Below are 288,358 nucleotides of genomic sequence, written 5' to 3'. Positions count from 1 at the left end.
CACAGCTTTTGTGCCGAAAGTGGAGCATGTAGGAGTAACATTCAGAGAATAGTGACAGCAATCAAGTGATCTATTCTAGTGGTGTCTATCATCTTGTAGAAAAATGAAGCATCTGCAAAGATTATGAAGTTGACCCGTGAGAAATATAAAGGGCAGGAAATAATGTAGTGGGAATCAGTGAAAGCTAAAAGAGGCCACGAAAATTTAAACGGAAAGGCTGGACAAACTTAGGTAGACAAAAATGCTGGAGAAACTCAGCGGGTGAGGCAGCGGGTGAAACTTACCCGCTGAGTTTCTCCCGCATTTTTGTCTACCTTCCATTGTTCCAGCATCTGCAGTTCCTTCTTAAACGACTGGACAAACTTGGAGTGTTTTCTCTGGAGTGTCAGACGGTGCAGGGAGACCTGATACAAGCATATATAATGTCGAAGGCACAGACAGTCTGTCTGTGGAATTCTCTGCCTCAGAGGGCGGTGGAGGCAGGTTCTCTGGATGCTTTCAAGAGAGAGCTAGCTAGGGCTCTTAAAAATAGCAGTCAGGGGATATGGGGAGGGCAGGAACGGGGTACTGATTGGGGATGATCAGCCATGATCACATTGAATGGCGGTGCTGGCTCGAAGGGCCAAATGGCCTACTCCTGCACCTATTGTCTATTGTCTATTGACTGGGTGTAGTGGCCATTTGGCTTATTTTGTGTGTCATTAATGATGGCATTGTAGCGGCACCTACTGGTGCTCGTCAGCATCGAACCCTGCGGTCCGAAGCCGCGCGCACGTGACTCTGGGAGGGGTCGGGTTTTTAGCGCGGTTTCTGGGCTTTGCCCGCCAGTCGTTCCAGGACCACCGTCGTGGTCGGTTGTGTTTTATGATCATTGTAATCAGAGAGTTGGGAATAAATGATTTTCAAACAAACTGATCGTCATAATTCATCCGCTAAAGCATGTGTCTTTAAATCTTAGACTGCCCGGTATTATGTGGGTGGGATTTAGGACGTATTCTAGGTAATGTTTGGAGCTAGACAAAATTGCTGGAGAAACTCAGCGGGTGCGGCAGCATCTATGGAGCCAAGGAAATAGGCAACGTTTTGGGCCGAAACCCGGGTTTCGGCCTGAAACGCGGCCTATTTCCTTCGCTCCATAGATGCTGCTGCACCTGCTGAGTTTCTCCAGCAATTTTGTCTATCTTCGATTTTCCAGCATCTGCAGTTCCTTCTTGAACGTGTTTGGAGCTGAGTTTTTTGCGCAGAAGCTTAGTTTTTAGTTTAGTTTTGGACCAGCATGAGGAAGGCATACCCTTTGACCATGCGGAGTGTAACGGAGACACGAGGAGTTTTCTAACCTTCAAAGCGATATGATGGAGTTCGATGAAGATTATAGTGTACGAGTCGGAAGAAGGTTGGATGTACCTTATTGTTTTTCATCAACAATAAAGAATCTATTATTCTAAAGATTGTGTTATGAAGATTTATCTGTGAAGAAGCTCTGAAGGTCTCTGACGGAAAGCTCACATGAGTACAACGAGATTCTCCTTAATCATGTAGCCCACCTAGTGGCTAGAGCGAGTAGTCTCTTGAACGATATAAAAGCCCGCTACTCAGTGTAGGCAGCATTGTATTTTTCCGTTGGTGAAAATGTCAAATACTACAGGCTGCAGCTTGAAAAGGTCCAAGGATAATTTTAGAGGCTTTTACACGGAAAGTTGGTTGCCTTCAACCAGCGAAAGTGGTGGAAGCAGTTCCGATAGCAACATTTACCAGGCATTTAGGCAGACATGTAACCAGGAAGGCAATGGACAGTTGTGGACCCTGTGCAGGCAGGTGTGCAGTTTAAATTGGCACAGGCATCGTGGGCTGAAGGGCTTGTTCCTGTCTTGCACTTTTCAATGTACGGTTGCAATCTTCCAAGCAAGTGCTGAGTATTCCAGTGTAGTCAGCAAGCAGCCGCAATCTCTGCTTTGTGATGGAAGGGTGGTCTTTGATGAAGCAATTGAGGGGAGGTTTAACTGTAAGTATTCCCCAATTGAACTCCATCGGTTATTCCCTGTTTTTTTGTTTTTTTTTTAATCAAAAAATTTATTCAATTATTAAAAATAATATTTACATTACAATAAAACAAGCCAGAACCCACCACCATAATACAATACAAACATGTATCAATAATAAACTACTATACAACTATGATACAATCCTTATTGAGGATACATTCAACACCCTGCGGAGCCCAGCAGTCCCGGAACTCCCTCAGGGTGCCCGCAGACAGGGCGTATTCCCTTTCTAATCCCACCCGGGCACAGACGTAACCCCGGAAAAGGGGCAGGCAGCCGGCTCGGGTAGAGCCCTCCACCGTCTGGCGCCGTGACTCATGGATGGCCAGCTTGGCCAGGCCCAGGAGCAACCCAACCAGGACATCTTCAGCCCTACCCTCTCCCCTACGCACAGGATGTCCAAAGATGAGGATGGTGGGTGAAAAATGCAGCCAGAAGGCAAGGAGCAGCCCCTTTAGATATTCAAACAGTGGCTGCAGCCTCACGCACTCCATGTACACGTGGTACACAGACTCTTCCAGCCCGCAAAAGTGGCAGGCGGCTGGCGAGTCTATGAACCGCGAGAGAAACAGGTTGCAGGGAACACCTCGGTGCAATACCCTCCACCCCAGGTCCCCAACGGTTATTCCCTGTTGTAAGGCTCCACGATGTGCTTCTTCTCACTGCTTCTTTAAAGGTCACGCTTGTTGCTCTGAGGACTCTTTTATGTTACTGCTTTCATTTGCAGGTAAGCAGAGGCAGAGCTCTCAACAGGACAGCGTTCATTGAAGCAGCAAGTCTCCAAGTACTAGCATCTTGCACAATACGACAGTGCTTCACACCACATGATGCACTCAGTTCGCACACTTGCATTTACACACATCACCAAGGTCCCACTTTTAAGGAAAGAAATAGTCTGATGCAAACTATCGACTATTTATGTTGATAGAATGAAACCGGCAGTTGTCTGATGAAATAGCGCTGGGTTCATTTGAATGTTTGGTCTCTTTAATCACTAATCTCTTCACTGCAAGTTGTACTTGACATTCAGGTAGCATCCCCTCTAGTGGTGAGAAGCTCAAATGCATTTCCCCCTCCTGACGGCGCATGTGTATCTGGCCTCACATCCTGTTCTGTGGTTCAAGAAGGAACTGCAGATGCTGGAAAAATCGAAGGTAGACAAAAATGCTGGAGAAACTCAGCAGGTGAGGCAGCATCTATGGAGCGAAGGAATAGGTGATGTTTCGGGTCGAGACCCAAAGCTGAGATTCCCACCAACACAGAAGGCTGCGCCCAGTCAATTCAATGCACTCCATGTGGGCTCAGAAAACAATTGGGACAAAGGCAATGGGACTAGGCAACAGCCCAGCCATAGTACTGGATACCTGCACTCCACAACCAGATGCATCTCCAGTTAAACGGTTCCAGTTCAGTCATCACACTGGCAACCACCCAACACTGGAAAATCGCCAACCTACTGTACGTTCAGTTTCCAAAAAGCAGGAGAAATCCAATGCAGAAAATTATTGCCTAGTCATTCATTAGAGTGTTGTCAACCGTGCTGCAAAGTGGCACTTACTCAATAATAGCCTACTCAGCATTGGATTTTGTCAGGAGCACACCAGTCCTCGGCTCCTCACTGCCTTGGTTCCAACATGGACTAAAGAGCTTGGTTTCTGTGGTGAGGTGAGAGAGAAAGTGTGGTATCGAGGAGCGACAGTAAGACTCTTGTCAATAGGCAATGAAGGAACAACCTTCCAATAAATGGAATCAGACCTCAAACAAAGTATGGTCAATGGAGGATATCCCAGCCCTAGGACATTGCTGCAAATGTTCCTCAGGATAATGTCCTTGGCCCCTGCCATCTTCAGCTACTTCATTGTTGACAGTACTTCCTTTATAATGAGGACGTTTGCTGATGCACAACATTCAACTTCATTACAAATCCTCAGCAATGAACCGGAACATGTCAGCCTACAGCCACATCTAGACAGCATCGAGGCAAGGACCAATGAGCAGCAATGAACAATTGTTCTAGAAAATGCAAGGCCATGCCAATGTCCAGCCACTTGCCCTTGACATTCAATGCAAGAATGACACAAGGCACTGGTCAAGAATGTGATAGAAACATAGAAATTAGGTGCAGGAGTAGGCCATTCAGCCCTTCGAGCCTGCACCGCCATTCAATATGATCATGGCTGATCATCCAACTCAGTATCCCGTACCTGCCTTCTCTCCATACCCTCTGATCCCCTTAGCCACAAGGGCCACATCTAACTCCCTCTTAAATATAGCCAATGAACTGGCCTCAACTACCCTCTGTGGCAGAGAGTTCCAGAGATTCACCACTCTGTGTAAAAAAAGTTTTTCTCATCTCGGTTTTAAAGGATTTCCCCCTTATCCTTAAGCTGTGACCCCTTGTCCTGGACTTCCCCAACATCGGGAACAATCTTCCTGCATCTAGCCTGTCCAACCCCTTAAGAATTTTGTAAGTTTCTATAAGATCCCCTCTCAATCTCCTAAACTCTAGAGAATATAAACCAAGTCTATCCAGTCTTTCTTCATAAGACAGTCCTGACATCCCAGGAATCAGTCTGGTGAACCTTCTCTGCACTCCCTCTATGGCAATAATGTCCTTCCTCAGATTTGGAGACCAAAACTGTACGCAATACTCCAGGTGTGGTCTCACCAAGACCCTGTACAACTGCAGTAGAACCTCCCTGCTCCTATACTCAAATCCTTTTGCTATGAAAGCTAACATACCATTCGCTTTCTTCACTGCCTGCTGCACCTGCATGCCTACTTTCAATGACTGGTGTACCATGACACCCAGGTCTCGCTGCATCTCCCCTTTTCCTAATCGGCCACCATTTAGATAAAAGTCTTGCTTTCCTGTTTTTGCCACCAAAATGGATAACCTCACATTTATCCACACTATACTGCATTTGCCAAACATTTGCCCACTCACCCAGCCTATCCAAGTCACCTTGCAGTCTCCTAGCATCCTCTTCACAGCTAACACTGCCCCCCAGCTTAGTGTCATCCGCAAACTTGGAGATATTGCCTTCAATTCCCTCATCCAGATCATTAATATATATTGTAAATAGCTGGGGTCCCAGCACTGAGCCTTGCGGTACCCCACTAGTCACTGCCCGCCATTGTGAAAAGGACCCGTTTACTCCTACTCTTTGCTTCCTGTTTGCCAGCCAGTTCTCTATCCACATCAATACTGAACCCCCAATGCCGTGTGCTTTAAGTTTGTATACTAATCTCTTATGTGGGACCTTGTCGAAAGCCTTCTGGAAGTCTAGATACACCACATCCACTGGTTCTCCCCTATCCACGCTACTAGTTACATCCTCAAAAAATTCTATAAGATTCGTCAGACATGATTTACCTTTCGTAAACCCATGCTGACTTTGTCCAATGATTTCACCACTTTCCAAATGTGCTGCTATCCCATCTTTAATAACTGACTAGCAGTTTCCCCACTACCGATGTTAGACTAACTGGTCTGTAACTCCCCGTTTTCTCTCTCCCTCCCTTCTTAAAAAGTGGGGTTACGTTTGCTACCCGCCAATCCTCAGGAACTACTCCAGAATCTAAAGAGTTTTGAAAGATTATTACTAATGCATCCACTATTTCTGGAGCTACTTCCTTAAGTACTCTGGGATGCAGCCTATCTGGCTCTGGGGATTTATCGGCCTTTAATCCATTCAATTTACCCAACACCACTTCCCGACTAACCTGGATTTCACTCAATTCCTCCAACTCCTTTGACCCGCGGTCCCCTGCTATTTCCGGCAGATTATTTATGTCTTCCTTAGTGAAGACAGAACCAAAGTAGTTATTCAATTGGTCCGCCATATCCTTGTTCCCCATGATCAACTCACCTGTTTCTGACTGCAAGGGACCTACATTTGTTTTAACTAATCTCTTTCTTTTCACATATCTATAAAAACTTTTGCAGTCAGTTTTTATGTTCCCTGCCAGTTTTCTTTCATAATCTATTTTTCCTTTCCTAATTAAGCCCTTTGTCCTCCTCTGCTGGTCTCTGAATTTCTCCCAGTCCTCTGGTATGCTGCTTTTTCTGGCTAATTTGTACGCATCATCCTTCGCTTTGATACTATCCCTGATTTCCCTTGTTATCCACGGGTGCACTATCTTCCCTGATTTATTCTTTTGCCAAACTGGGATGAACAATTTTTGTAGTTCATCCATGCAGTCTTTAAATATCTTCCATTGCATATCCACCGTCAACCCTTTTAGAATTAATTGCCAGTCAATCTTGGCCAATTCACGTCTCATACCCTCAAAGTTACCTTTCTTTAAGTTCAGAACCATTGTTTCTGAATTAACAATGTCACTCTCCATCCTAATGAAGAACTCAACCATATTATGCTCACTCTTGCCCAAGGGGGCACGTACAACAAGACTGCTAACTAACCCTTCCTCATTACTCAATACCCAGTCTAAAATAGCCTGCTCTCTCGTTGGTTCCTCTACATGTTGATTTAGATAACTATCCCGCATACATTCCAAGAAATCCACTTCCTCAGCACCCCTGCCAATTTGATTCACCCAATCTATATGTAGATTGAAGTCACCCATTATAACTGTTTTGCCTTTGTCGCACGCATTTCTAATTTCCTGTTTGATACCATCTCCAACTTCACTACTACTGTTAGGTGGCCTGTACACAACACCCACCAGCGGTTTCTGCCCCTTAGTGTTTCGCAGCTCTACCCATACCGATTCCACATCCTCCAAACTAATGTCCTTCCTTTCCATTGCGTTAATCTCCTCTCTAACCAGCAACGCTACCCCACCTCCTTTTCCTTTCTCTCTATCCCTCCTGAATATTGAATATCCCTGGATGTTCAGCTCCCAGCCTTGGTCACCCTGGAGCCATGTCTCCGTTGGCCCAACTATATCATAATCATTAATGGCTATCTGCACGTTCAACTCATCCTCCTTATTACGAATACTCCTTGCATTGAGACACAAAGCCTTCAGGCTTGTTTTTACAATGCTCTTACCCCTTATACAATTATGTTGAAAAGTGGCCCTTTTTGATTTTTGCCCTGGTTTTGTCTGCCTGCCACTTTTACTTTTCACCTTGCTACCTACTGCTTCTACCCTCATTTTACACCCCCCCTGCCTCTCTGCTCTTGTACCCATCCCCCTGCCACATTAGTTTAAATCCTCCCCGACATGGGATGCTCTCTACCCACCTGGATGAGTGCAGCTGCAAATCTTTCCACACCATTCAGGATAAAGCAGCTCGCTACAATGGCATCCTGAATATTCATTCCCTCCGCAAGTGAACCATGGCTGCATCCAACACCTGCAGGCTTCCCTTCATGTTGCTCATCTTGCCAGTCCCACATCAATCCATGAGTCTAAATCCTGCACTGCCCTGCCCCAAAGCACCAGCCTGAAACGTTGCCTATTTCCTTCGCTCCATAGATGCTGCTGCACCCGCTGAGTTTCTCCAGCATTTTTGTCTACCTTCGATTTTCCCGCATCTGCCGTTCCTTCTTAAACACCGTGATGTATCTTCTTGCAGAAGAACTGCAACAGCTCAAAAATATGGCTCACCGCCATCTTATTGAAGGCAATTAAGAATGCGAAATAAATATTAGCCTTGCCAACTGTGCTCAAATCCCACAGATTGAATTTTTGTTTTAAACCTATTAAAGGTACTGTCTTTCTGCATCATTCCTGTCCTGGATGTGGTTGATGTCACAAGAAGTGATGACTACAATTCCTAATCAATTCAACATTGCTTGGTAACAATTTATTCTGATATTGGTCCAGGCTGTGAAAAGATATTTGCTTCACGGTTAGAACAATTATATCTCATTCTGCTAAGTACCAAAACAGTAAATAAATCACTGTCAGCTGCGAAGACTAAGGCAGGAGGCAGAGCATATTCTGAAGGCATTTACATTCAATCTCTGCAGCCAGTGTTGTTCTTGATGCCAGACGTCGGGGGGTAGTTCACTCCCAGGTCTTCGCATGGATGAATATAAATGCACTTTTATAATGAAATCATCGTGCTTTGTATTTCTTTCATATTTACAAATGATAATCTAAATACTTTTAGGAAATGGTTTATGTTTAATTTATGGAATTATTATTTTATTGAACAGCGTGACACAAAACACGATAAATTAAACATTTGGTAATTTTCAAAACACATTGGTACTGTCACTTGCAGTGATATTCTGAATGAAACCATTACGATTCTGAAATTATTAACATAAATATGCGTTAATATGAAGATTGATGTCACCATCAAATGAAAGTCTCACTAAACCAAAGTAATATTGCATATTCTCTCGCACTTCGCATTAAAATCCGGATCCTTTCTTTTGAATGTTTAATCAACAAGATTTCAGACAATCAGAAGGCAGAAATAGATACTACTGGACCACGGGGGACCCATTGGGGTCAACGAGCGGTTGCGGGGGGGAGGCGGCCTTTGGCGTCACACACACACACGCTAACCACCCCCCATACACACTAACCCCCCCCCCCCCCCCGCCCGATATATTAATATTATTCAGTCGCTCATTTTACCACATCCCCCTCGCCCTATCCACTCACGCATACCCCCCAACTGCGCAGGCGCAGTTAGAGAGAGGGGGGTGGAGAGGGAGGGGGAGGGGGGTAGAGAGGGAGAGGGAGGGGGGTAGAGATTGAGGGGTGGGGGCGCGCGGCATCACAGGGGAGGGCTGGTTCCTGAACGCAATACTCCACCACTCACCCATTGGTCCCAATAATCACCACTCCCTGGAGAGTGAGGGGGGGGGCAGAGAGGGAGGGGGGGCGGAGAGGGAGGGGGGGGCAGAGAGGGAGGGGGGGCAGAGAGGGAGGGGGGGCAGAGAGGGAGGGAGGGGCAGAGAGGAAGGGGGGGCAGAGAGGGAGGGGGGGCAGAGAGGGAGGGAGGGGCAGAGAGGGAGGACCCCTCTCCACTCTCCACTCCCCCTCCTCTGCCCTCTCCTTCCCCCTCTCCTCCCCCCTCTCCACCACACCTCTCCCCCCCCCCCCTCCCTCCACCCCCGCTCTCTCCCCCCCATCCTCTCCCTTTCTTTGCCGCGGGGAGGGGGTAGAGAGGCCGATCGTGGCTTCCGCGAGGGTAAGCACACCAAGGGGGGGGGAGGGAGGGCGAGCTGGGCCACGTAGACACACACACACACACACACACACACGCACACGCACACGCACACACACACACACACACACACACACATCCAAGATCAGAGTTTTAATAGTTACTAGACTAAGTGGGACCCGTTGGGTCCCATGGTCACATGGGAGGGCTGGTCCCCCAATGCAATATTCCACCTCTCCACCAATTCCAATATTGGTGGGGGGGCTTTCTGGAGCGCTAGTACGGGTGTTGTGGGCTGAGGGGACTGGTTTCCAGAGGGCTAGTATGGACATTGTGGGCCAAATGGATTCTTGGGGTGGCAGCTCAGCCACTCAAGCCTGATGCGCTGGCAGTTGACTCACGGCTATTCCTTGAAATTTCATTTCAAGCAGGGTGCAAGACCACCAAATTCAAGTGCAGTTTCCTACCATTTCAAGCAGGGTGCAAGGCCACAAAATTCAGGTGCAGTTTCCTACCATTTCAAGCAGGGTGCAGGCCACCGAATTCAAGTGCAGTTTCCTACCATTTCAAGCAGGGTGGAAGGCCACAAAATTCAGGTGCAGTTTCCTACCATTTCAAGCAGGATGCAAGGCCACCAAATTCAAGCGCAGTTTCCTATCACTTCAAGCAGGGTGCAAGGCCACCGAATCCATGATCAAGCTTTCCTAAGAATCTCTAAATTCTCCAGCCTTACTTCCTTCTGTGCTACGTCCACTTCCTCAGTCTTGTTCGTTTTAGCATTCCTGATTTTAATAACTCCACCACTGGGAACCATCCATTTAGCTGCCAATACTGCACGCTGCAGATTTCCAACCTTTGTACTCTCTTTCCTCTTTAAGGTGCTACATTAAAGGCGACCTCTTTGCTTAATCTTCCATTGTCTTGCCAAATAGCTACTTATGTGGCCCAATCAATCTTTGTTTGATGATGCTTTTGTGACACACTCGTGCATAAATTACAGCAAGCTGATGTTCCTCAACAAAGAGAATGTACTAAATACAATCCTTTTGGCAATCTGCAGGTTTGGAATTTTCCCAGAACTATGCAAAGCCCTGTCATGCAGAGCGCACTGAGGAATGTGCATGGAGCCACCAGACCAGTGATAACATAGAACATAGAAAATAGGTGCAGGAGTAGGCCATTCGGCCCTTCGAGCCTAAGTTTCAGAAAGAACTGCAGATGCTGGAAAAATCGAAGGTAGACAAAAATGCTGGAGGAACACAGCGGGTGAGGCAGCGTCATATGGAGTGAAGGAATAGGCGACGTTTTGGGTCGAGACCCTTCTTCGGACTGACAAGATGATTCTCATGTGGGAAGGCCCATGGGATGTACTCTGTTGCTTAGTTTCAGTGCATTGTTAAGGAGGTTCCAAAGGTTGTTGGAATTAGAGACCTGTCCAGAGGGGGTGTCAAAGCAACTTGACTGCCTTACCCAGCCTCCCCAGAAGCACACAGTACATTCCCTAGCTCCTTGGGCCCAGCGCACCTTCTCAACAGAGTCATGAGTGTTTCATTGTCATATGTACTGACAACAGATCAGTAAATTCTAAGTTGCAGTGGCAGAACAGGGCTGTAAATGATATAATAATAACAAAAAAATAACCTTAATACTGGTGCAAAAACCAAAGTCCCTAGTGCAACTATAGACACAGATCATAGCAGTTCATAGTAGCTGAGGTTAGTGTTGCGTCGTGTTCAAGAGCTTGATGGTCGCTGGGAAGAAGCAAGAATATTCCTTCAGGGCTTTAATGCAATTGATCAGACTACTGAAAGCTTCTTCCATTCTTGAACCCAGGAGTCACGTTTTTAGGCTCTTGTACCTTCTTCCCGATGGTGGGAGCGTGGCCAGGGTAATCTTTGTTCCTGGGCCTTCCAGTTGCTGAACCCAAGCTCCTGCCACAAAGGTAGACAAAAATGCTGGAGAAACTCAGCGGGTGCAGCAGCATCTATGGAGCGAAGGAAATAGACAACGTTTCAGGCCGAAACCCAGAAGGGTTTCGGCCCGAAACGTTGCCTATTTCCTTCAGGGTTTCGGCCCGAAACGTTGCCTATTTCCTTCAGGGTTTCGGCCCGAAACGTTGCCTATTTCCTTCAGGGTTTAGGCCCGAAACGTTGCCTATTTCCTTCAGGGTTTAGGCCCGAAACGTTGCCTATTTCCTTCAGGGTTTCGGCCCGAAACGTTGCCTATTTCCTTCAGGGTTTCGGCCCGAAACGTTGCCTATTTCCTTCAGGGTTTCGGCCCGAAACGTTGCCTATTTCCTTCTGGGTTTCGGCCCGAAACGTTGCCTATTTCCTTCAGGGTTTCGGCCCGAAACGTTGCCTATTTCCTTCAGGGTTTCGGCCCGAAACGTTGCCTATTTCCTTCGCTCCATAGATGCTGCTGCACCCGCTGAGTTTCTCCAGCATTTTTGTCTACCTTCGATTTTCCAGCATCTGCAGTTCCTTCTTAAACACTCCTGCTACAAAGCTGTGAATTGCGTGTGACCTTTGAACAAAAAAATATAACCCACAGATTTCTCCTGCTTCAGCTGTTTACAAATTGCCTGACAAAATAAATGGGAAATATTCCAAGCACCAGACACCTTAAGCAATATGGATATTCCTCAGGGGTCTGAATAATGCAATTGATCAAACTACTGAAAGCTTCCTCGGTTTAAGCATGTCGCTGGATGTAAATATGAGGTATTACCTCCCTCTAGTGACTGAAGCAGGATACTACAGAGATATGTAGTAGTTCAAGTCAAGTCACTTTTATTTCTATAGCACATTTAAAAAACAACTCTCGTTGGCCAAAGGGCTTTACATTGGTGGAGGTACTAACATTATACAACATTGGTTCATAGATTAAGTACATACATAAATACATACATACATATAGCCCTCACTCAGAGGACGCCAAGAAAGGCTTGAGTGTAAAGATGAGTTTTAAGTCTCGACTTAAAGGAGTCAATGGAGGGGGCAGTTCTGATGGGAAGAGGGATGCTGTTCCACAGTCTAGGAGCTGCAACCGCAAAGGCGTGGTCGCCCCTGAGCTTATGCCTAGTTGAACAATGAATTAATGGAAGAAAGCTTGGAATGTAGAAACAAGGAACTGCAGATGCTGGTTTAGAAAGGCAAGACACAAAATGCTGGAGTAACTCAACAGGTCATCCTGTTAAACTGAGTTCTTTTGTCAATCTAAAGTCAAGAAAACTTGACTCAAACGCTTGTAGCTGTTGGAATTGATTCTTTATTCAGTACTGAGACAATTCTTTGAGCCTTCCAACACAGCTAGAAGCTCCAGGGCAGCTCCAAAGTAGTTGTGTTTTTGATACAAACTCATTGCTTTATATAGGTATTTAGACATTTCAAATACAGAGGGTGTGACAACTGGTAACCAATCATCTGAGTCCTTTTGGTGATTTACAACATCAGTCACATGATCTCCCCTTCCCTGACGTCTTTTTACAATCTTTGTTTGTCTATGGCATAACTCTATAACTTTTAGAATTATTTTATTTCAACACAGCAAAACCCCAGTAGGCTCTTATGAAAGACCACTCCTCAAATTACAAGATACGTATATAACACAATGATCACACAAGTCATACACACTTTCTATACCAAGAGAAAATATATTTCTATAAATCTAAACAATTTCTATAAGTCTAAAGTGTACCTTTCTACTAAGACAATACATTTCATAATTGGTGTTACTATAATTTTACACATTTTGAAATACCATTACCTATGTCTTTAAAACATTAATTATATAAGTTTGCTGAATTACAGTTTCTAAGTTCAAAACGCACATTTCCATCTCCCATCCAAAGATACATGGGTCGTAAATCTGTCAATTTAGTTAATATAAGTTTGGTGCCTTTCCTGTTATAGGGAAGTAGGATTTCCAATCTCATGTACCAGACAGAACACAAGAGACTACATCTCAGACCATTATGTCAGAATTCCATCTGCTTCAACCTTCTATAAACAACTCCCTCAATCTAATTATTTCTCAAAGCAACTATTCCTTCACTTACATCTTATTCCTTATCACATTCATTATTATTTTACACAGCCAAAGCTAACTGCAGTCTATCATCTCTCAGCCTTGAATTCTGTCTCAAACCTAGCATAACAAGCCATAACTCTTCACCTTTATGTCACATTCAGAGCTCAAAAATGTGCCATAGAGACAGAGCAGATGGCCTAAGAAGAGGCCCCTTATTCAGCTTCCCATTCTTCAACACAAAGCCATATCAAATACAATTTCCTCCAGTGCTATAATTGCCCCAAACAATAACCTAAGCTAAGCAGGTTCTGGTTCAGGCCTCCATGTTTTGATTCATCTTTGCCTGTGTGTATGTGTCTGTTTGCACTTTATTTTGGTTCAGGAAAACTTTAAGCTTTTCTTTTGCAAAATACCGAGCTTATATAAAAGTCACTATCCAAGCGGTTCTATTTGTATAATATTTCCTCAATCCTTGAGGAAGAAGAGTCCCGACCCGATACGTCACCTGTCCATGTTCTCCAGGGATGCTGCTTGACACGCTGAGTTACTCCAGCACTCTGTGTCTTTCCATGAAATAAAGTTGTTCCATGGTGCGGTGTGGGTGGAGAGAGAACGGGCCTGTACGGTTCAAAGAGGCTACTACTCACCTCTCAAGACATTTAGGAGTGTGTATTAACTGTTGGCCTTGCCAGCAACGTGTCCATCGTGTAAATGGAGAAATTCCCTCCCCAGACGCTGCCTGATCTGCCAGGTTCCTCCAGTATTTTGTTTTTTACTCAAGATTTCTGCATCTGCAGTCTCTTGTCTACGATCAGAAAGTCCTTGTGTCACCAATATGAAGGGTCTTGTCCCGAAGCCTGTCCATCCCCAGATAGAGCCTCATCTGCTGGCTTCCTCCAGCACTTTGGTTTTTGCTTGAGAGTTGATAACAATTATATCCCTTGTACTGACCCATGAGTTCAACCCTGCACCATTTAGGATGGACATTTTTCTTCATTCTCTTGTCCCAAGGAGCTATGGGATCTAATTATCCGGAGTCATTCTCTTGATCTGGACTAACAGCATTAAGGGCCTGTCCCACTTACGCCATTTATTCGGTGACTTGCCGGCACCCGTCATAGTCGTGGCAGGTCGCCAAAAACTTTCAACCGACCTCGAGGTGAGGCCTGTATGGTCGTAAGTAGTCGCCCAAAGAGTCGTACCTTTATCTGGTGAGTTGTCGCCCAAAGAGTCGTACCTTTTTCTGGTTGCCACTGGATTTTTAACACGATTACAATTTTTGGCGACCTGCTTGCGACTATGACGGGTGCCGGCAAGTCGACGAAAATATTGCGTAAATGGGACAGGACCTTTAGTTTGCACATCTCAATATAAGCACCAAGAATGACATCCTGAAGAGGTTTTGATGATGTTCTGGTAATGAGATAAGGTCCCCACTGCACAGTAACAAAATGCCACTCATCATAATTACCGTATTCAGCACGGTGGCGCAGCCTTACAGAGTTGCTGCCTTACAGCGCTTGCAGCGCCAGAGATGCGGGTTCGATCCTGACTACGGGTGCTGTCTGTAAGGAGTTTGTACGTTCTCCCCGTGACCTGCATGGGTTTTCTTCGAGACCTTCGGTTTCCTCCAACACTCCAAAGACATACCTGGTTTGATAAATGTAAAACAAATTGTCTCTCGTTTGTGTGGGATAGTGTTAATACAAGGGGATCACTGGTCGGTGCCGACTCGGTGGGCTGAAGTGCCTGTTTCCATGTTGTATCTCTAAACTAAACTAAGGTAATCATATCACCATATGCAGTTATGTTGAACTGCTGACTGTGTTGCATCTTTTGGGGCTAACCACTGAAGGATAAGAATTGAACCAGCCAATGAAAATAGAAAATCATTTTAAAACCATAAATTCCAGCAAAACTTATCAGATCAACCAGGATCTGAGAAGAGAAAAGATTTTTGAGACTTGTGCCGTTTGAATTGCAGCTGGAACTTCAGAGAGTCCAAAGTAGTTACACTGCCACCTGGTGGAATCATTCAGATCAGCCACACTAATAACTCTCAAACCCACAACTTCCTACACTCCGAGGATGTTTCTTGGAAAGTAGTGTGATGGCACAGATGACCAAAATAGGGCACAAAGTGCTGGAGTAATTCAGTAGGTCAGGCAGTACCTCTGGAGAACATGGTGCAATGATGCATGTCTGCCTTCTTGGACAAGGCTTGAGTATAAGAGTTAGGATCTCATGTTGCAGTTGTACCTGGTATATCGTGTACAGTTCTGCTCGCCACGCAACAGGAAGGATGTGGTAGCACTAGAACGAGTATAGCAGAGATTCACCGGGAGGTTGCCTGGAATGAAGGGCTTTCATTATATAGGGACATTCAAAAGACTGTTTAGTCTGACTGGAATGCAGGAGGCTGAGGGGTGACCTTAGCTATAACATATAACCATATAACAATTACAGCACGGAAACAGGCCATCTCGGCCCTTCTAGTCTGTGCCGAACCCTTACTCTCACCTAGTCCCATCTACCTGCACTCAGACCATAACCCTCCATTCCTTTCCCGTCCATATACCTATCCAATTCATTTTTAAGTGATAAAATCGAACCTGCCTCCACCACATCCACTGGAAGCTCATTCCACACAGCTACCACTCTCTGAGTAAAGAGGTTCCCCCTCATGTTACCCCTAAACTTTTGTCCCTTAATTCTCAAATCATGTCCTCTTGTTTGAATCTTCCCTACTCTCAATGGAAAAAGCTTATCCACGTCAACTCTGTCTATCCCTCTCATGATGTTTATAAAATTAAGATTAAAAGGGTGGCTGGGGAAAGAATAGGTCTCTTTTAAGATCAGCTTAGCCATTTTTACGTAGAGCCGCAAAGTATTAAATGAATACCTCTCATCCGTTTTTAACTGAGGAGAAAATCATGGAAGATGTGGAGTTGAGTCAATGTCTTGGATCATAGATAAATTACCAAAGATGAGGTATTGTCGGTTTTAAAGCTAATTAAAATGGATAAATCACCAGGACCTGACAAATGTGTATCCTCGGACCTTGTGGGAAGCTAGGGAGGAAATCCAGGAGGTCCTTGCAGAGACACGTATGTGCATCATCTTTAGCCACAGTTGAGGTTGTGGAAGGATGGAGGTTGGTGAATCTTCTGTTGTTTAAGATGAGCAGCAACTTGGACAAACCAGGGAGTTACAGGTCAGTGATCCTGATGTCAGTGGTGGGAAATGTTTTGGAGGGCATTCTTTGGGAAAGGATCTACCAGCATCTGAAGAAGGGTCTCTACCTTAAACGTCACCCAATCCACCTCTCCAGAGATGCTACCTGTCCCGCTGAGCAACTCCAGCATTTGGTTGGGGATAGACTGATTGGGGATCGTCTGCATAGATATCGTGTGTGGGAGGTTGTGTCTCACAAATTTGAAGAGGCCACCAAGATGATTGATGGTGACAGTGCATTAGATGTTGTCTATAAGAACTTTAGCAGGAACCTCGTCAAGGTGGTGATTTACATTGCAGTATCTAGCAGGCTGCGATATATTGCTTCTGATGGAAGAGTCTTTGCCTTCCAACCTCCAGATGGACAGAACAAGCTCCTCTCCCCCTCCTCTCCTCTCTTCTCCTCTTCCCTCACTTAGGGACAATCAAGTTAAGAAATAATGTAAAGCAACGGACTACAGATGCTAATTTACACCATAGATCAAAGTGCTGGAGAAACTCAGTGGGTGAGGCAGCATCTATGGAGTGAAGGAATAGGTGACGTTTTGGGTTGAGACTCTTTTTCAGACAGACAGACAGTTCAATACATGCGGTTCATGTTTTTATTGCACACTTATTCCATCTTTTGCTCCTTCCGCTTCCCATGAAGGCAGCGGCACTTTAAACAAGAAGGCCTAAGGAAGATAATTCTTAACAGATGAGACAAATTACGTGTCCATTTAAACAACAGCATATTCTTCTCATTGATGAATTAAGTGATTAACTTTCAATGACATGGTGGGAGTACTGTATTTTAGAAATAAGGATAGCTTGAGTGAATGATGAACCCCCAGATCAGATTTTGATTTAAAAGCAGTCACGGTTTGCAACCCGTTGCTCATTGTTTCCTTCCAGCCCTCCAACAATTACTCTTCCTACCTCGACCACATCATTTTTAACATCATCTGACACATCACTTATGTCTTGCCAAATCAAATGCTTTTTGATAGTTCTTATAATCCCACTCATCATATTTCTTTTTTTATGTCAAATAAACTTTGTAACTGCAGAACATCAAAAGTTCTTCAGCAAGACTGTATAGGATTTGCAGCTTTATAGGAATTTGGTTAGCTGGCATTTAGAGTATCGTGTGAAGTTCTGGTCTCCCCATTACAGGTTGTGGAGGCTTTAGATAAGGTACAGGGGAGGCTCACCAGAATTATGCCTGGATTAGGGGGGTGTTAGCTACACGGTTGGTCTGACAGAGATTATTCTCTCTGGATTAAGAGAGGCTCAGATAGGTTAGACAATCAGAACATTTATCCCAATTTGGAAATATCAAATGCTAGAGACCATAGCTTTAAGATGAGAGGGACAAAGTTTAAAGGAGACTAAAGGAATAACCCAGGAGGTTAACATATGATGAGCATTTGACGGCACTGGGCCTGTACTCGCTGGAGTTTAGAAGAATGAGGGGGGACCTCATTGAAACGTACACAATAGTGAAAGGCTTGGATAGAGTGGATGTGGAGAGGATGTTTCCACTAGTGGGAGAGTCTAGGACCAGAGGTCATAGCCTCAGAATTAAAGGACATTCTTTTAGGAAGACGATGAGGAGGAATTTCTTTAGTCAGTGGCAAAGAATCCCTGTGAAACTCTTTGCCACAGAAGGCTGTGGAGGCAAAGTCAGTGGATATATTTAAGGCAGAGATAGATACATTCTTGATCAGTACAGGTGTCAGATGTTATGGGGAGAAGGCAGGAGAATGGGGTTAGGAGGGAGAGATAGATCAGCCATGATTGAATGGTTGAGTAGACCGGATGGGCCGAATGGCCTAATTCTACTTCTATCATTATGATCTTATGATGTACAGAGCAGGTTTTCTTGCACAGAGGATGGTGGGTGCCTGGAACGCGCTGCCAGGGGTGGTGGTGGTGGAGTCAGATATCATAGTGGCATTTAAGTGACTTTTGGATAGGCACATGGATATGCAGGGAATGGAGGGATATGGATTATGAACATGCAGATATAAATTGGCGGTGGCAGCATCTTGTTCGGCACAGACATTGTGGGCCAAAGAGCCTGCTCTTCTGAAATATGAGGAAAAATAGGTTATGGGGTAAATTAGGAGGAGTGAGTGTTCTGTCAGCTGGCACAGGTTCAATGGCCTCATTCTAAAGAGTCAAGAGTGTTTTATTGTCATATGTCCCGGATGGGACAATGAAATTCTTACTTGCTGCAGCACAACAGAATATGTGAATATGTAAACATAGTACATAACGATTAGCAAATATGGCAAAATAATCTTGCCGTGATAGATAATCCCTGCACCTTCCTAGGAATCAATCTCATACTCCTAAAAGCGAAACATACAGGAAATACTGAGCATGTCAGGCAGCATCTGTGATGAGAGACACACAAGGTAAATTATTCAGGTTGATGATTTTCCACCAGAACTGGGATCGTGAGAAAATAAATGTATGTTTTAAGTTGCACAGAAGGAGAAATAGTGTGTGTGTGTGTGTCTGTCTTTCTTAAGTTTCGTGTAATTTAGAGATACAGCGTGGAAACAGGCCCTTCAGCCCATCGGGTACGCATCGACCAGCGATCACCGCACATTAACACTATCCTACACACACTAGTATAGAAGCTGGGATGTAATGTTAAAATTGTACAAGGCATTGGTGAGACCAATTCTGGAGTATGGTGTACAATTTTGGTCGCCCAATTATAGGAAGGATGTCAACAAAATAGAGAGAGTACAGAGGAGATTTACTAGAATGTTGCCTGGGTTTCAACAACTAAGTTACAGAGATAGGTTGAATAAGTTAGGTCTTTATTCTCTGGAGCGCAGAAGGTTAAGGGGGGACTTGATAGAGGTCTTTAAAATGATGAGAGGGATAGACAGAGTTGATGTGATCAAGCTTTTCCCTTTGAGAATAGGGAAGATTCAAACAAGAGGACATGACTTCAGAATTAAGGGACAGAAGTTTAGGGGTAACATGAGGGGGAACTTCTTTACTCAGAGAGTGGTAGCGGTGTGGAATGAGCTTCCAGTGGAAGTGGTGGCGGCAGGTTCGTTGGTATCATTTAAAAATAAATTGGATAGGCATATGGATGAGAAGGGAATGGAGGGTTATGGTATGAGTGCAGGCAGGTGGGACTAAGGGAAAAAAGTTGTTCGGCACTGACTTGTAGGGCCGAGATGGCCTGTTTCCGTGCTGTAATTGTTATATGGTTATATGGTTACTAGTGGGACATCTGTGCCGAACAAGATGCCAAGGCCATTTTTTACATTTACCAAAGCCAATTAACCTACAAACCTGCACGTCTTTGGAGTGTGGGAGGAAACCGAAGATCTCAGAGAAAACCCACGCAGGTCACGGGGAGAACGTACCACCTCCGTACAGACAGCACCCGTAGTCGGGATCGAACCCGGGTCTCCGACGCTGAATTCGATGTAACTCTACCGCTGCGCCACCATGACCGCTCTTGAGCAGGGCGGTGGCAAGAGAACAAAGGAAACTTTTGAGACAGTGTGGGGATGAAGAGAAACACAAGGAACTGCAGGTGCTGGAATCTTGACCAAAACACAAAGTGCCGGAGGGACTCAGTGGCTCAGGCAGCACCTGTGGGGAGAATGCATCGGTGACGTTTTGAGTCGGCACCCTTCTTCAGACTAAGAATTCAATGGCAAAACTGCTGTGTTGATATAAACTAACAAGCTACTTTATTGCAGGACGCCACCCTAGCGCATGCGTCCCCTCGCACAAGACATAACATATGCTAATTATATTACATACATCACAGTGAGGGAAAAGGAAAATGAGTCAGAAGCATTGGTGAGGAAACTTGAAGAGTGTAACGCTTAGAGAAAGCAGAGTACAGGAGGTGTGGTTGAGTAAGGTTGTGTGTGTGCTTGTAACGAATATTGATCGCTAACCAATCTCCTGAGATAAAATGGAGAAGTCAAGAGTAGGCGTGGAGGTCTGGAACGTGAGTGCAGGGTGGAAATTGGCAGCGACTGTATTGATTTTTGAACGTTTGGTTTGAGTGCAGTACACAGCAATAACCCTGCTGACAGTGGGGCTGAGTTGATCACACAGAGAAAGGCATGGATACATGCAGCTCGATCTGGAGAAAGCCAGCAGAGTTGAAGGGGAAAATCTTCAAAGTAAGCATGGGTTCAGCTAGGTGGGAGTGGGGGGAGTGAGTGGCTGAGGTGTAAATGGGAGCAACTCAATAATAATAATGTTTTGTTTATAGGGACAGTGCATATTAATGAACATTTGCATGTAAATATGCGAGATTGTAGCCAATCGGTAGCTAATTTCCGTCTCTAGTCCCAAGCAAAGGTAGGTGAAGTGTCTTGCCCAAGGACACAACGACAGTACACACTCCAAGCAGGATTCGAACCGGCCACCTGCAGGTTGCCAGCTGAACACTTAGCCCATTGTGCCATCTGTCGTCCAGTGCAATGAGATTTGGGTATGCAGCTTCCATCCGACATCATAACTTAAGTAACTACTAAAACAACTAAAACATCTTCATGTTTAAGAAGGAACTACAGATGCTGGAAAATCAAAGGTAGACAAAAATGCTGGAGAAACTCAGCGGGTGCAGCAGCATCTATGGAGCGAAGGAAATAGGCGACGTTTCGGGCCGAAACCCTGAAGGAAATAGGCAACGTTTCGGGACGAAACCCGGAAGGGTTTCGTCCCGAAACGTTGCCTATTTCCTTCGCTCCTTAGATGCTGCTGTACCCGCTGAGTTTCTCCAGCATTTTTGTGGAGTCTGAAGAAGGGTTTCGGCCCGAAACGTCGCCTATTTCCTTCGCTCCATAGATGCCGCTGCACCCGCTGAGTTTCTCCAGCATTTCTGTCTAAAGGATCATCATCCCATGCTCTAGTGCTGTGATATTGCCTTTACATAATACTGTCATTATTCTTTCTCCTCCATTCTGAATATTTACCAGCCTTCCACCAAGGCAACATTTCATCGTCTTCTTATCAGCATTGCCTGCTCTGCAATCTCTGTGCTATTCAAGGTGTTTTTATGACATAGATTCAAGGGTATATTCTTTTTGCCAGTATAATGTGGAGACATTTACTATCCATTCACAGGGCAAACTCACTGTCCCCCTCCTCCCGTGCCCTGTGAATCCGGACCGTTATCATGTGCATCAGTGCTGTTTCTTCACAGCTCCTGACAAGCTTCTTGCCCATATAGTTGGTTTAGCAGGAGCCGCGCAGCTGAACACTCAGCCACCCATAGAAACATGAAAAATAGGTGCAGGAGGAGGCCATTCAGCCCTTCGAGCCAGCACCGCATTTCAAGGCAAGGCAAGTTTATTTGTATAGCACCTTTCAACAACAAGGTCATTCAAAGTGCTTTACATAAAACATTAAAAGCATTGGAAAGAAACACATATAAAATGACATTTAGATGTAAAACGATTATTAGATTATTCTATTTCATTGTGATCATGGCTGATCGTCCCCTATCAATAACCCGTGCCTGCCTTCTCCCCATATCCCTTGACTCCACTAGCCCCTAGAGCTCTATCTAACTCTCTCTTAAATCCACCCAATGACTTGGCCTCCACTGCCCTCTGTGGCAGGGAATTCCATAAATTCACAACTCTCTGGGTGAAAACGTTTTTTTCTCACCTCAGTCTTAAATGACCTCCCCTTTATTCTAAGAACGTGGCCCCTGGTTCTGGACTTGCCCTGTACTCTCCTCTAAACTGGGAGACACAACACCTGGCACCTGGCACTTACGTTCAAGGGTCAATAACAATACCAATGCTAGTCTAAAGAAGGGTCTCGACCCGAAACATCACCCATTCCTTCTCTCTAGAGATGCTGCCTGTCCCACTGAGTTACTCCAGCATTTTATGTCTATCACCAATGCTACCACTCCTGTTACAATCATCTATTACCCTATTACCCACCCTATTACTCCTCTATTACGTCTATTACTCCTATTACCCCCCCCTTCCGCTCCCTCCAAAGGTGGTCTGAGTCTGAAGAAAGGTCTCGACCCGAAACGTCACCCATTCCTTCTCTCCAGAGATGCTGCCTATCTCGCTGAGTTACTCCAGCACTTTGTGCCCACCTCCATAGGAGTCGCAGGTACACAAAATTGCTGGAGAAACTCAGCGGGTGCAGCAGCATCTATGGAGCGAAGGAAATAGGCGACGTTTCGAGCCGAAACCCTTCCAGCATCTGCAGTTCCTTCTTGAACTCCATAGGAGTTGCGCCCACTCTACGAACAGGTTGACCTCGAGTTGTTTAGCATTGAAGCAAGTATTCCCTGTTGAAACAAAGGATCCCTGCACATCATTCCACATCCCCCCCAACCCACCCACTTCCCACCGCACTTCCTAGTTCTTACTGGAACCCTGATGCTGAAGGACATCTCCCTTCTGCTGTTCCGTCAGCTCAGCTTTGATCTCGCTGAATGCAGCTGGAGACACTTCCTGCTCGTGTGCGTATGGTGGATGTTCAAACCTTGCTGAGCTCCCACATCCCACAATATGGACTGCAGCCATGCATAATTCGTCCCACTCACATAACATGAGTACAATTACAACACACAACTAAATAAAACCCTCAATGCTGGCATGCGTTCAGGTCCTAACTGACAGAGAACTTAAACTTATTCGCACAATAAATCCAAACAAAGCTCAACTGCAATCCCACATTACACAGTAAATCCCAGCATGTGGATGAAACCAGCTATTTTAAAAGATAGAAGGGTCTCAACCCAAAACGTTACCCATTCTTTCTCCCCAGAGATGCTGCCTGTCCCGTTGAGTTACTCCAGCTTTTTGTGTCTATCTTTGGTTTAAATCAGCATCTGCAGTTCCTTCTTACACATTTTTTAAAATATGTCCAGTGAACTGCAGTTCTTTCTCCTGAAGAGAACCCTTACATTTAACATGCTGTTGGGGAAAAGAAAGAGAAGCTACAATAGACTACAGGAAGATTTTCCGAAGCCAGGCTTCAAAGATACTCAGAGACGCAGGAAACTGCAGATGCTGGAATATGAACAAAACACAAAGTGTTGAAGGAACTCAGCAGGCCAGGCAGGATCTGGGCAGAACATGGAGAAGCAAGCAATGTTTTGGGTCAGGATCCTTTTTCGGACTCCAGGTAACCAAGGAACAGATGATGTAATCATGCAGTGGAGTATTACTGAAGAAGGGTCTAGACCCGAAATGTCACCTTTTCCTTCGCTCCATTGATGCTGCCTCACCCGCTGAGTTTCTCCAGCATTTTTATCTACCATGTAATTATGCAGGGTTAGTCCATTTCTGGATAACTATTAGTTAAAAGACAACACCACAATCGGTGTATGCGTACTTCCAGATAGATTCAGTCACTGAAGATAAATGGTTGCATTGTTGAGCCTATTTGAATGATAGAATCAAACAACTGCAGATGCTGCCTTATACCAAAGATAGACACAAAGTGCTGGATTAACTCAGCGGGTCAGGCAGCATCTCTGGAGGAAAAGGATAGGTGATGGTTCGGAATTGGGACTCTTCTTCAGACTCTGAAGAAGAGTCCAGACCCAAAAGGTCACCTATCCTTTTCCCCCAGAGGTGCTGCCAGACCCGCTGAGTTACTCCAGCACTTTGTGTCAAGCTATTTGAATGATGCGTGGTAAACCCAAATTTATCACCGCTCTATTGTCTAAGCTGCCTTCAAGAGCAGCAGCAAAACAAGGGGACAAATGCATATCCATCACCATTTACATAATGCTTCAGCACTACCAGGCATCTATACAGGCAAAGGGGGAAAGCAGGAGTTTAACACTGCTTTCTAACTCAGAGCATGAATCGGGTGGACAGAGTTGAGCTTCTAACCCAAAAGCCAAGTCTTGGTGGCGTAATTCCTGGATGATTTAGCCCACCAGGGCTCATCCAGCTACAGGACACATATCCTGTGTTCAACATTAAAAGCCTGGCTTCTATAAACCCACCCAAGAAGTAGATAGCCTGGTAAAGATGGTGTATGGTAAAGTTGTCTTCATTTGCCTGGGCACTGAGTATATGAGTCAGGAAGTCATGTTGCTGGGACTTCAGTTAGGCCACATTTGGAGTATTGTGTGCAGTTCTGGCCCCCTCAGTGCAGGGACGATGTGGAGGCTTTGGCTGTGCAGAAGAGGTTAATCAAGGAGTTGGCTGGATTAGAGAGTGCACATTAGAGGTTGCACAAACTTGGATTGCTTTCCCCGGATTGTCATCGGTTGAGCGGAGATCTGATAGAGGAACGTAAAATGATGAAAGACATAATTTTAAGGTAGACAGTTAGAATCTTTTTTTTCCCCAGGGTGGAAATGTCAAAGACTAGAGACCATTGCATTAAGGTGAGAGGGGCAAAGCTGAAAGGAGATGTGCTGGACATTTCTTTTCACACAAGAGAGGGGTGGGTGCCTGGAACACACTGCCAGTGGTGGTGGTGAAGGCAGACACAATAATGGTGTTCAAGAGACCTTTTGACAGCACATTGGAGGGATATGTATTAGGGAGATACTGTGTGAGCAAATGTGGGCCCCGTATCTGAGGAAGGATGTGCTGCCTCTGGAGAGGGTCCAGAGGAGGTTTACAAGAATGATTCCAGGAATGGGTGGGTTAACATTTGATGAGCGTTTGATGGCACTGGGCCGTTACTCACTGGAGTTTAGAAGGTTGAGGGGGGCATCTCATTGAAACTTACAGAATAATGAAAAGCATAGATAGAGTGGATGTGGAGAGGATGTTTCCACTGATGGGAGAGTCTAGGACCAGAGGTCACAGCTTCAGAATTAAAGGGCGCTCTTTTAGAAAGGAGGTGAGGAGGAACTCCTTTAGTCAGAGGGTAGTTAATCTGTGGAACTCATTGCCACAGAGGGCTGTCGAGGTCAAGTCAGTGGATATTTTTATGGCAGAGATAGACAGATTCTTGATTAGAACGGGTGTCAAGGGTTATAGGGAGAAGGAAGGAAAATGGGATTAGGAGGCAGAGTTCAGCCATGATTGAATGGCAGCGTAGACTCGATGGGCCGAATGGCCTAATGCTACTCCTATTACGTGAACTTGTGACCATTGGGTTGTAAGCTAATCAAATGGAATACAAGAATGTTGTTTGTCTAATTTGTGTTTGGCCTCTACATAGCAACAGAGAAAACTGTCACCCATAAAAACAGTGTCGACATTGCTTCTTCTCAGAGGGCAGCTATGGTGAGTGTGGCAGATTTATATTGCTGCCACTGCAGGATATTCCACAGACACGAAGTATCTTAGAACAGACAAATAGATGCAGCTCAGGTGGCAAATCTTTGAAGTGGCAGCACGTTGAGAAAGCCGGCCCTGAAGCATGATACAGCTGCTTAATAGAAAGATCCAAGGGATTATGATTTACCTTTATAAAACAGGATGAGAGGTTTCATCTAAATCTAGTCACAGTTTAAGAAGAACATGAAACTGCTGGAAGGGATTCAGGAAAAATCTCCTGGAATTGTCCCAGGAAGAAGGGTTTCAAATGACAAGAAGAGACTATAGAGTCCAGGAGTGGAGACACAAGAGACTGCAGATGCTGGAACCTTGAGCAAAGCACAAAGAGCTGGAGGAACTCAGTGCATCAGGCAGCATCTGTGGAAGGAAAGGACAGGCAACATTTCAAGTAAGGACCCTTCCTCAGTCTGAAGAAGGCCCCCGACCCAAAATGTTGCTTGTCATTCTCTCCTCAGGGATTGGTAGTAAGGAAGGCAAATTCCATGCTAGCATTTATATCAAGAGGACTGGAGTACAAAAACAACGATGTAATGCTGAGGCTCTATGAGGTGCAGGTCAGGCCACATTTGCAGTACTGTGAGCAAATTTGGGCCCCATATCTGAGGAAGGATGTGCCGGCTCTGGAGAGGGTATAGAGGAGGTTTACAAGAATGATCCCAGGAATGAGTGGGGTAGCATATGATGAGCGTTTGACACACTGGGCCTGTACTCGCTGGAGTTTAGAAGGTTTAGGGTGGACCTCATTGAAACTTACAGAATAATGAAAGGCCTGGATAGAGTGGATGTGGAGAGGATGTTTCCACTGGTGGGAGAGTCTAGGACCAGAGGACACAGCCTCAGAATTAAGGGGTGCTCTTTTAGAAAGGAGGTGAGGAGGAACTTCTTTAGTCAGAGGGCAGTTAATCTGTGGAACTCTTTACCACAGAGGGCTGTGGAGGCCAAGTCAGTGGATATTTTTAAGGCTCTTGATTACAACGGGTGTCAAGGGTTATGGGGAGAAGGCAGGAAAATGGGATTAGGAGGCAGAGATCAGCCATTATTGAATGGTGGAGTAGACTCAATGGGCCGAATGGCCTTATTCTACTCCTATAACTTGTGAACTTCTGCAGTATCTCCTCTTCTAGGCCAGTTCCCTTTTCCGTGATCTTTCAAACATTTATCTAGCTCCACTTCAAAAACCCTTATATGATGATGTAGTCTTCATAAAGCTCAGGGGCAGACATTTCCAGAGATTCACCACATTGCTGCCGGAGAAGGTTGAGGCTGGTGTGTCTCTGGAGTTATGAAGAGAGAGCACCTCAGTCTAAAATAACTCCCCCAATTCTCGTGACTAGGTATCCTCATTAGAAATTCTCCCACTGTATGAAACACTCCATCTACTTCCCCCTTCCCTCCCAAGGATCTTGTATGTTTCAAGAAGATCACCGTTCATTCTCCTCAATTTCAAACAACATGGATCTAATTTCTCGAGGCTTGGATGTCTTTTTTTGGGCTGCCTCCATTATAGAAACAGAAACATAGAAAATAGGTGCAGGAGTAAGCAATTCGGCCCTTCGAGCCTGCACCGCCATTCAATATGATCATGGCTGATCATCCAACTCAGTATCCTGTACCTGCCTTCTCTCCATACCCCCTGATCCCTTTAGCCACAAGGGCCACATCTAACTCCCTCTTAAATATAGCCAATGAACTGGCCTCAACTACATTCTGTGGCAGAGAATTCCACAGATTCACCACTCTCTGTGTGAAAAAGGTTTTTCTCATCTCGGTCCCAAAAGACTTCCCCCTTATCCTTAAACTGTGACCCCTTGTTCTGGACTTCCCCAACATCGGGAACATTCTTCCTGCATCTAGACTGTCCAACCCCTTAAGAATTTTGTACGTTTCTATAAGATCCCCCCTCAATCTTCTAAATTCTAGCGACTACAAGCCGAGTCTATCCAGTCTTTCTTCATATGAAAGTCCTGACATCCCAGGAATCAGTCTGGTGAACATTCTCTGCACTCCCTCTATGGCAAGAATGTCCTTCCTCAGATTAGGAGACCAGAACTGTACGCAATACTCCAGGTGTGGTCTCACCAAGATCCTGTACAACTGCAGTAGAACCTCCCTGCTCCTATACTTAAATCCTCTTGCTATGACACCCAGGTCTCGTTGCATCTCCCTTTTTCCTAATCTGCCACCATTCAGATAATAAGTATATCAGTATATCCGCTCTTAAATGAGGGGACCAAAGTTGTGCACAGTCCTTCAGGTGTGTCCTCACCAACTTCTGGCCCATTTCTAACAATATATCCCTCACCTCTAGACTCGACCCCTCCAGCACTGAATGCCAACATGCCACATGCCTTCCTAACCACTTGATCCACTGGCCTGCTAATCTTGCACACAACAACACCAACTACATCACCCGGCATGTTTAATGTTTTATGTGTCATTCCTAATTATCAATGTATGTCATGTCGTCACTTGCGGGCAGAGCACCAAAGCAAATTCCTTGTATGTGAATACTGGGCCAATAAACTTATTCATTCATTTTAAACATCGTTTGTCGGCACTGGGCCTGTACTCGGTGGAGTTTAGAAGAATGAGGGGGGACCTCATTGAAACGTACAGAATAGTGAAAGGCTTGGATAGAGTGGATGTGGACAGGATGTTTCCAATGGTGGGAGAGTCTAGGACTAGGGGTCATAGCCTCAAAATTAAAGGACGTTCTTTTAGGAAGGAGATGAGGAATTTCTTTAGTCAGAAAGTGGTGAATCTGTGAAATTCTTTGCCACAAAAGGCTGTGGAGTCCAAGTGGATATTTGAAGGCAGAGATAGATAGATTCTTGATTAGTACGTGTGTCAGAGGTTATGGGGAGAAGGCAGGAGAATGGGGTTAGAATGGAGAGAGAGATCAGCCATGATTGAATGGCGGGGTAAACTTGATGGGCCGAATGGCCTAATTCTGCTTCAATCACTTATGATCTTATAACCTGCAACCTTTTTCTATTTAGATAATCATCTGCCTAGCATAGCATAAAAGCAGCTCTCATTCAGCACAATTTGTTCATTTCCTTTAAGTTTTCAAACACAATCCACAAATGTTAATTGCAAACAAAATAGAGTTCTAACCACGCACCCTGATGCATTCCATTCAATACTTCCAAGATAACTCATTTCACTTACACTACCGCCCCATATCCTTTGGTTAATCGTTCTATGTTTTGGCTTAAGTGCTCAACATTTTAAGTTTAATTAGCAGACAACTCTATGATCAGCTTAATTAACCATGAAAGGCAACTCACAAACACCAAATTGTATCATCACTCAATGTCTACACAGGCACACCTTTCAGAAGGACTCCAAACTGCAGAGGTTGATTTGTGCCCTGCTCGTGCAAGGGCTTTGAAGTCAATACTTCCTGAGACCTGTCAGGTCATGACTAATAACCACATTGTTTACTGTTCTGGTAACAAGCCAAGAGAAATATGGCAGATGTAATATGTAGCTTGTTGCAATAAATCATGTATATATCATTGAAAGTGACATTCTGCCACATCTTTCATTGGTAGACAAAAATGCTGGAGAAACTCAGCGGGTGCAGCAGCATCTATGGAGCGAGGAAATAGGCAACGTTTCGGGAAGAAACCCTGAAGGAAATAGGCAACGTTTCGGGCCGAAACCCGGAAGGGTTTCGGCCCGAAACGTTTCCTATTTCCTTCGCTCCATAGATGCTGCTGCACCCGCTGAGTTTCTCCAGCATTTTTGTCTACCTTCGATTTTCCAGCACCATCTTAAACATCTTTCATTGGTGTTGTTTGCCCAACACATATGACCGGGAGTTCAATCCCGTGGATATCCTTGCAAACTGAGCACGAGATGTGAGTTCTGACTGCAATGATCAGAACCAACATGAAGCAACAGTTCTATACAATAACTTTGATATTTATTTCTTCAGATGCGCTGGAAAGGGGAAGATGGCTGTGTATTTAAAAGAACGATAACAAAGTTCCCAGTTTTGCATAAATTTCTAGAATTTTAATCTTAAACTACAAATTACATTTTGAGAGTGATTAATCCAGCCAGAATTCTCAAGTTCTCTCAAGTTCAGCGTCAATCATCATTGCCAGCTCATCTAGACAAGTCCTGCAAACAGCCATGTGCCCCTTTTAAGGGCTGCTAATTGTTGCCGTGCCTTACTTCAGTCAGCAAAGCATGGCATGTTATGGTTGGAAGTTTTGGTCAGTAATTCTTCAGCCACAACGGTAACATTGTTCATATTGCCAAAGCTCAACTTGAGAGTTAGATCTTTTCCATTTTGAATGAATGAATAAGTTTATTGGCCATGTTCACATACAAGGAATTTGCCTTGGTGCTCCGCTCGCAAGTGACAACATGACATACAGTGACAATTAAGAATGACACATTAAACATTAAGCATCTGATCAATGTTGCCATCATCAATAACTTGTCGGGTTTATAACATGGGAATAGGGTAGAGCCGCTGCCTCACAGCGCCACACACCCGGGTTCAATCCTAGCCTCGGGTGCAGTCTGTGTGGAGTTTGCACGTTCTCCCCGTGAACGTGTGAGTTTCCACCAGGTGCCCTGGTTTCCTTTCACGCCTCAAAGATGTACAGGTTGGTAGGTTGAAACATATAAGATTGTTAAGGGATCGGACACGCTAGAGGCAGGAAACAAGTTCCCGATGTTGAGGGAGTCGAGAACCAGGGGCCACAGTTTAAGAATAAGGAGTAAGCCATTTAGAACGGAGACGAGGAAACACTTTTTCTCACAGAGAGTGGTGAGTCTGTGGAATTCTCTGCCTCAGAGGGCGGTGGAGGCAGGTTCTCTGGATGATTTCAAGAGAGAGCTAGATAGGGCTCTTAAAGATAGCGGAGTCAGGGGAGAAGGCAGGAACGGGGTACTGATTGGGGATGATCAGCCATGATCACATTGAATGGCGGTGCTGGCTCGAAGGGCAGAATGGCCTACTCCTGCACCTATTGTCTATTGTCTATTGTCAATTGCCCCTAATGTGTAGGTGAGAATAACATTGGATTAGAGTAGAATTCATGTAACTGGGTGGTTGATGGTCAAGGTGATCTTGGTGGCCCGATGGGTCTGTTTCCATTATGTATCTCTCTATGATCTCGGATCATGGTCTAGTTCACCTTATTCCGACCTACAGGCAGAAACTAAAAGCTGCTAAGCCTGTGGTCAGAACAAAGAAAAGGTGGACAAGCGAGGGCATTGAGAACCTACAATCCTGCTTTGACTGCACAGATTGGAATGTGTTCAGGGAAGTAACCACAAGCCTCGATGCGTATACAGACACTGTATCATCATATGTCAGCTTTTGTGAGGACAGTTGCATCCCCACTAGGACCCGGACCTAGTTCAACAACGGCAAGCCCTGGTTCACTGCAGAACTCAGATAGCTCCAACAGTCTAAAGAGGAAGCCTACAGGAGTGGGGATGCAGACCTCTACAGGCAGACCAAGACAAGCTGAGAAGAGGAATCAGAGCTGCCAAGGAAAGGTACTCTGAGAAGTTGAGGAGCAACATCTTCAGTTTGGAAGGGCTTGCAAGAAATCACCAGCTACAAGAGGAAAGCCCCCCGCTCTTTGGACAATCGTCAGATGACCAACAACCTGAATGAGTTTTACTGCAGGTTTGACAAGCAGAAACGTAACCCTGGTACCCCTCCCCCCCCTCCCCAACAAACACAGCCAGATCCCAGTCTGCAATGAATGGATCCTTCTGCACCCACTCCTCCCCATGCACCACTTCACACCTACTTAATGCAAGACTCCAGTCTGAAAAGAATGGACCCTTTCCCACCCCAACCAACACTTCACACCCACTTACAGCCTGACCTCAGTCTGCAAAGACTGGGCCCTTCGACGCCCACTCCTCCCCATTCACCACTTCACACATACTTAAAGCAAGACTCCAGTCTGAAAAGACTGGACCCTTTCCCACCCACCCCTCTCCAGTCACCACTTCACACCCAATTACCCACAACTTCTGTGCTGCACAACATCACTTCTCCATCATCAACAATAATAATAGAAGAGGTGGAGAGGCTTTTCAGAAGACAGAAAAGCCGTAAAACTCCAGAGCCGAACAATGTTTCCCCCTCTACTCTCAAGCTCTGTGCCGAACAACTCGCACCGGTCTACACAGGCAATTTCAACCAGTCCCTGCAAACCTGTACCATCCCTGCCTGCTTCAAAGTCTCCACTATTGTCCCTGTACCCAAAAAGGCAAGGATTACTTGTCCTAATGACTACAGGCCTGTCACACTGACCTCTGTAGTCATGAAGACACTTGAAAGGCTTGTGCTGGCCAAGCTGAAAAATATCACAAACCCCCTGCTGGACTCTCTGCAGTTTGCATATCAGGCCAATAGATCTGTGGACGATGCAGTCAACCTGGGCCTGCACTTCATCCTCCAGCACCTAGACCACCAGGGGACCTATGCCAGGATTTTGTCTGTTGATTTTAGCTCTGCATTCTTCTTCTTGGTTCTTGGTTCTTGGGTCCTCCAAAATATTCCAACTGGAATTTAAACTGGAGGTGGTGAAGGGAGGGATTAAGCCAGAAAGGGTATAAAGAACACACACTATAGAATTTAACATAAAACATCCCCACACAGCAGAATCAACGTTCCCCACTGTGTGGGGAGGCACCAAAGTCATTCAACACCATTGTGCCAGAGCTACTACACTCCAAACTTTCCGAGTTGACGATAAGGCCGATAAATCCCCAGGGCCAGATAGGCTGCATCCCAGAGTACTTAAGGAAGTAGCCCCAGAAATAGTGGATGCATTAGTGATAATTGTTGAAAACTCTTTAGATTCTGGAGTAGTTCCTGAGGATTGGAGGGTAGCTAATGTAACCCCACTTTTTAAAAAGGGAGGGAGAGAGAAAACGGGGAATTACACACCAGTTAGTCTAACGTCGGTAGTGGGGAAACTGCTAGAGTCAGTTATTAAAGATGGGATAGCAGCACATTTGGAAAGTGGTGAAATCATTGGACAAAGTCAGCATGGATTTATGAAAGGTAAATCATGTCTGACGAATCTTATAGAATTTTTCGTGGATGTAACTAGTAGAGTCGATAAGGGAAAACCAGTGGATGTGGTGTATCTAGACTTCCAGAAGGCTTTCGAAAAGGTCCCACATAAGAGATTAGTATACAAACTTAAAGCACATGGTATTGGGGGTTCAGTATTGATGTGGATAGAGAACTGGCTGGCAAACAGGAAGCAAAGAGTAGGAGTAAACGGGTCCTTTTCACAATGGCAGGCAGTGACTAGTGGGGTACCGCAAGGCTCAGTGCTGGGACCCCAGCTATTTACAATATATATTAATGATCTGGATGAGGGAATTGAAGGCAATATCTCCAAGTTTGCGGATGACACTAAGCTGGGGGGCAGTGTTAGCTGTGTGGAGGTTGCTAGGAGGCTGCAAGGTGACTTGGATAGGCTGGGTGAGTGGGCAAATGCATGGCAGATGCAGTATAATGTGGATAAATGTGAGGTTATCCACTTTGGTGGCAAAAACAGGAAAGTAGACTTTTATCTGAATGGTGGCCGATTAGGAAAGAGGGAGATGAAACAAGACCTAGGTGTCATGGTACACCAGTCATTAAAAGTAGGCATGCAGGTGCAGCAGGCAGTGAAGAAGGCCAAGTCAAGTCAAGTCAAGTTTATTTGTCACATACACATACGAGATGTGCAGTGAAATGAAAGTGGCAATGCTCGTGGACTTTTGTGCAAAAGACAAACAACCAAACAACCTATAAACACAATCATAACACACATATTCTTTTACATAATAAATAATGGAAGGAAAAACGTTCAGTAGAGTTAGTCCCTGGTGAGATAGGCGTTTACAGTCCGAATGGCCTCTGGGAAGAAACTCCTTCTCAACCTCTCCGTTCTCACCGCATGGCAACGGAGGCGTTTGCCTGACCGTAGCAGCTGGAACAGTCCGTGTCATATCCTCGGAGATGTGGACTCCCAGATATATAAAACAGTTCACCCTATCCACAGGATCCCCATTTATCCTCAATGGAGTGTACGTCCTCGGATGATGTGCCCTCCTAAAGTCCATGATCAGCTCCTTCGTTTTTTTGATGTTCAAGAGGAGGCTGTTATCCTGGCACCAGAGTGCTAGACCAGCCACCTCCTCCCGGTAGGCCTTCTCGTCGTTGTCTGAGATCAGGCCCACCACCACAGTGTCATCAGCAAACTTAATTATTGAGTTGGAGCTGAACCTAGCCACACAGTCATGTGTGTACAGGGAGTACAATAGGGGGCTGAGGACGCAACCCTGGGGCGATCCTGTGCTCAGGGTGAGGGACTTCGATGTATTCCCTCCCATCTTGACTACCTGGGGCCTGGCGGTGAGAAAGTCCAGGACCCAGGCACACAGGGAGGTGTTGAGCCCCAATTCTATTAGCTTCCCGGCCAGTCTGGTGGGGACTATCGTGTTGAAGGCTGAACTGTAGTCTATGAACAGCATCCTCACGTAGCCCCCCTTCTGGCTGTCCAGATGGGAGAGAGCGGTGTGCAAGACCTGGAAGACCGCATCGTCCGTGGATCTGTTCGGACGGTATGCGAACTGCAACGGGTCCATGTTCCGAGGGAGGAAGGCGCAGATGTGTTTCTTCACCAGCCTCTCAAAGCATTTCATGACTACCGAGGTAAGGGCCACCGGACGGTAGTCATTCAGACAGGCTGGGGAGGCATTTTTTGGTACCGGTACAATGATGGATTTTTTGAAGCAGGCAGGGACCACGGACTTGTCCAGGGAGAGGTTGAATAATGTAGTGAGCACCGGAGCTAGCTGCGTAGCACAGGACTTGAGTACTCGCCCCGAGATGCCATCGGGGCCTGCAGCTTTTCTCGTGTTCACCCGTGTCAGAGCCCTCCTCACGTCGTGCTCGGACAGCGAGAATGTTGCACATTCCTCCCTTCAGCTTCGGTAGCCAGCCCGCTGGCGGTATTGTCGATAGTCGGCAGACCTGGAGTGGTGTTGCCCCTCTCGAAACGAGCGTACAAGGAGTTCAGGCGAATGGTATGTTAGCATTCATAGCAAAAGGATTTGAGTATAGGAGCAGGGAGGTTCTACTGCAGTTGTACAGGGTCTTGGTGAGACCACACCTGGAGTATTGCGTACAGTTTTGGTCTCCTAATCTGAGGAAAGACATTCTTGCCATAGAGGGAGTACAGAGAAGGTTCATCAGACTGATTCCTGGGATGTCAGGACTTTCATATGAAGAAAGACTGGATAGACTCGGCTTGTACTCGCTAGAATTTAGAAGATTGAGGGGGGATCTTATAGAAACGTACAAAATTCTTAAGGGGTTGGACAGGCTAGATGCAGGAAGATTGTTCCCGATTGTTCCCAGTTTAAATTCCAGTTGGATGATCAGCCATGATCATATTGAATGGCGGTGCAGGCTCGAAGGGCCGAATGGCCTCCTCCTGCACCCATTTTCTATGTTTCTATGACTGTGCCTGAACCCCCTTGTCGGTGGATCACCAGCTTCCTGACAGACAGGAAGCAGCATGTGAGGCTGGGAAAGCACATCTGGGACCCGCAAACCCTTAGCATGGGAGCACCGCAAGGCTGCGTACTCTCTCCTCTACTCTCTCTACACCAATGACTGCACCTCCACTGCCTCCTCTGTCAAGCTTCTCAAGTTTGCGGACGACACAACCCTGATTGGACTGATCCAGGATGGGGAGGAATCTGCCTACAAACAGGAAGTGTCACAGCTGGCGTCCTGGTGCCATCGCAACAACCTGGAGCTCAATGCCCTTAAGACAGTGGAATTGATTGTAGACTAGGAGAGCTCCCCTTCCCCTCACCCCACTCACCATCAACAACACCACAGTCACATCTGTGGAGTCTATTAAGTTCCTGGGAACCATCATCTCCAAGGACCTTAAGTGGGGGGCCACCATCGACTCCACAGTCAAAAAGGCACAACAGAGGATGTACTTCCTGCGGCAGCTGAGGAAACACAATCTGCCACAGGCAATGATGATCCAATTCTACACGGCCACCGTAGAGTCTATCCTCACCTTCTCCATCATGGTCTGGTTTGGCTCAGCCACCAAGCACGACACCTGGAGGCTGCAGTGAATCGTCCGATCAGCAGAGAAGGTTATTGGCTGCAACCTTCCCTCCATTGATGAACTGTACACTGCAAGGGCCAGGAAGCGAGCGGGCAAGATCATCTCTGACCCCTCTCACCCTGGCCACAAACTCTTTGAATCACTTCCCTCTGGAAGGCGACTCCGGACTGTCAAAGCTGCCACAGCCAGACATAAAAACAGCTTTTTTTCCACGAGTAGTAGCTCTACTCAATAACCAAAAATCTGTAGCCTCTTTTTGCCCTGGTATTTTATTTAATTCACACGTTTAATCAACAATGTTTTATTATTAATGTTTAATGTGTCATTCTTAACTGTCACTGTATGTCATGTTGTCACTTGCGGGCAGAGCACCAAGGCAAATTCCTTGTATGTGAATACTAGGCCAATAAACTTATTCAAGCTTATTCATTCTATCTGTTCATCTGGTAAACCTGACCTTGGTGGTGAGCAAAGAACATGATGGCAGTGTTCCACAAGTGCTTGGACTCCATGGAGCAAGGGGTCGGGCCGGGGAATTTCAGCTTTGACCATGACTTTTGAGGAATGGCAATAACATGGAGCTGTTAAAAATCACGGGTAGAAATCTCCACGTGCCTGTATTGACAAAGTGGACAGACTGCGCTCTTAGCATCGCTCTTCCTCTTTGAAGCTCTACTCAGAAGGGGGGAGGAGTTTCCGGTGGTTACCCCAACGAGGGGAGTAAGAGTAAATTAAACACTTGGCATAAATAGTCAAAGTAAATCTCTGTGAAGAAATATAAACAGAAATACTGGGAACACTCAGCTGATCAGGCAGCATTGGTAAAAGAGAATCAGAGTCACTATTTCCTTTTGACCAAACTGGGAGAGGATTAGCTCTAGGTTGCAAAGAAGTATTCATTCCAGTTGACAAATACTGTCCTTGGCCTCAATTGCAATCTGCAATTCTTCCTTTCTAGACCTCAGTACAGCCCTGATTCCCGGCTGTGTTTCACTTACTGTCCACTGGGTAGCAGAATGTGGCCATGATATGTAACTCAGTACACATTTTATATGGGGTAGCCATCACTGTAGACGACAAATCCAGTATTAAATCCAGCTCTATGATCTTCACTGACTTCAATCAGGCAGCATGATGAAGACGTACTACATTTTTGACAAAGGCCTTGGGTTTTGAGAGAATAAATGTTAGCACATTACTGTGCCATGTAACAGTGTGTGCAGCTTTCACCACATGAAAATGTCATGATGTTGAATTAGTACATCACTACATTAAAATAAACATTTAACAATAAGCATCAGAGACAGGCTTTGTTACAAACACGAACTGACTCGAACACCTTGTGTCCTTTTTTGTAAACCAGCATTTGTACTTTCCTTGTTCCTCCACAGATGCCTCTTGACCCGCTAAGTCCTACACAAGATTCCAGCAACTGTAGATCTGTGTGCCTCAAATGTTCAAAATACTTGTGCCTTGGCGATAAAAAAAAAATATTTTGAGATACTTTAACGGACAAAAACAGGCACTAAAATTTAAAAATAAATGTAATTAATTCTACTGATGAATTTCAGATCTCTTGGATTATTTATATGTTTTACTTCAATGACAAAGATCTTTACTCCACAACGCAAGTTTGCTGGAAATAAAAACAGAAAATGCTGAAAATATTCACCACTATCACCAAGGTGGTACAGGAGTAGAGTTGCTGCCTTACAGCTCAGAGAACCAACATCTTCGGTCTCCTCCCACATTCCAAAGATGTACAGGTTTGTAGGTTAATTGGTTTGGTATAAATGTAAATTGTCCCTGGTGTGTATAGGAGAGTGTTAGTGCACGGTACACACTCGGTGGGCCAAAGGACCTGTTTCCGCGCTGTATCTCTAAACTAAAACTAAACTAAACTATAGTGCTTTCAATATGGAAACAAAACAGGAAGTGCATCAGGCTTCCCCGAAATGTTCCAAGAGATGTTTGTCATAGGACAGGAGAGATAGAACTAAAGATCAAAGTGCTGGAGGAACTCGGCACATCAGGCAGCATTTGTGGAGGGAATGAACAGACAACTTTTCGGGTCAGGAGTTCGAAGAAAGGTCCTGACCTGAAATGTTGTCTGACCATAGCCACCGAAATTTCCCTCCACAGATGCTGCCTGACCCGCTGAGTTCTTCCAGCGCATTATTTTTTCTCAAGGTTCCAGCAACTGCAGTCTCTTAAGGGCCTGTCCCACTGTACGATGTAATTCAAGAGTTCTCCCGAGTTTCCGCCTGTTATCAGCGGCCTTAACGACTACCGACCGGTCGCTCTCACACCAGTCATCATGAAGTGTTTCGAGAGGCTGGTCCAGCAGCACATCAAAGCCAGCCTCCCGCCCACCTTCCATCCACACCAGTTTGCCTACAGAGCAAATAGGTCCACTGAGGATGCCATCGCCACTGCTCTTCACACTGCACTGACCCACCTCGAACACCAGGGGAGCTATGTGAGGATGCTTTTCATTGACTTTAGCTCTGCCTTCAATACCATCATCCCCAGCAGACTGGTCACCAAACTCATGGATTTAGGACTCTCCCAACCCATCTGCCTCTGGATCAAGGACTTTCTGTCTAACCGCCCCCAGACCGTCAGACTGGGCCATCACCTCCCCACCCCCATCACACTCAGCACCGGCTCCCCACAGGGCTGTGTGTTGAGCCCCCTCCTCTACGCCCTCTACACCCACGATTGTGCCCCCGCCCACTCCACCAACACCATCGTCAACGACACGACTGTGGTTGGACGTATCTCAGGAGGAGATGAGACAGACTACAGGGAGGAAGTCCAAAGACTGGCAGCGTGGTGTTCAGACAACAACCTCATCCTAAACACCACAAAAACAAAGGAAATGATCATAGACTTCCGTAAGAACAGTGCAGCCCCCAAACTCCTATTCATCAATGGGGACTGTGTGGAAAGGGTCTCAGACTTCAGATTCCTGGGCACACAAATTATGGAGGATCTCTCCTGGACTACAAACACCACCACAGCAGTCAAGAAGGCCCAGCAGCGACTCTACTTTCTGAGGATCCTCAGGAAAAACAACCTGGAAGAGAAGCTGCTGGTGTCCTTCTACCGCTGCTCCATCGAGAGTGTGCTGGCGTACTGTATAACCACATGGTATGCCAGCTGCTCTGCAGCGGACAGGAGAGCCCTTCAAAGGGTCATCAACACCGCACAAAAAATCACTGGCTGCCCACTGCCCTCCCTGAAGGACATCTTCAGCTCTCGCTGCCTTGGCAGGGCAGCCAACATCCTGAAGGACCCTTCCCACCCTGGACACAACCTGTTCCACCTGCTGCCCTCTGGCAGACGGTACAGGTCTTTCAAAACTCGCACAAACAGACTCAGAGACAGCTTCTACCCCATAGCCATACGTGAACTTAACAATGCAAAATAAGAAATAACACTCACATTCAACTGAATGGTTCTACCTCAGCTGCTATTGTTATTTATCTGTAATTTTTTTTAATATGTATATATTTTTACCTTTTCTTATATATTTAAAATTGCTCTTGTGAATCGCACCGTGGGATTGACTTTTAATTTTCGTTGTACCATGTGCAATGACAATAAAGAGATTCATTCATTCATTCTAACTCGGAGAATTACGGTAATAGCCGCTCGTAGGTACTCGGGACTCTCGTGGACATTTTTCAACATGTTGAAAAAACTTCACGAGCTTACTGCGTTTCCCGAGTACCTGCCGTTAGCGTTACGAGCCGCTAAGAGACGTCCCGAGCTCCGACGTACCCGCTACGTACTTTCTACGTACTTACTACAAGTTAGATTTTATTTTTTACTCGGGAGAGCTCTTGGGTAAACTCGTATAGTGGGACAGGCCCTTCATGTCTCTGCGAGAGAAAGAGTTGTATGATTGACCATTAACTAATTGTATTTAGTTGGAAATTCGACTTACAATATGTGCATTTGGAGAGTTTCATGTCTTCCTCCATCACAGTAAAGCGTTGTGGATATTGTCAACCATGCCTGGAGCCTAAGGGAAAAAAGTAATCACATGGAATGAAAATCTATCTCACTACTGCCTTGCTGTAAATCCAAGGTCAGTGAATTCTCCACACCTGCATCAGTCAGCCGGCTAATGTACCATGGCTGCACCTCAGCTGAAATTATAGAGATTCCCCATGGCTGGCTCAAGTGACCTGCTGTTAGAAAGCTTGTGTTGAGTCAGCATTCCGATAACGGGGCCGGCAGATATGCACGGTTGCTGGTTATTGTACAGTGACTGGCAGTACTGTGTTCAACGCACCTTCGGTAAAGTGCAGACCGAACACTGACCTGTGCCTACCACGATTCATGAGAAATATTATATCTGCTGAGATCCATCTTTGATACCCGCTGGCTAACTCACCCTTGCTCCACTAACCGGGATGTTCTCACAGGCGTGGGCTTTGCTGGCTGCAGTCATCGTCTCAAAAACCGAAGATAGACACAAAAGGCTGGAGTATCTCAGTGGGTCACACCGCATTTTTGGAGCAAAGTAATAGGTGGCATTTCGGGTCAAGACCCTTCTTCAGACCCTGAAATGTCACCTGTTCCTGTGCTCCAGAGATGCTGTCTGACCCGCCGGGTTACTCCAGCTTTTCGTGTCTACCTTCGGTTTAAACCGGCAGCTGCTACACATCTGTAAAACTGCTGGCTGTTGCAGCTGATCTGGGAAAAACTGCTGCAGTTCATCCCATCTGCATAAGTGGTTTGATAAATGAAACTGGGAGCTGCCCTGACTGTAAACTACTTGGAGTACTGTGTGCAGTTCTGGTCGCAGTAAGGATGTGGAGGCTTGGGAGAGGATGTAGAAGAGTTTTACTAGAATCCTGTCTGAATTAGAGGGTATAAGGAGAGGTTGCAGAAACTTGTGTTTTGTTTTTTCTTTGAATCAGGCTGAGGGGGACCTGATAGACGTATATTACACTATGTGAGGCATAGTTAGGGGAGATGATGAGAACTTTTTTCCCAACATGGAAATGTCAAACACCAGAAAGTGTAGCTTTAAGGTGAAAGAGGCAAACTTTAAAATGTGCGCGGCAGTTGTTTTACACATTGGATGGTGGGTGCCTGGAATCCACTGCTAGGGGTGGTGGTGGAGGCAGATACGATAGTGGTGTTTAAGAGGCTTTTAAATAGGCACATGGAATTGCTGGCAATGGAGGAATGTGGATCAGGGGTAACATAGAAAATAGGTGCAGGAGTAGGCCATTTGGCCCTTCGAGCCAGCACCGCCATTCAATGTGATCATGGCTGATCATCCAAAATCAGTAACCCGTGCCTGCCTTCTCCCCATATCCCCTGATTCCGCTAGCCCCTGGAGCTCTATCTAACTCTCTTTTAAATTCACCCAGTGAATTGGCCTCCACTGCCTGTAGACAATAGGTCCAGGAGTAGGCCATTGGGCCCTTCGAGCCAGCCCCGCCATTCAATGTGATCATGGCTGATCATCCCCAATCAGTACCCCGTTCCTGCCTTCTCCCCATATCCCCTGACTCCGCTATTTTTAAGAGCCCTATCTAGCTCTCTCTTGAAAGCATCCAGAGAACCGGCCTCCACCCCCCTCTGAGGCAGAGAATTCCATGGACTCTCTGTGAGAAAAACTGTAGGCAGAGGAGGTTGTTTTATCCTGGCATTACGTTCAGCACAGACATTGTGGGCTGAAGGGCCTGACCTAGTGCTGTACTGTTCTATGTTCTATGTAAATCAAGGCACCATTACCTCAGCGAGCAGATGTGAGAGGGTCGGGTGGTACGAAGGCATTTCGCAGCCTAGTATCTGAAGTAAAACGCTTCAGCCAAAACCAAGCAATGCATTTTTAATTATTATTATTATTATCGTTGAAAACATTAGCGACGCAGTGGTGCTGGTTTCCACCGGGCACGGTGACGGACGCACCACACATCTCTGTCCTCCATGCAGCTGGCAAGCTCCTCTTTTGTCTCTACACATGCGTCTTCCATCAACGCCATCAGCATCGTCCTGGGTCACGTCTTGCATTGGTGGCTTCTCACAGCATTTGACTCATTGAAATAATGAAATTACACTAAAAATTATAACGTCCAGCAAAATTACTGCAAATAAAATTATCGACACGTTTTAAAAATATTTAAATATTACATTGACTAAGGTACATTTTTAGCAGGTGACATCTACAATGTAAGTGAGACAAGATGCTGTCTTCCATCACCCTGCCAGTTCACCTTTGAGTAAACACAGAGAAAAAGGCAGTACTATAATTTCAAGGACATCTTAAAGTGGCATTCACGTTTCTCTGGTCGATGGCTGCTGCCTCTATAATAATCACAATTGTTGTCCCAGTCACGGCATTATCAACATTATCAAATTTAAACAACATCTCCATCTCCCGGTTGCTAAACACTTTAACTCCCCCTCCCATTCCCACACTGACCTTTCAGTCCTGGGCCTCCTCCACTCTTAGAGTGAGGCCCAGCGCACATTGGAGGAACAGCACCTCATGAGTGAGGTCATAAGTTCATAAGTGATAAGAGTAGAATGAGGCCATTTGGCCCATCAAGTCTATTCTGCCATTCAAAATGGCAGATCTATCTCTCCCTCCTAACCCCATTCTCCTGCCTTCTCCCCATAACCTCTGACACACAAGCTAATCAAGAATTTATCTATCTCTGCCTTAACTATATCCACTAACTTGGCCTCCACAGCAGCTTACACCCCAGCAGTATGAACATGGACTTCTCTAACTTCAAGTAGCCCTTGCTTTCCCTCTCTCTCCATCCCTCCCCCTTCCTAGTTCTCCAACCAGTCTGACTGTCCCCTTGATTAGATGTTATCTCTGTTTGCTTTGTTAACACCTTCATCTAGCTATCAATGATCTATTCTGCATTTTTCTTGAATTACATCCCCTTTAATGCCTCATTTTCACACCTTACACTTACTTATCTCTGTGTCTACCTCTCCCCTGACTGTCTGAAGAAGGGTCTCATAGAAACATAGAGAATAGGTGCAGGAGTAGGCCATTCGGCCCTTCGAGCCTGCACCGCCATTCAATATGATCATGGCTGATCATCCAACTCAGTATCCCATCCCTGCCTTCTCTCCATACCCCCTGATCCCTTTAGCCACAAGGGCTACATCTAACTCCCTCTTAAATATAGCCAATGAACTGGCCTCAACTACCTTCTGTGGCAGAGAATTCCACAGATTCACCACTCTCTGTGTAAAAAAAGATTTTCTCATCTCGGTCCTAAAAGACATCCCTCTTATCCTTAAACTGTGACCCCTAGTTCTGGACTTCCCCAACATCGGGAATAATCTTCCTGCATCTAGCCTGTCCAACCCTTTAAGAATTTTGTAAGTTTCTATAAGATCCCCCCTCAATCTTCTAAATTCTAGCGCGTACAAGCCGAGTCTATCCAGTCTTTCTTCATATGAAAGTCCTGCCGTCCCAGGAATCAGTCTGGTGAACCTTCTCTGTACTCCCGCTATGGCAAGAATGTCTTTCCTCAGATTAGGAGACCAAAACTGTACGCAATACTCCAGGTGTGGTCTCACCAAGACCCTGTACAACTGCAGTAGAACCTCCCTGCACTTAGACTCAAATCCTTTTGCTATGAAGTCAAATCCTTTTGCTATGAACTCAAATCCTTTTACTATGAACTCAAATCCTTTTGCTATGAATTTGACCCAAATCGTCACCCATTCCTTCGATCCAGAGATACTGCCTGTCCCGCCGAGTTACTTCAGCATATTGTGTTTATCTTTGGTGTAAACCAGCATCTGCAGTTCCTTCCTAAAAATTCTTCCAGTAGTTTGTTGGTCTTCTGATCATGGAAGCCTTGCTTATCTCCAGTCTGTGTTTGAATTGTTACTGCTGTGTTCTTTGCTCCCCCAGCACCCCTCCCTCCCCTCCTCATGGTGCCTGGCCATTAGGAAGTGTCTCATACAACTTGTTATGTCTCATTGTTGAATCAGAGGGTGATTGTCGTTTACTGATTGCTGATTGTTGCTGCTGATTGTCGTGGACACGTTGCAACCAAGGCCAATACCGTTACCTCCCGACATTCGCACAATCCAGCAGCTGCCTACATTACAATAGTCTGAAGAAGGGTTTCGACCCTTCCTTCTCTCCAGAGATGCTGCCTATCCCGCTGAGTTATTCCAGCATTTTGTGTCTATCTTCGGTTTAAACCAGCATCTACAGTTCCTTCCTACACATGATTACAATCGAACCATTTACAGTGTACAGATACATGATTAGGGAATAACATTTAGTGCAAACTAAAGCCAGTAAAGTCTTATCAAAGATAGTCAATAGTAGTTCAGGGCTGCTCTCTGGTTGTGGTAGGATGATGGTTCAGTTGCCTAATAGCAACTGGGAAGAAACTGTCCCTGAATCTAGAAGGTTACCTGCAGTTCCTTCCTACACAGTAACCACACCTCACTGGGAGGCCCAAGAACTATGAGAGTCCCCGTATGAATGTAGGATCATTCCCCCTGCCTCCTGCTAGCAGTAGTTGAATCAGAGGGTGATTCAGTAATTCTGCGTGGTTTTTCCCTCCCTGGAATGTTGATCTCAACTATTGAGCTTTAGCAGCTGCCCCTTCTGCTCCTGTTACCTTGCAATTAACCCAGGGTCAGAGCTTGGGTTCTCCAGGTCTCTGTGGCTCAGCATCGCACTACATGGGGAATTTATTCATGAAGCCAATAAAGAAACCCTCTGTTTATTTATTTTTTTAATTCCATATCAGTAGCATAAACAGAACAAAAAATGCCACATCTATAGACAACAATTGAAGTATTTCAATAACGTGTGGCCATACCCCATACCCAGTCTGCATAATTTGGCATTCTGTTTAGTACACCAGCTGCAATACAATACGTACCAGTATTGTTTGTACCGGTGCTATGAAATGGCCACGGAGCACGGCGTCTCTGCACAGATCCCCAACAGGGACTCCCAGGTGAACGAGAAACTCTGTTCATTAAAGACAAGGCTAAAAATGTCAGAAATGATTCATTGCCCATTTCAACATACTGGCAAAATGGAAAAGATTACACTATCAGGACAATTCAAATTGTTATCTTAATTAAGATGTCAATTGATCAGATTGGTATCTTTGTTCAAGTGATTGTATTTACACAGGACTGTGCCACAAGTCAACCTTCACATCTTGACAACCCAACAGCAATGAGGGGGAAATCTATCCATGGCCTCGTTTCCATTGTTTCCTCCAATACGAAAAGTGTTTAGTTTAGTTTAGTTTAGTTTAGTTCATTGTCGAAGTACAATGAAAAGTTTTTGTTGTGTGCTAACCAGTCAACAGAAAGACAATACATGATTGCAATTGATCCATTTACAGTGTATAGATACATGATATGGGAATAATGTTTAGTGTCAGGCAAAGCCAGTAAAGTCCGATCAAGGATAGTCCAAGGGTCACCAATGAGGTAGATAGTAGTTCAGCACTGCTCTCTGGTTGAGGTAGGATGATAACAGCTGGGAAGAAACTGTCCCTGAATCTGGAGGTGTGCGTTTTCACATTTCTATACCTTTTACCTGATGGGAGAGGGGAGAAAAGGTAGTGGCCAGGGTGCGACTCATCCTTAATTATGCTGCTGGCCTTGCCGAGGCAACATGAGGTATAAATGGAGCCAGTAGAAGAGAGGTTAGTTTGTGTGATGGTCTGGGCTGGGTCCACAATTTGCTGCAATTTTGTGTGGTCTTGGATGAAGCTGTTCCCAAACCGTGCTGCGATGCATCCTGATAAAGTGCTTTGTATGGCGCATCTGTAGAAGTTGGTGAGAGTTGTAGGGGACATGCCAAACTTGGTCGTTGCTTCAATATGGGTGGTCCATGAGAAGTTGTTGGTGATATAAACATCCCAGGAAATATCTCTACTTCGGCACCGTCAATGACCGCTTCACTTCCTGAAGTCCATCACTATCGCCTTTGTCTTGTTGATGGTGAGAGGTTCTCATTCTCCTTCCTGTACTCAGTCACATAATTAATTGATATCTGGCCCACAATGGTGGTGTCGCATGCGAATTTGAAACTTGAATTAGATTTATACATTGCTGCAGAGTCGTGGGTGTACAAGGAGTAAAGAAGGATCTCTGCACTTCTCTAATTCTGGCCTCCAGAAGGTCCCCAGACTTTGCCAGTTTACTAGATGTGGCCAAAACTTCAGCTGCCAAAGCTCTGGAGTTCCCTTCCCAAACCTCTCTACCTATCTCTCCTATTTTAACAGACTTCTTCAAACAGGGTTACAGGGGTTACAGGGTTTCCTTTATTGTCATTCAGACCGAAGTCTGAACGAAATTTTGTGCCTGCAGTCATACATACATACAATACAATAAAAAAAACAACAATAAACACATATCAACATCCACCACAGTGAGTCCACATAGCACCTTCTCACTGTGATGGAGGCAAAAGTCTTAGGGCTGCAGTCTCTTCCCTCCTCTTCTCTCTCTGCGCTGAGGCGATACCCCACCGGGCGATGTAGCAAACAGTCCCGCGGCTCAAACACCGCGGCCCCGGGGTGGTCGAAGCTGCCGTCCACCAGTCCTGCTGACACAGCCGCTGGCCCGCGGCCGAACCCCGGACTCAGGTCACCGCCGCCAGAACACCATCCCAGCCACCGGAGCACCGTTCCAGCACCGAGCCGGATCGCCCTCACGTGAGTGCTGTTACCGTCTCAGCCTCGCGCCAGGCCGCCCCGACATGGGCGCCGCTCCTCCCTCGGGCTGGGCAGCCCCGACATGGGCGCCGCTCCTCCCTCGGGCCGGGCAGCCCCGACATGGGCACCGCTCCTCCCTCGGGCCGGGCAGCCCCGACATGGGCGCCGCTCCTCCCTTGGGCTGGGCCGTCCAAACATGGGCGCCGCTCCTCCCTCGGGCTGGGAGCGCCGTACCTCCCCGAGCTCGGCCACTCCGACGGGAGCACCGTTCCTTCCTCGGACCAGGCCGCTCCCCGGGAGCGTCACAGCCCCTCACGGAAGCCCTGTTCCAGCCCCGAGCCGGGCCGTCCTCACGAGAGCGAGCCCAGGGTGAGTCCTGACTGGCTCTGCCTCCTGAGCCTCGAGGTCACCAGCTGCGCCATTAGGCCTCAGCGCAGACGGAGGCAGAGAAGGGGAATACGACAAAAAAGTCGCATTCCCCCGCAGGGAGAGACAGCAAGCCCCGTTTAAACCCCCCCCCCCCCCCCCCCAAAACACAAACTAAAAAAACAAAAACTGGACTAGCCAAAACGAAATAAACAACACAAAAAAGCAAAAACAAACGGACTGCAGGTGAGCCGCTGCTGCCAGGGCAGCGCCGCCACTTCCGCTACTGCCAGGGCAGCACCTATTCCATCGCCAAATTATTTGTCCTCATGTCTCCTCAGATTCAAACTTTACTTGATGATGTTGCAGTGGAACGCCTTGGCATGTTAATAGGACACTATTGCAATATTTTGGTGGTGGTATTTTAAATCTACGTAACATTTAAACTCTATTCCAATGTTGGTTTGCTCTTAACGGCAGGGAATAGCTGAGCCAGTTATATCTGGATACCACATGTTTGATGTCTGGAATTTCTCGAGTTAGCGGAAGTCTTCTGAAGTCTTCCTGAGCTGAGGACCATTGCTTACGACTAGCATATGTTGCCTTCTGCTGGAAAAAGTCCAATTTAGATAAAGGCAGAAATGTTAACTGAGGAAAAGAGCTCTGCCCCGGGGCAAAGAAAAAAGATCAAAGGTGGAAAGATATTCCTAATAGGGCCTTCAAATAATATTTAGTATTTAATATTTAGACAATAGACAATAATTGCAGGAAGAGGGCATTCAGCCCCTCGAGCCAGCACTGCCATTCAATGTGTTCATGGCTGATCATCCACAATCAGTATCCTGTTCCTGCCTTCTCCCCATATCCCTTGACTCCGCTATCTCTAAGAGCTCTGTCTAGCTCTCTCTTGAAAGCTCTTGACACCCTTGGGTCTCGTCCCGAAACGTCTCCCATTCCTTCTCTCCAGAGATGCTGCCTCACCCGCTGAGTTACTCCAGCATTTTGTGTCTACCTTCAATGATATTTTGCTATTACGAACGGTAAATGATTGAAATTCGAGATCCTGGTGTTCCGAGTTGTTTGTGGGAGGGCCAGAGTTCGAATCGCTCCTACTCCCGGGTGCTGTATGGAGCATGAAAGTCTAGCTTCCAAAATGGCAAATGTTGCCCAATGTCCTCAGCAATCTATCTGATCGATATTCTGACAGGAGATTTTTTTTCTCCCTGTTGATACTTTTTCAGACATTAACATTGTTTGAAGGATGGTAAATAATGACAGCAATTTATTGCAAACTGATTCTTGACCTGTGATAATTGCATCATTACTGCTGATGACCTGCCGTTACTATATAAAATATACTGGGGTATATTTTACACCCCAGCGGTATGAACATTGACTTTTCCAATTTCAGGAAGTCCTTGCTTTCTCCCTCCTTCCCCTCCCCTTCCCAGCTCTCCCACAGCCCACTGTTTCCGCCTCTTCCTTTCTTCTTCCCGCCCCCTCCCCCCCCCCCCCCCCGACATCAGTCTGAAGAAGGGTCTCGTCCCGAAACGTCACCTATTCCTTCGCTCCATAGATGCTGCCTCACCCGCTGAGTTTCTCCAGCATTTTTGTCTACCTGCCAGTACTATATACATTTCTATGAAGCTATGAATTATTTTTAAAAAGCATCTATACACAAAGTCCATTGAAAACCCTTCTGTCTGCGTAGTCTGATGCAAAAGCCTGTTATAAATATCTGCAATTTGTTTTATACAAAGATACATAGACGATAGGTGCAGGAGTAGGCCATTCGGCCCTTCGGGCCAGCACCGCCATTCAAAGTGATCATGGCTGATCATCCACGATCAGTACCCCGTTCCTACCTTCTCCCCATACCCCTTGATTCCACTAGCCCTAAGAGCTCTATCTAACTCTGTTTTGAATGCATCCAGTGAATCGGCCTCCACTGCCTTCTGAGGCAGAGAATTCCACAAATTCACAACTCTCTGGGTAAATGTAGGAGGCACTATAAAAAGGCGTTCAAAATGAACTATGTCACTGCTTTTGTGTCACAGAACAACTGACATCCTCCCTTATAGTTACTGAATTGGAACTTTAACTTTTTGGAAATTGATGTCTTTCCTGAGCTATTTCCTTTCTGCAATCAAAGCCCTATATTTGATTCAGATTTTGTAAATTAATAGGTAAGCTTTGCAGTTATTGAACGTTAAATTTGTATGAGTTTTTAGTTCATTTATCATCATTTGACCTCTTCATTGTTTTTCATGCTCAGGCCCGCAAGGTAATTACAGATGAGGGCTATATATTACAAGGTTAAATATGTAATATAAATGGAGGCTGCCGTTGCTATTGGAGGGTGTACATTTTAATTTAAACCATTCAAGAGAGATTGCGATGTTCCTTCAACGTTGCTTGCGATTCTTTTGACTGGTTGTAGAATACGATACGATACGATCGAACTTTATTGCCTCCTGTGTGTAATCTGGGCCACATCGTGAGTACACTGTGTAAAGAACCCTCTCCTAGTGTTCTCCAGACAACCCTCTCGGCTGCAATTGTGATTTTGTACAAAGAGCAAAGAGGGCAATAGCCTGTGCAGTGACTGATGGGAGGAATCAGGATGTCGAACAGGCTACCGATTTGCTATTATCAATTTTCAAGCGTCACAGAAACTTAAACTCGCTCCGTGCATGTCTATAAAACTGAACTCAACGCTTCCCTCCCGGTCTCTCCCCACCCTGATATCTTTGTCAGATGCTCAGCTGGTTCCCAAGCTGTTCATCTCCATTGGCAAGGTTTCATATCGATCCCCCAGAGACAGCAAGCGACAAGCAGGAGCACACGGCTGATACACAGAGGCTGTTTGCTGCTGCTGCTGCCGCTGCTGCTAACTAGGAAGGTAGAAACAAGTTACAAGTCAAAGGCGTTTAAAAAAATTATGGATAGGGTGTGGAGACAAACAGTCGAAAGGGGCGCAAAGGGAGATTTGGGAGAATGAATGGGGTGAGAGGCGGAGAAATGTGCGACACAGACAGGGAGCCGTTGAAGGACAGGTGCAAGTGGGAAGATTTACAGAGACTGTAATGCGGGGACAGAATGCAGTTTATGGAGGCAAAGAGATCATTAGAACAGCGTGTAAGGTCATGTAGGAGCATGAAGACCAATGACACAATGGAAAGAGGCACTGAAAGGGGGAGGAAAAGACCGTGGCACAAAAAATAAATGAGTTGCGTTTAGAGATACAGCATGGTAACAGGCCCTTCAGCCCACTGTGTCCATGCCAACCTGCCATCACCCGTTCACACTAGTTGTAAGTTATCCCACTTTCTCATCCACTCTCTACGCACTAAGGGTAATTTACAGAAGGCCAAACCTACACGTCTTTGGGACGTGGTGGGAAATGGGAGCACCCGAAAGAAACCCACACGGTCACTGGGAGAACATGCAAACTCCACACCGACAGCACCCACATAATATTTAGATAAAAAGAGACAATTGGTCTAAAATTAAGAGGAGGAAAGTGTAATAAACACATTTAATTAGTCCGCTTAGTGGAATAATGAAGCTGTTAGGAAGCAGACAGTTGTCCACATGGGATAGAGGGCATGCCCATCGACCGCCGACATCAGCCTCAGCAGCAGAGCCTGCAGCCGCAAGGCTCATTCACACATCAGTACAATGCAGCACCACAATCTTCAGTTTCACATTTAGCAACTTCTGACAATATTTGAAAGTATTGTCAGAGGAAAGCTTGTGGTTTAATGTGTACAAGAGTTTGATGTATTAATAGTTGCTCAGCAGTTTATGACTTGCAAATGACTGGGTTTGAAAGTGCTCCTTGTAGCTGCTATAAGATAAATTGCGTAGGGTGTCAATGCGATGCTTTTTCTACATAAAGAAGCTGACAGGATTGGAAACACTATCAGACTCGTCAACCAATCACCTCGTATATTAGAGGATAGACACAAAATGCTGGAGTAACTCAGCGGGACAGGCAGCATCTCTGGAGAGAAAGAATGGGTGACGTTTCTGGTCGAGAAGAAGGGTCTCGTTACTCCAGCATTTTGTGTCAATAGACAATAGGTGCAGGAGTAGGCCATTCAGCCCTTCGAGCCAGCACCACCATTCAATGCGATCACGGCTGATCATCCACAATCAGTACCCCATTCCTGCCTTCTCCCCATATCCCCTGACTCTCTTTAAGAGCCCTATCTTGCTCTTTCTTGAAAGTATCCAGAGAACCGGCCTCCACCGCCCTCTGAGGCAGATAATTCCACAGACTCACAACTCTCTGTGAGAAAGTATTTCCTCATCTCCATTCTGAATGACTTACTCCTTATTCTTAAACTGTGGCCCCTGGTTCTGGACTCCCCCAACATTGGGAACATGCTTCCTGCCTCTAACGTGTCCAAACCCTTAATAATCTTATATATTTCAATAAGATGTCCTCTCATCCTTCTGAATTCCAGAGTATACAAGCCCAGCCGCTCCATTCTCTCAGCATATGACAGTCACAACTTTGGCTATCTACTCTTGCATATAACTCAACCTCACTTTGTTAGTCAGCATTTTGGTAATTTAGATTTTATTTTTGCCCTAAATCAGATTGCACCTCCATCATTTCACCATTCTGCTTGTTTTAATTTGTTGTTGCATCTATTTTGGTACATATACTACGTACCCCACGAGCTTCAGGCAAACAAGGAATATAATCACACCATGGAGTATATAACACGAAACTAATCTGAAATTGAATCTACTCAATACTTCAGATGGCATGGGTTGAAAGAGAAACAGGGTTAATAATGTATTCATTGAGTACATTCATGTATTCATCTTTTTCACACAGAGAGTTGTGAGCAAAGATACTAGCTCCTCTAGTATCTTTGGTTGTGAGTCTGTGGAATTCTCTGCCTCAGAGGGCGGTGGAGGCCGGTTCTCTGGATACTTTCAAGAGAGAGCTACATAGGGCTCTTAAAGAAAGCGGAGTCAAGGGAAATGGGGAGAAGGCAGGAACGGGGTACTGATTGGGGATGATCAGCCATGATCACATTAACATAGAAACATAGAAACATAGAAATTAGGTGCAGGAGTAGGCCATTCGGCCCTTCGAGCCTGCACCGCCATTCAATATGATCATGGCTGATCATCCAACTCAGTATCCCGTACCTGCCTTCTCTCCATACCCTCTGATCCCCTTAGCCACAAGGGCCACATCTAACTCCCTCTTAAATATAGCCAATGAACTGGCCTCGACTACCCTCTGTGGCAGAGAGTTCCAGAGATTCACCACTCTCTGTGTGAAAAAAGTTCTTCTCATCTCGGTTTTAAATGGTGGTGCTGGCTCGAAGGGCCGAATGACCTACTCCTGCACCTGTTGTCTATTGTCTATTGACCTTTGATCAGAACTTTTGTGAGTTTTGCACAAGATTCACAACAATAATATGAGTGAAATATGAGAAAATAACCATGAGTGAGAAGCGCCAACAGCGGAGCCAATGTTTATGGAATACCAAGCCATTAAAAGACATTTGGACAGGTACCTGTACATGGATAGGAAAGGTTTCGAGGGCTCAGAGATCTGACCTACAGCGCCCGAGCCCTGGGCCAGTGGCAGGTCGCATGACTCGGGAACAGTAATTCTTCAGGTGGAACATAGAGCCCAGGGTCTGCGCAGAATAATGAGCTGAGTCAGCTTGTTGCTGATCTGCAACGCACATTGGAACTCACCTGAGAGTGACCCTCCCAGTAGGGAATTCCTACTGCTGTCCTGGTGAAGCCATCGCCAGCGCTCCCCTCAACCTATCTCATATCTCCCCAAATGTAGTATTGGTCATCATCGTGCAGCATGATGCAAAGCCCAGCACAGTCAGTTTGAATATTCCAGCTTTCATTTTCCAGTACAAAACTTATTTCTAAGCAGCAGCTTAAGTCAGGTCTTTCTGTAAGGTTTATTAACTGGGATGTATCTTAATGGATTTCTGAGGCATTACAATAGGCCAACACTTTCAAAGAAAGGCCACAAAGTGCTAGAGTAACTCAGCAGGTCAGGCAACTTTCTGGAGAACATGGACAGGTGATATCAGACTCCATGTTCTCCAGAGATGCTGCCTGACCCGCTGAGTTACTCCAGCCTCACAACAGAGAGAGTTGTGGAATTATCTGCCTCAGAGGGCGGTGGAGGCCGGTTCTCTGGATACTTTCAAGAAAGAGCAAGATAGGGCTCTTAAATAAGAAATATCACCTGTCTGTGAAACGTCACCTATCCACGTTCTCCAGAGATGCTGCGTGACCCGATGAGTTACTCCAGCACTCTGTGAAACGTCACCTATCCACGTTCTCCAGAGATGCTGCCTGACCTGCTGAGTTACTCCAGCACTCTGTGAAACGTCACCTATCCACATTCTCCAGAGATGCTGCCTGACCTGCTGAGTTACTCCAGCACTTTGTGTCTATTTTTGTAAACCGGTATCAGTAGTTCCTTGTGTCAATACTTTCAATTATATGTAATTGATACTAAACCACATTGGATACCATAAAGCTATGAAAGGTGATATATAAAAATAATTATTTTGTTCTTGATGTCACAAATTATTTCCTTTGATTTGTTCTTGAAACTTGTAGACTTACCAGTGAATGCCTTTCAGCTACAACCATGTATGCCTGGAGAAGCCGAGATAGAACATGTCAGAACATAACTTAGTGTAGGTAGGTAGAAAATGCTGGAGTAACTCAGCAGGACAGACAGCATTTCTGAAGAAAAAGGAATGGGTGACGTTTCAGGGCTCGTCCCAAAACGTCACCCATTCCTTGTCTCGAGAGATGCTGCCTGCCCCGCTGAGTTACTCCAGCATTTTGTGTCTATCTTCGGTGTAAATCAGCATCCGCAGATACTTTCTGAAGATACACATAACTTCATGTAGACAGCCCTTTACACTTGTTAACGGAGGTCTGAAGAACTGTGCCTGATGCCACACTCAGCTGAACCCACAGATACTGAGACGAATGGCCATTCCAGACCACTGCCCTTTGTAACTTTCTGTCACTGTGTTTGAAACTATCTCTTCATCTGTGCAGAGCTGTAACACTACACTTAGTGACAAGTGCATCCCATTGTCTCAGGTGATGAGTTGAACAGAAACCATCTCCAGTAAATCCATCAACACGACATCATTGTTCGGATAGAACGGCAAACTCTTCCAGAAATGCCTGAAAACTGACATTCTGAGACGATTGTTTCCTATTTTATATAAGACATCGTTGATGACGGCTTTGAAGAAGATGTCTTCATCAGGAGGACATTGGAGACCATTGTAAGGGACATTGTCAAAGTGTCAGTTGCAGCCATCTCTGAAAGAGTTGCAACCTTTCCTTCCGCTCATCGCAGTGATATTGACAACCCCATGAAATTGTTTAATGAAAAAACGAAGCCAGATCTTGTTAAAACAGTATGCTGCTGTTAATTGATCTTTGATCATTTTGGAGTGCAGCTTAACCAAGCTAGAACAGGAGGCTCCGCCCGCTTTAACAAAGTGTTTTAAAGTCTGCGAGGTGCATTGACAGTGTGTCATTCATTAATTTTTTTTCCTTGTGGTGGACGTTGGTGTGTTTGTACTGGGACTGCGTACGTTCTTTATTAACCTCCACCCCAGCACGATTCCACAGGAACAGCTCTGTCACTGCTGTCGTCATCACGTGACCCATTTTAACGGGTGACAGATTTGTGTTAATGGAAGATGCCCTGGGCCTCTCTCTCTCTCTCTCCCCCTTTTAACAAGAGGACATTGAAACCTAGCAATATGCAAATATTCAGCTTCAGAGAACACAACAAGAGTCGCTACGCATTTGCAATGCAAATACTGATGTGAGATGTCTGTTTCTATCATTGCTCACAGTTCTTGCACTGCATTTATCCAATTGCATAAAAGAGTAAAACACAATGCCAGCTCATCTGGAAAGCAGGGACTCTTAATACCGTGTAATCACTAGCAGCCTGGAGTAGTCCCAAAGAGCAACTCAAGATGCCGATCTTAATGAAAAACTAATAGTGCAGACCGAGGGTGGTTAAACAAGCAGGCTACTCAATAATTAAGTTGTATTTTAGATATAAAGACCATGTTTCTTTATTGAACAAAACAGTGTTTTTTAGCATCATTATATGGCCTGGACCTCCGCATCCAATTGACTGGCACAAAAGACAATATTTCAGTTCGAGGGAATAAAGATGTTGCCATGTGGGGATAGACTGTAAAAATGTTGCGGGCAGGGCAGGACAAGCAAGAAGGGGATTCTGTTGTCACTTTAGATTTACCATCGCTGAAGTCTGAGCTGTACGAGACACAAACAGAACAATAACATGGCTCCATTTTAGTGAGCGTGGCCTCACCACTATGGACCTCAGGGCTAGAAACAGATGCTTTCTATCCATAATTGCACTCCTTCTTGAAGGTTTTTAGTTCCAGTAAGTTGATTTGAGGGTTGCAGCATGTATAATTAATGTCTACTTTGCAGTAGGGAATGACCTTATTTTTCTTTAAAAGCTGATCTCTCTCTCTCTCTCTCTCTCTCTCAGCTCCCCGTTTCTGGGTCATGTCTCCCCCTCTCTGCATCTGTAAACTGTTGGCCCAGCTGGTGGAGCAGGGCTTGATACCCCTAAAGGCACCCCCACTTGCAGGGCAGAGGGTGGTGCCTCTTTCCCAGGAGTCCACCCATCATTCTGCGCTGGGACTCCTTGCGTACAAAATGGCAAGGCCACAAACGGAAATGGTTTTGGTGATAACTCCTCAAAGCCGTCAGCCTGCTTCACCTGTGCTGCAGTCCCATCGCTTACTGCGTTTACACACAGCAATCATTGAATCAATGGATTTAATCATGGTTTGATTGCGCACAATCGTTTGAGAGATATGGCTGTCACATTTGTCGGCTGCAGACAAGCAGGGGGCAGTAGTAAAGAATGACAGGGGGGGGCACACACTGGCTGCATGGCACCACTGGCTGCAGAGCAGTGCACAAACACTCACTCCCTCACTAAAGAACAAAAACATCACCTGATTTTTAAAGGTAGACAAAAATGCTGGAGAAACTCAGCGGGTGCAGCAGCATCTATGGAGCGAAGGAAATAGGCAAAGTTTCGGGCCGAAACCTTGAAGGAAATAGGCAACGTTTCGGGCTGAAACCTTGAAGGAAATAGGCAACATTTCGGGCCGAAACCTTGAAGGAAATAGGCAACGTATCGTGCCGAAACCCGGAAGGAAATAGGCAACGTTTCGTGCCGAAACCCGGAAGGAAATAGGCAACGTTTCGTGCCAAAACCCGGAAGGAAATAGGCAACGTTTCGTGCCGAAACCCGGAAGGAAATAGGCAACGTTTCGGGCCGAAACCCGGAAGGGTTTCGGCCCGAAACGTTGCCTATTTCCTTCGCTCCATAGATGCTGCTGCACCCGCTGAGTTTCTCCAGCATTTTTGTCTACCTTCGATTTTCCAGCATCTGCAGTTCCTTCTCAAACACCTGATTTTTAAAACCAGTTTCACCTGAATATCACTGCAGCTACAGATCGGTATTTAATGAACTACTGATGGGGCGGCACATGCTACAAATGCGCAGCGATAGCAATCAGGTGCAGGAACCCTGACCTACTTGTTTCTCCGTGTGCTCAGGCAGTCTGAGAGCACCACCCCACCGTGAATGACCACCTCAATTGGCAGCCAGCGTCATCAAGGAGCCTCACTATCATTCACTCTCATTCACTCACACTGTCGGGAAGAGGGCTCAGGATTCTGAAAACCATGACCACCAGGTTCAAGTGCAGCTTCGTCCCAACAACCATCAACACAACAACACAATATATCTTTTGTCTAGGAAGGAACTGCTGACGCTGGTTTAAACCCAAGGCAGACACAAAATCCTGGAGTAATTCAGCGGGACAGGCAGCATCTCTGGAGAGAAGGAATGGGTGATGTTTTGGGTCGAAACATCACCCATTCCTTCTCTCCAGAGATGCCGCCTGTCCTGCTGAGTTACTCCAGCTTTTTGGGTCAGGTAGTATCTCTGGAGGACATGGATAGGTGACGTTTTGTGTTGGGATCCTTCTTCAGACTGATCTCCCCAAACTATAGCACTCAAGCTACTCTTGAATGGGAATGCCTGGACTGAATGCTAACATTGGAAAGACAAAAATGCTGGAGAAACTCAGCGGGTGAGGCAGTATCTATGGAGCGAAGGAATAGGTCACCTATTTCCTTCGCTCCATAGATGCTGCCTCACCCGCTGAGTTTCTCCAGCATTTTTGTCTACCTTTGATTTCTCCAGCATCTGCAGTTCTTTCTTAAATGCTAACATTGGAAATGTTGGTAACATTATCATAAGGATGAAATAGATCATCCCGCATTAACGTTGTTAAAGATGGACTATTCGCAGTGGAAAGAGTGGACTGAATCTTATGACATATTTGTCTGCACTTGTTTCAACATTGTGAAACAAAACAAAACTTTACTGAACGTTTTTCCTTCCAATATTTAATATGTAAAAGAATATGTGTGTGTTTATGATTGTGTTTATAGTTTGTTTGGTTGTTTGTTTGTTTGTCTTTTTGCACAAAGTCCGCGAGCTTTGCCACTTTCATCTCACTGCACATCTCGTATGTGTATGTGACGAATAAACTTGACTTGACTTGACTTGAACTTTTAGCAAAGCTCAGCACTGGAGGAAATCAGTGGGTCAGGCATCATCTGGACTAATAGACTGATGATGTTTTAGGTCAGGGCCCTTCTGATCATCATTTCTTTGGGAAGTCATTACTTTTCTTTCCTCTTTCGCCTTCTGTCAGGACAGCTCACCAAATGGTGGCTGCAGCCCTCAGGTCAATATAGCAAAGCAGTGTCTGGGGCAGGAGGCAAAGCAATCGAGAAATACAAGAAGGAAACAGGCCCTTCGGCCCACCAAATCCGTGCCAGCCATCGACCACGTATTTACACTAATCCAGCAACAATCCCATTGTTTATTCGCCACACATTCTCATCGCCCCCTCCAAGATTCCACCACTCCCCAGCACACAAGGGGTAATTCAGTGGCCATTCAGCCCACCAATCTGCAATGGGATAGGAACATAGATCATTATTTCGGTGGCCAAGGGTGGAGATTAGGAAGGGGTTGGGATGAGCGAGGTTTGCTTGCCAGAGAGATGGACTCACCACACCAGAATCCCCTTGCGTTTCTGTCCTACACATCCACAGAGCCCTCAGCACAAAACCAGTTCATCAAAGCACAATTAAATGTTTTTCCGTTGTAAGTGAACGTGCCATATGTTGATCCGTACTGCAGTTGGACGCAATGTTCAAGTGCCAGACTGGCATCATCATTTCACCATGTGCTCACGTTAATAAGCAAGTAATAACATTTCACCTTGTCAACAGTCCTATTACCATATCGATGAATACTAAAAAAAAAATCTGTCCGTTTGAGCAATGTTTCATTACTTTTATTACAGAGCTCCTTTTTCAACAGTCATTTAATCAGGCTCCTTACATTCAGCTGAATGAATAACTCCCTGTCCTGCTGGGATGAATAGATACCCATGCAGATGGCAGGGATTCTGCCTGAATACAAATGATGAGCAAGCTGAACTTACGCTGTCATCTACATGCCCTTCTGCAAATATTTATGGAGTGAATGAAAGGATATAGACTTTTTGACAACTATATTACATTTAACATGTCATAGCCAGTTAATGTTTAGCCCATATTTAATATCCGATATCTTCATAGTGCACAATAAAAGCCTAATTAAAATGAATGATAAACTTAGCATTTGTTCACCAATATGTCTTTGCTAAAGCATAAACTGATAATCAATCTGCAAAAAGATTTTTGTGAACACCATTGAATGAAGTGCCTGCACAAGTTGGAGTGCTGGCAAATATGGATACCTTTTCACAGCATTAAATGCAATTATTTTTATTCTACAATAGTGGTAAAGTAGGTGTAGGGTACGCTTGCAATCAGCAGTAAAGGCATTGTGTATAAGAGTCAGAAAGTCTTGTTGAAGCGTTATAGCTTGATTACAATCATGTATACTATTGATTATAATCACCAGGGGCAGCCCCGCCAACAGTCTGTCTGTTTTTTCATATTGTTTTGCTATTTTTAGTGTTTAAAAAGTTTGTGTAAATGTTCTCCGGTTTGTTTTATGTGGGAGGGGGGAGAGGGGGGAGAGGGGGGAGAGGGGGGAGAGGGGGTCGGGAGAAACTTTATTTTCAATCTCTTACCCTACCGGAGATGCGATTGTTTTCCACGTCGTATCTCCGGTCACTCTGCGGCCTAACATCAAGGAGCTGGAGGCCTTGCTCGGACCGACTTTGAGCCCCACCGCGGGGCGTGGACTTAACATCGGAGCTGATCCCTTGCCTGGGATCGCTCCAACCGCGGCCTGCGGACTTTACCATCGAGAAGCTCGCAGTCGAGAGAGAGAGAGACCATAGATGTCGGGAGCTCCAACGACGCAGAAGGTTTGACCCGGGGTCCGATCGCTCGGCGCGCAGAGCTGACATTCCCCCGTTGTGGGCGCTTGATCGCCCTGACGCGGAGGGCCCAAACGCCGCCGGCTACGGGAGTCAAGATCATCCCGTCAACGCAAGGCTTGAGGCCCCCGACCGCGGGAGAACAAAGATTTAACTTTTCCTCGTATATTACAAAACATACTTGGCTAATAAAGTATTATTGTATTGTATTTATAGTCCTGATCGTAATCATGTAATCTTCCCGTTGACTGGTAGCACACAACAAAAAGTACCTCAGTATGTGTGACAATAATAAACTATAGGGCTTTGGTTAGACATGTGTTCAGTTATTGTATCTCACTTGTGTGTGGTTAGGCCGCAATTGGAGTTTTGTGTTCAATCCTTCCTGAATTCGCCCCATACAGGGAGGATGTGAAGGCTTTGACGAGGGTAGAGAGGAAGTTTACCAGGATTACTGTAGATCTGTGGGTGTGAAGAGAGGTTGGACAAATTTAGATTGTTTTCTCTGGAGCTTCAGAGGCTGAGGGGAGACCCGATGCAAGTATTTAAAATGCTAAGTGGCATAGATAGGGTAGACTGTCTGAATAGTTTTCCCCAGGGTGGGAATGTCAAAGACGAGAGGGCCTGGCCCATCACCGATACTGACCTCCCCACCACTGAAGGTAGACAAAACTGCTGGGGAAACTCAGCGGGTAAGGCAGCATCTATGGAGCGAAGGAACAGGTGACGTTTCGGGTCAAAACCCTTCTTCAGACTGATGTGGGACTGTCTACACCTCTTCCTTTCTTCTTCCCGCCCATAGATGCTGCCTCACCCGCTGAGTTTCTCCAGCATTTTTGTCTACCCTCGATTTTTCCAACATCTGCAGTTCTTTCTTAAACATTCGCCACCATTGAAGGCAGGCCGCCTCAAGAAGGTAGTTAATATTTATCAAAGATGCAGACGCACTCTTCTCACTGCTGCCGTTGAGAGGGTGGAACCCTGAAAACCATTATCTCCAGGTTCAAGAACAGCTTCTTCCCATCAGCCATTAGGTTCTTGAACCAACCAACTAGTATAACACTAACCATACCCCTACCTCAGCACCAAACTATTGCAGCCCTCACACTGGTACCAGCTTTGGTTGTTGGTTAGAATACCACAGTGGCACAAGGATAGAGTTGCTGCCTTACAGCGCCAGAGATCCAGGTTTGATCTGCTGTCTGTGTGGAGTTTGTACGTTCTCCTTGTGAATGCGTGGGTTTTCTCCGGGTGCTGCGGTTTCCTCCCACACTCCAAAAACATGCAGGTGGGTAGATTAATTGGCTTCTAATGTCCCTAGTTAATTGTCTCCAGTGTGTAGGACAGAACTAGTGTATGGTTGATCACTGGACAGTGTGGACTTGCTGGGCAGAAGGGCCTGTTTCTATGCTGTATCTCTAAACCAGGGATCGGCCACCTTGTTCTACATAAGGGCCGGGACGCATGTCTGTGAGCGGATGTTGGGCCACATCTACCATGTGTACACATGGATCCCAACCCCATCCCGCCCCGGATGCAGCATCAAATCACGTGTTCACATGGACCCCGCCACCCGGAACACTGGCCCCCTAGTTACGGGTGTTCACCAACATGGCGTCCCTAGTTACGGGCGCTCACCAACATGACTTCCATAGTTACGGGCGCTCACCAACATGACGTCCCTAGTTACGGGCGCTCACCAAAATGGCGTCCCTAGTTACGGGCACTCACCAACATGGCGTCCATAGTTACGGGCACTCACCAACATGGCGCCCCTAGTTACGGGCGCTCACCAACATGGCGCCCCTAGTTACGGGCGCTCACCAACATGGCGCACCTACGGACCATTGCCTTGGCTCTGCCCTGAAGGCGGTGGATCAAATACTCGCACTCACTTGTCCCTGGCCTATTGACAACCCCGATCCCAACAGTGAAGCCCAGACACAGAAGGTGCGCGGCCGTGCCGGCGGCTTTGCGCAGGATGCGGTTGTGTTGCGACCCTTCTTCAGACTGATCTCCTCAGACTATAGCACTCAAGCTCTTGAATAGGAATGCCTGACTGAATGCTAACATTGCGGCCGCCAGCCTCCTTGCATCACCGCGCCTGGGCGCCACGGCCTCAGGAGGCACCGGAGATGACGGATGTCTGCGGGCCGGATGATTACGGAGATAATAAATACACCTGCGGGCCAGATGATTTCAGGTTACGGGCCATAGGTTGCCGACCCCTGGTCTAAACTAAACTATTTGTTGTATATTTGTCTGTCGGTGCACCTAATGCACCTGTAAAGCTGGCAGCAAATAAGACCGTCGTTATTCACATATCCTGAGGATATGATTATTCACATAACGGGTGCATTTGACAAACAAACACTAGTGAATCTTATGGACACAGCAAGAGGTTTTCCTGATATCAATGTACACACCAAAGCAACCCTTGCCCTGCACCTTCTGCACATCCCTTGGCACCTCTGCCCAACTCCTGGCACAACTTGGAATCAAATGTTTCAGTTGTTTCTGTTCTTGTTTAAAATATTAACTTGTCAGTGTATTGCCAAGTGGGACAGTCAGTAATTCTTGTTCCGATCATTTCAGAGCTTGTATTTTAAACATGTCCATATGCTGGGATACACACAAAATGCTGGTGAAACTCAGCAGGACCGGCAGCATCTCTGGACAGAAGGACTGGGTGGCGTTTGGGGTTGAGACCCTTCTTCAGACTTAAAGGTAGACAAAAATGCTGGAGAAACTCTGCGGGTGAAGCAGCATCTATGGAGCAAAGGAATAGGTGACATTTCTGGTTGAGACCCTTCTTCAGACTTAAGATCAGTCTGAAGAAGAGTCTTGACCCAAAACATCATCCATTCCTTCTCTCTAGAGATGCTGCCTGTCCCGCTGAGTTACTCCAGCAATTTGTGATCTATCTTCGGTTTCAACCAGGATCTGCAGTTCCTTCCTACACAGTGCTTTGTGGAATGGAAGATTAGAGTGTGTAAAGTACAAGAGGAAGAGGAAATAACTGAAAAGTGATAAAGTGATAAATGTGATGTAGTGAGCAGCACGTGGAAATATTTGTGTCCCCCAGAAAGCACCGTTGTACCAGAAAGACTTTCTAAAGAAGTTCCTAAAAGCAATAACTTAATGACTACAAGCTAGTGTCGTAAATGTCACAGGAAGCCACAATGGTGTACAAGAGGGCAAAGAGATTGCTGGAATCGCCCCTTTTAATATTAATTAAAAACAGTCACAATCTTCCTGAGATCAGAATATTTCACAAAAAAACACAGAGGTCAAGGGGCCAGTAACTTGATCTTCTCACAGCTCGTCCCACATGGACATGTTGAGAACTTTGTCCAAAAACTCATCCCACTTTCTCAGCCAGAGCTTGATGCTCTCCTCCTTCATCTCCACAGACATAGCACTGTACCTAGGAAAAAGCAAGCAGTCAGTTAGTGGTCTGTACTTCAACAAAGTCAATGGTAGTCAAAACTAAACAAAGTCTTTCTGTAACATCTTAGAAGGGGAAGTTGAACTGGTGGGACAACGTCATCTATTAGTCTTGTTGCCCAACTAGTGCAGCCTCGAGTCCTGGAAAAATCCTCGTAAATATTGTCTGCACTCTTTCCAGCTAAATTACATCTTCCCTATAGCAGGGTGACCAAAACTGAACACAATACTCCAAATGCGTGCTCACCAAAGTCTTGGACAACTGCAACACAACATCCCAACTTCTATACTCGTGACTCTGAAGAAGGTTTCCGACCAGAAAATATCGCCTATCCATGTCCTCTAGAGATGCTGCCTGACCCGCTGAGTCACTCCAGCATTTTGTGTTCTATGCAGCATTCCAACATTTGCTTTTCCTCGTGTCTCCTTCCTATAGTCAATATCTTCACCGCTGACGGCAATGTACCAAAGGCTTTGTTTACCACCCAATCCACCAAGTGACATGAATTATACTTTATTAACACAGAAGCTGTCACGGTGGCGCAGCGCTAGAGTTGCCGCCTTACAGCAAATGCAGCGCCGGAGACCCGGGTTTGATCCTGACTACGGGCGCTGTCTGTACTGAGTTTGTACGTTGTCCCCGTGACCTGCGTGGGTTTCCTCCGAGATCTTCGGTTTCCTCCCACACTCCAAAGACGCACAGGTTTGATGGTTAATTGGCTTGGTATAAATGTAAAAATTGTCCCTAGTGGGTGTAGGATAGTGTTAATGTGCGGTGATCGCTGGTCGGCACGGACCCGGTGGGCCGAATGGCCTGTCTCCGCGCTGTATCTCTAAACTAAACTAAATTAAAGCTGTAAGCTACATTCACTCTATGAAGTCACAGCCTACGGATAGTTTGAGGCACTGGGATGTGTGAGTGATGTGCACACATTGGCAACAACAGACTGGGGTCAAGACGTCATGGTGTTTAGCTTGGGCCAAGGATGAGCATTAGAAAGGAGTCTATAGCACACAAACTATTTCTGATAACTGACCAAAGCGAGTTCCTTTAAAAAGAAAGTAAAGCTTATTCACTTGATGGAGCTCAGAGCCAACTGCTTCAGTGTAGTCAGTTCCGCCTTCAAGCCTCCTATTCCCATAAAAGCCTCGTAGAAGTCGTACGATAAACCACGAGCGCCAAACATCGCTGGATCATCGGCACTGATGACCATGGGGTGACCGTCTGCCATCAGGCCTGCTGCTGGGTGGTTGCGGAGGTCAGTCACCAGCATCAGCACCTACAATGAAGGAACCAGGAGAAAGGCACATCAGCGCTGCACTGAATGAAACACTCGTCTAGGCATGGGCTGTGGGCAATCAGATTTACTGTTAATAGTCCACAAGCATTTTATCTTGGGAGGATCACCATCTACTTTAGCTAATACCACAGTTCAGATTATACACAATCAGTAATTACTGATTGTGTATAAAGATCTATAATGTAAATGTACTGTAAAGAATCTGAGGCCAGGCACAAATTCATTTTAGCAGTAATAGTCACACAGCACAGAAACAAGGCCCTTCGGCCCAACCAGTCCATGTTATCCAAGATGCCGTATTTAAGCTCTCATGTCCGCATTTGGCCCATATCTCTCGAAACCTTTCCTGTCCACGTGTCTTTCCCATCCAAGTGTCTTTTAAACGTTGTTTTCTGCAGTAGACGACTCTAGCCAGCTTCCCCAGAACCAGGAGCCAGTTCTGTGTACACAAATGGCTGAAGTGCCATCAATACACATAAAGACTGCTTCACCTTTCTTTGTTTTGCTGCATCTTAGCCCTGCCTAAGCTGCGATGATCTAATCATCATTGGTGGGGAAGTGAAACTCTATTCCCCGCTGGTTCCACCCCAGTGACACATCAGGCAGAACCATTACCCACTGTATGTACCATTGTGGGTGCTGCCTTTTATAATGGAATAGAACTTGATGTAACTCAGTTTCATTTACACACTGCACACACAGATCAACTAAATGTAATTAATGGATAGCATTTTTACAGCTGGTTAGAAACGACCGTACTCTTCCCCCATTTTGAAGCATATTCATATCAAAACATTTAACCCGTCACATGCTCTATCTGCTCATGACCTGCTGGGTATTTTGTTCTGCAATGAGATTTGCCCCTGATCATTGCACCAACTTTGCAGAGCGAATGACCATTCATCAGTCTGAAGAAGGGTCTTGACCCGAAACGTCGCCCATTCCTTCTCTCCAGAGATGCTGCCGAGTTACTCCAGTATTTTGTGCCCACCATGACCATGGCAAAAGCAGGTTAAAAGTTTTAAACAAAGGTAGTAAATGTCGGGCCAAAGTCATGAACTTTGTTGATGCATTTAATGTTATATCTCTTCCCTTAGTCTAGAATCTTTCTATTAAGGCTAATTCTTTAATGTTAAAACAAGACATAAAGTGGTTGGACTAGCTCAGCGGGTCAGGCAGCAAGAAGTGACCCAACCCGAAACGTCACCTACGCATGTTCTCCAGAGATGCTGCCTGACCGGCTGAATTACTCCAGCACTCTGTGCCTTGTGATTGTTGATATCGGATATTGGAGGCTGCAGCGAATCGTCCGATCAGCTGAGAAGGTTATTGTCTGCAACCTTCCCTCCATTGATGAACTGTACACTGCAAGGGCCAGGAAGCGAGCGGGCAAGATCATCTCTGACCCCTCTCACCCCGGACACAAACTCGTTGAATCACTTCCCTCTGGAAGGCGACTCCGGACTGTCAAAGCTGCCACAGCCAGACATAAAAACAGTTTTTATCCACGAGTAGTTGCTCTACTCAACAGCCAAAAATCTGTAGCCTCCCTTTCATCTGGTATTTTGTTGGTTCACATGCTTGATCAATGGTGTTTTATCATGAATGTTTTATTATTATTAATGTTTAGTGTTTTCTGAGTCATTCGTAACTGTCACTGTATGTCATGTTGTTACTTGTGGGCGGAGCACCAAGGCAAATTCTTTGTATGTGAATACTTGGCCAATAAACCTACTTACTTACTTATGTAAACCAGCACCTGCAGTTACTTGTGTTTCCATTTCATGTTCAACTCCCTTTGCTACTGAATGCAAATTATGTGTGTTTCCATTTCTCTTTGCTTCCTCTATTTCCCTGCACGCCATTATTCTCCTATGGTTAAAAAGCTCCATATTCGCTAACTCTCGGCTAACTATGTGTCACTCTTTGTTGGTTCAGTTTCAGGATCCACTTTTAATTCTTTCTTCCTCATTCAGTTTCCAACATGCTTTTAAAAACCGTTAAAAAACCTTCAAACCACATCAGCACCATTTTGTACTGCTAAACACCACCCCAAAATCACATAAACATGTCCATGTCAAAAAAACGCTCACTGGATGAACTACAAGTTCTACCGTTTATTTGGGTGAAAATCGTACCATGCAGATCATTTGTGTCGAGAAAAATGGTTGCTGTTGCAAAACGGATTCAATTGTCAGATACGATTTTTTCACTTTAGGCGCCAAAATTATTAGACCTGTCATTGCTGGGGATTCTTCTTATAATGCAGTCCCTCAAGAGCAAGGAAAATATGTAGGAAGGAACTACAGGTGCTGGTCTAAACCGAACATAGACACAAAAAGCTAGAGTAACTCAGCTTCTTGTAAGTAGTTCTAGTATCTTATCCAGAGATGTTAAGTTCTTGTATTTTATCCAGAGATGCTGCCTGTCCTGCTGAGTTACTCCAGCTTTGTGTGTCTACCCTCAGGAGCAAGATTGACTTGCTTCCACTCCAGTTCTGAGGAGTGGAAGATGCCAGTGCATGCATTCATCTTCAATGCAAAGTGGCCATTGAGGGACTGACCACCTGTTTTAGGAAGGAGGTCACAGTGAAGGTATGCAGAGAAGATTTATGAGGATGTTGTCAGGACTCGAGGGCCCGAGCTATTGGGAGAGGTTGGGTGGGCTAGGAGCTTTGTTCCTTGGAGCTCAGAGGCTGGGGGTTGATCTTGTAGAGGTGTATAAAATCATGAGGGCAATAGAGAGGATGAAGTCACAAATGCATAAAGTCTTTCACCCAGAGTAGGGGAGTGAAGAACAGGAAGATACAAGCTCACAGTAAGAGTGAAAAGATTTAATACCAACCTGAGGGGAAGCTCATGCCTCAACCGAGCTGGAAATAAAACAAGGGAAAGCAAAAAGTGATCTTTAAAAGCAACACCGTAAGAATACTAGGTACCAGTGTGTACTCACCAGAGAAGAATTAAAATTATATATCAATACATTTGCTTTTAAAAATTATTAGACTTAAGGGATCTTAAAAATAACGGAGTCTGGGGATATGGGGAGAAGGCAGGAACGGGGTACTGATTGGGGATGATCAGCCATGATCACATTGGATGGCAGTGCTGGCTCGAAGGGCCGAATGGCCTACTCCTGCACCTATTGTCTATTGTCTTTTCAAAAGATAGCAGGGATGGCGTTGTAGAAAATTGACTTTAGGAGGTAGCTCTGAATGAGTCACTTTAACAGAATCAAATACCAGAATGGTAAATAACTGGCAGCCAATATCATACTGCCTCTTCAACACCAGCAACACAAGACTCATTTCTACCATTGAGAATAGACACAAAGAGCTGGAGTAACTCAGCGGAACAGGCAGCATCTCTGGAGAGAAGGAATGGGTGGCGTTTCGGGTGGAGACCCTTCTCGACCTTGCGTTCACTTTGATCCATGCAACTTGCGTACCTGGTTTGATATTGGGCAGACCTCCAAGGGCACATTGAACTCTCTGGAAATCCGTCTTGCAGTCGGGTGCTTGTTTATGCTGTAGCCGTGGCCTATTCGACTTGTGTTCAGCAGCAAGGCATCCAAGACATTTTCATCTACACTTGTACCTTCAAAGTCTGTCGGGGAAAGAATTCAAGACTTTGCACACAACAAGCTCGGTGCTTCATCATTTACATATACAGAGGTCACAGGATGGCACAATGTACCATCATTCCTCTTTGCTTTAGACTTGGGATACAGCATAGAAACAGGCCCTTCGGCCCAACGGGTCCACGCTGACCACCCATTACCGGTTCACACTAGTTCTACGGTATCCTACTTTCTCACCACTCCCTACTCACTGGGTGGCAATTTACAGAGGGGCAATTAATCTCCAAAGCCACACAGAGGGTTGTAAACCTGTGGAATTCTCTGCCTCAGAAGGCAGTGGCTGGTTCTCTGGATGCTTTCAAGAGAGAGTTAGATAGGGCTCTTAAAGATAGCGGAGTCAGGGGATATGGGGAGAAGGCAGGAACGGGGTACTGATTGTGGATGATCAGCCATGATCATATTGAATGGCGGTGCTGGCTCGAGGGGCCGAATGGCCTACTCCTGCACCTTTTGTCTTTGGGATGTGGGAGGAATCCAGAACACCCGGGCACAGTGAAAATGTGCATATTCCAAACAGACAGCACCCGAGGTCAGCATCGAAGCCGGGTCTCTGGTGCTATGAGGCAATGTCTCTACAAGCTGCACCACTGAAGGCCAAACCTCATTCAAATCTACCGATGAAGTGGATGAAGTTTTTGTTAGTTGCTAGTAAAAACACTTACAGAAGAGCCATGTTTAAGAAAACTGCAGATGCTGGGAAAATCGAAGGTAGACAAAAATGCTGGTGAAACTCAGCGAGTGAGGCAGCATCTATGGAGCAAAGGAATAGGTGACGTTTCGGGTCGAGCTTCTTCGAAGGAATAGGTGACGTCACCTATTCTTTCGCTCCATAGATGCTGCCTACGCGCTGAGTTTCACCAGCATTTATGTCTACAGAAGAGCCATCCTCATCGGCACGCAGTGAACAGCCATTCAGAAAGCAGTCTTCTTGCATTCGGTGGTAGACTGGGCTGTCGGTGGGTGGTTTGAGATGGTGCCGACCTGCCACTACCCTTTGCAGGGCTCGGCTTTGTTCCCAATACATTGTCTGAAGCAAAGAATTTAACAGTGCCTTGCCACATGTGACAATAACATATTCCATTCCATCTTACCAGTCTCCCCAGCGTGAAAGAAGAAAGGCAGGCTGACCCCTGCTTCTGTTGGAATTAACAGCTCGTTCTTGAAATACCACAGTGGGTGGCCAGCGTCTTCTTGGCCAACCTGGAAGAGGTTCAAACAAAGTGTGTAACAAACACGATGTTATATACTTTTCAAAATACCCAACAACATTTCAAGCAGCACCAAGAGTAGTTAATGATCTTCAATGCATCATGGGAGACTAAAATGCTGGAGAAACTCAGCTGGTGAGGCAGCATCTGTGGAGCGAAGGAAATAGGCGACGTTTCGGGTTGAGACACTTCTTCAGATTGATCAGTCTGAAGAAGGGTCTCGACCAGAATCGTCACCTATTTCCTTCGCTCCATAGATGCTGCTGCACCCGCTGAGTTTCTCCAACATTTTTGTCTACCTCCGATTTTCCAGCATCTGCAGTTTCTTCTTAAACATTCAAGGCATCATGAGTGACCAAGGAAGAAAGTGTCCAAAGATGTAATTATTGACAATACTCCTATCCAGAGTGCAAACCTCATTCAAGTGTCATTGCTATCATATGGGAGCAATCCAACCATCGCTGTGGCCCAACTTCAAAATCAATCAAGATATTGGAGGAATGACGACGGTAGACAAAAGTGCTGGAGAAACTCAGCAGGTGCAGCAGCATCTATGGAGCGAAGGAAATAGGCAACGTTTCGGGCCGAAACCCTGAAGGAAATAGGCAACACTTCGGGCCGAAACCCTTGGTGGTCCGCCCTGTAATCAACGCCACAAGAAAGAAAGAAGACTATGTTGAAGACTAACTACGACTAGCTTCGGGACAATTGGATACCGAATAGTGGAAAGTGAAGACGACCTCCATACAACTATGATGAAGACTATCTCTGACTACCTTCGACTACCCTTGATTACCTACTACTAACATGCCGACCTACTACGACTAAACCTATGAGTAAAATAATATAGATTTTTTCCATGGCGACTTTTTTACTCGCTGGCATTTTCCGGCACGTTGAAAAATACGCCGCGACCTAGCTGAGGCCTCGAGTAAGCGGGGACTACTCTCGAGCACGAAGGAGAGTTCCAAAGACCTCATGGGACCTCGTGTCGACCATGCTGCGAGTATGTCGAGAGCAAACTCTTCTAATCTCGCCAATTAGGTCGCCGCTGTGGGACAGCCCCTTTAAACTATTCAACTAACCTCCTTCACATGGAATGAAAGGTCTTCAATCTGAAACCTTAATTCTGTGCCTCTTCCTATAGAAACTTGCTGCCTGACCTGTTGAGTGTGTCCAGCGTTTTGTTTATATTTTACCTGCAGTTTTTTGACATCTTCATTCACATGGAACAAGCTGCGTGACAGCACATGAAGAATTAAGCTGCCAAAATTAATAAAATGGGATTTTACAAGTGCTGCCAACTTTGAGAGAAGGGGGAAATTGACAATCCAAGTTGGATCCAATCAAATTCAAAACTGAGAATTAATAAGCTGTGTTAATTGCTGGTCGTACCTCATGACATATCTGATTTAAAATGCATAAAGTTAAGGATTCATTATAATGTATGTGAGAGGATTATGATGCAGGAGGATGCAAGGGATTGTATTATGCTTCATTAAGTTTGATTTGCAACATTGATTTGCATTTCCCGACATCTGGAAGAGATAACAAGTGTCGGCAATATATAAGTGGGGCAGTTGCCGAGGGCGGGAGGCAGCTTCATCCTGATTAATGAACAGAGCAGAAAGGTCCATCAATTAGCATTAAAAGTTATCAAGGCACAATTTAGATAAACAAATCAAACCTACCTGCCAGTCTCAATTGTTTAAGAAGGAACTGCAGATGCTGGAAAATAAAAATCGAAGGTAGATAAAAATGCTGGAGAAACTCAGCGGGTGAGGCAGCATCTATGGAGCGAAGGAATAGGTGATGTTTCAGATGCTGCCTCACCCGCTGAGTTTCTCCAGCTATTTTATCTACCTGCCAGTCTCAATTTATTGATTGCTGCCTTAATTGCCACCAAACTTCAAAACAACAGAGTGAACAGATCTTTTACAGTTTTTCTCTTACTTTACATTTCGTTTTGCTTTCTCTGTGTTCAAAGTGGGTGAAGGGCCTTTCACTGCAGATATATATATATATACAAACTCACCAGTATTGGTCGCAATCTATTTCACTTTGACATGACTTCACGCTGCCCTGCAACAATATTGAATTGTATCTACTTGCTTCTCATGAGCGAGCGAGCTATCTGACTGGTTATACAGCAAACACCCTGGTTACAGTTCCTTCTGGCTCCTTGTTTAGATGGGAATAACGAACATAATAAGAACATACCATGTCAAACCCCACTACGGTCTCTGGGAATTTTGTGTGCAATTTCATGGCCTCGTACACTGCAGTTTTCATTTCAGAATTGTTTATTTTCCTAAAAAGAAACACAGAAGAGATGTCACTGACAAAAGGCAGAGGACAAAAGTAGCCTGTCGTGGGAAAAATGAACAATCAGAATTGGGGCCAGCATCAGAACTATCTTCTGGAGTCATCACCCTTTGATATAGTTCTAACGGCACATACTATTTGCCGCACGATATGCCAATTAATCCGATCATTTCCAATCCCTCCCTTCCCAAGATTTGGGTCAGGGCTCAGTGGAGAAGCAATGGAGTAGATCAGAATTGCCACTTGAACCAGTGCGATATTGTACTATATTGTGCCATCAAATCCTACCTCGGTACTGAAAATATGACTTTGGCTCCCATAAAGTCAGGATTATCACGTCGGAATTGTGTGGTAACCTCCTGGTAGGCCAGAATGGACCATTCCTTGTCATGCAGAGTCCCATTGAGTTCATACACCTACAACATATAACAAGTGCCAGTTAATGATTTGTTACATTCACAATCCAATTACCTTGTAATGTAGACACAAAATGCTGGAGTAACTCAGCGGGTGAGCCAGCATCTCTGGAGAGAAGGAGTGGGCGACGTTTCGGGTTGAGACCCTTCTTCAGACTGATGTCAGGGGAGGGGGCGGGACAAGATAGAATGTAGTCGGAGACAGTAAGACTAGTGGGAGAACTGGGAAGGGGATGGAGAGAGAAAGCAAGGGCTATCTGAAGGGCAACTCAGCGGGTCAGGCAGCATCTGTGGAGAACATGGATAGGTGACGTTTCACAGAGTGCTGGAGTAACTCAGTGGGTCAGGCAGCATCTGTGGAGAACATGGATAGGTGACGTTTCACAGAGTGCTGGAGTAACTCAGCGGATCAGGCAGCATCTATGGAGCTAAGGAAATAGGCAACGTTTTGGGCTGAAACCCGTAAGGGTTTCGGCCCGAAACGTTGCCTATTTCCAGAAGGATTTCGGCCCGAAACTTTGCCTATTTCCTTAGCTCCATAGATGCTGCTGCACCATAACTCAGCGGGTCAGGCAGCATCTGTGGAGAACATGGATAGGTGACGTTTCACAGAGTGCTGGAGTAACTCAGCGGGTCAGGCAGCATCTGTGGAGATCATGGGTAGGTGACGTTTCGAGTCAGGACCCAGTTCCTTGTGTCTGCAAAGACATATGAAACTATTTTTGCAACAAGAGGTTTGGTTCATTCACCCATCCATGGCATCGAGCAAGCTCTCAGTCAAGGGTTTCCCAAAGTTATAATATTCTGCACTCGTGCATACCAGACATTAAATAACTGGAACATAACACATCAATGAATCTGACACCTGCCATCATTTGTGAAATGTGGATAACTCATCTGATACCTTTTTCATGTCTGAATTACAACATCTTAATTAGCCCTGAAACCCAACGATGTAACACCCAGGAGGAGCTATTAGAACTGAAACTAATTTGTACGGTTTCTTTTGAGTTGCTATCAGTGTGTGACAGATCAATAATCCAGCACAATAGCTAGACAAGGGCTATAGTGATACACTAGGTGCTGGCAAAGTGGCCATTGCCCACAGGCTCGGATGCAAAATGTGTACATTATGATAGTCTTCCCCAACGCCAGCACAAATAAATGCACTTAAACCACTAAGCAAGAATCAGGTCCAAGTTAGATTGGTGTGAAATTAAGAATGCTCTATAAAATCTTACAGCATTGAAACAAGCCCTTCGGCCCAACTTGCCCACACCAGCCAACATGTCCCAGCTACACTAGTCCCACCTACCTGCGTTTGGCCCATCTCCCTCAACCTGTTCCAAATGTCGAAGGAGACCATGTTGAAATGCTTCTTAAACTTTGCGATATTCCCAGCCTCAACTACCTTTTCCAGCAGCTCCTTCCATACACCTCTCACCCACACCCACCACCCTTTGCGTGAAAAAGCTACCCCTCAGATTCTTATTAAATCTTCTCCCTCCTCTCACCTTAAACCTATGTCCTCTGGTTCTCGATTCCCCTACTCTGGGCAAGAGACTTGTGCATCTACTCGATCTATTCCTCTGGTGATTTTATGCACATCTACAAGATCACCCCTCATCATCCTATTAATGATATAGCACAATGAATGAATGAATGAATGAATGAATGAATGAATGAATGAATGAATGAACATTGACCTGCTGCAACAGATTATAAGGGAGGCGATCAAGTGAAATTATAGTTTTTAAAAATGTGGAATCAGAGGAACGATGGAGCAATTCTGAGGTGGATGAATGATGGAATTTGAGGTGGGCTGATCCACAGACAACGAGAGGTCCCGCCATAAAGGTGTGGAATCACTGCAAGGGCAGAGGGGTGGGTCAGGACCAATTGGACCAGTATCTGAAAGGAAGGAATTAAGGTCCACTGTAATAAGGGGCAATACATTGGTGAAGGTAATGGACAATTGTCTAGTAAAGGAACACAAAATGCTGGAGTAACTCAACGGGTCAGGCAACATCTCTGGAGACCATGGACAGGTGAAGTTTTAGGTGGGCACCCTACTTCACAATTGCCCAGTAAGGATCAATTCAATGTAGCATTCGAAAGCTGAACTTTAAACAAGTGGGTGTATATGAGGTGATTGGTAGATGCTGTACTGCAGTATCATGTTTGATAAATGTCCCCCGAGATGGAAGCGAGATTAGACGGTGGTAAAGGTGGGATATAGGGACGTTATTGCAGATATACTAATACATGGTCTTGGTGACACAATGGATTGTGGAGCAAACACGAAACTGCTGGAGGTACTCAGCATCTGTGGTGGGGAAAGGAGCTGTCAATGTTTCAGATCGAGACCCTGCTTCAGGAGAGAATGGAGGAGGACTATAGCCAGCACCATGGGATATGAGGAACTGCAGATGCTAGTTTATAAAAAAAATACACAAAGTGCTAAAGTAACTCAACAGTTCAGGCAGCATCTCTGGAGAACGTGGGTAGGTTCTCCACAGATGCTGCCTGACCCGCTGAATTACTCCAGCACTTTGCATCTTTTCTTTGATGGACATTGTGTTGGGCACAGACATTGCGGACTGAAAGGCCTGTTCCTGTGCTGCACACTTCCATATTCATGGAACAGCATCCCTCTTCCCATCAGAACTGCCCCCTCCATCGACTCCTTTAAGTCGAGACTTAAAACTCAACTTTACTCCCAAGCCTTTCTTGACGTCCTCTGAGGGAGGGCTATATGTATGTATGTATGTATTTATGTATGTACTTAATCCATGAACCACTGTTGTATAACGTTAGTACCTCCACCAATGTAAAGGCCAATGAGAGTTGGTTTTTAAATGTGCTATAGAAATAAAAGTGACTTGACTTGATAGAGGAGCATTAAAGGGCAAGGGTCAGACAGAAGCCGGTAGGCAATTGGTGTGTCTGGAAGGGGTGGAGGGTGATGGGCAGATGGAGTCTGGGGGGTGATTGGGAGGGGTGGGGTTGGGTGACAGAAACTGGTGGGTGATAGGTGGAAACAGACGAGGAACGAGAAAGATGGGGCCAGGTGTGACACTGTCCACCTGCTTATGACCGATGCTGAAAGGCCTCAAACATGCGAGGATGCCCGCTCCCATTCTTAGTGACATGAAATGCCCCAAATATGCTTACTGTGTAGGTAGGAACTGCAGATGCTGGTTTACACCGAAGATAGTCACAAAATACTGGAGTTACTCAGAGGGTTAGGCAGCATCTATGAAGAGAAGGAATGGGTGACATTTTGGGTCGTCACTTAGTCCGAAGAATGGTCTCGACCCGAAACGTCACCCGAAATATTCTCCAGAAATGCTGCCTGTCCCGCTGAGTTACTCCAGAAATAGTTACTGCCCTTTTTCAATTACACGCAAGTTAAGAAAACAGCTTTGAACGTTATTACATCTCTAGCCCCAGTTCTTGGAAATGGCACATTTAAAATTTATGGGATAACACAAAAGAATTATAAATCAGACTATAACATATTATTAATGCAAGTGCATGATCTAGCTATAAAATAACTTTTTGGAGCTTCTGCAATGAACAATCTAGGGACCGACTTTCTGGAGAGTCCATTTGCAGCAGCCAAGATCATTGTGACAAGGCAGAGATTCAAAGGAGTCCATAAAATGTGATCTGCAATACTGCAAAACATGGTAATGAAGCATTTGATACATACCGGGAGCAGCAAGGCACGAAACTCTATGTAGAGTACATTGTCACGAAGGAACTCCCTCAAAGCCTCATAAAAGTAGGTCTTAAACACTGGGGCGTAGGAAATGAGATCGGAAGCAGCTTTAAATGAGTCTTCAAATCTTCCCCAAATCACATTTTGCGACGGGTATGCTTCCTCTGGGTTTTCAGTTACCAGTGTCAGGTTTCTGTACAGACTGCAGGAGAAAATAGTCATATTCATCAAATAAGAATCTTGTTTCCATCTTTACACGTACATTGTTCCTAACTCTTCATGCTGTTGTTTAATTTCCATGGAGTACATAGAACAATACAGTGCGTGAACAGGCCCTTCGGCCCACAATGTCTGTGCCAAACATGATGCCAAGACCAACTCTTACCTTCCGGTGCATAATCCATATCCTTTGGATCACATGCACCCATTTAAAATTAGAATTACTTGTTTAAACTCCTAACACCGAGGAAATCGGTAGTGTTTCAATGAGTCAGGATCTTACAATTGCTCAGGAAAGGACTGCAGATGCTGGTTTAAATCGAAGATAGACACAAAAAAGCTGGAGTAACTCAGCGGGGCAGACAGCATCTCTGGAGAGAAGGAATGGGTGATGTTTCGGATCAAAACCCTTCTTCAGATGCCCCATCTACAGTAGTCCCATTTGCTGCATTTTGCTCATATCCCTCTAAACCGTTCCTATCCAGGCGCCGATCCAAATATCTTTTAAATGTCATTATTGTACCTGCCTCTTTTGCATTATTTTGGTTGCCTAGTCATAGATAATAGAGTGATATAGTATGGAAATAAGCCCTTCAGCCCAACTTGCCTACACCGACCAACACGTCCCAGCTACACTAGTCCCACTTGCCTGCGTTTGGCCCATATCCCTCCAAACCTGTCCTATCCATGTACGCATCTAACTGTTTCTTAAACATTGGGACAGTCCCAGCCTCAACTACCTCCTCTGGCAGCTTGTTCCATACACCCACCACCCTTTGTGTGAAGAAGTTACCCCGCAGATTCCTATTAAATCTTTCCCCCTTCACCGCTTGAACTTATATCGTCTGGACTAGTATTGAATAATTTATATACATTGTGATCGTTATATTTTTATTTCTGCATTTACGGGTCTGTTAAACTGCAGCAAGTAAGAATGTCATTGTTCGCTGCCGGTACATGACAATGAAAGACTGTTGACTCTTGATGCGTCTTTGAGACCAATTACACTGCGCAGATGGGCCAACTCAAGAGTATCTTCAATTGGACTTTACCTTCCACTAAACATTATTCCCTTTATCCTGCATCTGTACACTGTGGATGCTCAATTGTAATCAATTGTAAAAGTCTTTCCGCTGACTGGACGGCACGCAACACAAAAGATTTTCACTGTACCGTGGTACACATGACAATAAACTGAACAGCTAGAGTGTGTAGTGTAAGTTAGAGCTCCATTTGGGACATATACACTCTCTGCTTTTACTGGTTTAAGCCCTCGGGGCGAGCATTTCCAATGATGTAGGTTTATTCTATTTTCTTTGATTCGTCAAACCTTGATATTCTGTTCAAAGTGGCCATAGCAGACGCATACAACAGGGGTTGTCCCTCCATGGGAGACTGGCTCTACCTAACATCATTACAATACTAGCCCACTTCAAAGAGATCATTCCCTGCCTGACGTTAAAATGCAGGTAACGTCTACAGCTGCTCATCTCCCTTTGATTGTTCCCAGGTAGAAAGAACATTAAAGTGAAGCTTTTTTTCCTATTTTGATTTAAATACATACACAAATGCCTTGCCTAGCATAATGTTCTCTTAACTTTGAAAATGTACTCCTTTGATTCCCCCCCAATCATCACCTCAAAGCAGCACATGGTAACATTTGATTAAAATCCAATTGAACTTTGGTCAAATATAGAAGTCCTTTTCCCCATTCTCCGCCAGCTTGCATTTTACTCCTGCTCTCCTGAAGGCAACAACATACAACGAGATAACGTTCTACAGAGGACAGACATTACTTTATACTTTGGCCAATCCCCACTCTATGCTGCTATCCACCAACGACAGGTAAGAGAACTTAGACTTTAGAGATACACTGTGGAAACAGGCCCTTCGGCCCACCGAGTCCGGCCCATACACTAGCACACTAGGGATAATTTACAGTAACCTGTACGTCTTCAGAGTGTGGGAGATAACCAGACCATTCGGTGAAAACCCACGCAGTCACAGGGAGAACATACAAACTCTGTACAGACAGCACCCATAGTCAGGATCAAACCCGGGTCTCTGGCTCTGTAAGGCTGCGCCACCGTGCCACACATTGGGTGGTAACCATTGGGATGCCTGTTGCCTACTTTTCTTCTTTGGGAAGTGTGAGCAATTGCTCTCTTTTGTCCCAGCTGAGAGTAAGCCTCTCAGTGGCACTAGGAACTGTTCCTCTGAGCCGTGAAGATTCATCCCATCATACATTCATCCATTAAAAGCTTCAGATTATAAATTTATAATAGATAGAAACTTCTAAAAATTCCACCTCAAAGTGCTTTTTGCTCTAATGTGAACTATTCTTTTGCATTAGCAGTATGGAAATCAATTCTCTACATTAATATGACATTTTAATCTCAGTGCATTTGCCCCATGAATAATTAAATATTTCACGGTTAATAATCACAACTAAATCAAATTCACTTTTACTATAACTTTGTGGTATTTTGGTTCTTAAATAGAAATCACCTGGAAACAATATGTAACCTTTTTAAACCAGTAAGCATGAGGAGAACTAATAATAATAATAATACATTTTATTTGTATAGCGCTTTTCAAGGACTCAAAGTCGCTTTACATGGTGAGTCAAGAACAAAACAGAATAAAGCAGTAAGACAGAGATGCAAAGGGGAGGGGGACATGGGACTAAGGGTATGCAGAGGTGAAGAGATGGGTCTTGAGGCGGGACTGGAAGATGGTGAGGGATCAATTGTGGGAGGGAGTTCCAGAGCCTGGGAGCTGCCCTGGAGAAGGCTCTATCTCCAAAAGTGCAGAGGTTGGATTTCAGAATGGAGAGGAGACCGGCTGAAATGGATCTGAGGGACCGTGTGGGTTGGTAGGGGGAGAGGAGGTCAGTGAGATAAGGGGGGGCCAAGTGGTTGAGGGCTTTGTAGGTGAGGACCAGGATTTTGTAGATGATCCGGTGGGAAATGGGAAGCCAGTGAAGTTCTTTGAGGACTGGGGTGATGTGGTGCCAGGATTTGGTGTGGGTAATGAGTCGGGCGGCTGCATTCTGGACCAGTTGGAGTCGGTTGATGTTGCTGGAATTGATGCCAAGGAGAAGAGAGTTACAGTAGTCCAGTCGGGAGGAGATGAAGGCAGGATGAGTCTTTCAGCAGCGGGGGGTGTGAGAGAGGGTCTGATTTTGGCAATGTTGCGGAGGTGAAAAAAACGATGTTTTGTCAACATGGCGGATGTGACGCTCAAGGGAGAGGGTTGAGTCAAAGATCACGTCAAGGTTGCGGGCCTGAGGAGATGGGGAGACAGTGGTGCCGTCAATAGTGAGAGTGGGGTTGTTAATTTTGGTAAGTGTTGATTTGGAGCCAATGAGGAGAAATTCGGTTTTGTTACTGTTTAATTTAAGGAAGTTGAGTTGCATTCAAGATTTGATGGCTGACAGGTAGGAGTTGATATGGGAGAGAGGGGGGTGGTGGGGGGACTTGGTGCTGAGATAGATCTGGGTGTCATCAGCATAGCAATGGAAGTCCAGTTTGAAGTGACGGAGTATATGACCAAGGGGGAGGATGTAGATGATGAAGAGGAGGGGACCGAGAACAGAGCCTTGGGGAACGCCTTGAGTGACAGTGGCTGTAGCAGAGGTGTGGTTATGGAGAGAGATGAAGTGGGATCGGTTGGAAAGGTAGGAACGGAGCCAGCTGAGTGCAGAACCTTCAATGCCAAGGTCTTTGAGTCTGGTGAGCAGGATGTTATGGTTCACTGTATCGAAGGCTGCGCTCAGGTCGAGGAGGATGAGGATGTTGAGGGAACCAGTGTCAGCAGAGGTGAGGAGGTCATTGAGGACTTTGAGGAGAGCAGTTTCTGTGCTATGGAGGGGGCGAAATCCAGATTGGAGGGGTTCAAGTAGGTTATACGCAAGGAGGTGGGAATGAAGTTGTGACGCGACGATACGCTCCAGGGTTTTTGAAAGAAAGGGGAGGTTTGAGATTGGGCGGTAGTTAATGAGAGAGGAGGGATCAAGACCAGGTTTCTTTAAGATTGGTGTGACAGCAGCAGTTTTGAAAGCGGAGGGGACAATTCCTTGGGACAATGAGGAGTTGAAGAGATTAGTGAGGTAGGGGCAGAGAACGGGGAGGCAGGACTTCAGCAGGGGAGTGGGGAGAGGGTCAAGGGAGCATGTAGTGGGTTTGGAAGAGCTAATGAGTTTGGAGATTTCAGTAGGGGTGACGGGGTCAAACTGGGAGAGGAAGCAGTGTGGAGGAGGGGTAAGGAGGTCAGTGGAGATGTTGAAAGGAGGGGCCTTGGTAGGTGGTGGAGTAGATGCTGGGGAGTCGGGTACAGGGGATAAAGATTGATAGATGGTGCTGATTTTATCAGCGAAAAAGTGGAGGAATGAGTTGCTGAGATCCGGAGTAGAGGTAGGGAGAGTGTTGGCTCGAGGCTTGAGGAGGTTGCCCACTGTGGAGAAGAGGGTTCTGTGGTTTAGGCAGGGGTCGGTGAATATGGAGGAGAGGTAGGCAGATTTTGCAGCAATGAGAGCATCTTTGTAGGCAGTGAGGTGGAGTTTGTAAGCATCATGGTGGACTGTGAGAGATGATTTATTTGTGAGTCGTTCAAGTCGGCGACCAGTCTGTTTCAGCTTACGAAGTGCAGGTGTGTACCAGGGTGAAGATGTGTTGAAAGTTACGGTTCTTGTTTTGAGGGGGGCCAGAGTGTTGAGGGAGGTAGACAAGGTGGAGTTGAGATGGTTTGTGAGATCATCAGGAGAGATGGGGGTTGAGTCCAGGGGGAGAGTGGTGGAGAACAGGTCAGAGAGATGGTGGGGATCGATGGATTTTAGATTACGGAAGGTGATTTCTCGGAGGAAGCGGGGGCGAGGTGTCGGAGAAGGGATGGTGAACCGTATAAGCTTATGATCAGAGAGGTGGAAGAGGCATGGATGGAGGTCGAGTACCGGTTGATTTGTGGAGCAGACCAGGTCAAGGATGTGACCTTTGTCATGGGTGGGAAAGGTGACGTGCTGAGTGAGAGAGAAGTTGTCCAGTAAAAAGGCGAATTCAGATGCGAGCTTGCAGGTGGGGGAGTCCATATGAATATTTAAGTCACCAAGTAGCAGCAGACGTGGGGAGAGAGATGAGGCAAGTGTGAGGAGTTCAGTGAAGTCAGATAGGAAGGAGGGGTTTGGTTTAGATGGCCGGTAAATGAGGATGACTGTCATGAAGGAAAGGGCTTTGAAGGCGAGGAATTCAAATGAGGCTACTGGGGGGAGGGCGAGTTCAGTGATCGGAAAGTTCTGGTTGAAAATAACAGCGAGGCCATCTCCATGGCGGGAGGGCGGGGTTTGGAGATGTAATTAAATCCAGGTGGGGATGCTTGATTGAGGGAGAAGAAGACATTGGGTTGTTGCCAGGTCTCAGTGAGCAGAAGGAAGTCCAGAGTGTTGTCAAGGATTAGTTCATGGAGGGCAAGGGCTTTGTTGTTGAACGACCGGGTGTTGAGGAGGGGCAAAGTTGGCATTGTGAGAGGGTGGAGGGATGGGGGCAGGCTGGAGAGATCTGAGGTTGTAGAACTGGTGGGACGTCTACAGTCCTGCTTGCAAAAGGATTTGATGAAACATGCAATGAAATTGCAGGTACAGGCTTTAGTTGTTCAACAAGCTGACTGCTGTTGCAGAGTAGCTGTTCCTGAACCTAGTGCTGTGTGGCCTCTGGCTTCTGTACCTTGCACCCGATGGTAGCAGTGAGAAGAGGGGATGGCGGATGTTGGGGATCCTTCATGGTAGATGCCATCTTCTTGAGGCGGCCTCATCATGTGGATGCTTTTTGATGGTGGGGATGACTGTGCCATGATGGACCTGACCGAGTCCACCACTCTCTGCAGCCACTTGTGCGTTGTACCAAGCCGTGACCCAATCAGTACACTTGTAGAAACAGTGCACTTGTAGAAACATCGAAAATTGGTGCAGGAGGAGGCCATTCGGCCCTTCGAGCCAGCACTGCCATTCATTGCGATCATGGCTGATCGTCCCCAATCAATAACGTGTGCCTGCCTTCTCCACATATCCCTTGATTCCACTAGCCCCTGGAGCTCTATCTAACTCTTTCTTAAATCCACCCAGTGATTTGGCCTCCACTGCCCTCTGTGGCAGGGAATTCCACAAGTTCACAACTCTCTGGGTGAAAAAGTTTTTTCTCACCTCGGTCTTAAATGGCCTCCCCTTTATTCTAAGACTGTGGCCCCTGGTTCTGGACTCTCCCAACATTGGGAACATTTTTCCTGCATCTAGCTTGTCCAGTCCTTTTATAATTTTATATGTTTCTACAAGATCCCCCCCTCATCCTTCTAAACTCGAGTGAATACAAGCCTAGTCTTTTCAATCTTTCCTCATATGACAGTTATACGACTTATGTAAAAGTTTGTTAGAGCATTCGGAGACATGCAGAGTCTCTTTTAACTCCCAAGAAGGTAGAGGTGCTAGTGTGTTGTCTACGTGTTTACATCAAGTGGGGGGCTCAGGACAAGTCTTGTGAGATGTTGCCGCCCAGGAATTTGAAGCCACTAACTTTCTGCACTGCTGAAAAGCTGGCAGAAGAACGCAGACACAAGGAACTGCACATGCTGATTTACAAAAAAGACACAAAGTGCCGGAGTAACTCAGCGGTTCAGGCAGCATCTCAGGAGAGCATGGATGGGCGACATTTTGGGTCAGAACCCTTTTTCGGATTCCAGAACTGTGTGCCTTCTTTCTCCAGAGATGCTGCCTGACCCGCTGAGTTACCCCAGCATCTTGGGTCTTCTTTTGTGGAGACCACACCGTCCATTGAATCTTTCAGTCTGTGGAAGGGTCCCACCCCGAAATCTTCTCTGTCCTTTCCCTCTCCAGATGCTGCCTGACCTGCTGAGATCCTCTAGCACTTTGTGTTTTACTCCGCTTCTGGGCATCCGCAGTTCCTTGTGCCAACATTCCTCTGGACCCTGGAGAGAATTGTTAAAATAATTCATCAGCTTCAATTCAGAATTGATCATCATGTACCTGTTATCAAATTCAGTGATGTTTTCAAGTTGCCGTCGATACTTCTCGAGCAAGGCCCATTGCGAGCAATTGGCCGTTTTTTTGTGTGGGCTTCGGAGAGAGAAATGAAATCTGGTCCCTCCAGCAGCCCTGAAGCAAATGTAGCAATTGGGCAGGTATGTTGCATTCTTCACCAGCCACTCCGCATTCAGCAAGGCGTAGTCGTGCAGGTGTAACGCCGCACCTGGAAAATAAACCCAAACACACCTCAAATCATCCGGTTTGTAACTTACCGACGATAGACACAATGTTTAAGAAGGAACTGCAGGCGCTGGAACAATCGAAGATAGACAAAACTGCTGGAGAAACTCAGCAGGTGAGGCAGCATCTATGGAGCGAAGGAATGGGTGACGTTTCGGGTCGAGACCCTTCTTCAGACTGATGAGGGAATGGGGGGGGCGGGAAGAAGAAAGGAAGAGGCGGAGACATTGGGCTGTGGGAGAGCTGGGAAGGGGAGGGGAAGGAGGGAGAAAGCAAGGACTACCTGAAATTGGAGAAGTCAATGTTCATACCGCTGGGGTATAAACTACCCAAGCCAAATATGAGGTGCTGCTCCTCCAATTTATGGTGAGACTCACTCTGGCCACATGGAGGAGGCCCAGGACAGAAAGGTCGGATTGGGAATGGGAGAGGGAGTGCTGAGCCACCAGACACAAAGATAGACACAAAGTGCTGGAGTAACTCAGCATGTCAGGCAGCATCTCCGGAGAAAAGGAACAGGTGACGTTTCATGTCAGAACCGTTCTTCAGACAACAATGCAGAAGAGGGGTTCCAACCCGAAACGTTACCTGTGCTTTTTCTCCAGAGATGCTGCCTGACCTACTGAATACTTTGTATTTATCTTCGGTATAGACCAGCACCTGCAGTTCCTTCCTACATGTTTGTAGGTTAACAGGCCTCCGTCAATGTGCAGGGAATGGATGCAAATGTGGGATAACATAGAACTAGTGTGACCGGGTGATCAATGGCCGGCGTGGACTCGGTGGGCTGAAGGGCCTGTTCTGGGCGTGCACATTTCCGAAGATCTTTCCTGGTCCCAGCACACTGATGCAATTATAAAGAAAGCACATCAGTGCCTCTACTTCCTGAGTAGACTGCGGAGAGTCCGTATGTCAAGGAGGAGTCTCTCGAACATCTACAGGTGCACAGTAGAGAGCATGCTGACCGGTTGCATCATGGCTTGGTTCGGCAACTTGAGCGTCCAGGAGCGGAAAAGGCTGCAAAAAGTAGTAAACACTGCCCAGGCCATCACCGGCTCTGACCTCCCTTCCATCGAGGGGATCTATCACAGTAGCTGCCTCAAAAAGGCTGGCAGTATCGTCAAGGACCCACACCATCCTGGCCACACACTCATCTCCCCACTACCTTCAGTTAGAAGGTACAGGAGCCTGAAATCTGCAACATCCAGGTTCAGGAACAGCTTCTTCCCCACAGCCATCAGACTATTAAACACAACTTCAAACAAACTCTGAACTATAACAGCCTATTGCACTTTATCTGTTTATTTATGTGTATATTGAACTGAACTGTTCTGTATTTTTGCTTACAATATTCTGTTGTGCTGCAGCAAGCAAGAATTTCCTTGTCCTATCTGGGACACATGACAATAAACTCTCAGATTCAGATTCAGATTCAACTTTAATTGTCATTGTCAGTGTACAGTACAGAGACAACGAAATGCAGTTAGCATCTCCCTGGAAGAGCGACATAGAATATGATTTCAATAAATAAATCTCTTGACTTGACTTTCCCTGCTGTCTCTTTCAATCAATCAAAACCAAACTCACGGGCCGACATTCTAATACCTCACATGAAGGGATGATGGAAGTAAATTATCCCATTTCCTTGCCATCACTACACGACTTCCTCAGGTAGTTGGATTATACTTTACAAAATACTCAACATCAGCTTTTTTTTTTTTTAAGTGACTATCTAATTTGGTTTGTGATAGAACTTTCAGACCCTGCATCAAGAACTGTGAAGGATTTCCATTGAAGTATCTTTGTCGGGCTCCTTATTTCTCTTAACTTAGCAATCCGTTTCCTGATTATTTTACATTTGTTAACCTTTCATACCAGTTATTGGATGAGTTTCATCAAAGCCATTGTGAAGAATATCTGCTCACACTTTTAGTTCCTGTTCTTTTGTTATTTTAAGGTGTTTAAACTGGGTTGAAATCAGGCTATTCTAATTCTAGTATTTTAACGTTAAGTATTTTGTAACCACACAGACAGTAACTCTGATAGTCTCATGAAATCAGAACATAGAATTCTCCCAGGTACACAAAATTGCTGGGGAAACTCAGCGGGTGCAGCCCAATTTTGTTAGCCCTTGCTGTCTCCTCCCCTTCCTCAGCCCTCGGGCTCCTCCTCCTCCTTCCTTCTCCCCGCCACCCCCTATCAGTCTGAAGAAGGGTTTCGGCCCGAAACGTTGCCTATTTCCTTCGCTCCATAGATGCTGCTGCACCTGAGTTTCTCCAGCATTTTTGTGTACCTTCGATTTTCCAGCATCTGCAGTTCCTTCTTGAACAATGGGCTGAAATATGCTTGTGCCCCAAATATGATTGTGTGACGTGTTACCACCATATTTTTCAATCTGTAGAAAACTAAGGATTTCGTTTACCCTTTTCTTAAATATTTGACATATTCAACATACTATTCATATTGATAGCTTTAGCTGGCAACTAGTTCCAGATTTTCAAATCAAATGAGACTATCAGAGTTACTGTCTGTGTGGTTACAAAATACTTAACGTTAAAATACTAGAATTATGTTACTTTCAACACACACACCCAGTGTGGTCATGTGACCGATTGTTAACTGCAACATCAGACCAACAATATCCTGCAGGTTTAAGTTTATTATTATCACGTGTATCGAGAGAAGCTGGACAAACTCGGCGGGTGAGGCAGCATCTATGGAGCGAAGGAAATAGGCAACGTTTCGGGACGAAACGTTGCCTATTTCCTTCGCTCCATAGATGCTGCCTCACCCACTGAGTTTCTCCAGCAATTTTTGTCCACCATCTCAGAGGGTCACATGCCTGCGATCTACTTAGACCAATGTTATAAAACAGCTCACTTTGGATAGTAATGTACAAGAGCGCTGTGTTTCATTCTCCTATATTTGCAAAACATAATACTGACAGTTTAGATAAAGAATTCACCCTGCAATAAACTTTCATTCAAAGTCTCTCCATCACGCTCATAACCAGAAAGTGGTCGTACAATCTTGATCTAAGATGTTTAGGTGATTGTAATAACGCCGGCACGTCGCACAGACAAACAGCGTACAAGTTCTCCATTTATAAAGCAGACAGCCACCGTCTTACCTTTCGGCATATTCCTTAAGATGTCAAAAACTCTGCTCTGCTCAATCAGTTGCTTGGCTCTGAAAAAGTGCATGGCTGGTGGGAATTTACCAGTTTCCATTCCCTCGGCAACTTCCTCTCGTTTTATTTTCATGAGTATATCGTTAACTCTGATATCTTTCTCCGTCGACAGCAGATTGCCGCCCGTGAACTCGAACTGTTCCACTCTCATCAGTTTATCTCGGTCGTGCAGAGTCGGGATAGATCGACACACAGCCAGTAAACACAGCCACATGGGAAATACAGCTCTCGTTACCCACGGCCCAGTCATTCTCTCAAACATTGCCGTGAGCGGCAATCAATGTCAGTCGAAACTGCTCAGAAAATCAGCCCGATTAGACTGTGAGAAACACCAGGAAATATCAACAACTTCCGTTCCTGCGAGCAGCTTCCTTTTCTTGCGCCGATGGAATATCCGCTATAAGATCTTTGGATGGAATATTTACCTTTGGGAACTCACCAACTGTGACTAGTAAACTGCTTCTGCCTCCAAATGTCCTTACTTTTCCAGTTTACACCTGCAACTTTTGGAGGTTGTTGTTTTGTAACAAGTTTAAAACAAGGAGGGGAGGGGAGGGGAGGGGAGCAAAAGCCCCCCCTCCCCCGGAGAGTGAGTGTCTGGCGGTGCAGGACTGGCGAGGTTGAGGGGGGGTGATGGTGGTAGTGTCTCTTGCACTGGGACTGACTCCAGAGGCAGCACCGGAGCAGCCGCTGGCAAAAAGTTGCAATCTTGAAGCAAACTGCAACGTGAAGTGAAACACTTTCGGCGCCAGCAGAGGCGGAAAGGAGGGAGGGAGAGGGGGGGAGAGAGGGGGGGAAGAGTAAGCAGAGTCACTGATGTCCAAGGCTGACCTGGCTGGTGGAGCAGCCCGTCACCGAGTCCAGGATCTTTGACTGAGTGGCGGCGCGGCGGGACCAGGCGAGACGAGACGAGCACGACTTGTCGCCGGCCCCCAACAATAACTCCTGGCTCAGCCCATTGGTTTTCACCCCCAGAGATCTCGGCGTCACATCCTGTGGCTGGCAGAGGAACCCTCGCACTGTACGGGAAGGGGAAGGGGGTGGGTGGGGAGGGGGAGAGAGAGCGAGCCGGGCAGCAGCGGGCGGCCGGCCTGCCAGGGTGTAACAGGAGCAACTACAGCAGCAGCAGATACAGAATGGGCGGTGTGGGAGGAGAGGTGGCCCGGCAGAAGAGGGCTGGAGTGCGGGCCGCTCTCCCTCCGGCGTGTTGAGGGATTATTGGAGCTCTCTCTCTCAGCCTCTCTTGTTGTAGCCGCGCCATCTGTTCCTCGGCGAGAATGGGACCAGCGCACACTCGCACTGACTGACTGGCTGGCTGGCGACACCATGGCACGCCGTGCTCACACCCACAGCACCACAGCTCACTAGAAAACACTGGTGGAGACGTGGGGGAGGGAGGGAGAGAGAGAGAGAGCGCACACACACCCCACCCACCAGGAGAAGTTCCAACAAAACTATCTCATGTGGGGAAACGAAGGGATTTAAAATGTCCGAGGGATGTCCATCTTCGACCGTTTCGGTGGGAGAAATCCGTTCCTGGTGGGAAATCCCAGCCATCGCGCACTTTTGCTCACTATTCAGGACCGCTTTTGGGCTCCCGGACTTCGAAATTGAGGTAATCTTATATAAGTGTGTATATATATATATTAATTTTTTTAATTCCCCTTTTCCTCATTTCTTTTTGTTGTTGTGAGGCTCTCTTGTGCTGCGAACGGTTTAAAAAAGGTGCATTTGGACGAGCCTGTAGTGTTGAGGGCAAGGAGGTCGAGTTTGTTCAGTGCCAGCCTCGCTCCCCAGATGCTGACCGGTTGTTTTTCTATTGTGGCTCAGGAACACGGGGGCTTTATACCTCCCCCCCCCCCCCTCCCTGGTCGTTTGTCCTATATTTTTCCCCCTCATTAAAAACACAAAAGCATGCGTCTATGTTTTTGAAACAAAAACATAAAAGTTTACTAAAGTTGGTACGTGGATGGGGCCGAGGGCATGAGTGTGTGTGTGTGTTTAGTGGGAAGCAAAAACGTGCCCTGTGGATATAAGGTGCTCGCTGACCCGCCTGCCTCGCATCCATCACACGCCACCACTGGCATTGTTAGCCGAGCGAGGAACCACATGCTCCTTTCCTGGTAAACTTACCACTTTGCCCTTTTTACACCCAAATTGTGGAGAGAAAAAAAATCTACAAACATCCCCCCCCTCTTCCCCCAACTTTGAAACGGGGCGTCCTAACAAAAAAAAAAACGCACACACACAACCTGAATTCTGAAAATGTGCTTTATCTAAAACAACGCGATGAGCATTGCATTACATTTACATCATAAAATACAAGTGTTACAATTTAAACTTTGTGGGGGGGGGAGGGGGTTATTTGCTACCTGATCTTCACTTTTTTTGGGGGGGGGGGGGTTAAATCAGACAATGAAAATATTCGTGAACATTCAATTGGCCTTGTCGGAAACGAAAAATCACTGTAAGGTTAAAGAAATTAAAGGCATGCATTCTTGTTTGTTCTTCCCAATGTCTCCTCTCACCCCATTGTTTTTGTTCAGTGAAGCTATTGTTTAAACCTGTTTTCACGGGGAAGGAGGGGGTTAATTCAGAGCGATTGTTTAGCTTGTGAATATCTGGAAGCTTTTTTTTTGCATTTTTCTGCTTTGAAATGCAAATAAAATGTGTGTTTTAATTCGGCTGCTTTTGCCAAGCGAGAGAATTGAGAAGTGTGTTGGGGGCTGGCGAGGCAGTGTGTCCCGGCCGAGTGATCGCAGCCGTCGATGCAGGGTTTACTGTAAGGCGTGTTCTCTAGCTTTCCAAAACAAAGCTTGCATTTCTGGCTTGAATGCAACCCCCAGCAAACTGCCGTCTTGTGCTGCTTACAGTCGCCAGCCAGACCCCCACCAGCTGAGCCTCGCCTTGTGCTTATTCACACATTAACTTTTTTTGCTTTCCGTTTATTGAAATGCAACAAGTTGTTCCAGCGGCCCACCAACTTTGTGCAAATCCCAGCGAAAATACTTCTCCCGTTGAATCCCGCAGAAGAAAAATAACGTCTTTGCCACTCTGCCCGTTCTCCTAAAAATGGAGAGACCGGTTTTAATTTTATCTTTAAAGACATCTTTACCTTTTAACCTCGCACCCTTCCCCCTCTCCCCTCCAAAAACCCATTCACTGTTTTGTTTGTTTTCCCATCTCCTGTGCTTTCCCCAAATAAACCCACAGGCATACACCCACCCACCCATGTGTAGATCCGTGTCGCCGTAGAAGCATGTCGTGCATTGCTGAGCTAGTGGGAATAGTATAATTTGTGATTATACGTGCTCCTCGTCATCTCTCGCGGCTCAGTTTTCAAACATGTTGCTGTCCTTGGTAGCAAATGTTTTTATGAATATATTAGTCACAATGTATTGTAGTCAGCTTGCATTTTGGAGCAGCTTTTGTGGTTGTTAATGCGGATGTTTCTTCCCGTGATTCTCTTTTCCACTGAAGTGTTATCAGCTCAATCGATACTTTTTTTTAAACCCTGATGTTATTTGGAAACAAATTGCAGTTTGTTTTTTCTGTCTCACACGTTCAGTGTTTTTCGTTTCAAATGTATAAATAATGGTACAATGAGTTCACCACACAAGTAAGCTTTAATATTTAAACAGTGCCCATATTTTCTTCTTGCTATAAAATTGACTCATTGATGAGACTTGGTGTACATTGTATGTAAACACGAGGAACTTCAGATGCTGGTTTACAAAAAAAAAAAATCAGCATCTAATAATAATAATAATAAATACTTTATTGATCCCCTCAGGGAAATTCAGATGTCCAGAAGCCCCCAACCAACAAACCCACAGATTCAAAACGAACGCAGACAGAAAATACATAGAATACAATGTGCACACTACCTGAGAGCAATAAATACTTAAAAAGACCAATAATTAAGTTAAAAATTAAAAATTGCAAAATGCATCCCCCGAATTATAAAATCTAATGGCTGCAGGGGTGAAGGATCTCCTGAACCGCTCTGTTCTACAGGGCAGGGAGAGGAGCCGGTTGTTGTTCCGAGTGCTCTTTTGACTCTCCAGAATTACATGGAGGGGATGCCCGGGGTTTTTCAGGATGACCTGCACCTTGTGCCTCATACGCCTCTCAAGCACATCCATCCCAGAGTCTACTCTCCCCTCCAGCACTGAGCTAGCTCGTTTAACCAGTTTGTCCAGCTTCTTGTTGTTTTTGCACTAATGCTGTTGCCCCAGCAGACAACAGCGTAGAAAATAACACTTGCAACCACAGTGTTGTAAAATATGTGCAGCATGTCATTACACACATTGAAGGATTTGAGCCTTCTGAGGAAAAAGAGTCTGCGCTGGCCTTTTTTATAGAGGGAGTCAGAGTTGACAGACCAGTCCAGTTTGTTGTCAAGGTGCACTCCAAGGTATTTATATGTCTGCACCACCTCAATGTCAGCCCCTGCAGCGTTGACCGGCTGAAGGGGGAGCTTGGACCTGCCAAAGTTAACCACCATCTCTTTAGTCTTAGTTGTGTTCAGGATGAGACAGTTCTCTTCACTCCAGGCACAAAAGGAACTGGCCAAGTTCCTGTATTCCTCCTCCTGCCCGTTCCTTACACATGCCACAATCGTTGTATCATCTGAATATTTCTGTACGTGGCATGTGTCAGACTTATAGTTAAAGTCTGCTGTATACAGGGTGAAGAGGAACGGGGCCAGAACCGTTCCCTGTGGGGCTCCAACATTGCACACCACTGTACGCATGTATCTTGATTTTTGATGCTGTTGTGAGAAGCAAACATGTTCAGTTAGCTATTGACATGAAGTTTATACAAGTTAAGAGGCTGGTGTGAAGTAGATGACTTGAGCAGTGATTTCATTTGTTGGAGCGATTACTGTGATTTCCATTGTAGGATTGACAAGTGTTTTATCAAATGTAAAGAACTGCACGTTCTTGGTTTGTGCTGAGGTAGTTATTTTCTATTGTTATGACAATTAATGCATTACAATCGTTCTTTATAGTTTTAAGTCGTCTCTGAATGTCAAGTAGAAATAATCTCTGCCTCTTGTGTGGAGAACAAACCTCTTGATGAACATTTTCTAAGTACTAGCGGGTTTTAGTCTGTGCCTTCAGGAAAGTAAGTGGAAAAGCGTATAATATTTTAGCCACAGCTAAAGTACTTTGTTTCATAGTCATACAGCATGGAAACGGGCACTCCGGCCTAACTTGCCCATGCCTACCTACATGCCCCACCTGCACTAGTCCCACCTGCCTGCGCTTGGCCCATATCCCTCTAAACCTGCCCTATCCATGTACCTGTCTAGTTGGTACAGGATACTGAGTTGGATGATCAGCCATGATCATATTGAATGGCGGTGCAGGCTCGAAGGGCCGAATGGCCTACTCCTGCACCTATTTTCTATGTTTCTTAAACACTCCGATAGTCTCTGCCTCAACTACCTGTTCCGGAAGTTTGTCCCATATACCCACCACCCTTTGTGTGGAAAAAGTTACCCCTCAGATTCCTATTAAATATATTTCCCTTCAACGTAAACCTATGTCCCCTGGTTCTCGATTTTCCCCCACTCTGGGCCAGGGACTCTATGCATCCGCCCGATCTATTCCTCTCATGAAGGTCAGAAGGGGCAGACATACCCCCATCCACATAAACGGGACTGAGGTGGAGCGCGTCTCCAGCTACAAATTCCTCGGGGTACACATCTCGGAGGATTGGTCCTGGTCCCTCAACACCTCCAAGCTGATCAAAAAGGCACAGCAGCGCCTTTACTTCCTGAGGAGGCTCAAGAAAGCCCACCTGTCCCCCCAGATCCTGACCAACTTCTACAGGTGTACCATCGAGAGCAGTCTGACCGCCTGCTTCACGGTATGGTACAGCAGCTGCACTGTTGCGGACAGGAAGGCACTACAACGGGTGGTGAAAACCGCGCAGCACATCATCGGCGCCCCGCTCCCTGCCATGGATGCCCTCCACCGAAAACGGTGTCTGAAACGAGCTGGGAAGATCATTAAAGACCCCTCCCACCCCAATCATGGACTGTTTGCCCTCCTCCCATCAGGGAGGCGGTACAGGAGCCTCAGGTCTCGTACCAGTAGGATGAGGAACAGCTTCTACAATCATACCGTCGCATTGCTGAACTCGGAGTCCCGCCGATAGATTCCTCCGGTCCCTCCGTCCCCCATTGTTTAATTATTCTGCATTTTTTATTGTTCTGTATCCTCTTTTTTTTAAATTTCTATATTGCACTACTACGGACTGACGCAAAACTGCATTTCGTTGTACCGATACTCAGTATTTGTGCAATTACATTAAAGTTGAATTGAATTGAATTGAATTGAATATACACCTCTATAAGATCACCCCTCATCCTCCCAATGTCTCAAAATGGTCAATGTCTCAAAAAGTAACAATAATAGTTGTGGAAGAATTATTCTTTGTCTTTTAGCAAACATCACTCCAGCAGAACTATCATAGTTTGTTTTAACCTTTACAAAACCTGAAAGCCTTTGAGAATATTGATATCGCTACAAGTATCATTGACATGAGTGTTGAGACTATTCATTTATGCTGCTGGAGAGTTTATAATAATTCTAACATTGTCAATATCCCTGTTATAAATTATAAAGGACAGTTCTACTTTGAGTCTTATATTTAACAACTGAATGTTGAGAACAGTTTTGTTTTATGCTGGGGGGGGGGGGGGGGGGGGTTCAAACCCTATAATTATAGTGGCTGCAGGTAGATTTTTTCCCTCTAATTTTGTGAATTAAAAATAATCTTTCAAACATACAAGGGAAAAGAAAACACTATTGCCGAAATAAACCATTGCCATTTTGTTCTTTATTAAAAGGACACACAGGATAAATAGTGAAATTGAATTGTAGCTTAATTTTAATCTCAAGATGTAGAGTTAGCACTTGATTGTAAAATATTTTCATTGTTCATTACTCAAGGTCAATTCTGTAATAGATATGTTTTGCCTTTATAAAGTGTTTGACACCGATTATACTGAGATCACCTGTTAAATTAAAACCAGGCAAATTAATTGAAATTAAAACCAGGCAAGCTCCTTCCGACTGTGTTGCCAAATTAGAAAGTTATTTTTGTTACATTTTGTTACAATGATATGTTGACACATTGTGCAAAGATACAAAGTTGGAGTTTTGCATTTTAAATTATTCCAATTGCAATCTTATGGGGACAATTTTTAAATTTGGAAATGGGTATCTTTGTATTATCTGTGCTAAGATATCAAGTTAGAAACATACAGCAATTGTATAATTGGCTGAGATTAATTGGTTTCAGTCATTGCAGGGAAAACGTTCTTCGTTTTTGCAAAGCAATGTGACTTTTAAAATGTTCCTTCTATTCGGTAAGTTCTTCCAGGCTTATTGTGTATGGTAGCTCATTGTTTTATCATGCTTGTGTATTTACACATGGCACAGACAATAGGTGCAGGAGTAGGTCATTCGGCCCCTCGAGCCAACACCGCCATTCATGGCTGATCATCCCCAATCAGTACCCCGTTCCTGCCCTCCCCATATCCCCTGACTCCGTTATCTTTAAGAGCCCCATCGAGCACAGAGCTTGAATTCAAATGTATCATGCACGATGATCTAGTATCTTTCTACACAATTGAACTGACTAAAAAGATCTTCACCATAAGGAGGTTAAAAAGTGGTGGATGTATGGCACAAGCTGCCAGAGGAGGCAGTTGAGGCAGGGACTATCCCGACGTTTAAGAAGCAGTTAGACAGGTACATGGATAGGACAGGTTTGGAGGGATATGGACCAAATGCAGGCAGGTGGGACTAGTGTAGCTGGGACATTGTTGGTCGGTGTGGGCAAGTTGGGCCGAAGGGCCTGTTTCCACACTGTATCACTCTATGACTAGTGTAGCTGGGACATGTTGGTCGGTGTGGGCAAGTTGGGCCGAAGGGCCTGTTTCCTCGCTGTATCACTCTGGTTCTCTAAGTCCGCAGACCCTGCAGCACCTTGTAATGGAGTCTTCGCTTCATGCTGGAGTGAAAGCATCGGACCTGGTTTGGGGATTTGTAAAACTAAATATATCAATGTGTAATTCAACAAAACTCTCGTATGCTTCCATTTTGACCAAGGTTAGGTATATTATTGTCTCATGTACCGAGGTAGAGTGAAAAGCTTTGCTTTGCGTGCTATCCAATCATATCAGGTAATACTCTACATAAATGCAATCAAGTCAAGCTCGAGGACAACGGGTAGAGCAAAGGGGAAGATACAGAGTGCAGAATATAGTTCTCAGCATTGTAGTGCATTGGCTCCACAGACAAAGTCCAATGTCCACAATGGGGTGGTGGTGAAGCTGACTGTATCCGAGCTTATGGAAGGACTGTTCAGAAGCCGGATATGGGCAGCACAATGGTGCAACAGAAGAGCTGCTGCCTTGCTGTGACAATGATCCAGGATGGATCTTGACCACGAGTTCTGTCCGTGTTGAGTTTGTACTTTCTCACCGTGGCCAACTGGGTTTTCTCCGAGTGTTCCGGTTTTCTCCCATATTCCAAAGACCTGCACGTTTGCAGGCTATTTGGCTGCTGCAAATTGTCGCTAGTGTGTAGGGTAGAACTATTGTGAATGGATAATCGTTGGTCGGCACGGTCTCAGTGGGCCGAAGGGCCTGTTTCCACGTTGTGTCTCTAAATTAAACTGAGGGGAAGAAGCTGTCCTAAGTCAAGCTTCTGTAAGATGTAACAGAATAACATATCTATTAAGCTGAATTATCAAGAGCTAACCAGCAGATATGCCTGAAAAGTGAGAGGAGAGGAGTGCTGGTGCTCCAGCCTGGGATAAGGCCGCCAGGACTGGTGAGTGGTACCAAGAACACAGGAGGTGTTGGGGAGCGGAGATCATAAGTGATTGGAGCAGAATTAGGCCATTCGGCCCATCAAGTCTACTCTGCCATCCAATCATGGCTGACCTATCGCTCCCTCCTATCCCCATTCTCTTGCCTTCTCCCCATAACCCCTAACAGCCGTAGTAATCAAGAATATTATCTATCCCAGCCATTAAAATATCCACTGACTTGGCCTCCACAGCCTTCAGTGACAATGAGTTCCACACATTCACCAAACGAGGAACAAGTGGTGAAACGGTGGTTGTTAAACTGGAGGGACTAAGCCACGAAGAGAAGTTAGCGCCATTAAAATGGGGAAAAGCATTAATCTGCCAGCAGACTGCCTGGGACATCTAGCAATCACAAGGAACTGGAGATGCTGTTTTATACTGAAGATAGACACACAGTGCTGGAGTAACTCAGCGGGTCAGACGACATCTCTGGAGATCATGGACTGGTCCCGACCTGTAAAGTTGCCTATCCATGTTCTCCAGAGATGCTGCCTGACCCACTGAGTTACTCCAGCACTCTGTGAAACGTCACCTATCCATGTTCTCCACAGATGCTGCCTGACCCGCTGAGTTACTCCAGCACTCTGTGAAACGTCACCTATCCATGTTCTCCACAGATGCTGCCTGACCCGCTGAGTTACTCCAGCACTTTCTGTTTCTTTTGTAAGAAAAAATTGTCAAAATGGTAGCTGGAGCAACTGTATTTTTGTAAAGCAGTTATGTTTTGAAAGCTGCAAAGTTAATTTAAGAAGTAAAAACGAACATTTGAGAAGTTGTAGATTGATTACAGGTTTAGGGGGGTATGGGCCAAACATGGGCAAAAGGGACTAACTTTGATGGGATATGTTGGTCAGCATGGATGACTTGGGCCATAAGGCCTGTATAACTCTGGCTATGATTACAGTTTAGTTTCTGCAAATATCCATTAAACCTTGTTACTGTAATAGCTTTTTTAGAGCTCCTGGTACATTTCTATAGCTCAGAAAGATAACTTTGTGCATTTCATGATGAGTTCTGATTAGTCTCGGTCAGAATTAAATTTGAGGCAATGTTCCAGTGGAAATACTAAATCTTGTTTCCTTTTTAAACAACATTCGATATGCTTGGAGTTGGGTTATGTTGGGGCGCCACGGCTGATAGAGCTGCTGCCTCATAACGCCAGTGACCCGGGTTCAATCCTGACCTCGGGTGCTGCTTGTATGGAATTTGCTCGTGCTGGCTGTGACCTTGTGGGTTTCCTCTGGGTGCTCCGGTTTCCTCCCATATCCCGCAGACATGAGGGTTAATTGGCCTCTATGGCGTGTAGGGAGTTAAGGTAAAAGTGGGAGAACAGAGAGCTCGTGTGAATGGGTAATTGATGGTCGGTGTGGACTTGGTGAGCAAAAAGGCTGTATCTGTCAATCAATCTTGTCAAATGCAACAGCATTTTTGATCATGCAATGCTTGTATTTTTATAAGTGGGCATGTTATTAGGAAATTGTGCATGTATAACCACAGCCGAACACCTCCGCTCAGTCCGCAATAACCTACCTGACCTCCCGGTGGCTCAGCACTTCAACTCCCCCTCCCATTCCCAATCCGACCTCTCTGTCCTGGGTCTCCTCCATTGCCAGAGTGAGCAACAGCGGAAATTGGAGGAACAGCACCTCATATTCCGTCTGGGGACCTTGCGTCCTTATGGCATTAACATAGAATTCTCCCAATTTGGCTAGCCCTTGCTGTCTCCTCCCCTTCCTTAACCCTCTAGCTGTCTCCTCCCACCCTCCCATCCGCCCGCCCTCGGGCTCCTCCTCCTCCTCCCCTTTTCCTTCTTTCTTTCCCCCACCCCCCATCAGTCTGAAGAAGGGTTTCGGCCCGAAACGTCGCCTATTTCCTTCGCTCCATAGATGCTGCTGCACCCGCTGAGTTTCCCCAGCCATTTTGTGTACCTTTGGCTATGGTATAATACGTACACACAAATGACGTTCAGTTTTGTAGCTAGGACATTGTGAAACATTGGGCGTTCTTGTGCTGTGCTGTTCTTTGGTGAACATGATGCCAAAACCATCTTTTACCTACCTGCCTATTATCCATATCCCTCCTTTCCCTGTATATCTGGGTGCTTATCCAGAAGTCTCTTCATTGACGTTGTGGTATCTGCCCCCAACACGGCCGTGCATTCCAGGCACCGCCACTCTCTGTGTGAAATCTCCCCCCCCCCCCCCCCTCCCCCCCACATCTTCTTTAGATGTGCCCCTCTCACCTTAAAGCTTTGCCCTCTAGTATTTGATTCCCCCCCCCCCCCCAACCTGGAATAAGGTTCTGACTGTCTACCCTATCCTTGCATCTCATCATTTTATTTACTTCTTTCAGGTGTCTCTCCGCAACCTCCAACGTTCCAGAGAAAACAATCCCTAGTTTGTGCAGCCTCCCTGCGGTTAATGCCCCCCCTAATCCAGCCTATTGTAATTGCCACTGTCCAGTTGGCTTTGGATTTCTCATAAGATCGCAAGTGATAGGGTCAGAATTAGGCCATTCGGCCCATCAAGTCCACTCTGCCTTTCAATCATGGCTGATCTATTTCTCCCTACTAACCCCATTCTCCTGCCTTCTCCCCATAACTCCTGATACCTGCACTGATCAAGAATCTATCTATCTCTGCCTTAAATATATCCACTGAGTTGGCCTCCACAGCCTTCTGTGGCAAAGAGTTCTATCCCCTGACTGAAGATTTTTCTGGACTTATGTGGCGTACAGTTGATTCAGTCATGACTGAGCTGTAGTTAGACATGGAGGTGTTGTGTTTTGCTAACACAAACTGTGTGACATGCTGGCCTCTGTTCCTTTTATTGGGTAGAGCACAAATTAAATGGTGTCTCTTGACAGCTTCGAGTAAGCAAAGCTCCACTTCTCTGGCACACAACCAAGAACGTAGACATCCAGCCAACGTGGCTGGCTCACTGCTTGTTTGTTTCAAAATTGCCTCTCATTAGGGAATCGTGGAATATCGATGATTTTTATCAACATTATTTTCCAGAAATGTACTTTGGTGTCTGCTCGGTAAGAGAGGAGAACATTGTAACCAAGTGTCTTCCACCAATCATTCAGTATTGGCAATTCTGGCATCTTTAAAACTGCACATGGATTGATTTCTCTTGGATCAATGCTTCGCTGTTGGTGAATATCTAAACCACGATTTGCATCGCGTAACAAACAATCGCAAAGCAAGATCAGAATTAAAGGATGTTCTTTTAGGAAGGAGTTGAGGAGAAATGTCTTTAGTCAGAGGGTGGTGAATCCGTGGAATTATTTGCCACAGAAGGCTGTAGAGGCCAAGTCAGTGGATATTTGTTTCTGGCAGAGATACATAGATTCTTGATTAGTACAGGTATCGGAGGTTATGGGGAGAAGGCAGGAGAAAGGGGTTAGGAGGGGGAGATAGATCAGCCATGATTGAATGGTGAAGTAGACGATGGGCCAAATGACCTAATTCTACTCCTATTCCTTATGACCTTAAGATGTTTCAACTTGTCAGTGATCAATTAATGGTGTCATCCCCCCCACATCCAAAACCTGGATGTAAAGGGAGAAGGGGGAAGGGACCGTTCAGAAGCCTAGTATGAGAGAAGATCATTGAAGATAGACACAAAAAGCTGGAGTACCTCAGTGGGTCAGGCAGCTTTTCGTGGAGAGAGGGAATGGTTGACGTTTTGGGCAAAGATCCTATAGTGGACATGATGGTCCACTCGACGAAAAAGACGTAGTACGGTCATGGGCAAATTCATCGGTAATTTAAGGCCCCATTTCCGTAACCGGCTTCCATCTCCGCACCAAAGATCCCATAGGATACTAGTGCGGAGACGGAAGCCGGTTACGGAAACATCCTCGTAAAAATAAAAGTTATTTGGTAAAAATCTTCTCCTCATTTTCAGAATTTAAATTTATTAACACAAACTGTTCCCCCGCAACGTTGATTACACTGCGAGTCGGGTCGGGTCCGGTTACAGAAATGGATGATAAAAAGGCCCACGTTCTCCTCCGTTGCGTGCTACACGTCAACCCATTGCATTTAGCAGGAGTGGTCTATAGGATCTTTGGTTTTGGGGTCGAGACCCTTCTTCATAAGATCATTGACGATGGGTAAGCATTTCCAGTGAGTACAGTCACTCATTCAGACATGTGGAGGGTTAAATTACCCAAGACTGCTGCCTGCGCTTTACTGCCCTTGCCTTTGGCCTGGCTGCCGTGCTCACACCTGTATCATAATACAAATGCAATTTGTCTGGACTAATTACTATAGTGAGCTGAAGTGTGGGAAGCAAACTGAGCTAAGCCTCCTCGCGCTTCTGTCCTTTTCAGGAGCATGGATGTAACCCACTTGAATGTTCAAAGGTAGAGCTTAACCCTGCACGTGTTGTAGTGCGCTGGCTGGCATGAGTACTTCAGCAGCTCTTTAATGTAACATCTGTCGCTTCACTGGCTCCTGCACGCAACTGCTCTGCAAAATGAAGCCACTGTAAAAGTCGTCTCTAATTGAGCCTGGAAGTTGCGATCAGCAATTTGTTACCTTGGCCAAAGATTGTAGAATAAATAAGGTCACAATTCTGATCGTCTTGAGGTGGCTGTTTAATTATTCTCTCTGACTGGAGTACTGCAGTGTTTACTTTTTACAAGTGGGGGTTGTGTAACTGAAACATATGGCTGAATATTAACATGCCAGACAGAAAGGGAAGTTTACAGATAAGAAGCCACAAAGTGCTGGAGTAACTCGGCAGCTCAGGCAGCAGCGTCTATGGAGAACATGGATGGGCGAGAAGGAAGTCGGGCTGTTTGCACTAATATTGCGATTTGTAAATCATTGGGTTTTTTTGTGCTCATTATGTTATCTCTGAGTACTGTGTTTACAAGCCTGTTAATCTGTTGTGTGTTAAAATTATTCAGTTGTCGGTACATATTACAATTAAACGATCTTGACTCCTGACGTTTTGTGTCGGGGAGTTTACACTGACAATCTTGCTGGTTAGTTGCTAGATATTTTCTTCAGTTAGAGAGCAGTAGTAACTCTTTACTGGTTATGTCATGCTCACTTCAGTCATCTAGCATGTGGATTCTGTGGTAAAATGCACACATTTGTGCCAGGCGTGTTGGTTAAATCTGCTTGCGTTGCATTTAAGAATAAGGAGTAAGCCATTTAGAACGGAGACGAGGAAACACTTTTTCTCACAGAGAGTGGTGAGTGTGGAATTCTCTACCTCAGAGGGCGGTGGAGGCAGGTTCTCTGGATGCTTTCAAGAGAGAGCTCTTAAAAATTAGCGGAGTCAGGGGATATGGGGAGAAGGCAGGAACGGGTTACTGATTGGGGATGATCAGATGGCCTACTGCACCTATTGTCTATTGTCATTTCATAAATTAATATGGGTTGAGTAAATTCAGTGTTTTCTGTACTGAAATTCTCAAAATTCCATTTCTGTATTTTCAAACAACTATAGGATATTAATCAAAACACAAGTGCAAGAGGAACTCCGTGTCGGGCAACATCTGTGGAAGGAATGGACCATTCCCTCCACAAATGCTGGCCGTCCATTCCCTCCACACATGCTGCCTGACCCGCTGAGTTCCTCCAGCACTCGGTTTATTTTGCTTGTGGGCCCACAGCTGTCGGACTCGGTGAAAATCCTACGTGTTGTAAGCATGATTGGAACATGTGCGCTGGGGTGAATCACATAAATGTGGCAACCATTCCATGAGGTAGCTTCCAACCTATGAACAATCCGCTTTCAGACGTGAATGTAACAAAAGAACCGGGGGGAAAGGCATCACGGGTTTGTCTAGTGTTTAAGAAGTTACTACAGATGCTGAAAAATCGAAGGTAGACAAACAATGCTGGCGAAACTCCGCGGGTGCAGCAGCATCTATGGATGGGTGAAGGGTCGAGACCCGAAAAGTCACCTATTCTGTCGCTCCGTAGATGCTGCCTCACCTGCGGAGTTTCTCCAGTATTGTTGTCTACCTGGGGGTTTGTCTAATATTTAAGAAGGAACTGCAGATGCTGGAAAATTGAAGGTAGACAAAAATGCTGGAGAAATTCAGCGGGTGCAGCAGCATCTATGGAGCGAAGGAAATAGGCAACGTTTCGGGTCGAAACTCTTCCGGGTTTCGGCCCGAAACGCTGCCTATTTCCTTCAGGGTTTCGGCCCGAAATGTTGCCTATTTCCTTCGCTCCATAGATGCTGCTGCACCCACTGAGTTTCTCCAGCATTTTTGTCTACCTTGTCTAGTATATTTCACAGAGCTGTCCATGCAGTCTTTGGCTTTGCAAACATCTTCAGATTCCTAAATAATTGGTAGTACTTGCTCTAAAATCCACAAAATAATTCTAGAAACAAGTGCTAATTTGCATCTCGAACTCTGAGAAGATAGTTTTATTTGGGCAGTTTTATTCCTGAGGGAACGGCATTGGCGCTGGGCATACTGTTCACACAGCTCTCGTGTGAGAAATAGAGTTACTGCTGGACTTGACATGGGCCTTGCAACCCAAGGCCAGCTTTAACAGCTTGTAAAGTCTGCTCGGGTGGGTGAAGAGAAAATGTTGAGGCGTGGTTTCGAATCCCACTTCTGACACCATGTAAAAAAGTAATCTACATGATCTGTAGTTCAAGATCATCTTAATCAGTACCCATATTAAAGTCAAAGTCAAAGTATCCTTTATTGTCATTCAGACCTTTCGGTCTGAACGAAATGTCGTTGCCTTGCAGTCATACATATAATAAAAATGACAAAACCACACAATAAACACAAATTTAACATCCACCACAGTGAGTTCACCAGGCACCTCCTCACTGTGATGGAAGGCAAAAGTCTTAAAGTCTTTGTCTCTTCCCTCCTTGTTCTCCCTCTGCGCTGAGGCGATCCAGGCTTCCGACGTTCCACTGGGCCCGCGGCCGAGCCTCCGAAGTCGGGTCGTTGCCGCCGCCGGAATGCCACCACAGCCCCGAAGACGGGTCTGCCCTAAGCCTAACGGCTCAGCAGGTTGTTAGTTGTTGGTTCATCGTGACCGCTTCCAAGACTGACTAGTGTAGGAAGTCAAGTCAAGTCAAGTTTATTTGTCACATACACATACGAGATGTGCAGTGAAATGAAAGTGGCAATGCTCGCGGACTTTTGTGCAAAAAGACAAACAACCAAACAAACTATAAACACAATGATAACACACATATTCTTTTACATAATAAATAATGGAAGGAGAAACGTTCAGTAGAGTTAGTCCCTGGTGAGATAGGCGTTTACAGTCCGAATGGCCTCTGGGAAGAAACTCCTTCTCAACCTCTCCGTTCTCACCGCATGACAACGGAGGCGTTTGCCTGACCGTAGCAGCTGGAACAGTCCGTTGCAGGGGTGGAAGGGGTCTCTCATGATATTGTTGGCTCTGAAGTTGCACCTCCTGATGTATAGTTCCTGCAGGGGGGCGAGTGTAGTTCCCATAGTGCGTTCGGCCGAACGCACTACTCTCTGCAGAGCCTTCTTGTCCTTGGCAGAGCAATTCCCAAACCAGATGGTAATGTTCCCGGACAAGATGCTTTCGCTGCGTAGAAGCACTCGAGGATCCTCGGAGACACTCTGAATTTCCTCAATTGCCTGAGGTGGTAAAGGCGCTGCTTTGCCTTACTCACGAGTGCTGAGGCGTGTGATGCCCATGTCATATCCTCGGAGATGTGGACTCCCAGATATTTAAAACAGTTCACCCTATGTGGGTGTTAGTATGAATCATACAGTAAGGTGGGGTTAGTGATGCTATTCTACTATGGTTGGTCCACATGCATTAACCAATCTACAGGATACTAGAACTCTAGCTGTTGTGCAGGAAGGAACTGCAGATGCTGGTTTAGACTGAAGATAGACACAAACAGCTGGAGTAACAGCGGGACAGGCAGCGTCTCTGGAGAGAGGGAATGGGTGAATTTTCAGATCGTGACCCTTCTTCAGACTAGAGTGAGAATGGGTGGTGGATGGTCAGCATGGACTAGATGGGCCGATGGGCCTGGTTGCATGGTGTACCTCTTAGCTAAAAACTAAGATTGGCTTGGAGACGTGCAGGGAATGGATGGATATGGATCATATACAGGTAGAGGAGATTGGTTTATTTCGACATCATGTTCAGCACAGACATTGTGGGCCGAAGGGCCTCTTCCATCTTCCTAAGGAGCGTGGCCCGCATGAGGTTTTTTGGAGAGCGAGAGAAGATGCGAGTGGCTGCATGGTATGGATCGGTTCTAACAATGACGAGCCAGTTTTAGTGGGAATCCAGACTTGTACTTGTTCCAATGCTGTTGGCAGGAAACAAGCTGAGCACTTTCGACTTCAGTGCCTCTGTTTTAACATTTCAAACAAAGGATAAAAGCTCAGGATGTAATTCTTGCAACAATAAGTAGAGCCATCTCCCCAGAGTCCCTCCGGTTCAATTATTCAGTCAAAAGGTGTCTGGCCAAGTTAATAGAACTTGAGTTAGCAGCGGCAGCCTAGGTCTCGTTCAATGGGAATGTGAATGAACCTGTCGGTGGAGTGAACACAAAAAGTTAGCTTTTGACACCTGTGTCTGACATTGAAACTGCTTATTTTTCTCCTGCAGCCTTTGAAGCAACAGTTAAAAACAAATAGAATTGTAATCACCACAGGAAGTCATAAAGCTCCCTGGTTTCCCCCCCCCCCCCCCCCTTGATGTTTGGGACTATACTGTGGCCCTAGTTTAGTTAATGTCCCCGCACATTAACACTATCCTACACCCACTAGAGGCATTTTTTTAAAACATTTACCAAGCCAATTAACCTACAAACCTGAGGTAGACAAAAATGCTGGAGAAACTCAGCGGGTGCAGCAGCATCTATGGAGCGAAGGAAATAGGCAACGTTTCGGGCCGAAACCCGGAAGGGTTTCGGCCCGAAACGTTGCCTATTTCCTTCAGGGTTTCGGCCCGAAACGTTGCCTATTTCCTTCGCTCCATAGATGCTGCTGCACCCGCTGAGTTTCTCCAGCACTTTTGTCTACCTTCGATTTTCCAACATCTGCAGTTCCTTCTTGAACCTACAAACCTGTACATCTTTGGAGTGTGGGAGGAAACCGAAGATCGCAGAGAAAAACCCACGCAGGTCACGGGGAGAACGCACAAGCTCTACAGACAGCACCCGTAGTCGGGATGGAACCCAGGTCTCCGGCGCTGCATTCGCTGTAAGGCAGCAACTCTACCGCTGCACCACCGTGAACACCCTGCTATTGAGGAGCACAGATCAATGCTTGGAAGGGGGGGGGCAGTCATATCCCTGCTATGCAGGATGTACTCAACTCAACGTTGAGAAAGATCAAATACTTTCAAATCCTTAAGAAAGATCAAACACTTTCAAATATGATATTGCATGAGCAAGCCCGGAGAAAAATGTAATATTTACCTGTTTATACATGATTCAATCTCGACATGCAGTCAGAATGGCCTTCATCTGAAATAATCAGTTGCCCAGCTGGACTTTTTTGTAGATATTACCAGAACCTCGTAACCTATTCCTGAATCAATTTTTTTTAAATTGTAGAATTGATGCTGCCTGACCCGCTGAGTTACTCCAGCACTCTGTGAAACGTCACCTATCCATGTTCTCCACAGATGCTGCCTGACCAGCTGAGTTACTCCAGCACTCTGTGAAACGTCACCTATCCATGTTCTCCACAGATGCTGCCTGACCCACTGAGTTACTCCAGCACTCTGTGAAACGTCACCTATCCATGTTCTCCACAGATGCTGCCTGACCAGCTGAGTTACTCCAGCACTCTGTGAAACGTCACCTATCCATGTTCTCCACAGATGCTGCCTGACCAGCTGAGTTACTCCAGCACTCTGTGAAACATCACCTATCCATGTTCTCCACAGATGCTGCCTGACCCGCTGAGTTACTCCAGCACTCTGTGAAACGTCACCTATCCATGTTCTCCACAGATGCTGCCTGGCCCCCTGAGTTACTCCAGCTTTTTGTGTCTATTTTCTAGAAATGTGATTAGCTGAGTGGGAAGAAAGCTGTGGCTTTGGAGTCGAGTACTGAATTGTCATGTATGCCGGCCGGCTATGGAACAGTAACAGGCACATTTAATGCAATAACACTCACGTAAATGCACAATAAATTAATAGTTTGAGGGAGAGGGAGAGGGGCACTTTGCCAATTTGAAATTTTATTGGTGGTTCCAAATCTATTTATTTTAATTCCAGAATGTCATGTTCACCAGCAATGGAACAATGAATGTTTTACTTGCAGCAGCTTAACAGGTCGGTAAATGCAATGCATGAAGAGAAATAAATTAATCCAAAACATGTTCAAAGTCAGTAGTGTATACCAAAGACCCAGTCCGTAGAAGTTCAAACATTGCTGAGGTTAGTGTTGTGTGGTGTTCAAGAACCTGATGGTCGCTAGGAAGAAGTTTTTCCTGAACCTGGTGGTCACGGTTTTCAGGCTCCTGTACCTCTTCCCAATGGCAGGAGTGAAATTAGACCGTGGCCAGGGTGGTGAGGGTCCTTGATGATGCCGGCTACCTTTTTGAGGTAGCGCCTCCTGTAGACTACTTTGATGTTTGGGGAGGTCAGTACCTGTGATAGACCGGGCAGTGTCTACTGCTTAAAGGGCCTGTCCCACTTGTGCGACTACAGGCGACTAGGCTGTCCGCCACATGGTCGCGGGGTGACGCCTGTATGGTCGTGAGTCGTCTCCTCTAGTTGCCTAAAGAAACGTAACTTTTTTCTTGTCGCCGCTGGATTTTGAAATGTTCAAAACGTTTCGGCGACTGTGGGCTTGACGTAGCTTGTCTTCTCCTGTCATAGGTTGTCGCCAGGATGATGTAGGTTGTCGCCAGGTGTCGTAGGTTGTCACCGCATGATGACTTCGGTTAATTCCATTGGCGACTACCTATGTCAACCGGCGACAGGTACCGTTGCTTGTCGCTGGTGGATGTAGGTTGACTCCGGTTGTCGTAGGTGTGGTCGTCCTAATGGGTCGGTAGCTTGACGTTGACCAGGTGGTAGGTTGTCGTAAACATTGTCGTCTTCAGACCTGCTACGACTGACTGTCGCCGAAAAAATCGCGGAAGTGGGACAGGCCCTTAATGTGTTCTCCTTTCTCATGGGGCTTGTTTCTGTCTAGCCTGTGATTTGTAGACAACAGACAATAGGTGCAGGAGTAGGCCTTTTGGCCATTCAATGTGATCATGGCTGATCATCCCCAATCAGTACCCCGTTCCTGCCTTCTCCCCATATCCCCTGACCGCTATTTTTAAGAGCCCTGTCTAGCTCTCTCTTGAAAGCATCCAGAGAACCGGCCTCTGAGGCAGAGAATTCCACAGACTCACCACTCTCTGTGAGAAAAAGTGGGGCTCAGGGGATATGGGGAGAATGGCCTACTCCTGCGCCTATTGTCTAATTGCAGGAGCAGGACTTATGCCGTCAATTATTACGACCGGATTGACACTTGCTACGGTTTAAGATTATGGGACAAATAACAGAATATATAAATGAATGTATCTATGATGAGGAAGATGAATGGAAACCGAGTGTTAGTGGATATATCTGAGGAGGAATATTTCTTCCTACCTGGTCAAAAGACAAATCATTTAAGAATGGGAAGGTGACAGAGGGATTAATATTACAGTGAAGGAGAGGCCATCAGTGCAGAGCTAAAGTACTTGTACAACACCGACATCCCAACAAACCATTACATGTGGGATGTTGCTTCATACATCAAAGAGGAAAATGAAACCGAGCTGGTCAACAATAGTCATGGATTGTAAATGCTGTCCTTCATCATACCTGGGAAGAAGCTAATTTGGCAAGACAACACTGAATCAAGACCAGAGGTTAAAAGTATTTGTTGAGGGCCTATTCCAATGGCGATTTTATTCGGCGACTGCCGGCGTCATTGACTGACATATCAGGGTCGCCGAAAGATTTTGAACATTTCAAAATCCAGCGGCAACAAAAAAAATGTTGTGACGCTTGAGGAGACACGTCGATACGTCATCACGCCGCGACTTTGTCGGTGACCTGATACATCAGTTAATGATGCCGGCAGTCGCTGAAAAAAATCACCAAGTAGGACAGGCCCTTTACTCATTCACATCGATGATCTGAAGACCAGTTTCCTGCCAATCTCTGCCAGGGAACAGTGAACCTCAACAACATTTTTCCACATTTGCCTAAATGTGAATAAAGTAAATAAAAAGAAAATTTATAACACTCGGCAAGATCAAGATTTAAAAATTCTGAACAGTGAGTCCTTATTTTACAGGGACTCTGACAGTTAGGACTGAGCAGCAAATAAGAAAACGACAACGCATGTTTAGCGTTGAATTTGGGGGAAATGTGTGGAGAAGGAGCGGGTTACAGGGCTGGAGAGGTGTGGGGGGGGGAGGAGGGGGTTACAGGGCTGGAGAGGTGTGGGGAGGAGGGGGTTACAGGGCCGGAAATTACCTTGTGTGCAGTTGGATGAAGCAAACAAATGCAGGGAGAACGTGCAAACTCAGCACAGACAGCACCCGGAGTCGGGATCGAACCTGGGTCTCTGTGAGGCAACAGCTCTGCCAGTTGTGCCACCGTGCTGTCCATTCAAGGGAATTTAATACAAAGGAATTTATGACAGAGAGCAAAGTCTCTGGAATGGGCAAAACAATTTTTGCATGCTCTCCCAGAGAGGGATCTACCATCATCTGATACATCGCTCCACCCGATTAAATCTTTTTTTCTACCTGTAACTATAGAACATTCTCTGCACTCTGCATCATCGCCTTTGCTCTACCTATTGTACTGAGTTTGGCTTGATTATATTATTGTGTTGTGTTAGCTGGTTGGATAGCAGGCAAAACAAAGTTTATCACCATACCTCTGCACACGTGACGATAATAGACCTAAAGGTGGACAAAAATGCTGGAGAAACTCAACGGGTGAGGCAGCATCTATGGGGTGAAGGAATAGGTGACGTTTCGGGTCGAGACCCGGAAGGGTCTCGACCCGAAACGTCATCTATTCCTTCGCTCCATAGATGGTACCTCACCCGCTGAGTTTCCAGAAGGGTCTCGACCCAAAACGTCATCTATTCCTTCGCTCCATAGATGCTGCCTCACCCGCTGAGTTTCCAGAAGGGTCTCGACCCAAAACGTCATCTATTCCTTCGCTCCATAGATGCTGCCTCACCCGCTGAGTTTCTCCAGCATTTTTGTCCACCTTCGATTTTTCCAGCATCTGCAGTTCCTTCTTAAACATAGACCTAAACTTGAGTCAACAGCTGCTGAATTGACATGCCAGCAGTTTGATTTCTCTAACTTCAAATAACCCTTGCATCCCCTCTCTCTCTCTCTCTCTCTCTCTCTCTTCATCCCTTCCCCACCCACCCTGGTCCTCACACTAGTTTCACTCTCATCCTGCTGAGTTTCATTGTCTGTATAAACTCGTTAACACCTCTCCCACAGCCAACAATGCACCATATCCTTGATCATCGCTGCCTTTTTGCATATCTTTCATTCATTTGTTCCATATGAACCGTCTAAATCTCACATTTCCCTTTCATAGAAACATACCTTCAGGTAGAAGGTACAGGGGCCTGATGACTGCAACGACCAGGTTCAGGAATAGCTACTTCCCCACAGCCATCAGGCTATTAAACTTGGCTCGGACAAAACTCTTAACATTAATAGCCTATTATCTGTTATTAGCACTTCATCAGTTTATTTATTCATGTGTGTATTTACGTATATAATGGTATATGGACACACTGATCTGTTCTGTAGTCAATGCCTACTATGTTCTGTTGTGCTGAAGCAAAGCAAGAATTTCATTGCCCTATCAGGGACACACGACACAATAAACTCTCTTGACTTGAAAATAGGTGCAGGAGTAGGCCATTCGGCCCTTCGCGCCAGCACCACCATTCAATATGATCATGGCTGATAATCCAAAATCAGTACCCTGTTCCGACTTTTTCCCCATATCCCTTGATTACCGTAGCCTTGAGAGCTAAATCTAACTATCTTGACAACCTTCCCCCGACTCTCAGTCTGAAGAAGGGTCTCGGCCCAAAACGTCACCTATTCCTTTTCTCCAGAGATGCTGCCCGACCCGCTGAGTTACTCCAGCTTTTTGCGTCTATCTTCAGTGCAGGTGTTGAATTGATGGATGTGGAAATTATGGTACCTGACTAACTCAATGTCACGTCCAGTCAACTTTGTGCTGGCTGCACTTCTAAACAATTGCTATATGTTTCTGCAGTTGTACAGGGCCCTAGTGAGACCCCACCTGGAGTATTGTGTACTGTTGTACAGGGCCCTAGTGAGACCACACCTGGAGTATTGTGTGCAGTTTTGGTCTCCTAATTTGAGGAAGGACATTCTTGCTATTGAGGGAGTGCAGAGTAGGTTTACAAGGTTAATTCCCGGGATGGCGGGACTGTCATATGTTGATAGAATGGAGCAGGCTGGGCTTGTACACTCTGGAGTTTAGAAGGATGAGAGGGTATCTCATTGAAACATATAAGATTATTAAGGGTTTGGACGAGCTAGAGGCAGGAAACATGCTCCCAATGTTGGGGGAGTCCAGAACCAGAGGCCACAGTTTAAGAATAAGTGGTAGGCGATTTAGAATGTAGATGAGGAAACACTTTTTCACCCAGAGAGTTGTGAATCTGGGAATCAGAGGGCAGTGGAGACCAATTATCTGCGCTTTCAAGGGAGAGTTGGATAGAGCTCTTAAAGATAGCGGAGTCAAGGGATATGGGGGAGAAGGCAGGAACGGGGTACTGATTGTGGATGGTAGACAAAAACAGTCCGGTCAAGTCTGCTCCCTGCACGGCACCGAAGCCGGAACTGTTCCAGACTTTGCTCTCTGTCGCAACAGAATGCGATGCAGCAAGCTAACTGCTCATGCTCATCCATCAATCCTTCGTGTCTGCAGCTGCTCGCTGTATCTCGGTCCTCGCATTATTAGGTGACTATAATAATAATAATAAAAGGTAGACAAAAGTGCTGGAGAAACTCAGCGGGTGCAGCAGCATCTATGGAGTGAAGGAAATAGGCAACGTAAAACTCAGGTTTTGTGAAGATTCATTCAAAGTAAGTCGGATGCAAAAGACAAGTTTGTCATCCGAGCCCAAAGAAGGTGCATGAGTACATGTGATTTCCACGAGCAAATACACCCATAGTTTCTATGTTTAAGAAAAAACTGCAGATGCTGGAAAAATCGAAGATAGACAAAAAGCTGGAGAAACTCAGCAGGTGATCTCAGCATCTCAGTCTGAAGAAGTGTCTCGACCTGAAACGTCACCCGTTCCTTTGCTCCATAGATGCTGCCTCACCCGCCGGTCAGAGTGACACATGCTGTTCACTGCATATCTTTGTGCCGATGAGGATGGCTCTTCTGTAGACAAAAATGCTGGAGAAACTCAGCGGGTGAGGCAGTATCTATGGAGCATTTATGTCTACCTTCGATTTTTCCAGCATCTGCAGTTCCTCCTTAAACTATATTCTAGGCTCTCCTTTCGGCTAATACCCTGTAATCCAGGCAGCATTCTGGAAAACCTCTCCAAAGCCTCCACAGACGATCATTCTTCCCAGAACTGCAATTGGGATGTTTTAGTTTAGTTTTGAGGTACAGCATTGCAACGGGCGCTTCGGCCCCACTGAGTCTGTCGATGACCTGCTCACACTATCTCTGTTATCCCACTTTCGCATACATGAGCCATGCACTTTGCCGCGCCTAGTGTGTTACACTGCCCTGCTGAATATTAATACTCGGTTAGCAGGTGTCAGCCTTGCTGCTGCTGTTCTGGTTTTCATTTTGCAAAGTAAACATGGTGCGGCAGTGGTGCTGTTACGCAACTATTCCCAGTGCAAGGAGCGAGTGCCACAGAGTATAAACGGGAAGGGGGGGGGTTAAGATCATCTTTGTTTTAATTAAAACAAAGGGCAGCACAGTGACGCGGGGGTAGTGTTGCTGCCTTACAGCACCAGGGACCCGGGTTCCATCCTGACTACGGGTGCTGTCTGTGTGGAGTTTGTGCGTTCTCCCCGTGACCTGTGTGGGTTTTCTACGGGGCTCCAGTTTCCTCCCACACTCCAAATACATACAGGCTTGAAGGTTCATTGGCGTTGGTAAAAAATTGTAAATTGTCCCGAGTGTGTAAGGTAGTGCTCGTGTGCGGGGAGACCGCTGGTCGCCACGGGCAATAGACAATAGGTGCAGGAGTAGGCCATTCGGTCCTTCAAGCCTGCACCGCCATTCAAGGTGATCATGGCTGATCATTCCACAATCAGTACGCCGTTCCTGCCTTCTCCCCATATCCCCTGACTCTGAACCTAGAATACTACAGCACTAGAACAGTCCCTTTGTCAATGTTATGGGCATTGACTGAATGCCTGGGCCAAGCATGATGCCAAGGCCATCTCATCTACCTACTCATAATCTATATCCATCCATTCCTTGCATTTCAGGGAGTTATGGACTTGGACCCTGAGACCCCTCTGTACATCAAGGCTGTACATCGAGGGTCATGCCAAGGCAGGAACGGGGTACTGATTGGGGATGATCAGCCATGAAGGGCCGAATGGCCTACTCCTGCACCTATTGTCTATTAATTTGATGTTTAATTCTACATTTTTCCCCTTGCATTTGCCGTCGCAAAGTGCAACACATCGTACTTTCTCAGATTAAATTCCACCTGCCATTTTGCTCCCCATTTCTGCAGTTGATCTGCACACATACTGCCGCACAACTTCCTCATGGCCTTCCTCACAGTCCGCAAACTGAGCAATCTTGCTGTCATCTGCAATCTTACCACCCAACGGCTACGTTTACGTAGGAAGGAACTGCAGTTGCTGGTTTAAACCAAAGATAGGCACAAAAAGCTGGAGTAACTCAGCGGGACAGGCAGCAACCCTGGAGGGAAGAAATGGGTGACGTTTCAGGTCGAGACCGGTCTGACGAAAGGTCTCGACCCGAAACGTCCCCCATTCCTTCTCTCCTGAGATGCTGCCTGTCCTGCTGAGTTACTCCAGCTTTTTGTGGCTATCTTCTCTCTAGGTTTACTTCCATGTCATTTATACCACAAACAGCAGAGTTCCCAGCACAGATCCCTGCAGAACTACACTGGCGGGCTGGTATCTCAGTGTCCCTGGTAGCCGAAGTGTCACGGTGGCGCGGCGTTAGAGTTGCTGCCTTACAGTGAATGCAGCGCCAGAGACCCGGGTTCGATCCCCACTACGGGTGCTGCCTGTACGGAGTTTGTACGTTCTCCCCGTGACCCGCGTGGGGTTTCTCCAAGATCTTCGGTTTCCTCCCACACTCCAAAGACGTGCAGGTTTGTAGGTTAATTGGCTTGGTAAATGTAAAAATTATCCCTAGTTGGGTGTAGGATAGTGTTAATGTGTGGGGATCGCTGGTCGGCGCAGACCCCGATGGGTCGAAGGGCCTGTTTCCGTGCTGTATCTCTAAACTAACTAAAGTGGTGGTACCGGTAGCCCTGTGTTGGATGCCGGGCATGTCTGCCCTGTCGCAGATTTGGTGAAGGTCGGGTTGGCGACGGTCGGCCCCGTAGTCCTGCCGGTGAAGCCGTGCCGCGGCCTTGCGGGCGGCTGCCGATCCCACGCTCACCCGGACTTGTGAGAGCACGCAGTTATTGGGAGCTGAGGAAATCTATATAAATGTGGATCAAAACTTGGTGAATGGATAGCATGCGTTCTTATGATAGCTCTCGGAAACAGCTTTGAATGACGTAACAATTTTAGAATACTAAAACACGATTAATTGTTGCACTTCATCAAGTGAAGAGTGGGAACTGGAACTAGAATGTAAAGAGCCTGTCCCACTTGACGATTTTTTTTTGGCGACTGCCAGCATCATTGACCGACATATCAGGTCATTGAAAAATCTGCGGCCTGATGACGTATTGACGCTCGCTGTTTTTTCAAATATCGCAACATTTTTTTTGTCGCCGCTGGATTTTGAAATGTTCCAAATCTTTTGGTGACACTGATATGACGCCAGCAGTCGCAGAAAAAATTGCCAGGTGGGACAGACCTTTAAATTTGATGCCTTCTACTCTAGATGCAATATGTTGCTCATTTTAGTGTTTTCTCTTTGGCGCTAAATTCAACAACGTGTCCATTCACATATTTCAATTAGTTTGTTAGATGTATGTATTGTATTTGGAGCCAAAGCTCAGAACAGGTCCATCTCTCATCTCCCTTATCCCTAACCAGTTCGAAGAAGGGTCTCGACCCTAAACGTCACCCATTCCTTCTCTCCAGAGATGCTGCCTGCCCTGCTGAGTTACTCCAGCTTTATGTGTCTGTCTTTGGTGTAAATCAGCATGTGCAGTTCCTTCCTACACATCCATGTCGACCAAGATGCCCCATCTATGCTAGTCCCATTTGCCCATATTTGTTCCATATCCTTCTAAATCTTTCCGATCCATGTACCTGTTGAAACGTCTTTGTAAATGTTGTTAATATACCTGCTTCAGATGCTTCATCTAGCAGCTCGTTGTTTATATCTGTGTGAAAACAATTCCCCTCTGGTTCCAATTAAACCTTCCTCATTTTCCTTCTGAAACATGTTTGTACTATTTTAAAGCAAAAAGCCCCAAGGACGTGCAGTTGCAGGAATCTTGGGTAAAGACAAAGTGCTGGGGTAACCAATGGGTCAGGTAGCACCTCCGGGCAAAGTTTCGAGTCCGAAGCCTTCAGACTGTGCCTGGCCCGCAGAGTTACTCCAGCGCTTTGTTTTACTGCAAAACAATGCCTGGAAACCAATTAAAGGAAGGCTGCACAGCTGGGGTGGTTTCCGTGGCGGGGAGTGCTGGAGGAGGCAGCACGACCTTGTTATCTCACCTTTATCCTCGGAGTAAATCACACTCCAGCTCCCCATTAAGTTTCTAATTTGTTGTGACTTATTGTTTGCGATACAGTTAGCATTTGGCAAGAACATCATGGACACTGGAGTGCAACACATTCCACCGAGCAGGATGAATGAGGTTTCCTCGTCATTGCAAACTCATGCACTCTTCACATACACTCTGTGATGTTTAACACAGACATTCCAATGAAATGACAAAGTACCCATTTTGTGGATTTGAATTGATGGCACATCAGTAGTCCCCGTTTTGCCGGGGTCTGTTGATGTGGCCGTGATCAGACTGGTCTAGCGAATGCCTTCTTTCCACATGTACTTTTCAGACAAAATTGGTATTAATTTTGCGGTCTCCACACATTAGAAATATTCACCACCTCCAACGGGATCCCACCACTAGCCACATTTTTCCACCTCCACCCCTTTCCGCCTTCCGCAGAGACCGTTCCCTCCGCAACTCCCTGATTAACTCTCCCCTTCCCACCCAAACCAACCCCTCCCCAGGTACCTTCCCCTGCAACCGCAGAAGATGCTACACCTGTCGCTATAACTCCTCCCTCGACTCTGTCCTGGGACCCCGACAGTCCTTTCAGGTTAGGCAGAGGTTCACTTGCACCTCCTCCAACCTCATCCACTATCTGTTGTTCAAGATGTGGACTCTTATACATTGGCGAGACCAAACGCAGACTGGGCGATCGTTTCACGGAACACCTTCGCTCAGCCCGCCTGAACCAACCAACCAGCAATCTCCCGGTTGCTGGACACTTTAACTCTCCTTCCCATTCCCACACTGACCTTTCTGTCCTCAGTCTCCTCTATTGACAGAGTGAGGCTAAACACAGATTGGAGGAACAGCATCTCATATTTCGCTTGGGTAGCTTACAGCCCAGTGCTATGAATATTGATTTCTCTCACTTCAGGTAGCCCCGGCATTCCCTCTCTCTTTCCCTATCCCTCCCCCACCCAAGTCGCAGCAGCTTCTCATTTTCACCCTAACAGCTTACAATGGCCTTTATCTTCGTAACGTTTTTGTACATCTATCATTCATTGTTCTTTATCTCTCCACATCACCATCTATATCTCTCGTTTCCCTTATCCCTAACCAGTCTGAAGAAGGATCTTGACCAGAAACGTCACCCATTCCTTCTCTCCAGAGATGCTGCGTGTCCCGCTGACTTACTCCAGCTTTTTGTGTCTATCTTCGGTTTAAACCAGCATCTGCAGTTCCTTCTTGCACATAGGCTGTTACTAGTTGATTTCTGAACGGGATAGACATGATTAATTTGATACTCTGATTCGCTCTGAGTGAGATGAGTTAAATTTAGTTACTTAGTTGTGAGGATTACAAATCAGTCCAGGTAAAAATTAATGAATTATGACATCACCTTGTTTTTGTTCAAAATACTATTGATGCAAAAGGTTATTGGCTGCAACCTTCCCTCCATTGATAAACTGTACACTGCAAGGGCCAGGAAGCGAGCGGGTAAGATCATCTCTGACCTCTCTCACCCTGGCCACAAACTCTTTGAATCACTTCCCTCTGGAAGGCGACTCCGGATTGTCAAAGCAAAGGACAAAGGACATTTATTATCACATACACCAATTGGTGTAATGAAATTCAACTTGCCAATGCAGCACATGAATAAAGATAATACACAACATTAAATAATTTAACGGTAAACATAAAGCCGCCACAGCCAGACATAAAAACAGCTTTTTCCCACGATTAGTAGCTCTACTCAATAACCAAAAATCTGTAGCCTCCTTTTGCTCTGGTATTTTATTTAATTCATATGTTTAATTAATAATGTTTTATTATTAATGTTTTATGTGTCATTCCTAACTGTCGCTGTATGTCATGTTGTCACTTGCGGGCGGAGCACCAAGGCAAATTCCTTGTATGTGAATACTTGGCCAATAAACTTATTCATTCATTCAAAAAATCCGAAATAAAAATTGGGAACTGCTGGAAGAGATCAGACTGGGAATCTGGATGGAGAAACTCTACATTTTCAATTTCAACACACAGAGCTGGAGGAGCTCAGCGGGTCGGGCAGCATCTGTGGAGGATATGGATAGGGGGCGTTTCGGTTGGGGATCATTCTTCAGACTGAAGTAGGGTCCCAGTCAGTTCATTTCCTCCACTGATGTGGCCTGACCCACATTCACTATTCTACCGGACAAAGCTGAAAGCTTGTGGCGGAGGTGAGCAGGAGACACTATAGAGGTATCTAACATGTGAGGGGTATAGGCAGGGTGGACTGCAGGAAACATTTCCTCACATCGGCGGTAATAGAGAAGAGATTCAGAGCGGGTATGAGAGGGAGTTTTTTTGCGCTTGGAGTAGTAACTCTGGAGGGCTCAGTCTGAAGGAGTGGGTGCTGACTGACACCATTAGAGGTGTCCAGATGAACCCTTGAATCTCTAGGACAATGAGGGCTGCTGACCAAGTGATTGGGTTAATATGGAAGGGTGGCCACTGGGGTTGGCATGGACTAGTTGGGCCAAGTACAAGGGGTCACAGTTTAAGGATAAGGGGGAAATCTTTTAGGACCGAGATGAGAAAAAAAAAATTCACACAGGGAGTGGTGAATCTGTGGAATTCTCTGCCACAGAAAGTAGTTGAGGCCAGTTCATTGGCTACATTTAAGAGGGAGTTAGATGTGGCCCTTGTGGCTAAAGGGATCGGGGGGTATGGAGAGAAGGCAGGTACAGGATACTGAGTTGGATGATCAGCCATGATCATATTGAATGGTGGTGCAGGCTCGAAGGGCCGAATGGCCTACTCCTGCACCTATTTTCTATGTTTCTAAGTGACCTGTTTCAATGGAGTTGGGTTCAAGGATTCAGGTTCCCTGACAACAAGTAATATACTGGCTTCATTGGATGTGTGCATCGTGTGGTTTGGAACTTGGCAAATTCAGCTGAGAAGTTGCTATTGCAACTGCAGGCTGGAAAATATACCCCCTGAAATGGTAGAATTACAACGCTCTTTCAAGGGTGGCGCAGCTGCCAGAGCTGCCGCATCTCATCGCCAGAAACCCGGGATTGATCCCCGACCTCGGGTGCTGTTTGTGTGGAGTTTGCATGTTCTCTCTGTGACCGCTTGGTTTTCCTCTGGGTGCTCTTGGGTTTCTCCCACATCCCAAAGACGTGCGCGTTTATGGGATAGATGGCCTCTGTAAATTGTCCCGAGTGTGTTGGGAAAGTGGGATAGCATAGAACCATTGTGAACGGCTGATCATTGATCGGCATGGACTCAGAGGGCCAAAGGGCCTGCTTTCCTGTTGTATCTCTGAACTAAACAACTCCCTTTCTGATCAGGTTCATCTCAACCACTAACTCTAGCTCCTCTAAAATATGAATGCATTTAGATTTGACTTCTCCTGTCCAGTGTCACAGGATCAATTGTTTAAGAAGGAACTGCAGATGCTGGAAAAATCGAAGGTAGACAAAAATGCTGGAGAAACTCAGTGGGTGAGGCAGCATCTATGGAGCGAAGGAAATAGGCAACGTTTCGGGCCGAAACCCTTCCAGAAACTCAGTGGGTGAAGCAGCATCTATGGAGCGAAGGAATAGGCGACGTTTCGGGTCGAGACCCGGAAGGGTCTCGACCCGAAACGTCGCCTATTCCTTCGCTCCATAGATGCTGCCTCACCCGCTGAGTTTCTCCAGCATTTTTGACTACAATTAGTGCACAAATCTGCTTTTTTTCTTCTTCTTTTTAATTTATTAGCTGTTCAAAAGTTTTTCCCATCTTTTAAAATATTTGCAGATTGTCTTGGGTGTATTAATATTTCCGTAGTTGTACAATATTGTCTCAGAACTATGCGCCACAATAACAATGGTGCTATCTTGAATCTCTTGAATGCAAAGTAAACCATGGCGATGAAGTCCAGTCCATCAGTAAATGAAACATCTTTCAACAATGATGTCCCCCCAGAGCCTCTTTCATCCATTTAATTGGCATCATTGTCTTTTTGCCTCATTTATTGTCTTTCCCCCATTTGAAAAATATTTGAAATCGGGTAATTAAAATGCAGATGCTTATTAAAACTTGAAGTCTTGAAATTCCAAATCATCTTTCCCGTTTGAAAAATATTAGAAAACTAGTCATTACAAATGTAGATGCTTACAATCTGAATATTCTCAGTTAGCTTCTGGGAGAAGACCAAAGACCATATATTTTAGTTTCAAGTAATATGCAGCAACATGGCTTTTAAAATTGTTCAAGAAGGAACTGCAGATGCTGGAAGATCGAAGGTACACAAAAATGCTGGAGAAACTCAGCGGGTGCAGCAGCATCTATGGAGCGAAGGAAATAGGCGACGTTTCGGGCCGAAACCCTTCTTCAGACTGATGGGGGGTGGGGGGGAGAAGGAAGGAAAAAGGGAGGAGGAGGAGCCTGAGGGCGGGGGGATGGGAGGAGACAGCTCGAGGGTTAAGGAAGGGGAGGAGACAGCACGGGCTAGCAAAATTGGGAGAATTCAATGTTCATGCCAACCGGACGCAAGGAACCCAGGCGGAATATGAGGTGCTGTTCCTCCAATTTCCGGTGTTGCTCACTCTGGCAATGGAGGAGACCCAGGACAGAGAGGTCGGATTGGGAATGGGAGGGGGAGTTGAAGTGCTGAGCCACCGGGAGTTCAGGTAGGTTATTGCAGGCTGAGCGGAAGTGTTCGGCGAAACGATCGCCCAACCTCCGCATAGTCTCACCGATGTAAATCAGCTGACATCTAGAGCAGCGGATGCAGTAGATGAGGTTGGAGGAGATACAGGTGAACCATTTGTCGCACCTGGAACGACTGCTTGGGTCCTTGAATGGAGTCGAGGGGGGAGGTGAAGGGACAGGTGTTGCATTTCTTGCGGTTGCAACGGAAAGTGCCCGGGGAGGGGGTGGTGCGGGAGGGAAGGGAAGAATTGATGAGGGAGTTGCGGAGGGAGCGGTCTTTGCGGAAGGCAGACATGGGGGGAGATGGGAAGATGTGGCGAGTGGTAGGGTCACGTTGGAGGTGGCGGAAATGGCGGAGGATTATTTGTTGTATTTGCCGGCTGGTGGGGTGAAAGGTGAGGACTAGGGGGACTCTGCCCTTGTTCCGAGTACGGGGATGGGGAGAGAGAGCAGTGTTGCGGGGTATGGAAGAGACCCTGGTGCGAGCCTCATCTATGGTGGAGGAGGGGAATCCCCGTTCCCTGAAGAGCGAGGACATTTCCGATGCCCTGGTGTGGAACGCCTCATCCTGGGAACAGATGCGGCGTGGGCGGAGGAATTGGGAGTAGGGGATGGAGTATTTTTGCTAGCCCTTGCTGTCTCCTCCCCTTCCTTAACCCTCGAGCTGTCTCCTCCCATCCCCCCCGCCCTCGGGCTCCTCCTCCTCCCTTTTTCCTCCCTTCTCCCCCCCACCCCCCATCAGTCTGAAGAAGGGTTTTGGCCCGAAACGTCACCTATTTCCTTCGCTCCATAGATGCTGCTGCACCCGCTGAGTTTCTCCAGCATTTTTGTGTACCTTTGGCGTTTAAAATTATCTGTTTAGTGGCATCTAAAATGTGACATGTGTTAAGGAGGAGACAAATCACAGCACAAAGTGAAGTAATCAAAAGGAATTTGTGCCCTTCTTGAAAGCTCTAAAATTTAAATGTTATGCATTTTATAAATTTAAAAAAGGTTCTTGATGAGAACTCTACTATAATCCTTTTTAGAATTTAGTGGAGAGTAGGCGGGTGCTTCTAAACGTTGAGACCGGGGGACGGTCTAGAACTGCGGACTGATTCACAGAGTTGACTGTGGGGTTGCGTGCAGTTGAAAGGAGAATGTATCAAAAGTTGAAAGGAGATAGATGTCCGTGGGGTTTATTTGCATGCCCGGGTCCCAGGTCTGCGTTCTCACACTGTAAGCTGCTGAGACTAGGTGGCTGGCGCCTGTCAGGAGCTCAGTTTGAGTTGGGGACTGGAGCCTCAGCGTGGCCTGAAGCACCACAATGACTGGAACCAATTTGGGAAACGGCTCACCACAGCAACACCGAATTATTCAGTCGGCATTTAGTGGTGACTGAGGTCTGAGAATTGTTGCAGGGAGAGGAGGAGGAATAGAGGTGACATTGCAAGATTCTAATTCAACAGATAAGTTAGATAATCCCATTGGTGTGCTGTCAAATAAACTGGAAAGTACATGCAAACACAAGGTGTGGGTAAGGATACAGAGATGTTGCCAGAAATATTTAACTGAGGTCTTCAAATTCTAGTTTGAGAGTAAATAGTGAAATATTAATTGTGCTGCGGTATTTTATGTTTATTATTGTCACATGTACCGAGCTACAGTGAAAAGCTTGGTGTTGTGTTGTGTGCCATCCATTCACATTAGATCCCCACAGCCATCAGGTTACCAAACTTGGCTCGGACAACACTCTGAACATTAATAACCCATTATTTGTTATTTGCACTTTATCAGTTTATTTATTCATGGTGTATATATTTATATAATGGTATATGGACACACTGATCTGTTCTGTAGTCAATGCCTACTATGTTCTGTTGTGCTGGAGCAAAGCAAGAATTTCATTGTCCTATCAGGGCCACATGACAATAAACTCACTTGAATCTTCAGATAATACATAAATACAATCGAGTCAAACGCAAGTGCAATCGTATTTAGAGGATTGTCCTGAGGGTGACGTTCGATTCCACCCCTGACATCTCCACCCACGCCCACTTGCCGGCATGGCGGTGCAGCGGTAGAGTGTGCAGGGGGGCAGGGCTGCACCAGGAGGATCAACAAACACGTCATATGGGATGGATTCACGGGGAGGTTGGTCTTGGAGGGGAGGATGCTCCTCAAACTGCGGATCATCCTGGACAATACAGCTCACCCCCCCTCCGTGACCACACTGGTCAACCTGAGGAGCACCTTCAGCAACAGACTGGTTCCACCAAGATGCAGCACAGAACACCACAGGAGATCCTTCTTCCCTGTGGCTATCAAACTGTACAACTCCTCCCCCTTCTGTCGTGGGGTAGACTGACTTTCATCTCTCCCCCCCCTCCCCCCCCCCCCCAATCTTTGCATATCCCCAATCCTTTCTACTCTTCACTTTAACTCCATGTTTTATGTGTGTTGCGTTTTATTACTGTTGGCAGATCAGTTTCCCTCCTGGGTTAAATAAAGCTCTATCATATCGTATTGAATAATTCCCCGCTGGTACGAGCAGGCAAAGTGTCGCCCTACTCCGGTGCCATCTAACCAGGCTGATAACAAGTGAACTTCTGAACAGTAGCACAAACAGAAGATTAAATAAATGTGTAGGAAGGAACCGCAGATGCTGGTTTACACCGAAGATAGACACAAAATATTGGAGTAACTCAGTGGGACAGGCCGCATCTCTGGAGAGAAGGAATGGGCGACGTTTCGGGTCTGAAGGAGGGTCTCGACCCGAAACATCACTCATTCCTTCTCTGATCTGACCCTTCCTTGATCCTCACACTTGTATCCAGCAGGATGGTCTATCGTCGAAGATATTTGTACTGCCGTTATATTTAATCCTGGAATATGGTCCATGACAGAGTTGAGAACTTTGGGATAAGCTGCAGCTTTGCACTAACTATTTATTTAGCAAGTCCCAAGAACAGGCCAATATCAACCAGCACCGCCATTCAATGTCTTCATGGCTGATCATCCCCAATCAGTACCCCGTTCCTGCTTTCTCCCCATATCCCCTGACTCTTTAAGAGCCCTATCTAGCTCTCTCTTGAAAGCATCCAGAGAACCGGCCTCCACCGCCTTCTGAGGCAGAGAATTCCACAGACTCATCACTCTGTGAGAAAGAGTGTTTCCTCGTCTCCGTTCTAAATGGCTTACTCCTTATTCTTAAACTGTGGCCAGGGACTGATTTTGATGGAATTCACCTACCACACCTGGCGGCAACCTACGACAGCAAAAATTGTTGCCACTGTCATTTATATTTGTTGTGTTAGTGCGCCAATAAAAGCTGCAACAATTTTCAACATGTTGAAAATTTTGTGGCAGTCGTCCAAAAAAGTCGCCCGTAGTCGCCCAAAAAAAATCGCCATTATGTGCCTGTCCCACTAGGCGATTTTTTGGGTGACTGCAGGCAACTGCCACAAAATTTTCAACATGCTGAAAATTGTTGCAGCTTTTAAAGGCACATTCACACAACAAAATATACATGGAATAAGAATGCGAGGGAAGCAAGTACAAGGGTCAATTCTGGCCACTAGCATTCTGAAAATACATGCTTGCAATGGACGGCAAAATCCAGGATGGTCCAAAGACTGAAATGGTTAAAATGAGGGCAAATTGCATCAACCTGATTTGTTTTCCCCAAAGTAATGATCAAGAGCAAATCTCATTAAAGTGTTTGTAGTGATTGAGGGCTTCAGCTGGGTGGATACAGAGTATTATTTACATCAGTAAGGAATCTGAAAGAAAGGAGGACAATTAGATTTTTGGCCATTTAGGAGTGAATGCAGGAAGTGTTGGCGGTGGACTGCCCCACCAAGGCTGAGGATGATGGGTGGACTGAACTCAAATGACTGAGGTGGAGGTTCTTGTAACGCAAGGATGTCGGGTCATATGGAACAAAGGCCGGGTAGTACAAAGAGAGAATGTCGGCTAGAACGGTGAAGGAATCTGAGAAATGTTGTTGCCTCGTCACCAATTGGAAAAGAATGTTGGCCAATTGGAGAGGATGTTTCCACTAGTGGGAGAGTCTAGGACTAGAGGTCACAGCTTCAGAATTAAAGGACGTTCTTTTAGGAAGGAAATGGGGAGAAATTTCTTTAGTCAGAGGGTGGTGAATCTGTGGAGTTAATTTCCACATAAGGCCGTGGAGGCGAAGTCGGTGGATATTTTTAAGGCAGAGATAGATAGATTCTTGATCAGTACAGGTGTCAGAGGCTATGGGGAGAAGACAGGAGAATGGGGTTAGGAGGGGGAGATAGATCAGCCATGATTGAATGGCGGAATAGACTTGATGGGCCGAATGGCCTAATTCTACTCCTATCACTTATTAACATAATTAGTCATGCTTTCGTCACAGCGGGCAAATCCTCCTTCAATTCTTTTTACAAAATAGAAAATAAGTGCGTACAGTTTCTGCAACTGCAGGCGAAGATTTACTCTCAGTTGTAGAGACCACTGTTTAATTTAGTTTGGACACGAGGAGCTGCAGAAGCTTGCTTACCAAAAAATGACACAGAGGTGGAGTAACTCAGCAGGTCGGGCAGCATCTGTGGAGAGAAGGAATGGGTGACATTTTGGCTTGAGACCTTGTGATGACTGGATGATTCTAAAGTCCTTCAGGAAATGTAATCTGCCGTCTCGGGGCCACAATAATGTAGTTCACCGCTGACCTGTTTCCTTCGCTCCATAGATGCTGCTGCACCCGCTGAGTTCCTCCAGCAATTTTGTGTACCTTCAGAGTTAGCCTCGTTGGTCCTTATTTGCATGAATCTGCAACACAAAACAATGAGATGGCCGACCGGCTCCCTGCCATTGGCCTTGCCAGCAGACATTGAGACCAGTCGCGCTATTTTTCTTGGGGATGTTGCGAGGTTTCCGTGAAGCCGATGGGGGCGGTCTCCGGCAGGAAGTGGCGGATTTGGAAACTCCAAGCCCTTCTTCAGACTGATGGAGGGTTGGGGGGGGGGGTGGGGAGAAGAAAGGAAAAAGGAAAAAGGAAGAGGAGGAGCCCGAGGGCTGAGGGAGAGCTGAGAAGGGGAGGAGACAGCAAGGGCTACCGGAAATTGGAGAATTCAATGTTTATGCCGCTAGGGTGCAGACTGCCCAAGCGGAATATGAGGTGCTGCTCCTCCAATTTCCGGTGGTGCTCTGTGGAGGAGGCCCAGGACAGAGAGGTTGGATTCGGAATGGGAGGGGGAGTTGGAGTTGAAGTGCTGAGCCACCGGGAGGTCAGGTTGGTTAGTGCGAACCGAGTGGATGTGTTTGGCGAAACTATCCCCCTTGCCCTTGTGGGAGATGGCATCAAAGTTGATGGAAGGATTTTGAGTAAAAGGTCGCGACCGAGACACAGCCTGCAGCCTGGCGCTGCCATTGCTGCCGAGGCAATTGCGGCCAAATGTGGCTGAATGAGGTGTGTGATCAGTGAGGTACAACGCAAGTACCTAACCCAGGGTCGACAAAAGTGCTGCAGAAACTCAGCGGGTGCAGCAGCATCTATGGAGCGAAAGAAATAGTCAACGTTAATGCCTATTTCCTTCAGGGTTTCGGCCTGAAATGTTGCCTATTTCCTTCGCTCCATAGATGCTGCTGCACCCGCTGAGTTTCTCCAGCAATTTTCTACCTTCGAAAATCTACCTTCGATTTTCCAGCATCTGCAGTTCCTTCTTAAATACCTAACCCAGGGCACTGCCAGCCTGAAGCTGGGCCATCAGTTGAGTTTATTGTCTCGTGTACCGAGGTACAGTGAAAAGCTTTTTGTTGCGTGCCAACCAGTCAGCGGAAAGACAATGCATGATTACAATCGATCCATTTACAGTGTAGATACATGACAGGGGAATAAGGGTGTGTAATGTGGGTCAGTGTCTGTCCTTTATGGAGTCTCATGAAACTGCAGATGCTGGAATCCTGTGCAAATATCAAAGTGCTGGAGGAAGTCGTGGGGTCAGGTAGCATTTGGGGAGGGGAAATGGGCAGACGAGGTTTGGGGCTGTGGCTGTTCAGAGAGAACGGTCCCAACCTCAAACGCTATTTGAATGAATGAATGAATAAGTTTATTGGCCAAGTATTCACATACAAGGAATTTGCCTTGGTGCTCCGCCCACAATTGACAACATGACATACAGTGACAGTTAGGAATGACACATAAAACATCAAACATTAATAATAAACATTATTGATTAAACATGTGAATTAAATAAAATACCAGGGCAAATATTTGCCCATTAACTCACAGATGCAGGGGTGACCCACTGAGTTCCTCCAGCACTTTCACACCATCATACAGCCCGGAAACAAGCCCTACAGCCCAAAATACATGTGGTGCATTAATCTGACACAGTTCCAGACGCAACGAAGTGCAGATGCTGGAATCTTGAGCAAAACTCAAAGTGCTGGAGGAAGAGTCTGAAGAAAGGTCCCAGCACTTTTTCTCACAGAGAGTGGTGAGTCTGTGGAATTCTCTGCCTCAGAGGGCGGTGGAGGCCGGTTCTCTGGATGCTTTCAAGAGAGAGCTAAATAGGGCTCTTAAAAATAGCGGAGTCAGGGGATGTGGGGAAAAGGCAGGAACGGGGTACTGATTGGGGATGATTAGCCATGAATGGTGGTGCTGGCTCGAAGGGCCGAATGGCCTACTTCTGCACCTATTGTCTATTGTCTAAAACGTCTTCTGCCCATCCCCTCCACAGATGCTGCCTGACCCGCCGAGTTCCTGCACCACTTGTAACTTGCTCATAAAGTCAGGGGTGGTTTATTGAACTATTGAAGCAGAATATCCTCCGTTGCTTCACAGACGTATTATCAAGCAAACTTTGATGCCAAGGCTCGTCACAAACTGCTAGAGGAACAAGAAACTGCAACTGAATTGCTGGTTTATCAACAAAAAAAACATTGCTGGAGTAACTCAGCGGGTCAGGCAGCATCTCTGGAGGGAATGGATAGACGATGTATTGCGTTGAAGTCTGCCTTCAGCCTCCACTGAACAAGATACTACGACAGATTACTAAAACACTTAATGTAGAGATTTTTAAGAATTTCACAAAGAACTACAGACAGACAAAAAGCTGCAGTAACTCGGCGGGTCATGTGTGGAGAGAAGGCATAGGTTACGTTTCAGGGCAAGATCCTTCTTCAGACTTCAATACTCCAGCATTTTATGTCTGTCTTTGGTGTAAAGCAGCATCTGCAATTCCTTCTTACACAAGAACTGCAGATGATAACTTACAAAAAAAAATGATTCAAGTGCTGGAGTGGCTCAGCAGGTCTGAAGAAAGGTCCCGACCCGAAACGTCACCTATCCATGTTCTCCACAGATGTTGCCTGACCCGCTGAGTTACTCCAGCACTCTGTGAAACGTCACCTATCCATGTTCTCCACAGATGCTGCCTGACCCGCTGAGTTACTCCAGCACTCTGTGAAACGTCACCTATCCATGTTCTCCACAGATGCTGCCTGACCCGCTGAGTTACTCCAGCACTCTGTGAAACGTCACCTATCCATGTTCTCCAGAGATGCTGCCTGACCCGCTGAGTTACTCCAGCACTCTGTGAAAAGTCACCTATCCATGTTCTCCACAGATGTTGCCTGACCCGCTGAGTTATGGTGCAGCAGCATCTATGGAGCTAAGGAAATAGGCAACGTTTCGGGCCGAAATCCTTCTGGAAATAGGCAACGTTTCGGGCCGAAACCCTTACGGGTTTCAGCCCAAAACGTTGCCTATTTCCTTAGCTCCATAGATGCTGCCTGACCCGCTGAGTTACTCCAGCACTCTGTGAAACGTCACCTATCCATGTTCTCCACAGATGCTGCCTGACCCGCTGAGTTACTCCAGCACTCTGTGTATTTTTTTTAATAGCAAGGTGAATGTTGAGGGTTGGTGATTGGAGAGTTTAGGGTCTTGACATTGCAGACACGAGGCCACACTGTAATGGTTCCTTTAGAGGATGAACAAGAGGCCAGACACTGAGGGGCAAGATAACTTGTGGCTAACTGTGCTGGAAATGAGAGGGAGTGATTTTAAAAGATTTAATAACCTGATTAAAGATTTTAAAAAACAAATTAGTTTTTAACGATGGGCCATGAAGCCGCTGGATTGTCATTGCAGGAGCTTGCGGTTCATTAATCTGGCACAACTCCACAGCCGCTGTGACCTCCTGAAGTGGTCTACAAGGGTACTTAAGTGTGTGAAATAATTGCACGCCTTGTTAATGGTGCCAAGTTACTGAACAAAATGTGTGGTGTTTTTTTTTTTTTTTTTTTTAAAGCAGACCTGCATTACAATGGCATCTTGTTAAAAGTGGAACAAGTGCAGTAACTGTTGAACCGGTGGGCAGACAGAAAGATCATTGAGAAATGGGCCCTTTATCATCACCACTTGTTGGAATGATTAAAGGGCCTGTCCCACTTACGTGTCCTTGGCACGCAAATGACGCGACCTCGTGGTTGCGTTGAGGTGCACGAGCATCGTATGGCCGTGCGGGGCTGGCCCCACTGAGAAGCGCAGAGGGGTATGGGGTTGTGCGCAGTATTGCGCGGCGCTCCGAAATTTTTGTAGCGAACGAAATCTTCGCGCGCCAACGGCCTGTCGCGGAACTGACGGCTAAAGTGGGACAGGCCCAAGACCCTGGCGCGACGCAACGTCTCACCTTCAACAGCAGCAGAAACAGGCAAACAATCGCCGAACTCGGCCTGGGGCTCACGGCCGTTGCGGTCCGGATCCGCCCACACTTCTACTCCCAGAGCGGGGCCAAGAAAATTGAATATAGACACAAAATGCAGGAGTAACTCAGCGGGACCGGCAGCATCTCTGGAGAGAAGCAATGGATGACATTTCGGGTCAAGACCCTTTTTTTTCAGACTGAAGAAGAGTCTCGACCCGAAACGTCACCCATTCCTTCTCTCCAGAGATGCTGCCGGTCCCGCTGAGTTACTCCAGCTTTGTGTCCATCTTTAAATGATGTCACGAGCTCCAGACGGCTGTGCGTACGCATGTAATCGTGCCCGACCTTCGCGGGACCATCGAGGCTCAACGCGACAACGAGGTCGCGTAATTTGCGTGCCAAGGACACGTAAGTGAGACAGGCCCTTAAGAAGGAACTGCGGCTGCTGGAAAATCAAAGGCAGACAGAAATGCTGGAGAAACCCAGCGGGTGCGGCAGCATCAATGGAGCGAAGGAAATAGGCGACCGAGTCTCGACCCGAAACGTTGCCCATTTCCTTCGCTCCATAGATGCTGCCTCACCCGCTGAGTTTCTCCAGCATTTTTGTCTAACTTGTTTGAATGAGATGTGTTTTAATGTACTCCCTTTGGAAGTGACTTTCTTTGAGAGGGTAGGCACTTTTGTTACTGGACACCGGAGAATGGCGTGGAGAGGAGAGCTATCCGTGTAATCCCTTACGCTTGTCTTGTGCAAGTGGCAGGGGTGCCTCTGCATTCAGTCAAGAGTGTTTTATTGTCATATGTCGCAGATGGGACAATGAAATTATTACTTGCTGCAGCACAACAGAATATGTGACTATGTAAACATAGTATATAACGTGGGGGGGGGGGGGGAGAGAAAAAAGTTCAATAAATAACAAACATAGTGCAAATAACAAATAATAATATAGTCTTTTGCTGTTCAGAGTGCAGAGCTTATTCGATGCCTGATGGCTGTAGGGAAAAAGCTGTTCCTGAACCTGGATGTTACAGTTTTCAGGCTCCTGTACCTTCTTCCCGATGGCAGTGGTGAGATGAGTGTGTGGCCAGGATGGTGTGGGTCCTTGATGATACTGGCTGCCTTTTTGAGGCAGCGACTGCGATAGATCCCTTCGATGGTGGGGAGGTCAGAACCGGTGATGGACTGGGCAATGGTCACAACTTTTATTTTTGTCGTCTTTTTCGCTCCTGGACGTTCAAGTTGCCGAACCAGGCCACGAGTGCTCAAATGTAACAAACAACAAACGTAAAAGAGACCGAAAGCAAAAGAGAAACGGCAGCATCTATGCAGAGGACAAGCCAGTTTACATCTCGGATAGTCAACAGGCACAGCAGAACTGGAAGAATCTACACACAGGAATTAAAAAGGGCCAGCAACAAAATAAGGAGAATGGTGTGACCTAATTAAAAGAAAGCTGAGCAGTTGAAGAGCAGTGGAGAGGTCATTAAATTGCAGGAGTGATATCAGCAGCACACAATGGGAAGAGAAATGAAAATGAATTGAAGGCAATTGAGAGGAACAGTTAGAGAGAAGAGCGCTGGGGGGAGGACTGGGTTCAAGTAGCAAGTAGTGGTTTCACGAGCTGCTCTCAATGCCGAGGCGACTGACCTTTACACGTAAGCTGGAAGAACAAACTCACATGGATATGTGTGGGAAGGAACTGCAGATGCTGGTTTAAACCGAAGATAGACACAAAAATCTGCAGATCTGGACATCTCTCCAGAGAGTTACTCCAGATGCGAATCCACGGTATTCTCACCCCACTGCAAGTGCTGACTTAGATAGAATAGGCCCTTCAGCCCACAATGTCCATGATGCCAAGATAAACTAATCTCCTCTGCCTGCACGTAATCCATATCCCTCCATTCCCTGCATGTCCATGTACCTCTCTAAAAGCCTGTGAAATGCCACCATGGTATGAGGCTCCACTTGTGTGTTCCAGGCGCCAACGTCCTATCCTCTGTGTGCTTAAAAACCACCGTTGCCGAGTTTTGTGTTTAGAAGTACTTTAGATCAAGAGAGAGATTGGAATGTCAAACAAGAGGACATGACTTCAAACAAGAGGACATGACTTCAAACAAGAGGACATGACTTCAGAATTAAGGGACAGAAGTTTAGGGGTAACATGAGGGGGAACTTCTTTACTCAGAGAGTGGTAGTGGTGTGGAATGAGCTTCCAGTGGAAGTGGTGGCGGCAGGTTCGTTGGTATCATTTAAAAATAAATTGGATAGGCATATGGATGAGAAGGGAATGGAGGGTTATGGTATGAGTGCAGGCAGGTGGGACTAAGGGAAAAAAGTTGTTCGGCACGAACTTGTAGGGCCGAGATGGCCTGTTTCCATGCTGTAATTGTTATATGGTTATATGGTTAATGTGAAGATGAGATTTTAAAATGAGAGCTGTGATTGCCGGCTGGGTTGGATAAGCACAGTTTGATGGAGATTAGGATGCCAGTCCTAGAGTTTTGATGAAGCAAAGCTTATAGTGAATGGGGACAGGTCTGTGGGGCATTGGGTGGAGTGCAAATACAGTGAGTTGGAGGTACAATGAAAGGCTGCAGCAGCATCAGAGGCTCACAGGCAACACACAAACAAATTATACATGTGCTTAAGAAGGGACTGCAGATGCTGGAAAATCGAAGGTACACAAAAATGCTGGAGAAACTCAGCGGGTGCAGCAGCATCTATGGAGCGAAGGAAATAGGCAACGTTTCGGGCCGAAACCTGGAAGGGTTTCGGCCCGTAACGGTGCCTATTTCCTTCAGGATTTCAGCCTGAAACATTGCCTATTTCCTTCGCTCCATAGATGCTGCTGCACCCGCTGAGTTTCCCCAGCATTTTTGTGTACCAACAAATTATACATCACTTGGACATAGGGGGTGGGAGATTGCAACCTTCACCTGTTTCGACGAATGCAATCAACTTGGTGTGCACAATCAAATAAGATCAAATAGAACAATTTGCCCTACAACTTTAGGCTGTGCACGCCATACGTAAGGAGAAGAAGACTTGGACATAAATTACTCAATTCTGTAAGCCATTTAAAAAAAAAAAATGGCCGTGTGTTTTTCTGCACTTTAGTCCAAAACATAATCGGAGAAAAAAGTGCAAGTTGATGGTAGGAAATGCAGGAGGTGGTCAGTAATGTTTGGTGGCCAAGGTGGGATTAGGGTTGGACTATTGCAACTCACTTCTCCTTGGCATCAGCTCCACCTACATCAACCGACTCCAACTGGTCCAGAACGCAGCCGCCCGACTCATCACCCACACCAAATCCTGGCATCACATCACTCCAGTCCTCAAACAACTTCACTGGCTTCCCATCTCCCACCGGATCACCTACAAAATCCTGATCCTCACCTACAAAGCCCTCCACCATCTGGCCCCCCCATATCTCATTGACCTCCTCTCTCCCTACCAACCCTCACGGTCCCTCAGATCCACATCCTCTCCATCCACAAGTCCAACCTCCGCAGTTTTGGGGACAGAGCCTTCTCCAGGGCAGCTCCCAGGCTCTGGAACTACCTCCCCCAACTGATCCGCTATTCCGTGTCCCTCACCATCTTCCAGTCCCACCTCAAGACCCATCTCTTCACCTCTGCCTATCCTTAGCTCCCCATCCCTTTTCATCTGCGCATTAATTGCCTCATACTGTGTTTTGTATTGAATTCTGTCTTTACTTTGTGTACTAGTCATGTCTCCCGATGTTGGGGAAGTCCAGGACAAGGGGTCACAGCTTAAGGATAAGGGGGAAACCCTTTAAAACCGAGATGAGAAGAACTTTTTTCACACAGAGAGTGGTGAGTCTCTGGAACTCTCTGCCACAGAGGGTAGTCGAGGCCAGTTCATTGGCTATATTTAAGAGGGAGTTAGATGTGGCCCTTGTGGCTAAGGGGATCAGAGGGTATGGAGAGAAGGCAGGTACGGGATACTGAGTTGGATGATCAGCCATGATCATATTGAATGGCTGTGCAGGCTCGAAGGGCCGAATGGCCTACTCCTGCACCTAATTTCTATGTTTCTATGTATGTCTCTACTATTTATTTCATTCCCCTTACATGTTTTTCCTCTACCTGCTCAATTTTTGTAAGGTGTCCTTGAGACTCTTGAAAGGCGCCCATAAATAAAATGTATTATTATTATTATTATTATTATTACATGTAAATACATGTAACAGTGATGGACTGGGCTGTCCACCACTCTCTGCAGCCTCCTCCGTTCCTCAGAACTACAGCTGCTGGTTTAAACCAAAGATGGACACAAAATGCTGGAGTAAACTCAGCGGGACAGGCAGCATCTCTGAAGAGAAGGAATGAGTGACGTTTCTGGTTGAGACCCATCTTCAGATTAGCTGTAGCATGCTCTGAATTTGTAGAATTTTTCATGACCACCTTGTTCAAAAGTCTGATTAAGGGTCCCATCCTGAAAAGTCACCTATCCATGTTCTCCACAGATACCGCCTGACCCGCTGAGTTACTCCAGCACTCTGTGTCCTGGTTCAAAGGTCCTTGTTTTGTCATGCTCATTTTGATAATGGGATTTGAAATTTAAAAAATATTATCAAATCAAATCGAGCATTATGAGTTTTGAGACGTAACCTCCGATTTATTTGGCAAAGTTGACAGTTTGTGGATGTCAATGTTTAAATGATTTATACAATTCACCGACCACATTTAATGCTTTTTTTCCCCCACCTTTCCCTAGGAGCTTGAAGAGGCTCTCCTGATGAATGATATTGACTTTCTTGACGATTTGATAACTTGTTTACTTCAAGGCTGCTATCAACGGAGAGATATCACGTATGTACAAAAATACATTCTTTCCTCTTTGAGAGAGTGGCTGAGAATGCAGCCCTTATTGATTCTTGTTCAATATCAAACGAAATGTGTATGTAAACGTATCAGCAAGCCAGTGGCTGGGTTTCATACTAGTTCATGGAATGTGGTTAGGTAGACACAAAATGCTGGAGTAACTCGGCGGGTGAGGCAGCATCTCTGGAGAAAAGGCGACGTTTCGAGTCGAGAAGAAGGGTCTCGACCCAAAACGTTGCCTATTCTATCGCTCCATAGATGCTGCCTCACCTGCTGAGTTTCTCCAGCTTTTTTGTCTACCTTCGATTTTTACAGCATCTGCAGTTCTTTCTTAAACATTTTTTTTGTTTAAACAAAAATGTCTCGAGCTGGTAGTGATGTTCCGACGGTGCAGGAAGGATGTCCGTCAGGGAATGTTGCCGACTGGCCCGCTGCAGACTGCAGGAGTACGTACTGAGGGACGCACTGAAGCTCGATGCCGCCAACGCCAAGGCTCGGTGGGGGAGAACCACAGGGGCCTTCTGCTGCTGGACATTGGGGGCAGGGTGTGGTGGAGACGCCCCTCAAAATAAGGGAAGGGATTCCACGCCAGTGGGCCACATGAGTGGCAAGGGTGTGGGGTCAAATTGTGATTTGGGGAAACTGTATTGTATGTATGTATAGCCTCCGACAATGTTGGATGGAGTTAAACGTGATTCTGTACAGTACTGTGAAATTCAGCTGCTCCTGCTCCCCCTCCCATTCCGAATCCGACCTTTCTGTCCTGGGCCTCCTCCATGGCCATAGTGAGTCCCACCGCAAATTGGAGGAGCAGCACCTCATATTTCGCTTGGGTAGTTTACATCCCAGCGGTATGAACATTGACTTCTCTAATTTCAGTTAGTCCTTGCTTTCTCCCTCCTTCCCCTCCCCTTCCCAGCTCTCCCACAGCCCACTGTCTCCGCCTCTTCCTTTCTTCTTCCTTTCTTCCAGTCTGAAGAAGGGCCTCGACCCAAAACGTCACCTATTCCTTCGTTCTATATATGCTGCCTCACCCACTGAGCTTCTCCAGCATTTTTGTTTTGTTTACCCTGTACAATGTGTGTGAGTGTGCCTCCAGGAGTGTGCCTCAAGTAAAAATATCAGACTTGATATTAATAATGACTTAAGCTTAATGGCTCCCACACCTGGCGTACTGTCCACAGTTTAGTCCTCAATTGATTACTGGTCATTGAAACGGCTAAAGTAGATTCACACCGCGTGGGATCATTCCTGGGATCAGTCTATTGCTGGGATCAGTGGCTGAGGAAGTAACATCTAACTCTGGTGTACTGAAGTACGAGGGGTGGTTTTATTGAATCGCAAGCCTCTTGGAGGTGACAGTAAAGTGTGTGCAGTTCTGGTCTCCCCATTCCGGGAAGGATTGGAGGCTATGGAGAGGGTGCAGAAGTGTCTCCCAGGACGCTGCCTGGATTAGAGGTTATTGACTATTAAGGAGAGATTGGACTGGCTTGGATTGTTTGCTCAGGAATGCTGGAGGTGTTTGGGACACCTGGTAAAATTACGTGAGGCATGGAGAGGATGCAAATGTCAAAGACTACAGGGCATGGCTTCAAGATGAGAGAGGCAACGTTCAAAGCAGATATTCTACTGAGAGCGATGCATGTCGGGGGTGGTGGTGGAGACCGATACGATAGTGGTGTTTGGATACACGTCATGGATATGGATCAAGAGTCTGCATACGAGATCAGTTTAACTTGGCCTGTGTTCGGCACGTACATTGTGGGGCAAAGGTCCTGTTCCTGTGTCGTACTGTTCTTTGTTTAAGAAGGAACTGCAGATGCTGGAGAATCGAAGGTAGACAAAAGTGCTGGAGAAACTCAGCGGGTGCAGCAGCATCTATGGAGCGAAGGAAATAGGCAACATTTCGGGCCGAAACCCTGAAGGAAATAGGCAACGTTTCGGGCCGAAACCCTGAAGGAAATAGGCAACGTTTCGGGCCGAAACCCTTCTGGGTTTCGGCCCGAAACGTTGCCTATTTCCTTCGCTCCATAGATGCTGCTGCACCCGCTGAGTTTCTCCAGCATTTTTGGTCTACCTTCGTATTGTCCTTTGTTCTAAATGCTAGGATCTTTCCGCTAGTGGGAGAGAGAGAAGATATGGCTGTAAGATTAAGGGATGATTATTTAAAACTCAGCATGGAAGGTAGCGAATGTCTGGAATTCTCTACCCCGGAGAATTGTGGAGGCTAAATAATTTAAGAAGGAGGTAGATGAATTTTTAAACGACGTGAATATTGAGGACTGTGGGGAACTGGGATGTCGGGGGGGGGGGGGGGAGTTGCGACCTGGGGGCAGAAACAGCCACGGTAGCAGTGAGTGAGGGAGCGAGGCGTGATCCCCTGCTCCCGTTTCCTTGTGGGCGTACCCTGTCGTGAGGGGTTGCGGTGGTTCACGAGGCCGGCTCACCAACACCTCAAGAGAACACGGGCGTGTGAAGCCCACGTCTCAGCAACGGACTTTACAATAGGCTTCCAGTGCTGGACGATCGAATAATGTACACACTGCTCAGGATTCTCATTTCATACTTATTTATAAGACAAAAATAGCACATTTTTAATGTTCTTTATACCATTTCTTTATATGTTCCCGACGTTGGGGGAGTTCAGAACCAGGGGCCACAGTTTAAGAATAAGGGGTAAGCCATTTAGAACGGAGACGAGGAAACACTTTTTCACCCAGAGAGTTGTGAGTCTGTGGAATTCTCTGCCTCAGAGGCCAGTTCTCTGGATACTTTCAAGAGAGAGCTAGATAGGGATCTTGAAAGATAGCAGAGTCAGGGGATATAGGGAGAAGGCAGGAACGGGGTACTGATTAGGGATGATCAGCCGTGATCACATTGAATGGCGGTGCTGGCTCGAAGGGCCGAATGGCCTACTCCTGCACCTATTGTCTATTGAATTGTAAGTTGTTGCTGTTATTTATTACAGTGGTGCTCATGTTGGTATCCAGCAGTCGCTGGTCATCACGTCTTGCTCCAGCCATTACCTGATACTGTTTAAGAAAGAACTGCAGATGCTGGAAAAAACAAAAATAGACAAAAATGCTGGAGAAACTCAGCGGGTGCAGCAGCATCTATGGAGCGAAGGAAATAGGCAACGTTTCGGGCCGAAACCCTGAAGGAAATAGGCAACGTTTCGGGCCGAAACCCAAGGGTTTCGGCCCGAAACGTTGCCTATTTCCTTCGCTCCATAGATACTCCATAGGAATAGGCGACGTTTCGGGTCGAGAGCCTTCTTCAGACTGATGTCGGGTGGGGGGGAGGGGTGGGAAAAAGAAAGGAAGAGGCGGAGACAGTGGGCTGTGGGAGAGCTGGGAAGGGGAGGGGAAGGAGGGAGAAAGCAGGGACTACCTGAACTTGGAGAAGTCAATGTTCATACCGCTGGGGTGTAAACTACCCAAGCGAAATATGAGGTGCTGCTCCTCCAATTTGTGGTGGGACTCACTCTGGCCATGGAGGAGGCCCGGGACAGAAAGGTCGGATTGGGAATGTGAGGGGGAGTTATTAGCCTGGTTTACAGACACACACACATCATGGCACTTACAGTGAGAGTGGCAACAGGAAGATACTTTGAGTTGGAAGCTGTTTCTTTCATTCTATTCTTTAATTTTCCTCCTCTAATTAAACCCGGGAGGGGCATGATTGTGCAAGGTTAGCTACCTGGGACGTTAGTATCAACAGTATTGAGCCTCAACTGGGTGAATCCACTGGCAGGCTGCAGATCCAACCTGCTGGTGTGTACACCTTATTCCTGCCTTACATGACTGCCGTTCCTGCTGGTTAATTATAAATGCTCCTTCATTTTTAATGTGCTGAGCATGTCTGGAACTGTCAGCGCTCCCGAAACATTTAAGTCGGCTCTATTTTAAATGCTGACTTAAGAATTTAAAACAAAGCTAAGAGTGGGTTTAAATCCTGAGCTCAAAAAGAGTTTTTAGTTCTTAAAACAAAGACTAAGTTTTGCTCTAAGTCTTGGTATCCAAGAATTGTAATGTAGGAACAAGGAACTGCAGATGCTGGTTAAATCACAAAAGGGCAAAGTGCTGGAGTAACTCAGCGGGTCAGGCAGCATCTGTAGAGAACATGGATAGGTGACGTTTCACAGAGTGCTGGAGTAACTCAGTGGGTCAGGCAGCATCTGTGGAGAACATGGATAGGTGACGTTTCACAGAGTGCTGGAGTAACTCAGCGGGACAGGCAGCATCTGTGGAGAACATGGATAGGTGACATTTCACAGAGTGCTGGAGTAACTCAGCGGGTCAGGCAGCATCTCTGGAGAACATGGATAGAAACATAGAAAATAGGTGCAGGAGTAGGCCATTCGGCCCTTCGAGCCTGCACCGCCATTTAATATGATCATGGCTGATCATCCAACTCAGTATCCCATCCCTGCCTTCTCTCCATACCCCCTGATCCCTTTAGCCACAAGGGCCACATCTAACTCCCTCTCAATGAACTGGCCTCAACTACCTTCTGTGGCAGAGAATGCCACAGATTCACCACTCTCTGTGTAAAAAATGATTTTCTCATCTCGGTCCTAAAAGACTTCCCTCTTATCCTTAAACTGTGATCCCTAGTTCTGGACTTCCCCAACATCGGGAATAATCTTCCTGCATCTAGCCTGTCCAACCCCTTAAGAATTTTGTAATTGGGTGACGTTTCACAGAGTGTTGGAGTAACTCAGCAAGTCAAGTTCAAGTTCAAGTGTTCAAGTGAGTTTATTGTCATGTGTCCCTGTATAGGACAATGAAATTCTTGCTTTGCTGAAGCACACAGAAAAATAGTAGGCATTTACTACAAAACAGATAAATGTGTCCATATACCATGATATAAATATACACACACATGAATAAATAAACTGGTAAAGTGCAAATAACAGAAAGTGGTTATTAATAATCAGAGTTTTGTCCGAGCCCGGTTTAATAGCCTGAATGCTGTGGGGAAGTAGCTATTCCTGAACCTGGTTGTTGCAGCCTTCAGGCTCCTGTACCTTCTACCTGAAGGTAGCAGGGAGATGAGTGTGTGGCCAGGATGGTGTGGGTCTTTGATAATACTGCCAGCCTTTTTGAGGCAGCGACTGCGATAAATCCCCTCGATGGAAGGAAGGTCAGAGCCGATGATGGACTGGGCAGTGTTTACTACTTTTTGTAGTCTTTTCCTCTCCAGGGCGCTCAAATTGCCGAACCAAGCCACGATGCAACCGGTCAGTATGCTCTCGACTGTGCACCTGTAGAAGTTAGAGAGTGTCTTCCTTGACAATCCGACTCAGTAATCTTCTCAGGAAGTAGAGGCGCTGATGAGCTTTTTTGATAATTGCGTTAGTGTTCTCGGACCAGGAAAGATCTTCAGAGATGTGCACGCCCAGGAATTTGAAGTTCTTGACCCTTTCAACCATGATATAAATGGGGCTGTGGGTCCCCCTCCTACTCCTTCCAAAGTCCACAATCAGTTCCTTGGTTTTGCTGGTGTTGAGGGCCAGGTTATTGCGCTGGCACCATATGGACAGTTGCTCGATCTCTCTTCTATATTCTGACTCATCCCCATCAGTGATACGCCCCACAATAGTGGTGTCGTCAGCGAACTTGATGATGGAGTTCGACACTGTGGTTCGCTACGCAGTCATGGGTATAGAGTGAGTACAGCAGGGGACTGAGCACGCAGCCTTGAGGTGCTCCCGTGCTGATTGTTATCGAGGCTGACACATTTCCACCAATACGAACAGACTGTGGTCTGTGGATGAGGAAGTCGAGGATCCAGTTGCAGAGGGATGCGCAGAGACCCAGTTCTGCGAGTTTGGTAACCAGTTTGGAGGGGATGATTGTGTTAAATGCCGAGCTGTAATCAATGAATAACTGCCTGACATATGAGTTTTTGTTGTCCAAGTGGTCCAGTGCGGAGTGGAGGGCCAACGAGATCGCATCCACCGTTGATCTGTTGTGGCGGTACGCGAACTGCAGTGGGTCCAGGTTTTTGTCGAGGTAGGAGTTGATTTGCTCCATGATCAACCTCTCAAAGCACTTCATCACCACCGGCGTTAGTGCCACTGGTCGATAGTCATTGAGGCACGTCACCTTACTCTTCTTGGGCACTGGTATAATTGATGCCCTTTTAAAGCAGGTGGGGACCACACACCTCAGAAGTGAGAGGTTGAAAATGTCCGTAAAAACTCCCGCCAGTTGGTCCGCACAGGTTTTTAGAACACGACCGGGTATACCATCAGGACCTGGTGCTTTTCGGGGGTTCACCCCTCTGAAGGATTTCCTGACATCGGCCTCTGACTGAGACTGAAATGCCATCACAGCGAATGGGGGATGAGGAAGGCACATCAGTATTCTCCCTGTCAAAGCGTGCGTAAAACGCATTGAGCTCGTCAGGGAGTGATGTTACACCGACATTCGAGCTGCCTCCTGGTTTCGCCTTGTAGGAGGTGATTGCATTCAGGCCCCGCCACAGCTGCCGAACATCTGTCTCGTCCTCCAGTTTGGAGCAGAAGTCCCTTTTGGCCTTTTTGATGGCCTTACCAAGGTCGTATCTGGTCTTCATGTAGGCCACTGTATCATTGGAGGTGAATGCCCTGTGTCTGGACTTCAGGAGAGTGCGGATCTCAAAGTTGATCCAAGGTTTCTGATTGGGAAACACTCAGAAGGTTTTTGTAGGGATGCAGTGCTCCACACATTTCTTTATGAAGTCTGTAACGACTGTGGCGTATTCGTTCAAGTCCGTTGCCTGGTCAGGCAGCATCTCTGGAGAACGTGGATATCTGATGTCTCGGGTCAAGACCCTTCAGATTGGTGAAGCAAGGTCTCGACCTAATACTTCACCTTTCCATTATCTCCAGAGATGCTGCCTGTCCCACAGAGTTACTCCAGCACTTTGTGTCAAAATCGGAGGTCGGTGTTATGTGGCATTAATGCAGAAGTGTCAGCGGCAGCTGGCAGAGCTGCTGCCTCACGGCGCCAGAGGCCCGGGTTTGATCCCGACCTCGGGTGCTGTCTGTGTGGAGTTTGCGTGTTCTCCCTGTGCCCGTGTGTGTTTCCTCCCACATCCCAAAGACATTCTGGTTTAATTGGCCTCAGTAAATTGCCCCTAATGTGTATGGAATGGATTAGACAGCGGGATAAGATGGAACTAGTTGAACAGGTGGGGTCGGTAGGCCGAGGAGCCTGTTTCTACGCTGTATCTCTAAACGAAATCCCCAAGTGACCAAACCTGTTGATGTCGAGGAGCAGTGCTGTATTATTGCTCTGCCAGGTAGACAAAAGTGTTGGAGAAACTCAGCAGGTGCAGCAGCATCTATGGAGCGAAGGAAATAGGCAATGTTTTGGGCCGAAACCCTGAATTAAATAGGCGACGTTTCGGACCTAAACCCGGAAGGAAATAGGCAACGTTTCGGGCCGAAACCCAAAGGGTTTCGGCCCGAAACGTTGCCTATTTCCTTCGCTCCATAGATGCTGCTGCACCCGCTGAGTTTCTCCAGCTTTTTTGTGTACCTTCTTTTGTGATAAATACAGGTTTAGTTCTTTACCCACCATTGATAAGGATGTATTTGAGTTCTATTGTATTGCGGAGACGGGTGGCCTGCTGCCATCTGTGATTCCAACATCAAGCTGAGCAAATTGAATAGTGTGACACCAGCAAGGTGTGACAGGGACATTCTCGGGGACAATGACATTCCACCCCCACCTTTTGAAAACCAAACTAATGCAAATTGCTGCCAATTGCCAGTGAATGGTTCTGTGCCTCTGACCTTAACCCTGTGTGAACCGCAGCGCTTGCTCCATGCTGCCTTTTTTGCACCTCAACTCCCTGCTACCTTCAGGTAGAAGGTACAGGAGCCTGAAGACTGCAACGACCAGGTTCAGGAATAGCTACTTCCCCACAGCCATCAGGCTATTAAACCTGGCTCGGACAAAACTCTGAACATTAATAGCCCATTATCTGTTATTTGAACTTTATCAGTTTATTCATTCATGTGTGTATATATTTATACAATGGTATATGGACACACTGATCTGCTTTGTAGTCAATGACTACTATATTCTGTTGTGCTGAAGCAAAGCAAGAATTTCATTGTCCTATCAGGGACACGTGACAATAAACTCTCTTGAATCTTGGATCAGTTCTCTCTCTCTTGAGCGTGGCCAGAACAATAAGCACTAATAACAATGAAGAATTAAATAATCTGTGCGCGATAGGTGTTTTAAGAAGGAACTGCAGATGCTGGAAAAATCGAAGGTAGACAAAAATGCTGGAGAAACTCAGCGGGTGAGGCAGCATCTATGGACAAAGGACATTTATTGTCACATACACCAATTGGTGCAGTGAAATTTGAGTTACCATGCAGCACACAAATAAGATAAACACAACACTTTAGAATTTAACATAAAACATTAAAATCATCCCCCCACAGTGGAATCAACGTTTCCCACTGTGTGGGAAGGCACCAAAGTCAGTCTCTTCCTCCACTGTTCATCCGTGGCCGGGGCCTATTGAGGCCTCCGCAGTCGCCGCAACGGCGGCCCGATGTTTCAGGCCCTCGAACAGAAGAACACTCTCAGCGGCCCGGAGCCTCTGAATCGGCCGCTTCCCACCGGAGACCGCGTCTCCCGAAGTCCACAGGCCGAGCTGGGCGCAGATTCAACCCCGGTGACCCCGGCGTGGATCCCGGGCTCCGTGATGTCAAAGTCAGCGCCGCCCGTGGCTGGAAGCTGCGCAGACCACAGCTCCACGGTGTCTAAAAGTCACTGGAAAATACATGTGTTATGACCTACTCCAGGAGTGCTTAAATCTTGTCTCTGTTGTTATAAAAACCTGTTTAGATCTAATACCCAGGAATCACAAAATAATTGACAACTATACCTTCAACAAACAAGGATAAGTATTCTCCCATTATTTCCCAACCAAAGCCGGCTGTCAGCTTCAAATGGTCGTCAGTCAAAGGTCAAGTGTTTAATTGTCACATGTACTGGCAACAGAACATGACATTCTTACTTGCAGCAGCTTAACAAGCCTGTAAACGCAATACATACAGATAATATCTAATAAGCAAAAGTAAATCAAGTTAATGACCACAATGGTAGAGCGGAGGGAAAAATACCAAGATCCTTATTGCAACAAAAGACACGGGCCATCGATCATCGTTGCTGAGGTTCACATAGGAAGGAACAGCAGATGATGGTTTAATACTGAAGATAGACACAGATTGCCAGAGTAACTCAGTAGTAGACAAAAATTCTTCAGCATGTTTGTCTACCTTCGATTCTTCCAGCATCTGCAGTTCTTTCTTAAACAGAGTAACTCAGTGGGTCAGGCAGCATCTCTGGAGGAAAGGGAATAGGTGACATTTAGGGTCGGAACCCTTCCTCAGGCTCCAGTCTGTGAGTTAGTCCAGTATTTTAATGTATATCTTGCTGAGGTTAGTAGCTCAAGAGTCGGATAGTTGTTGGGGGGAAAAAAGCTGTCCCCGAACCTGGTGGTCATAGTTTTCAGAGCTCCAGTATCTTCCTGATGGTTGTTAGAGTGGAGAGAGAGCGTGGCCAGGGTGGTGTGGGTCCTTGATGATGCTGGCTGCCTGTTTGACACAGAACCTCCTGTAAATCTCTTCAGTGATCAAGTGAGTCAAGAGAGTTTTGTCTATGGAGTGAAGGAATGGGCGACGTCACCTATTTCCTTCGCTCCATAGACGCTGCCTCACCCACGGAGTTTCTCCAGCATTTTTGTCTACCTTCGATTTTTCCAGCATCTGCAGTTCCTTCTTAAACAAGAGATTTTATTGTCATGTGTCCCAGATAAAACAATGAAATTCTTACTTGCTGCAGCTCAACAGCATATGTAAACATAGTGTTTAAGAAGGAACTGCAGATGCTGGAAAATCGAAGGTAGACAAAAGTGCTGGAGAAACTCAGCGGGTGCAGCAGCATCTATGGAGCGAAGGAAATAGGCAACGTTTCGGGTTTTGGCCCGAAACGTCACCTATTTCATTCAGGGTTTCGGCCCAAAACATTGCCTATTTCCTTCGCTCCATAGATGCTGCTGCACCCGCTGAGTTTCTCCAGCACCTTTGTAAACATAGTACACTTCTTCTTAACGAGTCCACACACAAGATTAGAAATTGTTCAGCCAGGGCTGAACACACTTCTCAGCATCTGGCCAATGGTGTCTGTCTTGTGCTTCTTGTGCGTGGTGGTGGAAAGATTGGTGGAAACAGGGCCGCGACGTGATTGCTCTTTCCTTGACCCCAACATAGTACACTGTAAATAATATGATAAACGAGAGAGAAGAGAAAAAAAAGTTCCGTTGCTGCAAGTAAGAATATTCACAGTTCCGTTTTCAGTAGATATGAAAATTAAAACCAAAGATAGACACAAAATGCTGGAGTAACTCAGCGGGACAGGCAGCATCTCTGGAGAGAAGGAATGGCTGATGTTTCAGGTTGAGTCCCTTATTCCCCGAAACGTCACCCATTCCATCTCTTCAGAGATGCTGACTGGCCCGCTGAGTGACTCCAGCATTTTGTGTCGAATATCTTCGGTTTAAACCAGCACCTGCAGTGTCTTCTTACACATTTCATCTGATAATTAAAACATCTAAGTAGTACGGATTTTCCGTATTTTGTACGGAAATGCGATCAGAATACGGATGTGTGGGTTTGCTTTGTAAAATAGGGATTTTTTAAAAACTCAGCCCGACTTCCTGTTTCATTTTGCTGCTTAAAAAATGCAAGGATATAAAAAGTCATACTGTAACTAAAAATTATAACAGATTAAATCTATTAATATTTTAAATTTCAGGATCTGGATGATTATTTTTGTAAGCTTTGCTCTGCCTGTCCCGCTACAGGTTTAAACAGCGGTGTCAATTTAACACGTGGGAATTTAAACGAACAGCGCTATGGGTTCTAATTATAGCGCTACCAGCTGGAGCGCGATTGCCTTTACACATAGTGCTATAGCCACAGCCCTAGGGGTCACAGACTGTTAGGGGAGGGAGAAGGAGGGAGGGAGAGAGAGGGAGGGAGGGAGAGGGAGGGAGGGCATAAGAGAGGGGGGAAAAAAGGAAAGAGGGAGGGTGGGAGGGAAAGGGGGAGGGAGAGGGGAAGGGTGGGAGGGAGGGAAAGAGAGGAAGGAGGGAGAGAGAGAGCGAGGGAGGGAGAGGGAGGCTTCCAAAATAGCTTCTACATCATCATCTGGTGCTAAAAGCAGGAAGCAGCCGTTCAAACAGCAGTACACAAAGAGATGGCAATGAATGCACTGTCAAGTAAGATGCGTAGAAGACATGTCAATTGGTGGCAGAGTTATGCATTCTTGTACTCTTACATGGGTATGACCGCACATTAAAAACTTTTTTCAGCAAAATGGCACCGTGTAAAAATACTGATTTCCTCAGCAAAATACTGATTTTCAGGTACTAGAATACTGAAATGCTCTGACAAAACTTGGCAGCTCTTGACTGGCCGGTGGGTGTAGACACCGTGAATGCAGCAATACACAGGATGGGAAAGGTATCCTGTATGTTTTGAAAAGTTTTAGTGATTCTAGTTATTAAAGGTGTGCTTCGTTCCCAGTCCTGACACCTGTGACATGTACCTGGAGGACATTATTAAACATCGATGGGAACTTGAAGAAGGCCGAGCAAACCCACTGAAAAAGACCAAGTTCACTGAGCTGCCGGCACGTTTACGCGTGGAGCTGCTACACAGGCTCTGTGACTATAGGCTGGATGCAGACGATGTGTTTGATCTTTTAAAGGTAGGGTTTTAAATCCAGGAGGTGAGGCTCGACACGTTTGTTTATCCGTTATCCTTGACCTGCAATATTAACATTCCCTTTATTTGTGAATCTTATCAAATTACGCAGCCAATCCTGGAGTCTTAACAGAAAAATCTGCTGTGAAATTTGAAAGTCAATAGACAATAGGTGCAGGAGTAGGCCATTCGGCCCTTCGGGCCAGCAGCACCATTCAATGTGATCATGGCTGATCATCCACAATCAGTACCCCGTTCCTGCCTTCTCCCCATATCCCCTGACTCCACTATCTTTAAGAGCCCTATCTAGCTCTCTCTTGAAAGTATCCAGAGAACCTGCCTCCACCGCCCTCTGAGGCAGAGAATTCCACAGACTCACAACTCTGAGTGAAAATGTTTTTTCCTCATCTATGTTATAAATGGTTTACCCCTTATTCTTAAATTTTGGCCCCTGGTTCTGGACTCCCCCAACATCGGGAACATGTTTCCTGCCTCTAGCGTGTCCAAACCCTTAATAATCTCACATGTTTCAATAAGAACCCCTTTCATTCTTCTAAACTCCAGAGTGTACAAGCCCAGCTGCTCCATTCTCTCAGCATATGACAGTCCCGCCATCCCGGGAATTAACCTTGTAAACCTGTGCTGCACTCCCTCAATAGCAAGAATGTCTTTCCTCAAATTTGGAGACCAAAACTGCACACAATACTCTAGGTGTGGTCTCACTAGGACCCTGTACAACTGCAGAAGGACCTCTTTGCTCCTATATTCGATTCCTCTTGTTATAAAGGCCCACATGCCATTCGCTTTCTTCACTGCCTGCTGCACCTGCATGCTTACTTTCTACGATTTAGTACGAGTTTGACTTTTTTCTCCAATCTGTTTCAGGGTCTAGATGCTGATAACCTGCGCGTTGAACCCTTGGGAGAAGACGCCATTGGATCGACCTACTGGTACTTCTATGGCACTCGCTTATACAAGGAGGGACCGCCCTTGTCACAGGACAGGAATCGGCCAGAAGAAATGTAATTATCAGCTAATCTTGTGTGTGTGTCTTAATATTGTAATGGACATAGAACGGCACAACGCAGGAACAACGCCATTCGGCCCACAATGTCTGTGCTGACCATGTTGCCGAGATCAACTCTTACCTGCCTGCACATATTCCTCCATTCCCTGCATTGCCATTGTCCATCCAGAAACCTCTTCACTGCCACTATCGTGTCTGTCTCCACAACCTTTGTTGTAAAAAATATGTATTTAAACATTTGCCCCCACATCTGGTTTTTAAACTGTGCCGATCTCACCCTAAAGCTCTGCCCTCTAGTCTAGTCTTTGATATTTCCGTGCCAAGAGAAAGGTTCTGACCTTTCAGTTTGGTCTTGAGGGCAGATATTTTTATGATGCACAATGAAGTTCATCAATTTATAGAACATAAACTAATACAGCATAAGAACAGGCTCTTCAACTCACAACGCATGATGCCAAGGTCAACTCTTATCTGCCTGCATGTGATCCATGCCCTGCATATTCATGCACATGTCTAATAGTCTCTTAAACACCACTGACTTACCTGCCTCCATATATCATCCCGGGCAGTGTGTTCCAGGCACACACCACCTTCTGTCTCTGCCTCTGCCTCTGCCTCTCTGAGTTCAATTGAAAGTTAAAAGAACGAGAAGCTAATGTCAACGGGGAGGAATTGTGCAGGGAGATTGTGGAACAACTGTGTAAGGAAAGCAGTAATTAAGTTGACAAGAACTCTATTGGAATGATGACACTGTTTGGGATGTTTGTTGTGGTGACTGTCACTGTTTCAAATGCAGGGAAAATGGCAAACTAAACAGTTCTGATTATAGACTTGTACATCTGAAGCCCAAAAAGAGAGGCCGGCCATCAAAGCGGAAAAAATTAGAAGATATTTATTTAGCGACCATGAGGTGAGTGATTTTATTTTAAACTTGGGCAATCCATTAGGATGAAGAATGTTGTCCTCATTCACATACTGCTCCTGACAGCAAGCTCTCAGGGGGAGGGGGAGGATCCAGTGGTCGTGGTCCATGTGGGGACCAATGACATAGGAAGGACGAGGAAGGAGGATCTGCTGAAGGAGTTTGAGCAGTTAGGGAATAAATTAAAAAGCAGAACCTCGAGGGTACTGATCTCCGGATTGCTACCTGAGCCACGGGCCAAATCGGCGAGGGTACGTAAAATTAAAAAGCTGAATGCGTGGCTCAAAGACTGGTGTGGGAATAATGGGTTTGGTTTCTTGGGCCACTGGCACCAGTACTGGGACAGGGGGGATCTGTTCTGTAAGGACGGACTTCACCTGAACGGTGCTGGGACTGGGGTCCTGGCAAATCATATAACTAGGGCAGTAGAGAGGTCTTTAAACTAAGTAGCGGGGGGGAGGTATCAAGGGGGGAAATAACGGCAGGGGTAGAGGAAATAGAGCAGGGTATCAGTGAGGAAGCGGAAAGTCAAAATGTGACAGGAGACAGAATGGGTGAAGATAAAGCTCTAGATGTAAAAGGGGCAAAAACGGAAAGGAAGGGTAGTAAAAATCATCTGAAAGTGCTTTATCTAAATGCACGGAGTATTCGTAATAAGATAAATGAATTAACGGTGCAATTAAGTATATATAGTTATGATATCGTGGCCATTACGGAGACATGGCTGCAAGGGGATCAGGACTGGGAGTTAAATATAGAGGGGTACTCGACAATTAGGAAAGATAGACAGGAAAGAAAGGGAGGAGGGGTGGCCCTTTTAATAAGGGAGGGAATAACGGCAATAGAGAGGAAGGATATTGCGTTGAAGGATCAGGATAGTGAAACAGCTTGGGTACAGATAGAGAATAACAAGGGGAAAAAAACACTAGTGGGTGTAATTTATAGACCTCCAAATAGCTGTGACGCTGTTAGTCAGAACATAAATCTGCAAATAGTTGACGCATGTAAAAAGGGAACTGCTGTAATCATGGGGGACTTCAATTTTCATATTAATTGGGCAAACCAAACTGGGCAGGGTAGACTAGAGGAAGAATTTATAGAATGTATTAGAGACGGGTTCCTAGAACAGTATGTCACAGAACCGACAAGGGGGGAGGCAATCTTGGATCTGGTCCTGTGTAATGAAGCAGGATTAATTAAAAATGTCATAGTTAGGGACTCGTTGGGAACAAGTGACCACAATATGGTCGAATTCCATATTCAAATAGAAGGGGAGCAGGTTGAAACTCAGGCTAGGGTGCTTAGTCTAAATAAGGGGGATTATGAAGGTATGAGGACTGAGCTGATCAAAGTTGACTGGGATAGCAGACTCAAGAATAAGACGGTACATGAGCAGTGGTGTACGTTTAAGGGTCTACTGTATAACCTTCAAGAAAAATTTATTCCTATGAAGAAAAAAAGGGGTAAGGGTAAGAACAGTCAGCCATGGCTCAGTAAAACTATAAAGGATAGTATTCGGCTGAAGGCAAGGGCATATAAGGTAGCCAGAGATAGTGGGAGGGTAGAGGATTGGGAAGCATTTAAAGGTCAGCAAAAAATAACTAAGAGATTAATTAAGACGGGGAAAATAGACTATGAAAGGAATTTAGCAAACAACATAAAAACTAATAGTAAGAGTTTTTATAGCTATATAAAAAGAAAAAGGGTGGCTAAGGTGAACGTTGGTCCATTGGAGGGTGAGACTGGAGAGTTGTTGGTGGGGAACATGGAAATGGCAAAGGCATTAAACGAGTATTTTGTATCAGTCTTCACCATAGAAGACACAAAAAATATTCCAACGTTGGATAAACAGGGGGCGGTAGGAATGGAGGAGCTAAATACTATTAAGATCACCAAGGAGGTGGTATTAGGGAAATTAATGAGACTGAAGGAGGATAAATCCCCTGGGCCTGATGGATTACATCCAAGGGTCTTGAGGGAGATAGCGGTGGGGATTGTGGATGCATTGGTGATAATTTTCCAAAACTCCCTGGAGGCAGGAACGGTCCCAGTGGATTGGAAAATGGCCAATGTAACACCTATATTTAAAAAAGGAAGTAAACAGAAAGCGGGTAACTATAGACCGGTTAGTCTAACATCGGTGGTGGGTAAAATGTTAGAGACAATTATTAAAGAAACACTAACGGGGCACTTGGATAAACATGACTTCATCGGACAGAACCAGCATGGTTTTGTGAAGGGGAAGTCCTGTTTAACGAATTTGCTCGAATTCTTTGAGGAAGTAACAACCCGGGTGGATAAAGGGGAACCGGTGGATGTGGTATACTTGGACTTCCAAAAGGCTTTTGACAAGGTGCCACATAAGAGACTATTGCTAAAAATAAAAAATTATGGAATTGGGGGTAATATATTAGCATGGGTAGAGGATTGGCTAACAAATAGGAAGCAGAGAGTGGGGATAAATGGTTCATACTCGGGATGGCAACCGGTAACTAGCGGGGTTCCGCAAGGGTCGGTGCTGGGACCCCAGTTGTTCACAATTTATATAAATGATTTGGAGGAGGGAACCAAGTGTAATATATCAAAATTTGCGGACGATACAAAAATGGGAGGAAAAGTAGGGGATGAGGAGGATAGGAAGAGTCTGCAAAAGGATATAGATAAGCTAGGTGAGTGGGCAACAACTTGGCAGATGAAGTTTAATACTAATAAATGTGAAGTCATTCACTTTGGGAAAAAAAATGATAGGGCAAGTTATTTTCTAAATGAGGAGGAGCTGCGTTGTAATGCAACGCAAAGGGATCTAGGGGTATTAGTACATGAATCACTAAAAGTTAGTATGCAGGTGCAGCAAGCAATCAGGAAGGCCAATGGAGTTTTGGCCTTTATTGCTAGGGGGATTGAGTATAAAAACACGGAGGTCTTGCTGCAGCTGTACACAGTATTAGTGAGACCACATTTGGAATACTGTGTACAGTTCTGGGGTCCATACTTAAGAAAGGATGTACTAGCCCTGGAGGCAGTGCAGCGAAGGTTTACAAGATTAATTCCTGCAATGAGGGGATTGACATATGAGGAAAGGTTAAGTAGGCTGGAACTCTACTCTTTGGAGTTTAGAAGAATGAGAGGCGATCTCATTGAAACATATAAGATCGTGAGGGGCCTTGATCGGGTGGATGCACCGAGGATGTTCCCAATGATCGGGGAAACTAGAACTAGGGGACATAGTTGCAGAATAAGGGGGGGCTCTTTTAAAACTGAGATGAGGAAGAACTTCTTCACCCAGAGGGTGGTTAATTTATGGAATTCACTGCCCCAGGGAGCAGTGGAAGCAGAAACTTTAAATATATTTAAGACTAAAATAGATGTTTTTTTAGCTGCCAAGGGGATAAGGGGCTACGGGGAGAGGGCAGGGATATGGACCTAGGTATGGTTAGTATAGTAAGACCTGAGTGATCTCCTGGACAAGTGTCGATCGCCTAGATTGGGGTCGGAGAGGAATTTCCCGGATTTTTTTTCCCGAATTGGACCTGGGTTTTTATCCGGTTTTTTGCCTCCCCCAGGAGATCACGAGGTTTTTGGGGTGGAGAGGGGTGATAGCGGTATAAAGGGGAGGGTAGTGTCTTGTGTTCTGTGTCTTGTGTCTACTGTTTGTGGGTAAGTGTGTCTGTTTAGTGTTCAGCCATGAGCGAATGGCGGTGCGGGCTCGACGGACCTGGTGGTCTACTCTCGCACCTACTTTCTATGTTTCTATGTTTCTATGAGCAGTGATGTGAAGGAGGACAAAATGGAAGACCAATGGGGTGAAGTAAAACACTAAGAGCTGGCGGAACTAGAGCTGCTGCCTCACGGCGCCCCGGGTCCCACCCTGACCTCGGGCACAGTCTGCGTGGAGTTTGCACGTTCTCCCTGTGACCGCGTCCGGGTCCCACATCTCAAAGACGTGCGGGTTTGTAGATTGATTGGCCCTCTGTAAATTGCCCCGAGTGTGGTAGGGAGTGGATGAGGAAGTGGGATAAGGTATAACTAGTGGAGACCAGGTGATCGAAGGTCGGCCTGGACACATTAGGCCGAAGGGCCTGTTTCCATGCCGTATCCCTGAACGAAATATAATTGCTATACGTTTTTAAAATGTTGGTCCAGAAATGGAATGGATTGAACTTTCTTACGGCAGAATGCTTTTTGATGGAGTTTACAATATTGGAGCAAGATAACTTGTTGAAGGATGCATGTCTGCTTGCTTTCCAGCCAAGTGCGTTTTCTATTTACTGGATTTTTTTTTTTTTTGCAGCGAATCCATGCTTGTAACTAGGGAGATGCCGCCTGTAGAAGACTCGCGACAAGAAACCAAAAGTCCCGGTAGGAAAATGTATTATCTTTGTGAAATTAATGTTGTGTTGTGTCATTGGGCCTGTATTATTACAGTCACGGAAAAATAGTCCCGGCATTTAACATCCACTGTAATAATCTGAATATGAAGAGCAAAGGGGAAGATACAGAGTGCTGAATATAGTTCACTGGAATTTAGAAGGATGAGGGGGAATCTTATAGAAACATATCAAATTCTTAAGGGATTGGACAGGCTAGATGCAGGAAAAATGTTCCTGATGTTGGGGGAGTCCAGAACCAGGAGTCACACAGTTTAAGAATAAGGGGTCGGCTATTTAGGACTGAGATGAGGAAAAACTTTTTCACCCAGAGAGTTTTGAATCTGTGGAATTATCTGCCGCAGAAGGCAGTGGAGGCCAATTCCTGATGAAATTTCGTTCAGACCGTAAGGTCTGAATGACAATAAAGGAATTCAATTCAATTCAATTCACTGGATGTTTTCAAGAGTTAGATTTAGCTCTTCGGGCTAACGGAATCAAGGGATATGGGAAGAAAGCAGCAACGGGGTACTGATTGGGGATGATCAGCCATGATCATATTGAATGGTGGTGCTGGCTCAAAGTGCTGAATGGCCTACTCCTGCACCTATTTTTCTATATTTCTATGTTCTCAGCATGTCCAGAGACAAAGTCCAATGTTCGCAAAGGGGTAGAGGTGAACGGGACAGTGTTCCGGCTTGTGGAAGGGCTGTTCGGAAGCCTGATAACAGAGGGGAAGAAGCTGTTCCTGGGTCGGGGGGTGTGCGCTTTCAAGCTTCTCGCCTCGTATTTGAGAACTGATTGTGACGTCAAGCTAAGATGTCTTCATGCATGTGCTGTCTCTCTCTCTCTCTCCCAGATCCGACGAGACCTCCTGGTAGCTCTGGCAACTGGGAGCTGGTGTGTCAGACTGAGGAGGAGTGGAGGAGACTAACGGCTGACCTCCAGAGTAACTCTTCTGTGAAGGAACGGCAGCTGCAAGCAACACTCACGGAAGATTTCCTCCCTGAAATCTGCAACATGATTGCTCACAAGGTGAGTCCATGTAATACTGCTGCATACTTGCAACCTTCAGTGTGTGGGAGAGAACTGCAGATGCTGCTTTAAATCCAAGGTAGACACAAAATGCTGGAGTAACTCAGCGGGACAGGCAGCATCTCTGGAGAAAAGGAATGGGTGACGTTTTGGGTCGAGACCTGAATCTGAAGAAGGGGCTCGACCCGAAACGTCACCCATTCCTTCTGCCTGAGGTCCCGCTGAGTTACTCCAGCATTTTGTGTCTGCTATCAGACCTTTGCACAAAATGTTGTACATGTTACCTCTGCCTTTGTACTGTGGCCGGCTTGACTGTATTCATGTACCGCTTTGACAGTGAACAGAAGCTTTTCACTGTATCTCTGTCCACGTGACAATAATGCTAAACTCAACAACTGCCCCTGAAATTGCATCCACGCAAGCAATCATATCATCTCAACTTGTTCATTAATATTATTACTTTTAATAAAAAATTGGATTTTAAACATCGTATTCCAGTGGGGATATTAAAATAACTAATTCACAGCACAATATATATTCTGATGGATAGTTTTATTGACTCAAAAGCAGTTAGGTTTGTGTGTATTAATGTCACGTGTACCGTGTTATAGTGGATAGCTTTGGTTTGCAGGATATCCAGACAGGTCGGATATACCACACATAGATCCATTCAAGTTAAACTCAAGTACAATAGATCGGGGGGGGTGGGAGGGGGGGTAAAGGGAAAATGCAGAGTGCAGAAGAAGTCTGAAGAAGGGTCTCAACCCGAAACGTCACCTATTCCTTTGCTCCATAGATGCTGCCTCACCCGCTGAGTTTCTCCAGCATTTTCTGTCTAGCTACAGAGTGCAGAATATATTTCTCAGCTTTGTCGCGCACCAGTTGTGATCTCGTTTGACAATCTTTGCGATTATAAATGTCTAAATACAGTTATGGAACGTTGTGTAACCCTTTAAACACTTATCCCTAGAAAGTTTCTTTTTTTGTGGCGCCTTCATTGCCTGCTTCCTGTGGTGAAACGTTGGTGCTTCAATAGACTATTAGAAGTGACCTCTTTACTCTCTGGTGATTAGCTATATCCTGCTCAGCGACTGTAGGTCAACAGTCAAGATTACACATAAGGTATTTAAACAAATGTAATGTAAAGCAAACCTCCAGAAGAAACCAATTACAGCTCATTGCATGAGATGGCTGGCAGCAGAACAGTTAAAGGAGATAAATTAACTCTGATCGCAGCTTGGGTCTCAGCCCGACATAGTAGGTCTCGTGCGATGGGCTTCACTATATTCTGTCTGGGTCACTTGGTTACGTGGCTCTAAGTGCCTCTGGTTTGTGGTTCCCATTCAGCATAGATTGCTGTCCAAGCCTTGGCCGTTCAGGTTTGCAAGCGGTAAACTCTCAGCCAAAACTCCGTCTCAGCTGGTCGATGGTTTCAGCAGAGAGTGAGGGAACTGGGGAAACCGATAGACTGAACAAGTTCACTATTCATGTCAGTCGGTCAGCACGGAAACAAGACTTTCGGCCCAACCCGGCCATGCCGACCAAGACGCCCCATCTACGCGAGTCCCATTTTCCTGCGTTTGGCCCAGGCCCCTCCTCAACCTTTCCCCTCGATGTAATTGTCCAGGTGCCTTGTTTAATTTACAGAACTCTGCCTGAGTGAGTTTTATTGAGACCCTGGACAACAGCTGTTGACAGAGGCCACAGACTCTGAGCAGCACAGTTTTAACCCACTCAATGTCCATAAAGTTTCCATCTGAACTCACTGGATCTTAATCCCGGCTCCTGACGCCCTCTGCCTGTTTAGATGAGTTTATTGTCACGTGTACCAGGTGGGGTGAGACACTTTTTGTTGTGTGTTGTCCAGTCAGCGGAAAGGCTATACGTGATTACAACCAGGCCCTTCACATTGTACAGGATCAAGGGTATAATGTTTAGTACAATGAGATCAAATCCAATGAGGTAGATGGGAGGTCAGAACCACATTTTAGCTGGTGATTGGATGGTTCAGTTGCCTGATAACAGCTGGGAAGAATCTGTCCCTGAATCTGGAGGTGTGCGTGTTCACACTTCTGTACCTCTTGCCCTGTTGGAGAGGGGAGAAGAGGGAGTGACTGATCCCTGATTACACTACTGGCCTTGCCGAGGCAGCGTGAAGTGTAGATGGAGTCGGTGGAATGGAGGTTGGTTTGCCTGGTGTCCTGGGCTTAGTCCACAACTCTGCACTATCTTGCGGGTCTTGGCTGGAGCTGTTCCTGAACCATGCTGTGATGCATCCCGATTAATATGCTTTCCATGGCGTATCTGTAGAAGTTGGTGAACGTTCCTGGGACATGTCGAACATTCTAAGCCTTCTAAGGAAGCATGGCGTTGGTGTGCTTTCACGCCCATTGCTTCGGTGTGGATGTGGCCAGTCCAGGACAAGTTGGTGATGATATTTACTCCTAAGAACTCAAAACTTTCCACCATCTGTGTATGTGCGTGTGCGTGTGCGTGACTTCCTGAATGTCCCCGCATTGGAAGGTTGAGATTGGTTCTGTTACCCAAGTCACCATCGTGTTTGCCTCCATTTTACTGCTGTACTGTGACATCTCTTCCAGCTTTCTCCCACCCACTGCAATCAGTCTGAAGAAGGGTCCCACCTGAAACATCACCTGTCCATTCCCTCCACGGATGCTGCCTGACCCACTGAGTTCCTCCAGCACTTTGTGCTTGGCTCTAGATTCCAGCATTTGCTGTCTCTTGTGTCTCTATCCTAGTTGTATTGACTACTTCTGAACCATCTATAGACAATAGATGCAGGAGTAGGCCATTCGGCCCTTCGAGCCAGCACCGCCATTCAATGTGATCATGGCTGATCATCCCCAATCAGTACCCCGTTCCTGCCTTCTCCCCATATCTCCTGACTCCGCTATCTTTAAGAGCCCTATCTAGCTCTCTCTTGAAAGCATCCAGAGAACGTGCCTCCACCGCCCTCTGAGGCAGAGAATTCCACAGACTCACCACTCTCTGAGAGAAAAAGTGTTTCCTCGTCTCCGTTCTAAATGGCTTACTCCTTATTCTTAAACTGTGGCCCCTGGTTCTGGACTCCCCCAACATCGGGAACATATTTCCTGCCTCTAGGGTGTCCAAGCCCTTAACAATCTCCTACTAACCCCCTGCAGTCATTAACCAGCTACAATTCCTTATGGATCACAAGTTGTAGTAGAATTATGGCCATTCGGCCCATCGAGTCTATTCCGCCATCAGGCCATTAAACACGACAACAAATAAGCTCTGAACTACAACAGATTTATTATTATTGCACTATAATTTTGTGAGTATGTGTGTATGTTTATATACACACACTGAACTTGTTTTCTCATTTATGTACTATGTTTACATATTGTGTTGTGCTGCAGCAAGCAAGAATTTCATTGTTCTATCTGGGACATTTGACAATAAAACTCTCTTCACTCTCTGCCACCCAATCCCATTTTCCCGCCTTCTCCCCATAACCATTGACACCCGTTCTAATCAAGAACTTATCTATCTCTGCCTTAAAAACATCCACTGACTTGGCCTCCACAGCCCTCTGTGGCAAAGAGTTCCACAGATTAACTGCCCTCTGACTAAAGAAGTTCCTCCTCACCTCCTTTCTAAAAGAGTGCCCTTTAATTCTGAGGCTGTGACCTCTGGTCCTAGACTCTCCCACCAGTGGAAACATCCTCTACACATCCACTCTATCTATGCCTTTCATTATTGTGTACGTTTCAATGAGGTCCCCCCTCAACCTTCTAAACTCCAGCGAGTAGAGGCCCAGTGCTGTCAAACGCTCAGATGAGCGATTTGGAAAAATATGTCTCAATTCATGTTTTTTTCTTTTTGTTTCAAAATAGAAAATGTAAGTGTTAATTCATGCTGTGAATTTGCTTCTGCTCTTGTGCTGAAGGTGATATTTTATTTCTGGGAGCTAGTTGTGCATTCACTGCCCCTCTGGATGCTGGTGTGTGCGGTGTGACGGTCTGCTTTATTGACAATGACGGTTGAGGACATTGCAGGCGAAGCCTCTCCCTGGAGCCGCCTGCATCAGGGGACACGGACCAGCGATGAGTAGCAGGCCAAGGTTCACCTCCCTCACCCAGGGGAGACAAGATCAATTCCAAGCCCCCGCGGGCTCTGCAGTCAGGGCCATCTTCCCTCCATCGTGGAGGCTGAAGGTTATATTTGACCCTCGCAGCTCCGACACTCGATGGGTAATTTTTTTACCGCATCTGGAAATGCAATCCTTATTACCTGTATTAAACTTATTATTCATCATCGGTGAATAAAAGCCTATACGTAGCAGAATTGCTAATCTAACCAGCGACGGCACTGGTCCTGTGTTCACCTCATGCCAAATCCGTAGCCCAGTAAAAGGCTTAATTTATGACCACCTTGCTGCTCATTATTGCTTAAATAGATTAAGTTATTGTCCGGTGGCACCCATGCCTTTCAAATCTGCTTTGAGCTTTTCCACGATGATTTATTTCTCTTTGAGGCTAGCTATTCCCTCTCACTGAGGGTTTGGGGGCAGGTGGGTGGGGGGTGGAGACGGGGCAATGTTGGGAAGATGGCTTCATCTGAGAGCCGCGTGGCGGGGTGAGCGGAAATCAAAAGTTGTGATTAGTTTACAGTGACGGACAGGTATTGGAGTAGGGCTTTGTGATTAATCTCTGCAGTCTGTGTCGTGCAGGAGGCTGCAGCACTGCGCCCGAGCGAGCGAGCAAGCGTGGTCATTAACAGGCTGCCTGTAATAGCTATGTGCCAGACCTCTGACCTGCCCTGCTTTCATTTCCAGGAGAAACAGCTGCAGAAGAAGCTGTCTGAAATAGCTCCCAGGAGAATATCTGACCGCCTGACCCTCAAACGCATGCAGCAGGAAGAGGAGGTAAAACAGATCGAGTTTCAAAATATCAGTTTGGAGCTAAACTTGGACATGCTGTTAACCCTCATAAACCTGTCTGCGTTTGAAATTTCTCTCCGCTAGTTGGTTTCAGCCACTGATGGATTGCCTTTGCTGAATAGAGCACCCAACTCATCTACCAGAACCGGGGTTTATTGCCACCAGTCCTCTCTCACAAGGCTGTTTCAATCCCTGCCTTAAAGAAAAATCTCATTGCAAAGACCACATGCCCCAAACAATCTGACATGGACAAATCACACAACCTTTTGGGCAATAAGTTCAGTGTGTCAAGAGGTACAGTGCCCTCCATAATGTTTGGGACAAAGACCCATCATTTATTTATTTGCCACAATTTGAGATTTGTAATAGGAAAATATCACATGTGGTTAAAGTGCACATTGTCAGATTTTAATAAAGGCCATTTTTATACATTTTGGTTTCACCATGTAGAAACTACAGCTGTGTTTATACATAGTCCCCCCCATTTCAAGGCACCATAATGTTTGGGACACAGCAATGTCATGTAAATGAAAGTAATCATGTTTAGTATTTTGTTGCATATCCTTTGCAAACAATGACTGCTTGAAGTCTGCGATTCATGGACATCACCAGTTGCTGGGTGTCTTCTCTGGTGATGCTCTGCCAGGCCTGTATTGCAGCCATCTTTAGCTTATGCTTGTTTTGGGGGCTAGTCCCCTTCAGTTTTCTCTTCAGCATATAAAAGGCATGCTCAATTGGGTTTAGATCGGGTGATTGACTTGGCCACTCAAGAATTTACCATTTTTTAGCTTTGAAAAACTCCTTGCTTTAGCAGTGTGTTTGGGATCATTGTCTTGCTGTGGAATGAACCGCCGGCCAATGAGTTTTGAGGCATTTGTTTGAACTTGAGCAGATAGGATGTGTCTATACACTTCAGAATTCATTATGCTACTAGCATCAGCAGTTGTATCATCAATGAAGATAAGTGAGCCAGTACCTTCAGCAGCCATACATGCCCAGGCCATAACGCCCCCACCTCCGTGTTTCACAGATGAGGTGGTATGCTTTGAATCTTGGGCAGTTCCTTCTCTCCTCCATACTTTGCTCTTGCCATCACTCTGATATAAGTTAATCTGCGTCTCATCTGTCCACAAGACCTTTTTTCCAGAGACTGAGGTTGCTCTTTTAAGTACTTCTTGGCAAACTGTAACCTGGCCATCCTATTTTTGCAGCTAACCAGTGGTTTGCATCTTGCAGTGTAGCCTCTGTATTTCTGTTCTCTTTCTTCTTAATGATGTTCCAAACAGTTAATTTTGGTAAGCCTATGGTTTGGCTGATGTCTCTAAACTGTTTTATTCTTGTTTCTCAGTCTCATAATGGATTCTTGCAGCAGAGGAGTTTAGTTTATTTTGGCATCGTGTACAGCACAGACATTGTGGGCTGAAGGGCCTGTTGCTGCGCTACATTTTTCTACGTGTAGGAAAGAACTGCAGATGCTGATTTAACCGCTGAGTTCCTCCACCATTTTGTGTCCACCTACATTTTTCTATGTTCTATCTGTCTGAAAATATTCTGAATCACATTGACCGACCTAAGAATCAAAATTTTGACCACCTGAAGAAGGGTTCTGACCCGAAAGGACACCTATTCCTTCTCTCCGGAGATGCTGCCTGACCCGCTGAGTTACTCCAGCACTTTGTGTCCATCTTCAATTAAATATGTTCATATCCTTTATTGTTAATGAAGAATTGTGCAGATCCAACAATGTACCTCCTAGTTGGGCTGCAATATGTGGGACCTTCGTTCAGTTTTGTTTTGCCCCCTTCCTGCCTCCTGTAGCTGGAGTGCCGCTGGGATTGGGAATTCAATAAAATAAATCTCTGGGATAATAATGCATTACCCACATGGTATTGTTTTACTGAGTGCTGTTCTCCCTCGAATGCTTTCCCCAGAAATATCCATTCCAGTATTGATCTGTGCTCTTATGGATGAGGTAGTCCCAGGTTTGTATTTGAGCAATGTTGTGATCAGTGATCTTAGCCTGGGTGATGCGTTTGTGCTGACTATCACTGAGTTAAGGCGGAGAGTGGCCTTCCTCCTGGTCACTGCAGAGTGGGGCAAACAAAACCAACCAAACAGTAGGTTAACCTGCGTTTAAAAAAGAACTGCAGATGCTGGTATAAATCGAAGGTAGACACAAAGTGCTGGAGTAACTCAGCGGGTGAGGCAGCAACTCTGGGGAGAAAGAATGGGCCACGTTTCGGGTCAAAACCCTTCCTCTGACGTCAGCAGTCTGAAGAAGGATCTCGACCCGAAACACCGCCCATTCTTTCTCCAGAGATGCTGCCTCACCCACTGAGTTACTCCAGCACTTTGTGTCTACCAGTAGGTTAACCTATGATGAGCGTTTGTCGCCACTGGGCCTGTACTCGCGCGAGTTTGGAAGAATGAGGGGGGAACCTCATTAAAAGTACAGAATAGTGAAAGGCTTGGATAGAGTGGATGTGGTGAGGATGTTTCCACTAGTGGGAGAGTCGAGGACCAGAGGCCACAGCCTCAGAATTAAAGGGCGCTCTTTTAGGAAGTAGATAAGGAGAATGTTATTTAGTCAGAGGGTGGTGAATCTGGTGAATTCATTGCCACAGAAGGCTGTGGAGGCCAAGTTGGTGAATATATTTAAGGCAGAGATAGATATGTCAGAGGTTATGGGGAGAAGGCAGGAGAATGGGGTTAGGAGGGAGAGATACATCAGCCATGATTGAATGACGGAGTAGACGTGATGGGCCGAATGGCCTAATGTTACTCCTAATACTTATGACCTTATGATAAACAGGTGCACAGACTGGAATGAAACATCAGCAATTCTTTCATCCCCCCCGTACAGATGCTGCTCGATCCGCTGTGTTTCTGCAGCAGTTTGATTTTTGCTCCAGTTTCCAACTACAGGTGCACAACCTTTTATCCGAAAGCCTTGGGACCAGACACTTTTCGTAATTCAGAATTTGTCGGCCTTCGGAATGGAAAATTTTTAGCGTAGATTTTAATGGCTGGCTCAGTGGTAGAGTGCTCGGCTCATATCCGCAAGGTCGCGAGTTTGCGCCTTGATCCTGGCAGTTACTCGGTCGCGAGTTTGAGTCTTCAATGTCGTTTTTTCTTGCAGAATAAATGTTTGTATGAAATGCAGTGTAGGAGAGGTGTACTGACTGTGTGGGCAGAACTTTGGAAGTGATTGCCCACCAGTCTAAAAAGCCGCTGTGTCTCCCTGTCCCTGGGATAGCAGGGGGCGATCAAACAGCACAATACCCCCTCCAACTCCAGAGGAATCCGCTCCCCGATGGGCCGCTACGGCGACAAGTGGCAGTTTGCCCACAGCCCGAGCTGCGCCCCCTCATCCGCCACCCCAAGAACAAGACGTACCTTGCACACCATCAGCTTCTGCCCCTACGTGTTCCTCTGGAGTTGGAGCGGGGCTGGGCTGGAGTTGCTACTGGCTGTGGGTCTCTGGGATCTCCGTGCTTGCAGTGGGCCTGGGGGTCGGTGTCCCATTGGTCCTGACGTCTCCGGCCACCCCCCTGGACTGGAGCTGAGACTGGAAACTGTACCGCCCTTGCCCCCTCCCTCTGCAACTGCAAACAACCCCACTCTCCTGCAAGGGCGGTACAGTTCCCGGAGGTGGCCGGAGACGTCAGGACCAACAGGAACCCGCTCCCCGATGGGCCCCTACGACGCCCCGAGCTGCGTCCCGTCATCCGCAACCCAGGTTCCTCTGTAATTGGAGCGGGGCTGGGCTGGGCTGCTGTTGGCTGTGGGTCTCTGGGATCTCCGTGCTTGCAGTGGGCCTGGGGGTCGGTGTCCCGTTGGTCCTGACGTCTCCGGTGACTGGCACTGACCTGCTGGTATCGCCGACGTGAAGACAGTGCAAAGCCCCCGCGGCGGTGCAATGAGCGGGGAGCTGGAGAGGGGAGGGAAGGGGTCACACACATGGCCGGGAAGCAGAGGGGTGTAGGTGGGGTGAAACTGAAGGGAGCGACAATCTGCTGCTGCCTGCCCCGCTGAGTTAAAAAGTTCCCACGCAAGACTCACGATACACTGTGTATCGTGCTACCGTGGGAACATTTTAACTCAGCGGGCAGGCAGCAGCAGATTGTCAATTATTAACCCTCCCGCGCAATATACCCTCACCTTCTCTTTTATGAATGGGGATTTAGTTCCCCTTTCTTCGAGGACCGACCGGAGGTTCCGCTGTCACCTCTGCGGGCCGCCCTCGGTGAACGTTTTCAAGGACCTTTCTTCAAGGACCGAAAAAATGTCCGCTATTCGGAGGTTTTCGTTATTTGGAACTTCGGATAAAAGGTTGTGCACCTGTAAAACCATCCGCCTGGAGTCTCTCAGCGTAATTTTCACGGGGTAACATTGAGTATTTTGGCCGGCATAAAGATCAACGTGGGTAAAGATCACACAAGGCAGCTCCACCATTGTTGAAGGGAAGCCAACAAAATGTTCACTTATGTTGCAGGAGAAAATATCTGCGATTGCGAAGGTGGAGGAGCAGAAGCGGAGAGAGGAGGAAGCGGAACGTCAACTCCTGTTGGCCGTGCAGAGGAAGGAACAGGAGCAACTGGTGGAGGAGGAGAGGAGGAGGGAGTTTGAAGAGCGAGTCAAAGCTGTGGAAGGTATGTGTCTCTGGTCCTATCACCTTCTCACACTGTGTTGCTTCCAAGTGTTGCATAAAACACAAACAGCTGGAGGAACTCAGCTGGCCAGGCAGCATCTGTGGAGGGAAACTACAGGGGCCACGTTTCAGGTCAGGGCCCTTCCTCAGACTGATTGTAGTGGCCAGGAGAAAGCTGGAAAAGAGAGTCATTTGTGGAGAAAGATGGAGGCGGGACACATCCTGGCAAGTGAGGTGGATACAGAGGTGGGGGGTTGACTTATGTGACAAAGGTCGGGGGCAAACAGGTGACAGAAGGGCGTCAGACAGGGAGAAATGTGAAATGTAAAGTCGGGGCGGCTAGTGAAGGAAATGGATGTGTATCGAGGCTGGGTGGGTGGGGGAACAAGAAAGGGAGGGAGTGGGGAGGGTATTAGTCTTTGCCCTGCCCCCACCTCTCTTGTCCAGCCTCTCCACCCCAGTCTGATGAAGGATCCTGACAGGCTTGGTGGATTCCTGTGGCTGCACTTGTCTGCAACCTCGGACTTTGCCCAGCAGAGACAATACGGGCCGAAGGGCCTGTTCCTGTTCGTTATGGTCCAGGAACACTGGCACCAAGCCACAGCCTCCCTTCAATGCCAGTGGATCATGAGCATGCAAGGACACTCTAACCAAGTCAAAAACCTCACGCGATAAATAAAATATTGTCATAAATGAAGAGGTTATTTTGCATTTTAGTGCTCGTCATATGTTCAAACATTTTACTTTACAGCTACTAATAAATATGTCTTGCATGGAAATTCCAGGTAATTTCTGTAATTGAATGATTTTGAGTTCCCACTAACATTTAATTTGATTTCCCCAACTCCAGTTTAATATGTTACTGGGATTTAGTTTGGGGATGCAGTATCGATACAGGCCCCTTTGCCCACTGAATGCCCACCATTCATCAACCATTCACCCTTGTTCTATGTTAAACCACTTTCTCACCCACTCCTCTACAAAGGGGAGGAAATCGCTATCAAAACATGGGGGGGGGGGGGGGCACGATTTTTGGTGGCCGCAGGCCCTGTGGACGGTAACATCGGGAACTGATCTGGTCGGTGACTGACTCCGAGCTCCAGCAACAGCAGCTTCGTCCGTCCCGAATCGTGAGGCTTCTATTGGCCCGTTCGCGGGGCCTTTCACTGGTACGCCAGTCATTGAAAGTGGGCATGCAGGTGCAGCAGGCAGTGAAGAAAGCCAATGGTATGTTAGCATTCATAGCAAAAGGATTTGAGTATAGGAGCAGGGAGGTTCTACTGCAGTTGTACAGGGTCTTGGTGAGACCACACCTGGAGTATTGCGTACAGTTTTGGTCTCCTAATCTGAGGAAAGACATTCTTGCCATAGAGGGAGTGCAGAGAAGGTTCACCAGACTGATTCCTGGGATGTCAGGACTGGATAGACTCAGCTTGTACTCGCTAGAATTTAGAAGATTGAGGAGGGACCTTATAGAAACTTACAAAATTCTTAAGGGGTTGGACAGGCTAGATGCAGGAAGATTGTTCCCGATGTTGGGGAAGTCCAGAACAAAGGGTCACAGTTTAAGGATAAAGGAGAAATCCTCCTGCACTTATTTTCTATGTTTCTCTCTCCCTCCTAAACCCATTCTCCTGCCTTCTCCCCTTAACCTCTGACACCCGCACTAATCAAGAATCTATCTATCTCTGCCTTAAAAATATCCACTGACTTGGCCTCCACAGCCTTCTGCGGCAAATAATTCCACAGATTCACCACCCTCTGAGTAAAGAAGAAATTTCTCCTCGTCTCCTTCCTAAAAGACGTCCTTTAATTCTGAGGCTGAGACCTCTGGTCCTAGACTCTCCCTCTAGTGGAAACATCCTCTCCACATCCACTCTATCCAAGCATTTCACTATTCTGTACGTTTCAATGAGGTGTCCCCTCATCCTTCTAAACTCCAGCAGGTACGAGCCCGGTACCGACAAACGCTCATCACAAGTTAACCCACTCATGCCTGGGAAATATTTCTTCCTTGCTTCCAGGTCGTGCCAAAAGGAGGAAGATGAGGGAGGAGAGAGCCTGGTTACTTTCTCAGGGAAAAGAGCTGCCTCCTGAACTTATGAACCTGGAGCCATTCGTGCCGATTAAGAAAGATAAGAAGGCAAAAGATTTGTACGTATTGACTGTGGGAATGGGAGGCTCGTGGCCACAAGAAAGGTTCATTCCATCCTCTGTATTCTCACTTCCCCCGAACCCTACCCAAAAGAATGTCCACGATGAACATAAAACGGAATGTTGCTGGGGGTTTAATAGAAGCAAGCTGTACAATCCCATCTGGGTTTGATTTACCAGATTGGTAATTAAATAAGGGAGAAAATTGCACTATTTCAAATTAAATTAAACATTCTTGCTTTACACCTGAGGGGGGGGGGGAACCATGTGGTAGTCGCACAATGTCATCAACGATTCAGCTGGGGGGGAGGCACGGTCCGGGTGCCAAAAAATAATATCCGTAAAATGTGTATTATTAACAATGTCAGTGGATTTTGTTCAGGATATTGAGCAGCAGCAACAAAGCTCAGAAAAATGCTACAACTTGTTGCGGTGTTGGCGTGTGTACAGTGACATGCTTTTAGTTTGTGAGCTACCCAATTAAGTTGGGTCATACCATACTCGCGTGGAATCAGGTCGTGCCCAAGTACAAGAGGTACAGCTCTGATCAAATTGCCAGAGCCCACAATATAGTCTGCAGGAAACGTGTTCCCCGATGTTGGCGCAGTCCAGAACCAGGGCTCACAGTTTAAGAATAAAGGGTCGGCCATTTAGGACTGAGATGAGGATAAACGTTTTCCCACCCAAGGAGTTGTGAATCTGTGGAATTCTCTGCCACAGAAGGCAGTGGAGGCCAATTCGCTGGACGTATTCAAGAGAGAGTTGGATATAGCTCTTAGGGTTAACGGAATCAGGGGATATGAGGAGAAAGCAGGAACGGGGTACTGATTCTGGATGATCAGCCATGATCATATTGAATGGCGGAGCTGGCTCGAAGGGCCGAATGGCCTACTCCTGCACCTATTATTATGTTTCTATGCGATATGCACATATGAAATCGGGATATGGGGAGGGCAGGAACGGGGTACTGATTGGGGATGATCAGCCACGATCACATTGAATGGCGGTGCTGGCTCGAAGGGCCGAATGGCCTACTCCTGCACCCATTGTCTACTGTAGCGTTATCTGTGTGCTAAGCACACAAAACACAGATGCTCACTGCATGTCGATAGACATTACAAACCAGTGCCGTATCACGTGAAGCAGAAACACGCGTGTGGGCCCAGAGTCCCATCTCACTCAACATCAGCTCGTGTCCTTCCATCCTCTCCTCTTTCAATTGCTTTACCTTGAATTTTTCCTTAAAAGCATCCATGCTGTTTGCCTGTTTGCTTTGGGCCGTGGGAGGAAACCGGAGCACCCGGAGGAAACTCACGATGACCACGTGCAAACTCCGTACAGACAGCACCTACAGTCAGGATTGAACCCGGGTCTCTGGTGCTGCGAGGCAGCAGCCCCACCCGCCGCACCGCTGTTGATTCTTAATTCTCTTTATCATGAAATGTAAACGTGTATTTTGTATCACTTCTCTGCTGTAGGTTCGAATTGGACGAAGATTACGTGGCCATGTACAAAGGTACGTATTTGTCTTTTGGAGAGGAAAACGGACTTTAACTGTTAAAGTTAAACTAATGTAACTACACCAGGCGTTGCTTCAAGCATTAAACTTGTGTAAGATGGTGTGATTGAGCTCTGCCTCTGTTTAGTCCTAGATACTGTTAAAGCACACAAGGATTCATGGCCGTTCCTCGAACCTGTCGATGAATCGTATGCCCCGAACTACTACGACATCATTGAAGTAAGGATTGCCATGCAACATTCTTTTCCCACTTTCACTTGCACTAACTGTGTAGTTGTGCACTTTGCAGAAATTAAGGAAAATGCTTGTCCAGGTTTTTCACCAAACACTGCTCAATTATTACAGCTTTAACTCCGAGACTGCAACATGAGATCAAAGTAATGGCCCTGTCCCACGGTACGAGTTCATTCCAAGAGTTCACCCGAGTTTAAAAAAAATCTAACTCAGGGGTAAGCACGGAGAATTAACGTAGAGCGGGTACGTCGGAGCTCGGGGACGTCTCTTGGCGGCTCGTAACGCTAACGGCAGGTACTCGGGAAGACTCGTGAAGATTTTTCAACATGTTGAAAAATGTCCACAAGAGTCCCGAGTACCGACGAGCGGCCATTACCGTAAATCTCCGAGTTCGAATCAGGGCAAACTCGGGAGAGCTCTTAGAATGAACTCATACTGTGGGACAGGGCCATTAGGCAGGACTGAACGTAGAATATGGAACAGTACAGCACAGGAACAGGCCCTTCAGCCCACAATGTCTGTGCTGAACATGAAGCCGTTAGACTAGCCCCCTCTGCCTGCAAGTGATCCATACCCCTCCATTCCCTGGATGTCCATGTGCCTAATGTAATTATACACCACTGATGTATCTGTCCCACCTGGCAACACGTTCCAAATGCCAACCACTCTTGCCCCTCTGACCGTTAAAGTCATGCCACTCCGTTTTCCATTCTGGGGGGTAAGATTTTGACCGTCTCTGCCTCATAATGTTTATATTTTATATGACAGTGAGGTACAATAAACTTTCATATGTGGTTTTACAGGAAAGAATAGATCATAAATATCCACTCAGTTTGAATTAAGGTCAGTTTGTGACCTTTTTTGTTTACCCATGTTTCTCGAGTATTAAATAACCAGGTATAATTTGAACTGAAGCTATTGTTTATTTGAACGATGAAGTGCACACTGTGAATTATACTGGGTGAAAAGTGGTCTCATTGTGTCACCAACTTCCAGTTCGAGATTGTAAACCCTGGTGATGCAGTTGGAGACTGGAGGAACTGCAGATGCGTGAATCTTGAGCAAAACACAAAAGTGCTGGAGGAACTCAGTGGGTCAGGCAGCATCTGCGGAGGTAGACAAAAGTGCTGGAGAAACTCAGCGGGTGCAGCAGCATCTATGGAGCGAAGGAAATAGGCAGTTACGGGCCGAAACCCTGAAGGAAATAGGTAAATACGTTGCCTATTTCCTTCGCTCCATAGATGCTGCTGCACCCGCTGAGTTTCTCCAGCACTTTTGTCTACCTTTGATTTTCCAGCATCTGCAGTTCCTTCTTAAACAGCATCTGTGGAGGGACTGGACAGGCAATGTTTTGGGTTGGGACCCTTCAGACAGATGTCATAGGGGGGAGAGGGCTGGAAAAGAGAGGTGGGGTGGGACATAGCCTGGCAAGTGATAGGTGGATAGAGATGGGGGGGGATGTTTGGCAGATGGGTGGAGTAAGTGACAAAGGCTGGAGGTGAAGAGGAGTTGAATATTCAAGATTCAAGAGAGTTTATTGTCATGTGTCCCTGAAAGGACAATGAAATTCTTGCTTTGCTTCAGCACAACAGAATATAGTTGGCATTGACTACAGAACAGATCAGTGTGTCCATATACCATTATATAAATATATACACACATGAATAAATAAACTGATGAAGTGCAAATAACAGATAATAGGCTATTAATGTTCAGAGTTTTGTCCGAGCCAAGTTTAATAGCCTGATGGCTGTGGGGAAGTAGCTATTCCTGAACCTGGTCGTTGTAGTCTTCAGGCTCCTGTACCTTCTACCGGAAGGTAGCAGGGAGATGAGTGTGTGGCCAGAATATATGTGGCCAGAGGGATATGGGTGGGAAGGGGCAGGGTAGGGGGGGACCTGAAGGTCCTTGTGCCTCTTGAAGTATTTATGTTATTATGGGGTTTTTTACATTGATTTTCCTCGACATCTCTAATCGTTGATTAGTCTGTGGAATTCTCTGCCTCAGAGGGCGGTAGAGGCTGGTTCTCTGGATGCTTTCAAGAGGGAGAGCTAGATAGGGCTCTTAAAAATAAGAGTCAGGGGATATGGGGAGAAGGCAGGAACGGGGTACTGATTGGGGATGATCAGCCATGATCACATTGAATGGCAGTGCTGGCTCGAAGGGCCGAATGGCTTACTCCTGCGCCTATTGTCTATTGTTGAACAGTTTCTGGTAGTCACCTCGTAATCGGTTCTGTTTGTTCACAGACACCAATGGACCTATCGACCATTGAAAGAAAACTCAATGAGAAACAGTATAACGTGAAAGAAGAATTTGTGGCTGATATGAAGGTCATGTTTGAAGATTGTCTGGAGTATAATGGTGAAGGAAATGGTAAGTCAGGAATATATTTTCATCAGCATTGTAAAATGCTCAGAATAGTCAAGAGTGTTGAATTGTCAGACGTACTGTTTAGTTTTTAGAGATACAGCGCGGAAACATTTGGCCCACCGAGTCCGCACCGACCAGCAATCCCCGCACACTAACACTACCCTACGCACTCGGGGGGGGGGGGGGGGGATTTACATTTACGTATGTAAATTTACATGTACGTGTGTGTGTGTGTGTACGTGTGTGTGTGTGTACGTGTGTGTGTGTACATGTGTGTGTGTACATGTGTGTGTGTACGTGTGTGTGTGTGTACGTGTGTGTGTGTACGTGTGTGTGTGTGTACATGTGTGTGTGTGTGTGTGTACGTGTGTGTGTGTACATGTGTGTGTGTGTACATGTGTGTGTGTGTGTGTGTACGTGTGTGTGTGTACATGTGTGTGTGTGTACATGTGTGTGTGTGTACATGTGTGTGTGTGTGTGTGTACGTGTGTACATGTGTGTGTGTGTGTGTGTACATGTGTGTGCTGCTTCTCATTGCTCCGTTTTAATTTTTGCGTTGACAGAATACACAAAGATGGCCGAGGCTCTGGACAGGTGCTTCAACAAGTCGATGTTGAAACACTTTCCCGCAGAAGATGCGGACAGCGACGAGGAGTTTAACCTGCGCTGGGACGACAAGGACAAGAAGGAGCGCAGGCGGAGCAAGCCCAGCCGCTTCGGAAAAGAAGCGGCTGAAACGTCGAGTAGATTTAGCGAGGAGGCCGTGAAGAAGCAGTCGCAGCAGACTAATGGTGAGGTGCACGGCCCCGCGGCTGATGCAGGCCGCGACCACATGCTACACGGGCCTCCCTTACGCACAATGGAGCTGGTAAATGGGCAGAGTTTCCCAGTGGCCGCATCCTCCTACAAGGGAATGTCCTGCGCTGAATCACCAAGCCAATTGTATCAGCTTCAAGGCCAGCAAGTAAGATATCGCCCTTCTCTTCTTGAGTTTATGGTTTGTTTGTGAACGTCTTTAGATCCCCAGAAACCGTCAAACCCCTTTGAGCCTGAAGAAGAGTCCTCGCCCAAAATATCGACTGTCCATTCCCTCCACAGACTGCCTGCTGCCCGACCCGCTGAGTTCCTCCAGCACTTGGTGTTTTGGGGCTCAAGTTTCCTGGATTCTTGTGTCAACCTTTAAATTGTTGTTTTTTTTTAAAGCATTTTATCTCTTGTCCAAATGTTCTCTCCAGCTTCGTCTCTGACACCCGTGTGAAGCATAAAGAGCAGAGAATACAGTACCAGAGGCTCTTCGGCCCGCAATGTCTGTGGTGAACATGTTGCCAAGTTGATCTCGTCACCCCCACCTACACATGATCAATGTTCTCCCATTCCCTGCAGATCAACATGCCTATCCAAAGGCTCTTAAATACCACTCTCTGCTTCCACCACCAGCCTCTGTGTGTGTTTTATTTTAAATACCTTCCCCCCGCGCATCTCGTTGAAGCTTTGCCACTCTCACCTTAAAGCTGTGGCCTCTGGTCTTTGACATTTCCACCCTGGGGTAAAAGCTTCTGACTGGCTGAGCTGTAACCGTTTTATATACGTCTGTCAGGTCTGCCTTCAACCTCTAACGCTCCACCGAAAACAATCCGACTTTCTCCGACCTCTCCTCATGGCCAATGTCCTCTGATCCAGGCCACATGTCATATATTTCAGCATCTAGATGCGTTACATATGGAAAGCTGGAGTAACTCAGCGGGTGAGGCATCATCGATGGAGCGAAGGAATGGGCGACGTTTCCGGTCGAGACCCTTCTTCAGACTGACGCGGGGCCTCGCCCCCCCTCCCCCACCCTGACATCAGTCTGAATAAGGGTCTCGACCCGAAACGTCACCCACTCCTTCGCTCCATAGATGCTGCCTCACCCGCTGAGTTTCTCCAGCATTTTTGTCTACCTTCGATTATTCCAGCATCTGCGGTTCTTTCTTGAACTTTACATAAGGAAGGTACTTTCAGCAATATTTGAACAGGAGCAATGCCATTCTCCTCTCGACCTGACAACTTGGACGGAGATTTAGTCACCTACTGCTATAATTAAAAACACTGTGCTGGAGGAACTCAGCGGGTCAGGCAGCGTCTGTGGAGGGAATGGACAGGTGATATTTTGGCTTGGGACCCTTCTTCATACCGATGACGAACACACCTGGAACATCACCTGTCCTACACTGCCCGACCTGCTGAGTTCCTCCAGCACTTTGTGCTTAGCTCAGCATTCCCGCGTCTGCAGTTCCTTGTGCCTCCACTATAATTCATCTAATTTCCTGGTTTAGCGGTACTGTTGTTGAGGTGGGCTTCTGCACTTACCTTTTAAAGCCGCAGTGGAAACACCTTGTCGAGTTTTATTGGCGGTGAAGCGTTGGAAGCAATCTAGACTGAGTGTCCCTGGCATTGCTTCTCCCCCCCCTTCCCTCTGCCAAAGCGGGACGTAGCCAACTGCTGGTAGACAGGAAGCGAGCGGGTAAGATCATCTCTGACCCCTCTCACCCTGGCCACAAACTCTTTGAATCACTTCCCTCTGGAAGGCGACTCCGGACTGTCAAAGCTGCCACAGCCAGACATAGAAACAGTTTTTATCCACGAGTAGTTGCTCTACTCAACAGCCAAAAATATGTAGCCTCCCTTTGATCTGGTATTTTGTTGGTTCACATGCTTGATCAATGGTGTTTTATCATTAATGTTTTATTATTATTAATGTTTAGTGTTTTCTGAGTCATTTGTAACTGTCACTGTATGTCATGTTGTTACTTGTGGGCGGAGCACCAAGGCAAATTTCTTGTATGTGAATACTTGGCCAATAAACTTATTACATACACAAAAAGCTGGAGTAACTCAGCGGGTGCGACAGCATCTCGGGAGAGAAGCAATGGGCGACGTTTAGGGTCGAGACCCTTCTTCAGACCGATGTCCTTCTTCGGACTGATTCTTACACACTTTGCCGACTGCGATGTTTTTTTTTTCGGCAGAGATCGCCGGTGCCGTGCATGTTTGGCTCGCGGACGGCAGCAGAGCCTGCGTACCGGTACTGCTCGCCACGGGACCCACGGATGACTGACCAAGTTCGGCAGCAGTTGCACCACCAGTTCATAATGCAGGTAATGAGTTCAGTCTGTACAAGACACTCAGCTGTGAATCCACATCGACAGTCTGTTCGTGGCTGGTGATATTCTGCCTGGTGGCCTTTTACATTTTTTATTCTGCGTCGCGAATGACGTCCAGTTTAACAGCAGTTTCTGCACCCAACACAGCTATTGGGCGATAGTCATCTCGTGGGAAAGTAACTCCAGCAAATTTAAAATGCAAAATAAAGACTTTCTAAACTGGCCGCCCAATCATCATATAATGTAGAACAGCACAGGAACAGGCCCTTCGGCCCACAATGTCTGTGCCGAACACGATGCCAAAATAAAGTGATCTCTGTCTGCACGTGATCCATATCCCTCCATTCCCAGCATATCAAAAAGCCTCTTGAATGCCACTATCGTATCTGCCTCCACCAGCCCCACACCGTTCCCCCTTTTTGCTTAAAACAACGCCCTCTTTGACATTTTTAGCTTTAGGGGAAATAGGTTCTGACTGTCGACCTTATCTATGCATCATATTTTCTAAACTTCCATCACCTTCGACGCTCCAGGGACAACAAACCAAGTTTGGCCAGCCTCTTCTTGGAGCTAATAATCTTTAATCCTGGCTGCATTCTGTTAAACCTCCTCTGTATCCTCGCCAAAGCATCCTCATCCTTCCCATCACGGGCTGGCCAGAACTGCACATAATATTCCAAATGCAGCCTCACCAACGTCTTATAGAACCACATCATGACTTTTCAGAATACTGAATGATATAACCACTTCATCAATGCATGAAATTGTTTGTGGAATTGTCTGGCACTTTTATACATCTTCATATGGTGATGTTATTTTCCACCTGGGATCCTGGTTTCTGGAGATTCCTGGAGTGTGCACTGATATTTACCTCTGAGACCCATGCAGCTACCAATCTCGAAATGGTGCAGAGACTGCTCACTGGGAACGCCACCATTGTTCAGCATATCCTCTATGCGTTAGTTGGATTCACGGGGGGTTGGTCTTTGAGGGGAGGATGCTCCTCAAACGGTGGATAGATATGGGGAGAAGGCAGGAACGGGGTACTGATTGTGGATGATCAGCCATGATCACATTGAATGGCGGTGCTGGCTCGAAGGGCCGAATGGCCTACTCCTGCACCTATTGTCTATTGTCTATTGCTGGAGTAACTCAGTGGGTCAGCCACCATCTGTGGGGAACAGGCTGGGACCATTCTCCTATTCATTGGTATATTGGAAAAACAATTGCCTAGTGTGGAGATGAATGGAACAAGAGGATGCTGCCTGACCCCCCCCCCCGCCCCCCCTCACTGAGTTACTCTAACACTGTTTGGAGATCCAGAAATAATATTTCCTTCTAATTACAGCACCAGGTGAACCTGAATGACCAGCAAGGACCGCAGATGCTGGGCCCCAAAAACAAGCCCAGCTACGTCGGGCCAGTTCATGGGCCTTCTCTTGGCCCTCGGCCCCCGTCAGTGCCTCCAGGAACAGTGGCTGCTCTCCCACCTCAGGAAGGCAGCATGTACCCGAGTCAACCCTTCCAGCCGGGATACACAACACAACGGCTGGAGAGTCCCGCCCACCAGCCACCACCGCCTGACTTTGCCCACAGACATGTGTACAACCCGTACGGCCATCTGAATGGACCTTGCCGCGGACCGCGTCCCGTGTGGAATAACAACAGCGGCGGTGGCTCCGTGGAAAGAACTTTAGCGCCGACTGGCAAAAATCAGCTGGTCGGCCCGAGCCAACCCTCTCTGTCTCAGCATCACCCCTTTTCCCAGATGGTGGAGCAGAACCTGATGAGGGCCTCTGTGCCCCTGAACCACTGGCCCAACCAGCCAGGCCATCTACCTCACAACGGGCCCCCAGTGTACCCCCGACTCCCCAACGCTTCCCAGGCCACCGGCTCGCCCAGAATGCCCCCTCCTTTCCTCCGCTCCCCTCCCCCCCACCAAGGGCTGCACGTGGACTCCATGCTCTCCAGCCCAGAGATGATAGCCATGCAGCAGCTCTCCGCTCCTGTCTGCCCACCCGCCGAGCACACCGCGCCCTACCTCCCCGGCCCCTGCGCAACAGCCGTGCAGCCTGCAGCAGTGCAGCAGCATGCATCCAACGTGCCCGCTCACAAACCACCGCTCGACACCAGTGCCCGACCATCAACGGAAACAGAGATGCCCAAAACCGTCTCCGAAACTCAAGGTAACTCTACTCATCCAAACCCACTCTAGGTTACTAACTCTAGATTTGATTTAGATGTACTCAGCAAAAAACTGAGCAGATTTGCTTTTTATTATGTACTTTGTTTCCTCCCATTTAATCTCCTTCCTGTAAAATAGTTACAAAGTCACATGCTTATTTTGGACAAAGTTTCCCAAAGAAAAGTTTCTTTCATTGGCAGTTCTCGGTCAGTTTGTCCTTCATTCCAAGGTTTCCTTCTAAGAATTTTCATTCTTTCTTAGTTTAGTTTAGAGATGCTGCGTGGAAACAGTCCCTTCAGCCAAACATGCCCCATCAACACTAGTCCCATCTGCCTGCGTTTGGCTTGGATCCCTCTACATTTACCCATTCTATGTACCTGTCTAAATGTTTCTTAACCTGCTTCAACCACCTCCTCTGGCAGCTAGTGCTCTATACCTACCACCCTTTGTGTGTAAAAAATAATAAGATCACCCCTCCTCCCCCTGCTGGGTGATGTAAATGTGACCTCATCAATGTCTGGTACAACTGTGACACGGCCTCCAAACTTCTACATTCAGAAGGTTGGAGGTTCTCCTCCACGGCTCCCCAACCCTGTGAAGGGCACAGTTGCAACATGGCGATCTGCAGTGACTAATGTCGTTTATGTTTGTCTTTAGCAGAAAAGGTGCCAATGAAAAAAAGCGGGTCCCCCCCGGCGAAGCAGCAGTCCGAGACCGCGCCGTCGCCCCCAGAGACGGGACCGAGCTGCGCACGGCTCCCCGACAGCTCCACTGCCGACGGGACCGAGCTGGGCAGGAGCGGCAGCCCCACAAACGGCCTGGTGTCCATCAAAACGGAAGAGGAAGAAACGTCGACCGCTGGGTTGGGGGACGCGAGCCGTTCCGTCGCCAAGGCCGGGAGGGAGCAGAGAAAATCCAATGCGGATTCTAAGAAGGGGGCGGCGAAGAGCAGGGTGAAGAACAACAAGAAGCTCGGCGCCAGAGCGGGCAGAGGGAGGAAGAACAAATGTGTGAGAGACGATGAGGAACGGGCCCAGGGTGACGAGCCGGCACCGGTGGCTCAGGGCATGCCCGGCCCCCGGCACTACCCCGACCCGTCCGATCACGGCACCGTCTCCGGGCTGCTGAAGATGGCGGAGGAATCGGGAGCGGGCAAGAATAGCGGCGCCAACCCTGGCGTGATGGGCATGTTGATGCACCCACAGTACGGGCACAGCCCCGACTACACAGTGACTGGACAATACAGCATGGCACACGGCTGCAGGCCCTTCGGCAGGGGCATGGCTCCACCACAGACATTCCCAAACCGGCAAACCTTCCCCAATCCCAACTTCCCGCAGCAGTTGCCGCCTGGGATTTACCCGGCGTACCAGCATCAGGTTCAGTGTTATCCCTACCACGGCTCGCAGCAGCAGATGCCAGGTCCCTACCACCAGTACCAGCACGCCCACTACTACCCCTATGGCCAAGGGCAGGGCTACCCAGCAGAGGACTGGCCCCAGACTCTCTCCCCCACTGCCCACCAGCTCCAGCCGCCCACCCACATGGCCGTACACAACGGCAAACTGTCCCTGCAGGCCGCTGACGCCTCGACCGACACACACGCGCTGCAGGAAGCGGTGAATGGAAGCTCTAAAGACAGCAAGAACACGATGGCGGGGGCCAGCGGTGTGTCTCACTCGGTCAAGGACGAAAAGGCGGACAAGGAGCAGGAGCGAGCGGAGAGCCCGAAGGAGATCTTGGACCTGGACAGTCACAACGCTGCGGCCAAGAGACAGAGCGCGCAGCCCGTGTCCGCGTCTGGCCTGATCTACAGGCGGCACGGACTACACCCGGGTCTACAGGGCCCGCACGCACTCCTCCCCCACTCACCCGTCTACCCCGCACAGTCGCCGGCTCTCTTCAACGCCAACCCCCACCCGTCTCCCCGACCCCCCCACTCCATGCTGGGTCCCACCCGCCACCAGCTGAACGGGCAGCAGCAGGGACGCATGCACGGCCAGCCCTACAGCCGGCCCGACCACAGGCTGGGGCAGTACCACAGCATGATGATGCAGCACCACGCCCTGAAGCCACACGATGATGCCTACAGCATGCGAGAGTAAGACCAGCTGCACCCTGTACACACACTCTATTCACACACAGGCCCTGAGACCAGCCACTAGCCCACGCCGAATATCAATCACCTGTTCACCCTAGTTAAATGTCTCCCACTCCCTCCACTCAGACCTTGTCCCCAGGGTCAAACACTAGAGGGTGGAGTGTTAAGGTGAGGGTCAAAGTTTAAAGCATATATGTAGAGCAAGTTTTTGTTTTTACACAGAGGGTGGTGGGTGCCTGGAACGCGCTGCTAGGGGTGGTGGTGGCAAATACGACAGTGGTGTTGAAGAGGATTTTTAATAGGCACACGGATATGGAGGGGTGTGGATCACGTGCAGGCAGAGGAGATTAGCATGGTCAGCATGGACATGGTGGGCCGAAAGGCCTCTTCCCCTGCTGTACTGTTCTATGTTCTTGTGTTTGAGGAAACAAACGATCACATTTGGATCAATAGCTGGCCCAGGGCATGTGCCGTGAACATTTCTGAGACTGTGTGTGGAACATAAGCCATGGCTGTCGATCCTCGCTGTAGCCCTAACCTCACACTCTGCTGGAGTTTGTAGATATTGAATGAACACAAGGTGGTTTGGCCTGAAGATTGACACAAAACGCTGGAGTAACTAAGCGGGAAAGGCAGCATCTCTGGCGAGAAGGAATGGGCGACGTCTAGGGTCAAGCTGCTTGTCCCCCCCCTCCAGAGTTACTCCAGCATTTTGTGTCTTTGGTGTTGGGCGTCACGGTGCCAGGATGGTGGTGGAGGCAGTGGGCTTTTAGATAGGTGCATGGACATGCAGGGAATGGAGGGGTATGGATCACGAGCAGGCAGAAGAGATCAGTTTGGCATCGTTCAGCACGGATATTGTGGGCCGAAGGGCCTATGCTGTTTGTTGTAAATACTCTGCTGCATCAAAGGACCTCACTCACTCAGAGCTTTTCTTGAAGGATTAAAACTGGCGGCGTTGTGTGCGATACACAGTAAGTGTGTGTTGTGTGAAGAGCTCGCTGCCGTGACTGCGTCTACTGCACGGCACACACGGGTGGTGAATGGTTGGCACCCATTCCAGTCTCCACTCAGTGACCCTGCCAATAACTGCACACGGTGCCAGTTTGGGGATTTTGTAAGAACAAGCAGCCCTAGCTAGTAACTGTCAAACAAACAGTTTATAATGAGTGTGCCAGCTCGGCACAGATTCAGGGCCCTTTCTTCTGTGGAATGATATCGCTACTCAGCCTGGCAGAGATGGAACCGTCTTCATGGGGGAGTTGTACAGTATGTGTTCTCTGGAATATCCCCTCCTCCCAGTGTGTATCTGTACGGACAGGACCGACCTACAGTGGCTTGCAAAAGTATTCATACCCCTTGAACTTTTCCACATTTTGTCACGTTACAACCACAAACGTAAATGTATTTTATTGGGATTTTATGTGATAGACCAACACAAAGTGGTGCATAATTGTGAAGTGGAAGGAAAATGATACATGGTTTTCAAATTTTTTTACAAATAAAAAACTGAAAAGTGTGGCGTGCAAAAGTATTCAGCCCCCCTGAGTCAATACTTTGTAGAACCACCTTTTGCTGCAATTACAGCTGCAAGTCTTTTGGGGTATGTCTCTACCAGCTTTGCACATCTAGAGACGGAAAATTTTGCCCATTCTTCTTTGCAAAATAGCTCAAGCTCAGTCTGATTGGATGGAGAGCGTCTGTGAACAGCAATTTTCAAGTCTTGCCAGAGATTCTCAATTGGATTTGGGTCTGGACTTTGACTGGGCCATTCTAACACATGAATATGTTTTGATCTAAACCATTCCATTGTAGCTCTGGCTGTATGTTTAGGGTTGTTGTCCTGCTGGAAGGTGAACCTCCGCCCCAGTCTCAAGTCTTTTGCAGACTCTTAACAGGTTTTCTTCCAAGATTGCCCTGTATTTGGCTCCATCCATCTTCCCATCAACTCTGACCAGCTTCCCTGTCCCTGCTGAAGAAAAGCATCCCCACAGCATGATGCTGCCACTACCATGTTTCACAGTGGGGATGGTGTGTTCAGGGTGATGTGCAGTGTTAGTTTTACGCCACACATAGCGTTTTGCATTTAGACCAAAAACTTCAATTTTGGTCTCATCTGACCAGAGCACCTTCCTCCACATGTTTGCTGTGTCCCCCACATGGCTTGTGACAAACAGCAAACGGGACTTCTTATGGCTTTTTTTTCAACAATGGCTTTCTTCTTGCCACTCTTCCATAAAGGCCCGATTTGTGGAGTGCACGACTAATAGTTGTCCTGTGGACAGATTCTCCCACCTGAGCTGTGGATCTCTGCAGCTCCTCCAGAGTTACCATGGGCCTCTTGGCTGCTTCTCTGATCAATGCTCTCCTTGCCCGGCCTGTCAGTTTAGGCGGACAGCCATGTCTTGGTAGGTTTCCAGTTGTGCCATACTCTTTCCATTTTCGGATGATGGATTGAACAGTGCTCCGTGAGATGTTCAAAGCTTGGGATATTTTTTTTATAACCTGCTTTAAACTTCTCCACAACTTTATCCCTGACCTGTCTGGTGTGTTCCTTGGGCTTCATGATGCTGTTTGTTCACTAATATTCTCTAACAAACCTCTGAGGCCTTCACAGAACAGCTGTATTTATACTGAGATTAGATTACACACAAGTGGACTCTATTTACTAATTAGGTGACTACTGAAGGCAATTGGTTGCACTGGATTTTATTTAGGGGTATCAGAGTAAAGGGGGCTGAATACTTTTGCACACCACACTTTTCAGTATTTTATTTGTAAAAAAATTTTGAAAACCATGTATCATTTTCCTTCCACTTCACAATTATGCGCCACTTTGTGTTGGTCTATCACATAAAATCCCAATAAAATACATTTACGTTTGTGGTTGTAACGTGACAAAATGTGGAAAAGTTCAAGGGGTATGAATACTTTTGCAAGCCACTGTAGGTAGAAGTGACCAGAGGTCTGAAACTTGAGTGGCTCGGTGGCGCAGCGGTAGAATTGCTGCCTCACAGCGCCAGAGACCCGGTTAGATCCTGACCATGGGCGCTGTCTGTACAGAGTTTGTACGTTCTCCCCGTGACCTGCGTGGGTTCACTCCGGGTGCTCCGGTTTCCTCCCACACTCCAAAGACGTACAGGTTTGTAGGTTAATTGGCTGCGGTAAAAATGTAAAGTCATCCCTCGTATGTAGGACAGTGTAAGTGTGCGGGGATAATTGGTCGCACGGACTCGGTGGGCCGAAGGGCCTATTTCCACGCTGTATCTCTAAACTAAACTCGACTGGTGCAGGAGAAATAATAAATCTTTACATTGGAGGGGTGGTTGCATTTTTAGAAAAAGATGCGTATCGCTATTTTCCACACTGCAGACTCTCGTTATCTGCACATGAATCAAGTAACGCAAGTTAAACTCGCGGTATGTGTGTGTGTGTGTGACGTGCTCACACGGAGTAATCCATGATGCCCATGTCCAATGTACAACCTTGCAACGGTTTGTGACTCTGAACTCCCAAACTGCTGACTTGCCATTACATTAGAGCCACACAGCACGGAAACAGGCCCTTCGGCCCAACCAGCCCATGCAAACCAAGATGCCCCAATCTATTCTTGTCCCACCTGCTTGCATTTGGCCCATTTCCCACTAAACCTTTCCTATCCAGTTCCCCACTCACTTTAAACTTATGCCTTCCATTTCTTCTGTGGAACTTATCTAGTATTTATCCCTTACCCTAATCTAAGAGGGAAAGCACGTGATTTTACACGCCTCAACAAAATCAGCCATCAGCCTCCTGCACGGGAATATATTTTGCTCAATAACTACAGCACTCTCTCTACTGTAAATTCAGGGATGTATTTGCCAAAGTGTTGCGGGAATAACAGTACGTTTACGTTACTTGCTTTTCATAGAATGCCTGGACAGGAGCAGGCGTATCAGAAATCAGGATCGGGAACAGAAATGGGAAAGGCAGTTGAACAGAAATGACCTTCATTTGCTGATCAGGTGTGTACTCTGTCTCGGAAAATGTTTGTGATTGTTACTCGTTTATTCACGGTCCCATGGTCATTAAACTACTCGGGCAGCACCACAGGTGGATAAGCAAATGAACTAAAGAGTTGGCGAGATCACTGTACATATCACCGGTCTACCTGCATCTTTTTGATAAGTAGCTGGTCGAGCCGCTTCCTCACAGCGCCAGAGACCCGGGTCCGATCCTGACTCCGGCTGCTGTCTGTGTGGAGTTTGCACGTTCTCCCTGTGACTGCGTGAGTTCCATCCCACATTCCAAATATGGTCTGCATATTCCCAAATCTTTTGTAGGTGATTAAGAAGGAACTGCAGATGCTGGAAAATCGAAGGTAGACAAAAGTGCTGGAGAAACTCAGCGGGTGCAGCAGCATCTATGAAGCGAAGGAAATGGGCAACGTTTCGGGCCAAAACCCTTCTTCAGTCTGAAACGTTGCCTATTTCCTTCGCTCCATAGGCTTTGTAGGTGAATTAGGCATTGTAAAATTGCTAGTGTGAGTGGTTAAGAAAGGGAGACAACGTAGAACTAGTGTGAACGGGCGATCGATGGTCGGCGTGGGCTGAAGGGCCTGTTTCCATGCTGTACCCCTAAATTAAAACTAAAATTGCCCTGTCACAGAAACTTATTTTTTGTTGTTGTACCCAATAAAACACATACATTTGTGGTTGTATTGATTGTTATTGCTAGCTTTTGCCGGGAAGAACATTGGCCACGTTCTCATTGTCTGATGCTTCTTCTTATCCCACAGAAAGGAGCAAGATGGATGGACAGACACAAATGGAGCCAAGATCTAAGAGGACACTGTTGTGACAGCATTTCAGTGTTCTAGTTCGATGGGTAGATGCAATTTTTCATTTTTAATAGGTATTATGAGAAACTCAGGTGTAAAAAAATTGTACTTTAAATTGTAGCATTTCTATCTGTGTAGCTATTTGGTTAAAACTGGTTTACAAGAATAAATATCGATGCCTTTTACTCTAGTCTGTTGAATGTAACAATGAACAGAACAGCCAATTAAGCAATATCTTCTGGATGGCGCACTGCAACCAGAACCACGCATCCTTTTAACTAATTGAGAATGATTTTTCTGTGGCCGTTAACCCTGTTACCGTACATTCAGCCACAGTATTTTGTGATGCAGTAGTCTTAGCAGGAAAGCAAACTTTTATTTCAGTTTTGTATATTTTCCCCTGTTTTATTCAATATTGTCGCAGTTGATTCACTAAGTCGTTGACATGAGAAACATTCTGCACTGATGCACAGGATGTTTGTTCTGCATTTCTTTGTTTAAAATTGTCTTGCTGTTTTTTTTTGTAACATTTGATGTGTTCTCTGCTGCTGAAATTGTAATATTTAATCAACCAGACTCAGGTTTGTTTTCAGTGACTATTTACCAGATTCGCTCGATCTTAGGAAGGAACCCGAGACAACACGAAAATAAACTTTATTTTATTTAAAATATTTGATACAGGTTCACCAGCAAAACACTTTAGCTCCTGTATGTAGAAGTCGACTGAGAGAAGAGATAGGGTTTAGATTACAGGTGGACAAAAATGCTGGAGAAACTCAGCGGGTGAGGCAGCATCTATGGAGCGAAGGAAATAGGCGACGCCTATTTCCTTCGCTCCATAGATGCTGCCTCACCCGCTGAGTTTCTCCAGCATTTTTGTCTACCTTCGATTTTCCAGCATCTGCAGTTCCTTCTTAAACAGGGTTTAGATTATGAGTCATTTCCTGCTGTTTGGATCCAGTCAGCAACTCTAAGCCTTCAGATCACAAGTTCTGTGTGTATAATTGTTTTCAAATAAACCTCTGCTGTGGGCACTGGCATTAATCAATTGATTTGGATTTCCCCCCCTACTATTCCATTTGGCTCTGTCACGACACGCTTGTCAATTGCTATAAAAAAATGGTGATGGGCTACAGTATTGACCGCCACTGCCCTCCAGTCTACGTCTTGAGTCAGTACAACTAGCAGCCAGCTAAACCACAGCGAAAGCCATTTGCATTTAGTCCTTGGAGATTACCGGCAAGCCCACAGGTTGTGAGCTGGGGTTTTACAAAGTCAGCTGTAATTTACAGATGGAATAAATAGTGAGACCTGGTTTTAGCCTGGGCATTGCAGACAGGTTAGCCAAGGTGTGGTCATACCACCAGTTTGTCAGTGATGTAAGTCGGGGCAGAGGTGGAGGATGTGATTATGCCAGGCTAGGAGGAGGAGGAAAGCCAGCGTATGTGAGTCTCTAAGGGCAGGTGTAGACCAGGTCACTGGACTGCTACTGCTCTCGGCAGCCATTTTGTTTGCGCTCAGTATTAGAAGTTGCCATTATCGAGGTACCAATAATCACCTGCCAGTGACTCCGTACAAAATAACGAGTTTGCATTCAATTTTAGTAGTTTTCAGTTTTTTTACGATGTTCCCCCAAAGTGCTTTGCAGCCAATGATTTTTGTTTTTAAATGTAGCCACTGTGGTTTTGTCGGTAGTGAATTTGCACACAGCAAGGTCTACAGCCCAGCAACAAGGTCAATCGCCTGCTGGAGTGACGATGGGCGAGGGAGGGAGGCAGGCAGGCATCTTGGCCAGGGCACTACTGCTTTTCTCAAAGTTAGGACAGAGGATCACCTGCATTCACCCAATCCAGGCATTTGGTGTCCAAGTTTAGTGTCTCATTGGGAGCTGGAAACTCCACCAGAGCAGTAGTCCTTTGGCATCAGTCTAGATCACTTCCTCTGCTCACGTGCTGGGCCTACAAACCACAAGTCTTCTAACTTTGTTAGACAGCAACCACTGAGCCAGGTTGACAGGAAGATAGGCACCTTCTGGAGGCCAGCATAGAATGAACATGCATTGGACCCTCTCTCTAGATTTGTCTCCTCTTGTTTGTGGCTAGTCCGATTGCTTCCAGAAACCATGGGATATCTATGCAGCAATAGCCACGCTTGTATCTTTTATTACCATAAGTCTAACATTGTACGAGTGTTTCTTTTTCTTATCTGGAGGCAGCTATGGTCACACTCTTATTAAAACACTCCCAATGATTGTTCTTTGATCTGACAATTTTTTTGCATTTTTTAAAATTGTTTAAGAGACAAAGACATACCTCAGACTGTCAGTCCTGCAGTCGCCCACCAAGTCTGCACTAGCTCCAGACAGTATTTTACTCTTGTCCAAGGCACTAGATGCTGGGAAACATGAAACCTATTTATTTGTACGTTATATTTTGTATATGTTGAGATTTTTTAATGAAATGCAATGTCAAGTCACTTTGGTTACAGTCGTGACACATACCTCAGTTCTTCTGTACTAGGGCCCTTATTGTGTAAGAAAACATTTTTATTGATGCTTGACTGACATAGATTATTTTCCATATGAATTTACTATTTTCTATATTGTACATACTTAGAATAAATGTTTGAAAACCTCGGTCGAGTGGAGTCCATATCTGTTTCAGAGAGCAGAATGTTTATTTGAATCACAGTTCGATCGTGTCAGTACCCTGAGTAAAAGTTTCTGAGATTCGTCAAACTGGATCCTACTATACTAAGGTAGACACAAGATGCTGGAGTAACTCAGCGGGACAGGCAGCATCTCTGGAGAGAAGGAATGGGTGACGTTTCAGGTCGAGGACCCGAATTTTAATTGACTTTAATAATATTGTAAATGTGTAGGATGGTGCTAATGTACGGGGTATTTGCTGGTCGGCATGGACTCGGTGGGCTGAAAGGCCTGTGCCTGTAAAATAAATTCCGCTGGAAAAATATAATGGTGCACCAGCTTGTGACAGGGTGCAAACTGTACCTGTGATCGTGGACACACAGCTCCTAGTGACAACACTTCTGAACAAAGGTGTTCAGTTCAGTTCTTATTTGTCATATGTAGGTTAACACAAGGTCAACGGTACAATGAAATGTGTTTGACAAGACAACGGGTCATCTCAGCACTGATATTACATGGATAAAATTAAGGTAAAGAAAAAGATAAGATAAGAGTGACATTGGTAAGTAAAAGATAATAATAAATAAAATAATCAACATATACGATGTGTTTATGAATTCAGAAGCCTGATGGCACGAGGATAAAAACTGTTCTTAAGTCTGGTGGTGCGTGTAGCTATGCTCCTGTATCGTCTGGTGGTGCGTGTAGCCATGCTCCTGTATTGTCTGGTGGTGCGTGTAGCCATGCTCCTGTATTGTCTGGTGGTGCGTGTAGCCATGCTCCTGTATCGTCTGGTGGTGCGTGTAGCCATGCTCCTGTATTGTCTGGTGGTGCGTGTAGCCATGCTCCTGTATTGTCTGGTGGTGCGTGTAGCCATGCTCCTGTATTGTCTGGTGGTGCGTGTAGCTATGCTCCTGTATTGTCTGGTGGTGCGTGTAGCCATGCTCCTGTATTGTCTGGTGGTGCGTGTAGCCATGCTCCTGTATTGTCTGGTGGTGCGTGTAGCTATGCTCCTGTATCGTCTGGTGGTGCGTGTAGCTATGCTCCTGTATCGTCTGGTGGTGCGTGTAGCTATGCTCCTGTATTGTCTGGTGGTGCGTGTAGCCATGCTCCTGTATCGTCTGGTGGTGCGTGTAGCTATGCTCCTGTATCGTCTGGTGGTGCGTGTAGCCATGCTCCTGTATTGTCTGGTGGTGCGTGTAGCCATGCTCCTGTATTGTCTGGTGGTGCGTGTAGCCATGCTCCTGTATCGTCTGGTGGTGCGTGTAGCTATGCTCCTGTATCGTCTGGTGGTGCGTGTAGCTATGCTCCTGTATTGTCTGGTGGTGCGTGTAGCCATGCTCCTGTATTGTCTGGTGGTGCGTGTAGCCATGCTCCTGTATCGTCTGGTGGTGCGTGTAGCCATGCTCCTGTATCGTCTGGTGGTGCGTGTAGCCATGCTCCTGTATCGTCTGGTGGTGCGTGTAGCCATGCTCCTGTATTGTCTGGTGGTGCGTGTAGCCATGCTCCTGTATTGTCTGGTGGTGCGTGTAGCCATGCTCCTGTATCGTCTGCCTGACGGTTACAAGGAGAACAGCCTGTGTGCTGGGTGGCTGTGATCCTTGATGATGCTGTGTGCCTTCCGCAAGCACTGAATGGTCGAACAGACCAGTGTAAACCACAGGAAACAGGGATGTTACAGGGCAACCATTTGGTTGAAGCTTGCTACATAAATCTACTTATTATTCTGTTGTCCACATTATTATCAATAGTTCTGTGTTTGAATTTATTTCATGTTACAGGTGACTGATGCTCTGATGGTTTGACTATTAGTCTTTCATTGGAGGCAGGAGGTCTTTCATGTGTCTTTTGTGCAGGAACTTTGTCTCTGATCACCACTGCATATTTATTACCCCATGGTCTCAGTATAAGGTTTATCAAAATTGTGAACTAATCTCAGCCAAGCTGAGGTGAGCAGTTCTAATGATGTTTCTCAAACCACAAGTTGCACTTGCCCTGCGTAACTGAAAGATCCTGACGTTTGTTAATAGCTCAGGTGAGTTTTGGATCAGTGGGAGAATGTGATAATCCAGTTTGAGAACTGCTCTGCACCATTGAGTCTTACTCTACACCCAATGTTTATGGAAAGTGCGCTGTAGTAGATACATCTTTGGTCTAATATTCAAGAATCCTTATCTTTCTAGCAGTTCAATACCTACTCAAACTTTCAATGTAAGTTCTGGACACAGCTACATCACTTGAGCAACACAAAAGTAGGACTTGCTTCTGTGGATCAGGACAGCAAGAAATGATAGATAGGGTAAACGGTCATGATCTTTTTCTCCAGGGTAGAAATGTCAAAGACTAGAGGACATAGCTTTAGAACGAGTGCCACACTGGACGCAGAGGCAACTTTCATCATTGATGTCGGGCTTTGCCAGGTCTCCCAATATGTGGCAAGTGATCCATGTTTTCCAGTCTTACCGTTTATTGTAGCTGGGTGGTGCACCGTGGACCTGTTGAAACTGATGTAAAAAGGCTTGGAGCTTGATGCCTGCGTTTTTTTGTTAGATCTAAGCAGGTTTAGTTATCTCTACAGTTTTTTAATTACCTATCGATACTGAATTGTGTAGTAGTAACTGCAGTAATCAGGCTGCAGTAACCCATGTTGCATGGTATGATTACCCTGTATAGCTCTAAGCATTTGAAACTGTGGTCGTATGATAGTGATGCTGCCTGCCCAGAGTTACTCCAGCTCTTTGTCATCCATTTGTCAACCAGCATCTGCATTTCCTTGTGTCTCCAGAAACCAATATTGTTGTGGTTTTCCCTTAAGATTTCTAGTAAGTGCTGTTTTTTTAATTAACTTTACTGGTTTAGTTGCCGACTGTTACCCAGTAACTGAGTGAGGAGAATCTCCCAGTCTTAGTGCCAATTGGTGAGATTAGGAGGCAGAGATCAGCCATAATTGAATGGCTCCTATAACTTGTGAATCATCCTCTGTATTCCTGAGAGGATATGGCCGATTTGCTTACGGGTAGAAAGTGGTGGGACTGGGTTGAGATAGTGGAACAAATAAAGCCACTCGGGTGCTGGATTGCAGGCAAGTAATGCTCTGACAGGTGATAGATTCAGTCTGTTGTGCAACTGTGGCAAAGGATTGATGCTGTCATTGTATCTCATCGGCCACAAGTGGAGAATTGGGCCATATCATGAAGCCCTTTAGTGAAACTCTGGAGACTGTGCCTTGCAAGCTGCCTAAAGATGACTGGTGTTCTACATGTGGACCAGAGGCAGGCACAATCCTTACTTTCTTAAGCCTAAATCTATTAGCTAGGTCTACTTTCACAGATTTAAAGGTAGTATTTGTGTAATTGTGGGAGTTCAGTGCCGTTGGGTTGGTGGGGAAACAACCACTACGCAAGAGAAAGTCAACGTCAGGCAAGTGTTTAGAGAGCTAGAGCTACACTAGAAATGTTGGTTGACAAGAAGCTGGAGTAACTCAGCGGGGACAGGCAGCATCTCTGGAGAGAAGGAATGGGTGACATTTTGGGTCAAGACCCTTCTTCAGAAATGTTGGTTGGTCAGTCACAGCAGGAGACACATGCATGGGAGGCGAAAAGCAGGAGAGATTGTGCCGACACACAACTGGATGCTGGAATATTGAGCAGGAAATATACAGGGAGGGGGGAGGGGGAGCAGGCAGCATTTGGAGAAGGAATGGCTAGGTGACGTTTGCCGTCGGGACTCGGCTTCAGAGTCAAGCATGTACGGTGTCTTGGACAAGGGAGGGAACCATGTGTTTACAGGAGCAGGCAGAAACAATGGTTCTGCCGGACACAGAAGCAGGCCATGCTGCCAAGGCTGCTGCATGTACAACCAGACAAGGACACAAGTAGTTGAAAATACCCTGCATAAATGTGCAAGAGCATGCATAAAGTGAACTGAAAGTCAGTGTAGGGTGAACGAGTCCTCGTGGAAGGCCTAAATTATTCATCTGTTGTAAAGTGCTCTGGAGAGCAGGTTGTGAAATGTGCTGGAAAGCTATTGAATATGTCTTTCTATCTTATGAAGTACTCCAAGGCATTCTTTAACCGAAAAGATTCAATGTAAGTATAAATCACAAGGGGAGATTAGACAGAAATGAAAATGCACAAAATAAATGGCGTGTAATAGTCGAATGCAGTTTTAAATGGTTCAGAAGCGCCACTAGCTGGACTATGGTGGTATTGCAGCTAGGTGGGAATGTAGTGTGATTTTCAAATGAATAACTAAAGGAGCAGTCCAGTTCAGTCCAACTTACGCAATTTTTTTCGGCAACTGCCGGCACCCGTCATAGTCGCTGCAGGTCTCCGAAAACTTTCAACTTTGAGAATCCAGCGGCGACCAGAAAAAGGTACGACTCTTTGGGCGACTACTCGGCAGAAAAAGGCACGACCCTTTGGGCGACTACTCACGACCATACAGGCATCACCCCGCGCGCGGTGTTTAAAGTGGTAAATGGAGTGGTAATCAAGTAGTGTATGGCTAATCTATCCATCAGAACAAAGGAACAGTCCAAATATTAGGATATTTAGGATCCAGCAAGATCTTTACTTCAGAACCACATATACATACAGCACCTGAAACACAAACTTCCATTTCAATTTAATTAAATAGCATAGGATTGACGTCAGTAACGTTGGTACATCTATAGAATTTACTGCTCTATATTGAAATGGCAAAAGGAAAACCAAAAATTTAACTTGGAAAAATAGATTTATATACACACACAAAAACTGAAGCAGGACATTCCCAGTCAATCCAAACTTTCTGGCAATTTCCATTAGGCAAATGCAAACATTAAATTGGAGAAACTAGTTTCAGATACATGTCAATACAAACAGAGAAAAGCAAGAACGTTGAATCAATTTACTCTCCAGTACAGGCGTGTAACTTCTATAACTTTTTTCAATGTGTGTGTGTGTGCCTAGATACAGCTCAACGCCAACACAGCCCTTAGTCCAAGAACCTCCGGTTTTGATTGGCACCAAACAGCGCAACGCGGATTTCTGGCATCATCTGGAAGACAGGTGGAATATTGGAGGGTGAGCTGATCGCTGTATTACACTTGCAACCTGATCAAACATTACCACGGTACCAGGCCGCTCAGTCAAGGGCCTGTCCCACTTACACGATGTTGCCAGTACCCGTCATAGTGGCACAGCAGGTGGCCAACATATTTCAACATGTTGAAAATCCAGCGGCAACCAGTAAAAAGGTACGAATATTTGGGTGACTACTCACGACCATACAGGCGTCACGACCATGGTCGTGAGTAGTCGCCCAAAGAGTCGTACCTTTTTCTAGTCGCTGCTGGATTTTCAACACGTTGAACATTTTCGGCCACCTATGACGGGTGCCGTGGGACAGGCCCTTGACAATAAACCTTTGCCAAGGGAAGCGAATGCCACACTCACATCCCCACAGAGGGGAATACAACTGCCTGGATCTCAGCAGCAGACACCCACACAGGTTGTGGACATGGGGGGGGGGGAGGTAAGCACACAAGGAACTGCACAAACAGCGAATGCAAACACAGCCCAAGCATAAACAATGCAGCGGGACTGACTTTATTTCCAATAGAATATTAGCCACTGCATTATCAGCACACCGCATGCTTTGTTTTCATAGATCTACTTACCTGCTGCGCAATCAGTTCCAATCTACTCTCCAAGGTATTGGAGACCTTGATTTTCCCAGAGGAATTGTACATCTCAATACCTCCAGCACTGTTTGGAGAAAAGAATGTTTGCTGAAATAATATTGCTTATTATACATTAAAAATCAATATGCATCTGTAACTTTCATTAATCCAAAGGCTAAAACAGCAGCTAACAGAGTTGAAAAAGGGTTTTGCTGTGAAACCACCAGCAACAGGTCGAAGGCTAATAATGAAATTCCTTTTAAAGTCGTACCCACCCAGTAAAATAGGTGGGTGTAATTTATGCCAAGCTTAACTAGCGACTCGACTGTAACCTGCTACTTTCACTGACACCAATACTGCCCCTGGTCTTGGTCCCCTTGGCCTTTCATTGGGGAGGCTCCAAATGCCCACAATCTACAGCATGAACCATTCCTGTCTCTCACCCTTGCCTGGGCAGCTGAGCATTTCCAGAAACTTTAACCCTTGCTGATTAACAGCTGCTCATCTGCCATGCCGGCTTTAAACCAGAACAAAAGTTATTAAAACAACTTATTTTGCAAAAAATAACACTCATGAATAATTGTACCAAAGAAAATCTTAATTTGATTAGATATTGTCACAACTTTGCATTAGATTATTATAATTAATATTACATGAAGCATTTCCTGATGTACACTAGAGTACTTTACACTTGGAAGCCCAAAGGCCCAATGGCAAACACTTGCACAGTGCGAGTGCTAGTTACATCTCGCCAGTATAGATACTTGGACATAAGTTAAAATTCACAACTGATGATTATAAAAACATAATAATCCAACATCTAAGAATTTAATTTTCAATTGTGTCAGATATGGAATCAAGATGACTGCACCTCTCAGTATACATTTCAATTATCCAAACCAGCACATAAATAAGATTCAAGAGAGTTTATTGTCATGTGTCCAGATAGGACAATGAAATTATTGCTTTGCTTCAGCACAACAGAATATAGAAGGCATGAATACAGAACAGATCAGTGGAAATAAACCAAACTCAAACATTGAATGAAAAGGAGCAATGATGATGCTTACATGTCTTCTGGTAGAAAGGTTTCCTGATCAATGTGAATTTCAATATCCTTATTTATGTTCTTCTTGTAAATGGGAACATCCTTGCTGATAGAGGTCTGTTTGAAGTTAAATGAAAATGTTTTACCACTAGTCACCAGAGAGCAGGAAACAGCAAAGTTGTGATGGCTTTTGAGTTGAAGGATGGAGGCACAACTAGTTTATTACAGTGCTCGTTCTATCCATCTTACACCATATTATTTTTAAAGTCCAGGAAACACCATGTCAACACGTTCTCTATTTCTATAGAAAATGCTGTGTTTTAATCTCAGCGTGAGTTCCACTGGAAGGTAACCAGATGCAGCTTTACAAAGGTGTACACACAACTCCATTTCATTATTGCAAGTGATTATAATTACAAAATGTCATTGTTTACAAAACAATCCCCAATTGAGTAACCCTATTGGTGATTTAATAGATATTAATTTGGATCTCCCAGGACCAAACAAGAACAAAATCTGGCCAATGTTAAAATTTTTGAAAGGGGTGGGGTAAGAGAAGAAACAATTATTGTTGAGCAAGGTTTCTGAGAAGGAAATCTGGAGACATTAACTAGAGCCAAAATGGATAGGTCGGCTACAACCTTACAGGGCCTGTCCCACTTGGCCATTTTTTTCGGCGACTGACGTATCAGATCACCGAAAAATACGCGGCGTGATGACGAATGCGCGCGGTGTTTTTTCAAGTGTCGCAACATTTTTTGTCGCTGCTGGATTTTGAAATGTTCAAAATGTTTTGGTGACACAAGTGGGACAGGCCCTTTAGCACACACTTCACACAATCATACACGATCCAGGTGGGAAATTCAACTCATTCCAAGTTCAATTCACAATTAACACCTCGTTGTGGAATAATGCTGAACTGAGTGTTTGTTGCTGTACCTTAACCAATGTAATATCTTGTTTGCGGCAACGAATAAACACCATTGGTTCCAATAGTTGATAAAAACCCTGGAATAGAAAACAATGTTTCTCATTCATCAATTTCTAGAGCCACTTTTATCATATTGTATTTGAACAGACAAGGGACTAGTTTTACTTGCTGTTCCAAAGGTAATTTCACAGCATTTACAAAACAGTATTTGCACATTTGATGCATATTCACATCACTACGTCCATAAACGCACCTCAAATTTGCCTTTGAGAATCCATCCACTTGTCCTGTCCTCCCCCCTCCCCAGCCATTAGAGAAACCAGTAATGTTAACATGACATCCAATATCACAAGATGGAAGACCCTGTTCCGCCGAGTGCACAAACACTAACTTATTGTTGCGAGTAATTGTGCCATTCTTACCTGTAGCAGAAGTCCATCCAGAAGTGTCTGGTATCTGGAAGGATCTTTTGCTACTCTGCTCAGTCTCAGTCTGGCTTCATTCAACAGATCCTGGAAACCAAAGCAAAAGTACATAGTAACATGGTCAAACCAGCAACCAAAGAAAATTAAAATAGCTACAAATACTACCCTGTGACATTTTACATGGACAGAATGGGATTTGGGGCATGTACAATCCAAACATTCTTGTGAATTTCAAATGAGGTCTGCATTTTTTTTTTTTCCCCTAGAAAGGCCAAGATTTTCTCTTTTACCAAAAATAACTTAAGTATGATTTAATGCATTCCTTCCAGAAGAGCTGAACAGATACTTCGGATCTATCTTCACCAAGGAAGACACAAACAATCTCCCAGATGTACTGGAGAACAGAGGATCTAAGGGAGTAGAGGAACTGAAAGAAATTTTCATTAGACGAGAAATAGTATTAGGTAGGCCAATGGGACTGAAGGCTGATAAATCCCCTGGGCCTGATGGTCTGCATCCCAGGGTCCTCAGGGAGGTGGCTAGAAATAGTGGACGCATTGGTGATCATTTTCCAATGTTCAATAGATTCAGGATCAGTTCCTGTGGATTGGAGGACAGCTAATGTTATCCCACTTTTCAAGAAAGGAGCGAGAGAGAAAACGGGGAATTACAGACCAGTTAGCCTGACTTCGGTGGTGGGAAAGATGCTGGAGTCAATTATTAAAGAGGTAATAATGGGGCATTTGGATAGCAGTAAAAGGATTAGTCCAAGTCAGCATGGATTTATGAAAGGAAAATCATGCTTGACTAATCTTCTGGAATTTTTTGAGGATGTTACAAGTAAAATGCATGAAGGGGAGCCAGTGGATGTAGTGTATCTAAACTTTCAGAAAGCCTTCGATAAGGTCCCGCACGGGAGACTGGTGACTAAAATTAGAGCACATGGTATTGGGGGTAGGGTGTTGATGTGGATAGAAAATTGGTTGGCAGACAGGAAGTAAAGAGTAGGAGTGAATGGGTGCTTTTCAGAATGGCAGGCAGTGGCGAGTGGAGTGCCGCAAGGCTCGGTGTTGGAGCCGCAACTGTTTACCATATATATTAATGATTTGGAAGAGGGAATTAGGAGCAACACTAGCAAGTTTGCGGATGACACAAAGCTGGATGGCAGTGCGAATTGTGAAGAGGATGTTAGGAGGTTGCAGTGTGACCTGGACAGGTTGAGTGAGTGGGCAGATGCGTGGCAGATGCAGTATAATATAGATAAATGTGAGGTTATTCACTTTGGCGGCAAAAACAAGGGGGCAGATTATTATCTCAATGGGGTTAGGTAAAGGGGAGGTACAGCGAGACCTGGGTGTCCTTGTACACCAATCACTGAAAGTTGGCGTGCAGGTACAGCAGGCAGTGAAGAAAGTTAATGGAATGTTGGCCTTCATAACAGGTGTTTAGAAATTTTTGCAAAGTAATTAAAAAGAAATAACTGAAATATCACATTTACATAAGTATTCAGACACTTTATTCATTACTTTGTTGAGGCACCTTTGGCAGCGATTACAGCCTCAAGTCTTCTTGGGAATGATGCTACTTGGCACACCTGTATTTGGGTAATTTCTCCCATTCTTCTCTGCAGATCCTCTCAAGCTCTGTCAGGTTGGATGGGGAGCGTCGATGCAGTTATTTTCAGGTCCCTCAAGAGATGTTCGATCGGGTTCAAGTCCGGGCTCTGGCTGGGCCACTCACAGACTTGTCATGAAGCCACTCCCGCGTTGTCTTGGCTGTGTGCTGAGGGTCGTTGTCCTGTTGGAAGGTGAACCTCCGCCCCAGTCTGAGGTCCAGAACACTCTGGAGCAGGTTTTCATCAAGGATCTCTCTGTACTTTGCTCCATTCATCTTTCCCTTGATCCTGACTAGTCTCCCAGTTCCTGCCGCTGAAAAACATCCCCACAGCATGATGCTGCCACCACCATGCTTCACCGTAGGTATGGTATTGGCCAGGTGATGAGCGGTGCCTGGTTTCCTCCAGATGTGACGCTTGGCATTCAGGCCAGAGTTCAATCTTGGTTTCATCAGACCAGAGAATTGTGTTTCTCATGGTTTGAGAGTCCTTTAGGTGCCTTTTGGCAAACTCCAATCGGGCTGTCATGTGCCTTTTGCTGAGGAGTGGCTTCCGTCTGGCCACTAACATAAAGGCCCGATTGGTAGAGTGCTGCAGATATAGTTGTCCTTCTGGAAGGTTCTCCCATCTCCACAATGGAACTCTGTCAGAGTGACCATCGGGTTCTTGGTCACCTCCCTGACCAAAGCCCTTCTTCCCCGATTGCTCAGTTTGGCTGAGCGGACAGCTCTCTGAAGAGTCCTGGTGGTTCCAAAGTTCTTCCATTCAAGAATGACGGAGGCCACTTCAGGACCTGCATTGCTGCAGAAATTGTTTTATACCCTTCCCCAGATCTGTGTCTCGACACAATCCTGTCGCAGAGGTCTACGGACAATTCCTTCGACTTCATGGCTTGGTTTTTGCTCTGACATGCACTGTCAACTGTGGGACCTTATATAGACAGGTTTGTGCTTTTCCAAATCATGTACAATCAATTTAATTTGACCACTGGTGGACTCCAATGAAGTTGTAGAAATATCTCAAGGATAATCAATGGAAACAGGATGAACTCAAGCTCAATTTTGAGTGTTATAGCAAAGTGTCTCAATACTTATGTAAATGTGATATTTCAGTTATTTATTTTTAATTACTTTGCAAAAATTTCTAAACGCCTGTTTTTGCTCCTTCTGGGGTATTGATGGGGTATATTTAAAAAAAAATGAATTTAATCCTTTTTAAAATAAGACTGTAACATAACATAATGTGTAAAAAGTGAAGGGGTCTGAATACTTTCTGAATGCACTGTGTTAATCTTCGTCTCATCTGCCCACTCGAGCCGCAGGAATAAAGCAGTTCACAGGAAGTGTTGGACACTGCCTGGTCCATTATGGGTACTTGTCTCTGCCATTGAAGGGATCGATACCTCAAAAAAAGGACCGAACATCATTAAGGACCCACACCACCCTGGCCACGCTTATTTCATTTCACCCCTGTCATCAGGAAGTAGAAATAGGAGCCTGAAAACTAACGTCCAGGTGCAGAAGCAGTTTCTTCCCTACAACCACCTTTGAACATTACAAACACTAACTAAACTTCCAACTGGACCAGTTGCATAAGGGAATTTGGCCTTTGTTTTGCTAATTTGCTAATCTTTTTTTAATAATTTATTTAACTTTTTTGTTTGATTATGTTGTCTATCGAGTACTGTATTTATAAATCTGTTGTGTTGCTGCAAGTACGAGTTTGGTGCCGTTTTGGTACATATGACAATTAAACACTCTTGATCCGCAAATGGCGTAGAAGTGTCATTCTGAAGAAGGAGCCTGACCCTAAAAGACATCTGAAGTCTGAAGGAGGGTCTCGACCCGAAACGTCACCAATTCCCTTTCTCCAGAGATGCTGCCTGACACGCTGAGTTACTCCAGCTTTTGGACAATAGATTTAAAGTCAATGAAAAAAAACATAGCTGAGATGGACTGGTTAATAAATTGGGATGGAGATCACATATGCCAAAAAGTAATGATACAAGACAAATACTCGAGGGAGTAGATACGAGCTGAGCATGAAGGGATACAGACTGTGCAGGCAGGTAGGGTTGGTTAAACTGGCATCATGGTCAGTTCAGGTTTGGAGGACCTCCGTTCCTATTTAGTTCCGTTCCACATTCTTACAAATATACTCTCCCAACTATTTGTTCCTATGCAACCATTCTTCACCTTTATATCGGCAATCTTACCGAAATCAGATCATCTCTGGCTTTGAGAACCTTCAACCGAGCCTGGTTCAGCAAATTAGACATTTGACTAAAGAAAAACAAAAAGAGAGAATCAGAATGTCACTTCAATAATGAACATATAAAGATTTGAATAAATGATATTGAAATATTCAATAACAAACATAGAGGTTACAGATATGGTTCCATTTTTTTTTAAAACATGTGAATCAAGAAATATTTAAACACGGGGAAGACAATCGTCATTGATATTTTACACAGTATTTACATTTTTTTCTGCTGTTCAATTTGCTTTTCCTTCTTTTCATAGTATTCCATGATCTTCAATCTCTGCGTCTGTACAAGCCGCCCCTTTTCAATGTTAAACTCTTCTTCTGCCTGCACACAGATTCAAAATATCTTCAATATCAAAAAATAAATCAGACTAAAAGATCAGTTTTATAAACTATAATGCATATGCAAAGGCATAATGAGCACTGAATACATAATGCAAATACATTCTAAAAATGTATATAGATGTGAATAAAGGGCAGCCTTGAAAGAGGGCGATTTCAAAATCCAAACTCCCTGTATCTCGTGTGCAAGAATCTACACCAGCCCTTTCTCATGGCTGTCAACAACACTTGTTGCCCAAACTATTTTCATTTTTCCACCTTGCTCTTTGCAAAAGAAACCCAATTATGATAAGCAGTTACTCCAGTATTTTGTGTCCTTCTATAGATTGGAAATTCTATTTCTACACATGAACAAGTGGCAAAGTGCAAGTGACATCTTCCACTTTACATAGAACCTGCTTTACTTTGCTTGGTCGTGGCTTTGGATGATCTCAATTTTGTTATGCAACAGTTTCTTGGTTTCACTTCCCACTCTTTGTTGCAACAATCAGGCTGCAAGACCAATTGAAGAAGGGCTAAGAACTGAGGTTGGACAATTAGGCAAGAGAGCATCATGTGCCGCATTTATTTATAGGAATTAATTTGGGAAATTAGCTTTGGCCTGCAAGAAATAAGCATGCTGATCATATTGAGTGTCATACATGGCCCTCGTTTCCTCAGTTGTAGTGGACTATGGACATCTCTTCTTACATTTTACACCAAGAATATGTTCTGTTTTGTCATTTACAGAGGACAGGAACAAAGGGAGAAATTACAAGAACATTTTTGACAGTATATTAACCCCAAAGTGGTAAAGAGACAAATGTCCCACATTCAGTTTCACTCCACCAACATAACATTTACCTTAAGTCGGGATTATTTTTCTAATAGGTGTGCACACCAAATTGAACAAATTGATTTATAATTCTGTTGTGTGCTCAGGACAACTAACAAGTGCCAAGACTTGCACCTACATCCCAAAGTTTTGAAAGATTTGCCTGGTTACCTTAGATTCCATAAAGTGCCCATGAGCAGGCAGTGGATTATGAAAGGGAAGTCCTGTTTGATAAATCTGTTAGGGTTTACATTTTTACAACTAGCAGAATAAATACAGGAGGAATGACGACGTGTCCATAAAGTGGATGAGGTATACTCCAACTTTATGATAAGATTTTGAATGGCACATTTAATAGAAAAAAAAGCACGTGATTGGGAGTAATATTCTGGTATAGATCGAAAGCTGGTTAACATAAATATGCGTGAATAAACCGGTCACCACAGGGGTTGGTGCTGGAACAGTGGCTGTTTATCCTCTCTCGCTGTTTCACTGGTCGTGTCAATGATTTGGATGAGATAACCAAATGTACCAACAATCTGCAGCTTTGTTGCTGATGCTGTGCAGGATGTGACAAGGTAAGCAATTGGGCAAGGACACGTGGAAAAAAAACGAGAAAAGGCAAAATGCAAGATTAGAGTACAAGAGGAAAGTCATCTGACTGAAATTATGTACACCCTGGCACAACCATAGCCAAAATATTGTCTCCTTACCCAAGAAAATATATACGTGCGGTACAGGGAATGCAACAAAAAAATTGTTATGTTGATTCCCAAGACTATCCCACAGACAGATTAAGCAAACTGGACAGAACTGGACTAATAGAATGAGGAGACCTCTTTAAACCTACAACGGTCTTAAGGGAGTTGACAGATTAGAAGCAAGGGTGATGGTCCTTCACCTTAAAAAGGTCAAAAATCAAGGGGAGCGAGTCATTGGAATTCACTTTCCAAGAAGATTGAGAAAGTCAGTTGCTGAGGATACTCACGGTGGACAAATCTTTTGCATGGTGTGGAAATTAAGAGAAATGCGATTAGTGTAGGAAAGGATGTTAAAAAAGAAGGGCCTCGACCCAAAACGTCACACATTCATTCTCTCCAGAGATGCTGCCTGTCCCGCTGAGTTATTCCAGATTTTTGTGTATCTTAAAGTGTTCAGTTAACTGAATGGCAGAGCAGCCATTAAACGATTTACACCAGGGCTGAAGTGGAAGCAAACACCTCACCTTCGCATCAATTTCTTCAGCTTTTTCATTAGCCTCCTGTTCAATGAAGGCCATCATATGTTTTATCTATAACACAGAAGGATATAAAGCACATCTCATCTCTGTAATATTATTGTTATGCATTTTTATGTAACATATTCTTAAGCACCAGTTATCGCTTGCTTTACACACCACATCCCCTACAATGAACTTGTCTTTTGAACCAAGTTCTGGTATTCTGAGTATGATGTAGAACTAAAGTCATTACATTACAAACCATGGTAAATGGACTAAAAATAGACGAGGTTAGATTTTTTTTTCTGTTTGATATGAACAAAGGACCTTTCTCAATGTTTGAGACAAATTCAATCACACACCGCAAATAATTTTATATTTACAATGATGTATAAATAAGCCATTCAGCTCCTTGAGCATGTTCATCAATTACATCAAGACCATTGGCATTAAATACCTAATGGCAGATTCCTTTAATATTAGTTAAGAAATGGCATTTGCATCTTACAGCATGTGTTGCACTTGCATGCTGTAAGATGCAAATAATAATCTGTAATGTTTGAATAATTGCAATGTTTGAATATCAAATTGATCGTGGCATTTGAAATAATATTAAGAGTTTTAGAAATGTCAGATTCAGGGTTAGAAAATCTTAGTAGTTTCTAAATCATGATCTAACTGAATTCTGACAGACCTAATGAACATAGTAAATACAAACTTGCAACACGATCGTTCTACAAACGTTTGTGGCATGGGCTCAGTTTTGGTCAAAATTAGCAGCAATTTATTTTGTTGTCTCAATTTTAAATGGTGAAGAACTTCACCTCACGCACTCAGAATTATCTTAAATAATGTCATGTGCCACCCTGAACCTAGCACAAGTAGCTCCCTCCCACACTAGAACAGACAAGAATCCAACTCCTTCCAACTAGCTCTAGCTCAAACTAGTTTTCATCAGCTATTCAGTATTTCTTTTGCTTACTGACAACTGGACCTAGTTAAAATCAAAATAGAGAAAGGAATGCTAAAAGGGAGCAAGGATAATATTTGAATGTTCATACGAAACTCTTTTGGTGACAACAGCTTGAAAATTAACCAAACTATCTAAAAATGAATTACAATGGAATTCTACAAGGTTAAACATTATCTCAACTTTAAACAGCCATTTTAACTCTTCAATATAAAATAGCTTTATTCTTCTTAGCTAAAAAATGAGCGCTGGTGAATTTAAGATGCAGTATCTTTAAACTGAAAAACACAGAAGGTTCATTGGTTATTTAGTAGATGGCGATTTCATAATTCCAATATATGGAAATACGTTCAATCCACTGCCATTGTTCGAGTTTAGATTTTCTCCAAACAACTGAAAGTCAAGCAAAAACAACTTGCCAAAAAAAAATTGTGATAGAAGTTTCATAGCTAGAAGTTATATGCAACAGTTAACCAAACAGGAGGACTGTGAAAAGAACAGCATTACGATGGATACTTTTTAAATGGATCTGCAGTTTGTCAGTTAAATGTTTAGTTATGATTAGTTAAATGTTTGAAAATATTCAGATCAGCCAGCATCTGTTGAAATATGGGAGATAACAATTCAGTCGATGCTCATTTATAAATACAGCACAGCCAAATTAAGAAAGAAAATACATTTCTGAAAGTAGTTTCCAAAAGGTTCACTAACTGGAAAGAATGCTTTAACATTAGTTCATTATCAAATATTAACAGATGACGTTGGCCAAATCTTTAAGACCCACTATTTTTAAACCATGACAAGACTAATTCCTGAAAGTTTATTTATTACAACTGTAAAAAGTGGTACACTTTCGAAGGATTCATAAATCAGATCTAATCATGCACAAACACTTCACTATCAAGTCAACAACTTCTAATCTTGTGTGTGGACTCGATAAGAAGAAGAAGACTATCAAGTCCAGCATTACGAACCCATTATTTATGTAATGGGACAAGTGCAACTACCCAAAGTTTATTTATTTTAAAAGAGCATTTTCCTAGGAGTCAAATCAGATCCAATTAGCCAAACATCACTAATAATTTATCCCCCTTTCAATCCCTCCTCCCTATTTCAACATTATAGATCATTTTGAATGAAAATAAGGAAGACATTTAGTCTTGCACATCTTTCATTCTATCCCACTTGATGAAGGGACGATTGACCTTGCCACTTCTTTATCCACAATTAAAATTACAGTGACAAACATTAGGCTCTTGAACGTTTTGTTTATTGTTGCACGGGGTGTAATTAATGTAGTATTAGTAATTGATAAACTTGGCTGTTAGTTTATTGATTTTAATCATTATGTACATTATCAATGTGAGTTATGTTTACAGGCCTGCTGTGATGCTGCGACCAAGAATGTCATTGTTCCACTGTTGCTCAGTTAACATGATTCTGTGTGTAGGAACTAGGAAGGGGACTGTTGTTGCTGGTTTTGTCTGTCACGCTGAGTTACTGCAGCATTTTGTGTCCACAATTAATTCCTTCCTTTCCCTCCCCTCCCCTCCTCGGCCCTCTATTCCCTTACCTGCTTCTGCACATCTGCATCGCTCAGCGCCATGGTTGACCGTGTGGGTGAGAATGTCTTGGTGAGGGACTAGGACTAGGAGATTAACAACAGGAGGCCCGGTGCTGGTACTGATGTTGGTGCTGCTCTGGCCGCTCCGTCCTCACTGCGCACCGCCCGGTGGTTCTACTGAGCCGCGCCGACCGCCTCCTCCCCCTTATAACTGGTCACCTGACCCGCGGCGGCGGCCGCGGCCGAGGAGAGGGCGGGGCCCGGGGCCACAGCGCGTGCGCGGTGAGGGCAGGCTGGCGTTCCCCGTTGCGTGCGCGTGCGCGAGCCAGCCAACGGCCGCCGCTTTCAAACCCGGCTCGAGCGCCGTGACGTCACCGGCCGCCGCCTGTCCCAAAAATAAACCAACTGTAGGGGGGGTGGGGGGATGAAATGAAATAAACCAACCCCCCCCCCCCCTCCCTTAAACGTCTTGCAAAACCAGACTGCGCTTTTAATACATTTTACACATGTAAGTGCTTCGCCTTGGACATTGGCGTCGTCTCTTTGACCTTTAACCCTTAACCGGCTTTAACTCTGACCCGGCTGCGAGGAGAGCGGGTTTCGGCTGTTTTATTCCGCGTTTGCGGAAGATAATGAATGGCGGCGGCAGCGGGGTGAGGGGAGGGGATGGAAGGTGAGGGGAGACACAGATGTGCTGTAGTTGTGGAGCTATAAGATCTTTGGTTGTGGAGGGAGGAGAGAGAGAGGGGGGGGGGGAGCTGCCTCTGGGCGGGGCGGGGCCGGGCCCGGCTGCTCTGCTCCCTCCCACAAAAGATGGCGCGCGTCTAAATAAGGAGGCGGCAGCACCTCGCCCCGCCGCGCCAGGTCAGTCTCTTCCCTCTCTCCCCCTCTTTCCTCTCCCCCTCTCTTTCCTCTCCCCCTCTCTTTCCTCTCCCCCTCTCTTTCCTCTCCCCCTCTCTTTCCTCTCCCCCCCTCTTACCTCTCCCCCCCTCTTTCCTCTCCCCCTCTCTTTTCTCCTTTCTCTTTCCTCTCCCCCTCTCTTTCCTCTCCCCCTCTCTTTCCTCTCCCCCTCTCTTTCCTCTCCCCCTCTCTTTCCTCCCCCCTCTCTTTCCTCCCCCCTCTCTTTCCTCCCCCCTCTCTTTCCTCCCCCCTCTCTTTCCTCCCCCCTCTTCTTTCCTCCCCCCTCTTCTTTCCTCCCCCCTCTTCTTTCCTCCCCCCTCTTCTTTCCTCCCCCCTCTTCTTTCCTCCCCCCTCTTCTTTCCTCCCCTCCCTTCTTTCCCCCCCTCCCTTCTTTCCCCCCCTCCCTTCTCCCCCTCCCCTCTGTCCTCCCCCTCTTTCACCCCCTTCCCTGCAAGGGGAGGTTTAACCACATGGACTACAGGCGGGCAGGGAGGGAGACTAATCAAAACGGAATGCCCGTGTTTGTGCAAGCACTTTATCAATATTAATATCATTTCCCCTTTCTGTTGTGCAATTGGGCCTGTCTCACAAAATATTTAATTTCAAAGCTGTTTGTTAAATAGAAACGTAAATAGAAAATGGGTGCAGGTGTTGGCCATTCAGTCCTTTGAGCCAGCACCACCATTCAATATGATCATGGCTGATCATCCAAAATCAGTACCCCGTTCCTGCTTTGCCCCCATATCCCCTGATTCCCTTAGTCCTAAGAGCTAAATCTAACTATCTCTTGAAAACATCCAATGAATTGGCCTCCACTGCCTGCTGTGGCAGAGAGTTCCACAGATTCACAACTCTCTGGGTGAAAAAACTTTTCCTCATCTCAGTCCGACCCTTTATTCTTAAACTGTGACTCCAGGTTCTGAACATCGGGAACAATTAATTTTAAAGTTGTGTTGCATTTCCAAGTTTAACCTCGGTTCAAAAAATAGAATTCACAATCTGTGTATAACTACTGTGTATACATGTTGCAATGTAATGGTGACTTAATGTCTCGGGTCAATTCGCGAAATTCAGATATTTTAAATAAAGTTTTATTTGTAATGTAGTGGTGCATTTCGAGGTTGAATCTTGAATTTGTTTAAAGGCGAATTTGCAAGTATTGTGAAGCAATACTTGGCGTGCAAGTATTGTGAACACATTGCTATTTAATTTAATGTGACAGGCCAATTTAAAGAGCGAAATTGTATATTTTAAAACTGCATTTGTGATGAAGTAGTTAGTGCTGGTTGGGTAAAAAAGCGAATTCACAGATTTGTATGAAACTATTGTAAGAGCATTGCAGAGTATTTTAACGTCACGGGTCAGTTTAAAGAACGAAATTAGATATTTAATTGTTTTTTAAACTGCATTTGTGATGTAGTACATTCTGAAGTTTGATCTTGGATTTTAAGAAAGTGTATTCGCCAATTTGTGTAAATGTAATGGTGAGGGCATGGGCTGACTGACGGCAGTCAAGTACCGCCTTGTTTCTCTATTGCTGTCAGACGTTGGAATTGCACACAGACATTTGGTGGGGTCGCGAACAAAGGACACACTGACTTTGTTGCCGTCTGAGCTTGCGTTTTAAAGGAATACATTGGCGATCGTCTTAAGTTTGCGCCTATTTGCATGCTCAAAAGTCAGCGTTTGAGCTTGTTTGAAATTTTGGTCATGGGTAAGACTTTTGAGTGGTGTTCCAAAACTTAAATAAGAGGTTAAGTTTTCCTGGAAACTTAAATTGTGGTTTTACTAATTGACAAAAGTAAGGATGGAAGTAATTTGTAACTGGATAAACATCGCAAATAATCAGTTTGTGTAATGTTGCTTGTGCATATTTTTGTAACAGTCATTATTTTCTCTTTCTTATCGTGTAGCTGACTGTGAAAAGGGTCAAGTGAAAATGGCTACATCCCTACCTGAAGGTTTTCATTATGAGACCAGATATGTTGTCCTTAGTTATTTGGGGCTGGCTTCACAAGAAAATATTCCATTATTGACAGGTATCCTTAGTGATGTGATTAAGAATATATTTCATGAAACATAATCAAATAACTTAAACATTTGTCTGGATTAATTGATGTGTGTTTAAAATGTTCACTTACGAATGTACGTAGCCAAAGAATGGTTTTATAATCAACTAATGTATCTCCTTTGGTGAATTTTACTTTTTGGTTAACTATTAAAGGATCAAAGTTTTATTGCTGGCTTTTTTGCCTTGGGGGGGAAAAGTTAACTAAGTTTAGATTTTTACTTGGGGGGGGGGGGGGGAGTAGACTTGACTTATTTTATTCACTTGTAAATCCTTAAATAATTTTGGAAACTTAACAACTTGCCATGTTGTCTGCAGTCATGCACAAGCTGCCTATTAACTTTCTGCATGGCTTGTAATGAATTCTGGCAATGTGTCATATCTTATCAGTGTAAAGAGCATTGCTTTGGAAAAGCAGAATTAAGTTGAAAAGCAGTAGTGATTTTAACAAGTTTAATGTGGATACATAGACAATAGTGCAGGAGTAGGCCATTTGGCCCTTCGAGCCAGCACTGCCATTCAATGTGATCATGGCTGATCATCCACAATCAGTACCCCGTTCCTGCCTTCTCCCCATACCACTTGATTCCGCTAGACCCAAGAGCCCTAACTAACTCTCCTAATCTAACTAAATGCATCCAGTGAATCAGCCTTCACTGCCTTCTGAGGCAGAGAATTCCAAAAATTCACAACTCTCTGGGTGAAAAAGCTTTTCCTCATTTCGGTTCTAAATGGCCTACCCCTTATTCTTAAGCTGTGGCCCCCAGTTCTGGACTCCCCCAATATCGGGAACATGTTTCCTGCATCTAGCGTGTTCCAATCCTTTAATAATTTTATATGTTTCTATACAATGCCCTCTCATCCTTTCAAATTCCAGTGAATACAAGCCCAGTGGCTCCATTCTTTCATCATATGGTAGTACCGCCATCCCTGGAATTAACCTCGTGAACCTAAACTGCACTCCCTCAATAGCAAGAATGCCCTTCCTCAAATTAGGCGACCAAAACTGCACACAATACGCCAGGTGTGGTCTCACCAGGGGACTGTACAACTGCAGAAGGACCTCTTTGCTCCTATACTCAACTCCTTTCGTTATGAAGGCCAACATGCCATTAGATTTCTTCACTGCCTGTATGCTTACTTTCAGTGACTGATGTACTTGGACACACAGGTCTCGTTGAGATATGTTTTGAGAGGGAGGTAAAATTGGAAGTGTCAGTATTGCAGTTGAGAAAAGGGGACAATGTTGGCATGAGGGAGGAGCTAGCCAAAATTGACTGGAAAGGGACTCTAGGAAGGATGATGGTGGAACAGCAAGGTCTTGTTGTACTTCCCCTTTTCCTACCCTGGCACCATTCAGATAACAACCTGCCTTCCCGGTCTTGCCTCCAAAGTGGATAACCTCACATGTATCCACATTATACTGCATCTGCCATGCATCTGCCCGACGTTAGATAAGCGTGATTTCGTAACCTCAGCCAGTGATGAGGATTTCACTGTATTTTTATAGGCACGCAATCAACAGAAAGGGTTGCTTTGGAGCCTTCTGCAATTGAGAATATGAAGATGGAAATAGAAGAGCAACTTAAGCAACTGCATGATGAAATTAATAAAGGTTGGTGTAAATATCTCCATCTTGTGTTTTAATTAGTTTCGGTTCTTAAATGCCTCAAGTGCATTTTAATATATTTTATATTTTGGATCCAAATTGAGTATGCAACGTTCTGTAATTTCTTTGCTTTACAAATAAATCCAGGTGTGCTAGAGCTCATGGCGATGTCCTATAGTCTCCCACACTGTATCTGATCTACATCTGGTGATAGAGCAAGAAACATTTTAGGGATTGTTGGTGCAGAGAAGGGCAAACTGAACACTTCTATATTGGTATAAACATGATCAGAATGTTTTGGTTTTGAAATGTCAAATTCACTTGTAATTTATAGAAGAGTCCCGACCGAAATGTCACCTATCCACGTTCTCCACGAGTCGCTGAGGTATTCAGCACTTTGTGTCTTTAGTACACCAATACCTGCAGTTCCTTGTTTCTAAATTAACTTCTGGTCTTTTTTTTTTTTAACTTGTTATTCTATTGAAGAAATGTTCCTCCCATTTGAAATGTATAATCCCTGACATGTTTGGATAAGTGTTTTTCTGCTACGTTATTTTTAATGGGAAACACCCAGGTAATTGTCTAGCTTTCTGAAATGAAACTTTAATATTTAATTTGAAATGACGTTCTTTGGTATGAAGGGTGTTTTACAGGGTGTTGTGTGCCTTGATCTCGTCATGTTAAGTTTAATTTGTTAAAAATAAATAAAATTGGGAGATGGGAAGAGACAAAGGGGCACTTTTATAATTGGTCTTTGCCATGTCAGTAGCTCATTATGATTTCAGTGTATCATTAATTTGTTAATGGTTAATTATTTAAATATAAACACTACGTATTGCAGCATGTTACTCATCCACGGTGAATTTTTGGAATTATTTCCCTCTGTTCTATCATTGGAAGCGTGCACAACTTGTTATTTTGGGGGGAGGGGAGGGGGCGTACTGAGTGCAGTGGATATCCCTGTTTTTATTAGACCGGGTAGGACTAAGTATTCTATAAAGTAGTTAAAGTATTTCCTTTTTATTGAAGATCTTGCTTCTATTTTGAATTGAGTTTTATGACAAGGGCCATACATTGTAACACTGAATCAAAATGTTTTGCTGTCAAACACAAAAACTCAATCTAAATAGTGTTGCAATCTGTGTGTTTGCCCATGATCATTGCGTGTCAAATTTGAACTATGTGTATTTAACAGTATAACATTTTTTGCAGTAAATTTAGTACAGGTCCACCACCGACTTTTCCGGCACCCTTGGTTCCAGGGCCTTTCTGGATTATCTGTTTTGCTGAGGTCATGGCCTCCAAGAGGACTCGAACAGTCTGCCTAGGCTGCCAGGGAGTCAAGATGCCGGCATGCAAAGTCTGCCTCAGAAGTCGGCTATGGGAACGGATCTGCTGGGCTGGTGTTCCAGAGTCCCAGCCACAGGAAATTCAACCCGCTGATTGGCCGCAGAAATCCCGATGAGGTCGACCGGCTCAGCTGGCCTAGTCCCACATTTTCAGGGGGGGGGGGTTTCAAATGCGCATTCATATTTTTGTCCGGAATTAAAGAGGTGTAGGGCCGCTAGTTGCTGGAAAATCGGTGGTGGACCTGCACCACACTTTTGACACACGCTTCTGGAAGGATTTTGTTTGATTTTTAAATTCTATGATGATACATTTTTTGACTTGTTTCTCACTTGTCTCCTGCAGCCTTTGCCAGTACAGGATTTGAGTGCCACACTTCTCCAGTATTTAGTCCTGCAAATCCAGAAAGCTCAATAGAAGACTGCATGGCTCACCTTGGGGAGAGAGTGTTTCGGGAGCTTCCTGTGCAGGTGGAGGGAGCACTGCAAAATATTCTTGCCAAGTGAGTTGTGTTATTTAGACCTTTTGCACAATTGTCACTAAATAGATATCACAGAGCGATTTGTTTTTGTAATGAGGCATCTTTGCTTGGATCTCTGCCTCTGCTGCAAACAGAACTGCACATTTGATTAATGGCATCGTATATTTGTAATTTTCATTCATCTTCCTAAATACTTCCCCCATGTGCACGTTTATTGTCTGACGCGTGCGGGCAGAGGAGTCCCTTTTGTATGTCTGCTTTACCCAATCCATCATCAGTACTCTGCTTATCTGTTTTGTGCACCAAAGTGGGTTTTTCCAGCACATGCACAATGTTCTTACTCATTCACCCAACTGGTCTATATCCCTTGAAGCCTCTTGGCATAGCCACTTCTATTTGTGGATAGGATAGACTTAGAGGGATTATGGGTCAGACACAGACAGATGGGATTAGTGTAGATGGGACATCTTGATAAGCATGGGTAAGTGGGGCCGAAGGGCCTGTGTCCATGCTGTGTGACTCTATTTAAAGTGCACAATTGAGATTGGCAAATTTTCTGGACTATTGGATGTTATTAATATCCCAACATTTTAAATCTTGAGTTAAATATTTCGATTAACTTGTCTTCAAGGGAGTTTTGCAAACGGTTTGGTCATTCCCAAGGGAGTTTGGGAAAGGAAGCCAAACAAGTTTCAAGGAAGTGAAGGAAACTGAACTAAAGGAGGGTCAGCAGCAGATGATCAAGGTGGTGAACCATCTAGTTTTGCAAATGTGTAGGAAGGAACTGCAGATGCTGGTTTACACCAAAGATAGACACACAATGCTGGTGTAACTTAGTGGGTCAGGCAAGATCTCTGGAGAAAAAGAATAGGTGATGTTTCGGGACAAGACCCATCTTCAGAAGCTGACCCGAAACGTCACCCATTCCTTCTATCCAGAGATGCTGCCTGTCCCGCTGAGTTACTCCAATAGTCAGACAGCACATTGTTGGAGTTATATTATTACTGCTCTAGTTCTAGTTGCATTGGTGTTATAATCTTGCATTGTATGACAATTGGTTCACCTTGAGCAAATTGTTTTAGTATTGGGCTGGGCTACCACTCTTTCACTAACTTGTTTCTAAAGCAGTCATTTAATGGACACCTCCACCTTGGGCCGTATTTGGTTGGCAACTTCTCTACAGTTATGAGTAATGGAATATTTTATCATCATCTGATTGGACCTATGCTAAAATCACTTAATTTAGTAGAATTTGGAAGCATCAGCTATGTGTCCTGGATTTTCTAATGTGTTCAATTTTTTGGGGCTATCTCAAACAATTTTTTTGGTAACTTTTCCCTCATTTTTCAGACCTCTGGAATACGAGTTGTACAGAGAGCAGTTAAATCAACTAACCAGCCACGCCAGAGGGTGGAGTAAGGTAAAAAGAATGCATTGTTCTGAAACATTCCAGTCCAAGCTGTGTTTGGAGTATGTGTCAAGAGTACAAAACTACATAACCAACAGAAATGGAGGCATTTTAAACAATGCTCAAAGGAGGAGATGGAAATGTGCAGAAATAAACTGTAGATGCTGGTTTACTGAAGATAGACACAAAAAGCTGGAGTTACTCAACGAGACAGGCAGCATCTCTGGAGAGAAGGAGTGGGTGACGTTCTCTGAAGAAGGGTCTCAACCCGAAACGTTACCCAATCCTCTCCAGCGATGCTGCCTGTCCCGCCGAGTTACTCCAGCATTTGGTGTCTATCTTTGGAGGAGATGGAAATGTTCCCTTTCGGCATCTACTCTGCATCAGTACAGAGTATATAAATTATGCTTGTGGAAATAAATGCACTTGACAATTTTGTATTGCAACATTGCAGTTGTGGCTACTCAATCCCATGTTTTGAATTGTCTCCATTGAATTGTTTTGAGTTGGTGACTAAGTAATTCACCAGTAATATACTTAGCAGTGAGTTGGAATGTGCAAATTATTAATGTGCATGTGATTGTCAGTTTCAAACATTTTTGTTCAAATGGTAACCAAATTGTTCAGATGCTCCTGAGGGATTTTTGTTATGGTACAAAAGGAAATATCTAAGTAAGATATTTGCATATTAACTATTAGAATGGTTAACTTCCATGACTAGGTTTCATACTGATACACCTTGTCATCATGGTATTTCTCTGCTGCATTTTACATTTTAAGTGCAAAGTACTGCAAGTAATGCAATTGTACCATGTGACTGGGAGGTCAGAATTGGCCTAATTTCCCCTCTGCTATATATTGCAGACAAGTTGCATGACTTGAGTTGAAGCCAAGCAAGGGTTGCAGGAAATTAAAATACGAGGTTGGAATATTTTCCCTTTGTACGGAGGGAAAATAATATGGTTTTATTTGTTTTTCTGTTGGTAATAAATCCTGCAATTCTTTGTTTTGTGCTTCAAAGTCAAAAGCTTAGCTACAAACAGCAAAGAAGAAATCCCAATTTTCAGTCGTGTTTAATGAGAAATTAATTGGCTGAAAATTGACAATACATTAGATCATGAAGCCTATTTATTGATTGCTGATTGTTGGATCACAGACTATATTACGGTTCATTTCTAAACGGCTTTTATGTTGAGAGCCAAAGATTAGCAAGTTTTGCTGATCTTAAGTTTAGTCGCGTAGAACTGGCAACAACACCAACTTGGCATGTTTATGGAACAGAATGGTCAAACAACTGCTTGTATCAAAACAACCATGAAGCTGCTAAAATTAAACCACAATGGCCAATGGCATGGTGCTTATATTAGATAAGGATGAAAAAGCCAACTGATTTTACTTTATGTATCTTTCTGTTAACATCCCAAACATCTTCATCCAAATGGAAGGTACACAAAAATGCTGGAGAAACTCAGCGGTTGCAGCAGCATCTATGGAGCGAAGGAAATAGGCAACGTTTCGGGCCAAAACCCTTCTTCAGCATCTGCAGTTCCTTCTTAAACATCTTCATCCAAATCCCTGGATCTATTGAGACCAGACCTAGACTAGACGACTGCTTTGGATACTGCGGTCTGTGCCAGGGCCAGCAGAAGCTCCCGGTTGCAAACCACCTCAACTACCCATTCCCATACTGCTTACTCCACTGTCAGGGTGATGCCACACGCATACTGGAAGAACTGCACTTCGCAATTAGTTTGGGTAGACTACACCCCAATGGCATGCACAATGAATTCTCCAATTTCAGGTTAATTCGCTCTCCAGGGCCTCTCATACACACATTTTTTATCCTGCTGCCCTCTCTTCTCTCTCTCTTCTTCCCCCCCTGGAATTTCTTTGCCCCCTCATACTCATCCCATATTCGTCACCATTTCCACCTACCTGCCATCCCTCCCTCTGGTTCTACATTTCATTGTTCACTCTCCTTATCAGATTTCACCATCTAAAACCCTTTGTCGTCACTTATGCCAGCTAGGCTTTGTAACAAGCTCCACCCTTCTCTTGCCAATCTCTTCCTCTTTACCTGGACTTCCCTATCACGCCAGCCTCTCCTTCCCTTCTTTCTACCACCTAATTCCCCTCCGCTCTTGAAGAAAGCCCATTGTCTGAAGTCTTGTCTGTCCATTTCCCTCCACAGATGTTGCCTTGCCCACTGAGTTCCTTTAGCACTCTGTATTTAACTGAAGATTCCAGCATCTGTAATTGCTTGTGTAAAAAGGTAGCTTTTTTCTCTCAAAATGTAATTGGATACCAAATAATTTATATACCTCTGTTTTGATGGGCTGGCAATCCCATAGGTCTTTTCTATAACTATTGATAGATTATGTATGTTTGTCAATTTTGTTCTCCAGTATACATTTATTCTTGTTTATTCTGAAGAAAGGTCTTGACCCGAAACGTCACCCATTCCTTCTCTCCAGAGATGCAGCCTGACCCGCTGAGCTGCTCCAGCAATTTGTGTCTACCTTACATTTATTCTTGTTTTCTTTTAGGTTCTGGTTTCTCTAGTGGTATTAAGGCAGTTACTAACGAGCAACATCAAGCCATCGCTAAAGACAATGGTGGAGTTTGGAGTAAAGTACATTGAGGAGACAAATGCTGATTATATCATCCAGCAAGGTGGTTGGGTAAGTTTGTCAACCAGTTGCAACTTCTGAAAGAAATTGTCCTGACAAGAATGATCTATGCACCACCATCAATAGTTCCCTTGAGAGAACCATATCCAAGCCGAGCAGGCGTTTTATCCTGCTGTTAACTTGAGGATCTATCTTGACTACCGTTTGTATTTTCTTAGCCCTCAACAATATCAACAAAATGCACCCTATGTCTCACCCACCACCTTTTGATCGATAGTTTCCAGTTTGTCGGATGGTCTGACGTTCAAATAATATGAACTGCAGAAATGATCTTAATTTACCACCTCAATCTCCAATCCAGGCCCATTGATTGACCCTTGTAACAGAGAGGCTGCCTACAACCTTTATCAGATTTGTTTGTGAAGTGAGCTTCTAATCACACATCCACACCATTGTCAAAGCTGTCTGTTACCATTTCCCATAATATTATCTGAAATTGCTCCTAGTTCCATTTATCTACTGCTGATGTCTTAATCCACGTTATTGTTCTTCATAGAGTTGGTTATTCATTATCCAGTCCTGCTAGCTTGTGAACAATGTGCCTAAAGTGTTTCCTATCTTCAATTCTGTGTCCCATCCCAGTGTTCCTTTGACCTGCCTTGGCACCTGATTTAGCAAAATAATGTAAAGACAAATGTCATCTGTGTTTCAGTCCTTTGTTGCTTCTTGAGACTTGCAATCTCCAGTTCTGAAAAAGGTCTCGACCAGAAACATCACCTATCCATGTTCTCCAGAGATACTGCCTGACATGCTGAGTTACCCTAGCATTTTGTGTCCTGACATTAATCATGGAGTTAGATGGTTTTAGCTCGTAAGGCTCTGAATTCCCTCCTTAAATCCTACCTTTTAGTTGCAACCTGCTCCTTTAAAATCTTCCTCTTTGACCAGTCTTTTGTCATCTGCTTGCATCTAACTTCTTGTAGCTCAATCATATTTTAATGTTCTTGTGAAGTGCCTGGGAACTGGAGATTGGACAGTGAGGGTGGAGGGTAATCCACCGTATATCAACGTGAAGATTAGCCTTTATTCAAGGTGATTTCTACCTCCTATCCCTAGCATCTTTCAGTTTCAGAGGGAGGCTGGCATGAATCCAAAATTGCAGTTTTCCCTTAGAAGAAATTCCAATTTTTGTAACGATTGCAACTATTAAAGAAGAGCGGCTTCATTTTATAAGCCTGGTGTGGAATCAATCAGAGAAAAAGACAGAACTGAAATAATGTAGCCAGAGGACAGTTGCATTAGTTGTGTAAAACCCACAGGGGATATCAAGATGAATCGTTACTACAGTCCAAAATGATACTGGCCATTTAACAAAGATAACTTGTTTTTGTTATTTCAATTTACAGACTTGTTGAATAATTACTATTGTTAGTCTTTGGAGTGGAGGAAGAGGATAAAATACTAGGTTTGCAAGGAAATCAGTAATGATTCCAGGATTAATTCACTAAAGTTTAGGTAAGAAAGTACTATTTATGATATTAACACAAAATTCTAATGGTCGCTTGGACTTTAGTTTCTAGCCCAGGATTACGAAGAAGTAGCAGAGGAAATGGTAAATGCTTCAGTTAAAATCTTCCACAGTGTGGCTTTTAAACTGAGAATTGCAACAATCATTTGAAATTGTAAAGGGGAGGGGGGAAAACTTTAAAATATGATGGGATGAAGCAATTTGAATCAAAGGACAGAATAAAGTTCCAGTGGAGCTGCTGTATTGTGCTCCATTGACCTGTTCAATCACAACCTCCAGTGCTTTCTGTATGCAGGTCTTGTTGTGATCGAGTAGATTTTCTCCGCATGCTCCTGAAATATACAAGTTGGTTGGTTAATTGGTCACTTTAAAACGCTCGGAGTGTGTAGGTGAGTGGTAGACAGTGGAAGTTGATAGGAATGTGGGATGACCAGGGTTAGAGTGCATGGATTTGAGCACCATCCAGACAACACTGTATTGAGCCAGATCACCAGAGCTGTAATGCAGCAGCTTTACTACATGATCAGGGTGGACTCGGTAGCCCAAACCACCTTTGGCTTTAAGCCCTATGATTCTAATAGAGATTTGAAGAAATTCTATTTAAGAAGTGTTTAAGAAAGAACTGCAGATGCTGGAAAAATGGAAGGTAGACAAAAATGTTGGAGAAACTCAGCGGGTGAGGCAGCATCTATGGAGTGAACGAATAGGGTCTCAACCTGAAATGTCACCTATTCCTTTGCTCCATAGATGAGTTTCTCCAGCATTTTTGTCTACCTTCTATTTAAGAAGAGCCGTTTTTGATGTATAAAATAATCAATTATATCTGTAACTGATCAAATATTCTGTTAGAAGAAGTGTCCAAAATAGCAGTCCAACTATCAATGAATTTACAAGCTGCTTGTAAAATACTTTTTTTTAAGCTTTCTTGATGCCAACCATAACAAGGTGATGATTTCTGAGAAGCAGAATTTTACCAGCTATAAATCATTGCTGCAGAACTCTACACAATTTGTGCTCTCTAGAAAGACCTGACCAAACACGATACTCCTCTTGCTTTCTGTTGGAAGAAACTGGCACCTGGCTTTGGCAAACTATTTATTGGTAGTAATTCTGATCTTCTTTATCCAGCACTTTCCCTCATTCATGCAAGATTGATAGATGTTGGCCAACTTGGCTGTATTTGTAGAACAATGATATGAAAGCCCTTATTATTAATAATAACCAAGAAAGTTTCAAATAAAACCAGCAACATGATAGCAAAAGCTAGAGTGAATTACAATGTGATCTGTTCTGACAAAACGTATTATATTCAAAGTATGCTATCACTTTTTTTGATGGTCAATACCTAAATATGCATTTATGTCCGTTCAAATTTAATGTAATGTTGCATTTCAAATGCTCGCTTAATTTAGAGCTAGGGCATGAAAACGGGTCCTTCGGCCCACCGAGTCCGTGCCCAGCATTGATCACTTTTTCACAATAGTTCTGTTTTCCCACTTTCTCATCCACTGCTGCCATTTAAAGGCAATTTTACACGGCCAGTTAACCTTCAAGCCCAGTGGAAACCCACCGGTCACAGAGAGAACATGCAAACTCCACACAGATAACAGCCGATGTCAGGAACTAACCCAGGTCTCACTCACTGTGAGGCAGCAGCTCTACCTACTGCACCCCTGTGCCACCCCTAATACTGAGCCATGTTCTGCTTTTAATTTGTTTGCACTATGTGTTTTACTAAAATCATAAATAAATGGCTGTATTTTACATGCCTGAATTTATAATAAAGCACAGTTAATCAAGTTGTAAGGTTAGAAAATTCACAAGAATGTTTTGGTTGAAAAGTGTGTTTGTAAAGGCAATATTCTGACTTTCCTGCCAGTAAATTATTGAAGATTCAAAGTGGGCTGGGTTCTCTTAAAGCTGTAACGTAGCTATAGTCCATCGCCTTGAGACACTTTCAATTTATTGTACATTATAAGGACATCTAGTGCTTCAATGAATTCAAAGAATGCAGGCAAATGGGCAGAGTTTGGATGAGGCATCTTGGTGGGTGCGAACATGTTGGGCCGAGCGGGCTGTTTTCAAACTCTCATTCTCTTTCAAAAAACCCGCATTCCCAACTGGAATCTAGCTAGGTATTCTGTTTTTGATCTCCAGTTTGTCTTGTGCACTGTACATAGCCTGCATATTATGGTTTACTTAAACTAGTTGTTTGTAGAAATCTGTAAGTCTCTATTTGAACTTGGCATGCAGAATAACCCTCCCTAATCCTAGTTTAGATATTATATAATGAGTTCTGCCATGTTACCATTGTTTCTAGGTAGATCCCTGCCACACAGCAGGCAGCATCCTGTCTTATCTAGCATTGGTAGAGGTGAACAAATGCACCTTATGTGTCAGCGTGTAGTGTGATTGAGCTTTTTAATCTTCCAACAGTCACAATTCTGGATTACGGCACGGTGCTCTGTAATACATTTATGAAGAAATGCAAGTTGCCTGCCTTCATGTTAAACGTAGAAATAAGAAACCGCGGATTCTTTAGGAAGGGGGGGGGGTTCCTCTCTTCCATTACAGATGAGGCTCTCACTAGGGTCTCCTCGATATCCCGCAGCTCTGCTCTTACTCTCCCTTCCCCCCCCCCCCCCATTCGTAACAAGGACAGAGTCCCCCTTGCCCTCACCTACCGCCTCATCAGCTGTCACATACAGCATATAATCCTCCAACATTTCTGCCACCTCCAACAGAATCCCACTACTGGCCACATCTTCCCATCTCCACCCCTTTCTGCTTTCTGCAGAGACCGGTCCCTCCGCAACTCCCTGGTCAACTCGTCCCTTCCCACACAAACCACCCCCTCCCCAGGTACTTTCCCCTGCAACTGCAAGGGATGCAACACCTGTCCCTTTAGCTCCCATCTTGACTCCATCCAAGGACTCAAACAGTCTTTCCAGGTGATGCAGAGGTTCACTTGCACCTCCTCCAACCTCATCTACCGTATCCCCTGTTCCAGGTGTCAACTTCTCTACATCGGCGAGACCAAGCGCAGGCTCGGCGATCGTATCACTAAACATCTCCGCTCAGTCTGTCTTAACCTACCTGATCTCCCGATGGCTCAGCACTTCAACTCCCCCTCCCATTCCCAATCTGACCTTTGTGTCCTGGGCCTCCTCCATTGTCAGAGTGAGGCCCATGCAAATTAGAGGAACAGCACCTCATATTTTGCTTGGGTAGTTTACACCCTTGCGGTATTAACATTGACTTCCCTAACTTCAGATAGCCCTTGCTTTCTCTCTCCATCCCCTTCCCAGTTCTCCCACTAGTCATACTGTCTCCGACTACATTCTATCTTTGTCCCACCCCCTCCCCTGACATCAGTCTGAAGAAGGGTCTCGACCCGAAACGTCACCCATTCCTTCTCTCCAGAGATGCTGCCTGTCCTGCTGAGTTACTCCAGCATTTTGTGTGTACCTAAGGAACCGCAGATGCTGGTTTACCAAAAAAAGGGCACATAAATACTGGAGTAACTCAGCAGGTCAGACAACATCTCCGGTGAACATGCATAAGTGATGTTTCGGTTCCTGTCCGAAACCCCTCTGAAGAAGAGCCCCAAAGAGATCAGTCTGAAGAAGGGTCTTGACCCCAAACATCACCCATTCCTTCTCTCCAGAGATGCAGCCAGTCCTGCTGAGTTACTCCAGCATTTTGTGTGTACCTTCGGTCTAATCTTTAACGAGCTGTTAACTTTGAATTTTTGCAACTAAGGAGATTATGTGAACAGTTCTGTACTGAAAGGAGTGAGGCATTACTGCAAAGTTGAATTATATCTGCGTGCGTGTGTGTTAGCCAGGCAGATGCCAAGCTTGCACTAATGGGTGTATAACATGCAGGGGCAGTGGTCAACACCACTGTCCGATATCCTACTGCTTTTTCTTCAAATTCCTCTGCTACATTGAATTTGACGTTGATTGTTTTCCCATTGCAAATTTTCTATGGGGATTTTGGAACTGTGTTAACAAACATATGCATTTGGAACGACTGGCATTTGGGAAATGGCATCGGTAGAATTTGGGGGAAATGTGAACATTGGGAAATTAGAACCCAATCACTTCCCCTACGGGATATATTAAATGAATTTCTAGGGTATCTAACAAAAGTAAAAAGAGCAAACACTTACAACTGTTCTTGTTTACTGTTTATATCTCATTTATGCTTTTCACTTTGCCTTTCATTCAAATTTTTCTGCTTATTGTACATTTTAAAAATATGTAGCTTGGACCAAACAGCTAGAGTCTACCAGTAGGTATGAGAATAGGGTGACCAATTGTTGGCAGCAAGATATGGCTCAGCCTTGATTAGTTCACTATTAATGATTAGTTTAAAAATACAGCGTGGAAACGGACCCTTTGGCCCACAAGCCCACACTAACTATACATTACACGTTCACACTAGTTCTATCTTATCCCACTTTCTCATCCACTCCCTACACACTAGGGGCAATTTACAGAGGCTAATTTGCCTATGAAGCTGCACGTCTTTGGGATGTGGGAGGAAACTGGCGAGGCCGGAGGAAACCAACCTGGTCAAACTCCACACAAACAGTTCCCGTGGTCGGGATCGAACCTGGGTCTCTGGTGCTGTTGGAGCAGCAACTCTACAGGTGGGCTGCTGTGAAGTGCTTTTGAGCTTTGTTAAAATACATGAAAGCAGATATTCATTGCCTTTAGGTGATTGTGTAGAAATTAACCAACTGGAAAGCACGTGATATTCAGGTCATCCAGTTTAATAAGTGATGTGTTAGGTATGTGAATTTGTATTTACTTCAGTATATCTAAAGAAACAAATGGCCTGTTTCTATGCTATCTATTCTCCAAGTTGCACTGTTGGTTCTAATCACCATTCACCCCAGAGCCCTTCAAATAACTTGTCTCTTTTTATCTGATGTTGTTGTCAATTTGCCAATTTCATTCCTCCAACTTTTGCTTTTAGGTTTCTCTCAAGCCCCGTTCAGTCAATTGCAGCTCCCCAGTTTGCTTTCCTTCTAACACATCCTCATTAGAAATAAGTTATCTAGGATTGCAATATTTTAGACTCTCACATTTCTCCTGATGCACTGTCAGCTTCTTGCAAGTTCACATCTATACAAAAGTCTCTAATCTATCTGACAGAATTGTAGAATTTGTACCAAATATTTGTACCAAAAAAATGTTTACCCTGGGTTTCAATCTGTTTGTCATTCTTAGGGCACTATTTTCAGTCTTGATTCTGAAGATGAAGAACGGGGAGAAACGGTGGATGATAGCAATGATATTTATATCTTAACTAGTGACAATTCTGGTCAAGTAAGCCCTCCTGAACCACTCGCTGTTACCAGTTCCTGGCAGGTGGCTAGCATGCCAGCATCGTTGTCCACTAGTCAAAGCTGGCATACTGAAGGCATGCCAGTTTCTCTTGGAGCAGAGTCTTGGCAACAGCTATCCATGGATCCAGAGGAATTGAAGAGCTTGGATAGTAATGGTGGAGGTGAAGAGAGGAGCGAAAACAATTCTTCCAATTCTGATATTGTTCATGTAGAAAAGGAAGAAATTACTGAAGCCGTTGAGAGGCAGGAATTGGAGCTAAAGACAACTGGGTCCACAACGGAGTCAGAACCTCCATCTACACAACAGACAATGCCAGCAGAGGGGCAGCCTTCTGTTGGAGCAGAGAAAACTGATCCTTTATCAGCACTGCCCCCAAAGGCAGTCGCTGAAGTCGAGGAAAAATCTCCAACGGCTTCAGAACAAAATGTATCTCAATCTGGTGAAGTACAACAGTCGACATCTCTGCAAGAAATAAGAAAGCAATTGGATGAGAAGAAAAGAGGGGTCTGGGAGGATGCCCCAGAAACCAAACTGGAAGAGGAAGGTTTTGAAAAGGGGCGAAGAATTGAAATTACTCCACTAACTGAGCCAGAAGTTTCTACAGAGGTCATTCCTTCAAAAACAACCACGTCGGTCTTGCTTTATGGTGGAGCTGCAGCTTTTGCAATGCTGGCACTTGCATTGGGTGTAGCTCTAGCCTTGAGGAGAAGGTTTTAACGTGAGCACTTTGTTACTGAGCATAGTAATTTGGGAGGCTTTCTATTCTACATTTGATTTGTGACTGTAATTGAGTATTTATTAGTTGTATTGCAGAAGATGTGATCAATGAGGTAATCGGAGGTGAGGGGTACAAATACAGTACAGTGTTATATACAGTGATGAAATGTTAATGGCCCATGGTGTAAAGAAAATTGTGGGGTATAAAACGTTCTTGTATGCAATAGAATCTGACAGTAAAAATGCTAGTCCATCTCCAAATAGTAACTAAATGTGAAGTCGTTGTATTGGAAATGTGGAGGAAATGAAAGTTAAATCTTCAGGGTACGAAGCATGTTAACAGAGACCTTTTTATAATTCAAATTAATTCGTATTTACTGCCACCCTCATTCTTAACTGAGTAAAACTACTTTCTAAATTTTATAAAACATTAACTTTGAGTATTGTTTCCATCTTTAGAATCCACTCAGTTTTATCATGACCGTTGATGTGACTTTTACTTCTGCCTGTATGTTTTGCTTTCCCTTGTTTCACTCGCGTTTACTTTGGTTTATTTCTTCATGGGACATTTCTCATTAACAAATACAGGAAGATGCTCATTGATATAATGTGTTTTGCATTAGGTTAAAAGTAAGATATAGGGTAGTTATTAATGTCTCCACTACTGCTACCACAGATGCCAAAACAACTCATTTTGGTAGTGGCGAGTTGAAAATGTGATGTCTAAACTTGTTTAAACAAGCAAGTGGGAATAGCTTGCATGTTTCCAAGCAAGATGACAAAAAACAATGATTGACTGCAACTAGGATTTCCAAGTGCTGGCTTTGCAATTTGTACTGAAACCATAAACAACAATAAAACATGGATTAATTTGTGGTGTAAAATTATTTGTATCGTATTATGTTCAAATTCCGTCTCTGGAGAGAGCAAAACTGCTCAGAAATTTTTTCAGGCTCCCTGTATAAAGTAGCAAATGGTACAAAAGCTGCAATTGGAGGATGTACCTACTTTATTAGTGCAGTGAAGTTTTAGCTGTAGCAATGTTGCTGTAGTGTGGGTGAAGTTCTGAAGCCAGAAAGAGTGGGAATAAGCCATTGAGTCCCTTGTGCTAACTCTGCCATTATGGCCATGGCACTGAAATAAATGATCTGCTAATATCCTATCCCTCGATGCCCTCAATATTTTGGGTCTAACAATGTTTGTCTTAAATATGCTCAAGTCCCACACCCCTCGAGTGAAGATCCACTCTCAAATGAAGAACTGCCTTCTCTTTCCCACCTTGAATGATATTTTGACATTGTGGCCCCTCATTCTAGACCTCCCATCCAAGGGGAGCATTGATCCTGCACCGACCCCATCCAGCCTGGAAATAATTCTATGTTTTCTTCCAATCACCTCCCATTCTTCTAATCTCTAGAAGATATTGGGCAGATATGTTCAGCCTAATCTGTATCCATATTTCCTTTCTCTTGGAAATGTTAATGTGAATGAGTCTCTTTGACAACAGTGGAGAGGGGGCAGCAGATGACATTTTCCAAATTTAACATGGTTTTCAATGGCATCATTAATACTGTAGACCAGGCCTTTATGGGTTCCTTACAATCTCAAGAACAAAATAACTACTAATTATAGTTTTAAAATACATTTTAGTATTGCAGAAACTACATTGCATTTTGACTTTTTTTGTTTTATCTGGTTTCAAATGTGTGAATGTTTTAAAGCTCTTTGTTTACTCTTCTTTGGAACCATTTTTTAATTGATTACTTCTATTATGTTATGTTCATGGTGAAGTCCTGACCCAACATCTGACATATGGTCCATGTAATCGCCAAGCTTTAGTTTACAATTTGTCATGGTGTGATTTTCTATTTCTTGTTGGCCAACATGTGGAGGACTTTTCTTCCTGATTTTTTTTTTTAATCCCGCACAACAGCAGTAACCAAAACTGCATGCCCGTTGTGTGCCTCAACTATTCCTGTTCTTCAAGGTTCATGAGTGTTGAAATTAACAAGATTCTGTTGAAATGGGTAACAATTGTAATCCATGCTCCAAGTTTCTAGAGTTCAATTATAATTCTGATGATGACTCCTGTCCCAATGCTTTTGAGATGTTTCTTTGTCAATCAATAGTGGTTCATTTATCACAGTGAAATTCATTTTGAGCTTATTACTTATGCGGCTGCCGCCATTATTCAAAGTCCAAAGTCGGCCCATGCGCTCGATGTACTGGAGCAGTTCCCGCAAACCGATTTCCCTCTCCTCTCCCGACCATCTTTGTGTCCCAGAGGCACCTTCTGCAGCCCAGCTAGAGGCATAACCCCAGTTCACCCTCCACCTCCTTGCTCCTGGGAAATGGATCCATAATTAAGATATCCCTGATCTTGGCCTGAGAGAAAAAACTTAGCTTGCCTTCATCCATACTCCACGCCCTGGTGAAGAGAATTTCAAAGATTTACTCACTGCTATGTGAGCCTTCTCACCTCAAATCTAAACAGTCTGGATCTGGGATTTTGTTTCCTTGTTACTAAATTCTTGGCATCTACACCAGCAAACTCGCACTCAAGCTGTATCTCAAACAGAAGACCTCTCATTCTCCTAATGCAATAGGGCAACATCTTTATTCCAGGAAGCAATCCATCCTGGGGGGGCGGGGGTGAAATTGCACTACAAATTCAGAAAGCTTAATGCCACATCTATTTTATTTTTTTAATGGATTTATGACATGCTTTCATTAGAATAGAGTCCAGAACCAGGAGCCACAGTCTTAGAATAAAGGGAAGGCCATTTAAGACTGAGGTGAGAAAAAACTTTTTCACCCAGTTGTGAATTTGTGGAATTCCCTGCAGTGGAGGCCAAATCACTGGATGGATTTAAGAGAGAGTTACATCGAGCTCTAGGGGCTGGTGGAATCAAGGGATATGGGGAGAAGGCAGGCACGGGTTATTGACAGGGGATGATCAGCCATGATCACAATGAATGGCGGTGCAGGCTCGAAGGGCCGAATGGCCTCCTCCTGCACCTATTTTCTACATCTATGTCTAATAGTTGGCAGAATCAAAATCAAAGTATAACCTTTATACATACACTCCTTGAAAATAACTTTATTTTGCTGAGTAATGATTTAACATTTAAAAGACTCATCGCCACCGGAAACTTCCTTGATTTCTGTAACACTGTCAATATGTAAACTATTCAGACTACATAATAAAGTTAACATTTCATTTCCATTATTACAGTAAAACTTATTCCAGCATGCTCGGAACATCGGACAGGCAGATTTTTCAGATTTGGATATTTGTGTTTTAAAATTGCAACGCAGAGACATAGCTTGGAATTGGATCATTCCAGTAAATGCAGTGCGGCTATAGGATTGCAGGAATCTGCTCCAGGTAACTCAAATGACAAACAATTAGATTTCTCAATAAATAGTAGATTATGGTAGCTTTACTGTAATCAATAATACTTACAGGAAACATTTTAAGATTTCCAAACCTGTCAGGTGTTGAAATTTAATGTAATGAAATGGATTAAAGTTATGCATTTAACATTTTACTACTAACAGGACTGATTTAAAAATAATAGAATATACCCAATAAATGTCCTTTTCCAGTTACAATTTTGTGTTAAAATCAGTAAACGCTGTAAGTTGTTGGCAATTCCTGTTGAATTACAGTAATTTAATTTTATACTGTAAAGGGCCTGTCCCACTTTCACAACCTAATTCACGTTGGACATTTTTCATCAGGCTAGAAAAACGCCCCGACCTACTTGATGCCACGAGTACCTACGACTTGCATAGAAACATAGAAATTAGGTGCAGGAGTAGGCCATTCGGCCCTTCGAGCCTGCACCGCCATTCAATATGATCATGGCTGATCATCCAACTCAGTATCCCGTACCTGCCTTCTCTCCATACCCTCTGATCCCCTTAGCCACAAGGGCCACATCTAACTCCCTCTTAAATATAGCCAATGAACTGGCCTCGACTACCCTCTGTGGCAGAGAGTTCCAGAGATTCACCACTCTCTGTGAAAAAAACCTCTTCTCATCTCGGTTTTAAAGGATTTCCCCCTTATCCTTAAGCTGTGACCCCTTGTCATGGACTTCCCCAACATCGGGAGCAATCTTCCTGCATCTAGCCTGTCCAACCCCTTAAGAATTTTATAAGTTTCTATAAGATCCCCTCTCAATCTCCTAAATTCTAGAGAGTATAAACCAAGTCTATCCAGTCTTTCTTCATAAGACAATCCTGACATCCCAGGAATCAGTCTGGTGAACCTTCTCTGCACTCCCTCTATGGCAATAATGTCCTTCCTCAGATTTGGAGACAAAAACTGTACGCAATACTCCAGGTGTGGTCTCACCAAGACCCTGTACAACTGCAGTAGAACCTCCCTGCTCCTATACTCAAATCCTTTTGCTATGAAAGCTAACATACCATTCGCTTTCTTCACTGCCTGCTGCACCTGCATGCCTACTTTCAATGACTGGTGTACCATGACACCCAGGTCTCGCTGCATCTCCCCTTTTCCTAGTCGGCCACCATTTAGGTAATAGTCTGCTTTCCTGTTTTTGCCACCAAAATGGATAACCTCACATTTATCCACATTATACTGCATCTGCCAAACATTTGCCCACTCACCCAGCCTATCCAAGTCACCTTGCAGTCTCCTAGCATCCTCCTCACAGCTAACACTGCCCCCCAGCTTAGTGTCATCTGCAAACTTGGAGATATTGCCTTCAATTCCCTCATCCAGATCATTAATATCCCAGCACTGAGCCTTGCGGTACCCCACTAGTCACTGCCTGCCATTGTGAAAAGGACCCGTTTACTCCTACTCTTTGCTTCCTGTTTGCCAGCCAGTTCTCTATCCACGACCTACCTACGACTCCGTGACGACCATGCTGCGCGTATGAGTCAAGGGCAAACTCGGCAGAGGTCAGGAATTTGGTCGTGAAAGTGGGACAGGCCCTTAATACATAATGTAATCATAATCATACTTCATTAGCCAAGTATGTTTTGCAACATACGAGGAATTTAATTTTCCATAGTCATACCAATAAAAAGCAAAACACACAAAACACATTTTAACATGAATATCCACCACAGTGATTCCTCACTGTGATGGAGGGCGAAAAAAAGTTAAATCTCTTCCCTTCTTTGTTCTCCCGTGGTCGGGGGCATCGAGCCTTCCGTTCAGGGGGTGATCTTGGCTGCCGTAGCCGGCGGTCAGGCCGAGGGCTCAAATGCCCGAGCAAGGCCGCCAGCTCCATGATGGTAGGCAGCAGAGCGACTGGAGATACAATCCAGAAAACAATCGCATCTCCGGCAAGGTAAGAAATTGAAAAAAGGTTTCCTCCTACCCCTTCCCCCCCCCCCCCCCCCCCCAATAAAACAAACCAGAGAACATTAGCACAAACTTTTAAAACACACTAAAAATAACACAGAAAAGATGACCACCCGGTAGAATGTAAAATATTATTGCAGTGTTTTAATATAATAAATGAGGTCCAGTGGTTATCTTATCTTCTTCCTTGTAGCTTCAATGCAGATGTTCCTGCAAAAGAAAAAAAAATTCCAATTATAATCCTGAAACCGCTATGAAGCTTTGAATTCCTTTGAACAGTTAATTGTTGCCTATAATCCAGACATTTTCAAGCATTGCGGTGCAAGACAACCCCCAGCTATCTACACAAATACCAGTGTGAAGTCGTACAGCTGCACGCATTCTTTCTAATTGTTTGTACATCAAAATGGTGTCACACCGGAACACAGCTCCATTGCTGTTGGAAATAGGGAGGTACAGTTTAGAGTGGTTAAGTGAAAAAAGTTATTTGTATTCAATTTTGGGCTTGCCTTGGTTCTAATTTTTCAGAGTTCTTGATTTCAACAGAGGATGTATTAACGAGACTGGAAAGATACGTTTGTATGGGAAAAGGACAAGTAGAAACTGATAAAATGGATATGAAACCTTAAATATTTAGTAAAAGCTTGGAAATCATTTTGACTCAGTCAGGCTTTGTGACACATTCTCGGCTGGCATTGCAGTGATGAGGGAACAATACATATATTTTCCAGATGAAATACTAAACTGAATATCCGTCTGCTTTCTCAGGCTCCATACAATTAACAGCAATCCCCTTATTTGATGACCTGAGGAATTTTGGCGTGCTAGTGAACATTTTACAGTTCACCAAAATAATCATTTAACCCCTGCACTGCAAATTAGTTGCTGAATTTCTCTCCTGCTATGTTGAAAACATTTAATTGGCTGTAAATTGCATGTACGTTACTTACAAAAGTCTCAATCAATGTATAAATCAGGACTAAATATGGAAGCATAAATCTGCAAGCAACCGGCATACATCCGTATGAATACAGCAGTCTGTAGAACAGTCCTGACCTTAAACGTCACCAATCCATTCCCTCCACAGATGCTGCCTGACCTGCTGAGTTACTTCAGAACTCTTTTACTCATAATTCCAGCACCTGCAGTACTTTGTGTCATTATTGTGCACCCTTAAACCATGGTTGATGTCTCTGTTGCAGGCATTCAGTAACGTAATGATTGGGTTACTGCACTGGTAGCCAGAGATCGGTAATACTGGTTCCAAGGAGCGCTCCGAATGCCATTAGATTTAGTTTGTCCCGTGTACCAAGGTACAGTGAAAAGCTGTTATTTGTATACAGTCCAATCAAATTAGGGAGACAGTGGTGCAGCGGTAGAGTTTCAGCCTTGCACCGCCAGAGACCAGGGTTCGATCCTGGTCGTGCTGTTCATGTGGAGTTTGCATGTTCTCCTTGTGACCTTGTGGGTTTCCTGCAGGTGCTCCGGTTTTTTTTCCACACTCCAAAGACATGCAGATTTGTAGGTTAATTGTCTTCTGTAAATTATCCCTAATGTGTCGGATAAAACTAGTGTACGGATGATTCATAAGATCATAAGTGATAGGAGTAGAATTAGGCCATTCGGCCTGTCAAGTCTACTCCACCGTTCAATCATGGCTGAGCTATCTCTCTCTCTCTCTCTCTCTCTCTCTCTCTCTGCTCCTGCCTTCGCCCCATAACCTCTGACACCCGTACTAATCATGAATCTGTCTATCTCTGCCTTAAATATATCCACTGACTGCCTCCACAGCCTTCTGTGGCAAAGAATTCCACAGATTCACCACCCTCTGACTAAAGAAATTCCTCATGTTTAAGAAAGAACTGCAGATGCTGGAAAAATCAGTAGACAAAAATGCTGGAGAAACTCAGCGGGTGAGGCAGCATCTATGGAGCGAAGGAATAGGTGACGTTTCGGGTCGAGACCCTTCTTCAGACCATAAGTTTGAAGAAGGGTCTCGACCCGAAATGTCACCTATTCCTTCGCTCCATAGACGCTGCCTCACCCGCTGAGATTCTCCAGCATTTTTGTCTACCTTTCATTGTGTTCCTATCATTCTGTTTTATCAGAACACCATTCAGTTCATTGATGCTAATTTGTTCTTTGTTGAAGGGAAATGAACTTACCCAACCTCCTAACTGGTTGATGTAGTTTTGGAGCTTTGTGGTGATGTATTGTACAGTGGTTCTGAAGATGCGTGGGAGCAAGCGAGGCTGCTCCAGTACAGTCTTTTCCAACAGCCACAGTGTCAGTAACAGAATTCTCCTCTCCTGCGGCATATCTTGAATGACAGTTGTCCTTTGATCAGTCAAGCCATCGATTATGGTAGATAAAGTTATAGTTCCATCCTGATTTAATTAAAAAGAATGCAAAATACAATTGTAATTCAAATGCAAATTTTAGTTGGTTTAGGTTATCCCATTTTCTCATCCCACATTCTCAAACGATCACTGTTATTCAAGATATCCTACACACCCGGGACATTTTTTTCTTAAAAGGAGGCCAATTAACCTACAAACCCACATGTCATTGGTATGTGGGAGGACACCAAAAGAAACCCACGCGGTCACAGAACATGCAAACTCCACGCTGGCAGCACCCGCGGTCAAGATCAAACCCGGGTCTCTGGGGCTGTGAGGCAGCAGCTGTGCCAGTTGCGCCATTGTGCCACTCCCATTAGTATTTAATTGCAATTTGTGGTTATTACATTTTTAACCTGGGTTCTTAAAACTAAACCAAGGAGGTGCAATTGTAAGAATTATATCCACTTATCATTTGCCAGGATTTATCCCACCCCACCGAGCTTTTTCCCCGACAAGGAGTCTGAAGGGACCCAACCCAAAACGTCATCTATCCATGTTCTTCAGAGATGCTGCTTGACCCGCTGAGTTACTCCAGCACAGTGCTACGTTTAAGAACGCAGGTAGGATGGCAGAGGTGCCATAAGTGTCCTTGGTAAGTAAGATTTAATTGTGGAGGGGGGTGGGGGACATGGCAAGAGTAAGCAACTAGGATCGATGGGATCTGCTGAGGAATAGTGTGTAGGAAAGAAATAAGGAATACATAAAAGGGGCCATGCAGTATCCATAGCAAGTCAGATTAAGGAGAATAATGAGGCATTCTGTAAGTATAGCAGGGATAGAGTGAGTGGCCTTGGGAACCAAAGGGTTAATCTATGTATTAGTGATCCCAAAGGAACACTTCTCACCTCTATTCACCAAGGAGGCAGACATGAAAGATAGTGAGATTAGGTATGTCCATGGTCAGGAGCATGTCAATATTAACATGGGGGAGATGGAACACACAAGGGTTGATAAATCTATCCCAGGATGTTATAGAAAGCATGGGAGCAGAGATCACTCATGTAGCTGTGGCACAGGTGAGATGCCGGAGGAGAGGTGGATAGGTTAGTTTATCCCTGTATTTAGTTTAGAGGTACAGCACAGAAACAGGCCCTTCAACCCACCGAGTCCACTCCAATCAGCGATCCCCGCACACTAACACTATCCTACACGCACTACGGACAATTTACAATGATACCAATGCTATTAACCTACAACCTGTACATCTTTGGAGTGGGAGGAAACTGGAGCACCCAGAGGAAACCCACACAGATCACAGGGAGAACGTACAAACGTACAGGCAGCACTCTTAGTCGGGATTGAACCTGGGTCTCTGGCACAGTGCTGCCCGAAGGACAGTCGGAATAAGTCAGGTAATTAAAGGTCAGTGAGCCTTATATCAGTGGGGTGGAAATTATCGATGAACATTTAAAGGGATTGGAGATGTATACAGTTGGAGAGGCAGGGCTGATCAAGGTAATTAGCATGTCTTTGTGTTGGGGAAGACTGCCTCCTAACGTTTCCTTCCACAGACGCCACTGTTGACAGTGCAGCAGTCCTTCCCTCACTCACTGCACTGGATTGTTGATTTTGGTTACGTGCTGAAGAGACTTAAGTGGGACTTGATTAGTCTTCAGACTCAAAGCTCAGTTGACACACCAGTCGTGGGGTGCTGAGATTTGTCATTGCTCCTCATTCGAGTGGATGAAGGAACACAGGAGGGAGGGCTTCAAAATCACTCGTGCTAAACTTCACCGACACTTCAGTCCACAGTGGTGCAGCTGGTAGACCCGCTGCCTCGCCGCGCCAGAGACCTGGGTTCGATCCTGACCTCGGGTGCTGTCCGTGCAGAGTTTGCATATTCTCCCTCTGACTGCATGTGTTTCCTTCGGATGCCCCGGTTTCCTCCCACATCCCAAAGACATGGGTGTGTAGCTTAATTGGCCCTGTGTAAATTGCCCCAAGTGCGTAGGGAGTTGATGAAAAAATGGGATAACACAGACCTAGTGTGAACAGGTGATTGATGGTCGGCGTGGATGCGATGGGCAGAAGAGCCTGTTTCCAGGCTGTATCTCTAAACTGAACTAATCTGATTTTTTTAATAAGGAGGTAACTGAAACAGGGTGATAGACTGGGGACATAAGAAATTGCAGAAGGAAAATAGAACTAGGTCTGAAGAACGGTCCTGACCCAAAACATCAATTGTGTACATTCCCCAGAGATGCTGCCTGACCGCTGCGTTATTCCAGCACAGGGAGATAGACTATTCTCTGCCTTCACAGATGTGTATAAAGGGAAATGGCACTAATGACAGAACACGTCCCAATGTTACATGTGTTTCAGTACAATAATTCCAAATTATTGCTACATACATCAGAAATGAAAATGTCAAACTTAAAACAGCAGTTTGTGAACTTTCCATCTCATGTTGATACAACTGCAAATGTTTTCTGCTGAAAGTAAGAGAAATGTAATCTAAATCCCAAACTCTCAGACACTCGGGTAGTAGCCTAACCCACTTTCTCCAATAAAGATCACTGCTTAAGTCTTCATTTTGCCAAGAGGAATGAGCAGAGGAAACCAGCAGATTCACAAGGGATGAGAAAAAGATTAAAACAAAATATAAAATTCACTTTTCAAAATATCCAATGCCAACTAAAATCTGCCAGAATGAGATTCCCTGCCATTGCTTTAGGTTTCGATTCACTCTGATATATGGATGTTCCTGGCACTGATGTGTCAAAACCTGGCGTAGACTCGGTGGACCGAAGGGCCTGTTTCTGCACTGTATCTCTAAACTAAGTTTGGGGTGTAGTAGGAAAATGGATTACCTTGGAAAAAGTCATAAAAATGTGGTAAAGAAAGCAAATGGTAGCTTGCCCACATTGGTTGAGTATAAGAAAGGAAGTCATGAGTCACCTTTACAGAACTTTGTTTAGACCACATTGAGTATTGCATGCAGTTCTGGTCGCCCCATTACGGAAACAATGTGGAGGCTTTGGATAGTTTGCAGGGGAGGTTCACCGGGATGATGCCTGGATTAGGGGGTATTAAACCACAAGGAGAGGTTGGAAAGTCTTGGGTTGCTTTCTCTGGAATGCTGGAGGTTGAGGGGAGACCTGATAAAAGTATGTCAAATTATGAGAGACATCGATAGGGTAGGTAGTCGGAACCTTAATGGTTAGTTTATTATTGTGATATGTACTGAAGTACAGTCAAAAGCTTTTTTTATTGCATGCTGTCCAGTCAAAGAAAAGACTACACATGATTCCATCAAGCCATCCACCGTGTACAGATAAATGGTACAACAATTAGTGTAAGATAAAGTCTGATTAAAGATAGTTCAAAATGTTCAAGAGAGAACTGCAGATGCTGGAAGAATCGAAGGTAGGGAAAAATGCTGGAAAAACTCCGAGGCAGCATCTATGGAGCGAAGGAATACGTGACGTTTTGGGTCAAGACCCTTCTTCAGATGTTCAAAGATAGTTCAAAGGTCTCCAATGAGGTAGATAGATGGTTAGGACCATGCTCTAGCTGGTGAGAGGACCTTTAGAACCTCTCTAGCTGGTGAGAGGTTCAGTTACTTTTTTCCCAGGATGGGAAATATCAAATGCTAGGGATTTGCTTTAAGATGAGAGGTGAAAAATTTAAAGATATTCGGGTCAAGATTTTTTAAAACACTGAGTATTGATTGGTGCCTGGAGCACACTGTCAGGGGTAGTGTTGGAGGCAGATACGACAGTGAGTGGTGCTTCACAGGCTTTTGGATAGGCACATGGATATGCAGGGATTTGGATGATGTGCACACAGTTGGTCTTGGCATCATGTTCGACACAGACAAAGGGTCTGTTTCTGTGCCGTACTGTTCTATGTTTAAATGGAACGGGTCTTCTAAGCTGGTGAGCAACTACAGAAATGTCCAGACATACTGACAGTCAAAATCAAGGAGTGTTAACCCTCTAGATATAAAATGTAGATGCTCCTTGTGTATACTGATTGTATGTAAAAAGCAAATGCATCAATATATTCCAAGTAAAGGGCCTGTCCCACTTGGACGACCTAATCCACGAGTTTAGAAGACCCTAGACGAATTGAAATAAATGTCACGGTCATGTTGACTCGCCGAAGTAAAAGACCTCCTACGACCTCCTACGACTATGTCTACGACCTCCTACGACTATGTCTACGACCTCCTACACCTATGTCTACGACCTCCTACGACCCCCCCTCGACTTCAGTCCTCCACACCCAAGACCAACTACGACTAACTACAAGTGAAAAATTATCACATGATAAAATTATGTAATTGTTCGCATTTTTTTTTCTTGGGCCAGTTACCGATCTATGACTATCTACGACTACCATTATGACCTACATGCGACCTACCTACGAGTAAAAATAATCAATTTTTTTCTATGCCGACCTTTATTTTACTTGTGGACATTTTATATCAAGCTAAAAAAACGGCGCGACCTACTTGAGGCCACGAGTACGCGGAGACCACTCACGAGCACGAGGAAGAGTTACGAAGACCTCCTACAACGTCGTGGCGACCATGCTGCGAGTACGAGTCAAGGGCAAACTCGGCAGAGGTCGCCAATTAGGTCGTGAAAGTGGGACGGGGCTTAAAATTGATTAAATATATCATTGTTGCTTTGGGTCCCAACCTAAAACATCACCCATCCCTTTTCTCCAGATATGTTACCTGACCCGCTGAGTTACTCCAGCACTCTGTGCCATCCGCAGTTCCTTGATTCGGCATTGTTGCTTACCTCTTGTGGATGATTATTTTCATGTGCTTGGATAAATCCCTCCACCACATTGTGATTAATGCCTTGATCCAGCCCATCTCCCATCAAAGCTAAGCGCACACCTATCTCTCGGCACAAATCTGAGGAAAGAAATGTCAGGTATTTTATTTATTTTTAATTATTTTACTCCAATATCCAAATATCAATTATGTAGCTGTGTCAGCCACAGTAGTCATTGAACATTTGATATTTCATGGGGTTTTTTAAACCGGTGTTTTTTCACTGAAGCCAGCAGCAGTGTACCAAATGTCATGGTTGAGATGACAAGATTGATCTAGGAGTCCCCTACTCTCCGCTCATTTGTACACCAAAGGATTTTTTTTTGTCGCCACTATGTGAAAAAAATGTCACAATATGTTTTGGTTTATAAAGATAACGTTATAATATTTGATATTGGTAACGTGCACCGAGGTTCAGTGAAAAACCTTGTTATGCATATTAACCAAACAGATCGGATAATACATTAATGCAAACAAACTACACTTGTACAATAGGTAGAGCAAAGGAGAAGATACATGCTGCAAGATATGATTAACAGCATTGTAGTGCAGTAGTTCATAGGGCCACTTGTAGAAACGTTTGATCAATTTTTGGCCATAGATGAAGGAGATTGGAAGCCACTGCTCTATTTAGAGCAATAGTAAGATCATTCCCAGTGTCTATTGTCAGTGGGAAATGGGGTCCGTAGAATAGAGTGGTGCAGTGCAGTAGGCAAGAATGGTGCAGAGCTGCCAAGTAGTACGGATTTTCCATATTTTGTACGGAAATGCAATAAGAATATGGATGTGCTTTGTAAAATACGGATTTTTTACAAATCGGCCCCACTTCCTGTTTCATTTTGCTGCTTAAAAAATGCAAGGATATAAAAAGTCATACTGTAACGAATAATTATAGCAGATTAAATCTATTAGTATTTTAAATTTCAAGATCTGGATGATTATTTGTGTAAGCTTTGATCTGCCTGTCCCACTACAGGTTTAAACAGCGCTGTCAGTTTAGTGCGTGGAAATTTAAACGAACAGCGCTATAGGTTCTAATTATAGCGCTACCAGCTGGAGCGCTATAGGGAGGATGCACGGCAGTCGGGTCATGACCCGTGGACCCATACTGCTGCTACGCTACACCAACTGGAGTACACGCGATGAACTGCAGATATGCACTGACCATTGTTTCCAGCGTAGTGGGCCCGTCAAAACCCGCCGAAATGGTCACTTTTTGTGCTGTAAATAATTATGGAAATCGGGATAAGTGTGAGAGACATTTATCCTACTTCAGAATTCCAAAAGTGAGGAGAAATAACGGTAGATAGAAGCGAGAGCTGAAGGGACAACAACAGGCAAAGTGCTTTATGAACATTGGCCATGCAGATATCGAGATTGAAAATATTGGGAATTATCACGTTTGCTCACTACATTTCATCAACAGTAAGGCATTATTTGTGGTTTTTTCTTGATTCGCATCTAAAAAGTTTCAGAAGTGATAAATCTGGCTGTAAAATTTAAAAATCGCCCATGGTCCTCAAGTGGGTTTTTACATAAAAAGGATAACGCTTCTGAAGCAAAATTTATCATTTAAAAAAATCGCAAACCGTACGTGAGTTTTGAATTACATTTTACTCAAATGCACGCCAAGGAATGGCATAATTGTTAGCTGTTAATTGGATATAATCAACCTCAGCAAATTGACAATATCCTATTGAAAGGGAGTCGTTGTTTAAGCTGTCAGGACATTTTAATATTTGCCAAAATATACATAATGATAGAAAACTTACTTTTCCACACACCACTCGTAAGTCTGGAGATTTTTTTAATGATAAATTTTGTTTCAGAAGTGTTTTCCTTTTACATGTAAAAACCCACTTCAGAACCATGGGCGATTTTAACAGTTTACAGCCAGATTTATCACTTCTGAAACTTTTTAGATACCAAAGGAATCAAGAAAAAACACAAATAATGCCTTACCGTTGATGAAACCCAATATTTTCAATCTCGATATCTGCACGGCCAAATTTCACCAAGCACTTTAGCTGTTGTTGTCCCTTCAGCTCTCGCTTCTCTTTACCTTCATTTCTCTTCACTTTTGGAATTATGAAGTAGGATAGATGTCTCTCACGGTAACCCTGGCTACCACAATTATTTACAGCGCAAAAATTCACAATTTTGGCAGTTTTTAACAGGTAAGAAAGTACGTGTTTCATGTATTAACAACATATACTGGAAGCTGTCCTCCAGATGGATTAAGCAGCTCCGCGTGTCAAGCCCTTTTACCCGGTGACCTTACGTGCAACCCCCCTATCGCCTTTACATATAGTGCTGTGGCCACAGCGCTATGGTTCAGGGAGGGAGAAAAAAAGGAAGGTGAGAGGGAGGCTTCCAAAATGGCTTCATCATCATCTGGTGCTAAAAGCAGGAAGCAGCCATTCAAACAGCAGTACACAAAGAGATGGCAATGAATGCACTGTCAAGTAAGGTGCATAGAAGACATGTCAATTGGTAGCAAAGTTATGCATTCTTGTACTCTTACATGGGTATGACCGCACATAAAAAACAACATTTTTTTCAGCAAAATGGCACCGTGTAAAAATACTGATTTCCTCAGCAAAATACTGATTTTCAGGTACTAGAATACTGAAATGCTCTGACAAAACTTGGCAGCTCTGGTGGTGTGGGACATGAGGGGAGTGAGGCTCGGGGGTGTGGTGCATCTGGGGGAAATGGAGAGATTGGGTGGTGGAAAGCTGGTGATCAAAGTCGTCAGTGAGTTTATGGTCCATTTTTAGCACCAAGGCAAATTCCTTGTATGTATACATACTTGGCTAATAAAAATGTATTCCATCAATTATTATATTCAATTCAAATATTCAGTACCTCCACGCTCCTGACCTGAACGAAAAAAGTATAAGGACGCGCAGTGTCCGTCTGTCTGAATGCCATCATCATCATCATCGTCCGACACCTCGGTCACTATTTTCTCAAGTTTACAAATTTCTTCTGCGACGATGCGATTTACAAATGTCTTCTCCTTAAGAAATGTCAACAAAATGCACTTCGTCTGTTTTTCGAAGAGCGAATCCCCCTCCAGGGACATGTCCCCTACAAGTGAAACACGTGGCAAATGGTTACTTTTCTTTTAATGCCAGTGAATTTTAATGTAAGCTTAGTGAGATACAGCGCGGAAACAGGCCCTTCGGCCCAGCGACTCCGCACCGCCCAGTGGTCCCCGCACACTGACACTATGCGACACACACGGGACATTTTTTACAGACCTGTACGCCTTAAGCAATGGCTGGGGTGGGTGGGTTGCGTAGCGTATTAAACACAGCAAGATAACACGATCGCTCTAATATCGATGACTAAATGTTTTAGAAGGAACTGTCATAACGGGAAACTAAAACTTTTACATTTAAGACAACCAATAAGAATGTAAGTGTTCTGGTTTATATCCGGTGCATATAACACATACGCGTGCTTAATAAACACAGAAACAAAGTTACAAGCATGTAAAATTATTAACAAAACAATTTTGTTTCCACGCTTTAAACTCTTGTCGTTACAGACATGTCCGGGCGGAAAACGTAGCAAGTCGGGCGGCGTCTGATGCAGCTTTCCCCGAGCGAGACTTGACGGTGCGGAAACCTGCTTTACCCTAAACGTAAGTAAAAGCCATTGATGAACTAAACCTGACCGTCAATTGCCCGGCAGCCGTGTTGCCGTTACCGGTGTCCGCGGGGTGGACCCGGCCTCGAAACCGCCGCAGCAGCCGCTCCCGGTCCGTAACACTGGTACTGTTGCACGGCGCAAGAGTGCGACTGCACCGTAATATGATGCACGTCCTGGACTCGCGGCTGCACTGTACACTGAGAGACTGCGCCTTATAACTAATGGAACTTCCACCCAGCATCACGAACTTTCCCTCGGCGCCCTGCCAAAGGCAGCCTGGACTATTGCTCTGAAAGGCTAAGTGAAAAATCTCTTCAGTGTAAGTTGCAACTGAACCAGTTTGTGGAAACGTTGACTGACTCGCTCTGGTTAAAGTCCCCACAATACTGTAAATGTACAAATAACAACTGAGGTGTATTTCACAATCGCCGAGCATTTGGTTTAGTTTCGTTTAGAGATACAGCATGGAAACAGGCCCTTCGGCCCACCGAGTACACACTGATCATTTGATCACACGTTCACACTAGTTCCATGTTATCCTACTTTCTCATCCACTCCCTACTCACGAGGGGCAATTTGTAGAGGGTCATTTAACCCACAAACCAGAATGTCTTTGGGATGTGGGAAGAAACCCATGCAGTCACAGAAAGAACATGCAAACTCCACACAGACAGCACCAGAGGTCCGGATTGTTCCAGTTGAGTTTATTGTCACGTGTACCGAGGTACAGTAAAAAGCTTTTTGTTGCATACTAACCAGTCAGCGGAAAAACAATACATGATTACAATCGAGCCCTTCACTGTGTATAGACATGAAAAGGGAATAATGTTTAGTGCAAGATAAAGCCAGTAAAGTCCAATCAAAGATAGTGTGAAGGGTCACCAATGGGACAGATAGATTGAACTCAGGTCTCTGGTGGTTTGTGGCAGCAACTCTACCAACTGCGGCCCTTTTGACATTCCCTAACTGGGAAAAAACATTAAATAAGTAAACTAAAAAAATACTTGCAGGATGGTGGATATATGGAACAAGATGCAAGAGACACTGGTTGAGGCAGATATTATAACATGTATAGCAAATGTATAGACTGAAGAAGGATCTCGACCCAAAACGTCATCTATCCATGTTCTCTAGGGATGCTGCCTGACCCGTTGTGTTACTCCAGCACTTTGTGACTTTCCACTGTAACGTGTAAGATAGAGACACAAGAAACTGGAGATGCTGGAAACTTGAGTAATGATTCTTGGAAACTTGCCTCCAAGGCTGGAGTTTCCATTGAAATCTGGGAACCGCAGGAAGTCCAGATCCCATTGCCAAGGCCCAATTAGTGGTTCCCGTGACAAATTTGTCAGCAATTGGAACAATAATACCCACAAAGAGAAGACACAAGGAACTGCAGATGCAGGCAGATGGGACTAGTGCAGGTGCAACATGTTGGTTGGTGTGGGCAAGTTGGGCCATAGGGCCTGTTACCACACGCTATGACTATGCTTTATTTTAGGGATACAGCACGCAAACAGGCCCTTTGGCCCACCGCGTCCACAAGTACCAGCGATCCCCGCACACTAACACTATCCTACACAAAGTGGGGACAATTTACAATTTTACCAAAGTCAATTAACCTACAAACCTGTACGTCTTTGGAGTGATGGAGGAAACCGGAGCACCCAGAGAAAACCCACGCGGTCACAGGGAGAATGTACAGACTCGGTACAGACAGCACCCGTAGGTAGGATTGAACCTGGGTCTCTGGCGCTGTGAGGCAGCAACTCTACCGCCAGGTCCACAGTGGTCCGTTGCTGAGGGAGGATTAGAGTTGTGCGGAAGATAGACACAACGTGAACGGTTAGGCCGCATCTGTGAAGGAAAAGGGACAGGAGACGTTTTGGGTCAAGACCCTTCAGACAAAGGGTTCAAAGAGATGTGCTGGTCGGTTCAATAACCTGATGGTCATTGGGAAGTAGCTGTTCCTGAACAGCGGATGACACAAAGCTGGGTGGCAGTGTGAACTGTGAAGAGGATGTTAGGAGGTTGCAGGGTGACCTGGACAGGTTGAGTGAGTGGACAGATGCGTGGCAGATGCAGTATAATATAGATAAATGTGAGGTTATCCACTTTGGTGGCAAAAACAAGGGGGCAGATTATTATCTCAATGGGGTTAAATTAGGTAAGGGGGAGGTGCAGCGAGATCTGGGTGCCCTTGTACACCGGTCACTGAAAGTTGGCGTGCAGGTACAGCAGGCAGTGAAGAAAGCTAATGGTATGTTGGCCTTCATAACAAGAGGATTTCAGTATTGGAGTAGAGAGGTTCTTGTCTATGTTTCTATGTAACTCGAGGGTGTGGGACTTCAGGGTCTACCTCCTCGGTTAAAATTTTAAACCAGAAAAAAGTGAAATTATCTCTTGAGTTTGCTCTTGATTTCAAAAGCATATTATGGTTAAGATATTTTTGTCTACCTTATGGTTAAGATAGCTATTTTTAGAGCAGTCTATGCCTTTATGCTATTTATAAAAAGCATCTCAAGGAAATGACTCGCATCCTATTCGATTGGAATTTTTTTTTTTTTCCATTTTGCTGTAATCACACACATGAGCATTAATTGGCAACGATAATTGAAATTCAGTAATATTCTTCATGAGAGCTACAACAAAATCATTTGTATCATGCTGTAGTGATATCAAATTAATTCTCCATTGTCAAGTGACTGTCCTATTACATTTCTACTGTAATATTTTGATAATAATTCTGCATATGGTGTTGTGTAGTAACATTTCTTCTTCATTAACATCGTGGTTAAATATGACATATAAACACAGTAATAGAGGCCCTTTGGCCCAACCTGCTGAGCATGGAATTGAGAAGTAAAGATAGATTAGCCATGATTGAACGGTGGAGTAGACTTGATGGGCTGAATGGCCTTATTCTGCTCCTATGCTTTTAACATTTTGGAAATGCCCCCTCTAAATTAATCCCACCTCCCCGCATTTAACCCTCGAATCCTTTCCTATCCATGTACCTATCCTAATATCTTTCAAATGATATTCCATGACATGATAGTACCTGCCTTAACTACCTCCTTTGGCAGCTCGTCCCATACACCCACCACCCTCTGATTGGAAAAACTTGCCCCTCGGGTTCCTACTAAATCTTTCCCCTCTCAACTTAAACCTATGGCCTCTGGTTGTTGATTACCCTACTTTGGGTAAAATACTTATCTTATCTATTCCCTCATGATACACCTCTGTAAGATCCCCCCCCCCCCCCCCCCCCCCCCCCCCCCCTCAGCCTACTGTGCTCAAGGAATAAAGTCCTAGTCTGCCCAACCTCTCCCTGTAGCTCAGGCCCTTGAATCCTGGCAACATCCTTGTAAATCATCTCTGCACTCTTTCCTGCTTAATATCCCTTGAGTTAAATCCTATTAAAGGCTTCTGAAAAATCCACATACGACACAGCCACTGGAATCTAACAACCTTTTAGAAAGACCAACTGATCGGCCAAGCTTGGTTTCATTTTCACAAATTAATGTTGACTCTGCCAAGTCACATTGTTATTTTCTCCTTTATCCCAGCTGAATCCCTGGGATCAAGCACAGCTCGCTCGCACTCCAGCACTGCGGATTCTGAAGTGACTGATGGGGGCCCATGTCGATTTGCCGACTCTTCCACAGAAGATACTAGATGAGGCAAGTTGGTCTCAGTCTTTGATATGATGCACCCTTTCCACTGTGTAAATAACGTGTGCTTCCAAAGCATGTTTTCACCTCTGCACTATCAATTCTATCCTCAGTTATGTGACAGGAGATGACCATCATTGAGACCCAACTTCAGTGCTTAAAATCTCCCTTCTCAGCCCATCTTAGACTTTCATTTCTCTTGGCATGAATTGTTTCAGTTGGTTGGAGGTGTGGCATATATCAACAATGCAAAGTGAAATAAGTAGAGTGGGCATGTATGTTATGTGTGTGTCTCAATGGTCAGCCATTGAGGCTGTTTAACTCGTAGTTTTAGGTCTAGGTTCATTTGTTCAGTTTAGTTTATTGTCACGTGTACCGAGGTATGGTGAAAAGCTTTTGTTGCATGCTAACCAGTCAGCGGAAAGACAATACATGATTACAATCGAGACATTTACAGTGTATAGATACATGATAAGCTAATAACATTTAGTGCAAGGTAAAGCCAGCAAAGTCCGGTCAAGGATAGTCCGAGGGACATCAAAGAGGTAGATAGTAGTTCAGCACTGCTCTCTGGTTGTGGTAGGATGATTCAGTTGCCTGATAACAGCTGGGAAGAAACCGTCCCTCAATCTGGAGGTGTGCATTTTCACACTTCTATACCTTTTGCCTGATGGGAGAGGGGGGAAGAGGGAGTGACCAGGGTGTGACTCGTCCTTGATTATGCTGCTGGCCTTGCCGAGGCAGCGTGAGGTATAAATGGAGTCTATGTAAGGGAGGATGGTTTGTGTGATGGTCTGGGCTGTGTCCACAATTCGCTTCAATTTCTTGCAGTCTTTGATGGAACTGGTCCTAAACCAATCGACACGTGTACTGAGGTACGGTGAAAATCTTTTGTTTTGTATACTATCCAAACAGATCAGATATATCATACATAGAAACAATCACCCCAAACTCCAGTACAATTGTTAGAGCAAAGGGGAAGATACAGAGTGCAGAATAGCTTTCAGCATTGTAGCGCATCAGTTCCAGAGACTCAGTTCCAATGTCCGCAATGGGGTAGAGGTGAATCGGACAGTACCCTAGCTTATGGAAGGACCATCCAGAAGACTGATAACAGAGGGGAAGAAGCTGTTCCTGAGTCTGATGAGGTGCGCTTTTAAGCTTCTGTACCTTCTGCCGGGTGGGAGAGGGGGAAAAGGAATGATGGGGTGGGAAAAGTCTTTGCTTGTGTTGGCTGCTTTTCTCAGGCAGCAGGATTTCATTCCTTTTTCCTCCAATCCAACGTCACTAGTTGGGCTATTGACCATTGCTCACCCTCCGCTCCAAAATGGTCCTCAGCTGCACTAAGTATCAGTGACCAGGGTAACATGCCTCCCTGCGGTCATATCTGCACTTGCAACAATACAGGTTCACCGACGATTTTCCGGCATCCTCGGTTCCAGAACCTTGCCGTATTATCCATTTTGCCAGACCAATAAAGGTGTGGGTGGGGGGGGGGGATACGCCGGCCCGCAAAGTTGGCCTCGGAAGTCGGCTATAGGAACGGATCTGCCTGCTCCGGCCGGTCCGGAGTTCCAGAGCCCCGGCCGCAGGGGGCAAATTCAACCCGCCGATCGACCGCGGAAGTCCCGATGAGCCGCCTCACCCGGACTAGGTGCCACATTTTCGGGGGGACTTCCAGGGGGGGTTTTGTCCAGATTATGAGGGGGGGGGGGGGGGGCAGGCCCACAGTTGCCGCAATATCGGTGTTGGACCTGTCTGCATGCTGCTCCCATTGCAGAACCCCATATAACTGGTCCATTTCTAACCCCCCCTCATTCTTCATGTATAGTTGAGCCACGCAGCTGTTTGGGTGTTGGTCTGTCTACACTCTCTGGGGATCTCACGCCCGCATCGCTATTTAGACGTGGGGATTGACCAGGAAGCAGAGGAAAGTCCCAAACTTTCTGTACTCTGGTCCAAAGATCTTTGCTCTGGTCGGCTTTCCTGAAGCTTGCTTGCTCTAAATGTTCAGATAGACTGAGAACCACGCATTGGATGTCAGTGTTTCTACCCAATGATTTCAGAATCACATGGATCAAAGAGGAAGAAAGATTCTAAGGGGAGTAAACCGTGGCTGACAAGGGAAGTTAGGAATGGAATAAAACTAAAAAAAAAGGGTGTACAGCATTACAAAGAGTAGCGGGAAGCCAGAGGATTGGGAACTTTCAAAGGACAACAGAAGGTAACAAAAAGGGCAATACGGGGTGAAAAGATGAAATGATGGTAAGCTGGCCAGGAATATAAAGTAATGGCCAAGTAAAAGCTTCTTTAGGTATGCTAAGAGAAAAAGATTAGTAAAGACAAATGTAGGTCCCTTGAAGGCAGAAACAGGTGAAATTATTATGGGGAAGAAGGAAATGGCAGAAGAGTTGAACAGGTACTTTGGTTCTGTCTTCACTAAGAAAGACACAAACAATCTCCCAGATGTACTAGAGGACAGAGGATCTAGGGAGACAGAGGAACTGAAAGAAATTTGCATTAGGCGAGAAATAATATTGGGTAGTCTGATGGAACTGATAAATCCCCAGGGCCTGATGTTTTACATCCCAGGGTATTCAAGGAGGTGGCTCTAGAAATCGTGGATGCATTGATGATCATTTTCCAATGTTCGATAGATTCAGGATCAGTTCCTGTGGATTGGAGGGTAGCTAATGTTATCCCACTTTTCAAGAAAGGAGCGAGAGAGAAAACGGGGAATTAGAGACAAGTTAGCCTGACATCGGTGGTGGGGAAGATGCTGGAGTCAATTATTAAAGAAGTAATAATGGCGCATTTGGATAGCAGTAAAAAGATCAGTCCAAGTCAGCATGGATTTATGAAGGGGAAATCCTGCTTGACTAATCTTCTGGAATTTTTTGAGGAGTGACTAGTAAAATGGAATATTGAGCCAGTGGATGTAGTGTATCTGGACTTTCAGAAAGCCTTTGATAAGGTCCCACATAGGAGATTAGTGTGCAAAATCAGAGCACATGGTATTGGGGGTAGGGTATTGACATGGATAGAGAATTGGTTGGCAAACAGAAAATAAAGAGTAAGAATAAACGGGTCCCTGTCAGAATGGCAGGCAGTGGCGAGTGGAGTGCCGCAAGGCTCGGTGCTGCGGCCAAAACTATTTACAATATATATTATTGATTTAGATGATGGGATTAAAAGTAACACTAGCAAATTTTCAGATGACACAAAGCTGGGTGTCAGTGTGAACTGCGAAGAGGATGCTAGGAGGTTGCAATGTGACTTGGACAGGTTGAGTGAGTGGGCAGCTGCATTGCAAATGCAGTACAATGTAGATAAATGTGAGGTTATCCACTTTGGCGGCAAGAACAAGGAGGCGGATTATTACCTCAATGGTGTCAGATTAGGAAGAAGGGAAATGCAACGAGACCTGGGTATCCTTGTACACCAGTCAGAAAGTAAACATGCAGGTACAGCAGGCAGTGAAGAAAGCTAATGGCATGTTGGCCTTCATAATGAGAGGATTTGAGTATAGGAGTAAAGAGGTCCTTCTGCAGTTGTACAGGGCCCTAATGAGACCACATCTGGAGTATTGTGTGCAGTTCTGGTCTCCTAATTTGAGGAAGGACATCCTTGCTATTGAGGCAGTGCAGCGTAGGTTCACAAGGTTAATCCCCGGGATGGCGGGACTGTCATATGAGGAAAGATTGGAAAGACTGGGCTTGTATTCACTGGAATTTAGAAGGATGAGAGGATATCTTATAGAAACATAAAAGGACTGGACAAGCTAGATGCAGGAAAAATGTTCCCAATGTTGGGGGAGTCCAGAACCAGGGGCCACAGTCTAAGAATAAAGGGGAAGCCATTTAAAACTGAGATGAGAAAAGACTTTTTCACCCAGAATTTGTGGAATTCTCTGCCACAGAAGGCAGTAGAGGCCAATTCACTGGATGAGTTAGATTTAGCTCTTAGGGCTAGCGGAATCAAGGGATAAAGGGAGAAGGCAGGAACGGGGTACTGATTGTGGACGATCAGCCATGATCACAATGAATGGAAGTGCTGGCTCAAAGGGCCAAATGGTCTACTCCTGCACCTATTTTCTATGTTTCTATTTAGGATGGCACGGTGGTGCAGCGGGTAGAGTCGCTGCCGCACAGCGCCGGAGAACCGGGTTCCATCCTGACCTCGGGAGCTGTCTGTGTGGAGTTTGTACATTCTCCCTGCGACCACGTGGGTTTTCTTCAGGTGCTCCGGCTTCCTCCCACATCCCAAAGGCGTACAGGTTTGTAGGTTAAGTGGCTTTCTGTAAATTGTCCCTCGTGTGTAGGAGAGAACTAGTGTACGGTTGATCGATGATCAGCGCGGGCTTGGTGACCAAATTACCTGTTTCCACGCTGTATCTCTAAAACAAACTAAAATCTAAAGGCAACAATAACAAACCTAACCTAAGAATGGAGCTCAGCTGTATCGTTGCCAAGATCACATAAAACCTGTGACTATTTGCAGGAAACGCACCGTTACTGTTTTCGACCAATCCTTCCTGGAAGGGTGTGACACCAACACTTAACGCAATCCTTCCTTCCTTGGTAAACAATTGGTCTGCATGGAGCAATCAAACCTTCCCGAAGACTCAGGCTAGACTAAGACTCTTTATCAGCAGCAGCCTGGCTCTATGGAGATAGTTTATAAGTTCAGAAGTGATAGGAGCAGAATTAGGCCATTCGACCAATCAAGTTACTCCACAATTCAAGTGTGTGTGTGTGTGTGTGTGTGTGTGTGTGTGTCCCCGTTACCCCATGACCAGGTCTGCCCTGAAACAATTTTGTGGCCTTTCCTGCAGTTATTGTTAACATGGTGTGCCTGGCATTGACCATCCACATTCATTCATGTAGACAGTTGGCCCACACAAGATGTAAAGATAAAGTGAACCTATTTGAAGGAGACACCAGAAGTGGTGAAAGATCTAGAAAAACCAGCTGTAAAAAGAAACTCATCTGCATAGTATTCACATGTACAGGTCCACCCATAGTTCCAGTCAGAGCCTTGCCGTGACCTTTGTGCCAGACCAACAGAGGTCACGGTCTTGGGGGGCCGAGATACCGGCCCACAAATTCGACCTCGGAAGTCGGCTGTGGGAACGCATCTGCGGGCTCCGGCTGGGCAGTAGTTCCAGAGCTCCGGACACGGGCAAATTCGACTCGGGCAATCGGCCAAGGAAGTCTCGAGGAGGTCAATATCGGCCACCTCACACGGCCTACGCATCACATTTTCAGGTGGACTTCTGAGGCGGGGGGGGGGGGGGCGGGGATTTTGTCTGGATTAAAGGGGTGTGCCGGACTGCCAGTTATGGGAAGTTGGTGGTGGACCTGTACATATTTAAGGCTAGACCAGATATCGGGGCATATCATTTATCAACAGATTTGCATCATAATACCACAAGGTCATGTGTATGTAGTGCCAGAATGTAATGATGAATAAAACAGCAACTTAAGAAACAATTCAAATTCACATTTCTGGCCAAGTCCGTACCTCAAAACAAGGAAATAAAACAACAAACAGGAACTTAATATTCAACACAAGGTGCTGGAGGAACTCAGCAGACCAGGCAGCATCTGTGGAGGGAATGGACAGAAATATGTCGGGTCGGGACCCTTCTTCACAGATGCTGCTTGATCCGCCGAGTTCCTCCAACACTGTGTTTTGCTCAATATTCCAGTATTTACTGTTCCTGGTGTCTTCGCTCGAGGTTCAATCTTGTTTTATTCACTAAATATGATCAGGTTTATCTTAATGTTCTCAATCATTTCTCTGTGGTTTTTGGTTTTGTGTTCCTCGTGACAGTAACTGTGTTCATGGAGTCGTACAGCACAGAAACAGGCCCAGCTGATCATGGTATTTGATTTCCAGACAGCCTGTTTTCACCCAAGGCGATATGTATATTCACGGTAATTAGGTGATCTCAACGTCAGCTGCCACTGAGTAACACCAGCACATTTTTGAAATAATTTACATTTAAGTTCAATTTTAAGGTCATGCAACTTAAATGTGAATTATTTGTTTCCTGATTTAGTTTAGTTTAGAGGCACAGCATGGAAACAGGCCCTTCAGCTCACCCAGGCCATGTTGACCATCGATCACCCACACTAGGGGCAACCTACAAAACTGCACAAAACTGTGTGTGGGTGGAAACCAGAGCGTCCGGAGAAAACCCACGCAGTCACGGGGAGAACGTGCAAATTCCACACAGACAGCACCCGTAGTAGGGATGAAACTTGGGTCTCTGGCGCTGTGAGGCAGCAACACTACCGCTGCGCCACTGTGACGACCATCTTACCTTTGTTTGTAAATCTGTGTCAGTAAATCAGCCAAGTTGAGCAGGGCTGGGTAACAACACACATCGATATACCTGGTAGCCCTCTGTGAAAGTACACTGCCCTCCATAATGTTTGGGACAAAGACCCATCATCTATTTATTTGCCTCTGTACTTCACAATTTGAGATTTGTTATAGAAAAAAAATCACATGTGGTTAAAGTGCACATTATCAGATTTTATTAAAGGTCATTTTTATGCATTTTGGTTTCACCATGTAGAAATTACAGGTGTGCTTATACATAGCCCCCCATTTCAGGGCACCATAATGTTTGTGACACAGTAATGTCATGTAAATGAAAGTAATCATGTTTAGTATTTTATTGCATATCCTTTGCAAGCAATGACTGTGATTCATGGACATCACCAGTTGCTGGGTGTCTTCTCTGGTGATGCTCTGCCAGGCCTGTATTGCAGCCATCTTCAGCTTATGCTTGTTTTGGGGGCTAGTCCCCTTCAGTTTTCTCTTCAGCATATAAAAGGCATGCACAATTGGGTTCAGATCGGGTGATTGACTTGGCCACTCAAGAATTGACCATTTTTTAGCTTTGAAAAACTCCTTTGTTGCTTTAGCAGTATGTTTGGGATCATTGTCTTGCTGTAGAATGAACCGCCGGCCAATGAGTTTTGAGGCATTTGTTTGAACTTGAGCAGATAGGATGTGTCTATACACTTCAGAATTCATTATGCTACTACCATCAGCAGTTGTATCATCAATGAAGATAAGTGAGCCAGTACTTTCAGCAGCCATACATGCCCAGGCCATAACACTCTCACCACCGTGTTTCACAGATGCTTTGAATTTTGGGCAGTTCCTTCTCTCCTCCATACTTTGCTCTTGCCATCACTCTGATATAAGTTAATCTTCGTCTCATCTGTCCACAAGACCTTTTTCCAGAACTGTGGTTGCTCTTTTAAGTACTTCTTGGCAAACTGTAACCTGGCCATCCTATTTTGGCGGCTAACCAGTGGTTTGCATCTTGCAGTGTAGCCTCTGTATTTCTGTTCATGAAGTTTTCTGCGGACAGTGGTCATTGACAAATCAACACCTGACTTCTGAAGAGTGTTTCTGATCTGCGGGACAGGTGTTTGGGGATTTTTCTTTATTATAGAGAAAATTCTTCTGTCATCAGCTGTGGAGGTCTTCCTTGGCCTGCCAGTCCCTTTGCGATTAGTAAGCTCACCAGTGCTCTCTTTCTTCTTAATGATGTTCCAAACAGTTGATTTTGGTAAGCCTAAAGCTTGGCTGATGTCTCTAACAGTTTTATTCTTGTTTCTCAGTCTCATAATGGCTTCTTTAACTTTCATTGGCACAACTTTGGTCCTCATGTTGATAAACAGCAATAAAAGTGTCCAAAGGTGATGCAAAGACTGGAGGAAAGACTGGGTGCTGAGAGCTCTCTTATATTTGCATTGAGGAGGCAATTAAACACACCTGAGCAATTACAAAAACCAGTGAAGCCATGTGTCCCAAACAGTATGGTGACTATGTAAAGACACAGCTGTCTTTTCTACATGGTGAAACCAAAATGTATAAAAATACCCTTTAATAAACCCTGACAATGTGCACTTTTGCCACATGTGATTTTTTTTCTATTTCAAATCTCAAATTGTGGAGTACAGAGGCAAATAAATAAATGATGGGTCTTTGTCCCAAACATTATGGAGGGCACTGTACCTCTTGCTGTAATTACAAAATGAAACTATATTTGATTTAAAGGCACTCAGCTCCCAAAAATATCCAAGCACATTTTAAAAACAAATGACTCACTTTGTTTTTACATAGGTGTGTAGAATATTCCCCTCAGTTTACCTGTTATTTATTTTAAAACTTCCTCCTTTATAAAAAAGATTAACATTCATCATCCTCGTGACGATATCAGCTGAGATCTGAATTCACTGAGGCCAGATCATTGCATAGTTGGACTTTAAATGCCTGCACTTTCCATGTTGACGGCTATTAGGAACGGCAATCTGACCACCAGCCCTTCCTGCTCGAAGAGGTTGTCGCCTAGAGTCAAAACTCAAGAGTCATAGGAGTTAGACACAAAAAGTTGCAGTGACCCAGCGGGTCAGACAGCATGTCTGGAGAAAAGGAATACGTGACGTTTTGGGTCGAGACCCTTCTTCAGTCATAGAAGCATCGAGTATAAGAATCAGGAAGTCATATTGCAGCTTTATTATTATTATTATTTATTATTAAATCGTTGAAAACATTAGCGACACAGTGGTGCTGGTTATCGACAGGCAAGGTGACGGACGCACCACACATCTCCGTCCTCCATGCAGCTGGCAAGTTCCTCTTTTGACTCTACGCACAGGACTTTGGATAGGCTGCATTTGCATGCAGTTCCGGTCACCCCATTAAAGGAAGGATGTGGAGGCTTTGCAGAGGATACAAAGGAGCTATACCAGAAAGCTGCCTGCATTAGGGGGTATTAGCTGGAAATAGGTGGATAAACATGGATGGTTTTCTGTGGAGTGTCGGAGGCTGACGGGAGACCTGCTGGAAGTATATAAAAATACAAGAGGCATGGATCTAGTTGACAAAACCTTTTTTTCCCAGGGTGGAAATGTCAAAGACTAAAGGACACAGATTTAAGTTGAGAGGGACATAGTTTAAAGAAGATTTGCAGACCAGTGGTGGTGGTGGAGGCAGATATGATAAAGGCATTTAAGAGGCTTTCAGAGGCATATAGATATGCAAGGAATGGAAGGATATGGATCATATGTAGGCAGAGATTAGTTTAACTTCGGCATGGACATTGTGGGCTGAAGGGCCTGTTGCTGTGCTGTACTGTTCTATGTTCCACGTACCATTAAAAAGACTTGTAAAGCTGCAGGCAGGGTAGGGATGGGGTGTCTCAGGGTAGGTAAAACCAGGGTGACTGTAGCGATAAGCTATCAACAAGATTATGTGGTGGACAAGTGAATGGAAGCAGTAAAGAATGACTGAATGGACCACGGGGTGACACCTGTATGGTCGTGAGTAGTCTCCCAAAGAGTCGTACCTTTTTCTGATGAGTAGTCGCCCAAAGAGTCATACCTTTTTCTGGTCGCCGTTGGATTTTCAACATGTTGAAAATTTTCGGCCACCTGCTGCCACTATGACGGGTGCCGGCAAGTCGCTGAAAAAAATTGCGTAAGTGGGACAGGCCCTTAATGCTTCCTCACCAATGGAGCATCACAGACCACCTCTTGCACTACCCCAGACTTGTTTTTCTAATTGTGCAAAATGCAAGACATGTGTGAAAAGCTGTATTTTAATTCAGTTTAGTTTAGTTTAGTTTGTGTGCTGTCCAGTCAGAGAAAAGACTACACATAATTACAATCAAGCCATCCACAGGGTACAGATAAAGAAGAAAGGATACAACATTTAGTGCAAGCTAGAGTCTGACAAAGGGTCTTGACCCGAAACATCACCTATTCCTTTTCTACAGAGATGCTGTCTGTCCCGCTGAGTTACCCCAGCACCTTGTGCCTATCTTCGCTGTAAACCAGCATCTGTCGTTCCTTGTTGGCAAGTCTGAAGAAGTGTCTCGCCCCAAAACGTCCTCAGTCTGAAAAAGGGTCTCACCCCGAAACGTCACCCATCCCTTCTCTCCAGCATTTTGTGCCAACCTGCAGTCCCTTCCTACACACAGTCCGATAAAGTCATTTGTTGAACAACCACGAACGCTTGTATTTCTCGGTAAAGCCCTTGCGAAATGTAGACAATTCCCCAACTTCCTCCCTGCTGCTGTTGGTGGACACGTGTTGAACTGTGGGTATCGAGTGTCGGTGGCTGCTCTTCAACAATGCTGGCTGTCACGGTGAGATCCAGCAACGACTGGCCCTCCCTGGCAAAGGGAACACACGTAGACTACCCATGCCCCGCCAATCCCTTCAGCCCATCATTGGCACAGAGGGAAGTCATTTAGTAAATGTGTAGGAAGGAACTGCAGATGCTGGTTTAAACCGAAGATAGACACAAAATGCTGGAGTAACTCAGTGGGACAGGCAGCATCGCTGGAGAGAAGGAATGGGTGACGGTTCGGGTCGAGACCCTTCTTGGATCTTTAAAATTATCTGATTACTTAAATGATTAAGTAATAAATAAATTTCAATACTTCAACTAAAAGCACAACACAAAGGGCACAAAGATCTCAAGATCCCAGCATCTGTTTGTTAGTTAGATTGCAGGGAGGGTGGGCAAGGGGTCGTCTAATGGGATAAAACCTGGGTGACCATGGGGATAAGCAGTAAACAAGGTTACCTGGTCAATGGAGACACAACAAACTGCAGATGCTGGAATCCCGAGCAAAACACAAAGTGCTGGAGGAACTGAGTCTGAAGAAGGGTCCCGATCAGAAACATCACCTGTCCATTCCCTCCACAGATGCTGCACTCTGTGCCTCATTACACCTGACAAGACTACACCAACACCGATGACAAGCCGACAGACCAAGTACTTTCTAGTGTTATTTTCTACGCTGTTGTCTGCTGGGGCAACAGCATTAGTGCAAAAAACAACAAGAAGCTGGTCAAACTGGTTAAACGAGCTAGCTCAGTGCTGGAGGGGAGAGTAGACTCTGGGATGGATGTGCTTGAGAGGCGTATGAGGCACAAGGTGCAGGTCATCCTGAAAAACCCCGGGCATCCCCTCCATGTAATTCTGGAGAGTCAAAAGAGCATTCGGAACAACAACCGGCTCCTCTCCCTGCCCTGTAGAACGGAGCGGTTCAGGAGATCCTTCACCCCTGCAGCCATTAGATTTTATAATTCGGACCGCTAGGCTGTAGGGGGATGCATTTTGCAATTTTTAATTTTTAATCGTTAATTATTGGTCTTTTTAAGTATTTATTGCTCTCAGGTAGTGTCCACATTGTATTCTATGTATTTTCTGTCTGCGTTCGTTTTGAATCTGTGGGTTTGTTGGTTGGGGGCTTCTGGACATCTGAATTTCCCTGAGGGGATCAATAAAGTATTTATTATTATTATTATTATTATTATTATTATTATTATTATTATTATTATTATTATTATTATTATTCTAGTCTTGTTTATTTTTATTTGTAAGTTTCTAATCTTGCTATTTGATGTTTAAATGAAACACATGGATCCAACATGTTAAAAGCATTTCATGATTTTGTTTAAACCTGGATTTTTGATCTTCTCAGGCAATACCATGAACGAGCATGCTGACATTGCATAAAAGTCTCCAATCCAACATGCGGTGTTATTCCTGCTGTGGAGTTTTGATGAGTCAACTCCTGCACAGTCCATTCGCATGCATTTCTCAAGAATTGCCATTGTTCCCAGGATGGGTAAGTCATAAATATAAACAGTGTCAAAAATGCCATCAGGTAGCCATCCACTTTTTGTTGTTTCATTTGAGATCTCAAAATAAATCGGAAATTTACCAAAAAACCCCGGACATGTAAAGTCCCCAAATGGACTGTCGTTTAGAAAAGGACTTGCCTCGAAATTCCCTCCATGATAAACATGTTTACAACTCTTCATAAAAGCAAGTCTGATCAAGTGAGGCTTTGGCATTGTTGAGCAAGTGGAAACATTCTCGTACATTACAGAAAGTGATTCCACGTAATGTTTACATTTGGTAAAACCTCACCATGATACGATTGTAAAATATAACTTTTAAACAGAGGGAAGTGGATGGGTGAAGCAACTGGATAAACTTCAACCTCTGTGAGCTGGGGGTGAAAGGGCATTGCAAAGGATATGCCTTCTTTCTGACCAAGGGACTGTTAAAGTAAAGGAAGTAAGTAAGTACGTTTATTGGCCAAGTATTCACATACAAGGAATTTGCCTCGGTGCTCCACCCACAAGTAACAACATGACATAGTGACAATTACGAATTACTCAGAAAACACTAAACAATAATAATAATAATAATAATAATAATAATAATAATAATAATAAGACATTAATGATAAAACACCATTGATCAAGCATGGGAACCAACAAAGTACCAGATCAAAGAGAGGCTAAAGAAAACTTTAAAACACAACACAACGATCGGGCAAGACAATCAAGACTTTATTCAAGTACGCCAAATACAGTGATTACTGGGAGCAATGTAGGAGGTTGCTCAACGGACAAAGATTCATCTGCTTATGTACAGAATCTTCCTTTGATGTCTTGTTTATTGCAGAAGGCACTTTCGAACTTTTCCTTCTTCCAAATGGTCTTGTAACAAATATACATGGTTCACCTTTGAAAGACACAGCAGAGTAAACACAGCCCAATTCCACACCATTACAGAGAAGCAAATGTCGTGTTACCCGTTCAACCTTATTTTGGTGTTTTACGATTGGCCATTTGCCCTTTGGCAACAGAGAACAGAATCTGAATAAAGTAGACTGCAGATAAACAGAAATGCTGAAGAAACTCAGCCGTGAGGCAGCATCTATGGAGCGAAGGAATAGGTGATGTTTTGGGTCGAGACTAAATAAAAAAGTAGACTGCAGTGTCAGCTACGCAACCTTCTTTAAAGCACAGAATTATTATAAGACATGAAGAGGAGTTGAAACATTTTAAGCACTCCAGCTGTCCCCATCCCTTGCTGTCTACTTCAAGCTTTGCAATTTATCTTTGACTGGGCCCAATCCGAAACGTCATCTATCCATTACCTCCACAGATGCTGCCTGACCTACTGAGTTCCTCCAGCACTTTGTCTTTTACTCAAGATTCTGGCATCTGCAGCTCCTCATTCTCGATACATCTTGTTTACCTCTGCAGGCAGTAACATTGGTTCCACATCAGTGGTTATGGTTAGGACAGTGTGAGCTGCTCACGTTGTCACCATAACCACCATGTACCCATTACCAGCATAAGTCAGCAACTTCCGTACTGATAGCAGTTTTATTTTCAAGTGTGAAAGGTGATATTCAAATCTAAAAATGCTGACACCCACGGCCATTTCCTGCATCATATTGCTATTTATACATTACTGTTTACACTAAATTGGAAATGAAAGCCTAATGTTGAGAATCTGAAGAATGGTCCCAACCCGAAACATCAATTGTCCATTCCCTCCACTCATGCTGCTGATCCGCTGAGTTACTCCAGCACTTTGTCTTTTGTTTACGATTTCAGAATCTGCAGTTAGACTTTACTTTAGACTTCAGAGATCCAGCACGGAAACAACCCCTTTGGCCGGCTGAGTGCGTGCCGACCAGCGACCAGCGATCACCTCATGCACCAGCACTATCCTACACACATGGGACAAGTTACAATTTTTACCTAAACCAATCAACCTACAAACCTGTACATCTTTGGAATATGGGAAGAAACGGGAACCGTAGGAAACCCACACGGCCACAGGGATAACATGCTAACTCCGCACAGACAGCACCCGTAATCAGAATTGAACCTGGGTCTCATGGCGCTGTCAGGCAGCAGCTCTACCACTGTGCTCCAGAGATGCTGCCTGACCCGCTGAGTCACTCCAGCACTTTGTGTCTTTTTGTGTATTAACCAGCATCTGCAATTCCTTGTTTCTACAACTAAAAAACAACTGAGAAATATTTTCCCATTTGAAGAAACAAAGAACTGCAGGCGCTTATTTATACCAAAGATTGGCACAAAGTGCTGGAGTAATTCAGCCTGTCAGGCAACATCTCTGGAGAAAAAGGACAGGTGACATTTTAGGTTGGGACCCTTCCTCAGACTAGTGGGGGTGGAGCAGGAGTTTTATTTCTCCAACTTCTGGACGATAAAACACATCGGCTGTGTTTCTGTTTCACCTTCCACAGATGCTGCCTCTTCTGCTGAGCTTTTCCAGCATTTTGTTCCGTGTTTAGCCCGTTTGCAATTGGTGTCTTGGAAGCGGGGCAACCAATCTTGGACGGGCAGCGATGCAGCGAGGTGGAGCCAGGCGGGGGAGGGAGAGGGACAGAGAGAGAGCGGGGTTAGAGAGAGAGGGGGGTAGGGAGACAGAGAGGGAGAGAGCTGCCTGCGAGTAGACTCAGCCTTGTTGCGGCTCCACTACTCTGTAGTCGGCAGCTCTTAGACTTGCATTGGGGTTCCCGGCCGTGTGCCTTTAAAGACGGCAGGACACCGCGCGGAAGTTTAGCATTTAAACCGAAGGGAAATTAGAAAACTATATTAATTTGTTAATTATTAATAACGAAACGGTGACAGGTTCGGACTTGACCTTTCACGGAGTAACTTCTGGCAATCGACGACAACTTTTTAAACTCCGAGTGAAAAGTCAGTGCGCCACGTCTCCCTTCTTCTCAACACTTTGAAGTGTAAGTACATACAGCCTTGTTGACCGGGTATCAGATTGCTTATTCGTTCACGCCTTGTCAGGAAAACAGCAAGTGTATTGTTGCCGAAGATAGTGTCAAAGTACTGGAGTGCTCCAGTGTACATTCTGTGCTGCTGAACAAGGGTCTCGACCCGAAACGCCACCATTCCTTCTCTCCAGAGATGCTGCCTGTCCCGCTCAATTACCCCAGCATGTTGTCTATCTTCAGTAAGAATTGCATTGTTTTGTCTGGGACAGAGGACAATAAAGCATTCTAGGCTATATAACCAACATCTGCAGTTCCTTTCTACACATAGTGTATTTGGGCATAGAAACATAGAAAATAGGTGCAGGAATAGGCCATTTGGCCCTTCGAGCCTGCACCGCCATTCAAGATGATCATGGCTAATCATCCAACACAGTATCCTGTACCTGCCTTCTCTCCATACCCCCTGATCCCTCTAGCCACAAGGGCCACAGCTAACTCCCTCTTAAATATAGCCAATGAACTGGCCTCAACTACTTTCTGTGGCAGAGAATTCCACAGATTCACCACTCTGCGTGAACATTTTTTTTCTCATCTCGGTCCTAAAAGATTTCCCCCTTATCCTTAAACTGTGACCCCTTGTTCTGGACTTCCCCAACATCGGGAACAATCTTCCTGCATCTAGCCTGTCCAACCCCTTAAGAATTGTGCCCCTGTCCCACTTAGGAAACCTGAACCGAAACCTCTGGAGACTTTGCGCCCCACCCAAGGTTTCCATGCAGTTCCCGGAGGTTGCAGGTGGTTGCCGGAGGTTACAGGTAGTGGAAGCAGGAATGGAGACTGACAAATACCTCCGGGAACCGCACGGAAACCTTGGGTGCGGCGTAAAGTCTCCAGAGGTTTCCGTTCAGGTTTCCTAAGTGGGACAGGGGCGTAATAGCTTTGAAAAACAAGTTTGCTTATATGACTGAGCGTAAAAGCAAAGTTATGAAGTACTGCTGTGGGTCTGTGTGGAACTAGTTCTGTGGCTGTTGAAACAGGTCAGTGTAGTTGCCAGCCAGAGGTAGTCTGGCCCGGGGCGGGGGCGGGGGTGGGGGTTGGGGGGCAGTGATCCCAAGGTGGGGCGAGGAACAGGAAGTAAAGACCAGAGGCAGCTGGTGAAAATGAAACTATGAAATGTTAGCTGGGACACACCCAGAGGATCGAGCTCTGCCCTCTCATCTGACACGGAGGCACAAGGAACGGCAGATGCTGATATATAGGAGGTAGTTGAGGCAGGGACTATCCCAACATTTAAGAAACATTTAGACAGGAACATGGATAGGACAGGTTTTGATGGAAATGAACCAAACGCAGGCAGGTGGGACTAGTGTAAGCTGGGACATTGTTGGCCGGTGTGGGCAAGTTGGGCCGAAGGGCCTGTTTCCACGCTGTATCATTCTATGATTATGAGATGCTGGAATCTTGAGCAAAATACAAAGTGCTGGAAGAACACAGTGCATCCGGCAGCATCTGTGGAGGGAATGGACAGGCAACATTTTCATGTTCATATGATATTGGAGCAGACCTAGGCCATTTGGCCCATCATCTATTCCGCCAATCAGTCGTGGCTGGTCTATCTCTCCCTCCTAACCCCATTCTTCTGCCTTCTCCCCATAAAACTTGACACCCGTACTAATCAAGAATCTGTCAATCTCTGCCTTAAAGATCTGAAGAAGACCCAAAACATCACCCATTCCTTCTCTCCAGAGACACTGCCTGTCCCACTGAGTTACTCCAGCATTTTGTGTCTGTCTTCGGTTTAAACCAGCATCTGTAGTTCCTTCCTACAAATCTCTGCCTTAAAAATACCCATTGACTTGGCCTCCACAGCCATCTGTGGCAATGAATTCCACAGATTCACCACCCTCTGACTAAAGAAGGTAGTTGAGGCCAGTTCATTGGCTATATTTAAGAGGGAGTTAGATGTGACCCTTGTGGCTAAAGGGATCAGGGGGTATGGAGAGAAGGCAGGTACAGGATACTGAGTTGGATGATCAGCCATGATCATATTGAATGGCGGTGCAGGCTCGAAGGGCCGAATGGCCTACTCCTGCACCTATTTTCTATGTTTCTATGAAATTCCTCCTCATCTCCTTTCTAAAGGTACATCCTTTTATTCTGAGGCTATGCCCTCTAGTCCTAGACTCTCCCACCAGTGGAAACATCCTCCCCACGTCCACTCTATCCAGGCCTTTTACTATTCGCTATGTTTCAATCAGGTCCCCCCAGGAACCTTTTGGGTCTGAACATAACTCAAGTTACAAGTGAACATAACTCTTTGGGTCTTGTATAAATACTGATGATCGAATGACTTCAAGGGTGGCACAGTGGGTAGAGCCGCAGCTTCACACTGCCAGAGACCCAGGTCCGATCCTGACCTTGGGTGCTGTATGTGTGTGCAGTTTTGTACATTCTCCTCTGGTGTAGGTTTGCAGCCTAATTGGCCCTCTGTAAATTGCCCCTCGTGTGTATGGAGCGTGATGAGAAAGTGGAATAACACAGAACTAGTGTGAACGGGTGATCGATGGTCGGCGTGGTCTCAGTTGACCGAAGGGCCTGTTTCCATGCTGTACCTTTCAATCATATGTAACCTGATCTGATTTAGATAGCGTGCAAAACAAACTAGCTTGGCACACGTGATAATTATAATCCTAAACTTAACTCAAAGCCTTTTAAACACCACAATCGAATCTGCCTCCACCACCCCCCATGTCAGTGTGTTCCACGAACCCACCACCCTCAGAGTGAAAAAAAACCCTTGCCCTACAGATCACTTTTAAACGTTGCCCCTCTCATCTTAAAGCTGTGCCCTCTAGTATATAAGGCAGTTTGAAAAGTTGTCATTCCAAGCCTAAGTCTGTCCATCTGTGCATGTGTGTCTCTCCCACCCCTGCATCAAAGAAGGTGCAAGATGTATTGCGGATATGATAACCATAGTTCAATGTTTTATTTTTCAGGTAAAACATGGGTTCAGCTGACGCAGCAGAGAGTAACTCTGCGTCAGGGCACAGCACTGCAGAGGATGACAGCTTTGAGTACAGGGTACTGATGGCCTATGCAGAAAGGACCTTGTTGGTGGATAAACTAACGCCGCCCAAGACTGGCGACAGACGGACAGAGCCGCCGTCAGGTGGAAGGAGGAGCGAGGGACCACTGCCTCAGCTGGAGTCCGCTACACACCACTCTAAGGGCAGCACCAAGCACCGTGCTCACCGGCGGAGGTTCAAGTGGAAGAGGGTGTTTCCGAGGTGTTTGCGCGCGCAGGCATCGAGTGACCGGGAACCGGAGGATGGAGTGGGTGGTGGCGATGACATAGCACGGAGCCAATCGATTGAAATCGTTGTTCCTGAAGCAGAATGTGGTAAGTGTTTTGTTGCATGGCCGAGAGTAGTGAATGGAGAGAGGCGCGGTTTCGTCACATAGTGTGGAAATAGGCCCTTTGTCCCACCGAATCCACACCGACCAACGATCACCTATATACTAGTTCTATCCTAGTCCATAAATTATAGGAGCAAGATTGGGCCATTCGGCCCATCTAGTCTACTCCGCCATTCAATCATGGCTGATCTATTGTTCCCTCTCAACCCCATTTTCCTGCCTTCTCCCCATAACCCTAACTATTCCAACACACCAGGGGGGAAATTTACAGAAGGCCAATTCACCTACAAACCTGCACGTCTTTGGAGTGCGGGAGGAAACCGGAGCACCCGGAGAAAACCCACGTGCTCACAGGGAGAACGTGCAAACTCTGTACAGACAGCGTCCATAGTCAGGATCGAACCCAGGACTCTGGCGCTGTGAGGCAGCAACTCTACTGCTGCGCCACCATGCTGAGACATGATTCAACATAAAGCTGCTGACCAAAGGCAGTATCCATCGACCATTAATGCACAAAGTCCTTTACCCGAGGTAGGGGTATCAAGAACCAGGCAACACGGGTTTAAGGTGACGGGAACGATTTAATTTTATTTTTCACACAGAGGGTGCTGGATATATGGAATGAGCTGCCAGAAGAGGTAGTTAAAGCAGGTACCATAACAACCTTCAGCCCACCGTGTCCACGCCGACCATCCATCACCCGTTCACTCTAGTTCTATGTTATTCCACTTTTTCATCCACTCCCTACACACTAGGGGCAATTACCGAGGGCCAATTAGCCTACAAACCCGCACGTCTTTGAGATGTGGAAGGAAACCGGAGTATCTGAAGGAAATGGGGAGAACGTGCAAACTCCACATGGGCAGCACTGGAGGTCAGGATTGAACCCTGGTCTCTGGAGCTGTGAGGCAGCAGCTCTAACCGCGGTGCCTCTGTGCTTCCTTTTATGCAAGGTGTTTTGGGAAGCTTCTCTGACTTGATCCTATAGAAGCTTGTGCTTTGTGAATGTAAATCTGTGCCAGGCAGCCGAGCTGTCAACTTATTCTCTAACACTTCCATGCTTCTAGTTTCAGAAACCGACCCACAGGAGATTGCCGAAATGTTGCAGGATGTCATGAGCACAAACGTTTCTTTTAGGATGTTGCATTCTACCAATGTAGAAGTAGATGGGCCAGGTAAGCAATCCGCAAGAATAAAACTTAGATTTTAGCCCTTAGGGCTAAAGGAATCAAGGGATATGGGGAAAAAAGCAGGAACGGGGCACTGATTGGCGATGCTGGCTCGAAGGGCTGAATGGCCTACTCCTGCACCTATTTTTCTATGTTTCTAAAACTCTCGAAAGATTTGAGTGGTATTTGAGAGGATATTCTTCAAATCTGACCCAAAACAAAATTCTTAAGGGGTTGGACAGGCTAGATGCAGGAAGATTATTCCCAATGTTGGGGAAGTCCAGAACTAGGGGTCACAGTTTGAGGATAAGAGGGAAGTCTTTTAGGACCGAGATGAGAAAATCTTTTTTTACACAGAGATTGGTGAATCTGTGGAATTCTCTGCCACAGAAGGTAGTTGAGGCCAGTTCATTGGCTATATTTAAGAGGGAGTTGGATGTGGCCCTTGTGGCTAAAGGGATCAGGGGGTATGGAGAGAAAGCAGGGATGGGATACTGAGTTGGATGATCAGCCATGATCATATCGAATGGCGGTGCAGGCTCGAAGGGCCGAATGGCCTACTCCTGCACCTATTGTCTATGTTTCTATGTCTATGTTAAAACGTTACCTATTCCATTTCTCCACAAATACTGCCTGACCTGCTGAGTTCCTCCAGCTTTTTGTGTCTGTCTTTAGAGGGGTCGTAGCTTCACTGAGAGGTTGGACAGACTTGGATTTTTTTCTCTGGAACGTCAGAGGCTGATGTCTCCCTGATACGAGATTGTAAAATAATGAGACCCGTAGATAGGGTAGGTCCTTTTCGAAGAGTGTTTGTGGTCAAAGACTAGGGGCAATAGCTTTAATGGGCAAAGTTTAAAGTAGTTATGCGGGGCAAGTTTTTTACCTGGAACGTGCCTGGAACGTGCTTTCAGGAGTGCTGGTGGAGGCAGATATCCGATAATAGTGGGTAAGAGGCTTTTAGATTGGGACTTGGATATGCAGGGAATGGAGGGATATAGATCACATATTGACAGATGAGATGAGTTTAACTCGGCATCATGTTTGGCAAAGACATTGTGGGCTGAAGGGCCTGTTCCTGTGCTGTACTATTCTATGTTCTATGAATGTTGTTCTTTTCTAACTACAAATATATTTGTTTTACAGATGATCAAAAAACTATAGACCGTATCGTTGAGTTCTTGACTACCAAAGGAGATTCGATTGATGAAGAAGTAATTATCTGGCATTTTTCTTGCGTTGTATTCTGCACGTCATTATTTTAGCCCAGCTTGTTTGTATTTTTCACTATTGTTTAATTGTTCTCTTGCTAGATCAAGAAGGACCCTCAGTTTGGCAAACTATTTGGTGAGAAGCCTTCACTCTCGTTTTTCAAGAAGATAATGGATTATGTCCGCCAGACAACCTTGCCTGCAGATGCTGAGAGCGAGGGAAAGGCCACGTTGAAGCAGTTTGCCTTTATTGTACATGCAACAACCAAGTTTGCTGTCTCTGCCAACTTCCCAATGGCTCGAGTCATGGGCTACGGAGGAGTGTATTTACGGGAAAACTTCTCCAACTGGGTCAAGGAAGAGGGAGGATGGGTGAGTGATTGCCGCAAATTAAGGTCGTAAGGTCATGAGTTCATAAGGAATAGTAGAATTAGGCCATTCGCCCCATCAAGTCTACTACTCCGCCATTCAGTCATGGTAGATCTATCTCTCCCTCCCAACCCCATTCTCTTGCCTTGTTCCTGTAACCTCTATCACCCGAGATTCTGAAATTCTGATCCTTTAGACTTTAGAGATACAGCGTGGAAACAGGCGCTTCAGCCCACCGAGTCTATGCCGACTAGTGATCCCCGCTCACTAACACTATCCTTACACACTAGGGACAATTTACAGTTTACAGATGCCAATTAACCCTACACACCTGCAAGTCTTTGGATCTGGGAGGAAACCGGGGCACCTGGAGAAAACCCACGTTGTCACAGGGAGAATGTACAAACCACACAGACAGTGCTCGTGGTCAGGATCGAACCCGGGTCTCTGGCACTGTACTCTACCACTGTGCCACCGTGCCACCCTGTATTTTGTTTTCTGCTTGCTAATCATCTGTTTAAACCTACTGACAGAAAAAAAACAGAGTGCTAGAGTAACTCAGCGGGTCAGGCAGCATCTGTGGAGAACATGGATAGGTGACGTTTCACAGAGTGCTGGAGTAACTCAGCGGGTCAGGCAGCATCTATGGAGCTAAGGAAATAGGCAACGTTTTGGGCTGAAACCCGTAAGGGTTTCGGCCCGAAACGTTGCCTATTTCCAGAAGGTTCAGTGGTTCAATGTGCTTCATTGTCACAAATCCACAGTTAAATTATTTTACAAAGAGTCCAACCGAGTATCACAATGCCACCTCCAAATAGCAGTTGAACAGAAAGAGTCCACATGCATGAGGCTCCATGTTTGGTACTATTATCCAAGTCCAGTCCATGCATCAGTTGTTGTGAGCGGTGCCTGATCCAGGCGAGCCCCAGGCTGCTGTGGGCCTTCCCTTGGTCACCCAGCACACTGCTTGGTGCCATCACAAGACAACGCAGTGCTTATAACAAGCTTCCTCCCCCCTCCGGCAGCCCAGTGGCGCAGCAGTAGAGTTGCTGCCGTACAGCGCCGGAGACCCAGGTTCAATCCTGACCACGGGTGCTGTCTGTATGGAGTATGTACGTTCTCCCCGTGACCTGCGTGGGTTTTCTCCAAGATCTTCGGTTTCCTCCCACACTCCAAAGACGTACACGTTTGTAGGTTAATTGCAAATAGTTCCTAGTGTGAGTAGGATAGTGTTAGTGTGCGGGGATCGCTGGTCGCTGCAGACTCGGTGGGCTGAAGAACCTGTTTCCGCACTGTATCTCTAAACTAAAACAAAACTAAACTCGGAAAGCTGTTTATAACATTCTTCTTCTCACTCGGTGAACTGTTTAGTTCCACTACTCACACTGAAGTTCCACTTCTCACACTGTCAACTATTAATAACAACTTTTTCCTCCTGTAAACAGCGTACGACCTGCATCTTCCCACTCTCTGAATGATTTACTTCTATTTATAATGTACTTCCTCTACTCCACAAACTGTTTATCCAAGTTTTCTCTTGCTCTGCAAACCACAGCTTTAGAACAAGGAACAGTAGATCGGGTAGATGCACAGAGTCTCTTGCCCAGAGTAGGTGAATCGAGGACATAGGTTTAAGGTGAAGGGGAAAATACAATAGGAATCTGAGGAGTATTTATTTCACACGAAGGGTGGCGTGTGTATGGAACGAGCTACCAGAGGAGGTAGTTGAGGCTGGGACTATCCCAATATTTAAGAAACGGGTAAATGGATAGGACAGGTTTGGAGGGATATGGGCCAAATGCTGGCAGGTAGCACTAGTGTAGCTGGGACATGTTAGCCCGCGTGGGCAAGTTGGGCCAAAGGGCCTGTTTCCACACTGTATCATTCTATGATTAGTGTAGATGGGACATGTTAGCCGGTGTGGGCAAGTCGGGCCGAAGGGCCTGTTTCCACACTGTATCACTCTATGACTAGTGTAGCTGGGACATGTTGGTCGGTGTGGGCAAGTCGGGCCGAAGGGCCTGTTTCCACACTGTATCACTCTATGACTCTGACCATGAATTGATATACTCTATTGGGTCTCCCCTCAACCTCTGACGTTCCAGGCAAAACAATCCAAGTCTGCCCTATCTTCCATTTCTTTGTCTTTTATTATTAAACTCCTTTGATCACATTTTAGTTGGGATAAATTTATTGAAAGCATACTTAATGTCTGTTGTGCAGTTGTTAACTCAATTGTATGCCCCCCCCCCCCCCCCTTTACAGGACAAGATAATGATAATGGAAGAGCAACATGTTGACTAACAACCAGGTGCCCCAACGTGAAAGCTTTTGGAACGAGCGGACACTGATGCCTGCACCTCCACAGACATGTTTCATGCAACAGTGACTGGTGATGTGAAGCAGGAGATCAGGATGTAGAGATTGTTACTGTGCGCATTGAGTCTTGTAACTACTTCATCTCTGGTGCACCAACTGGAACCACAATAAGCTGCCTTTTTAATCCAATGTAACTTCACATGGGCATTGTGCTGTGGGAACACACACACGTCTACTGAGGTTATCTTGTTGGATGAGGTACTCCTGCCCCCCATCCCCAAAGGTGCAATCTGCTCTTTTCTAAAATGAATACATTGACAGAAGTCGGCGTAATTTCTTGTGTGTGTGTGCGTGTGCCTCTGTGAGTCTCTGCCTGTGTGTGTGTGCGCATGCATGTGTGCCTGTGCGCGCGTGTGTGTGCGTGTGTGTGTGCACGTGTCTGTGTGTGCGCATCTTGATGATCACAGGCAGAATGAGCCAATATTGAAAAATAATCTGTAATCCTGGGATCTTTTACCATCGGGCAAACATTCCTGTAAGAATCGACTTCAGATGGTGCCAATTGTGAAATTTGTATTTTGAACATTTGGTTGTATTTTTCTTTCTAGATTAATTGGGTCTTATCCTGATTTAAAATAGAACAATGCACTCAACTGTATTACGTCCCACTGTTGAGCAGCCCGATGTGGAATACAGCTTTCTGTTAGAAGGCAGCATGGTGGTGCAGCAGGTGGAGCTGCTGCCTCACATTGCCAGAGATCTGGGTTTGATCTTGCTGTCTGTGTGGAGTTTGCACGTTCTTCCCGTGACCACCTGGGTTTTCTCTGGGTGCTCCGGTTTCCCCTCGCATCCCAAAGACGTGCGGGTTTGTAGGTTAATTGGCATCTGTATATTACCCCTAGTGTATAGGGAGTGGATGAGAATATAGGATAACATAGAACTAGTGTGAACGGGTGATGGATGGTTGGTGTGGACTTGATGGACTGAATGGTGTGTTTGCATGCTGCATCACTAAAGTAAAACAAGTACAAAATGTAACAACAAAGAACTGCAGGTGCTGGTTTATTCAGCGTAGAACTAGGTCCTTTAGTGCCCTGAGTCCGCGCCGACCTGTGATCACCCGTACACTAGCTCTATTCCGCACACTAGGGACAATTTTCAGAAGCCGATTAACCTAGAAACTTATACCGTACTTCTTTGGAATTTGTGAGGAAACTGGAGCACCCGGAGAAACCCACGCGGTCACGGTGACAAGGTACAAACTCCGTGCAGACAGCACCTGTAGTCGGGATCGAACCCGGGTCTAAGGCAGCAACTCTAACGCTGCACCACTGTGCGGCCATGTTGAGTGGAATCTCTATTTTTGTACTCATTAAATCACCAGAACATTTTCTCGGACAAAGACAAACAGAATGCAGCTTTTAATTGCATTTTGACCCTTTTGTTTAAGATAAAGTCATTAAAATATTTTTTGTTTGTCCATATTTCTATGTTGTACGATGCCACAACAGGAGAATCTATCTGCCAATGTTCAGTCTCCATCAGAACAATGAATCCTTTATTATTCCACATAATGGGACACTCCACTGACCTATCTTCATGGTTTACAACATGTAAATATAGCAAATACTCTACCATTATTACTACAGATTTAATACTAAAGATGAACTTGTGAATTGTCTTTTAGTAACTAAGCTTATGAATCGTGAAATTGTTTACTTCCAAGTAATTAATTATCGGGCAGAGCAGTGGGAAATAAAATGAATAATACAAAGTTTGGATGTGATTTATCTTTCTCAGTAACCTCCGCCTGCAGCCTCTGCTTGCTCTCCTCTAATTGTGGCTTTTGTGCATCTCTGCCTTCGTACCGCTTGCTGCTTGCTGCCGCCGGCTTTGGCTTCAGTTATAGACGTGTCAAATAACCACGACTGTGCACAGTAAGTCTTAGTTCAATTCCGTTACCCCTTTTCTGAGGATTGTGCGCATATCAATAGTCTAGTTTATTATTGTCACGTGTACCGGGGGTATGGTGGGAAACTTTTGTTGCGTGCTATCAGTCAACGGAAAGACTATACATGATTACAATTAAGCTGTTCATAGTGTACAGATACATGATAAAAGGTCTAACATTTAGTGCAAGATTTAATCTAGTAAAGTTTGATTAAAGTTGGTTCGAAGGTCTCCAATGGGATACGAAGATCAGTTCATGTGTCAGGGGTTATGGGGACAAGGCAGGAGAATGGGGTTGAGAGGGAAAGATAGATCAGCCATGATTGAATGGCGGAGTAGACTCAATGGGATGAATGGCCTAATTCTGCTCCTAGAACTAATGAAGAATATAGTGTGAGAAATGTTGCTGTTGCTGTTGCAGTAAAGATTTAAAAGAGTGGAGCGATTGTAATGATAGAAGATGCCCTTCTGGACCAGCGCAAAGTGTCGCCTGCCCTCAGGGTCATTTATGGCAAAATAAACAGCTTGTGTGCATTCCTGGGGGAAACCATTAACTGTTCACCAGCAGATTGGGCAGCACAGTGATGCAGTGGTAGAGTTGCTGCCTCACAGCGACAGAGACCCAGGTTCGATCCTGACCACGGGTGCTGCCTGTGTGTAGGTGGTACATTCTCCCCGTTACCTGTGTGGGCATTTTCTGGGTGCTCCGGTTTCCTCCCACACTTCAAAGACGTGCAGGTTTGTAGGGAAATTGGCTTCTGTAAATTGTAAAGTGTCCCTAGTGTGTGTAGGATAGTGCTAGTGTGCGGTGATCGCTGGTCGGCGTGGACGCAACAGGGCGTGTTTCCGCACTGTATCTCTAAACTAAACTAATAACTAAGATTACATTCCTCCATGCTGATCTTGTCCTGACCCCTTCCCACTGTTACAGCATGTCTGACCTGGGCGGTAACAGCACTGGGCACCTCTGCATGGAGCACTTTCATAGAAACATAGAAACATAGAAATTAGGTGCAGGAGTAGGCCATTCGGCCCTTCGAGCCTGCACCGCCATTCAATATGATCATGGCTGATCATCCAACTCAGTATCCCGTACCTGCCTTCTCTCCATACCCTCTGATCCCCTTAGCCACAAGGGCCACATCTAACTCCCTCTTAAATATAGCCAATGAACTGGCCTCGACTACCCTCTGTGGCAGGGAGTTCCAGAGATTCACCACTCTCTGTGTGAAAAAAGTTCTTCTCATCTCGGTTTTAAAGGATTTCCCCCTTATCCTTAAGCTGTGACCCCTTGTCCTGGACTTCCCCAACATCGGGAGCAATCTTCCTGCATCTAGCCTGTCCAACCCCTTAAGAATTTTGTAAGTTTCTATAAGATCCCCTCTCAATCTCCTAAATTCTAGAGAGTATAAACCAAGTCTATCCAGTCTTTCTTCATAAGACAGTCTGAGTCTGCACTGAAATCACTTTTGTAAAGTTCTTTCCAAAATTTGTCTAACTCCCTGGGCTACAGCAGTGTAAATATAAAGACCATGAGACAAGGTTTTCATTTTGCTACTTTTCTATTATCTGGTAAAGAGAGATAATCGAGGCATTAGGAGTTGAATGATTAGACAGTATTTGGATAATTCACACCTCTTCACGGTTGTTATCAAACAGAATCTCCTTGCACCAAGTTTCATAACAGGGCAGTGGCCAAAAATGTGCAAACAAGGAACTGCATTTAATTTAGTTTAGTTTAGAGACACAGCACGGGAACAGACCCTTCGGCCCACCGGGTCCGCGCCGACCAGTGATCCCCGCACATTAACACTATCCTACACACACACTCGGGACAATTTTTACATTTATACCAAGCCAATTAACCTATAAACCTGTACGTCTTTGGAATGCGGGAGGAAACCGAAGATCTCGGAGAAAACCCACGCAGGTCACGGGGAGAACGTGCAAACTCCGTACAGACAGCACCCGTAGTCGGGATCGAACCCAGGTCTCCGGCGCTGCATTCACTGTAAGGCAGCAACTCTACTGCTGCGCCACCGTGACCAAAGATCCTATAGCCCACGGTTTGCTGGTTCTTTTCTTTTTAAAGGCATAAAGTGCACAAATGTTTTAGTGGTGGAATGTTGAAGTTTAATTTAACCAGTATATTACATGTAGTGTTCAAAAGGGAACTGCAGATGCTGGAATATCGAAGGTACACAAAATTGCTGGGGAAACTCAGCGGGTGCAGCAGCATCTATGGAGCGAAGGAAATAGGCGACGTTTCGGGCCGAAACCCTTCTTCAGACTGATGGGGGGTGGGGGGGGGAGAAAGAAGGAAAAGGGGAGGAGGAGGAGGAGCCCGAGGGCGGGCGGATGGGAGGGTGGGAGGAGACAGCTAGAGGGTTAAGGAAGGGGAGGAGACAGCAAGGGTAGCAAAATTGGGAGAATTCAATGTTAATGCCATACGGACGCAAGGTCCCCAGACGGAATATGAGGTGCTGTTCCTCCAATTTCCGCTGTTGCTCACTCTGGCAATGGAGGAGACCCAGGACAGAGAGGTCGGATTGGCAATGGGAGGGGGAGTTGAAGTGCTGAGCCACCGGGAGTTCAGGTAGGTTATTGCGGACTGAGCGGAGGTGTTCGGCGAAACGATCGCCCAACCTACGCTTGGTCTCCCCGATGTAAATCAGCTGACATCTAGAGCAGCGGATGCAGTAGATGAGGTTGGAGGAGATACAGGTGAACCTATGTCGCACCTGGAACGACTGCTTGGGTCCTTGAATGGAGTCGAGGGGGGAGGTGAAGGGACAGGTGTTGCATTTCTTGCGGTTGCAACGGAAAGTGCCCGGGGAGGGGGTGGTGCGGGAGTGAAGGGAAGAATTGACGAGGGAGTTGCGGAGGGAGCGGTCTTTGCGGAAGGCAGACATGGGGGGAGATGGGAAGATGGTGGCGGAAATGGCGGAGGATTATGTGTTGTATTTGCCGGCTGGTGGGGTGAAAGGTGAGGACCAGAGGGACTCTGCCCTTGTTGCGAGTGCGGGGATGGGGAGAGAGAGCAGTGTTACGGGGTATGGATGAGACCCTGGTGTGAGCCTCATCTATGGTGGCGGAGGGGAATCCCCGTTCCCTGAAGAACGAGGACATTTCCGATGCCCTGGTATGGAATGTCTCATCCTGGGAACAGATGCGGCGTAGGCGGAGGAATTGGGAGTAGGGGATGGAGTCTTTACAGGGGTGTTGACTTCACCAACCGCTGACAAACCAAAGGCCACTAGGTGGCAGCCTTGCCCTTCAGTAAAAACAAATGTGACTAAATGCATAGAAATGGAAAGCAAAACACAAAGTGTTTGGGGAACTCAGCGGCTCAGGCAGCATCTGTGGAGGGAATGGGTCTGAAGGGTCCTGAGAACATGTATAGGTGACGTTTCTGGTCGAGAGCCTTCTTCTGACTGATTGGAGTGGGGGAGGGGAGGGGAGGGGTGGGAACTTGCCTGAGGTCATCTGTTGCAGGCTCTATTTTGTCCTGTCCTTTTTCTTTGCTTCCAGTTTCCCACCCCCCACCCCCCCCCCATTCCACCAACCACAATCAGTCTGAAGAAGGGTCCCAACCCATTACGTCACCTATCCATGTCCTCCAGAGATACTGCCTGACCAGCATCAGCAGTTTCTTGTGCCTCGATGTTCATACCGCTGGGTTGTAAGCTAAGCAAGGGGAATATGAGGTGCTGTTCTTCCAGTTTGCGTGTCCTAGAGCTGTGTCCTTTGGGGCTGCAGAAAATTATAACACACATCCTTCCTGGACAAAGATCAGCGGTGAAACAGGAACAACAATGTATTCAGTTTAGTTTAGAGACTTGGCTCACCAAGTCCATGTAGACAAGCGATCCCCGCACACTAACACAACCCCACACACACTAGGGACAAATTACTATTTTACCGAGGCCAATTAACCTACAAACCTGTATGTCTTTAGCGTGTGGGAGGAAATCGGAGATCCCTGGGAAAACCCACGCAGTTCACAGGGAGAAGGTACAAACTCTGTACAGACAGCACTTGTAGTCGGGATTGAGCTCGGGTCTATGGCGCTGTAAGGCCAGATAAACAGGATTGGATTTCTGACCAATCCCTGCCACTCCCATAGACCATCACAAGTTTGTGACAAGTACATGGTGACCATGGCACCAGAGGTATGTTGGCAACTGCCTCAGTTGGCTCCGGGTGTTAAGGGCTTGTCAAAACATTGACTTAAAACCATTCCTGGGACTATCTAAGTGAGCGAATGTCATAATGCCGGTTTGCGTGCCACAGACTGAGTAACAGGAACGAGGAAACACATAGCTGAGAAAATATGAAGCGGAACAGCAAATATTCTTCAAATAGATCTGTACAGAGAAGCAGCAACCAGGGGGGCCATGTCTCAAATTGTGGCAAATAAATAAATGATGGGTCTTTGTCCCAAACATTATGGAGGGCACAGTGAATACGAGGATGGAGTAAAATGAAAAGTTGTGTTCAGATTAGTAAATGGTGAAGGTCAAGGGGGGGGGGGGGGGGACAAGGGCTGGGTGCTGATTGTGGTACCAGGTTGATAAGACACCAGGTTTAATAACTCCCCTCCCTGAGTTGCAAACAACTTGGTTCAAATGTTAGTAGGAATTTAAAGGCAAGGATGAGAATGTTAAAATCATGCTTTTGTACAACATAACTCTGTGACTGATCACTTTAACAAGAGAGGGCTGAAACTTTTAAACAAATGTGGTTTGATTGAAATGTTTTTGGTCTAATTCCCTTTCCCAGAAGGTGGAAAAAACAGGACAAACAAGAATTGGAGAATAATTCTTTGTAATAGTAATGTCTTAGTGTGTATAATTATAATGAACACTGCATGGTGTTAAGGGCAGCACAATGGCACAGCGGGTAGAACCACTGCCTTACAGCACCAGAGATCCCACTTTGAACATGACCTCGGGTGCTGTCTGTGTGGAGTTTGCACGTTCTCCTTGTAACAGCCTGGGTTCATCCGGGTTCTCCAGTTTCCTCCCGCATTCCAAAGATGTGTGGTTAATTGGCCGTCTGTAAATTACCTCTCATCTGTGTGAATTGGATGAGAACATGGGATAGCATAGAACCAGTGAGAACAGGTGATCAATGGTCAGTGTGGACTCAGTGGGCTGAAGGGCCTGTTTCCATGCTGTATCTCTGAACAAGACTCAGCTACTTTCTTCTAAGGACAGAATCAAATATTTGTTCCACGCAAGCAGAAAACACTCACAAATCAAACATTGTATGTTAAAATAAGCAGGTATTCGTGGATGAAAATGTTAGTAGCTGCAGCCTAAATAAACAACAGAAAAGTCAGCATTCTGTGTTTCCACAAAACCAACTGGACGTCCAACCGACTGGTCTCAGAGTACATCCAAACGTCATGTTCAAAGTATTGACATGAACAGGGAGGCAGAGAGGGAATGAGAGAAAAAGACACAGTGCTGGAGTAACTCAGCAGGACAGGCAGCATCTCTGGAGAGAAGGAATGGGTGGCGTTTCAGGCCAAAAGCCTTCTTCAGACTGAGATCTAAACGGAACATGCTGGAAACACACAGAGGGTCTTGTAAGAACCCCAACAAGAGAAGACCCTGCAAGATGAAGACTCATTGTCAGAACTCAGAGAGAATGAAGAACAATTAGTTTTAAGTTACAGGCAAAGGTTTGCAAGAGATGACTTGGACATCTCCAAGCCTGGGTTGTTGTGTAAATGAGGGGGGGTTAGAGGATTTAAATTTATTACTGTCACGTGTACCGAGGTACAGTGAAAAGCTTTGATTTGCGTGCTATCCAATCAGATCAAATAATACTACACACAAATGCAATCAAGTCAAACCACAAGTGCAATAGATCGAGCAAAGGGGAAGATACAGAGTGCAGAATACAGCATTGTAATGCATCAGTTCCAAAGGCAATGTCCAACGCCCGCAATGGGGTAGAGGTGAATGGGACAATACCCTAGTTCATGGAAGGACCATCAGAAGCCTGATTACAGAGGGGAAGAAGCTGTTCCTGAGTGTGGTGGTGCGCACTGTCAAGCTTCTCAGCATTGTAGCACACTCTGATGTCCATGAAAATAAACGCGTCTGGATCTACATTTGAAACTAGCTTGAATTTGATTGGAAAAGAATATAACTGAATTGTATCAGCTGCAAACTACCTGATTGTTCGAGGGTGTAATTTACAGAATTTCATTTGAAAGAATTTCTCAAGAAAGGCAATGCAATCAATAACACACCTTAACCTATAGTTTAATAAGTTCAACCTTTGTGCTCTGGCCCAGGTAAGTAATTAATCATGTCAGGAAGAACAAAAGTGTTTGGTTGGTAGGAGATTTTATTATTTAAACACACTTTGGGTTTCACAGTTCAATATTTTGAACAGCATGACTATTTCATTTTTCAACTCCCAACTTAATTCTTTGCATTTTTCTGTAAGGTTTATTACCTTTTACATTAATTGCCCTGGTGTTTAGGGTGGAATTTTGGGTCTAACTACTTAAAACATACCCTTAAGCTGAGGTGGAAACATGTTTTATTTCACAATGGTAAAACTTTCTGTTAGCAATCAATATCCACCACGCAGAATTTATACGCATTCACTTTGCTTTAAATATATCGTTTATGGTTTTCAAAATGTTGAATCGAATTGAACTGAGTGGAATTATATAACATGGAAACAGGCCCTTTAGTTCTATGTTATAGACAATAGGTGCAGGAGTAGGACATTCGGCCCTTCAAGCCAGCACCGCCATTCAATGTGATCATGGCTGATCATCCACAATCAGTACCCTGTTCCTGCTTTTCCCACTTTTTCATCCACTCCCTACACATTAGGGGCAATTTACAGAGGGCCAAATAACCAACAAACCCGTCTTTGGGAAGTGGGAGGAAACTGGAGCACCCGGAGGAAACCCACACCGTCACGGGGAGAACGTGCAAACTCCATACAGACAAACAGCACCGAAGGTCAAGATCGAGCCCGAGTCTCTGGCGCTGTAAAGCAGCAGCTCTACCCGCTGCGCCACTGTGGTGCCGTGTTCACATGGACTATGGAACAATCCTATTTATTTGTGGAATATACTGGTTAGAGGAATGAGAATGTAACAAGTGTTGGTGAAGAGAGCAAAAAAAAGGGTTTGTAATTGTGCAATAGAAATCAATTAAATAATTATATCAAACCTGAATCAGTCTATAATTATCCTTACATCTGATTCAATTTAGTTATACTTTATGTAGATTGAAAGATAGAGGAGCAGAAATGTAGTTAAGTCAGAGGAAGAGATATAAGGTTAAGGCAGATGCAAAAAGCTGGAGTAACTCAGCGGGTCAGGCAGCATCTGTGGAGAACATGGATAGGTGACGTTTAGCAGAGTGCTGGAGTAACTCAGCGGGTCAGGCAGCATCTGTGGAGAACGTGGATAGGTGACGTTTAGCAGAGTGCTGGAGTAACTCAGCGGGTCAGGCAGCATCTGTGGAGAACATGGATAGGTGACGTTTCACAGAGTGCTGGAGTAACTCAGCGGGTCAGGCAGCATCTGTGGAGAACATGGATAGGTGACGTTTCACAGAGTACTGGAGTAACTCAGCGGGTCAGGCAGCATCTGTGGAGAACATGGATAGGTGACGTTTAGCAGAGTGCTGGAGTAACTCAGCGGGACAGGCAGCATCTCCGTGAACATGGACAGCTGACGTATCTGGTCAGGACTTCTCTGATATTGACTGCGGCTGTTCTCGTGTGAACAGCACCGAGGGTGTGGCATTTTTAGAGCCACACACAGAATGAGAAGAGGCAGAACAGGGCCTACTACTGGGGAATGTCACCGGGCAGGTGATTGGTATGCCAATAAGAAACTCTGTCAAGTTGATGGTGGTTCCGGAAAGGATAAGAATTGTTCAGACATTAAGACCATGAATTGTTGCATCAGACCAGTTCAGGACTTGCACAGTAAATGGTGGAGCCCTGGAGAGGGATGCAGAGCAGAGAGAGGGTATACAAAAGAGCTGGAGAAACTCAGCGGGTGCAGCAGCATCTATGGAGCAAAGGAAATAGGCAACGGAACGAAACCCTGAAGGAAATAGGCAACGTTTTGGGCCGAAACCCGGAAGGGTTTCGGCCTGAAACGTTGCCTATTTCCTTCGCTCCATAGATGCTGCTGCACCCGCTGAGTTTCTCCAGCACTTTTGTCTACCTTCGATTTTCCAGCATCTGCAGTTCCTTCTTAAACACAGAGCAGAGAGACATTGGCCCAGCGGCAGAGTTGCTGCCTTTCAACACCATAGACCCAGGTTCAATCCTGACCGGGGGTGCTGTCTGTATGGAGTTTGTATGTTCTCCCTGTGACCGCGTGGGTTTTCTCCGGGTGCTCCGTTCCAAAGACATGCGGGTTTGTAGCTGAATTGGCTTCTGCAAAATTTCCCCAGTGTGTGGGATAGAACGAGAGTATGGGGTGATCATTGGTTGGTGCGGACACGGTGGGCCGAACGGCCTGTTTTCACCTAAGATAGACACAAAAAAGCTGGAGTAACTCAGCGGAGCAGGCAGCATCTCTGGAGAGAAGGAACGGGTGACGTTTTGGGTCGAGACCCTTCATCAGACTGGTTAGGGATGTGAAACGAGAGACATAGACAATGATTTGGAGAGATGAAGAACAATGAATAAGAGAAGTAATGATGATAAAGGAAACAGGCCATTATCAGCTGTTTGTAAGGTGAAAACAAGAAGTTAGTGGTTCACGTTGTATCTGTCAAACTAAATACTAAATTCTGGACAGAAATATGGATAGGAAGGGTTCAGAAGGCAACGGAACAAATGAGACTTGCCCAGTAGACCAACTTGGTCAGCATGGACATGATGGGCCAAAGGGCCTCATCCTGTAAATTGGCAATCATTGCTCAGTGTGTACATAGTGGGTCAAAGGTCCAGTTTCCTTGCTGAGTGATTATGTGACAAGTAATGTATCTCACAGGAAACAGGCCCTTCGGCCCAACTTGTCCACGCCATCTACGCTAGTCCCACCTGCCCTGCGTTTGGCCCATTATCCATCTGAACTGTTCCTATCCATGTACCTGTCCAGGTGTCTTTTAAATGTTCTTCTAATGTTCTTCTGCCTCAACTACCTCCTCTGGCAGGTTGTTCCATATACCTATCATTCTCTGTGTGGAAAAAGTTGCCCCTCAGGTTCCCATTAAGTCTTTCCCCTCTCACGTTAAACCTATGCTCTCTGATTCTTGAATCTTCAACTCAGGGTAAATGCAGAATATTTTACCCAATCTATTCCCCTGATGATCTTAAACGCCTCTCTAATCCTCCTGCGCTCCACGGAATAGTCCCAGCCACTCCAACCTCTCCCTGTAGATAGACACAAAAGCTGATCACCCTCAGTCTGAAGAAGGGTCTCGACCCAAAACATCACCCATTCCTTCTCTCCAGAGATGCTGCCTGTCCCACTGAGTTACTCCAGCTTTTTGTGTCTATCTTCGGTTTAAACCAGCATCTGCAGTTCCATCGTACACACTCTCCCTGTAGTTCAGGCCCTCCAGACCTGGCAACATCCTCGCAAATCTCAGGAGCAAAATTCTCAATAATAATTCCATTTGCAGATTTTGCTGAACACGAGTAAAAAAAACCTAGAATCACCCATCCCTCGAGCTGAATTAAAAATTAGGCTAGAAAAAAAAACGTTGAAGATAGACAGGAGGAACAGCTCTCTCTGCCTAAAGTGCTGGTTATTCTGCAGCAGGAAAGTTAGAAATAAATGGACACTGCCTGAAACTTGAGGAAATGTGTTGTGTGTGTGTGAGTCTGTGTGTGAGTGTCTGTGTGTGAGTGAGTGAGTGTGTCTGTGTGTGAGTGTGTGTGTGTCTGTGTGAGTGTGTGTGTCTGAGTGTGCGAGAATGTGTGAATGTGAGTGTGTGTGTATGTGTCTGTCTGTGTGAGAGTGTGTGTGTGTGTGTCTGTATGTATGTGTGTGTGTGTGTGTGGTAGTGTCTGTGTGTGTGTGGCTGTGAGTGTGTTTGAGTGTGAGTGAGAGTTTGTGTGTGTGTCTGTGTCTGAGTGTGCGAGAATGTGTGAGTGTGTGTGTATGTGTCTGTGTGAGAGAGAGTGTGTGTGTGTGAGTGTGTGATAGTGTCTGTGTGTGTGTGTGCTGTGAGTGTGTTTGAGTGTGTGAGTGAGAGTTTGTGTGTGTGTGTGTCCATCCAGAGATTGTGATCCTCATGCCGGGCCCGGGGAAGTACAAGGGAGGAAACCGACCCGGACCGCATGGTGTGCGGGGAGGGGGAGCCGGACTGTCCACTGCCCGCCCCGCCCGGTCACTCTGCGCCCGGTGGGGGGTCAGGCTCGGAGGGTGCATGTAAAGGGGGCTCCAGGGTGAGGAGGGAGCGCCGCGCTGGGCTGCCCTGTCCCGGGAGGGGGCCGGGCTTCGTCACCAGATGTGACGGAAACTTTGGGGCGTCTGTGATCTTTGCTTCAGACGGTTCCGGGACGCCGGCGGCTTCAGACGGGCAGCTGAGTGAGTGAGTGAATGAGCGGGGCAGCGTGGGGGTGGGGGTGGGGGTGGGAGAGGAGGGGGGGTGTTGGCGTTGCCGTGTCTTTGCCACCGTCCACCTAGCCGGGCCCGTCGCTGGGAAACTCTCGACCAACTCACACCGTTCCTCATTACTGGCCAACATTTGTTTCCCAATCTGGCGCTGAAGATACTTCACTTTACAATGTGTAGTTTGTCTCAGCAGTGACTTTGATTTGCTACAGTGAGTAGACACAGTAGTTTGTTACAGTGGTGTGTGTTGAAGTAGTTACACTAGTTTATTACAGTTACAATAGTTACATTGATTTGTTACTGGTTGTAGTTACACAGTAGTTGTGAGAGTAGTTACATTGATTTGCTACAGTAGTTTGTTACTGTGAGTTACAGGATTCCTCACACACACAGTGCTGTCTGTAATGATGGTCTCCATGTTTAAAAAAATCAGATCATAATGAGCCCTTTTTATAATTAAACCCCACTCGCTGGGGCAGGTATGGACGTGAAGATAGACAAAAGTGCTGGAGAAACTCTTTAAGAAGGAACTGCAGATGCTGGAAAATCGAAGGACACAGAAAAGCTGGATAAACTCAGCGGGTGCAGCAGCATCTATGGAGCGAAGGACACAAAAAAGCTGGAGAAACTCAGCAGTCTGAAGAGGGGAAGGTACACAAAATTGCTGGAGAAACTCAGCGGGTGCAGCAGCATCTATGGAGCGAAGGAAATAGGCGACGTTTCGGGCCGAAACCCTTCTTCAGACTGATGGGGGGTGGGGGGGAGAAGGAAGGAAAAGGGGAGGAGGAGGAGCCCGAGGGCGGGCGGATGGGAGGGTGGGAGGAGACAGCTAGAGGGTTAAGGAAGGGGAGGAGACAGCAAGGGCTAGCAAAATCTGAAGAGGGGCTTCGGCCCGAAACGTTGCCCTTTTCCTTCGCTCCATAGATGCTGCTGCACCCGCTGAGTTTCTCCAGCACTTTTGTCTACCTTCGATTTTCCAGCATCTGCAGTTCCTTCTTAAACACCTGGACGTGAAGAATCGGGTTTGACAAAAATGACTTAATTTCACAGGTTACTTTATGCATGAAATGTGTAAGCAGACAGAATATCATGAATAGGCAGTTCAGCTCACACAGCACCAGAGACCCGCGTTCGATCCTCACCTCGGTTGCTGTCTGTGTGGAGTTTGCACGTTCTCCGTGTGACCGCGTGGGATTCCTCCCACATCCCAAAGACGTGCAGGTTAACTGGCCTCTTAGGCTGCGGGCCCAGCATCAAAAATGTGTCTAGAAATCAACTTTCCTGACCCATGTCTCGGAACTACATGAAATTTTGCAGAATTTAGATAAAATATAATTGAGAAGGAAGTTATAACTCGTCAGTGGCAAAAGTTGCACATTATTTAATTAAACTAATTAGAAAATGAGATTAAAAAGTAAGCGCCATCTGGTGTCCATTGCCCATATTACACCATGGGGAGCCTATTTCCGTGTTGCAGTCTCTTTAAACCATATATTATTATACTAAACATAGAAAATAGGTGCAGGAGGAGGCCATTCGGCCCTTCAAGCCAGCACTGCCACTCATTGTGATCATGGCTGATCGTCCGCTATCAATAACCAGTGCCTGCCTTCTCCCCATATCGCTTGACTCCACTACCCCCTAGAGCTCTATCTAACTCTCTCTTAAATCCATCCGGTGACTTGGCCTCCACTGCCCTCTGTGGCAGGGAATTCCACAAATTCACAACTCTGGGTGAAAAAGTTTTTTCTCACCTCAGTCTTAAATGGCCTCCCCTTTATTCTAAGACTGTGGCCCCTGGTTCTGGACTCGCCCAACATTGGGAACATTTTTCCTGCATCTAGCTTGTCCAGTCCTTTTATAATTTAATATGTTTCTAAGCTTGTCCAGTCCTTTTATATATATGACGTGAATATGACTGTAATCATATATAATTATATATATATAAATAATATAATGAATATAATTGTGAGTGTGTATTTTGAATGAGACTGCCGCAGAGGTCCGGCTCCTGAACCAGCCTCATTAATGGGTGAGGGCAGTTCCTGTGGGTTCCTCCGTTTACTGAACCCCACTGACTGCCAGTGTGCAGAGTGGGGGTCATGGCCATAGTGGGACTGGGGCAGTTCCAGGCTGGGGGAAGGTCAAAGCGCCTTCCACTGAGAGGAAAATGCCTAACCCTAACTCGCCCCCCCCCCCCTTGCAGAGTTGCCCACGGCTGGAGCTGGAGCCGCTTTGGGACCGGCTGCGGGCTCCGTACGTGTGGCCCCGCAGCGCGTCCACCTCGGCCAGCATGATGTGATGATGGTGGGGATGATGGTGGGGAGCAGCACTGGCTTCACTATGATACTACCACTATGATACTACCATAGTGCCAGCTCCATCAGTCCGCCCGCACGCTCGCTGCAATACCGGCCGTCCGACATCCCGACCGACCCCTCGCAGCACCCACCGGAGGCCCGGCCCAACTCTCACCATCCATCGGCAGCCCGACAGCCCGACCGATCCTCCACAGCATCCATCGGCCTACTGACAAGCCCGACCGTCAGACTGACCGATTGACCGACCAACTGACTGACCCTAGTCCTAACCCTAGCTTTACAGTTGTTATTTATCATTTTTATTTAACAGTTCACATCATGGGGAGTCCAGAACCAGGGGCCACAGAACAAGGAGTAAGCCATTTAGAACGGAGACGAGGAAACACTTTTTCTCACAGAGAGTGGTGAGTCTGTGGAATTCTCTGCTTCAGAGGGCGGTGGAGGCAGGTTCTCTGGATGCTTTCAAGAGAGAGCTAGATAGGGCTCTTAAAAATAGCGGAGTCAGGGGATATGGGGAGGGCAGGAACGGGGTACTGATTGTGGATGATCAACCATGATCACATTGAATGGCAGTGCTAGCTCGAAGGGCCAAATGGCCTACTCCTGCACCTATTGACTATCAATTTATAAAGATAAATCAATTGAAAAACAAAATGATCAGCAAGGTGAGCATTACCTTTATTCCTTGGAAACCTTGTTATTGTTTTGATGTAATGAGGAGGCAGCCATGATCCCAGGATCCTTGCTACCTAGCGACCATAAAACAAAAAGCGTGGGTTTGGTCAATTTGCGTCCGACCTCAATGTCATGCGTGCATTGATTGGACAATTACTACTCAGAAAATTTGAGGTTTTTCTCATATTTCTTAAAAATGCGCAGGTTTTGGTCTTGACGAGTTTCAGGTGTGATTTATATTATATTTTTACACAACATGTTTTAAAAATTCAGGTTGTTCCGTGAGTTGGGTCACGAACCTGAACGAAAATGCTCCTCGGCCCACAGCCCCTCTGTAAATTGCCCCGAGTGTGTCGGGAGTGGATGAGAAAGTAGGATAACATAGAACTAGTGTGAACGGGTGATCGATGGTCAGCGTGGACTCGGTGGGTCGAAGGGCCTGTTTCCATGCTGTATCTACCGTTCAACCCACCTAGACTCTCAACTATAACCCAGTGAATACCTCATTTGTACTTGTCCCCCTAATTAGTGACAATTCAGCACCTACAATCTTCCTAGGTAGACAAAAATGCTGGAGAAACTCAGCGGGTGCAGCAGCATCTATGGAGCGAAGGAAATAGGCAACGTTTCGGGCCGAAACCCTTCCGATTTTCCAGCATCTGCAGTTCCTTCTTAAACACCTACAATCTTCCTGTTTGTCTCGTGCTGGTGTATCCACTTAGCTGTCGTCTGTACCTGAATATAAACTAGCATCCTGCAATAATGTTACAACTGGGAATGTAGAGGCAGCTAGAATTAAAATAGGAATTCAGACAGTTGGGACTTAACACCGACAATTTGTAACTGTACAAGGGCGGCACGGCGACACAGTGGATAAAGTTGCTGTCCCCCAACGCAGGAGACCCGGGTTCGATCCAGTCCACAGTTGCTGCCGGTGTGGAGTGTGCAGGCAGATAAGGTAGACACAAAATGCTGGAGTAACTCAGCGGGTGAGGCAGCATCTATGGAGAAAATAAATTGGGCGTCCCACCCCCTCACCTGACACCAGTCTGAAGAAGGATCTCGACCCGAAATGTCCTCTCCACAGATGCTGCTTCACCCGCTGAGTTACTCCAGCATTTTGTGTCTACCTTCGATTTAACCAGCATCTGCAGTTCTCCCTTAAGCAGGAAGATATGGGTTGGTTTGGCATCATGTTCAGCACAGATATTGCGGGCTGAAGGGCCAGTTCGATGGTCTGTGTTTGAAGTATCGGTCAAGATTAGCAATCGATGTTATTTATTATTCTGAAGGGGTGTATGTATCAGTGAAGGGCTCATCATAGAGTACATCGGTCATGTTCATCTCCTTGACCATTGTGTGAATATATACGATTTCAGTCATTAATTTGTATTGAAGAAGGCCCTGTTAATTATCGATAAGGAAGGCTGTGTTTTTGCGATTTATTGAAGGGTGAAGGATTTTTGAAAATGTTCTGTAAATGTAACACACAAGCGAATATTCAGTGTCTCATTTCCAACTTTGCAGACCCTGCTTCCTGTTTATTGAAGACGGCAACACTCTCAGAACGATCGCAGGCACCGTGACTCTGCCTGGTTAAGCAGCTACGAAAACCGTCAGTATGGTTTGTTGGCAAGGTGTGTCATTCCCATTGCTGCTCTTGGTTTTGTTGACAAACCACAAGTGTCTATCGCAACATTCACAGTGCAATTATTCAAGCAGTTTGGACAATATAATCAATGTAACCATCGGTCTTTCAAAAGGGCTGAAGAGCCTCAACCCATTCTACACGGATACAGTAGCGGAGTGTCTCAACAGCTGCTGTAGTGATTTGCCTAAAATAGGTAAGCACTGATTTCAAGATATGTTAATAACATCAATAACATTTCTTGATTAGTACGGGTGTCAGAGGTTGTGGGGAGAGGGCAGGAGAATGGAGTTCGGAGGGAGAGATAGATCAGCCATGATTGAATGGTGGAGTAGACTTGATGGGCCGAATGGTCTAATTCTACTATTCCTTATGACCATATATTTCTATGTGACATGCAAACTTTAACAACATACTTTCGTCCAAAAGTCAGGAAAATTAATTGCCCAAAATAACTTTCTGATGAGTTAAAGGTTAAAGAAAAGTGTTGTGTAATCATATGTGGTGATGACACAGACATACCGATGATGAAACGTTGTATTTGCCTGGTACAGAGCATTTCACAATGACAGATAAAGAAAGTCCAAAGTAATAATACTTGCAGTTTGGATTCTGCAGAAATAGCTGATCAATAAATAAATCAGGGTCAAATAATCATCTCCGTTAAACTTTGTCCCCATCATCTTAAAGCCATGCCCTCTCGTATTTGATATTTCCATCTTGGCAAAAAGATTCTGCTGTCTTCCCAACTTATGCCTCCCATAATTTTATAAACTTTTATCAGATCTCCCCACAAACTCAAACGCATCAGAGAAAACAATCCACATTTGTCCAACCTCTCCTTCTATCTAAAACTCTCTGGGCCAGGCAGTGTTGTGGTAAACCTCCTCCGCACCCTCTCCAAAGCCTCCACATCCTTCCTGTAATGGAGCAACCAGAACTGCACGCAATACTCCAAATGCAGCCTTAACCCCCTGTCCCACTGTACGAGTTCATTCCAAGAGTTTGCCCTGATTCGAACTCTGAGATTTACGGTAATGGCGTAACAGAAGAGTCCATGTCACGAGGCAGGAAACTGGAATTATCCTGAGCTAATTCTGCTACCACCACTTGTCGGTACTCGGGGCTCTCGTGGACATTTTTCATCATGTTGAAAAATCTTCACGAGTCTTCCCGTGCTTACCTGCCGTTAGCGAGTCTGCCCGAGAACCTGCCGTTAGCGCTAAGAGACGCCCCCGAGCTCCGACGTACCCGCTACGTTCATTCTCCGTGCTTACCACGAGTTTGATTTTTTTTAAACTCGGGAGAGCTCTTGGAATGAACTCGTACCGTGGGACAGGGCTTTTACCAAAGTCCTATAAAGCTGCATATGCTGCAGTAAATCAGATAAAATTTCACAGTTACAGTCAGTTTGGCATCAAGGTCCCAACCAATAACATTGGTCTTGATGTTCTAAGACTCAATGAGATTTTTCATATCATGCACCCCTCAGCGCAGGAATATAATTATACAACGTGGCAGTGCAGTACAGCAGGTAGTGCAGCTGCCTCACAGCGCCAGAGATCCGAGTTCAATCCTGACCTCAAGTGTGGAGTATGCATTTTCTCCCTGTGACTTGCGTGGGTTACCTCCGGGTGCTCCGGTTTCCTCCCACATCCCAAAGACGTGCGGGTTTGTAGGTTAATTGACCCTCTGTAAATAGCCCCTTCTTCTTTTCGTGTTTATCTTGTTACAAATGTCGACCTCGCTGTCATCGTCTGTCCTGACTTAACACATAACTTCTGTTATGTGGCCAATTGCCTCTAGAGTGTAGAGAGTGAATGAGAAAATGCAATAACATAGAACTAGTGTGAACGGGTGGTCGGCTTGGACTTGGTGGGCTGAAGGGCCTGTTTCCATGTTGTATCTCTAACCTAAACTAAGTGTGATTTCAATCATACATTATAAAATAACTCCTACAGACAGCCTGCAGGTGATCCACATCCCTCCATCCCATGCATTGCCGTGTACCTGTCTAAAATAATTTTAAACATCACTATTAAACCTGTCTCCCCCACCAACCCCTGGATTGACTCGATATTCCACCAAAGGCTTCATCTACTCTTGTTTTAACGGAGCAGACTGCTATAGACTTCTCAAATCATATTAAGGCTGATGTACTAAAACCTAGTTTTTCTTTCATTATTTAGATGGACACCTCTGTAATTTTATGACATTTGCTCCAGAGAATATCTCTTCCCCAAATTGCTACCTTTTTCATTGTCCAAACAAAGATGCCTGCCCCATGATGAATCTGAAAGGATACACCAGCTATGTCGTCGATAACGGTAATGTACATTTATTATCTAAATATCAACTGATATAAAGCTTTGAAACAAATGCGTTTTATTTCTGAAGGAAATAGGCAACGGAAATTTCTGAAGGAAATAGGCAACGTTTCGGGCCGAAACCCTTCTGGGTTTCGGCCCGAAACGTTGCCTATTTCCTTCGCTCCATACATGCTGCTGCACCCGCTGAGTTTCTCCAGCATTTTTGTCTACCTTTGATTTTCCAGCATCTGCAGTTCCTTCTTAAACGCTTTTTATTTCAGCATACCTCCAACAGAAATTACCAGCAATGCTTATCTAAAATGGTCAAACTTGTAAATTACTGACGATCTACGATGCTGAGAACTATATTCTGTATCTTTCCCTTTGCTCCACCTATTGTACTGGAGTTTGACTTGATTGTGTTTATGTACAGTATTAACTCATCTGATTGGAGAGCCTGCAGAAAAAACAAAGCTTTTCACCGTACCTCGGTACACGTGACAATAATAATGAACCACAAACCCACCAACCTGATCACTAAACGTGTAAATGTCTAGTAACCATGTTTGCAGTTAGATCCCCCCCACACACACACAGTTTGTTGGTCAGGGAACTCTGATGCAAATAACATACTGGGGCTGTAGAAAATCTGAAATAAAAACAGGAATTGTTGAAAATTTACACAGCATCTGCGAGACAGAATGAATTAATGTTGCACGTTGACGTCCTTTCATCAGAACTGCAAACATGTTACTGTGGAGGGGTAGATAGCTGATGTAATGGAAAATGGAAGACTGGATGAGAATTCTGATGCTGGTGCAGAGGCATTGGACAAATAAGGAGGCAATGTGCGTCATGGTGGTGCAGCGGGTAGAGCTGCTGCCCCACAGCGCTAGAGACCCGGGTTCTATCCTGACCTCGGCTGCTGTCTGTGTGTGGAGTTTGCATGTACTCCCTGTGACCCTGTGGGTTTCCTCCGGGTGCTCCGGTTTCCTCCCACATCCTAAATACATGCAGGTTTGTAGTTTAATTGGCCCTCTGTAAATTGCCCCAAGTGTGTAGGGAGTGGATGAGAAAGTGGGATAACGGAACTAGTGTGAACTGATGCTTGTAGATTGCCCAGTGTACTTCTGATTTCAGATTCCTGATTGTACTATCCTGCATCGTCTTTCCGCTGACTGGGTAGCACAAAACAAAGCGCTATTCGCGGTACCTCGGTACACGTGACAATAAACTAAATAATAATAATAATATCTTTTATTGTCATAAGCGCAACGAGATTTGGTATGCAGCTTCCATCCGATGTCATAACTTAAATAACTAATAAAATTTAGATTTAGAAACCCCGAGAACATGGTTTGTAAAAAGAACAGTAAAATAGTCAAAACAGTTCAAACAGACTAAAGTGCAGATGTGTCTGTGCGACGTGACCATCCGAGGGAGACAGTCCATGGGGGTGGGGGGCACTCAGCGGGGCCGGTTCAGAGCCGCTATAGCTCTGGGACAGAAGCTATTCCTGAGTCTGGAGGTTCGGGCGTAGAAGGCCTTGTAACGTCTGCCGGAGGGAAGTAGTTCAAACAGTCCATTACAAGGGTGTGAGGAGTCTTTATGGAAACTAAACTGAGTCACAATGTTATGTGAACCAATGTAGAACAAACTAATTTTTTTCTATCCAAGGAATGAATGAATTCATGTTTTATCAGAAAAACACAAAAACACATTTATTTTTTGCGTGCAGATCAAGAGTCGGAAATGTCTGCGATGAAATCACATTCCCAGAATGGGGAAGGATCTTCAGATAGTGGGATTGCAGCCGGCCTCCGAGATTCTGGGTCTGATCTTCCTTCCCGTCAAGGCGGCATGACACAGTCAACAACAACCACCCATCTCCCACTGCCCACTGTTCAATCTAGAGCCAGGCCACTAACGGTGGTCCCCACCCTCCCACCACCCAACACGTTGCCAGCAACGCCTTCCACTGCTGCTCCTGTGACCACGACCTCTCCATTGACAACCAGGAAGTCACCAGCAGCCACCGTCCAGAACAGTCTCTCGTTGACATCTGCCAAGACTGTGCCAACTGGACTCCCAGTCCTACCATCAACACCAACGAGATCTACTGCCCTTCCCACCACTCAATCGCTGAAGACCACCACCCTCCAAACCACCACTACTGAACCTACAATGACCACTACTCTTCCAACTACCCTCCAAGCCAGTACCATTCCACCTCCAATGCCCACTACCGTTCCAACCACCCTACATACCACCACTCCTGAACCTACAATGATTTCTACACTTCCAACCACCCTACAAGCCAGCACGACTAAAATGTCCACCACCCTTCCAACCACGTTACAGACCACCACCACCACTCTAAGTACAATGGCCACTACTCTGCCAAGCACCCTACACACCACCACTACTGAACCTACAATGCCCACTACCCTTCCAACTACCCTCCAAACCAGCACCACTCCAACTCCAATTCCCACTACCCTCCAAGCCAGCACCACTCCGCCTCCAATGCCCACTACCCTTCCAACTACCCTCCAAACCAGCACCACTCCGCCTCCAATGCCCACTACCTTTCCAACTACCCTCCAAACCAGCACCACTCCGCCTCCAATGCCCACTACCTTTCCAACTACCCTCCAAACCAGCACCACTCCGCCTCCAATGCCCACTACCTTTCCAACTACCCTCCAAACCAGCACCACTCCGCCTCCAATGCCCACTACCTTTCCAACTACCCTCCAAACCAGCACCACTCCGCCTCCAATGCCCACTACCTTTCCAACCACCCTCCAAGCCAGCACGACTGAGTCTAGAACGTCCACCACCCTTCCAACCACGTTACAGACCACCACCACTCAAAGTACAATGGCCACCACTCCTCCCAGCCCCCTACACACCACCACACTACCAGCCGTGATCACCACTCATCCGACATCAACCACCACTGCCTCAACCACCACTGCCTCAACCACCACTGCCTCAACCACTACTTCACGGACAACGTCTCCTCTCCCAGAAACACGACCGGTGACCACCATCGTCCCACCAACAACCATCTCGACAAGAAAGCCGATACCACGTGCAACTCTGCAATCTTCTGTGACCAGGGTTCCAGAGAAGAAAACTCCATTCATCACGAATATATCTGCGGTTTCAAACAATGCAAGTGTTAATAAAAAGGACGGCGGGGATCAGGATCAACGACAGAATGTGGGAGGTCAGGAAGAATCAGCAGGAAAGTTTGGAGATTCACGAATCGGGCTGATTGCAGCTCTAGTATTTGGAGTATTATTTCTAACAATAATGGTTGCTATGTTAAGTAAACAGTTAATAGACTCCTACAAAAGAAAGGACTACACTAAAATGGATTTCTTAATGAATGGGATGTACGTGGAGGCGTGAACTAAAATATTCCAACAAACATGGATCTGTCCCATTATGAACAATCTTGGACTTTGAAGAACTCCCAAAGTAACAAAAGTCTCTGCAGTTGGAAAGGCTGACACCGTTATTTTTATAATCTTCATTGGATGTGAACAAGAATGTATACGTAATTTGAAGGGGCATCAGTAGTATTTTTTTAAATCACAATTCCCATAGGAAATCACTTTTATTGATATGTGTGTTGGAATTGTCAATGTTTTTATAACTGGGATCTGAATGAATGGAAAATTGGAACTCATTTTTCGGGGATGCTCGGTAGATTTGGGGGGGAAATCCGGATGCTGGATCATCAGGTGTGGAATTGGTCTTTATATTTGTGTCAGGAATTTGGAAAGGTTGAGTGGAGCAACGCCACAGCAAGAATGGTAGAGAGAAGTGCAGAGGTGATGACAGACACTGGTTTTGTGGTCGGCTTGTTGGGTTATATCATGGCTTGTTGGACATTGTGGAGCAGAGGGAGATGGAGATGCATTTCTGTCGGGAGCCAACTTCAAAGAGGCCGTTCCACAGTTCTTTCTGACAGTTAGTTGGCTTAAGTGAGGTTGCCGGCTCTGCTTTGTTCCCTATCTTTCAGTCTGAAGAAGGGTTCCGACCCAAAACGTTACCTATTCCTTTTCTCCGGAGATGCTGCCTGATCTGCTGAGTTACCACAATATTTAGTGTCTATCTCTGGCAGAGACTGCCCTGTTGTGAATAGCAGGGGGATAGATGTTGTCATAGTTGGCATGTTTCATTTCAAGAAGCTGGTGTTGTGATATCTTCTCCTCGTCCCAGATGTGGACAATAGGTTGGGTGGATTTGTGCCTGAACCCCTTCAGCACTGAGTTGTAAGGTTTCTCTGGGAGGTACTGCCTACCTCTGAGATCTTTAAATGTGCAGGAGGTGAAGAACAGAATGCCATAGGGAATTGTTGTTTTCAATTTATCTTAAGAATTTAGATTTTGGACTCAAATCTCAATTCCTAAATTTGTGGACAAAGAATAAAAACTAAACTTGCAAAATGAGTGAATAATTTACTAAATAAATTTCAAAATCGGCAGCTGTGAGAAATACTACACTACGATACAGAAAATGAGGAAATCATCTTATTTGGAAGAAATTAGATGTGGCAGAGGAGTAAAGGGATCTGGAAGTCAAGATACATATATCAAGAACAATAATACCCTTTAACATGGCCATAGACAATCAAACTAAGCATATATTTGTAGTGGCATAGAATCAAAAAGTAGAATTACAGAGAAGATTTATGAAGATGTTGCCACAACTCGAGGGCCTGAGCTATAGGGAGAGGTTGAGCTGTCTAGGACTTGTCTAGGGGTGATCTTAGAGAGTTGTATAAAAATAATGAGAGGAATAGATCAGGTAGATGCACAGAGTCTGTAGAAGAATCAAGAACCAGAGGACATGGGTTTCAGGTGAGGAGGGAACGATTTAACAGGAAGCTGAGGGGTAAGTTTATCACACAAAGGGTGGTAGGTGTGTGAAACGAGGAGGTAGTTGAAGCAGGTTCTGTTTAAGAAACATTCAGTATGACAGGTTTAGAAGGATACGAGCCAAATACAGATAGGTGGGACTGGTGTAGATGGGAAATGTTGGCCGGTGTGGGCGTTGGTCTGAAGGGCTTGTTTCCACGTTGTCATGACTAGAATTATGCCAAATATGCTTCCTGGACGGTTGTGCTCAGATCTGGTCGCCAATTGCAGAGAAGATGCAACAAGATGATTACATTGATGTTTGAGAAATGTGAGGTGAGATAAAGTACATCAGGAGAGGAAAAACAGGTTTAGGCTCTTTCCTCCAGAAAAGAGAATGCTGACAGATAATCCAACATGTATTTCTGTTGTCTTCTACACAGTAAGGAATGGAATTTTAATTTGTATTCTATGATTTAAACATTTTATATTGTTGGTGCTTTTGAGTAGTGCACTGCAAGTTACTTTTCACCCCAGTCTTAGTCTGGCTGAAACATATCCAGCCATCGGAGATCAAAACAAACACTTAGCACTAAATGTAGGAGAGAGGGGAAATGAACCTGGAAGACGTGTGCAGCTACTTATTTATAAATTGTCACATTTACTGAGTTTCTAGACCAAGTGGGACCCGCCGGGTTCCTGTCACACGGGAGGTCTGGTTCCCCAATGCAACCTGTTCCCCCAATGCAATATTCCACCACTCACCCATAGCCCCTCATCCTCCCTCTTTTTAAAGCTTAAAAAAATGCAAACACTTGCTGCCAGGACTTAAAAGAAATATTCTAATTCCTCTTCCCCTGCCTCCCCCAGCACTCCCTCCCCCTCCTGTTCAGCTAAAAACTTGCTGGAAGGAATGAGTGTTCCTCGATTGCAACTTCGTTACAACTTTGGCCTGCAAGGATTTTAGCTGCTAAATTGTTCTTAATTTTTAACTTTAGAGATTCAAGTTTATGAAAAATTGTAAAGTATAACATCAATCTGAATGAAACTTGACACGGACCACCACAGGACAATTGTGAGTAAGGTGGTGCAAACATTTTTAGCGCTATCGTGTGCCATTTTGGTGTAGGTCCTTGATCACACACATATGGGCGCATCTTCACACTGTGTTTTTGATTTTCTGTTTTTGGATTGAATTCTGTTTTTAATTTGTGTCTCTGTGATGTCTTTATTACTTGTTATATTCCGATTATATGTTATTCCGATTACTATGTAAGGTGTCCTTGAGATGTCTGAAAGGCGCCCATTAAATAAAATGTATTATTATTATTATTATTATTATGGATAGATAGAAATAAACAAGATGAGAGTTTTAGTAATATGTAGATAGGTGTAAAAGTATTTTCTTCAAATAGTTCTGTTCTTTCATTAAAGTAAAGTAGAAAATATCAAATTAAAATGATCTTCAATAGAATAACTTAAGTAGTGGTACAGTACAAAATGGCAATTATCCACTTGGTTGTCCAAGTAATTAAGTAAGTAAGTAAGCCGTCTGTGTATGGCAGCCTGCCCACAGTCCATCTCGTCACCTTTTTTTATTTTAAGTCCTGTTAAAAAAATGTTTGTTAGTTAGTTGGAGGTCTTTTATGTGGTGGGGGGGGGGGAAGGGGGAAGGGGGAAACTTTATTTCTTAGTCCCCTATCTGGTCGGAGAGGCAGCATCCCTCCAAGCTGCTTCTTCGCCCCGTCCTCGCGGCCTACCATCGAGAGTGGAGCGGCGTTTCCTGTCGGGACCGGCCAGGACTACAGCTTCGCCGTGCGGTAAGCTCCGGAGCGCTGTGGCCGCCGACTCCCAACATCGCGGAGCTGTGGCTGCGGGCGTCCGGCCGCGGGCGGCGCTGGATTTGGAGCGCCGCGGAGCCAGGGATCGAGTTCGCCGGGGTCGAAGCTCCAACCGGCGCGGCCTGAGGGCTACGAGTGCCCCGGTCTCCGGTCTCCGGGGAGGAGGCAGCTGCTCCAGGCTCTCTAAGCTGCTTGAGGAATTGTTTCACCCGACGCTGGAGTTCCATCTTCACGGCAAGAGGGCCCTGAAAATCATCGGACCTCGGGTGTTTCAGAGGAAGAGGACTTAACTTTCTGGTGCCTTTCCCCACAGTGGAAATTTTTTATTCTGCTGTGGGGGGACGTTTGTGTTGAACTCTATAATGTGTTATGTTAATTTTCTTTATTTTTTTAAACCTTTTTCTATGGTATGGAAACTTATTATCTATTTTATGTAAAGCACTTTGGTGTCAATGCGAGTTGACTTAAAACGTGCTATATAAATAAAACTTACTTACTTACTTACTTACTTACTAGTACAAAATGGCAATTGTCCACTTGGTCGTCCAAGGCTTGCGTTGTGATGGGCATTGGACAGTCTTGCCCTGGTAGCGCTCATAGATATATCCCAAGAAAGACACAAAATGCTGGAGTAACTCAGCGGGACAGGCAGCATCTCTGGAGAGAAGGGATGGGTGACGTTTCAGGTCAAGATCCATCGGCACTCATTTTGTTCTATCTTCGGTGTAGACCAGCATCCGCAGTTCCTTTCTACACATTCTGATGGAAATGAATCACTAAAATGAACATAGAACACTGTTCTATACGAGTTGCACAGGCACAGGCTGCTGCAGGTTCAAGTTATCTAGGGTGGTGAGAAAATCCAAAACTAACTTCAAAATGGAAATTGAATATATTTTCAAAATGCGCCATGCTACTGGTCAAATGAGGAATGTTTTTGGTCGCTGTTTTTAAAATTCTCTGGTAAAGGCACAGTGATTTACATTCATAATGTGATGTTCGTTAATTGTGATGTTCTGATTCACTTTCAGATCTTGATTTGTAAGTCTCTTTTCAATTCTGAAAACAAAAACAAATTTATAATTGGATATATTTTCTTCTCCCTGTTATCCATATGGGTTGAAATTTCACAGGGCAAGTGTTGTAATATTTAACTTCACCACAAGGTGGCAAACGGATACAAACATGGGAGATGATTTGAAAACACACAAAGTGCTAGAGTAACTCAGCGGGTCAGGCAGCATCTCTGGAGAACATGGATAGGTAACCATTCAGATCAGGACCCTTCTTCAGACACAAGAGACGTTACAGAGATAGGTTATAAAGTCATTAGTGAAAGGACTAAAATTAGGCCATTCGGCCCATCAAGTCTACCCCACCATTCAATCATGGCTGATCTATCTCTCCTTCCTAATTCAATTCTCCTGCCTTCTCCCCATCACCTCGGACACCAGCACTAATCAAGAATCTATCCATCTCCGCCTTAAATATATCCACTGACTTGGCTTCCACAGTGTTTAAGTTGGAATTGCAGATGCTGGTTTAAATCAAAGGTAGACACAAAATGCTGGAGCAACTCAGCAGGACAGGCAGCATCTCTGGAGAGAAGGAATGGGTGACGTTTCGGGTTGAAACGTCTGAAGAGGCTTTCGACCTGAAACGTCACCCATTCCTTCTCTCCAGAGATGTTGCCTGTCCCGCTGAGTTACTCCAGCATTTTGTGTCTACCTTCAGCCCAACATGCCTATACCAACCAAGGTGCCTCATCTACATGAGTCCCACCTACCTGCGTTTGGCCCATATCCCTCTCAACCTTACCTAACCAAATGTACCTGTCCAAATGTATTTTAAATGTTGTTATAGTACCTGCCTCAACAACCTCGTCTGGTAAACCCATACACCCACCACCCTCTGTGCAAATAAAAACTTGCCCTGAACATCCTTCTTCCCTAAACTTTCTGCATCAACTTAAAGCCATGCCCTTTAGTATTTAACATTTCCACCTAAAACCCGTTTTAAAATACATTCACCCATTATGTCTGTGCCTATATTCACATGATATGGGCTGAAGATTTTATATGTCTTAGTGTTATGTGTTATTTGACAAAAGTCAATACAATTTGATTAATCGACTGGGCTTATATTCACTGGAATTTAGAAGGATGAGAGGGTATCTTATAGGAACATATAAAAATTCTTAAGGGATTGGACAGGCTAGATGCAGGAAAAATGTTCCAAACTTTTGGGGGAGTCCAGAACCAGTGGTCACAATTTAAGAATAAGGGGTCGCCCATTTAGTA

At 45.4% G+C, this 288,358-nt stretch overlaps 7 protein-coding genes across 19 annotated transcripts; 4 read left to right on the top strand and 3 right to left on the bottom strand.

Moving 5' to 3' along the window:
- Positions 1-62,581: 62,581 nt before the first annotated feature.
- Positions 62,582-87,090, bottom strand: ada2 (adenosine deaminase 2). Of its 3 annotated transcripts, XM_033037448.1 has the most exons (10): positions 86,542-87,090; positions 86,073-86,425; positions 82,703-82,925; positions 75,445-75,655; positions 71,602-71,729; positions 71,209-71,299; positions 68,872-68,980; positions 67,589-67,746; positions 63,918-64,120; positions 62,598-62,820 (listed from the first exon to the last, which is right to left on the bottom strand). In XM_033037448.1, the coding sequence occupies exons 2-10, from the start codon at positions 86,392-86,394 to the stop codon at positions 62,709-62,711; spliced, it is 1,557 nt and encodes a 518-aa protein (XP_032893339.1). In that variant the 5' UTR covers positions 86,395-86,425; positions 86,542-87,090; the 3' UTR covers positions 62,598-62,708. The 3 variants fall into 3 exon arrangements, with proteins under 3 accessions (XP_032893340.1, XP_032893339.1, XP_032893338.1); XM_033037447.1 differs by lacking the exon at positions 86,542-87,090 and having other exon boundaries at positions 86,073-86,520; XM_033037449.1 differs by lacking the exons at positions 63,918-64,120; positions 86,542-87,090 and having other exon boundaries at positions 62,582-62,820; positions 86,073-86,520.
- Positions 87,091-87,189: 99 nt separating this feature from the next.
- LOC116983680 (cat eye syndrome critical region protein 2) lies at positions 87,190-179,543 on the top strand. 3 transcript variants are annotated; one of them, XM_033037446.1, is made up of 19 exons: positions 87,190-87,747; positions 132,016-132,110; positions 143,725-143,908; positions 144,790-144,926; positions 145,761-145,841; positions 150,145-150,212; positions 151,080-151,255; positions 156,075-156,164; positions 160,675-160,831; positions 162,855-162,984; positions 164,463-164,500; positions 164,631-164,722; positions 166,987-167,113; positions 167,674-168,074; positions 170,119-170,247; positions 171,602-172,439; positions 173,096-174,539; positions 178,450-178,543; positions 179,317-179,543. In XM_033037446.1, the coding sequence occupies exons 1-18, from the start codon at positions 87,619-87,621 to the stop codon at positions 178,523-178,525; spliced, it is 4,392 nt and encodes a 1,463-aa protein (XP_032893337.1). In that variant the 5' UTR covers positions 87,190-87,618; the 3' UTR covers positions 178,526-178,543; positions 179,317-179,543. The 3 variants fall into 3 exon arrangements, with proteins under 3 accessions (XP_032893337.1, XP_032893336.1, XP_032893335.1); XM_033037445.1 differs by having other exon boundaries at positions 145,728-145,841; positions 173,099-174,539; XM_033037444.1 differs by having other exon boundaries at positions 145,728-145,841.
- Positions 179,544-186,548: 7,005 nt separating this feature from the next.
- Positions 186,549-199,181, bottom strand: atp6v1e1 (ATPase H+ transporting V1 subunit E1). Its single transcript, XM_033037443.1, has 9 exons — positions 198,873-199,181; positions 196,336-196,401; positions 194,170-194,279; positions 193,905-193,971; positions 190,072-190,161; positions 189,658-189,726; positions 188,741-188,835; positions 187,668-187,755; positions 186,549-187,045 (listed from the first exon to the last, which is right to left on the bottom strand). The coding sequence occupies exons 1-9, from the start codon at positions 198,903-198,905 to the stop codon at positions 186,983-186,985; spliced, it is 681 nt and encodes a 226-aa protein (XP_032893334.1). The 5' UTR covers positions 198,906-199,181; the 3' UTR covers positions 186,549-186,982.
- Positions 199,182-199,387: 206 nt separating this feature from the next.
- On the top strand, positions 199,388-217,795 carry bcl2l13 (BCL2 like 13). Of its 4 annotated transcripts, XR_004414783.1 has the most exons (8): positions 201,276-201,477; positions 201,677-201,802; positions 203,342-203,446; positions 205,133-205,289; positions 206,619-206,688; positions 209,223-209,357; positions 210,713-210,821; positions 216,075-217,795. XR_004414783.1 is itself a non-coding variant. In XM_033037442.1 (7 exons), the coding sequence occupies exons 2-7, from the start codon at positions 201,703-201,705 to the stop codon at positions 216,909-216,911; spliced, it is 1,404 nt and encodes a 467-aa protein (XP_032893333.1). In that variant the 5' UTR covers positions 199,388-199,516; positions 201,677-201,702; the 3' UTR covers positions 216,912-217,795. The 4 variants fall into 4 exon arrangements, 3 of the variants coding, with proteins under 3 accessions (XP_032893333.1, XP_032893332.1, XP_032893331.1); XM_033037442.1 differs by lacking the exons at positions 201,276-201,477; positions 210,713-210,821 and adding an exon at positions 199,388-199,516; XM_033037441.1 differs by lacking the exons at positions 201,276-201,477; positions 210,713-210,821 and adding an exon at positions 199,621-199,727.
- Positions 217,796-222,283: 4,488 nt separating this feature from the next.
- On the bottom strand, positions 222,284-233,486 carry LOC116983675. Of its 2 annotated transcripts, none has more exons than XM_033037438.1 (5): positions 233,167-233,486; positions 232,318-232,542; positions 229,412-229,530; positions 224,424-224,645; positions 222,284-222,468 (listed from the first exon to the last, which is right to left on the bottom strand). In XM_033037438.1, the coding sequence occupies exons 1-5, from the start codon at positions 233,348-233,350 to the stop codon at positions 222,454-222,456; spliced, it is 765 nt and encodes a 254-aa protein (XP_032893329.1). In that variant the 5' UTR covers positions 233,351-233,486; the 3' UTR covers positions 222,284-222,453. The 2 variants fall into 2 exon arrangements, with proteins under 2 accessions (XP_032893329.1, XP_032893330.1); XM_033037439.1 differs by having other exon boundaries at positions 232,333-232,542.
- Positions 233,487-248,312: 14,826 nt separating this feature from the next.
- bcl2l14 (BCL2 like 14) lies at positions 248,313-260,665 on the top strand. Of its 3 annotated transcripts, none has more exons than XM_033037436.1 (6): positions 248,313-248,454; positions 254,388-254,791; positions 255,876-255,983; positions 257,112-257,188; positions 257,288-257,557; positions 259,820-260,665. In XM_033037436.1, exons 2-6 carry the CDS (start codon positions 254,395-254,397, stop codon positions 259,856-259,858), a joined length of 891 nt encoding a protein of 296 aa, XP_032893327.1. In that variant the 5' UTR covers positions 248,313-248,454; positions 254,388-254,394; the 3' UTR covers positions 259,859-260,665. The 3 variants fall into 3 exon arrangements, with proteins under 3 accessions (XP_032893327.1, XP_032893328.1, XP_032893326.1); XM_033037437.1 differs by lacking the exon at positions 248,313-248,454 and adding an exon at positions 250,802-251,403 and having other exon boundaries at positions 257,121-257,188; XM_033037435.1 differs by lacking the exon at positions 248,313-248,454 and adding an exon at positions 251,056-251,403.
- An 11,562-nt stretch (positions 260,666-272,227) lies between these two features.
- On the top strand, positions 272,228-284,328 carry mansc1 (MANSC domain containing 1). Of its 3 annotated transcripts, none has more exons than XM_033037434.1 (4): positions 272,228-272,363; positions 276,914-277,230; positions 279,224-279,361; positions 281,082-284,328. In XM_033037434.1, exons 2-4 carry the CDS (start codon positions 277,008-277,010, stop codon positions 282,761-282,763), a joined length of 2,043 nt encoding a protein of 680 aa, XP_032893325.1. In that variant the 5' UTR covers positions 272,228-272,363; positions 276,914-277,007; the 3' UTR covers positions 282,764-284,328. The 3 variants fall into 3 exon arrangements, with proteins under 3 accessions (XP_032893325.1, XP_032893323.1, XP_032893324.1); XM_033037432.1 differs by having other exon boundaries at positions 272,228-272,367; XM_033037433.1 differs by having other exon boundaries at positions 272,228-272,371.
- The last annotated feature ends 4,030 nt before the right edge of the window (positions 284,329-288,358 follow it).

This window comes from Amblyraja radiata, chromosome 19, assembly GCF_010909765.2.
Source record: "Amblyraja radiata isolate CabotCenter1 chromosome 19, sAmbRad1.1.pri, whole genome shotgun sequence".
NCBI lineage: Eukaryota > Metazoa > Chordata > Chondrichthyes > Rajiformes > Rajidae > Amblyraja > Amblyraja radiata.
Note: the sequence above shows the minus strand (reverse complement) of the source record. Positions and strands in the feature narration are given on the sequence as shown.

What these genes read in the sequence shown, in the direction of transcription:
- ada2 (XM_033037448.1), bottom strand. Translation starts at nt 86,394, where the DNA reads ATGTTTGAGAGAATGACTGGGCCGTGGGTAACGAGAGCTGTATTTCCC. An exon ending in TTCGTGCCTTGCTGCTCCCG is followed by an intron (nt 71,730 to 75,444) that starts GTATGTATCAAA and finishes TATATGTTGTAG; the next exon opens with GTGTATGAACTCAATGGGAC. An exon ending in CCGTAGTGGGGTTTGACATG is followed by an intron (nt 68,981 to 71,208) that starts GTATGTTCTTAT and finishes AACCTCTTCCAG; the next exon opens with GTTGGCCAAGAAGACGCTGG.
- LOC116983680 (XM_033037444.1), top strand. Translation starts at nt 87,619, where the DNA reads ATGTCCGAGGGATGTCCATCTTCGACCGTTTCGGTGGGAGAAATCCGT. An exon ending in TCCCGGACTTCGAAATTGAG is followed by an intron (nt 87,748 to 132,015) that starts GTAATCTTATAT and finishes ACCTTTCCCTAG; the next exon opens with GAGCTTGAAGAGGCTCTCCT. An exon ending in TATCAACGGAGAGATATCAC is followed by an intron (nt 132,111 to 143,724) that starts GTATGTACAAAA and finishes CTTCGTTCCCAG; the next exon opens with TCCTGACACCTGTGACATGT.
- atp6v1e1 (XM_033037443.1), bottom strand. Translation starts at nt 198,905, where the DNA reads ATGGCGCTGAGCGATGCAGATGTGCAGAAGCAG. An exon ending in ATTGAACAGCAGAAAAAAAT is followed by an intron (nt 193,972 to 194,169) that starts GTAAATACTGTG and finishes GTTTTTCTTTAG; the next exon opens with TCAAATGTCTAATTTGCTGA. An exon ending in CCAGAGATGATCTGATTTCG is followed by an intron (nt 190,162 to 193,904) that starts GTAAGATTGCCG and finishes TTTGGTTTCCAG; the next exon opens with GATCTGTTGAATGAAGCCAG.
- bcl2l13 (XM_033037440.1), top strand. Translation starts at nt 201,432, where the DNA reads ATGCTCAAAAGTCAGCGTTTGAGCTTGTTTGAAATTTTGGTCATGG. An exon ending in ACGCCAGAGGGTGGAGTAAG is followed by an intron (nt 206,689 to 209,222) that starts GTAAAAAGAATG and finishes GTTTTCTTTTAG; the next exon opens with GTTCTGGTTTCTCTAGTGGT. An exon ending in TCATCCAGCAAGGTGGTTGG is followed by an intron (nt 209,358 to 216,074) that starts GTAAGTTTGTCA and finishes TGTCATTCTTAG; the next exon opens with GGCACTATTTTCAGTCTTGA.
- LOC116983675 (XM_033037438.1), bottom strand. Translation starts at nt 233,350, where the DNA reads ATGCTGGGTGGAAGTTCCATTAGTTATAAGGCGCAGTCTCTCAGTGTA. An exon ending in TTCAGGTCAGGAGCGTGGAG is followed by an intron (nt 229,531 to 232,317) that starts GTACTGAATATT and finishes TTCTTTCCTCAG; the next exon opens with ATTTGTGCCGAGAGATAGGT. An exon ending in AAAATAATCATCCACAAGAG is followed by an intron (nt 224,646 to 229,411) that starts GTAAGCAACAAT and finishes TAATTAAATCAG; the next exon opens with GATGGAACTATAACTTTATC.
- bcl2l14 (XM_033037436.1), top strand. Translation starts at nt 254,395, where the DNA reads ATGGGTTCAGCTGACGCAGCAGAGAGTAACTCTGCGTCAGGGCACAGC. An exon ending in TGTTCCTGAAGCAGAATGTG is followed by an intron (nt 254,792 to 255,875) that starts GTAAGTGTTTTG and finishes CCATGCTTCTAG; the next exon opens with TTTCAGAAACCGACCCACAG. An exon ending in TCAAGGAAGAGGGAGGATGG is followed by an intron (nt 257,558 to 259,819) that starts GTGAGTGATTGC and finishes CCCCCTTTACAG; the next exon opens with GACAAGATAATGATAATGGA.
- mansc1 (XM_033037434.1), top strand. Translation starts at nt 277,008, where the DNA reads ATGGTTTGTTGGCAAGGTGTGTCATTCCCATTGCTGCTCTTGGTTTTG. An exon ending in TAGTGATTTGCCTAAAATAG is followed by an intron (nt 277,231 to 279,223) that starts GTAAGCACTGAT and finishes TTCATTATTTAG; the next exon opens with ATGGACACCTCTGTAATTTT. An exon ending in CAGCTATGTCGTCGATAACG is followed by an intron (nt 279,362 to 281,081) that starts GTAATGTACATT and finishes TTTTGCGTGCAG; the next exon opens with ATCAAGAGTCGGAAATGTCT.